Source organism: Boleophthalmus pectinirostris, unplaced genomic scaffold (genome assembly GCF_026225935.1).
Source record: "Boleophthalmus pectinirostris isolate CB_2022bp ecotype Guang Dong unplaced genomic scaffold, ASM2622593v1 HiC_scaffold_1, whole genome shotgun sequence".
In the NCBI taxonomy this organism is placed as follows: Eukaryota; Metazoa; Chordata; class Actinopteri; order Gobiiformes; family Gobiidae; genus Boleophthalmus; species Boleophthalmus pectinirostris.
In genome coordinates this window covers 14,518,106-14,806,463 of record NW_026570970.1, presented here as the reverse complement: position 1 = coordinate 14,806,463, position 288,358 = coordinate 14,518,106, and the positions used below count along the sequence as shown (strand labels likewise).

The following is a 288,358-nucleotide window of genomic DNA, read 5'->3' as shown; positions in this document are numbered from 1 at the left end:
AAAAAAATGTATTGTGATTTTTCTGGCAGATACTGCGATTTTGATTTCATCCACAATTTTTTTCAAATCAAGTTTGAATGCACGTGAACATTTGCAAACATCACAGAATCTTACATCATACCAGACTCCTGCACCAATGATTTGACGCTGGACTGTAAATCCCAGTTTACACAGATAATAAGGGCTGTGATTGGTCCTCTCTACATAGATTTTCTTTACTCTGCTTTCCTTTCTATCAATGTACATTGAGTAATAATGTGTTCAATGCAGCTTTGCACACATTTGTTTACATTTTACAAAACTAATGCCTAATTTGCAAAACTATAAGTTCTGAAAAAACAGCTCGCTCCTTGTGCACTGATGTGGTCTGCTTCTGTGGTTCATGTAAAATTTTACATGAATGCCAGGTTTAAATCCTAACATTGTAGTGATGAATTACTTCGCAGCGCATAGACGAGCAGATCCGCAAATCAAAAATGACGGCGACAAGGCGACAGCTACAGTGTGCGTTGAGTCGACACAGAACTAAACTTTGTCCTTAAATTGGGCTGTAGGGGCACTGCAACAAAAACCACAGCTTTGACGCTCCCGAAATTGCATTGTCTGAGATCGCGATTTTTGATTTTCGGTCCAAAACAATCCTTTTGTGAATGAAGCAAAACACAACTCCAGGTATTTTTTTAATGAGGAAAAAGCATTATAACATAGATAAAAAATAGTGCATAGCAATATGGGCCCTATTCCTGTGATTTATATCAGAGGGGGGTCCGTGTAAGTCTTCTTGCCCAAGGCCCCCAATTTTTTGGTGACAGATCTGCAAATATTAACCTTGTAGAAGCCACCATAAACTACCATTTGGTAACTGCAACCATTCTAATTACAATTTTGATCAGATTGTAATAAATCTTGCAGCCTGTTTCACTAAATTAAGAAAAGCACCATCCACTCCCCTTCTCTTTTTCTATACGAGCCTTCAATAATGACTTTCTCAGTTTGCAGCTTTCGGACTCATTTTCTTTCATCAGTGCCGAGGGTAAAACTGAAGGAAGAACAGCAAACTATCCACCGCCCTGTCTGTGCTTTTAAAGCCTACTGTTATCCAAAATGTCTGCACACCTATTTTTACAGTCGCTGCAGGAGATGAAGTAAACGAAGCCCGTGGAGATGTGGTGGGACCTAATGCCACAGCTGTAATGATCCATGATACAGCAGATCGGGGCATGAATCACCAACATCCGGTATAAAACAATGGGAGATTAAGTTGGCTAATGAAGTGAGGAGGAATCCGGGGGAGAGCTTGTATCAAACCTCACTGCACAGAACTGTTGACAATAGCAGCAGACGCCCCACTGTTAGCATGTACACTGCGGCAGGCGCCTGATGATGGGGGGCTCTGATTGGAAAAGATGGAGCCAGGTTTAAGTGCATATGAGGTTTATCAGTCTTTCATTTTGACTTGGTGGGATAATATTGGCCAGGCTAGCACCACCTAGTGCCTCCGATCAATTTAATTTCTCTCCAGCGACTAGGTCAGGAATCAGAATACACTAGACGATTTGCAAGAACCCCAGAAGTTGCAGACCACGCACCGGCCAATCTTTGAAAAGCTGTGAAGCCATAACGTCAAACTCAAGCGCCTGACTGGGTTCCTTTTGTGGTACAGCTTAACAGTAAACAAAGCGTCCGAGATGGATGTAGACGAAGACATGCATTCTGTGTTGGCAACGATTCCCGAGATTGAGGATTTTTACTGCTGTTGTGCCGGCAATTACTTGGACACCACTGAGCGTTCTGTCGCATTACATACATCACAACCAAATAGCAGGGTTGAGTAAAAAAAGGTTAAGTAAAAAGCACCAACCTACCGTTGAGCGAATAAATCCTAATGCTGCGAGATCCGACTGTTTCCACGAAGTGAAACCAGCTGATGAATCGGGCTAGGAGAATACCTGGGGTAAATATAAATTATAGTTATGCACCAATCAAGAAGCAATTTATGAAAAACAGCTGAAACATATGTTTAAAATTACAGAAAGTAGAGGTCTTTTTGACATTGGGGAGAATTCTGTCCAAAAGTCCAGCACAATTTACACAAACAAAACACATTTTTCCCATACTTCTCATACATTATTTCAACAAAATAAAGGTGTTTTCTTACCAGTGTAGTATATGGTTGTTAGGTATGATGACCATGATGATAGAAAGGTGTAGGAGCCATTCTTGTTTCGTTTAGGTTGGGGTTCATTTGGGTCAGTGTTTGTCTGGGCATAGGGTGACCTATATTTGGCTTGGCCACAAGGGGGCAGGGTGGAGTCAAGCCCTATATGAACACACAGGTGCCAGTGTACTGGGTGTGTGGGTGATGAGTTCATGCAGTTTTAGCAGCTCTTTCAGGGCGGTGGTCTAGCTTTCACTATTCAACTCTTTAATATTACCGAACATCCACCCGCCCTACTCCTTTCTGTCCTATAATGTAATGTACCACAACCTGGATTTTGAAACACATTAGGACTGGATCCCCTTCACCCAGAAACTACGGAGAAAAGCATTTGGCAGATCCTGTACCTGAAAAGTTACAATACCCATTTAAGACACTATATTTTAATTCTCTTGATGAATTTAATCATTTTAATAATCTGAGCATACTAGCAAGACATTTAAGACATTGAAACACCCACATCAACTTACCATTTTCTTCTTCATACCTCATACCTTTTTCTTCTTCATACCTTCAAGCCTGGGAGTAAGAAATGGTATACTCCTAACCCACACTGGTCATGTGCAAGAAAAGTAATCAATCAGTCAATATAGAAATTTAACTCACATGGGTTATTTGAAGGTCCTACATTACACAAAATTGACGTTTAGCCTTTAGCCTTAGCTTTTAGCCATGTTATAATGTCGTTACCTCAGCATAAAAACATAACAAAACATACCTGGCATTGAGTTTTGTTTCATTCACACATGTTTGAGTAAACCCTTACTATTAGTCTGTCTGCATCTCCAAAGTGCAGTTCATCTTGTGATGTCATGGTGTGGTATTTTTCAAGTTAGCTGCAACATTTTACCTTTTATTTTTGTCAAGATTGGCAATTGCAGGGCTGAAATCATCCAAGCGATTCTGTTGTGGTGTTTAAAAACACAGTGGAGCACTTCCTGTATTATTGTTTTCTGTTTGAGAGAAGAACTCAGTCTAAATATGTAGGATTTGTGTGTTAAACATGTGTGAACGAAACAAAACACAACTTCAAATCTGTTTTTAATGAGGAAACATAACATAGATCAGAAGATAATGCAATATGGGCTGTAAAAGCACATTGACTGGCTAAAATACAAGAATAAATAGAATACAAGATGACAAAGGAACTGTATCTGTGTTCAACATTTAATATGGGATTAAAGTAGCGATGCATGCTGGGTAAACTGTAATCCGTCATTTTACCAACACAAGCAGTAAAGTAAGAACACTACAGGCCTATTTGACTCTAAAGCCACGAATACTTGATTCCAATTATGCCAGTCCAAACACTAACTCAGAATTCTGTTTGCGCTCTGGTTCCCCCAATTAAAATACTTGTTGAGCCTAAAAAAACAGGTCTCTCTGGAATACTAATACTACCTCATCAAATGAAGAACTTTGAAGACCGGTGCAAGTAAAGGTATCGGCTTCTAATCATCACGTTGTTACTCTTTTGCATTTATCTCATGCTAATATGAGGCTAACAAGATCAATGCATGGTGCGCTAAAAGTAAGTAGCCTGATTGTGTGACGAGTTTTCTGTGAGTTGTTTCAAATATAAACTTAAAGGGCCCATATTACTCTATTTTCTGATCTATGTTATGATGTCATTTCCTCATCACAAACAGAGCTGGAGTTGTGTTTTGTTTCTTTCACACATGTTTAACACACAAAAAAGATCCTGCATATTTAGGCTGTACTCTTCTCTCAAACAGAAAACACTCTGTTCCACCTTGTGCTCCACTGTGTATTTTTTTTATTTTCTTATTTATTTATTTGTGAAGGGACAGCACATATTATTGAACATTTAAAAAGCAAATACATACAATTACCTGATGTGTCGGCTTCATCATAAGGACAATATCTTTAAGAAGAATTGGAGAAACATTTTTGATGTATACTGGACTTGAGATTTCTATTACGAATGGGGTATTTACATTTTGAAATGGGTGTATCTGTGTCTAATATATGAATGGGCCAATGTTGGTTTTGTTTGTATTGCTTATATTGTTATTTTGTTTAAACTAAAAGACAATAAATATATATGCCAAAAAAAAAAAAAGTAAATATATACACTGATTACATACACTGCCACTGCTGTGGCTAATACTTTACATCTTCACTGTCCACATACACTGCACTGACACTGTACACTGTACAACACACTCACTGTACACTGACACTCACTGTACATACACTGTGACATATTACATCATACAGGACACTGACTGACATACACTGTACACACACACACATACACTGTACACACTGTACACTGTACATACACTGTACACACAACACACTCTCTATACATACACTGTACACACAACACACTCACTGTACATACACACACACATAACACACTCACTGTACATACACACACACACACATCACTGTACACACACACACTGAACACACTCACTGTACTCTCACTGTACACACAACACACTCACTATACACTCACTGTACACACAGTTTATTTAAAATAGTTCATTTAAAGTTTGAAGTCAAGAGTTAAAGAGTTAAACCAACAACCCCTCTATATAAAAAAAAAATATATACATATTTGGTTAAACATGGTGACATGTTTGACCATTGAACAATCATTGTTTTAAGGCTTTAGAACAGGGGTGTCCAAACTTTTTTCATCAAGCGCCACATATCTAACCACAGACAAAGCAGAGGGCTGATCAAGGGTCGTAGACTGATGCTCAATACTGAACAATTAAAATATGTGCATGTTTAACACATTAGAATGAACCATCAGTCTTTATTCATGCTAAGACCCTTAAAACCACACACTAAATATTAAATATCAGCTTTATCAAAGTAGATTTTCAAAAAACTTGCAGTAAAAAGTACATTTTTAATAGATGCAAGGACATTTGGGCCAGTTCACCTGGAAGCTTGAGGACCAAGAAAAAGTTGCCTGAGGGCCACATTTAGCCCACGGGCCATAGTTTGGACATGCCTGCTTTAGAAAATATTGCCAGTGTTGAAAGTTCTCGTAAATGAGCTGCACTGTATTCCATGTTTGACCTGCTTGATAAGAAAAAGAGTCTGTCTAAAAGCACTTTTCATAAACGGCACAGAGCAACACATTTCTTTTCACAAACTCCTTTAGAGGAGATGGAGCAAGATTATAAAAAACTTTGTATACCAAAATTAAATCTGCATGTTTGATTATGTTGTCTCAATTAAGAAATTTGTATTTGCCAAGTATTCTGCAAAAGTGATAATTAGTGCACTTTTTGTCTAATACCTTAAGTGCTTTTTATGGATGGGTCATTCCACGCCACATCTCTGAATGCCTCTGCTCGACTATCTCAGATTTGACTGAAAAAATTCTAGGGGGTTCACTCACTTTCCCAAATTTTAGCTCCCAATGCCTTATAGTTTTGTCATTAAAAATATTTTGTCAACTCTGCCCTGACCTGTTTTGAGCAGAGTTTTCTGAGGAGCCAGTTTCACATTGCTGTATCTAAAAAACAGATAGAAAATAGATTAAATAAAATAGATATTTAAACCCCATACACCTTCACTAAAATCATTTTGATGATTTAATTTCTGGAATTGTCTGTACTGAACTAAAGGTGAAAGTAGCTGTTAACTTGAAAACTACCACTTCATGACATCACAAGGTGGAACAGGGCATTTTGAGCTTTGGAGATGTCGACAAGCTAATAATTCAGGGTTACTCAAACATGTATGAATTAATCAAAACACAATTTAAAGCTCACAAGAGTCAGTTTTGTGTAATATAGGATCTTTAAGATAGGCCAGCTGTGAATCAAAATACTTTATAATACTACTTGCCTGGAAAATTCTGCTCTGGTATCTTCTGAAATGTTCTTCTAGTCTCATAAGGTTTTGAGAGCTAAAAAAATCTTTCATTTTGTATTTGCCAGGTTCAATAAAAGTTACGAAAATCCTATCTTCTCCCATTGAGTATTCTCCTCTCACTAAACTCCTTAGCGTATAACACAAAATACTTAAGACACTATAGTGGAAATTTGACTTGTTTGAATTTTCTGGTTGGCCTTTGGAGACACAAGGATCAGAAAATCTAACCTGCATCCACACGAGACCAAGTCAAGTACTTTAGTGTTCTTTAGCGCGTCTCCTTTGAGCCCCAGGCAGCGCTGAGTCAATATCCGCTGTTTAGCATTATTGCTTTAGCAGCCTGGTGAGATGGGAGACTGAGGAGGTAAATAGAAAAGGATGAGTTGACGGATGATTCAGGGATGATGGGGTGATTATCTGTGAAGGAACAGCGGGGTCCAGGCACCGGCAGACAGCAGCTCATTTAGCATTTAGCCACAATAAAAGGACACGCCATAAATGCGGGGAGAGGACAGACTTTGATGGGGACATTCTTCACATCTGATAATGGAAGAGTGTGATGTTTGTGTTCTTGGCCTTTTCATGACAGAAAATATAACAAAAAAAATGCGATGAAATAGATTAGAACTTCCAATGGGCATGAATTTTATATTAATGCTATAAAGGAGACACACAAATTTGACCTTTAATGACATTTTGACCAAGTTATAATAGCGTCCTTTTATCTTTTGCTTACTCAGAGTTGTATTTTTTATTTTATTGACATCACAACATTCTATCAACCAATAATAATTAATACAGATGGAGGGCAGATAGAATTTATGTGGGTAAAATGCAGTTCCATGTTGTAATACAGTGAGTTCTTGATTCTAGTCCAGGGGTCATCAAACTAAGGCCCATGGACCAACTCCGACCCCCCGGCCCCTCTGCCCCCCCACCACTTGAACTGGCCCTATGAAATAATCTACAAAAGTTGTCATGACCTATTTTTTAAATTACTGTTTGTCAAATAATAACACGTCTGCATCTTGTATTTTGTTCATTTTTTCAATTAAAAAAATGATTATTTATATGAAGTATTTATATTTTAAAATAATTATATGATGTATTTACATTTGTTTGAGATCAAACAGTGACAGTCAACGCAGTCCTGTAGTGCAGTTAAGGACTAGTTAAGGACACTAGCATGGATCACTAGTAACTATAGACAAATATGTGCCAGGAATTATGTGTTGATGTAGTATTGTGGATGTCTGTGCCAGGCGAGTAATTTCTACTACACAGTGAGGCCTGCTTTTGTCATTTTGGTCTGGGTCATACGTAGGGGTGTGCAAAAATATTGAAATATCGATATATCATATCATTTACTGTGATGATACAGTACTGATATTGTGTGTCGATATATCGTCAAGAGTATTTTTTGGGTATATTTTACTAAATTATTTTGTTACAGCGCTACAGTTTTGTTGCTTGTTTAGAGGAAAGAAACTCATTTATGTGACACATTTGACATATTCACTGTTTTGATGATTAAAATGTTTGTGTTTCATATTAACTTTGCACAAGAAACTGTTTAACAAAGACTTTTAGTATCACAGCCCTGATTTAGCCTTTTTTTTATTGAACCGTATTGAATTGATTTGAAATAAATTGTGTCAAATTCGAAAGCTCACTGTATCAAGATATATATCGTATCGTGGCTTTTGTATCGAGGTATGTATCGTATCGGTAACTTCTTAATGACACCCAACCCTAATGGAGACCAAGTTACAGGTTAGAGCTGTGGAGAGGCAACCCCACTCTTCAGAATGTCTGTTTTTCTAGATATTTTTGAGTTACAAAACCACCTGATGTGTAAATAAATGTAAGGTAGAGCTTTTGACGGACCCTCCATCCGAAAAGTTACACAATGCAGCTTTTAATGCTCAGAAACATTCTGTTTTCACCTACCCCCTATCCCCACCCATTCCTCTCTTCTTACTTTTGATTCTGATTCCAATTTTCATCAGGATGATTCTCACATATGTCCTATCAAAAGCCTTATTTCAAGACTGTGATTAAACTAAAAGAGGGAGGCTGTACTTGCATGTTAAACAGCACCTCCTACAGTGAAGAATTACCCGTATGCAAAGTGTGCATCCATAGGAGGTCCATGTCAGAGGATGTAATGAGATGCAGCTAAATGTGAAAATAAGTGGGATAGTCATCTTTCGGGTAAGGGCATGAACCTGCATATTTTAGGTCAGCGGAGTGTGCCATGAAAAACACAGAGGGCGCTTTGAGATAGTTCTACCCCAGAGGCTTCAGTGGGGGGCTAACGGCATAAAAGCACCAGCCAACTCCCTGGACACTTCCTCACTGGGGAAAAGCGCAATCTGCAACTTCCAGTCTGTATGGAAATTAGAAAAAGGGCCAAGACTGTGCCGGTATTTGCATTACAAAGTCCACTGTTTCTCTATTGATCAGTCAGAGGAAGCATGATTTTTCTAGTTTATGGAAGTGGAACAATTTAGAGAACAAAATGCTAAAGATCAATGGAAAAGAGTGCACAGGGCATGGCAAAGAAGAAACAACGCTAATAAGGGTAAAATGCAGCAAGGATTTAAAAGAACTTGAATTCATAATAATGTTTATTAATCTTCAGTTATTCTTTTAGCTTGTTTAGACTTTATTATATAAATTTTTTAAGAGTGCATGGGGTATAGCAAAGAAGAAACTACGCTAATGAGGGTACACTGCCAAAAAAAAATGTAGCATGGAGTTAAAATAACTTGATTTCATAATAATCTTTAATTATTTTTTTTTTATACTTTTAGCTTGGTTAGTAGAGGTGTAACGATACATGTATTCGTGCCGAATCATTTTCAGTACAGGATCTTCGGTTCAGTGCATGGCTGTACACAAGTGAGTCTGCGCAATTTGTGTGTGTTTACATTCCGCCGCTACACGTGCAGCTACAAGGAAGGCTCGGCTCTTTAATATTCACAAGGGAACTCATCCGTGATTGGGGTTGCAGTGTTTCCCACAGCACTTTATAGTTAGGGCAGCTGCCTTGACAAAAATTGCCCCCTGCCTTGACTATGTCCCTCCAAACCATGGAAATTCTAAATTTACACAAAACTATAATCATCATGCCCCAGTCCTCTATTTTTGCCTTTCGCCGGCACAGAATCTTTGCCCCACTCGTCTCCCCAGCCAAAAACATGAAGATTGAGTAAAACTTCATGCTGGAACTGTTAGTGCTGCTTTTTACTTTTTGAAAAGTTTTGTTTACTGTTTACAAGGAATTTATTTTTTTTATAATATTTCATACATTTGTTGCTTATTTGAGAATATTTAATTAAATTTATTAGTATTACCAAGCAGCACTTTGCATTTATTTTATCTTCCTGTTTGTATAATGTTAAAACAAACTGTTGGTTTAATAAACACACAAATAAACAAGAGCAAATAGTTTTCCATTTTGTTCCCATACTGCACCGAAATGAACCAAACCGTGACGTCAAAACCGAGGTACGTACCAAACTCATGATTCTTGTGTACCGTTACACCCCTGTGGATTAGACTTTTTACTGAACTTTTTTGAGATGATACATTGAACTAAATGGGTAAGAGAATGCTAAAAACTGAAAAAACAGACAACAAGAAAAAATATAAGAAACATTGTAAAATTGTCTGTCAAATAATTAACAGAGAAACAACACTTATCTTGGCCTGTGTCATCAGAGGTAAAATACTCCCTACAATGGAAGCATAGGCAGACTGTGAAACAACTCATGGAGAATGGACAGTAGTATCATATTGTCTTGAGGGCTCATGTTTCCAGCTCTACACTGAGAGCAAATCAATCTTTATTTATAGAGCCCTTCACCACACACAAGACGACCAAAGTGATTTCCATTAAAATCATACAAAAAGATTAAACAATGAAAGTTAATAAATAAACTCCTCCTGTTTTAGAACTTCAGTCTTATACCTCTTCTTCTTCGTACTCTCAGGCTACTTCTATTTATTCTACTCCAATAAGAAACATTGTGAAACTGTAAACCAAATCAGATCTCTCAACTAATTAAATCAAGCCAAAACAGCTCCAATCAAAGTAAACATTCTGGTCTGTTTTTGCAGAGTGCAGACTTGCAGTGTGGTGTAGCCTGGAGTTCGGAGTGATGTAAAAAGCAATGAGGTGACAGCAGCATCCATCAGACTTGTGTGGATGGATTGGTCATGCCTGAGGATGGAGAGATGAGACTCAGTACAGACGGAGAGAGGGAGAGCGGGGGATGGCATGAGGTGGCACTGTGCCAGGGGCAGTGGGGCTTTAATAGAAGTTTCTTTGTTCAAACCCGGGGCTCCTCAAATGTGCTTTCGACACACTGCCCGAAGCTAGGTCAGGGGAAAGACTTGTTTTGAAAAGTACTTTTGAAGAAAGAATTGAAAAAAAAGTTATTTAGTGTAACTTTTCTGGAGGACAGTCCGTCAAATGCTTTTCCCCGTAGAGATGTTATTGCTTTGTCTGGAATGTTTTGCAGTATGGTTTTTACACCTTTCTATCTTCATGGAGACTAAACCAGACCAGTTATAAGTCAGATCTATGGAGAGGCGACCCCGCTCACTGTCAGAATGCCTGTTTTTCTAGGTATTTTGAAGCTATAAAACCAACTGTAATTTAATAACTGTAAAGTAAAGCTGTTCCATGTCATACTGTGGAACATTATAGGCAAAGCAATGATGTATCCATAGAAAACACCAACCAAAAAGTTACATAATGCACCTTTAAATCTTAACAACAGTGGCAAGCCTAAAATGAAAAAGAGAATCCTGTGAAGTTTCTATAAAAGATAAAAAAGACTCTGGATGTCATAAATAATTGGTTTGTTTTGTGATGGTCAGAACTGCCATCGTTATCGTGAACACTGTCTAAGTGCCAAACATTTCTTTTTAAATATTCTTTTGTTGTATAGGAGCTTGCGTTTAAAGATGTGTTTTCAGACAGGATAAAATCACAGGGTACAGCGTGTCTACATAATCAGACTGCAGCATGCCACAATTGTCCACACATTGAAAAAACTGAAATAATCATCTGTAAAATTTCAATGCCGACCCCTTTACTTTATGTAAAGATCTTATGTAAAGTTATCGAAGGGGGATTTGCATTTATATGGCTTCTCAAAATGGATTCCTGTGAGCTTTAAGCCATGTTAGAATGCTGTTATCTCATGAAAAACATACCTGGAGTTGTGTTTTGTTTCTTTCACACATGTCCGAGTAATCGTTTTGACAAGAAAAAGATTTGACAAGAAGAACTGAGCCTAAATATGCAGGGTTTGTGAGTTAAACATGTATGAATGAAACAAAACACAACTCCAGGTCTGTTTTTGATGATGAAACAGCATTATATAAGATCAGAAAATACTGTAATATAATATTGCCAATTATAGCTATGGTAGTGTTATATGTTGCCATCTTTTCTTTATTCAGTCTGTGATACAAAGATACATGTCCACTCTCCTTTTCTAAAAAAAACTATTTCTTACTTTCACAAATATTCATAAAATTTTACCATCCATGTTCCAGGTTTTTCCAGGACAATTCTTCTTCTTCTCCTCTGATTCTTTATCTTGCTAGAGAGGTCTTCTTTGTTCCTACTTGGCAACCCTGCTTCAGCTTGGACACCTCATGCTATAACTTCAGCTACATTAGCACTAGCAGTCTCTGAACTAGAAAAACCCACTGCCAAACTCCTCCATAGTGCGTTATTCTGGGCTGCGCTGTGCCGGTTCGGTGCTCATGGGACGGAGGGGGAAGTCTGCTGGGTTTCCTCACTGCTAAATAATTGATCAGGCGAGCTGGAGGAGAGAGAAGCTCCACATAGATGTGAAGGACAAGGGCACTTAGTGAGGAAAGTTCTGGAGCTACCTTGGACCGGCTCAACCCACTGAGCTTGGCAGAGACAAAAGAGCTGTATATATAGAGGATGTGTAAACTCAGGAAGCTTCCCGTCAGGATGAGTGCACAGCCGGTCTCATAACAACACTGGTGCAGAAAAGAAACATGCCCGAAACAAGGATAGAAAGCAAGAGATGGTGGATGTCTGTCTGTTTATTTGAATGGAGAATTGCATCATGGTACTACATCTGTTCTAAGTTGAAATATTTGTCTTTACAGTGCATTACAGTAGCTCAAATCCTAAGCAAATTCCAATTGGTCGGTGTTCATTTAAGTTGGGATTCAATTTAAGGATCCTATACCTGATTTTTATTTATTCAGATGTATTCAAAACATCATGAGACTGGAGGATTTCACCTATATGCTTCTATTGTTGAGCAATAACCAAGTAAAAATGCAAGGGACACGCTTGTCTAGTCTAAAGCTTATTGACATAACTGTGTGCCTGTTGTTTGGTTGTCATGGGGTCATTTAAGTGTGAGAGAAAGGACTAATGCTACATTCAGACCACTGCATCAAAATCTCGCCACATGCCTCTAGTCCAGGCAGTTTAAACTGAATTTTGTAGAAAGTTTAAGAAACATATATCATATACATACATACATATATATTTATTTATTTATTTATTTATTTTGCTCATATATAACATAACAATAAAAAACACACTAGATAAGAAAATGTAGGTACCAGAAGAGGCAAAAACCAAAATGGTCTTATATTAAAGCCCCCACCTCATGAATACATTCAAAATTTAACATTATCACTGTGCATTAAAAAAAAACATTTACACACCTTGGATTAAATTCATTTGATTTAATGGATTAAAATACAATGAAACATCCACAATTATCAAACAGATTATCAAACATTTAGCCTGAGTGATCAGCCAGTTTCACTTTGTGGAAACCATCTGACCTCACAGCATTAGAATTTGTTCGCTCGACGGTAGGCGGATACTTTTTTTATTTAACCAGTCGCTGCTATTTGGTCGTGACGTATGTAATGCCCCATTAAGCTTTTCCCAAATCCTGTAGGAAGAAGGACAATAACGTCTTTCCCCTTGATAAAATTCACCAAACATTCTCTTTGTTCTGGCTTTAAATCCTGGATCGTGGGAATCATTGCCAACACAGAATGTATGTCTATTGGCTGATTGATTGGTGCCTGAACTTGCACTTCTGCTGTTTTTGCAAACTGTCTAGTGTATTCTGATTCCTGACCTAGTCGCTGGAGAGAAATTAAATTGAGCGGAGGCACTAGGTGGCGCCAGCCTGGCTACCAAACATTATCATGAAATATCAAGCATTTCCTCACACTAATCAGATGTGAAAACTGGCTCCACAATTTACAGCCTCTGTATCGTAGCAAAACTGAGCTCTGCATGTGACACATTTTGGAACATGAAAATTATGATTTTGATGAGTATTGTATCTGTGAATCTCTGCATTAGTTTTAAAGTAAAATGTGAAATGTTTCGGGATCATAATTTAATTATAAAGAATTTTACACATAAAAATACAAATTTGATAAATGTTAAGTTTGATGAATAAATTAGCAGACGATGTTAGTGGCATGGAATGAGTTACAATTTGAGCATAGCGTTTTTGCACCAATAATGTTTTGTTCAGAGTAGTTGAGAAAGTGCCATGTCGTCAAATGACAAAACAAAAACCTTAAGCCAATGTCAGTATGTGTTTATGTTCAGTGCATCTGCTTATGCATAGACCTACGGTGCATTTTATCCACTTCTTTATCCAACCTCAGATTATACAATATAATTAGACTTAGTCACATGTCACTGTCAGCCAATCACAGCCTGCCTTACCAACGATGATCTAAAAAACTTTTATGTCTTCATGCAGCTCAGACACTCTCTAATCTGCTTTTGCTCTTTTGCCCAATCTACACCACAGCAGCAAAACTCTCACTCCCCTCACCTTGTCCATCTTCACCACTAACAGTATAGGTTCTCAATTAGATTTTCTCTCTGTAACACATCCATCATTCTCTCCTCTGGCATTTTATTGCACCATCTTTATCTGCCAAGGTCAAAGCACCGAAACACACCCAACCAGTATACTACAATTTACTGCATATTGCTTATTTGTCATTATCTGTCTCTCTGAGTTGATATATTTGTTACTTCATTACTTGGGATGGGCAGTGGTGGAATGTAATCATGTAAAGGTAATAATGTAAGGTACTTATGTAAAAAATTTAGATATCTGTACTTCACCTAAGTACATTTTAAAGTGCATACCCTTTACTTTGAGAGCAGGTATCTGTTTAACATGACTGAGAAGTAAAAGTTTTATTTTTTTTTTTTAATTGTTTGAGACCTGCTGAAAAGCCTGTGGGGGTTATTTTTAACACATTCATAGTTTGAGCAAACAAAATATACAAATAGAAACAGCTACAAAAAAGCAATTGATTAAATTCTTCAAATCTTTAGGGGACAGGAGTGCTACTTGTATATACAGAGATTGTGCAGAATTGTCCTTTTGGTGCTCTTCAGCGTAAGGACCAGTCTCAAATACAAAGTTGAACAAACTGAGGCACTCAAAAAGTACAAAATAATTAAAAGCCTTTAAAACCACATGGCAGATAAAGTTAAAATCATGCCAAAGTGTTTCAGCCCTTTGGTCTTCATCAGGGTAAACTCCAGAAGGCTATAGTGCAGATTTAATGTAATAAGTGTAGGTCACATGTTCACAGTGGGCTTGCCCGTAGTCCCCTGGTGCATGATGGGACATGTAGGCTGAACAGATTTTAGTTACAAGCTGTTTAAGATAAGATATAATACAAGATACAAGATAGAAATAGTACAATTACCAACAACCAATACATAGAAAAAATATATATAGTGCAAATACAAAATACAAAAGTGCCGCAGATACAACATGTATAATTTGTGTAATATATTAGAGGGCTTGACTTAAACAGTTTCATGGAGACAAACATATAAAAAATAAGAACTGATTGCACATTTAATTTCAAAGCTTGTAGTTTTAAAGGAAGAGGGAGAAATTTAACTCTCTATTGAGTCTTGGAAACTGTGTAGCCTTGAGATTGTAGATCCAGTAGGACTCCAATTATTTCTATTGAACAAAATTCAGCACAAATCTTTATCAGAATTAGTACATTTGAAGCTTTGTTAGATCTCTGCATGAAATACTTTTACTCTTTACTCTTTAGTTCATTTTTAAGAACTTAAGAAGATTTTTTCATGTGATACTTTTACTTTGCTCTCATATCTTTACTTTTACTTAAGCATCAAAATCGAATACTTCTTCCACCACTGGCACCACTGGAGATGGGCTATGGCTTTTTATAGTGCGATTCTGTGTAGGCAGAGGCTGTGAACTTGAAATGAGTAGGAAAGTGAGAGCTCAGAGTGGACTGCTGCAACCAATCTGTGATCAAAGGTATCAAACATGAGGAAAACCCTTTGCTTCTCTGGGCTGTCATTTCAGAACGTCATCAAACTCACCTTCTCTCTGCCCCCTGGAGCTATGAGGTGCTGGGTCCACGGGTAGATTTGAATTGCAACCAAGATGTGATAACTATAAATGTTGGAAGTCCACAGTTCTGCCCCAGTACACTCATGTCTGGTGTTATTGTAGTTAAGGCAGCACTGAAAGCCTGTGGCAAAAGTGTCAGCTTCACTCTCAGCTTTTAATGAAATCTATTGTTTATGCTGGAAAAGCCTGCATAAATACATAATGAAAAGAGCAGGTTGAGGGCTCCAAGTGCCTGACAGAACCGTTTTGATGTTTGGAAAATAATTACAGAGTCACACTGAGTTTTATCCAAGAAAAATACTTGCCAAAATGTTACATGGTGCTATTTGTTTAAAAGCTTTTCGAGTAGGTGATTGTTTTTGAAGAGGTGTAATGTCAAGCCAGGAGCAGTAAAGAGGAGGTGTCTGGGGAGAGGGAGGTCATGGGTGTTCGAAATGTGAAGGCTGGTTTGATGGATTCATTCCTAATTCTTAAAAGCGTGTTATGTCACTTTTTTGGTGGATGATTTGTCACCTGCTTGTCGTCTCTACACAAATGTGATGGCTCTTTCTGGAATGTTCCACAGTTTTACAGTTAAACTTATCTCCAAGGAGACAAGACACCAGGTCACGTTACAGGTTGGGTCTGTGGAGCGCCAAAATTACTGAATGCTCTCATGTTTTTTGAAGTATTTTTAGCAACAAAATTTGAGTGAATGAAAAGTTTATCAGTTTAATGCTTGATATCTCTGTGGAGTCAAGCAGGTGGCACACCCTGCACTGAAAAAGTTACATAGTGCACCTTTAAGGAGAACTAACAGACAAGTTTATATGGTGCTGTTGGAACCTTTTCTGTTTTAGCAAGGTCACTCACTCGTGCCCTCACCAAGTCTAACTAACTAATTTTACTTTGCTGGTAAGGTAGGTGCTAGGTCAGGAATGTCAAACTCAAATTTACAGAGGGCCAAAATTAAAAACTTGCAAACTTGCAAAGTCATGGGCTAAACTAAATATTTATTGAACATTTTCAACAACATCTGAATGTTTTCTCTTCTTTCAAGATATGTCATGTTAAACCTTTTCTCATTAAAATAAATGTTTAATAATAGTTTTGCTTAAACACTGAATCCAGCATAAGCATAATATAAAATAATAACAAAATTTTAAATAAATAATGTCTCTATAGCAGATCTGTAGCCCGCGGGCCAGCTCTAATACATATTTGATATGTTCTTGTGGCCCAAATATAATTATACTGAGGGCCAAGCTTTCTATCAGGAAATACAACTACTGCTGCTGCTCAGACATAAATCCTTCAAATGCAAGGTTGGTTAAAACCAACCTTCTAAATTTTTTCTATTGACACAGACATTTACATCGACAGTCTGGTGTTATAATTGTTTTGCTTCGGGTGCTTTGTGGAGTGGGTTTTTAGTGGCAGGCTAACTATGGCTATTGACATGCTCTAGCCTAGCACCAGCGACCTCTGCAAATACAAGGACTGGATGGAATATTTAAAAAAGTGTCTCCACACGTCTCCAACCCTCTGGCGAACTAGGAAATGAGGTCCTATGTCCAAAATTACGGACTGTGTCTTTAAAATCTATAAAGCTGGATGCTGAGGATAGAGAGAGGAAGTGAATGAATTTGAAATAGAATATGCAGAGGAAAACTACATCTACTTGGGTTTTGAAGCATACTGAACACAGATGAGTAGACTATAGGTCTTGTAACTTCTCTTATAGTCCCTCTTCTACTTGTGTAGTGACACATGTAGTACCTCAGATGCAGGTGTATGGAGGCCTGTTGGAGAGGACCAGCTGTCAGGCCCTGTGCAGTGCTGGGACCTCAGTCTACAGCTAAAAACATCCCTGTTCTGTTCTGAAGAGAAGAGCTCAAAGGCAAAGACAGCGCACCCAGAGTATGTGTATTCAGAGTATGTGTGGTGACAGCGCAGACAAGAGCAGAGGAGGAGAGGATGTCAGTACGCCACAGAGATGTTCAATATATGCTATGTGATGATTTGGAGAACATTTCATCCCAAAAATGTATACTGCTATTTCTGCTATATAGTGATAGGAAATATAAGTTTGGTAAGAGACAAATATGATGCAAAAAAAATCATAATATTGCATAGTAATTTTATGTTTAGAAATGCCTCCTGGTATACACTTTCATTTTTCATCTGCATTCAGTTTGGAGCTGTTGTCTTAGCAGATTAAGATCAAACAAACGCACATTTAACTTTATAAGCAGAACAACTGTGGGCCCAACACTGATCCTTGTGGTACCCCAGGTTCTTTAAAAATTGATTTTACACAATTTATTTTAATAGATATTATGATACAAACAACATACTGTGAACCAACCTCAGATAAACTGTTTCACATTTAGTCTGAACATTTTATTAATCAGACTTAAAGGGCTCATATTACACTATTTTCTGATCATAATATTGTTTCCTCATCAAAAACATACCAGGAGTTGTGTTTTGTTTCATTCACATGTTTAACACACAAATGCACTGTATTTATACTGAGTTCTTCTCTCAAAGAAAAAAACATTCTCTTCCACCTTGTGATGTCATGTGGTAATACAGGGTGTGCTCTATTGTACTCCATACACCTTTACTATAATCATTCAGATAATTCAAGCCTTACATTTGCCAATCTCTGCTGAACAAAAGGTAAAAGGTAGCTGTTAACTTGGAAACTACCACTACGTGACATCATGAGGTGGAACATAGCATTTTGAGATGTAAACAGAAACAGCCGGTTTCACTTTGTGGAAACCATCTGACCTTGCAGGATTAGGATTCGTTTGCTCGACGGTAGGTGGGTACTTTTTTAAATTTAACCAATCACTGCTATTTGGTCGTGACGTATGTAATGCGCCGGAACACTCAGTAGTGTCCAACTAATTGCCGGCACAACAGCAAACAAAGCAGAGAGTGAACATATCTGTCAAAGATCATTGTCATTTCTGCGAGATGAACTAATTAAAGGTGTAATAAAAATGTAAAGTTTGTATTTGACAAAGGAAGTCCAAAGGTGGATAGTGTATGTAGTCTGCTATGGCAACTCGGGTTGGTTCAGCTCATCGCTGATTGGCCGATGTGTGGTCTACAATTTTGGGGTTCTTGCAAACCATCTAGTGTATTCCGATTCCTGACCTAGTCACTGGAGAGACATGACATTGAGTGGAGGCACAAGGTGGTGCCAGCCTGGCTAGTAAACGGATGCAGGATTACTAAAACATGTATGAATGAAACAAAACACAACTTCAGGTATATTTTTGAGGAGTTTGCATGACTTAAAGCTCACAAGAGTTAATTCATGGCCCTTTAAACCACTGTTTCCCAAACTTTTTTTCTGGGGACCCATACTTTAAAAGTCACAAACCTTTGTGACCCAAGTCAATAGACATTATTTATAAATCACAAAATAAGGTGGATTTGACCATTATTGAACATTATTGACTGAGTGATCATGTCTCTTAAACAATGAAAAACATCAAAACCAGGTATCTATAAATACCCTATCTGGACATTAAATGTAGCCCATTTCTTTTTCTTTTCAACATTCAATTGGACTAGTAATATTGGAACAAAATAGTCAATAAAATAATTACAAAAAGATTAGAAATTATACAAAACATGTCTTAACATTTCAACATGTGTCAGAACTCTATATTGCAGACCTACATGCAGATCTTGACAGGGCGACCCCAAAAAAAATCTCTTGCCACCCACCTGAGGGTCACGACCGGGTCTTTGGAAACACTGCTTTAAACATTATGCTTTCCAAAGTTCAGCGGATAACGTGGATAGTGCCAAAAGTATGTCAGTAAGTCCATAACACAGTCTTGCAATTAAACTGAATGGACCATTTCGAGTGGATTTATGATTGGATCTTAAGTTTTGACTGCGCTGCTAAAATTCCTCTGCGCACATTAATAGGCTGAGAATATGCCAAAGTTGTGCCTGGATGGGCCTGCTGCTTGTTACCGTGGCTATGGGAGCATTGCAGCCTTTAGCTACGAAATGTCAGCACAACTGTCAGCAATTAATTCAGCGCATTGTGTTTAGCCCGCTAAGCTCAATCTGCAGCACAATGAGAAGCAGGCTAGACACAAAGTGGATTATGAAGACAATAAACAATAAGACAGAGGAAGATGCAGAGGAAAGGCCAAAGATTTAAGGTGCTAATTACCGAACATGCACAAAATCAACATCAGCCGTAAACAATTAACCCAACATTAGCCATTTATATTAGGTGTCTTGTTTTAGTATCATTATGCATTCTTTTTAAGGCAGCCAAGACACTTTGAGCCAGGAATAGAGCTGTTTTCTGTGAGCTACAATGTATGACGTGTATCAGTTGTACAATATAAGGTTAGGTTTAGGTTAGTTTATTTGCCATTTGTAGTTAACACCCACATTGGAAAATACATGCCCAAATCAGTAAGTCAATAAATTATGTGTAAAGAAAATGTATTTTAAAGGTCCTATATTACATAAAATTTTACACTTTTGAGCTTTAAGCCATGTTGTTAAAAAAAAAAAAAAAAGACTGAAATCATTATATATTCTGGTGAAGGTGTATGGAATGGTATATTTAAAAACACAGTGGAGCACAAGGTGGAACAGAACGATTTCTGTTTGAGAGAAGAACTCAGGCTAAATATGCAGGATTTGTGTATTAAACATGTATGAATGAAACAAAACACAACTCTCGCTATAAAAAATAACTATACTAGAATGCTGCACTGGATCAAAACTTATGCATACAGGTGCTCGTCAGACCAGAGGGCTTGAATAATAAAAACAAAATATCCAGAAACACTAAACATGTTGAATCCCAGTATATTGACAATTGGTCACAAAATACCCAGGAATTTTTACTAACCTTTCTTACAAAATTTCTGGTGCTTTCTACTAGTGATAATGTTGATTGAAAATAATTCTTGAAGTGTGCTGTGTAAGGGTAATATGTATCGTTGACTATACTCCAACCTATTCAGAACAGTGTTTTTATCTGTTGTGTTATGAATGGTATGTTGTCAAAATACTGGGATTCAACATGTATAGACTTTTTGGATATTTTGTTTTTATTATGATGTGTGTGGGGTCATGACCTCTATAAATGGTCACATTGCTGCACACTCCATCAGCCCTGATGAAGACTAAGTCAAAACTCGTTAGCGTGACAATTCAATAAATACACCACAAATCAGAACGCCTCTGCCATCCTTTTTTCTACTCAACAACTCTGGCTATGTTATAGCAACAAGCATTATAACATAAATCAGAAAATAGTGTAATATGAGCCCTTTAAGAGACCTTAGACTTGAATTTGTTTTTATTTCTCTTGTAAATTGCATTTTAATCTTGCTTTCTAAAACCTCCCATGATAAGAAACAGGAGAAGTTATGCTGAACTATAATATTATCAGTGAGTGACAACAAATTGTTCAGTAGCAATTATTTGGAGTTAAAGCAAGTATTTCTTCTCCTGCAGTTCTGTGTCCAAATTGGGTCCAAACAGCAGTAATTGGTATGTTTGCTGAGGCTGATTCTCGCTGCGAGCTTGTGCTAAATGAGGGCTTGTGACCCACTACACTCCTGGACACTTTTTCATTGTTTTCTTTTGAATACTTCTCTGTACTTATTTCGAAAACAACATTTGGTGTTCAAATCAAAACTCACATTGGCCTGACCTCTTCATAACCAGCACCACCCCCACATAATCCTACAACAATGGAGAAACTCATACACTATACAATACAATACAATATAGAGCCTGTGCTGCCTGCTGGGGCCAGACCATCATTTACATGCAAATACAGAGATGTACAGGTCTGGTGGTGGGTGAGAGGGGGCCTTTGGACGCTCACGGCAGACCATAGCACCCGTACGAGCCTTGTGATGTGGAAGCCATCTGCCTCTGCTTATCTGCTCCATTTAGACCTGCTTTAATCAGGCTGTCTCTGCGCACTGGACGCCTCCTCTCTGGCACCATCACAGGGAATCCCCTTTGCACACAAAAGAGACAGTCCTGTTTGTAGTCCTGTCTCCTTAAGCAGCTAAGACAACAATAGAGTCAAGATCTTGTTTTTATTTCATGACAGTTACAACAGCGCTAAATAGAAAGTGATCCGTTATTATGTGGTTGTATTGCGTTGGATTTTGCATGGTATGATAATAGGATGGGGTTTTGAAAGGGGGTTGTAGTGACCATACAGAAACAAGCTTTGAGGGCTAGAAAATTGATGTTTATAATTTCACCATCTCCAGCATTTGATCTCTGGTGGTGGCAATAAAGCAAAAATGTATGACAAGCTTGTACAGTTAAAACATATAGTAAACAGAGACACAAAAGAAAAAAGCTGTCTTCTATTTCCAGTTCAATCCACTTTATTTGTATAGCACATTTTATAAACAGACATTTTCCAAAGTGCTGCACAGAGACAAATAAAAACAATACTAACAAAAAATGAATAATGAGAAGCAAGAAGCAAATAAAAGCAAGCAATAAAATAGCAATACATAAATAAGATCAATAAAATGTGTTAAAATAAATAATAGAAACAGAGGACTGCACAACTCACACTGTGTTAAAAGCAAAGATTGAAAGTGGGTCTTAAGACTATTTGTAAAGTCCTTTGAGTTTATTAAAGTAACTGAATGCCACCAAAAGACAGAGTAACTCTACTGGAATGCTGGAATGAATTAGTATTAGTATACTGGTATTAATTAGTAGTTCATTGAGGTTAATTTGGTCTTCCGATAATTTATGTTATTAGGATCTTTTTTCAGACCAAGAGTTTGTTTTTATACCTGACAGTTTTGACTGCTCACAATGGTCTTCCTCAGAGTGGTCACGTGATGTTGCTGTGACGTGTCCAGTCAGCTGATAACAGCGAAAGTGTGCACAGGAGCAACAAAACACATAGCAGAATAAGAACAACTCAAATCGGTCCGTTTCTGAGCACTGTAAAAGAGAGATCCACATTATGTACTGGGACGGAGCAATCATCATTGGGAGGAAAACAAACATCGTCACTGGATTAAAGTGGCAATCGAAATACGAAAACGTGCCCGCAGGTCTATAAACCGGGACGAGGGGGCTTTTTTACTCTCACACACACGGGATACTGTCCTGAGGAAGTTGGACTGCAGATGGCGAAGTTATTCTGCCTCCAACGGTAAAAAGACAGCGCCAAAACCTGTTTAAATCAGCTGACCGACACGTCACAGCAACATCACGTGACCACTCTGAGGAAGACCACTAGTGAGCAGTCGAAATTGTCAGGTATGAAAACAAACTCTTGGTCTGTAAAAAGAACCTAATAACATTGTATTAATTAGTATTCTAAAATGGTTTGATTACTTCCTAACTCTAACTAAGTTCAAGAAAATTCTGTATTCCTCTTTGAAGCAGTGAAATGAAACCATTTTGTCCACTAGGCTTTTTTTTTTTACTTAACCTTGTGTCGTGATTTCACTTTTCCCACATAAACTCTAAGTGTGTGGGTGCGCACACTGCTCTCTGTGTGTGTATGTGTGTGTTTGTTATCGTGTGTGTGTGTGCGTGCCATTGTGTGTGTGTCCATAATTAATTTGCAGAGAGCATAAGGCTGAGAGGAGCACTCCCACTCTCCCTGTGTGAGAAGCCAGTGTGGGTGTAGTCGACTTTATCTCTAGAAAAATAAAAGAGAAAGCTTTGGAGTCTGCGTCTGAAGTGAAACAGGATTACACCAGCTCACCTGTGTAAAAGGCAATTACGCCACAGAACGCACCGTACAATTGCATTTGAAGACTATAATTATGAATCTATCCGAGTGGGACCTCTCTCCAACTTTTCTCTTGACTTGATGGATTTTGAGGACATCACAGTGCATTAATGGAAGCATATTAAAAGCTTATCCTAACGGCTATGATGGTAACGCTAATGCAACGTTCTCCTCCCAGCTAATGTTTTTATCGTTGACGAGTAGAGGGCATTTAGATTTAGAAAAGCTTACGCCCCATATTTTTAGCCATATCTACGAGTGATCTGGGTCCATGGCTGCCCCAGATCTGTCCCTCTATTTTGGGCAGCCCTTTAGAACGTATTAAAACCCAATGACGTTTCAGAGGTTGCATTACGAAATGAGGAGCACATCTGTCCAAACAGCAGAGAGGGAGAGGCATCAATTGTGCAAATGTACATAGAGAGAGTCATCATCTGAGAGGCAGAGGAAATGGAGCTGGTTTATGTAACATCTGGAACATCCCAAACAAGGGATTCTTTCTGTTTTTCAGTGATTTATTTTGGTTTTACCTCGCCAACTTTATTCAGAAGTTCTATCTTTCAAAACTTAAAGGTCCTATATTACTCAAATTTGACTCTTGTGAGCTTTAAAACAAGCTATAATGTTGTGACTTCATCAAAAACTTAGCCGGAATTGTGTTTTCTTTCATTCACACATGTTTGAGTAACCCTGGTTTATTAGCCTGTCTACATCCCCATAGCTCAAAATGCTCTGTTCCTCCTTGTGATGTCATGCAGTGGTAGTTTCCAGCTACATCGTACCTTTAGTTCATCAGAGTTTGGTGATTCCTGTTAAATTATCCAAGCGGTATGTGTATGGACTTTAAAAACACAGTAGAGCGCTTCCTGTATCACCAGATGACATCAAAAAGTGGCTGTATCACCAGATGACACCACAAAGTGGAACAGTGTTTTCCATTTGAGGAAAGAACTCAGTCTAAGGCTACGTTTATGATGGCGGTCTGAACAGAAGACGCAAAAGTGGCATCGCGTTTTCACATTTCATTCCGCGTTTAGACGAGCATTTTCTGAAGGAAATCTGCATGACGCAAAAGTGTGGAATTCGATTTGGTATGAAACACGTACACGACATGAGCAGATCTGAACAGAGTTTTGCGTCTTGGGCAGTGTAAATGGAAACGCTGCGGAGAAGTATATTCAACTTTTCCACTCTGGACTGTGGTTTCAGATTTTTGCGTTTTTAAGCCCCAATAAAATATTTTCTAATTTCTATCCACAAGCATTCTCGTGTAAACAGGCCCTTAAACATTGGTGAATGAAACAAAATACAACTCCTTTATGTTTGTGGTGAGGAAACAACATTATAACAGAGATCACAAAATAACATAATATATTCCTTTTAAACTTGAAGTCACGTACCTCTGGTAATCTATGGCACCTAACCTAACTAACTGTTCTATCTTATGGAAAATGGTCAGTTAAGCTACATACAGACTGCAGGGTTCAATGCTCTATTGGGATTTTTTGTGAAATCCGATTTTTTTGCGAGATCATTTCCAATTAATTCCAATTTGTATGTAATCTCCAGTGTGAACTTTAAACGCTCCAAAAGTGTCCCGCATGCACACTGGAGGACACGATGACGTCACAGGCAGTGAGGATGCACAGTGTTTACGGAAGTTGCCTAAACATGGATGCGAGCATTGAGCACCTTAAGGTTTTAAAGTTGCTGTTGTACCGGAGCCAGAACATGTACAGTGTATTTGTTTTAAGAAGGAGATTGAAAAGGACAAGGTTTTTGGCCATGGCGTTTTATGGAGCAGTGGCAGCAACGTCCGTAGAAAGGAACGTGTGGGTGCAGAGTCACAGCCAAGAGTGATGGGATTGCGATGTGCTTTTCTGCTTCACTCACACAGAGTTCAGACACAATTTTCATATGACGAGAAGAACCTTTGTGTACATTTGTGAGCGTGTAGGTTGGATGAATGCAACGTGGTCATTCAGGCTGAAGACGCATGTCAAAAGATCGGATATGTATCGGTTTTAGGAGCACATATCCAAGTGCCCTGGGTCGCGTTTGATCATTAAAAGATCAGATACAGGTCACATAGGGGCAAAAAAACAGATTTGGGTCACTTCAGGCTGCAGTCTGAACGTAGCCTTTTCATCATTTATTTACTATAACACACATCAATGAACTATTTACCCTTTCACAGCTGAATGAATATATTTTTTATGCCATTGTAAGAAGACATTGCAGGAAAGAGAGGTGTCTTGATCAGCAGTTTTACCGTGTACATTGACATAGATAGGAGCGAGGATTAAACCATTAAGTTTATGGTTATGTTTGAGTAAGTTTCAGAGTTGTTATACCACCCAAAGCTGTTTTTAAAGTTGCTTCAATTATCTTAGACCTTTCTTTCTCCTCATAGAGTTCACTTTTAATTGACCACACAGCCTCCATACACCAGTGTCCTGAAAATGAACTGAACAGAGAGCATAGTTATACAATATTCAGCGACCTTACATTTTATATCTGGCCGTATATTTCAGATTCCAGTCTCTCCTCTTTGTGAGAAGTGCTGCTTTATTGATTTGATTCACATTTAGACTCCATATTTGCTCTTACTTTGAGGAAATGCAAAAGGGCAAAGAGCCAAATAGTGCAGTTTTAAAATCACGCTCTGCTAACAGCTTCTTTCCCATATGCCATAAGCCAAACAGACGCCTTTCAATAAAGACAGCTTTTCAAATACAGCTGTAGATATTAAAAGATTACTTATAAATGTATTAAGGTATACTGAATATATAACCTTGAACATCTCTGTGGAGATGTTATTGCTTCACCTGGAATGTAAAAAATATATAGCATTAAACACAGCTATTATGCATTTATTAAATTTAAAAACAACAACATTTGAAACCTTGCTGTAAGATGACTCACCTCTCCACAGCTCTGCCCTGTAACTGTCAGATAACTTGTTGTCCCTATGCAGATGCTAGGTATAAATTTAAAGCCATACTGTGGAACCACCTCAATAAGGGCTGAACTGTTATAATGTTGTTTCCTTTTCAAAAAGAAACCTGGAGTTGTGTTTTGTTTCATTTATACACGTTTAACACAAAATCCTGCATATTTATTATATTTTCTCAAATGGAAAACATTGTTCCACCTTGTGATGTCATCTGGTGATACAGGAAGCGCTCCACTGTGATGTTAATACAGGAAGTGCGCCAATGTGTTTTTAAATTCCATAAATCTTCACAAAAATCATTTGTATAATTTCCATCCATCCACCCATTTTCTTCCACTTATTCGGGGCCAGGTCACGGGGGCAGCAGTCTAAGCAGGGACTCCCAGACTTCCTTCATATCGGACACTTCCTCCAGTTCCTCCAGGGGGTCTCCAAGGCATTCCCAGGCCAGCCGAGAGACCCTCCAGCGTGTCCTTGGTCTTCCCTGGGGCACCCAGGAGGCATCTGGAACAGACGCCAGAGCAATCTCAGCTGGCTCCTCTAGACGTGGAGGAGCAGCGGCTCTACTCTGAGCTCCTCCCTTGTGACTGAGCTCCTCACTCTATCTCTAAAGGAGCGCCCAACCACCCTGTGGAGGAAACTCATTTCGACTGTCAATCTCTACTAAACAAAAGGTAAAACGTCACTGGTAGCTTGAAAACCACTTCATGACATCACAAGGCAGAACAGAGCATTTTGAGCTTTGGAGATATAGCAGACTAATAAGAAAGGGTTACTCAAACATGTGTGAATGAAACAAAACACAACTCCAGACATGCTGTTGATGAGGTAAAAACATTATAACATGACTTAAAGACTCAACTCTGTAGGACCTTTAACCAAGAGTTGCAAACTGTTGGCGTGTGACCGAATAGTTTTTACAGATTTTCATTCAAGTGTGTATTTATCTGAAGTTAGCCTAGAGTTGAAGCCTTTTGGGATAATATTTTCCACAAACAACTCTGCTCCTATTGGGTCCTTATATAACTCCTCCATGAGACCTCTGCACTTCGTGCCCTGGCGGAGTGCTTTTCTCTGTAGCAAGCTTTCAATTGGACACAACATTTTTATTTTTTTTTCATACCTATGGCACTACTTTACGTGCACGTTTCTAAAAATACACCTGCACACCCCCTTGGACATCCTACTCCACTCCTTCTATCAGGCTGAATCACATCTCAAAAAACAAAAAAAAGACAACAAAAAAAAAGACAAAAGCAAATCTCAGGCGTACTGCAAACTACAAAACCTCCAATATGCCAGCCCTCTACGGAAACTAGAGATACACTGATATATTGGTTTTACTTTTTAGTGTATTGGTTAAAAGCTGCATTGCGCAACTTTTCTGAGGGAGGGTACACCACCTGCTTGTCTCCATGGTGATTGTTTCATGGTATGACATTAAACATTCATCTAGCATTTATTCATTACAGGTATTACTAGAGCTTTGCCTTTTTGCCGTTTTACCACAACGGTTCGATACAGTGACCGCATCACTGCCGATGCTGCACCGATCTGCCTGTTAAGCTCATGCTCCATCCTCCCCTCACTTGTGAACAAGACCCGAAGATACTTAAACTCCTCCACTTGAGGCAGGGACTCTCCACCCACCTGCAGAGGACAAGCCACCTTTTTCCAGTTTCAGAGCTGGGGAGTTTATAGTAAATTTTAAATACATTATTTGAGGAAAATAATAAAGCAGCTCAAAATATCGGCAGAGCTCATCGCCCGTGGGTATCGGCATCAGCCAAGAAAAAACCCATCTCCTACTGAAGCCATTGTTGCCTTTGTTTTGAAAATGTGTCAAAGAATGAAAAGAATATATTTAGTAGAATAGAGGAAATGGGGCTGCCGTGACATCACTCTGGCTAATTCGGTTTGTAAGGCTTCACCACGTTTTCTCCACAACTTCACAGCTTTTGATGAGATTAAAAATGGATATTACTCAGAGCACCAAAAGAACACGACATTTAAGTGAACAGCTACCAACGAAGTCTGAAAGCTGTCAGAAAGTTTTCCTGTCAGATATGTCAGAACAAGCTGCCTTGATTTAAAGCGGACCTATTATGCAAATTTGACTTTTCAGAGCTTTTAACCAGTTGTTTCCCTTCACCATTTACTCAGCTGAAGTTGCATTTGAAGTGATTCGTGCACAGTGTTGGGAAGTAAATGAATACATGTATCAAGAATATTCTTAATACAGACATACATATTCTTAATACTAAATTTGAGTAGCTGTGTTCTGGTAGAGTTACTCTTTCATTTCGTTCAGAGTACAATTACTTTTCTAAACTCAAATGAATACATTACAGTATTTGATCATGTAATTTTGATTTCAAATTGCACATAATGAAGGAGAAAAATTTGAACAGAGCTTTTGTGGTGAGTGCATGTCGTTTTTCCATCTCCAATTAGTGACAGGAAATGCTTTAAAAAAAACAGTGAAATAAAAATAAAGCTTTTTTAATACTATGTTGTGTCTATAATTTTAATAAAGCTTGGTGCAAAAGTATTCTAAGTATTCAGAATATAGTACTCTGATTGGCCCATGCATTCAAATATGTAAAAAAAATACCTTTTAATGGAAGTATTCTGTAAATAAATACATAAATTCAAAGTATTCTGTTAGGGTTAGGGTTGCATGTTTGAGCAATCTTTAATCACTTAATTTCAAGACGCCATTTTGCCAATCAACTTCTGTTTTCTCCATCGGTATACGCCCTGCTTTGTACTTACTTTGTTCTTCAATTTCATTTTCTTAATATGAGCAGGATTCAGTAGCCTTGCACTGTAATTTTTGTATAAATGAAAAAAAAAACATCTGCAGCGAGGTAGTGTGATGTGCAGCTTTGTTGTGATGATGCTTACGTCAACATCATCTCCCATTGACTTGTTTTTATTATTTTAGTTACAATCTTTAGATGAATATTGTGATTTAAAATGTCCAAATTATAACAAAAATAATCCATGAATGTGATTATAACAGACACAAGCATAGTAGGTCTTTTTGAAATGATTTAGTTGTATGCATGGTCTTAGAAATGATATTTGTTCTGATAGTTTTGCTTTTTTTTCCTTTAAATTCAAGTACCGTATTTTTCGGACTATAAAGTGCACTTAAAATCCTTTAATTTTCTCAAAAATCGACTGCACTTTATAATCCAGTGCGCCTTATATATTAATTCTGGCTGTGCTTACTGACCTCGAACTGATTTTATGTGGTACACGGCGCTCAAAAATCTGTCAAAATGTTTTAGTACAACTTTGGTAAGCTACAAAGCCGCACCGCTTGATAGATTGTTGGAGCATTAAGACTACCGTAGTCAGGAGCCTTGCGGATTAAGTCTGACAGAATCTTATAACACAACGCTTATAGTTTATGCAAATTAGCCATGTGGTTTTAAATTTTATTTCTGTAAAACGTAAACAAATCTGTGCAAAGCTGCATTAAAAACATTATTACTCAATGTATATTTAATAAAAACATTTAAAAAACAAACTTAAATGATCCACCCACATTCACATTCATAATACACATTCACCAAGACAGCGAGGCAGCACCGGGCAAATCACGCCACGATTTGCCAGTGGATCAGTGAAAATTTGCCTGGGCTAAGGGATCCGTCTCAAGTGTCGACCCTTTGTTTCGCTTAATGCGCCTTATAATCCGGTGAACGTGATATATGAAAATAGATGAGAGAATTCAACATTATTAATATTGCGCCCTATAATTCGGTGCAGTTTATAGTTCGAAAAACATGGTTCTACTTACACTGCAATTTCACGTAATATGTCACATCACACAGGACTGCCACTAGGTGTTTCTGATGTTTGACCAATCACACAGTTGCTCACATGTCCAGATCTTGCCCCTTATTTAAATAACACAGTTGGATGCATGGTCTCAGAAATGATACTAGTATTTGTTGAGATACTTTTACTTTTTTCACTATAACAATACATATAAGTAAGTATTCCTGCTTGTTGTATACTAGTCTGTGTTTCAGTCTATTTTCTCAAAGGCAAAGGTACAAGAAAGAACTATTCTTTTATACTTTGAACTTCACGAAACCAAATCTAGCAGCACACAAGGTTACGGCACAACAGAGTGATTCAGCGCAGCTTATTCCCATTCAGGGCGAAATAACTTTGAATTGTTTGACGTCTATAAAGAACACAATTAAGGACTTCACTTTCTACTATTTCCAGTGGTAACTTTTTGTTTGCTCGGGTCCATATTTCTGACTCCAAGAAACTTTTCTGTGATTTTTCTGGCATAGTGGGCATAATTATGAATATTTGTGATAGCTATAAACACATTATTGCACTGAGGATTATCATATATTTCTAATGCTTTCCAAAATGGGTCAGTTTTATGATTCTAAAAGCTGAACAAAATAAATGTCAGTGAATGCAGTTATAGCCTTGATTAGATCGGAAAATTCAATATCACAAGGTTAACAGACAGGCTGACAATTTTATCTGAAGCTCCACGAGGTACACTGTATACTTTTGTCATCAACCAATCACAACATGTGTTCTACTCTCTCCTTGTGTGATTCATATAAATATGCTCTCTCCCTCAGTTACTACCATGTTTCACTTGCTACAGCCATGATTTGTTTAACATACAGCAACTTCTTAAAGTGAAACTAAACACTAAATCAACTATATTACGCAAAATTGACTCTTGTCAGCTTTTGACATATCTGTTCCTTTCACACATGTTTGAATAACCCTTTATTATTAGTCTGTCTACATCTCCAAAGCTCAAAATTCTCTGCTTCACCTTGTGATGTCAGGAAGTTGTAGTTTTCAAAGTAACGCTGGGCAATTATTTGAATTTTGATTGTGATTTTTGTGTGTCAAACGGTCTCCAAACTCATAAAATTGAGCTGAAACAATTTAAAGCTTAACAAAGTTTATTTTGGGATATTTTTTTTATATTAATAAGTATATTTATTTATTTTTTTTATGTAGAGATTGTAGAACAACTGAATATATAGTTTATTTTGGATACATTTATGTTTTTCTCTGTCTTATTTCATGTTCAAAGTATATTTTATTCTTGTTATCTTTTATACATTGCAAAACTGCTCTAAGGTACATATTTGTAATCTATATTTATTTTCAATTTGAAAGTTTTGCATAAATTATCAATAAAAAGGTGTTTTTTGAGAGAGAAATGCTGAATAAATGTAACTAAAAAATAATCGTTTGAATAATCATGATTCAATATTGATCAAAATAATTGTGATAATGATTTTTTCCATAATCGAGCAGCCCTACAGTCACTTTTACTCTTGTTCAGTAGAGATTGGAAATTCCAGAGCTGAAATCATCCAAATGATTCTAGTGAAGGTGTATGGAGTTTAAAAACACAATGGAGCACTTCTTGTATCACCACATGACATCACAAGGTGGAACAGAGTGAGAAAAACTCAACCTAAATATGCAGGATTTGTGTGTTAAAAATGAATGAATAAAACAAAACACAACCCCAGGTCTGTTTGTGATGAGGAAACATTATAACATAGATCAGAGTATAGTATTGTAGTGTAACATGGGCTCTTTAAGATTCCATAATAACCAATTTTAGCACAAAATCCTTACAACTAAATCCAAGTGAACAAAGTCCTTTAATCACATTAAAGATACAACACTGTGAGTCATTCTTCCAGCGCGCAGAGCGGAGCAGAGGATGATTCAGCCCGGCTTTACTCAAACACAACACAAACTCAAAGCTCAAACATCTCCAGCCCCAAAGTCACGCTCTCTCTCCCTGTCTCAAGTGCTCTAAATCCATTTGAAAGATGTGGAGCAGCCGACAGCGCAGTGGGGGAAAAGTAATGAATATTTTACAGGCGGGGAGTCCTGAGCTGCTCTTCCAGGTGACACTTACGTTTATGGAGTTTGCAGAAGCCTGAAGTCACCCGTCCGCAGCCCAGAGCCTACGAACGATGTGTCAAATTGTTTATCAAAGCGGTGAGTTCCCACGCCGTACCTGCTTATGTCAGGCCAAGCACAGCAGTATTGTGTGCTAAAAGTGTTGGAATGGGCAGAAGTGGAAGTAGAGTTCTGTATGGAGAAGATTAGAGCGGCTGTAGGCAGAGGGGAGCTGAGTACTGGTCAGATTTGCTGTGTAGAGTTGATATGAATTTTATGAAAACGGTGAAATAAAAGGGTAGTACTAATCTTTTGATTTCTTGATATTATTTGTATTGATTTAAAGTAGATCTATTATGCTAAACTTGACTTTTCTGAGCGTTTAAACATGTTACAGTTGTTTCCCTTTCTTATTTACCAGTCTCTAAATTGTATTTGGAATGATTCGTGCATGTTTGAGCAATATTTAATCATTTTCAAGACCCCATATTGCCAGTCAATTTTCTCCATCAGCGGCGTACACCCATTGCTCTCTACTTACTTCATTTTCATTTCATTTTATTTTCTTGATCAGTGATACACATAGGGTTCGACAGTGTCGCATTGTCATTTTCGTACAATGTTTTTTAAAGTCCACTCGCTAGTTTCAGCCAGTATAATGTGCAGCCGTCCATCAGAGGTGCTGACAACTACACAGCTCTTTGTTGTGATGACATTTACTATGACGTCTGCTCCCATTGGGCACTGCAGTTTTCTAACACAGATGTCAGGCCATTTATTCCTTTTATGAATCCGTTCTAGATCAACATTGTGGTTTAAAATGTGCAAATTATAACATAATGATCCACTTGTATCGTAGATTATAACTATATAGCAGACACAAGCACAATTAAAGGTGCACTTTGTAACTTCTAGTGGAGGGTTTGTCACATGCTTATCTTCTATGGCATAAAACGTGTCTAGTATCTTTCAGGTGCACCATGAGGCGAAGTAAAATAATAAATAATAGTGAAGTGAAGACAGTGCATGTTTTTGAAGTTCTGAAGTCTAACTATCTCTCTATCATCTAGTACTTTAATGACATACTGTGTCATAGCAATAAGACAAGCAGGTACGGCGAACACCCCAACAGAAAAAAAGTACTTAGTGTCATAGTGAGCATCAAGATCATGAAAATATTGTTTTCCTGCCTGCATAAAAATAGGCCCTATCCAAGAGAATGCAAGTTGTTCCTATTTTTGTTTATATACTGTGTTGTTTTATTACTTTTCTCTGTCTGACCTCAGAGTAGCAGTGGAAATATCTTGTGACAAAGGTGGATCATTAGGAGTCTCTCTATTTTGGCAATATAAGAGGCCATAGAAGAATAGTATCTGTATGGAGCTCCACAAAATAATACAACCTGAGTATTGTCGGAGAATGAAAACACCCGTCAACACCAAAAACACAGTAGTTTATAATAATATGAACGCTAACTGAACATTCACTCATCTTGAAATTACAGCTTGTTAAAGGTACACTGTGTAACTTTTCTTCTATGATATTTATAGCGATATTTTGAAGAGGCTTATATAATTATAGATGGGACACTTTTTTGCTTTTAAAATACCATGACAAGATTTTGGTGTGAATTATTACCGTCATAATCCCAAAAATTCAAGTAAAAAACATATTTCTTCATGTTGTTTACACTGAAATTGAATCGTGGGATATGTAGTTTCCTATGTTCATAAGCTGCTGCTACTATAAAACCATCCATTTCAGCAAAGAAACTTCGATATATTCGATATATTGTGACAGCCCATGATATTATTGTGAGACTTTTGACGATACAATATCACAATATTTTGGTTATTGTTACATCCCTACTAGTAAGTATTTTGATACTTTACTCACATAAATAAATACATATATATATTTCAACCAATTCCACCCAGGTTTACATCATTTGTAACCTCATTTCTTTCGAATCCAGTCGCTGTAGCCAGTGAAAGTGTTCTTCGTCTCCAAACTGCTCCTATGGGTGCTCAGGTTTCCCCGGTCTAATAAGTGCCCGCTGGGGAGAGACTACAACACTCGTAAATGAAAAGGGAACATTTGCGGCAGTCTAAACGTGTTTTTTAGCAACATCAAAATCTCCGTTACCAATAGCGACAACATCACCGCACTACGCCTGCTGTCAAAGCTGTAAAGGACTCCTCACAAGGGCACTTTTGATGAGCTTATTTTCAGTGGTGGAGGAAGTACTCAGTTTTGTTACTCAAGCAAATACTCAAGCAAAAGTAAAAATATCACGTGAAAAAATCTACTTATGTAAACGTATTAAAGCCTTTTTAAAATTTACTTAAACTAAAAGTATTTCATGGAGATTTTGAGATCCAACGAAGCTTCAAATGTTGCAATTTTGATAAAGATTTGTGCTGAATAGAAACAATTAAATAGCAAGAGTTAGAATCAATTTTTTTTCTAGCTGTTTTTATTTGTGTATTTTTATTTTCTCAAATCATAAAGATGTTAAAATACGCCTTTTGTGCAGGTCTCAAACAATAATAAAAAATACAAAAAACGCAGTGCAGAAAGTACAGATACCTTCTCTCAAATGTAGTGAAGTAAAAGTAAAAAGTATCCTCTTTAAAATGTACTCAAGAAAAGTACAGATACCTACCTTTTTTTTTACTTAAAGGTGCATTATGTAACTTTTTGGTTGGGGGTCAGTCACCTGCTTGTTTCTATGGAGATGTCATTGCTCTGCTTGGAATGTTCCACAGTATGGCATTACAGTAAACTGCTCTACCTTACTTTTATTTAAAAACAAATTGTGTTATATCTCATAAATACCAAAAATATGCATTCTGACTGTGAGCAAGGTCGCCTCTGCACAGATCTGACCTGTAACTTTGGTCATTTGGTCTTGATTATGATAGAAGGGTTTAATGCCATACTGTGAAACATTCCAGACAAAGCAATAACTTCTCCATGGCAGAGTCCTGCACAGGTCCATTTCTGGAGACCCGCACCTGGGGCATACAGGACCACACCCGCCCGTTAACCTGTGATTGTATCAAAGTTAAATCCACCCAGACCCTTTAACATTCCACCCGATATCCGCTCGTGCCCGTGATAAATCGGGGTCAGCCCGTTAGTCCGACAGCCCAAAAGTCCAGGACTAAACCAGGACGGAACCTACGTCGTGTCATTAGCGGATTATAAATATACGCACGCCGAAAACTGCAGAGCTGATTGCCAGGACTACACCTGGACTGAACCAGAAATGAACCAGGACTAAATTAGGACTTAACCAGGTCTAAATCAGGACTAAACCAGGACTGAACCAATGTCATTAGCATAAATATGTACATGCTGCAAACTCCAGAGCTGATCACCAGGACTGAACCAGGACTACACCAGGACTAGACCAGAACTGAAACCAGGACTACAGCAGGACTGAACCAGGACTACACCAGGACTGAACCAGGACTACACCAGGACTAGACCAGAACTGAAACCAGGACTACACCAGGACTGAACCAGGACTACACCAGGACTAGACCAGAACTGAAACCAGGACTAAACCAGAACTGAAACCAGGACTGAACCAGGACTACACCAGGACTAGACCAGAACTGAAACCAGGACTAAACCAGAATTGAAACCAGGACTGAACCAGGACTACACCAGGACTAGACCAGAACTGAAACCAGGACTAAACCAAAACTGAAACCAGGACTAAACCAGAACTGAACCAGGACTACACCAGGACTACGACAGGACTGGCCCAGGACTACACCAGGACTGGACGAGAACTGAAACCAGGACTAAACCAGAACTGAAACCAGGACTACACCAGGACTGACCCAGGACTACACCAGGACTACACCAGGACTACACCAGGACTACACCAGGGCTACACCAATGACTAGACCAGAACTGAAACCAGGACTAAACCAGAAGCACAGCTGGTGAGCCGATCACCTCCGCTGATGGTTTTATGTAATAAAAACACTAAATACACTCTCTCAGCAGGGTCCATTGTTCCGAAAAAAGACCTTTAAATGGCACTTGTTTCCAGGGCAGCGGACGTCCTGGACACGTGTCAAGTATTTCTCTCCTGTCCGTCGTTCTCTGGATTCACCTGGCCCGCCCATGTGTAATCACTACCCGCTCACATACCCGCCCGTTTCAGTAACTGTTTGCAGGTCCCTGACCCGGTGCAGGACTCCATGGAGAAAAACATTTGACTGACAACCCACCCGTAAAGTTACACAACGCACCTTTAAGTACAGTACTTTCCTACTCTGTTACGTTCCACCGCTGCGTTATCTGAGTGATCTAGTCTGTGTATTTTTGCTCAAGGTGTGTACTGGCCCGGTGACTTGACTGTGAGGGATTAAGTGTCTGCTAGTCAATACTTCACACAGAGGCTTTTGCAGATTGAAATAGTGATGTTATCTCACACTGAGTTTTAGGACTCCACTCTGACCTACATTCAATACCACAGCATCTCCGGCTCTTTCAAGTCATTTGCATGTATTGTGAAAGGACAAAATTTACATGATTCCTCTTCTTTTGGTAAGGATCTTTTAATGTTATTTTATTTTTTTAGCTTAATCTTTGGGAGCAGCAGTGGTTTATTGTTAAAGGAGCACTGTGTGTGATTTCTATCGCCCCTATTCACAGAAGGAATTCATGTATTTCTGAGCAATAGAAACACCTGTAATGAATAAATGCTAGATGGATATGTTTAATGTCATACCATGGAACATTCCAGGCAAAGCAATAACATCTCCATGCACCTTTAAAAGTTTCAGTTCCAGCTCTGACACAGTAGGTGCTATTGTTGTTCTTCAGTTCTTCAGATACACTTTTTATCACCGTACAGGACTTCAGACAGATATGGACACCTTTTTTGGACATTTTGACAGGACTAGACTTGACTGACAGTACCCAGTGTTTTTGTGTAGTCTGGTGTACGTGCTGAGTGTGGAGAGAGGGGCAGGTTTTGTGTTTATTTTGTTTTTGTGTTTTTTTGTTTTTGTTTGCTAAATTTCAAAACTGAAAGAAAACAACAACAAAAAATATCACTGCAATTTTCTTTACTATTTGAGCATTTTCAGTGCTGCCATTGATTGAGTATTATAAGTGATTAAGTATTTACCTTTGAATTAGTTTAGGTCAATATAATGCTTCATTCGTCCAGAATTGGTCCATAGATTGGATTAAGACCCTCTTGAAGATGGGTCATTAAGTGTGAGTCTCAAGAGGCTAACCTGGATAAATAAAGGATTAAGATTTTTGGAAAAACACTTAAGCAACAAACCAGGAGCACAGTGATGCAGACATGAGACTAGATGGAAAAAAAAAAAGATTCAATAAAATAAATAAATAAACATATCATTAGAATGTATACAATTTGACTGTATGACAGGTTAGTACATACAAGTATATTTGAGATAGTGTTATCAACATTTTCATAGTTCATAGTTCAATTTTGCATCTTACTTACTTAATAAATCTACTTAGTTTTTTTGTCAGTAGATACATAATTTTAGGTTTTCATTATCCGTACCATAATCATCAAACTGTCAAGAAATTACAGCTTGAAAGATTCACTCTGTGTCACGACTATAGACGAATATATGAGTTTGACTTTCTACAGTGAATGACAAAATATATTGAACTTTCTCATGAATTTTTTGAGATGGTCTGTACATATTCAGCAACCCATAAAGCATCACAAAGTTTATGTTATTAGGCTCCGAGTTTGTTTTCATAGCTGACAGTTTCGACTTCTCCCTGCGGTCTTCCTCAAGGTTCTCACGTGATGTTGCTGTGACATGTCCGGTCGGCTCTTTTATACAGGTTTTGATGCTGTCTTCCTACCAGTGGAGGCAGGATGACAGCGCCATCTGCTTTCCCACTTCCTCAGGACAGTATCCCAGGTGTGTGAGAGTAAAAAAGCCCCCTCATCCTGGTTTATAGTCCCTAGGCAGGTTGTGTGTTCTGTACAACAAGTGGAGTTAATATAATTAACTGAGATTCAGGAGCAGGACCACGCCCTGACCGCCCTTTCCTCCTCACCAGCGAACCGCAACTCACTTTGACCACACCTCTAATTTCCCAGAAGCCTATTTGTAGCAGCCTTTCCCATCATCCCAGTTTGTCTCGTCTAACTTGACCCCACCCTCCCACCACCTATTTTGTACGTCTTTCAGCCATAAGACGCCAACAAGGGGGGTCCCATTCTGGCTGGGCCAATTGAAGACTGAGACGGCGCCCCCACCCAGAGTCTCAACCCAGCTATCTCCGCCCCGCCTCGTACATTATCAATAAACTTCTTTGCACCATGTCGTGGTCCTTGCTGGTGAACTTAGACCAAATGAACCTCGTTGGATCATCACAAAGTTTATTTTCTTTACATTGTGGATTCTGTCTCTGTTCACAGACTGTACCATTACAGGAGCTCAAACTGGCCCCTACACCTCAGATCAAACAGTGATAATACTCCCTACAACTGTACAACAACTCACCCTTATGTAACAGATAACCCTATGTGGGCTGATATTTGTATTACTTGTACATTTACATTTATATAACTATGCCTTATTTGACACCAGTCTCTTGTTTTGAATGTATTATTTTAATATATTTTTGCTCTTTGTTATTATATTTATTGTGATGTGTGAGCCACTGTGTGCAAATAATTTCTCTTGTGAATCAATAAAGTTTGTCTAAGTCTGAGATCTATAGAGCAGGTTGTGCGTTCTGATTTACATCCCACAGTGTAACACATACACGTTCACACCCACTCCTCTCTGCTCTTTGCACTGGCACAGACTTTTCACAGCCTTGCATCATCGCACTTCTTCTAATTGAGCTTCTTCTGGCTGCTCCATCCCCTCCTCACGCGGCTTCACTCTGACTTTTATAAACGTCGTGTCAAAAGAACAGAAAGTGTGCATTTTTTCTGATCAGCATTTGGTCTATGTGAGTCTGACAGTGCACAGAATCAATAGGCACAATGCGGAGGCAAGGAGATAGAAATCGATGCAGGTTTCAAGGCAAGGTGAAAGGGCCACTTCCATTGTCAGGGTTATGAAATCAGCTGCTGATAAAGTGAGAGAGACAGACTGAGACGGGACTCAGAGGACAAACCATTCTACCACTGTAAATATAATGTATACAGACAAGGACAGCTACAGGCAGTGTTACTGTACAGAAGAGCTACTGAAGGTCCTATATTACACAAAATGTGTTCTTGTGAGTTTTAAACCATTCAAATGCTGTGAGCTCCCCATACGCATACCTGGAGCTGTTTTGTTTCACTCACACATGTTTCTGTAACTCTTTATTATTAGTCTGTGCATTTCCAAAGCTCAAAATGGTCTGTTCCAACTTGTGATGTCATGCAATAATGGTTTTCAAGTTAAAGGGACAGTCTGGAATTTTGGACATAGGACCTCATTTCCTAGTGAGCCAGAGTGTTGGAGATTTGTGGAGACACTTTTTAAAATATTCCATCCAGTCCTTGTATTTGCAGAGGTCGCTGGTGCTAGACTAGTGCATGTCAATGGCCATAGTTATCCTGCCACTAAAAACAGTCTTACCCACTCCACAAAACACCCGAGGCAAATCTATTATTACGCCAGACTGTCGATGTAAATGTCTGTGTTGATAGAATAATTTTAGAAGTAAAACCAATCTTGCATTTAAAGGATTTATGTCTAAGCAGTTGTATTTCCTGATAGAAAGCTTGGCAGCAGTGGCCTGATGTCACTTAGAGGTCTGCGCAGGACAGAATTTTCAGTCCCGCTCCCGCCCACAAGTCCAGCAAGATGGAGACGTTCGCTTTCTTCAGTTCTATCAAACATGGAGAAGCGGAAAGGAATTGTCTAAAATGTGCGCAAGATTAGACGACGCCTGCAAATTTAGGCTGCTTAAAATGTTTTTTTTTTATTCCAAATACAATATCCAGCTCAAATGATGTATAATGGGCATACTTTAATCATTTGTATATTTCACTTTACACTCATATTTAGTTTGTGGGACTGCAGTTTATCATTCCACCCACCCGCTTCCACATGGTGTAATTCCGCTCCAGCTTTTAAAATTTGTCCTGCCCCGCGCTATTTTGCGTCGGGTCCCGGGAATGCAGGGCTCTACCTAGCACCTATCTTACCTGCAAAGTAAAATTCCGCTGCTGCTGAGAAAATAGTCCCTCAACATGCGACGATTCATGCGATGCAAGGCTACTTTTATTTCAAACATTATTCTATCAACACAGACATTTACATCGACAGTCTGGTGTAATAATAGATTTGCTTCAGGTGTTTTGTGGAGTGCGTAAGACACTTTTTAGTGGCAGGATAACTATGGCCATTGACATGCACTAGCCTAGCACCAGCGACCTCTGCAAATACAAGAACTGGATGGAATATTTTAAAAAGTGTCTCCACAAATCTCCAACACTCAACACATAGGAAATGAGGTCCTATGTCCAAAATTACAGACTGTCCCTTTAAACTCCATACACCTTCCTTAGAATCATTTGGATGATTTCAGCTCTCGAATTTCCAAGTCTCTACTGAACAAGAGTAAAAGATGACTATTCATTTGAAAACAACAACGTTATGACATCACAAGGTGGAGCAGAGGATTTTGAGCTTTGGAGATGTAGCAGATTTTGTGAAAGATAGGACCTTTAAGTAATATTATTTGCATCGCGCAACTTTTCTGGTGGATAGTCCGTCAAATGTTTTCTCCGTAGAGATGTTATTGCTTTGTCTGGAATGTTTCACAGGTATGGCTTTAAACCGGACCAAGTTACAGGTCAGATCTGCGAAGAGGCAATCAGAATTCCTGTTTTTCTATGTAATTTTGAGCAGTAAAGTTACATGTAATTGAGTAAATGTAAGGTAAAGCTGTTTAATGTCATACTGTGGAACATTCCAGGCAAAGCAATAACATCTCCATGGAGACGAAGTTGCGCAGTGCACTTTTAAGGTATGCCTCAAGTGTTGAACTATACATTTTCATACACCCTACTACTTAAATCCAGTTTTTTGGTAATATTATATTTACATTTTTACCATGATAAAGGATTCACATATTTGTAGCTGAAATGTAAACTTCCGCTGACAGATGAACGTCTACAACATCTTCAGTGATCTAACGCTTTCTGTATTCAAGGAGACCTCTCATACATCACTTAGAGCTGGGAATATGAAAAAAATATTCCTCAAAATATTTTAATCTCTTACATATTTTATCACAGCCCCAGTGGCGATAAATAATCCAACATGCCTGACTGTATCTGCTTGTTCTTGGTCTCTGGGGCGGATTAGTCATCTGCTTTTCACAGTGCACTCAAACTCACTATTTACAACACAGAAAGAAAAGTCCACACCGAGCTGCAGAGTGTAAACCTGTTTAATTAACATTTGTTCATATGAAAATAATATAACAATACCATAATTGTGTTGGAGGGCTGTTGTTTTGTCTGTCCTTGATCACTGGACTTGAAGAAAAGTTGCAGAATTCTTGTTTTCGTCGAAGGGACTTTGACTGAGGAAGCAGTCATGCAAAAATGACTTCAGAGCGATTAGTGTTGGAGCCGCTGAAGCAATACATATCCGTGAATATTGTGCTCTAAAGAGAACTAGAAATGATAACTTTTCTCTAACAAAAATGGCTGCCAGTATAGTTTGACACAGCTCCTCCTCATTTCCTCATGAACACATCCAAACATATTCCACACTGTAATCTATGTAAAAGTGCATAACGTCACTATGACAGAGCAGAGATTGAGAAAATCAATCCTAACTATACCATCGCCAACACAATATATTTCATGGTAACTCTTTATAATAACTGCACCTTAATTAGCCTTAATAAAGCATGAACTAAGAATTCATAACCAACAAATATATAGTTTAAAGGGGGTATAAAGCAGAATACATATTTTAGCTTTCTGTGTTATGTTTTGTAACGTTTTTCCTCATCAAAAACACGAAGAGGTTTTAGATGTCATCCTTGCATGTTTGAATAATTTAGCGATCTCTCCCAGGCCCTATCCGATCCCTCCCTATGGTTAGTTAGCAGTAAGATTCTTTGCAATGCTTAGCCCCCAAGCCTATGTCACTAATTCTCCGTAAATATACAAAAATGATACAAAACTGTACACAGCATCTTGACAAACCTGATGCCATGTGCAGTAGTTTCATTAGCGGGATGCACACTGATTATAATGTGATAGTGCTGTGAAGGGGGAGTGACATAGCACCTAGAGCATCAAAACCAAAGTGAAAATTAAAGCGATAAAAGGTAACATGGAGATCTAACTATATTATGTATTAGCAATTAATATTAGCCTGATTCATCAGCCGGTTTCACTTTTTGGAAACTGTCTGACCTCACAGCATTAGGATTCGCTTGACTGTAGGCGGGTACTTTTTTATTTAACCAATCGCTGCTATTTGGTCGTGACGTATGTAATGTGCCAAATCCTGTAGAAGGGCAATAACGTCTTTCCCCTTGATAAAATTCACCAAACATTCTCTTTGTTCCGGCTTTAAATCCTCGATCTCTGGAATTGTTGCCAACACAGAATGTATGGTTTTGTCTACATCCATCTCAACCGCTTTGTTTACTGTTGTGCTGTACCACAAAAGGGACCCAGTCATCACGTCACAGCTCTTCGCTGATTGGCCGGTGCACGGTCTACAACTTCCAGTGTTCTTGCAAACCGTCTAGTGTATTCCGATTCCTGACCTAGTCGCAGGAGAGAAATGAAATTGAGCGCCATACCCCATAGAAGTAAAATACGTCCTCTTTAAGAATTATTCAGGCTTATGACAACTTAATTATGGAGTTAATAAAGAAGATAATAAAATAAATTTTTATAAACTGTTTGTTCATTGAGTCTTTGTTCATGCTTAATTAATCCAATATATAAGTGCAGTTATTATAAAGCGTTACCTATTTCACTCTTAAATATTAAATAACAACTCCATTATCATATGATTCCTATATAAGTATTTATTTAAGTATAAGTATATCAGAGAAAACACCTCTTCCTCACTCCTCTTTTGGTCTGTGGTGAATCTGTGAAATGTGCCAGGGAGAAGCTTTATATTGTCATGCTTGAAAGTGCATTGTGTAACTTTTCTGGTCGAGGGTCTGTCAAACGCTTTTCTCTGCGGAGATGTTATTGTTTTGTCTGGAATGAAATTTCACGGTATAGTATTGAACATTTCTATCATCATGGTGACCCAAACAGACCAAGTTACAGGTCAGATCTGTGCAGAGGCGATTCTGTTTACAGGTATTTTTCAGTTCTGTTTAGCTGTGCATACGACTGAAAGGTTTTCATTCTGCACTCTTTTCTCCAGTTTAATGTCTCTCTTTTTTTTAATTTTATGATGATTATTTATGTTTTGATTTGTTTTTATTGTGATTTTAATATATTTCTTATTCTGTAAAGCACTTTGTGTACGAATTGTGCTATACAAATAAAAAAACTTGCTTTGCCTTGCCTATGTTTGAGCTATAAAACCGTCTGTAATTCAAAGGTGCAACTTTTCCGGTGGTAAGTCCATGATCTGCTTGTCTTCATGGAGCTTGCTTTGTCTACTATCTCAATGGAAACAACTATAGGGTACATTACAGGTCAGATCTGTGGAGAGGCAACCCTATTCACAGAGCGATAATTGTATTTTTGAGCAACAGAAACACCCGTAATGAATAAATGCTAGATGGATGTGTTTAATGTCAAACCACTGAACATTCTGGGCAAAGCAGTCACATCTCCATGGACACAAGCAGATGACGAACCCTTAACCAGAAAAGTTGCGCAATGCACCTTTAATAAATGTAAGGTAGAGCTGTTTAATGTTATACTGTGGGACATTCCAGGCAGAGCAATGACATATCCATAGAAACAAGCAGGTGATGGACCCCCAACCAAAAAAGCTACACAGTGCAGCTTTAATTGACCCGTAGCTGAACACCACCAGCTCCACTCAGGCAAACATTTGTTCATCTGCTTTTGGTCCAAGCTGCAGGTGACAGGGCTGGTTTGATAATGGACCAGTTCTGAGTGATGGATCTCAGAGAGCCATTATTTATTTCCTTCCAACAGCTAGAGTTTGACAATTTATTATTCCATTGTATGGTTATGACAGTAATATCGGCAGCTGCAGCGTTCATAGCCCACCCCGCTAGCTGTTATCTTTTGCCAGGAACAATTTTACAAACCACTCATCACTGTGGTTTCAATTGGAGTAAGGCTTTGCTCCTCCAACACGATTTGAACATTTTTCAAATTGCATCAGTCCAGATTAGGAGAGGTTTGTTGTCTTGCTAATGCTGCTAGCTAACATTTGTGTGCCAAACAGTGTACCTGAAAATGTTAGCAATGTTTTAGCAAAAGGTCCATCAAGAGCGCTGAAAAACAGGTTTTAAAGGAGCTATATGTGTTTTTATTTCTTACGTAATATATAATTCACCTCGCTATAAAATAAAAACTATATATTTGTATAAAGACACCTGGTCTGTCCATATTAGATGCTTTGTGCTGCTCCCATAGACTGATAAAGAAACGGGCTAAAGGACGTCACCCACAGTGTCCGGCTCCAGTCAAATGAAGCTCATCGAGGCTTGCAGCTTTAGGAGTGAATTTGGAGCCAACTTCCATATTAGGACTAGGAATTTATTTGCGGACAAAAAGCGAAATAAAAACACTAGGATCATGTAGAGTGGGTTAATATGAATATTTTAAGACCAAAATGACAAGGCTCACTGCAGCAGCCTTTGTTCCCACATTTCCTTCATCATCAATTTGCATCAGATTTTATCCCCATTTCTCCCAATTTGGTCGTCACACCCAAACTATTATCCAGCAGCAGTTGAACACAGATTTCCCAAAGACTGGGTTGTGACCTTCAGGTGGGTCGCAAGACATTTATTTTGGGTCACCTTATCACGATCTGCATGTAGCTCTGATCTCAGTTCTGCCTCTACGCCTGATGTGTTGCGCTCTCCTCCTGCACCTCAGATTGGACGCTCTACAAAAACGCAGACAGGCCCACCTGAGTCATTAGAAATGTTGAAATGTTAAGACATGTTTTGTATAATGTCTAATCTTTTTGTAATGATTTTATTGACTATTTTGTTCCACTATTGCTGGTTCAATTGAATGTTGAAAAGAAAAATAAATTTAATGTCCAAATAGGCGACTTACTGATACATTTTATTGCTGGTTCAATTACTGTTTTTCATTGTTTAAAACTTGAGTAATACTAATTGTTCAGAGAGATGCAATCACTCAGTCAACAATAAAATATCCTCATTAATGTTCAATAATGGTTAAATCCACTTTTATTTTGTGATTTAAGAATAATCCACTTGGGTCACGAATGTTTGTGACCTTTAAAATATGGGTCTCCAGAAAAACGTTTGGGATACACTGATGTAGAGATCATAGTGCAAAGGACCCTAGGTTGAAATGACTTTGAATCATTCCTTGAAATGTGGTATAAAAATAAAAATGACTTGACATAGAGTTTTATTTCGAGAAAAGTTATAGGAATAAAAACAACATCTTAAAATTGAGGGAACATAGAGCTGTGGGAACATAGGGCCGACCCCACAAAGTGACAGTTTTTCAACGTAAACTCAATTGGGGCTGCAAAAATCAATAGAGCTGGAAGAATCCTATGCTTACTTCCTATTTGGACCAAGGCGGGTAGTGGGTTTGCGACTTATCGCTCAATATACGGTGAATGAACAATATTTTTTCAGGCTTAGCATTTATTGCGTGTCCCCTCTCTTCACACTTGTGGGTAATTTTTTTCTTCATTTTATGTAGAATTGGGCCTGTATGATAACATTTGAGTTGTAGATGGTCCAATAAATCGTTAATTTACAGTACAATTAAATGTCTCAAGGACACAGTAGCAGTATTCATATATGGGAGCAGGATTCGAATCACCAACCTTTGGATAAGAGGACAAGGACTTTACCAACTGAGCTAAAAGTGATATAAAATAATTTCAATATTATGGTTTATCGTGATATTTTCAGAATCAATATATCGCATTCCTAATTTTGCTATTATCTTTTTTTTTTTAAACTTTTTTATTTAATTTTATTTTTTTACATATAGCCCCTTTAATATCATAATTATCTTTAACCATTCCCTGTTTATCGAGTGCCCACCCATGACACGTGCTTGGTCCTCGCTGGCAGATAGAGCATTAAAATGTGCTTTGTCTATTCCTTGATTGTCTAACACTGATCTACAATGGCGTAAAATAAAAAGTGTGTGAACAAACGTCGGGCAGCTTTTTTCTAATATGTGAAAATAGATACTCCATAATAACCAGGTCAAAAGTCAGTGTGCTATAGATCTATTACAATTGCAAGAAGACATTAATATCGATTTAGCAGGAGAGATGCTAAATGTGAAGGTGGACTCACTGACAGGAGAGATGGCATGCTTCAAGTTTTGGCCTCTCGAGAGATGATGCGAGAAAACCAGGAATGACCCAACCGCCCATTTTAAAAAGTGCATTGTGTAACTTTTCTTGTGGAGCATCTGTTAACCTGCTTGTCTCTATGGATATGTCATTACTCTGCCTGGAATATTCCACAGTATGACATTAAACCAAGGGTGTAGGTTTGCATAGGGACGGTGGGGACATGCCACAACCAACATTTGGGGAAGACAAAATAGTCCCTACCAATATTTGCCATTTTATTTTAATAAACAAAAATATTAATTTATTCCGATATATTTTCCAAACTCAATAGTATTCATTTAACACGTTTTAGTTCACATATTAGACGTTCTGAGATATATTCAGTGATATGATGACAGGGTTACTCATGCCGCTATTTCATTGGCTGTAACAGAGTGATATCATTATTGGAGCCAGGAGCCTGAACTGGGGAAGCGGCAGGACAGGACCAGCACCTGAAGATGGCGACTTGAGCAAGCGTGAGTGACGACGCTGCGCACCAAACTTTGAAAAACTTTTCAAAAGGAACTTACTTGACTTCATCTTCAATTAAACTTGCCTTATGATGAGTCACCGTGGAAAAAGAGCGACTATCACCACAAATGCACCTCCTAAACAGAGCCCTACTCGTGCGCTGTCAGCAGCCCGACTCTATTGACAATATTCCATGGAAAAATGTACGGACATTGCCTCATAAATATCTCATCACCAACAAGCAAAGAGAAATCTGCTACAAACTTCTACCTCATTGTTATCAGGTAAAGAAGGTCAATGGACACAAACTGTACATTTTGCAAACTGAAAAATGAAACCACGTCTCACTTATACTGGACTTGCCCAGACTCTGTGTTTTTGGAAAGAATTCATAAAACATATAAGCAACTTTTACCCTTTCTTATTAATCTGTTAATCAAGTAATCTATCAGCTGGTTTTATGGGGGGTTAGTTGATAATGTGTCCACCAAGGCTGAGACCAAACCTACACCCTTGCTCTCTACACCACATTTTCTTGATATTTTTGAGTTATAAACCCACTTGTAATTTAGTAAAACAGACATTCTGACTCGGTGGGGTTGCTTCATACCACACTGTGAAACATTCCAGACAAAGCAATAACATTTCCACAGAGAAAGCCTTCGACAGACCCTCCACCAGAAAAGTTACACAATGCACCTTTAAGAAACCCAGTCTATCGCTGCAATCATACATTATTCATACAGTCACATGTACTTAAATAGACCTCTTCAAAAATCTTCAGATGGGAGTGAGGCTAGGCTAAATCGGGTTGAGCTCTTTTAACCATGTCCCAGTGCAGGAGATGTGTTTGGTCCACTGTGCATGTGCTTGAGGGGTTTGTGCTTTCTCGAAGTTGGAAATTGTCTTCATGCGTGGACAAGCTGAGTGAGAGATAGGACAGTCCTTGGTCAGTTCCATTGTATAAAACCCAGCTGCACACCAAAACAATTTCTGTGTTCACTGGCCACATTATTAGATACATTTTCTTAAGATCAGTATTAGAGATAGACGTAGATAGATATTTGCACTCTTTAGCGTATCAGCTATCGGCCATGAATCTTCATCATGCTGATATGTTTACTCAGGTAACCACTAAACTGACTAAAGGAGAGGCCTTTAGCTTCATTTAAATGCTTAAATGCGAAGAGGGCGCTGCTCAAACTGTGACTTGACCCATTTACTGTGGGTGTGCAGTGAAATAAAGTCATGGTTAATTTTGTTGTCATTTTAAATCATATTATTTGGATGGAAACAAGAAAATTGGAAAGGCTCATAATTTTAAAGGTATATTTTTACAAAGCTGATATATCTGTTAAAAATACATATGGATTTTTTTTTTTTTTTTTACCATACGCTGTTTGTGTTTAAAGAAAATAAATGATATTTTCAGTCTCAGCTCTGGTAATTGGTTGATATCAGGAATCGGTAGATACTTAATGCAAAAGTATCGGGATAGAAAAACTGGATCAAATCCCTTTACTTGAATAACCTTCCCCTTATTAACTTTGAGCAGGTAGCATACTATATTACATACTAGATAAAAAATAAACTTAAAACACTAGAAAATGTATATCTAATAATGTGGCCTGAAACTGTCTTTAAGTTGCAAATGCTTGATCGTTCTCTCTATAATATTCTCATCCACAGATCTCGTCCCTGTGAGATGGCGTCCACCCTCTGAGCCAGTTACACCGTAGTCTCTATCTTCTCGATGATCTCTATCATAGACTTGGATGGGGACAGCAGAGAGCACTCGTCCTGGTCCCAGAGACTGCCCGGGCTGGAGTTTCCGTCTGTGCTGAGTCCATCATCCTCCTCGCTGTCCTCACACGACTCGAGGAAGTGCAGCCCCAGAGCGTTGATGCCTGAGTCCTCCGAGCTGGATGGAGAAGAACAGTGCTCCATTTTGGGTCCTTTTACCTTGTCCACAGGTGAGGCGGTCTTGTGTTGCGTTTGGACAGCTGTTGGAGGTGGCTTGGCTTTGGGGGAGGCTGTGTTCTGTTTGGGGGCTTTGGGCTGGGGTGCAGGGGGGTTCTGGGGCACCTGAGGGGTAGCTGGGGCAGATGGGACAGGTGGGGGAGGGGTTGGAGGATTGGGAGGTTCAGGCATCGGAGGTGGAGGGCGCTGCACGTAGCACATTTTTCCGTTGATGCGTTTGACGATGTAGTCATCCACAAACAGGTCGGCGATGACGCAGTACTTGGGTGACTCGAGGGGAGGAGGAGACTGGAAGCTCGGGGCCAGCTTTAGGAAACGCTCAGCCAGAGATGAGGACAGGTCAATGGTGTCACTGTACTCCGATCCTTCAGGGGGCACTGCTGTGCTGGGCAGGTGACACACATTCGTCATGGGCTGGTACACATATTTACCTGAAAGAAACAAAAATAAACAGTATAAATATCACAACAGTGTTTATCTTGGCTATATGGTTATGGATGGATGGAGTATTACGTGATCATGGATCTATTAAAATAACTGGATAGGGTATTGCTGCTTGTAGCTGCCTCCAGTTGAGGTAGGGGCCACTCACTGGTACTTCATCAGAAAAAATCCACTGGACTTTTTCTCACAGAGTGCAATGTAATCACAAATGTCTCATGTTCGGCTGACAGGGCACCTACAACTTTCAAAAATGTCAGATTTTGTGGCAATTTTTACCTATTTTTAGATCATTAACTTTTTCTCAGCTCAAAATCCTTCAGTTGTCTTAAAAAACGCTTTATAATCGTTAGCTCCGGCTCCACTCTGCTCCGCTGTAGCTCATCTTGCTCTGATTGGTCAAAGCCATCATGTGATACACGAGCCCATGCTCCATGTGTGCACTTGTCTGCATTGGCGTGTGCCTGTGGGAGAAAAGAGCACCACTACGCATGCTTGATCGGCCCACACTAGAAGTACCTCGCCAGGCTAGGCTAATCGGGACTAATGCGCCATTGAGCTCAGCCCATTGACTTGAATGGGCAGCCATTATGAAACCCTCGGGCTTTTACGTGACCCAGAAGGGAACAACGAACAATCCAAGTTCTTGATGTTGAACTAGATTACTGAAGTGTTCTTGCTGAGAGATATTACACCCATAGACTGTCTAAAGAAGTGGACTAAGGGAGTGTGACGTCCCCTATAGTGTTCGGCTCCAGTCAAATGAAGCTCATGATGCCTGCAGTTATAGGAATAGGAATTTATTCATGGACAAAATACTGAAATCCAAACCCAAATTGCAAGGTTCACTGCAACAGTTACAGAGAAAGATGGGACCATTTTTCAACGTAAAGTCAATTGGAATGAGTATCGATGCAGCTGAAAGCGCCCCAATACTCCCTTCTGCGCAGCTAATGGGTTAGTTATGCTCATTTAAACACAGTGTACAATTACAATTCTCCCTCAAACCTCACTTCACAGAAAAACATATAGGTAAAACTTGAATTTCTAATCAAACCACTATATATGTATTATAAAACCAGTTTCAAATGTCTATACAATCAGTGCAGTGTTCAGCATTAGGAAAAAACAACACTGAGGGCAGCCTTGAATGGCACTTTGTAATCCATATACACTCAAATATAAGTGCTCTTATAAAATCCATATAGTGGCCTTTTAAAGTAAGTGCATGTGAAACAGCTGATGAGTTCACCATATTCAAGTGTCCGAGCTTTAATGCATAAAGTCCATTTGTTTTGGGCTGAATCAAACTCCAGAGTATTAAAGTTGAATGATTGTTTAGGATCACTCCATTGCTCCTCATTTGGTGTGTATCATTATTTGTACACAGAATATACATATGTAGGGCCAAACTTTTTTCATCAAGGGCCACATATTAAAACACGGACCAAACTGAGGGCCGATCAAAAGACATATACTGGGGGTTAATAGAGTGAATAATTTAAAATATGTGCGTTTTATAATAGGCTAGAATAAGCCTCTAGACCTGTATACACCCTCAACAGCACACACAAAACATTTAATACTGAATTTATCAAGGTAGATTTTCAAGTAGTAGTAGATGTAGTAGATGTAATAGATGTAGTAGTAGTAGTAGATGCAGATGTAGATGTAATAGTTGTAGTAGTAGTAGATGTAGTTGTAGTAGTAGTAGTAGTAGTTGTAGTTGTAGTAGTAGTAGATGTAGTAGTTGTAGTAGTAGTAGTAGATGTAGTAGTTGTAGTTGTAGTAGTAGTAGATGTAGTAGTTGTAGTTGTAGTAGTAGTAGATGTAGTAGTTGTAGTAGTAGTAGTATAGTAGATGTAGTCGTTGTAGTAATTGTTGTAGTAGATGTAGTAGTAGATGTAGTAGAGGTAGTAGTAGTAGCACTAGATGTAGTAGTTGTAGTAGTAGTAGTAGCACTAGATGTATTAGTTATAGTAGTAGTAGCACTAGATGTATTAGTAGTAGTAGTAGTAGTAGTACTAGTAGTAGCTGTAATAGTAGTTGTTGTTGTAGTAATAGCAGATGTAGTAGTGGCAGTACCAGTAGCAGTAGTAGTAGTAGTTGTTGTAATAGTAGTTGTAATAGTAGATGTAGTAGATAGTAGTAGTAGTAATAGTAGTTGTAGTAGTAGTAGTAGTAAGTAGTAGTAGTAGTAGTAGTAGTAGTAGTAGTAGTAGTGTAGTAGTAGTAGTAGTAAGTAGTAGAGTAGTAGTAGTAGTAGTAGTAGTAGTAGTAGTAGTAGTAGTAGTAGTAGTAGTAGTAGAGTAGTAGTAGTAGTAGTAGTAAGTAGTAGTAGTAGAGTAGTAGTAGTAAGTAGTAGTAGTAGAGTAGTAGTAGTAGTAGTAGAAGTAGTAGTAGTAGTAGTAGTAGTAGTAGTAGTAGTAGTAGTAGTAGTAGTAGTAGTAGTAGTAGTAGTAGTAGTAGTAGTAGTAGTAGTAGTAGTAGTAGTAGTAGTAGTAGTAGTAGTTGTAAGTAGTAGTAGTAGTAGTAGTAGTAGTAGTAGTAGTAGTAGTAGTAGTAGTAGTAGTAGTAGTAGTAGTAGTAGTAGTAGTAGTAGTAGTAGTAGTAGTAGTTAGTAGTAGTAGTAGTAGTAGTAGTAGTAGTAGTAGTAGTAGTAGTAGTAAGTAGTAGTAGTAGTAGTAGTAGTAGTAGTAGTAGTAGTAGTAGTAGTAGTAGTAGTAGTAGTAGTAGTAGTAGTAGTAGTAGTAGTAGTAGTAGTAGTAGTAGTAGTAGTAGTAGTAGTAGTAGTAGTAGTAATAGCAGATGTAGTAGTGGCAGTACCAGTAGCAGTAGTAGTAGTAGTTGTATAGTAGATGTAGTAGTAGTAGTAGTAGTAGTGTAGTAGTAGTAGTAGTAGTAGTAGAGTAGTAGTAGTAGTAGTAGTAGTAGTAGTAGTAGTAGTAGTAGTAGTAGTAGTAGTAGTAGTAGAAGTAGCAGATGTAGTAGTGGCAGTACCAGTAGTAGTAGTAGTAGTAGTAGTAGTAGTCGTAGTAGTAGTAGTAGCAGATGTAGTAGTGGCAGTTCCAGTAGCAGTAGTAGTAGTAGTAGTAGTCGTAGTAGTAATAGTAGCAGTAGCAATAGCAGTCAGTAGTAATAGCAGTAGTAGTAGTAGTAGCAGTAGCAGTAGCAGTAGTTGTAGTAAAAAATGCTACTTAAGGTAATATGGACCAATTTATCTGGAAGCCTGAGGGCCAAGAAAAATCAGTTTTAAGGGCCACATTTGGTGCCCAGGCCATAGTACTGTACAACTTCACTAGAATCATTTGGATATTTTCATCCCTGGAACATCCAATCTCTACTAAATAAAAGGTAAAAGGTTTGAAAACTACTGCTTCATGACATCACAAGGTGGAACAGGGTAGACTCAAACATGTATGAATGAAACAAAGCACAACTTGTGGTATGTTTTTGATGAAGTAACAACATTATACCACAGTCTGAATGCATAAAGTCCATTTTGTTTTTTTTTATTTATCATTATTTTAACACTGATCATGTACAGGGACTTGGAGCCTGGAGCTACTGAACTAAAAAGATGTTAACGATCCCCCACACACAAGACCCCGTTTACCCTTTAATCCCTGTGCAGTAATTCTATGCAGATTTGCTTTATCGTACTACAGATAGTATAGAAAAAAACGGCATAATTTAAGTGCCCGAACAAATGGCTGGGGAGGAGCGCTCGCTATGTCATGTCTGTAATAACTGATCATCTGCCCCGTGGTGGTGGTGGGTCCAATTTTCCCATCACAAATCTGCCAAGAGCAAAATACTACCTGTCCGTCCACCTCTATTTGAGACAGAACTCTGAACAAGTGGCGTTTAACATTCACCGAGCAAACACCTCGCTCTGACCTCGACAACTGAATACAAACTAGAGGAATATAGCCACACGAGGTTTAAAGGGCCCATATTACACAGTTTTATGATCTATGTGATAATGTTGTTTTCTCATCACAAACAGACCTGGAGTTGTGTTTTGTTTCATTCACACATATTTAACACACAAACCCTGCATATTTGGGCTGAGTTCTTCTCTCAAAACAGTAAACACTCTGTTCCACCTTGTGATGTCATGTGGTACAACAGGAAGTGCTCCACTGTTTCTGTAAACTTCATACATCTTCACTAGAATCATTTGGATAATTTCAGCCCTGGAATTGTTAATCTCTGCTGAATCAAAGGTAAAAGGAAACAGAACTAAACCAGCTCTAAACCAAAACTGAACCAGGTCTAAACCAGGACTAAACCGGTCTCAGTCCCGGTCTCAGTCCCAGTCTCAGTCCCGGTCTCAGTCCTGGCCTTAGTCCCGGTCTCAGTCCCGGTCTCAGTCCTGGTCTTAGTCCCGGTCTCAGTCCTAGTCTCAGTCCTGGTCTGGTCCTGGTCTTGTCCCGGTCTGGTTCCGGTCTCAGTCCTAGTCTCAGTCCTGGTCTGGTCCTGTTCTGGTCCCGTTCTGGTCCTGGTCTCAGTCCTGGTCTGGTCCTGGTCTCAGACAATATTAACAGTATATATTAATAACAACAGTTTACCTCACTGCACTTTTTAAATATCAGTCCTGTTCAAATTATGTATTTAATGTGGATCTATATTTACATAGCAATTGCACTTTGAAATGTATTACGTGACAGTCCTAATAAATGATCCTAAAATATAGCAGTAAACTGTCGCTTCACAGTAGAATATAGAGTAGAGTATTTTTCTCCTTCTTTGGTCCAGTGACTAATAGAATAAATGCAAAATGTATAAATGTTTTACTACTGGCTACCTCATTATTATGTGCAATATACAGTATTTATGATTAACAGCGCTCTGCCTCACTGCTGTTTTTGAATATTAGTCCTTTTCGAATTATGTATTTAAAAGCGCACTGTGTAACTTTTCCGTAGTGGGTCCGACACCCGAGCCAGGCTGGCACCACCTAGTCCCTCTGCTAAATTTCATTTTTCTCCAGCGATTAGGTCAGGAATCGGAATACACTAGACCGTTTGCAAGAACCCCGAAAGTGCAAGTTCGGGCACCAGACGATCATCGAAGAGCCATGTATTCTGTGTTGGCAATGATTCCCAAGATTGAGGATTTAAAGCCGAAACAAAGAGAATGTTTGGTGAATTTTATTAAGGGGAAAGATGTTGTTGCCCTTCTTCGGCGCATTACATACGTCATGACCAAATAGCAGCGATTGATTAAATGAAAAAAAGTACCCGCCTACCATCGAGCAAACGAATTCTAATGCTGCGAGGTCAGACGGTTTCCACAAAGTGAAACCGGCTGATGAATCCGGCTACCATCACCCTTTTGTTTGAATGGAAATCTCATTGTTCTGCTTGGAATGTTCCGCAGTATGACATTAAACAGTTCTACCTTACATTTATTCAATTACATGTGATTTTATAGCTCAAAAATACCTAGAAGAACAAGTATTGTGACTGTGAGCGGGGTTGTCTCTCCACAGATCTGACCTGTAACATGGTCTGGTTTGGTCTCCATGAAAATAGAAAGGTTTAATGCCATACTGTGAAACATCCCAAATCAAAGCAATAACATCTCTCATGATTTGACGGACCCCCCATCAGAAAAGTTACACAATGCACCTGTAATGTGGCTCTATATTTACTTCAGAAATTGCACTTCAAAATTTGTTATTGTGACAAGCCCACGAACTGGTCCCAAATTACAGCAGTAAAACGTTGCTTTGCAGTAGAATACATGTATTTTTCTCCTGTTATTTAGTCCAATTACTACATGCACAGCCAGAACACTGTCATCTAAAGACTCCCCGTACACTCCTCCAGGACATGTAGACTATGATTGCCCAAAAGGACCACCTCCAAAGGTTACTCATTGTATGCAGCCCACTGCCTCTGACTATTGGCGCTGTGATGTGTATTTAACTGGATCCCCGGAGAGTCCCAGGAAGTACAGACACGACAGGCGTACGCATCACTTCCTCCATCCTCCGTCCTTTTGTTAAAGCAGCCTAGTGGAGCCATTCAATCAGAAATCCTCTCTCCCAGGTTACTCTGCCAGCGCCCTGACACATCAAAGTAAGGCCAAGAGATAGTTTATAGCACACAACGTGACCTGGATTTAATTAAGCTGCTCAAATGAATGCGGAGAATTGTGTGGAATCAAAGGGAGGTTTAGCCACGCGCCTGGATGCATTGTTAAAAACAGAAGCGGGTTTGTGGGAGAAAGCAGAATGGTTGGAGTCCTTGTTTTAATGAGACAAAGTCAATGGTCCATACAGAGACGGGGGCTTACTGTGAAGGGCTCATTCAAGCAGATATGATGGCGGAAATAAACGAGCACCGCGAGTCTACAAAGCACTATCAGCCCCTTCTCCAACTGTAAAGTTAGAGTGAAGATGGAGACTTGGTTTGACACTTTGTTACTCCGTGTTTAGGGAGTAGTTCAGGCTTCACTGGTTTCTACATGGTGGTGGTGGTAAATATTGCTTATTTTAGATGAAATAGAGTATATCTGAGTTCAGATGAAATGATTTGATATATTTACATCGTGCTATACAATCACTTATATACATCATACACCATACATCTGTTCAGTTCAATTTAAATGTTTAGTATTCGTCATCAACTCCATCTGTGCCTCCATGTTGGTGAAAAGATTCCATAATAATTCCAAATACATTGCAAAAATCATCAGGGAATGTTTTTTTTTGCTGTTTTGCTGAGGAAAGGTCGATAAAGGAGCAAAATTAGCCAGAATGGATTTTCACCCATAATATTATATAATATTATTTCTTCAGACACACTTTCTTTTGATTTTACTTTTAAAGTTTCAATGAATATGTAATGATTGTAAAACAAAAGGGACCCAGACAGGCGCTAGAGCTTCACAGCTCTTCGCTGATTGGCCAGGGCGCGGTCTACAACTTCCGGGGTTCTTGCAAACCATCTAGAGTATTCTGATTCCTGATGTAGTCAGTGGAGAGAAATGAAATTGAGCAGAGGCACTAGGTGGCGCCGGCCTGGCTAATAATGTTGTTTCCTCATCACAAACAGACCTGGAGTTGTATTTTGTTTCATTCACACATGTTTAACACACAAACCCTGCATATTAATGGTTCTTCTTAGAGTTCTCCTCTCAAAACAATAAATACCCTGTTCCACCTTCTGTTCAGTTCACTTTAAATGTTTAGTATTCATCATGACAAATGGTTATCAGCTCCATTGGTTCCTCCATGTTGGCTACCCAAAACAAAGGCATTAATCACTAGCTAAGTTAATGGTAAAAAGATTCAATAATAATTCTAAATACATTGCAAAACTCATCAGGAAATATTTTTAATTTTGCAGTTTTGCTGAGGAAAGGTCAATAAAGCAGCAAAATTAGCCAAAATTGATTTATACCTGTAATATTATATTATATATATATAGTTCTTCACACACATTTTCTTTTGATTTTACTTTGAAATTCTGAATGAATATGTAATGGTTGTAAAACAAGATAATTTTAAAAAGTGATATACATTTATGATACAATATTACTACTGTTAAATATATCATTCATACTAGGATTTATTTTAAAAAAGGTAAGTAATTTCATTTTATTGGTGCCTAATTATTATTTGTATCAGATGATTATATTATACTATTTTCTGGTGTTGTGAAAAGTTTTTGGTTGAAGCACATCTGGTCTGGTGAATAACAGGAGGAACGCCATTTGGGTCTCGGGTCATAAAAACCACTGACTTGAGACCTGAACGCCCACTGTTTTATTTATTCAAGTTTTATCCCCTTTTTTCAGAGGCCGTGGTTGTAACAAATACATATTCAGTGTTCATTTGTGTATTAGACTAACACTATAATGGTGTTTCCTCATCACAAACACACTTAAGAGTTGTGTTTTGTTTCATTCACACATTTTAACGCACAAATCCTTCATGTTTAGGCTGAGTTCTTCTCTCAAACAGAAAACACTGATGTCATGTTGTAATACAGACATCACAGGGTGGAACAAAGCCTTTTAAGCTTTGGAGATGTAGGCAGACATAATAAAGGATTACTCAAACATGTGTGAATGAAACAAAACACAACTTCGGGTATGTTTTAATGAAGTAACAGTATTCTTAAATGACCAAAACCTCACAGGAGTCAATGTTGCGAAATATAGGACCTTTAAAGGGACAGTTTGGAATTTTGGATATAGGGCCTCATTTCCTAGTGAGCCAGAGACGTGAAGACACTTTTTAAAATATTCCATCCAGTCCTTACATTTGCAGAGGTCGCTGGTGCTAGGCTAGTGCATGTCAATGGCCATAGTTATCCTGCCACTAAAAACAGTCTTACCCACTCCACAAAACACCCGAAGCAAATGTATTATTACGCCAGACTGTCGATGTAAATGTCTGTGTTGATAGAATAATTTTAGAAGTAAAACCAACCTTGCATTTGAAGGATTTATGTCTGAGAAGCAGCAGCGAATTGTACTTCCTGATAAAAAGCTTGGCAGCAGCGGACTAATATGAGAAAATAGTCCCTCAACATGGGACGATTCATGTGATGCAAGGTTAGTTTTATTTCAGATATTATTCTATCAACATTTACATCGATAGTCTGGTGTAATAATAGATTTGCTTCATGAAGTGGTTAAGACTGTTTTTAGTGGCAGGATAACTATGCACATTGTTCCTCTCCAAATGCAAGGACTGGATGGAATATTTAAAAAAGTGTCTCCACACGTCTCCAACACTTTGGCTTGGAAATGAGGCCCTATGTCCAAAATTCTAGACTGTCTCTTTAAACTAAAGTTGTCTGGATTTTATGTGGAAGGTCTGGTTTGATAGTTACTTTATCGAAAAACTTGTAAATGACAAGCTTCACCATATTTATTTTCATCCGCCCATCTGTTTCTGCTAATGAACTCCTCTGTTTTCACCCCGTACATGAAAAATGCCATATAGTTCCCACTGAACTCTGCACACTTTCAACTTGTCCCTGTGATAAACCTGCACCTGGAGCAGAGTCACAATCAGGACACATTCAGAGCAGACAGCACGACACAGCTCCAGCATGGCTCTGTCTGGCTTTGCTTCAGATTCAGATTTACAAGCTGTCGCAAAAACACTAAATTGGTTTTCCACTAAGTTAGAAATATCTGTGTAGCCGATGGCCCCGGAGCGAGGTAAAGCTACGTTAGCAAAGATTCATCTCAGTTAGAGGCAACAAGAGGAGAGTAAATCAGATTAGCGTGTTGTATAATCTCTATGTATTCACCTCCCCTGGTTTATTGAGTTTGGGATGTGCACTTTTATAATGAAGTCGATCGATACAAACGTGATCAGGGCGGGTTTTGGGAAGCACAGCCACAGAAGAAATCAAAAGTGTGTGAAGAGCGGAAAGTTTATTTTCAACAGGAGGCCAGTTACAAACTAACAATTCTTTACCAGACAATTTTTTTTTTTACATTTTAGTAATATTAAACTTTCATAGGTGATCTGTGAAAAACTAGCCAGGCTGGCGCCACCTAGTGATTCTGCTCAATTTTATTTCCCTCCAGCAACTAGGTCAGGAATCGAATACACTAGATGGTTTGCAAGAACCCCGGAAGTTGTAGACCGCGCACTGGCCAATAAGCTGACGTCAAACTCAAGCACCTGTCTGGGTCCCTTCTGTGGAACAGCACAAAAGTAAACAAAGCGGTCGAGACGGATGTAGACGAAGCCATACATTCTGTGTTGGCAACGATTCCCGAAATTGAGGATTTAAAGCTGGAACAAAGAGAATGTTTGGTGAATTTTTTCAAGGGGAAAGACGTTATTGCCCTTCTTCCTACGGGATTTGGTTCATTACATACGAACACACAAAGCAGCGATTGGTTAAATAAAAAAAGTACATAGCGAACGAATCCTAATGCTGCGAGGTCAGGCGGTTTCCACGAAGTGAAACCAGCTGATGAATCACACTATGAAAAACTTCCTCGAGCGAAAATACAAGACAAAAAAAAGGAATAAAAGAAGTGTTTCAGAACATGTAATGGTCCTACATCTGAAGAGTGTAGGATTTGCGATTTACAAATTGCAATTGTGAGTAATATTTCAGTACTGGAATCATGTAAATATTACCATGCAGAAAGTAGCCTACAGGTTAGGAAGGGATATATGAAGGAGTTAATGAATCACGGCTAGAGACAGACATTTTAGAGTATCGGCTATTTTCTGTGCATTTTGTTTTGGTGAATCTGCTGCTTAAAAGTACACACAAAGCTTTATATTAACACTTTGATACGAAGAGAAAGCTGCACAAAACATGACTACACAGCTCTCTTAAAGGTTTGTTTTAAAAAAGGGGGCTGTGGGTGTGTTTGTAGTAAATATAAATTACATGTTCTGGGAAAAATAATCATAATCATCCCTATATATCAGCCCAAAAATATTGTCAGAGCTTATTGGCCATGAAAAACATCATCATCTCTACTCAAGGCTTTTCAAAACGGATTTTGGAAATACGTGTATGGATCAAGGACACTTCTTCCAAAATGTCTTTGACTACATGTTTCAAATTTTATTAACATTTTTGATTCCAGAACGTCACATTTCAATGCCGTTTCACTTAATATAACAAAAACAAGGAGCAGAATTGCCATTGTGGTTCCAATTTTGAAATATAACTTGCAATCAAGAGGAATAATGGTTACATAAATCAAAAGGTAACTGTATTTAAGCCTTGTGCTGATTGCAGATATGACAGCGCTGCAGGTGTTCATTAAATCCAGATGAATGATGTTAATGCCATACAAAGAAGTCATTTTCCTTCTTCTATTGTATTCCAGTGGCAGCCCTGGTTTAACTCTCATAAATATACCTCTGCGCAATGAACGGCTGTCAGTGAACAATATCAAAGCTTCATTGATATTTGGTGGTACTTCCGAATAATATTGTGGCCAGTATTCAAGTCATTTGTTTGAAGCCCCCCTGTTACCTCTCTCAGATTATATTTCCATACTAAACAAGCACCAGATGTCCACCTCACAAAAGCCCTCCCTACAAAACATCCCGTAATGATTTCACGGCACAATTCGAAATAATACACAGCGCAGCAAGATTTAGAGGACTATTTTTAGCAGCGGATCAATACATTTAGTGCAGTGTTGGCCATTCACAATAGGAGAAGCATGTGTGCGCATAACAGTATAGAAGGATGTCAATGTAAGCACTGTGTTGTTGAGAAATACAGAATTGGATTTCGGTTTGTGATGCAGGGGTGATAAAATTGATAGGGACTTTTATTGGGTTTGGGGTTTGGCTATAGGCAGTTCCGCAGTGTGTTATTGTACCCTATATGGAAGACAACTGACAGTCTGAATAGGGCTATGGTGCAGTCTGCTAGTGCTAAAACATAACAGCTCACAGATATTTTTATAATTTGTTGATTAGGAGATCTCAAATGGGCCTTTTGAGTGTGTGTTTATGCTAAAGATAGGAAGACAAGAACAGTTTTACATAACACCTGATTGTAAAAGTTTGATTGGAGTACCCGTTTTCCTCAGCCTGTAAGCACCTTCAGTATGGTGGCTTAACAAGGACACTGTAATCAGTGAAAGAAAACCAAAAGAAATGTCTAGATTTTCAGCCCGTCTGCACAAAAGGAAGAGTCAGTTTTCTGGGTTCTATTGTATTCTCTCTAAGGCTGCGTTTATATGATGACGGTCTGAACAGAAGACGCAAAAGTGACGTTGCGTCTTCACTTTTTATTCCGTGTTTAGATGAGCGTTTTTGAGAGGAAATCTGCATGCATACGGTGACGCAAACGTATGTGGAGTTCGATTCGATGCTAGGTGGTGATGTATGTGATGAAACGCGTACGTGACGTGAGCAGATCTGACCAGAGTTTTGCGTCTTGGGCAGGAGCGTATTCAACTTTTCCACTCTGGACGGTGGTTTCAGATTTTTGCGTTTTTAAGCCCCAAAACTGTCTAAACGAAAGGCACTTCCCATAAAATATTTTGCCGTTTTTACCCGCAAGCGTTCTCATGTAAACAGCCCCTAATATATAATTTCCTCACGATGTGCCCAAAGACGAGCTCTGTCTGGAATGTTCCACAGATAACATCAAACTTCTCCGTCTTTATGGAGACAAGCAGATCTGTCAAAGTAAATAATTGCAAGATAGATCAGGTTAATAGCCTACGCATACCGTGGAACATTCCAAGCAAAGCAACAACATCTCCATAGTGACCAGCAGGTGGCACATGCTCCTAACCTGCTCACATCAGATTTACACGTGTCCCTCTGAACTACGCACGATCAATCTCGAGTGGTCGAAGCATCACAAGAGTAGAACAAGCTGATAAATCAAACTTTATGTTACGTCACATCAAGTTGAGAGAAAAGCACAGACATCTTAACTGTCCACAAAAGCCTTCATCTTCTGCATGTTTTTCACAAACTAAATAGTCTGACGCTAAAATAGGCTGAAGTTCATCTGTTAGTGTTGCCATGTTTGTCTTCGTTTGTTTGGCTTCGGCACAAACCACAATACTGTGACGTGATCGGTTCGCCCGCCCAATTAACCTCAAAAACTCACAAATATCACTAGGATTTATCTTGCTGTGTGAGGTTAGCATGCTTCACCTGAAATGCTACATATACAAAGTGTATTTTAACACCATTGATCACAGCTAAAGGCTTCAATGGTAAGTGACCATGAACCAAACTACACCCAAGAAAACAGTCAATCTCAGGTTCACAAAGAATTCCAAACAAGTCAGCTACGCAGTTAATATTACAATTTGACCTGTGCATGTTGTTGTTGGCGCAGTCAGTTATTCCACAGTGTGTGGGGGAGGCCGTATTCAGCTTTAGTTTTGCATTCTACAGTTTTATGCACAGACACCCATACACATTCCTCACATAACTGATCTTCTTTTCATTTCAGACATTTTGCCGTCCTTCACAGCCTCCGTGAACTTTTGCACTCAGACAAAAGTTAAACCAACGAATTTCACAATGTAAGCTTCAATTGAAGTTGGTGGAAGCACACAGACATGCCCAAATTATTGCAATATCTGGAAATATTGTTTGTGACATGTTAGCATCTTTTGTAGTTTTCAGAAAACCTCCTGTGGTGACAGCATCACGCACAGACTGCATGGCCATACACTTGTTAGAGGAGACATATTTTTTGGGCTGCTGTGACTTCAAATGAAAGCTCTGCTGTTCATTCTTTTCTGTGGACTTCAATAGAGAAAGAATTCAAAGACAGCAGCACCATGACACATTTTTGTGCAGAATGCATTTAATATTTCAACTATAGGCTTGTCACGATAACTACTATATCGACTTACCATTCAATAGATGAAAGCTGGAACAATATATTTTGGGGCTCAGTATTTACCATGTGTATTTTTTTTGCAAAAGTGAGGAGATGTTGAGTATTTGTTGAGTATTTGTGTTGAAATACAATAAGTTTTAAGCTGTAGAGGGTTGAGAAACTTCTATGACTAATTATTGGTTCATTCTAGGGTTGGGTTGTATCCAAATTTTGATAACGTTAAACCTTCTCAGGATTTTATCGGGGTATACGGTATTACTATATTATCAAAATGTTTTAGTACGACTTTGGTAAGCTACGATGCTGCACTCCTATACGGTCTATGTGTATGACCTGCAGATTTATAATCTCTGAAAAGTTTCACATGAACCATCTCCAATGTGATACAAGCACAGAACAGACTCACCATCAGCCGCACACCCTCTATCGCAGAAATGAGTCATGTCCTTTAGTCCGACAGAATCTGACGCATCAGCACAAAAGGAGCGAGCTGTTTTTATTAGCGCATTATAGTTTATGCAAATGAGCCACGCAGTTTTAAGTTTCATTTCTGTAAGATGTAAACAAATGTGCGTCTGAAGCCAAAATGTTGCCAAATTGCAGAAGTACTAGTATTTTTTTGGGACCAACTCGCTTGTGGCCTGACTTGCCGTCTTGTCTTGGTTTCTCTTATGAGCATCACATGACGATGGAGCGAAATCGAACGTTATCTCCCCACGCAGTTAAAAGAAACATTATAGGTACTATTAGTTTTAAATCATGATAGCGTTAAATTGAAAATACAACCACACATTCATTTGTGCTGAGCAAACAAATTTAGTTATCAATAAATTATAATATTATATTAGGTCTTTAAGCGCCGCAGATAGTTTTTTAAAGACTAATGAAACTGATACTGTTGCTACTTTTTGATACTGCGGGATATCGTAATACCGTATTACCGCCCAACCCTAGTTCATTCTGCTATTTGTTGCAGCTCATGCTTTTTAATGAAACTGTATATTTAAAATACTTTGCTGGGATTATCTTGCATAATTGTTATTGTGTCAGTGACATAAAGTAGTCTCAATATGATCGTAGCATTTCTCTGCAGCATTATACTGTATGTTGTGCTTCAGATTTGTTTTCTTGACAGGTCTAATTTGAACTTCCATAGACATTTTGGTATTTGAGACTGTAAACAAGCTGACTCACGAGCACACGGGGCTTTAGCTGTAAACACATCTTACATAATCAATATTAACTTGACCATATATGTTAAATATTGTAATTGCAACATTCCAGTAACCAAAATTGTGAATTAATCAATCATCTATACAAAAGCATCTCTAAGGCTACATTCAGACTGCAGGGCTTAATGCTCAATTCCGATTTTTTTGTGAAATCCGATGTTTTTGCGAGGTCGTTCACATTTCCAATTAAATGCGACTTGTCTGTGACTTCAGTGTGAACGGTAAACGGCCCGAAAGTGTCCCGCATGCGCACTGGAGGACACGATGACGTCAACCCCATGCGTCAACCGCAGCGAGCGTGCTCTGTGTTTACGGAAGTTGTCCAAATATGGTCGCGAGCATTGAGCACCTGGCGATTTTACAGTTCCGGTTTCCGCCTGCTTCAGCGTAGAATAGTGACGTTTGTCGCTTGTTAATGACGTATAGGTCGGATGGATGCGCTTTGGCCGTTCAGACTGAAGTCGCATGTCAAAAGATCGGATATGTATCGGTTTCAGGACCACATATCCAAGTGGCCTGGGTCGCATTTGAAAAATTCGGATCTGTGCCGTTCAGACTGTCATTAAAAGATCTACCGTTCACACTGGAGTCACAGACAAGTCGCATTTAATTGGAAATGTGAACGACCTCGCAAAAACATCGGATTTCACAAAAAAATCGGAATTGAGCATTAAGCCCTTCAGTCTGAACGTAGCCTAAGTTACCTCGTCAAAAACATACCCGGCTAAACAAAACCTCTCCACAGACTCATGATTTCATATTTTGGAATAACTCATGCCATTATCCTCTATATTTTTATATCTTGATAAGGATTACTGCCGCCATTTGTGCCAATTTTGCAAACATCCACACAAAACAAATCTGTAAAAGCCATTTCTGCCAACGCACCATTTTACTGTACAGTGAAGGCACCACGCTGCACAGAAAACAAGTGGAAGAATTCTCCTGTGACAGCCGCTTGAACGCACCACAATAACACAGACACAGCACACACACGGAGAGGGGGAGAGAGGGAGAAAGAGAGAGAGGACAGGAGAGAGAGGGAGAAGGAGGGGAGGGTAGTGTGTGAGACAGGGAGGGAGAGAGAGAGAGGGTTGAGGGAGAGAGAGAGAAAGAGACAGGGAGGGAGGGTTAGTGAGACAGAGAGACAGACAGAGAGAGACAGGAAATGAGAGAGAGAGGGGAAGAGGAAGAGGGAAGAGAGAGAGGAATAGAAAGAGAGAGGGGGAGAGAATTAGAGAAAGAGAGAATGAGGGAGAGATATTGTTTGTGTGTGTGCGAGAGAGAGACAGAGAGAGGCAGAGAGGAGGACAGAGAGCAAGAGATAGTGGTTGTATGAAAAAGAGAAAAAGGGAGAGAGAGGGTTAGAGAGACAGAGATGGAGAGAGAGGAAATGTGAGAGAGAGAGGGTAAGAGGAAGAGGGAGGAGAGAGGAATAGAAAAAGAGAGAGGGAGAGAATGAGGGAGAGATAGTGTTCATGTGTGTGTGCGCGAGAGAAGAGAAACAGAGAGGAAGAGAGAGGGCAAGAGATAGTGTTTGTGTTATAGGAAAATGGAGAGAGAGGGGGGTAAGCGAGAGAGAGACAGAGAGGGAGAGAAAAGGAGAGAAAGAGAGAGAAGGTTAGAGAGAAAGAAAGAGAGAGGGGAAGAGAGAAGGGGAGAGAGCAAGCAAGAAATAGTGTTTGTGTGAGAGAGAGGGGGGTTAGGGAGAGAGACAGGGAGGGAGAAAGAGAGGGAAGGAGAGACAGAGAGAGAGAGGAAATGAGAGAGAGAGGGTTAGAGAGAGAGACACACAGAGAGGAAGAGAGACGGGGAGAGTGAGCAAGAGATAGTGTTTGTGTGAGAGGAAAAGGGAGAGACAGAGAAGGGAGTCAGCAAGATAGAGGCAGGGAGGGAGAGAGAGAAAGGGAGAAAGAAGGAGAGAAAGACAGAGAGGGTTAGAGAGAGAGAGAGACATAAGGACAGAGCGGAAGAGAGAAGGGAGAGAGTGAGCAAGAGATAGTGTTTGTGTGAGAGAGAGGAAAAGGGAGAGGCAGGGTTAGCAATAGAGAGACAGGGAGGGAGGGAGAGAAAAACAGAGAGGGTTAGAGAGAGAGACAGAGAGCAGGGGGGAGGGAGAAGGACGAGTCAGATTATTCCGGAGGGTAAATCCTCTCATCACATGGAGCAGTCATCACACACGGGTGAAAGAAACACCCCAGGCCGATAAGGCAGAGAAAATAAGTACAGTGGTGTGTACAAATGATTCTGATAGTTGAATTATTGGACAAGAGGGTGACCTTTTGGGCCGAGCTCTGGTCCACTGCACTATAATGTGTTTCTAGTTTCAGGAAGCTTTATATGTTTCTACCCTGATAGCTGGAACGTAGATTTTGACTTGTGTTTGACTTGTGTTCGAATAATTTCAGGTTGTCTCTTTGCAATTAACTTGTTTTGTTATCAACGTGTGATTAACATTTAGCAAATTACTATCGATTCATAAATTGCTATTGAGTTGGGCAAAATTAAACCATTAAACTTGTATTTTGGAGCCCAGCAGGTTGGAAAATATAGTGCAGTTTGAATGGACGCAATTAGCACATCTAATCACAAATGCTCGTCATGAAAATCACAATTAGAAATTTTAATCTTGCGGGATAAAAGGGGCCGTGCGACTCTATTTTCGGATCTTTTTTAATGTTTGAGTTGTGTTTTGTTTCATTCACACACGTTTAATACACAAACTCTCAAACAAACAAAACATTCCACCTTGAGATATCATGTCAGGAAGTGCTCCACTGTGTTTTTAAACTCCATACACCATTACTAGAATCATTTGGATAATTGCAGGTAAATGGAAGCTGTTAAATTGAAAACCAGGTGTGTTTTTGATGAGGTAACAAATTTATAATTTGTTTTTCAAAATAAAACCAAAAATAAGAAAATGAAAAAAAACAGCAACAACTATTTTCTTCATTATTTGTCTCCAAAACCAAAATGAAAAAAAAAAACAGATAATGATTTGTTTTTTCAGTTTTCGATTTTGTGTTTAAATGAATATTGGAAAAAACAGATAAAGGGCCTTTCCCGTTTCTGTGACTTAAATTGCGATGTTGGACTTTTGCGCCGCCTACGGACTGAACCAGGACTGAACCAGGACTAAAGCAGGACTAAAACAGGACTACACCAAGTCTAAACCAGGACTGAACCAGGAGTGTCGGAACGGGCCTGGAGGTGCGCCCGCATAGGCTGTCTGGTGATCAGGACTGAGACTGGGACCAGACTGGGACCAGCCCGGGACTGACACCAGGACCAGACCAGGACAGAGACTGAGACAGAGACCCGGACCAGACCGGGACTAAGACCAGGACTGATACTGGGAGTCCTGGACTGGTCTGGGACTAAGTCTGAGACCAGACTTAGTCTGAAACCAGTCTCAGGACTGGTCTCAGGACCGGACTGGGACCAGACCAGGACTGAGACCAGTTTAGTCCTGGTTCAGTCCTGGTTTAGACCTAGTTCAGTCCATGGCACAAAAGTCCTGCATCGCAGTTTAAGTCAGGGAAACAGGAAACGGCCTTTATTCACTTTTTTCATTCGGGTTTTGGAGACAAATAATGATTTTTTTTTTTTTCATTTTCTTACTTTTGGTTTTATTTTGAAAAACAAATGAACGAATGATACACGGATTCACATCTTAAAGCTCACAAGAGTAAATTTTGCGTAATATAGAACCTTTAATAGACAAATTAATAAGCAAAATAAAGCACACCTCAACACGAAAGAGTTAAGAAGCATAATAGCGTAATATCCAATGTCTTTAAGCTCAATATATCTTGATTCTGCGTGCACTTAGGGTAGTATATAAACAAACGTAGGAGGAGAGATTGTTTTCACTGAGGTGTTAAATATGTCAAAAGAAAAGTATGAAACTTCTTATAATACAGAAGCCCCATTTACATGTGTGTAGGCTGAATAAATTGGAATGTGGGACTTGAAAGACTATAGAACACTAAAGAAAATATATATTCTTCTCTCAATCGAAGTTGCAGCCCGGGTAACAAGTAAAGAACATTGAAGATAATAAAAGAAAATATAGATAGAAGACAGTTTAAAAAGCTTCTAAAATTGTCAGAATGTATTGTGGCATTCTGGGATTTAATTAGCTCTAATCATTCACCAGAACAAGTGGTTACAGGAAATGCCAGGAGTTATATTTCTGAGGGCTTTTATGGAGAAGTTTGAAAGCTAATTTGAGTTGGGGCGCACAGCTGTCATCCTTGTGAAGAAGTGATGTTTTGGTGGAGAGAGGAGGGAATAGACTCCAGCAGTAGCAGAAGCGTCACATCTCCATCTTGTGCTCGGATCTGCCAGACGATTACACGGGGCTCTAATACGAGGGACTGTCCCACTAAATAATACAGCGAGGAGCTCATCCATCTTTCACTGTCACAGGCACAAATCACAGCCCACAGACGAATCACGCTATGGGGACCTCAGACCGCTCAGAGGCAGCCGAGTGGAGAATCTACAGGAGATGAATGAGAAGGAGTTATGTCAATTTAATATAGGACTGAACGCTCGCTGGTATGGTTGTGAGTCGTAATACAATAAGATTTGGGCTGCAGAGGGGTGAATAATTAACTCCAAAGGCTAATTATTGGATGATTCTGCAATTTTTTATTATAGCTGAGGCTTTTTAATGAGACTGTCTAATTAAATACGGGATTTTCTTGCATTATTGTTATTGTGTAAGTGGCATAAAGCAGGGCGGGTTTTAATGTCCTGGAATTTTACGGGCGGGTAGTGATTATACACGGGCGGGACAGGACGAAACCAGGACAAAACCAGGACTAATCTTGGACTTGAGAGTGAGAGAACCCCAAGCCCGTGGAGCAGGGTGTCCGCAAAGCACGATCGGGTGACAGCTGCACTTAACACCGTGGGGCGTGGAGCTCTATGCTGGTCCTTTCGCCTGCGGTCACCCGATGGTCTATGTGGGCGCACCTCTGGGCCTGTCCCAACAGTCGGTCCTGGTTAAGTTCTGGTTTAGTCTTGTTCTAGTCTTGTTCCAGTCCTGTTTTAGTCCTGTTTTTGTCCTGTTTTAGTCCTGGTTTAGCCCTGGTTTAGTCCTGGTTTAGTTCTGTTTTTGTCCTGTTTTAGTCCTGTTTTTGTCCTGTTTTAGTCCTGGTTTAGCCCTGGTTTAGTCCTGGTTTAGTTCTGTTTTCGTCCTGTTTTAGTCCTGGTTTTGGCCCTGGTTTTAGTTCTAGTTTAGTCCTAGTTTAGTCCTGTTTTAGTCCTAGTTTAGTCCTGTTTTAGTCCTGGTTTAGTTCTGTTTTCGTCCTGTTTTAGTCCTGGTTTTAGTCCTGGTTTTTGTCCTGGTTTAGTCCTGGTTTAGTCCTGGTTTAGTCCTGTTTTTGTCCTGTTTTAGTCCTAGTTTAGTCCTGTTTTAGTCCTGGTTTAGTTCTGTTTTCGTCCTGTTTTAGTCCTGGTTTTAGTCCTGGTTTTAGTCCTGGTTTAGTCCTGTTTTTGTCCTGTTTTAGTCCTGGTTTAGTCCTAGTTTAGTCCTGTTTTAGTCCTGGTTTAGTCCACTTTTAGTCCTGGTTTAGTCCTGGTTTATTCCTGGTTTTTGTCCTGGTTTAGTCCTGGTTTAGTCCTAGTTTAGTCCTGTTTTTGTCCTGTTTTAGTCCTGGTTTTTGTCCTGGTTTTGTCCTGTTTTAGTCCTGTTTTAGTCCTAGTTTAGTCCTGTTTTTAGTCCTGTTTTAGTCCTGTTTTAGTCCTAGTTTAGTCCTGATTTAGTCCTCCTGGTTCAGTCCTGGGATCAGTCCATCAGTAAAGTTACATAATGCATCTTTAAGCACCTATTTGTTGTTTATTTTCACCTGTACAGTGATATTGACTCTGTACTTCATCTTTTGTAACAACTCACGCTATTATCCTCTATATTTTTACATCTTGAGAAGAATTACTCCTACCATTTGTGCCAATTTTGCAAACATCCACACAAAACAAATCTGTAAAAGCCATTTCTGCCAATGTGTCATTTTATTATTAATACACTGACACTAAGGAATAGACTCAATATTCAAAACTGATTACCATGATAATAATAATAATAGTAAAAAAAAACCAACTTTGTTCTTTAGACAACAGACTGATTTTCAAGCTTAAATAACTTTCTTTTATATTACCATGTGGTCTTATATCTGTGTAATCCCTTGTCGTTCAGTCATCCATGAGAAGTCTGATACATATATTCAAGAAAGGTTCATTTCTGTGCTGTGAATGTGACTTTTGTAGTAATGATTAGTAACTTTTGACAACCCTTAGCCCTATAAAATAACTTCATGAATTTGTTTGGCTGCTTTTATATCCATGCATTTCATAAAGTTGGCTTGAGCTCGACAAGTACGAGTTAAACTGTTCATAACGAGAAAGCACATACCGTCGTGTTTAATGAATTCCACACACACAAGAATCTTTTTAGTTGATAGCATTCCTCGACCTTTAAGCTTCGATATCCACAAAACGCAGCTGATTAGCCAGTCAAATGCTAACGCCGTCCACCCACTCGCTGACAGAACACATACGTCTTGTGTCACGGCTGTACTTGTTTCTCTGTAGTCAACGATGAGCCTGTTACAATAATTACTATATTGACTTCTGTAATAATCTGTAATATATCTAAGATGAAGCAATGTATTTTGGGGCCCAATATTTAGCATGTGGATATTTTGTTGCAATCATGATATTTTTTTATGAACCTGACAGTACGATATTTATTGTGATATCGTGGGAAAGCTCATGATATGGTGGAGAGGCTCACGATTAGAGATGTAACAATATCCAAATCTCTCGGTACAATATTTTCACGATATACATCTCATGGTACGATATTTATTGTGATATTTTGTGAACAAAACTGTTCATATGCTACTTTTTTCTCTTAAAATGCCTTGACAAGACTTAATCCAAAGAAATTAAAAGTGCTTAGAACTGTTATTTCTTCTTGTAGTCTGCACTGAAATGGAGCAAAGGATCAAGGTCTACGTAGTTCCCTCTGTCTTTTTTTAACTATTGCAAAGGAACTTATAAATTCGATATATTGTGATGATTCACTATATTATGGTGAGAACTTTGATGATACGATATCATGATATTTCCGTTATTGTTACATCCCTAGTAACAAACAAAAACCAGGTGCACTCTGGTCTACGTGTACCACCCACTCTTATCCCCTAGATGACCCATAGATTAAACCAAAAACAGAAAAGGTGCTAAATGTAAACAGTACCAAATTAGACTAAACAAATAGCCAACATAATATTTATTGTCTAGCGATATATATCGTGCTTCAAAATGAGTTATTGTGACAGGTCAAGTCAATGATTTTGTGAACTAAAAGAAAATGTTTTACCAAAATACGCTCTCTCTGTCTCTCCATGTCTGTTCATTAATACAATTTTCTTGTCGTTTTTGTTATTGTACTCCAAAGAATAATAAAATCAGACTGAAGTAGCTTTATACGATTTCGTCAATGTACAGATATATTGGAAAACCAGTTCATAGTGTAAGTCATAAGCATAAGCACACACTTATCCAACTATACAGCATTTTATTTTCCAGGAACCAAGGGGTATATAGTTAGAGGAAGTGGAACCAAGTCGTTGTTTTGCAAGTCGAGTCTCGAGTCACTGGTCCATAAGTCCAAGTCAAGTCCAAGTCAATCAATTTATATGATTTTTAAGATAAATTGTGCTTAAAAAAAGCATAGTATATTTATATATGAGTATTTATAGAATACATAAGAGTTCTTTTTAAATGTTTTGACAAGATCCTAGCGTGAATCATTATGGTCAGAATAGAAAGAATTCAGATTTTAAAGTGCTTCTCAAGTCACGGGCTTCAAGTAAAGTCAAGTCCAAAGTCACTGACCTACAAATCCAAGTTGAGTCCCAATTTTATCAAGTCAAGTCTCGAGTCCTAAAAATAGTGACTCAAGTCTTACTCGAGTCCAAGTCACAACCTGCAAGTCCCCACCTCTGATAGTTGGCATGTAAGTTGTTGTTAGTATTGACAGTAAAACTCTGACCTTATAAACTCACTGAGGTGAATAATTAGGATTCTACGAATGTTAAGAATGTAAGGAATAACTTTGGACTGCTGCGAATCAGACATTAAAAATAAAGTACAGCATCTTTTTATTTTACAAAAGCAAATACTAAATCACATAATGTTCCAAAACCATCACCATCCTAACTCCGTAATACTCTAACCTCCCCTCACCAGTGGCTGAACCCTTTTCACCTGCCCTGCACGTCCAGAGTCCACTTAGCCGAGCTCCCTTTCCTCTTTTACCCAGCATGCATCAGTTCCACAGTGTGAGTCTGCAGTCTGGGCTGAGAGAAGGGCATCAGGTTTCAGAGAAGAGCCTGAGCCAGCATCATGTGAAACCTCTCTCTCCCAACTTCCTGCCTCGGAGACTAGAGCTGCTCTTAAGTCCCCTGTTAAAAGCAGAATAGTCCCTCTGTGCTAAGTAAACATAGAGCCCAAAGCGACAAGGACATGAAGGACAGTCATGGAGTGGTCTGAATTCACGGTTATGTAACTGGTGCGTAACTGTTGTGTAGGAAAGTGACTCAAAGCATCTGAAAGGTCCATTTTGCGATGTTAAATTCTGGTGTCAACAACAGCATAGCAAATAGTACTTCGATTCAACACCTTATGAATGAATTATTACTATTATCATTATTGATGAAGTTAAAAGGGCTGTATCCAAGTGCATTTAAATAATACTCCCTACAGCCTATCTTCTTATGACCTCTGGTTGTCAGCTGTGATTTTATATTTTATTACTTATCTTTCTATTTTATTTTGACTTGTACATTTACATTTATATAAGTATGTCTTATTTGACGCCCGTCTCTTGCTCTTTTTTGCTACTTATTCAGAATTTATTACCATTTATATTTTTGCTCTTTGTTATTATATTTATTGTGATGTGTGAGCTGTTGTGCCCAAATAATTTCCCTTGAGGATCAATAAAGTTTGTCTAAGTCCAAGTCTATTATTAGCATCCAAACAGACACTGCAATGAGTTCAAAGGTCCTGAATTACACAAAATGGATTCTTGTAAGCTTTAAATTATGTTATAATGTTGTTACCTCCTCAAAAACAAAACTGGAGTTGTGTTTTGTTTCATTCACACACGGTTTGATCCTTTAATATTAGTCTGTCTACATCTCCAAAGCTCAAAAATAAAACACAAATCAATAAAGTCATTAAGTGCATTATCTGCATGCATTATTAGTAGGGTTGGGAATCACAGAATCCCTCACGATTCGATACGATACATGGCTCACGATACGATACTATCACAATACGGCGATACTCTTATTCTTAATAAACAGAAACATATCACATACACATTTCAGTAACAATATTTCTTTGTTAAATCACTACTTGTGCAAAGTTAATATGAAACACATCTACTTTAAATATAATGAATCATCTATTTAATGCAGACATGTCAGACTCAGGCCCGGGGGCCAAATTTGACCTGCAATATAATTATATTTGGCCCCGAGCTCGTATCAAATATGTATTAGAGCTGACCCGCCGGCTACCGCACCAGTATGGCTCATGCACCGCTAATACTGCTACTACTACTACTACTACTTTGATGAAAGACTTGTGTCTAAAAACAAATGCCAAGTATTTGTATCTACTTTGGACCAATGTGTATCAGAATAAATCACAGTCTAGCAAACTGAGCTTGGATGAATGTTTTCTTCATGATTTTAACTGTTCATAGTTGAAAGATTGGATTTTCACTGAAGCAAGTTGTTATTTTTGACTGGTTGCTGGCTTGTAAAACAAACAAACAAACAAACAAAAAACATTTAAAAGGAGTTTAAAAGCTACAGATGGCTATGAAGACATTATTTATTTTAAATTGTGTTATTATTTTGTTCTGGATTCGGTGTTTAAGCAAAACTATTATTAAACATTTATTTTAATAAGAAAAGGTTTAACATTACATATCTCAGAAGAAGAGAAAACAGGCTGATGAAAATTTTCAGTAAATATTTAGTTTGGCCGACAATTTAGTCCCAGTTTTTAATTTTGCCCCTCTGTGAATTTGAGTTTGACACCCCTGATTTAATGCATAAACAAGTTTCCTTCCACTAAATGAGCAACAAAATTGTAGTGCGGTTACAAAAAAATACCAAAGATACCAAAATATACTCTTAGCAATATATCAATGCAGCAGCCCATGATAACAATACTGTATCACCAAATTTAGTATCACGACATATCGATATTTCAATATTTTTGCACACCCGTAATTATGAGCATCCATATAAAAACTGCAATGAGTGTAAAAGCATGTCTCAGAACTTTCAAAAGCAGAGCAGAGTTTGTGTGACACTGCCAACAGCACAGCAGTCTGGGTCAGATTTAACTATATTTTATAATTAGATGCAGACAGCGCAGTAGCCACATTTTAACCCAATGACCTGCTTTTATATTGAATCTTTACTGGGGCAAAACTAATTATAATAACACTATACATATATTATAATACATTACATACTCTAACACATTCAGTTTATGTATAACCTTGATTATTTCAATTAGGCATGCACTGATCTGACTTTTTCAGTTCCCATACCGAACCCTAACCCTTAACCCGATATATTTAGTTCTGCCAATACCACTGTTGGGATGGAAAAATGCGCTTATTTCCTTAAAACACAGTTAATTAATTACACAAGAGATCCATTTGTGTTATGTAACTGTTACTTATCCTTCACGTAACTACTGAACAGCTTCATATGAATAAAAGTTGCGAGACATTCAAGGTCGAAATCTGTTTTTAAATAGTCTCGTCACATTCAGTTAAAGGTTCAACCAGTTTAACCAAAATCTTGGAACTGATACATGATACAGCAATTTTTTCAGTATCATCGCTGATATTTGATGCAAGTATTGGTATCGATGCATCCCTAATTTCATTTACAGAGGTCTGGTAAATGTATTTAACAAATGACATCGATTAGTAAGTGTCTGTACAATTTAAACACTCAGGATTGTGCGCTTCACCCCTTAAAGCAGAAGATCCCAGGTTTATATCTAGTTTAGGGTTCTGTAGTTGGTCAGTGATCACTACTAGGGCTGGGTATCATGAAGAAGTCGCCGATACGATACATACCTCGATACATAGGTGACAATACGATACATATCTCGATACGGTGCACTTTCGATTTGATATGATATATTTCAAAGCGATTCGATATGGTTCAAGAAAAAATAAAGGCTAAATCTAAGCTGTGATACTAAAAGTCTTTGTTAAACCACTTTTTGTGCAAAGTTATGAAACACGCCAATTTGAATCATCAGAACAGTGAAAATGTCAAATGTGTCACATAAATGAGTTTCCTTCTTCTGAACAAGCAACAAAACTGTAGCGCTGTAACAAAATAATTAAAATATACCAAAAAATACTCTTTGTGATATACCGATACAGCAGCCAACGATATCAACACTGTAGATACATTAAGCGATACGATATATCAATATTTCGATATTTTTGCACACCCCTAGTCACTACTACACACAGATAACTGCTAAAAAAAAAAAGTTAAAGGTGCATTGTGTAACTTTTCTGGTAGAGGGTCAGTCAAATGCTTTTCTCCATGGAGATGTTATTGCTTTGTCTGGAATGTTTCACAGTATGGCATTAAACCTGTCTATCTTAATGTAGACCAAACCAAACCAAGTTACAGGTCCGATCTGCGGAGAGGCGACCCCACTCACAGTCATAACGCTGGATTTTCTGGGCAATTTTGAGCTATAAAACCACCTGTAATTTATGAAAAGTAAGGTAGAGCTGCTTAATGTCATACTGTGGAACGTTCCAGGCAGAGCAATGGCACATTCATAGAAAGAAGCAGGTGATAGAACCTCCTCCAGAAAAGTTACACAATGCACCTTTAAATCACCTCCAAACAAAGCACGTGTACACTCCCCTCCCAACATTTCAGTTTGACATGCTGAAGTCTACTCGCAGGGGCTAATAACAGATTATTTGTTATCTAATCTCCCATCTCTCTCTCAGTATTAGTGTGCCGTGTCATGGAAACTCCTCCTGCATAAATAAATCTACCCTCAAGTTGCTCCAAACACGCTTCTTCTCTCTCTTCTCAACCACACAACACAAAGCTCGCGCACAGCTCCACAAGGCCATCTGGGACAGGCCTTCCTTGAGGTGGGATTACGCAGTGGACCCTGGGGATTAGTGCAGTGGGTGTAATCTACATTTCAAAGGACAGTATACATCAGCATAAGGGCCTCTTTATGGTGCGGCTCTTTCATCAGTCACACATGATGTCGTCAAGTCAATGGACGTCAACTCAAACGAAACGCCTGTCACATGGTATAGTAAACTACGCAACAGAAGATACATTCATTATTAAGGCTGAATATCATTAAGAAGTTGCCGATACGATACATACCTCGATACATAAGCCACGATACAATACATATCTCGACACAGTGAGGTTTCAATTCAATACAATTGAATATGTTATATTTAAAATCAAATTAAATCATTGTTGTGATACTAAAAGTCTTTGTTAAACCACTTCTTGTGCAAAGTTTACATGAAACACAAATATTTTAATCCTCAGAACAGTGAAAATGTCAAATGTGTCGCATAAACAAGTTTCCTTCCACTAAACAAACAACAAAACTGTAGCTCTGTAACAAAATAATTAGTTAAATATAATAAAAAATACTCTTGGTGATATATCGATACAGCAGCCCACGATATTTTTGCACACTTCTATTATCTTAATAGTCATTTTAAAAGGTCCTATATTACACAAAATTGACTCTTCTGAGCTTTAAGCAATGTTAGAATGTTGTTACCTCATTAAAAACATACCTGGGGTTTGTTTTGTTTGAGTAATCCTACATTATTTGTCCGTTTACATCTCCAAAGCTCAGGATGCTCTGTTCCACCTTGTGATGTCATGACGCGGTGGTTACTTTTACTTTTTTTGTTTAGTAGAGATGGGCAATTCCAGGGCTGAAATCCTCCAAATGATTCCAGTGAAGGTGTGTGGAGTTTATCAACACAGTAGAGCACTTCATGTTTCACAAGGTGGAACAGAGTGTTTTTAGTTTGAGAAAATAACTCAGCCTAAATATTTTGTATGTTAAACTTATGTGAATGAAAAAAAATACAACTCCAGGTCTGTTTGTGATGAGGAAACAACATTATAACAGATCAGAAAATAGTGTAATATGGGCCCTTTAATAATCTAGGGTCTACTTGTTTGCAACCTTTGTCATTTATGTTCAGTCTATGGTTCAGATCCAATCAACTGTGGTGTGCACTAAGCCTCGTCATTTTGGTCTTAAAATGTTTATAAAACAATCTATTTTAATTTTCATTTCATTTAATTGGAGCTGAATACTATGGGTGACGTCATACTCCACTTTATTTTATAAATTTTTTGTCTATTTTTGTTTTCCTTATTATAATTTAACAAAATAATAAATAAATAGAAAAAAAAAAAAAAAAGACTATTGTGATTTTTCACCCTGGTCATGCTTTAATAAGTTCAGCCTTTGAGTTTCTTCTCACAAACTGAACATTTTTCTTTTGGACTCCTGGCTAATTTGCACATTGCCCACAGCAGTCACAATCTAAATACAGCATTCAAGCAGACAAAGCACAGCTCCACTGAACACCTAGAAGCTTCTATTTGCTACACAATGGCATAACACAAGAGCCCCTCTGTCCCTCGTGAAATTAAGCTCCACAGCGCACGCCTGATTGCGCATGATGATGATTATGAAGATGGTCTTTCATTTAATTTGAAGAGCTCCTCTGGGATCTGTGTGGATTTCTGTATTTTAATAGCAGATCAATGAACTTTGCCTGTATACATCAATAAAACAGTAATTGCATGACTCATTATTTCCATATCATATGCTAAACATATTATTTTAAGGGTTATATTGATTAAGAAGTGAATGAAGTGATGGGGGATGAGCCGGTAGTTGGCCAGTGAACAGGTCAATAATATAGTGCAGTGTTTTAAACCGATAAAACTGCAGATTCCCCAGTGGGAGCAGAGAGACTGAGTGCAGAGGAGCACCTGACACAGCCCATCTGTCTTCAAGGAGACAGGATCATTCTATTGGAAAAGAAGACTTAAAGTACGCACAATGCTGCTCAATGATTAGCCTTAGACGCAACCAAAATATATGACATCAACCACACTCATTTACAAGTACATTATTTAATGATCCATGAATAAAATAATGTTCAACAATATGCCATTAAACTTAAATCATTTATTCAATTACAGCTGTTTTTCAAAACTACCTTGAAAATAGCAAATCCCATTGGTTAGTGGTATGGAAAATCGGTAACCTGCACAGCAAGAAGGATTTACGCTATATTTGTGAGCTCACAAACTCAACAAAATCCATCTTGAACTCTCTCCGACGCATATACTGTATAAATAGGGATGTAACAATAACTGAAATATCGCCATATTGTATCGTGAAATGTCTCACAGTAATACTGTGGGCCGTCACAATATATCGAATTACAACAACTTTGCTTAATTTCATTGTTTTGGTGCAGCAATAGCTAAAAAAACTGAGTGAACTACATATACCATGATCCTTTGCTCCATTACAGTGCACACTACATGAAAAGTAATACAAATACAAATAATCATAATTTTTAAGCACATTCAAATCTTAATTCTTTGGTTTATGACAGAACAAAAGTCCCGTCAAGGCAAGTTGCATTTTCACAATTTTGTTCACGTCTACAAAATATCGCAATAAATATCGTACCGTGGGATGTATATCATGAAAATACTGTATTGAGAGATTTGAATATCGTTACATCCCTATGTATAAATGGACTTAGCCAACTTTCTAGCTGTCGGGCTCCAAATAGGAAGTGAGCATGGGGGCACTACCGACTCCATTGACTGTTTCCAATTGACTTTACATAGAAAATTTCATTATTTTGTACGTAAATAAATTCCTAGTCTTAATATGGAACTGGCTCCAGATTCAATGCTTTAACTGCCAGTCTCCTGAGATTCATTTGCCTGGAGCCTTTATACAGTCTATTGCAGAAAGACTATTGTGCTAACAGTATCACACCATGCATTCTTACTCCTCTCTTACACTTTCTACTCTGTATTTACTCATGGTATCCCCGGGTTTGACTACCCCAAAGTTAAGGCTTTTCTAAGACCTTTTTAAGACCACTTGAAAAATTAAGACCAACATCGCACCCATTATGCAGGTGAAAAAAACAACAGATCTGATTCTAATAATGGCCAATCAACTACCGGTATTATATCTAGAATCTAAGAGCCCCTGTGGATTAAACCTAGCCAGGCTGGCGCCACCTAGTGCCTCCACTCAATTTCATTTCTCTCCAGCGACTAGATCAGGATTCAAAATACAAAAGACGGTTCACAAAAATTCCGGAAGTAGGAGTTCGGGCACCAGCCAATCAGTGAAGAGTCATATATTCAGTGTTGTCAACGATTCCCGAGATCGAGGATCTAAAGTCAGAACAAAGAGAACGTTTGGTGAATTTCATCAAGGGGAAAGACGTTATTGCTCTTCTTCCTACGAGGTTTGGGAAAAGCTTAATATACCAGTTAGCCCGTTAGCAGCGCATTACATACATCACCACAAAATAAAAGCGATTGGTTAAATGATAAAAAGTACTCGCCTACTGTCGAGCGAACGAAATCTAAGGCTGCAAGGTCAGACGGTTTGCACGAAATGAAACAAAGTAAAATGAAGTAAAATTGGCTGATAAATCAGGCTAGATTAAACCTACACTTCCTCATGATCCATCCAACATCTTCCTCCACTGTACTGACTGTTTACTCATTGCCGTCGGCGCCTGAAACCAAAGTATTGTTTGCGCATACTCCAAATTAGATGTTCATTCACGTTATGAGATTTCACATTGTTGTTGTTTTCTCCTCCCTCCATTTAACATCGCACTGCAGCCCGGTTGAGTAAACAAAAAAATAGGCTAATGAAATTTAAGACCTTTATGAAAAAATAAGACTTGGGCAACATAATTTAAGGCCTTAATTTAGGAACATGAAATTTAAGACCTTTTTAAGACTCCGCGACTACCCTGTTACTCTCCTTTCTACAGATATGACCTGTAACTTAGTGGCCTGCTTGTTTCCATGGAGACAGAGAAGATCAATGCCAAACCGTGACAGCGTTAAATTCGTGAAAAGCCACACACCCGCAGCATTAACTCTACAACTTTTATCCAATAAGAGCTACAAGTAAGTCTGAGCGATAGACATACAACTGGGGATTTACAAATTGTCTTGAATCACTGCAAAAGTTAAACCAACGCAGGCTGCCTTGCTTTTCCCTTAATGACAAATTGACTGCAGCTATAACGATAATTGTACTCATTCAACAGTGGATTTAAAGCACACAAACAGTCCCAGACCAGGTGCTGTGTTTATATTACATTGAGTGAACAGGCGCTTTCATCAGACACAATGTATTGGCTGTGACACTAAACATGGCTAATTACTGCTAATGAGAGGCTTGGACTAATGTTGTCACCAGCTGGGCCTGTTTCCCGTCTCTACTTTACTACACTTTTTAATCAGGCTTTACGAGAACATCTCCCGCAAAAATTATTTATTTCTGCAAAGTTGATTGGCACCGGTTTGCGAGACGTGTCCTAAATGTGGCGTGCATTTCCTTCTTTTTATTTTCTACATTATTTATTGGAACAAGCGGTGCAGTGTTGACCTTTTCTAATTATTTGCATGGAAATCCATTAAAACTAATTTTAAAAACATGCTTGTAACGGTCCCCTGTGGTTAGAGTGCAATTATGTTTTTTCCATTTCAGGCGACACGAATGAAAACACAAAAATACTCTTATGTAATGTATGAATTGTTGTAGACATGTGCCTTTTCTGATACGCAGGAAAATACTATAAATGGTCACATTTTTATATAACGCGTTTCTACCACTGTCACTTTTTGGTTGCTATGGAAATCTCATTGTCCTGCTTCAAATGTTGCGCAATATGACATTAAACAGATCTGCCTTACATTTGTTCAATTGCAGGTGGTTTTATTGCTCAAAAATACAAAAAAAACAACCAAAACAGACATTTTGACTGTGAGCGGGGTCGCCTCTCCACAGATCTGACCAGGAACTTGGCCTGGTTTGGTCTCCACGACAATAGAAAGGTTTAATGCCATACTGCAGGGGTTTTCAAATTGGGTAAATTTGAGACAGCCGCCCCCCTGGTTAGTCCTAGTCCTGGTTTAGTCCTGGTTTTAATCCTGATTTTAGTCCTGGTTTAGTCCTGGTTTTAGTCCTGACATTAGTCCTGGTTTAGTGCTGGTTTAGTCCTGGTTTAGTTCTGATTTTAATCCTGATTTTAATTCTGATTTTAGTGCTGGTTTAGACCTGGTTTTAGTTTTGGTTTAGTCATGGTGTAGTCCTGGTTTTAGTCCTGGTTTAGTCCTGGTTTTAGTTTGGGCTTAGTCCTGGTTTTAGTCCTGACATTAGTCCTGGTTTAGTGCTGGTTTAGTCCTGGTTTAGTTCTGATTTTAGTGCTGGTTTAGACCTGGTTTTAGTCCTGGTTTTAGTTTTGGTTTAGTCCTGGTTTAGATCTGGTTTAGTCCTGGTTTTAGTCCTGGTTTTAGTGCTGGTGTAGTCCTGGTTTTAGTCCTGGTTTTAGTTCGGGCTTAGTCTTGGTTTTAGTCCTGGTTTAGTTCTGGTTTTAGTTCTGGTTTTGACCTGGTTCAGTCCTGGTTTTAGTTCTGGTTTAATCCTGGTTTAGTCCTGGTTTTAGTCCTGCTTTAGTCCTGGTTTTAGTTCTGGTTTACTCCTGGTTTTAGTCCTGCTTTAGTCCTGGTTTAGTCCTGGTTTAGTCCTGGTTTAGTCCTGGTAGTCTGAAACGCTTTAACAGGAAGGAACCACTCACCCGTTCACACACACATTCACACACCAGCGAACGCAGACACTGGGGATGAAGTGGATTAAGTGTCTTGCCCAAGGACACAACAACAGCATTCATCCGTGGGAGCTGGAACTGCGCCGCCGACTTGTGGGAAGGGTGGATCTTTCCGGTCAACCAATGATGTTTATGGTGTGAGCGGGATTTGAACTGCCAACCAGACCTGAGCTACTGTCACCCCATAACTAGAGCATTATCTCACACTGTGTTCATTGTGAAGTGCAGCGGTGAAATAAAACTCTAACAGGAACAGGTCCATTGATTTCCTCTTCAAAACTGACCCCACGCTTCATAGTGGCATTTCACGGGAGCAAGCAGCAGAATCTCTTATTTGGAAAACTGTATCACCATTTTTAATCCTCCATGTCCGACCTGGAGTTTAACTTTTTCAAATAATTTCAAGTTGACTTTTTGAATGGCTAGAGCTGTGGGCAGGGATAGGGGATAGGTGCAAATAGAAATTTTCTGAGCCTGGACAATGCACAAATACTCAAACGTGCATGAATCAAATCAAAATAATAGTGTTAGGATGAAACTGAACTAAAATTGCGAGTTAAGTTGGCATAATTATCAAATCACAAAGCCTGCAGTTATTGAAATAGTAAAATGTCCTCTGCAGAGAACAACATATCTTGTCTTTTTAAAGGTAAAACATGATTTTTTTAAAATGTTTTTCATGGGATTCTTGTGTTAGTTTAAAGGTGCAATCTGTAACTCTTCTGGTGGAGTGTTGGAGATGTAGCCTGGAATTTTCCACAGTACGGCATTACACTTATTTATCTCTATGGAGACAGCAGGTGACGTCAAAAGGCCAAGTTACATGTCAGATTGGTGGAGAAGCGAGCTGACTAACAGTAATAATGTAAGTTTATAGATCAATAAAAACCTACGCTATAGATTAAACACAAAATAATGCCAGGCCGGTACACAAGCAGATGGGGGACCCTCCATCAGAAAAGTTACACAGTGGACCTTTAACAGTTTGAATTTCAGTTTTCTCCTAATGATAATGCGAAAATCAGCTGGAAAGTCCCTCTGGCTGGAAGATCCCTAAGCTGGAAAGTCCCCAGGCTGGGAAGTCCCCTGGAATTGTACCCTTTATGAAACTGAGTTAGTTAATCTATATATTATATATATAAATAAAAACATTATATATTATATATACATATATATATATATATATGTATTAATTAAACAAGCAAGTTACAATTTATCTCAACACATTTAATCATACAGATAAACAAAATATGCAAAAATTAGTGGTCTCAAACAAAAACAAAGAGAGTAAATACAGTGTGTCAAATTTCTCGTCAGGAATAGTCCACAAGTGAGGCACACACTTTATGTATAATCTGTCAATTTTTCATGGGTATTATGTCCTTGGAATAGTCCACCAGTGAGGCCTCAGTTCGGAAGGATCGGTAAAATGACATAAACAAGGCCCGACATTTGGTCTCGCTACACATTTCATTTTATTATGACATAGAACGCTGATTTTCTAACTCAGGACATTATAGTGCGAGAATGTCCCACCTCTCCCGGGCACAGTAGTCACTCGTGTGCCACCCAAGAGATGGAGGCGTCCAGAGGGAGGAGGAGGACATTCCCGCCAAAACAATGGGACGCTCGCCCTTGGACTTTCCAGCGAGGGGAACGCTCGAGCCGGTATTCGTTAATGGTCTTGGAGTTGTTAATAATGTCCACTCTGACCATACATGACAAATCTAATCAACCTTTGTTGTAGTCCTACGAGTTCACAATTTGATCTATATTTATAGTTAGTAAAGGTTTTTTTTTTTTTTTTGGTGGATGGTACATCACATACTCCGTGGAGATGTTATTACTTTGCCTGGAATGTTCCATGGTATGACATTAAACACATCCATCTAGCATTTATTCATTACGGGGGTTTCTATTGCATTAGCATTTATTCATTACGGGGGTTTCTATTGCTAATAAAGATGATAATTGAGATAGATAGGTTTAATCTCTACCATGGAACATTCTTGAACATTCTAAAGCGGACATGTCAGACTCAGGCCCGGGGGTCAAATTTGACTCGCAATTTAATAATATTTGGCCTGCGAGATCATTTCAAATATGTATTAGAGCTGGCCCACCGGCTACAGATAGACTATAGAGACATTATTTAAAATTTTGTGATTATTTTATATTCTGCTTGTTCTGGATTCAATGTTTAAGCAAAATTATTATTAAACATTTATTTTAATAAGAAAAGGTTTAACATTACATATCTCGAAAGAAGAGAAAACAGATGAATAAATATTTAGTTTGGGCCACGACTTAGTCTGAGTTTTTAATTTTGGCCCTCTGTGAATCTGAGTTTGACAGCCCTGTTCTAAAGTAACAACATCTCCATGAAGTTAAGCAGATGGCAGATCCTCCAGTAGAAAAGTTACGCAGTGCACCTTTAATATTCTGCGTCACTCACCAGCTTCATCTTTAATGGTACAAGCACAGACATGATGCTCGTTTTCACTGGAGCTGTGGTAGTGCTAGACTCAGCAGGTCAGTGTATTCTGGAACATGGCCGTCCAGGGAAAAGAAGCCGAGAATTACAACGGAAACACATTCAGAGGTTAGTCGCCCCGTGGAGAGTCCAGGATTAAATAATGAGTAAATAAATGACTTGTGCGTCTAGACATGAAGTGCGAAGATATCTGCAGCTGTAAGTGGGAAGCATTCTATCATGATAAAGCAGATCAGTGGAGCTGTGTTTGGTTTTATTTTTGCTCACTGGAAATGCAGTTTTGCCAGCAATGTTCCACAAAATTAATAAATTAAAAATAAACCAAATTAAAGTTCAAATTAAATTAAACAAATTGCATGCCTCGAGGCGGTCGTTTTAGTTTTAAAATGTTCGTATTAACGAGCTCTACATGATCCTGCTGTTTTTATTTCACTGTTTTGTCTGTAGATAAATTCTTATTCCAATTATGGAACTGTCTCTAAATTCGCTCTTATAACTGCTAGCCTTGGTGAGCTTTATTTGACTGGAGCTGAACGCTTTGGGTGACGCCAAACTCCTCAAGTCCTCTTCTTTATACAGTCTATGGGTACAAGTAGGTGATACAACTAAACAGGTATTTATTGGTCTGTAATTGAATAAATGAAAAACAAGATACATTTATATAAATCTTTGGATCATTCTAGACAAAGCTATAACATTTTCTTCAGATAAGTGAGTGAAGAAGTTCAGAAAAAAAAGGCTTAATTGGTGAAAAGTGCTCAAAATGGCATCAATAAACAAGAATCTGAAATGAAGAGATAACAAAGTAAACATTTCTCATTAAAAAAGAGCTGAACTACTCTTGTCTTTAAAAGTTTCTAAACACTTTGGCAAATAAAGTTTTCTTCTAGTCCAATTATGTGTTTTCTTTCCTCTAAGATAAATGCAGCATTATGGGAGTGAATGCACACAGTATCCCTACAGTAATGCACTTGTACGATAAACATGCTGGTGTGTGAGACTGGCCTATAATTAAACTAATCAGAGCTGTCATCCAGTACACCTCATCAGCCTGATTTAGTTTGCTCTGATGAGTATTGTGATAATATCAGTGTTTGAACATGCTTGCTATTTTTAGTTTGCAATCATCTTATACCGGCAAATGGTGTCATATAGGCGTCGCTTTCATCTCACTTCTCAAATGTCTTCAAATCGGTTTAATTCAGAGCTCAGTTAATGGACGTCTAAAAGTAAATTCGAATCGCTTTTTTTCCCTTCAATTTTGTCATCAAAGCAAAGGATGATTTTAAGCGTGTTAACTCCACTATCAGAAATGTTATCTGCAATCTTGCTTTTTTTTCGTAAAGCATAAAAATTAGCCAGACATTTGAGTTATGCCTTGTGGGTATGCTCAAATCTGAGAAAACTTAAAGGTACTACATTACACAAAATTGATTCTTGTGAGTGTTTAGTCATGTTAGAACGCTGTTATGTCATCAAAAACATAACTGGAGGTGTGTTATGTTTCATTCACACATGTTTGGGTAATCCTCTGTCTACATCTCCAAAGCTCAAATGCTCTCTTCCACCTTGTGATGTCATGAAGTAGTAGTTTCCAAGTTAACATCTACCTTTGACCTTTTGATCAGTGGAGGTTGCCAATTCCAGGGCTGAAATTATCCAAATGATTCTAGTGAACATGCATGTAGTTTGGAGCACTTCCTGTATAGCCTCTATTCACACTTAGGTCACAAACCAAGAAGGACGTTTGGAAAGATGCGATTACAACTTCCAGTGTAGTTACCGACAATGGGCTCGCCTAACATGGATTTATTAAAACCAACTGTGATAAAACCCATTGAAGTAAATGTGATCAGCGGTAAAATGAAGACTGCTACGTGCTGTTTGGAATCACCTTGAATTTGGCGCCTCGTATCTTCTAATCGCATGTACCCAGTGCGCTCAGGAAATGAGGAAAACTGAGGTATGGTTGTAATTGTTATTAGTTGAACATAATGGAACACTACAATGACATTTGGATGAAGAAAACTGGGCTTGGGAAGTTGTGATCGCATCTTGGTTTTTGACGTAAGTGTGAATAGAGCCTATTAAGGTGGAATACAGTATTTTCAGTTTGAGAGAAGAACTCTGTGTTAAACATGTGTGAATGAAGCAAAACACAACTCTCAGTATGTTTGTGTAGTGTGATTCATCAGACGGTTTCACTTCGTGGAAACTGTCTGACCTCTCAGCATTACAATTCATTCACTTGGCAGTAGGCAGGTACTTTTTTAAAATGTAACCAATCGCTGCTATTTGGTCAGCGCTAACTGGTATATTAAGCTTTTCCCAAATCCCGTAGGAAGAAGGACAATAACGTCTTTCCCCTTGATAAAATTTACCAAACATTGTCGTTGTTCCGGCTTTAAATACTCGATCTCGGGAATCGTTGCCAACACAAAATGTATGGCTCTTCACTGATTGGCTGATGCCCGGGCTCGCACTTCCGGGGTTCTTGTAAACCATCTAGTGTATTCTGATTCCTGATCTACTAGCTGGAGAGAAATGAAATTGAGCAGACACTAGGTGGCACCAGCCTCGCTAGTGATTGCGATGAAGAAACAACATAATAACGGAGATCAGGAAATAGCCTCATGTGTGTCCTTTCATAGTAAATGGTAAATGGTCATTTTTCTATAGTGCTTTTCCACCTTCAAGGCACTCAAAGCTCTTTACAACAAGGAAACACTCACCCATTGATGCACACACTCACATAATATTGTACACAGACACTCGAGGCGAACTGGGTTAAGTGTCTTGCCCCATTCATCTGTGGGAGCCACTATCAAAAAAGTTGCAATTTTGCCCTTGTGGTAAAGCATAAAAAACAGCCAAACTTTTGAGCTAATGCCTTGTGGGTACGCTCAAATCTGGGTACGCTCAAAACGTAATTATGCTAATAACAAACCCAAGATAGGCAAGGTGCTATGGTCTTTCCAGAATGTTAAATCACACACCGCTGAGGCTAATTGGCATTGCAAGGGCTCCTTTTCCTACAAATTTATCTTGTTGGAACATAACATAGTGAAAAAAAAAAAAATCAACCTTTAAATGGATCAGCTTTCACACAAATTTAATCAGAGCTAATTATGTAAATGGCATAAATTGGAAGTAAAAGTCATGGGACCACTTCAAAGCAAAAACTCACCAATGCCTCCACTAGATACCACAAATCTTGAAATTCTGACAGGGTTAGCTAGCTGAAAAAAAAAAAAATGATGCAACTCAACTAGGTCTGGCTCAGAAACATGAAATACCCAAGTTTAGCTCGTGATAAACACTGGAAGGAACTCATCACTTCCCTGCCACATCAGATCTGTCAAACGGGCCTGGCTTTGTGCACATGGGGACATCTACTAGTAAATCCAATGATTACAAGGCAAAGATTACAGTGATTCTTTCTGCGCGGGTTCGCCATAAGCCCGAGCGGGGACGGGGTGGTGATTGTGTTCCTCGTTGATGGGAGGATGGTTGCCGTGGTAAATGGGGCCTGAGGGGAGACGAGGAGGCCGTAACAGCTTCTCAGCCCCGTGCTATTGTGATTATATCGGAAAAGGAAGTACAGGGTGGGTCGGATGGGCTGCGAAAATACCATGGATATTTATTGCAGGGAGGGGTTGAAAGACTTTGCAAAACTACATCGGAAAATATATGAGTTTCTGTACATTGAACATTAGGGACGCAATGATATCCAAATCTCTGGGTACAATATTATCAGGATATGGTATGTTTTTCAGGAAGTAACAACAACAACAAGACTCAATTTTGTGTAATATAAAACCTTAAAGGGACAGTCCGGAATTTTGTTTAGTTTCTAACTATGGCCATTGACATGCACTAGCCTAGCACTAGCGACCTCTGCAAACACAGAGACTGGATGGAATATTTTTAAAAAGTGTCTCCACACGTCTCCAACACTCTGGCTCACTAGGAAATGAGGTCCTATGTCCAAAATTCCAGACTGTCCCTTTGAAGGAAGACTGCAATGGGCCTCTGTTCTTCTTCTTCTTCTTCTTCTACTGTGCTGTTGGCCATTTAAAGTTGTCCAAATCATTTCATTACATCGTTTGTGCTTTGGAAACCAGCATTGTAACAGCTCAGTGGGGGAGTAAAACAGTCTCTGAGAATAACTTGTCCACTGCAGAGAGTCTGGCAATGCGCTGGTCACACCTTTCATCTACTACTAACACCTAAAAACATTTATTTTAGCAACAAATTGAAATCTAATGCTAGCCAGGAATCTGCAAAGCTACAACAGACAAAGGACAACATTTAACAACAATAAAGTATGGTTAGGCCTGTCATGATAATCACTATATCTTATACTTAGACAAATTTTATTGATCCACAAGGGAAATTATTTGGACACAATAATAAATTCTAACTATGGAGCAGAAATAGCATGAGACTGGTGGAAGAAGTACCAGCACTTGATTTTGTTTTGTTACTTAAGTAAAAGTACAGATACCAGAGCAAAGAAATACTTGTCATATGAAAAAAATAAAAGTAAAGTAAGTAAAGACTAAAAGTAAAAGTATTTCTCGCATATTTTGAGGTCTCAAACTCTAATAGAAATACTTTTACTTTTCAGTCCTGTAGTGGAGTACAAAGTACAGATACATGCTCTCAAATGAAGTGAAGTAAAAGTAAAACGTATCCATTCTAAAATGTACTAAAGTAAAGTAAAGATACCAGATTTTTTTTTCACTTAAGTACAATACTTTACTACTTTTACTTTGTTACATTCCACCACTGCAAATAAAGCATAATTGTATAAAAGTACATAAAAATATATAGAAATAACACAAATATATCTCTGCAATCGACTTATCATTCACTGTATGATGGATGAAACAATAAGTTTTTGTTGTCAATATTTATCAGTATTTACCTTTTCTTTGTATTAGCTGAAGAAAGTTGAATTATGAACAAAAATGATTAATTACATTCAGCCATTTATTTATTGCAGATCAAAAATATTTAAAGGTGTATTGTGTAACTTTTTTGGTGGAGGGTTCATCACCTGCTTGTTTCCATGGATATGTCATTGCTCTGCCTGGAATGTTCCACAATATGACTTTAAACAGCTCTACTTTATATTTCTTCAATTATACGTGGTTTAATAACTTAAAAAAAAACAAAAAAAAAAACATAGAAGAACAGGCATTCTAACTGTGAGTGGGGTTGCCTCTCCACAGATCTGACCTGTAACTTGGCCTGGTTTGGTCATCATGAAGATAGAAAGGTTTAATACCATACTGTGAAACATTCTAGACAAAGTAATGATATTTCCACCAGAAAAGTTACACAGTGCACCTTTAACAATATTGTACATTTTAAATATTTTTATGGATAATTCTGCTTTACGGTGACAATATATCCCACTTCAAAATTTGTTATCGTGATAAGCCTCAGTATGGGTAAATGCCTTGAAAATTCAACAAAGCCCACGGTTAGTAGTAATCTCGTACAGCCTGACCTGCAGCTGCAATTGTTGTTAAGTGTAACTATGGCAACACAAAGGCTTCACCCAAAATAAGGGCCATCGTCAGGGTGGATTTCAAAGCTTGGATTTGTTGGTCAATGAATTAGGCTGCACCGGATAATTACACTGGGTTACTTGAGAAACAACATGGACATAGGAATAGTGATTCAAACAGTTTCATTTTATTTTGTTTCATTTTTTATATTTTTGTTCGTTTTGTTTGTTAAAATCACTAATATTTTTTTAAAATAAGATGCAAGAGCAAATTTCCTTATTTCATTTGTTCAAACATTTCTTCATTATAAGGCATATTTTCATTGTAGTTCAAAAAATTATTATGTCTTCCATTTGATATGATTGCAATCAATAGACACTAAATACTATCTGTATACCAAAAACACAACCATATTTAAAAAGAGATCAATGGATATGTGTTTTTTCATGGCCACTGCTTATAAATGATCGTCTAGAATCTAGAGAAATAAATCGCCCACAAAGTCTGCTGATATTATTAGGTTGATATTATGAAGGGACGATTTTATTATTTTCCTCAACTTATCTCATTGTAATTTAATGCAGACTCTTCCACAACCTTGGTTTAAAACAAACCAGATGCAGTGAAGTCACATTTTTGAAGTGTTTTCTTCGTAGTTAAGTGTTCATATAAGATTTCGTGCATGTTCTTTAGGCAGCAGGTTGGGTCAAACAAAAAATGATGTTCTGCCAATCTATTAATGTTGTTTCCTCATCACAAACAGACTGGGAATTGTGTTTTGTTTCATTCACACATGTTTAACACTCAAACCCTATGTTTTGGCTGAGTTCTTCTTTCAACCAGAAAAAACTGTTCCGCCTTGTGACATCATGTGGTGATACTAAGGGCTCCACTGTGTTTTTAAACTCCATACACCTTCACTAGAATCATTTGGTGATGATTTCAGCCCTGGAAGTGTTCATCTCTGCTGAACAAAAGGTAAAAGGAGCTGTTAACTTGAAAACTACCACACACACACTTCACAATGTGGAACAGACAATTTTTCAGCTGGGGTTGCTCAAACAAAAATGAAACAAAACACAACTCTGGGTATGTTTTTGATGAGGTAACATCCTAACACTGCTTAAAGCTCACAAGAGTCAGTTTTGTGTAATATAGGACCTTTAAGGGTGACGGCTGATAATGCAGAAAGTGCAAATATCAATTTAATAGATCGCTCTTTCTCTATGAAATAGCCACTTTTATTTTATGGTCTTAGTAATGGGTTATTCTTGTACAACTCATCTTTTAAATTAATTTATGGCATACACTTAACAGCCAATACATTCTGGTTGTCGGCTTGAGCACACATTTGGGATACGCTTTAAAAATCTGACATTTGAAACCCATGCTTTAAAGGTGCACTGTGTAACTTTTCTGGTAGAGGGTCCATCGCCTGCTTGTTTCTATGGATATATCACTGCTCTGCCCGGGATGTTCCACAGAAAGACATTAAACATCTCTATCTTACATTTATTAAAATTACAGGTGGTTCTATAGCTCAAAAATGCCAAGAAAAACAGACATTCTGACTGTGAGCGGGGCGTCTCCACAGATCTGACATGTTACTTGGTCTGGTTTGGTCTCCATGAAGATAGAAAAATGTAATATCATACTCAAAAAATTCAAGACAAAGCAGTAACATCTCCATGCAGAAAAGCATTTGATGGACCCAACAGAAAAGTTACACAATGCGCCTTTTAAAGATCCCACTTCTATCTACACAGCTCCATTTTGATGTGTCATAAAATGAACACTCTAAACTCCAGGTGATGTGTGTGGGACGGTCTAAGAATAAACTACAATACCCATGATTCCCCTAACAAAAGGCCAATGTCTTTTTAATAGTTCTGCTCAGATAACCATGGAAACTGTGGATTTGCCAACACAGAGGAATGCTGTTAAGAATATGAATTGACTGTGTGATCATGTTCATGTCATGAAAAAGCAGAAATGAAAGTGGTGATTCAAGCGTGTGATGTCTACAAGCTGTTTCTCAGTGATGGATGGACTGTTCACCGGATGTCCCCAAAATGTGCTTGTTCATAGTTTGGGGAATAGAGCCTTTAGTTTTTATAGCCATGGAGAGGTGGTGTGCAATATTACGGATGTTAAATTCATGTGAGGTTACTGGCACAGGCACATCTGGATTCTACGGCACAGGGGAGCAGTGTAAGTCAAACTAATGAAGAAATGCAAAACTAAAGAAAAAAATGTTGAGCTATATTGTATCCTATTAGATTTCAAATGGCCTTGTAATTCCTGGTTATTACAGGAATGACAATATAATTATTGTAGTCACTGACATAGGTTTGTGATGTTAATGAAGATGCGCGTAATTTAGTCAGTAATTAAATATTACGCAGTCTTATGCTTGTCAAGTGTAAACGTTCCTGCTGGCCAGTGTAGCCTGTAAAAGTGAGAGTAGGGCTGTCTTTTTCCTGCGGGTCGACGCGGTTAAGACTTGACAGGTTTGCTTCACCTCGTAATGAGACACATTTACGACCATCATTCCAATGGTGACACACATATTTGTGACAAAGAGGAGACGTGTTGGCGCATGCAGCAGAACTTACAGTGACACCAGCCCAAGTGGCAGCACCAGTGCAGCTTGAAGCACTTCCCGTGGCTGTGTGTGGCGCAAATGGAGAGTCCATCGCAAGGCAGGAAGTCTGGTCTCCCCGCGCAGCTTTTGGCCAAAGCTTGTGCCTCGTCCAACTTCTCACTTTTCGGACACTTATGTGCTCCCGAGGCGGCCATGCCGACATTTCCCGAGTCCGAATATAAAAACGCACACCGCTACGTCCGGGAAAACTGTTCCAAAGCTGCTGAGCGCGAGAGGAGCTTCTCCTTTCCTCGGGCTGGAGAAGCTGTGAAAGTGGGGGGCGGACGCGAATACCGCTGTGGATGTGCAAACACACCGCAGCTGGCTTTGTGTTCCCGCTACAAATGAGTGTATATAGTCCGAAATCAAGACCGCACCACACGGAGATGTCTTTGGTCTTCGCAAAAGATTCCCATAGTGGTGGGAGTCACATCTTTATATCCACCCGTAACGTCGCGGAGCTCCTGTGTGCGCGCAAACGGAGCAGCGCGCATCTGAACTTCATCACCACAGGAGGAGTCTCTGCGCACACACCGCCTACTTCTGCCGCTTCACAAACTTGAACAGTGACCTCACCAAACATTCAGCACGTCTCCACTTAACGACAAAGATACGCTTATGTAAGCCTACAATACTACGCATTTAAGGTATATTCAAGCCAAGTATTTTTTTGAACACAGAGCTATAAAATATATAATTGTGAGCTGCCGCTAGGTGGCAGACCCAACATCTGCTCCCAGTATGAGATGTAGCGGGGAAATGAATCTAAAGCATTTAACAGCTGTGGTCTCTTCGTTCAGACTCCAGCTGTACGCAGACAAAAGCAAAGCAGCGTTACATGAAGACACGTCCTCCTCCCGGCTAAGAGACACAATTTTCATGCTAGAGAGAGAGAAAAAAAAATCTATCAACATTAATGGGCTGTCGTCACTAAGAAAAATGTAGGGAAGAAAAGACAAAATAAAATTTTATTTATGCATTTTGCATTTAATTTATTATTTGAAGTTTTTTTTTTTTTTTTTTTTACAAAAAAATATTAATTCTATTCATACACATTCATTTATGTATTAACATTTTAATAAAACAAAGGAGATCAAAATATCAAGGCACTTAGGCAATTTCATTAATTTCACATTCATAGCATAATGAAAACTGCATTATTATGTGTTGATTCACAGAATGAAGTAATAGAATCATTATAAAGCTTGGTTATTAAAGTGATAAACAGTAGCCCTCTTATGATGCCTGTTAAGGTTTGATGACTGCCCACATATCAGATTCAGCCAAAGGCACTCTGTGTTACAGTGCGCTGTGTGGGGTCCTCATCACCTCTTTCCATTTCTGAATGGGTGGGCTGCCGCTGGACACCAGCCTCCTCAGCAGACTGCTGGGCTGGAGATAGGGTACATCTGGGTGCTGCTGCTGGTAGTGCTCCAGTCTCTGTAGGACTCGGGACAGTCCCACCTGACTGGCATAGAACATGGGCCCCCCACGGTGCCGGGGGAAACTGAAGCCAAACACATAGATCATGTCTATGTCCTCTGGTCCTGCTGCAATGCCCTCCTGGAGGATGTTGAAGCCCTCATTGATGAGACTGTACAGGCAACGCTCCAGCACCTCCTGGGAGTCGATGCGGCGGGGAACCAGTCCCTGACGAGCCCTGTACTCCTCTAGGAAACTCTGCAGCCAGGGGTCAGGCCGGGCCTCTCTGCTGCCAGCTGGTTCATATAGGTACCAGCCCCGGCCCGTCTTCTGCCCAAAGCGACCCTGCTCACACAGCAGGTCCCCCAGAGGGCAGTACCTGCGCCCTTGACGCACCCTGCTCATCTGTCCGGGCTCCACCAGACCCTCGGCCTTACGCACCTTCCAGCCCACGTCCAGCCCTGACAGGTCGGACATCCTGAACAGCCCCATGGGGAAACCAAACTTCTCCAGGGTATGATCCACCATCTCAGGACTGGCCCCTTCCTCCACAAGAAACACGGCCTGCTCAGCATAAAGCTTCAGCATTCGATTGCTCACAAAGCCTCTGCAGTTGCCCACTGCCACACTGACTTTGCCAATCCTCTTGCCCAACTTCATAACAGTGGCCACAGCCTGAGGAGCAGAGCGCGGTCCGTACACCACCTCCAGCAGCTTCATGAGGTGGGCTGGGGCAAAGAAGTGCATGCCCACCACCAGCTCAGGCCTGTGGGTCTGAGAGGCCAACTCATCTATGTCCAGAGCCGAGGTGTTACTGCAGAGAAGTGTGTCTGTTTTACACACAGAGGAGAGCCGCTTAAAGATCTGCTTTTTCAGGCCCAGGTCTTCAAACACAGCCTCTATCACCAGCTCCACGTCTGCCACCGCCTCCAGCTCCACACTGTAGTGGACCTGATGCTTCACTGAGGGCACTCCTCTCTTCTGAGCTGCCCTGGCCAACATGCCCGACACCGCGCTCTGCCCTGCCATCATCTGCTGCTGCTGTGTCTCCACGGCAACCACAGACAGTCCGGCCAAAGCCAGGGCCACAGTGATACCTCTGCCCATAGTGCCCAGACCTTCAGGGATGAAAACACAAAACAGCATCCTTAAATGAATATTCAAAACTGGAATATTGTGAAGAGAAACCTTGATTTTGGTTACACATTATTATTAAACACACCGCAGAGCAGAAAGTACAAACAACAAAACATATTAGTTTTGACAAAGCAGTATAAAGTTGGCAGCTCAAAGCTTCTGTACACTGGAGTTCCTCATCTAAATTGTCACACATCCAATAGCTGCAGGAGGGGCTCAGCTGACACCATCATGGAAGCTTACTCTCCACAGTCAGTCACAAATAACATGAATCAACACTCATATGTGCTATATTTAAACTCAAACCCAAAGCTCTTACCTATGACGGCGACCTTTGACACATGTTTAGGCTTGCTGTTGTCCCAGCGAGCTCCATTGGGCATGCTCCACCTGCTCACCACTCTCTGGGAGAAGAAGCAGTACTGCAGAGCGCGGGCCTGTCCTGACGTGAACAGGGTGTCCATGAGCTCTCTCTCCCTCTGGATGCCCTGAGCGTAGGGTAGTGTGGCTGCTGCCTGCACAGCCTGGACACATGCCACTGGAGCCATGGCCCCACGGGCGCTCTGTTTGACCCTCTGCATCACCCTTTCAAAAAGGGCATCCATATCAGCAGGGCAGGGGCACGGCAGGGTACTTATCCGGCGGGATTCCAGTGACTGTCCTGAAAAACAAAATGTTATCAACCATTATTCAGATGAAATATGCAAAAACACATACTTTCCAAAGACATGTTTGTCCACACAAACTGGTATCATTTGATTTAGGCTGTTTTTTAGGTAAAAGCTATTCTCCACTTTCCATTTTGGCTGTGGTTTAGGTAATTTTCTTCGATTTGTCGCCTGCACTCACTATAATTGCTTATCCAGCGCACTTATCCACTCAATCACCAGATCCCCTTGTAGCTTCTGAAAGCACCGTGATTTGACAGACCATTTCCCAGATAATCAGGGCGACTCTGCTACAGCTCTGTTACAGTTCACCTTGAATTGAACCACAAACAGGAGAAGTCAAACTATTGAGTCCCTCCATTCCAACCATTTTTGTGTCTGGTGCTAACAACTGGATTTAATAACATCAACAAATTTATTGAAAAACAAGAACTGTTCATCTAGAAAGAGGGAGTCCTCAAAATGACCGCAACAAGTATAAATACAGTAGAGCAGACAGTAGGCTACATAAAGTCAAAATGAAACTAATGCTGTAAATACTGTATCAGCATTTTCAAAGGGATAGAAGTTAAAGAGCAAAAAACAAACCGCACACTTCCACTGTTCCATTTGAGACAGCATTTACATCTTATTTCTTAATTCCTCTTTCTGTTCCCAGTGATATGATTACATGAGACAGTAGTTAGAATCCTTCACAGCTCCACTGAATTACACTCAGCTGTGTCTGGGCCAAAACTGGGTCATCATCACGAGAGCGCAGAGGGGCCCAGCCTGATGCAAGCTCTCCATATTCTAACATATACATTTTAGTCATTTAGAAGAATCAAACCACAAGAAGAGATGATTAAAGTCTTAAAGAGAATGTTACGTGTCCCAGTGTACTGTATTTTAACTGTATTTTATTTATTTATTATCATCTCTTGTCTGTTTTCTGTACATTTTTTTAACTTTAATTTTACATATATATTAACGTAATAAATTGTCTTTTTTGTAATTAAATTTTTAAAATTTTATTTTATATACAGATTTTTTTTTTATCTATAAAAAAATATTAATTAAAAATAATAATAAAAAATAAAGGTCATAAATTCAAAGTCAAGCAAGAAAAAAACAAAACAAATCCTTCATAGACATTTCAGTGCTATAGAGTTGTACTTTCTACCATGGACATTATTGTACCATATTTTATTTATCATTTTTTGTATAATTTATAATTTTTTCCATTAACCCTGTACCTTTATTACCAGCAAAAAAAAATCTCAATAAAAAGATTAAAAATAAAATTTTAAAAAAGTCATAAATTCATAGTCAAAGAAAATATATAAATAAATAAATTCTTCATAGACATTGTACAGTTATAGAGTAGAGAGTAGTCTTTTCTACCCTGGACATTATAACGTGGTTAATCTGTAAATGGTAGAGCTATGTCAGTGGATTTGTTGTGTAGCTTGTAGTCAGCCTGCTCACCCTGACAGATGTAGTTGGCAGATGTTCCAACCGCTGGGCAAAAAAGTTAATCTCATGACCAATAACAGCCCCATCCCCAAACCCCTGTGCCAACTCTGCAGCATTTTACATTTAAATCTATAACTCAACAGATGTAGTCCATGGTATATATTTCAGTATCGCAGACAGAGTGGCCCACATAAATTTAGCAGCTCGATCTCTGTCCTCATTTGACTCTGGGCGCTAATCATCTCATGACCAGCGCGTATCACTCAAAATCTCCACCAGATTTTCCCTCCAATCTCCACAAAGCTCCATCTTGTATGCGGTTGGCTTCTCTGTCTGACTCCGTTAAACCAGGGCTTAAAGGTGCACTGCGTAACATTTCTAGCGGAGGATCAGACACCTGCTTGCCTGCTTATTGCTTTGTCTAGAATGTTCCACGGTAAAGATTAAACCGACCTATTGCGAGGGAGATCAGCAGGTTACAGCACGACGCTACGTTACAGTTCGGATCTGTGGAGAGTCACCCCTATTCACAGGAGGAAGTATTGTATTTTTGAGCAATAGAAACTAGGGGCGTGCAAAAATATCTAAATATTGATATATCGTATCGTTTAATGTGATGATACAGTATCGATATCGTGAGCTGCTGTATCAATATATTGGCAAGAGTAGTTTTTAGTATATTTTAATAAATTATTTTGTTATAGCTACAGTTTTGTTGCTTGTTTAGAGGAAGTAACTTGTTTATTTGACATTTTCACTGTTTTGATGATTAAAATGTGTGTGTTTCAGATTAACTTGGTACAAGAAGTGGTTTAACAAAGACTTTTAGTATCACAGCCATGATTTTGTCTTTATTTTCACTGAACCGAATCAAACCGATTTGAAATATATCGTATCGAATCGAAAGCTCACCGTATCGAGGTATGTATCGTATCGGCAACTTCTTAATGATATCCAGCCCTAATAGAAACATCTGTAATGGATAAATGCTAGTTGGATATGGTTAATGTTGCACCACGGAGCAATAACATCTCCATGGAGACAAGTAAGTAGCGGGAACTCCGCTAGAAATGTTACGCAGTGCACCTTTAAATAACAATCCTCACTCACTTGCTCACCCACTCAAACACATCTCGACTGACAGCGCTACACTGAAAAATATGAAGGAACAGCTGAATTTTGTGAGTCATTTCTTGCTGTTTGAGGTTGATTTTTATAAAGTGATTATGTTTTTTTTTACAGAGTTGTTATAATGTTAGCTCCTCCCACATGACGAGGGCAGAGAGTAGGCATTATTGGTGAAGTGTTTTGCTTAAGGACACAAGAGCATAATGAAAACTCAAACTACCAAAACTTAACAGAGGACAGTTACTAGTGATGTAACAATAGCCAAAATATCGTGATATCGCATCGTCAAAAGTCTCACAATAATATCGTGGGCCATCACAATATATCAAATTAGAAGTCTCTTTGCTTAAATTAAGAGTTATGGTGCAGCAACAGCTAAACAAAAAAAGGTGGAACTACATAGACCATGATCCTTTGCTCTGTTTCAATGCAGTTACATGAAGAAATAACTGTTAAAACTTTGAAATCTTACTTTGGATTAAGTCTTGTCAAGGCATTTTAAGAGGAAAAAGTAGCAAATTCACACACTTAGCCTCCACAAAATATCACAATAAATATCGTACCGTGAGGTGCATTTTGTGAAAATATCATACCAAGAAATATGGAGATCGCTACATCCCTAACAATTACTTACATTGTTATTTCTGTTCCTGTAGACTTTTTTGTTAGTATATATAAAATTGAGAGAATTATCTGACATAAAGCCAAAAAAATTATTGGCTTGGGAAGGGCATCTGGATTAAACCACTTTTCACTTACTTCTGACATTTCTTACAACCACGTGCGGCTATGTGAATCAAAAATTGGGTCATTTCTCAACAGCAGACATTGCGTAGATGAAACGTTAATATTCTCAGCGGACCGAGCATTTAAAGAAGATTGAAGTGGGTCAGTGTTTTAAATGTTCAGAGCTCAAAGTGATATCATGACGGCAGTGTCAGCGCTACAATTATGGCAATGCCCCAGTTTGATTCTATAAAGGTCCACTATGTAACTTTTCAGGAGTGTCTGCATAGAGGTGTAGTAATCAAAATTAACATCTCTCCATAGAGACAAACAAGTGACATCAGCAGGCCAAGTTACAGGTCATAGGATATTGTGTCTTTCAAGGTATTTTTTAGCAATAAAATATTATAATTAACAAATGCAAAATAGATAAGTTTACTAGAGCAAGGCATTACAATTTAAAAGGTATCTACATGTTTAAAAAAAAACAGATTCAGAACCAAGGTTATGGAGCGAAGCATCACTGTGAAAGGAGTTAAATTATGGAATAGTCTCGACAAAGACATAAAAGAATCAAGTCGAATGACGGCTAGGGGTGTGCAAAAATATTGAAATATCGATATATCGTATTGTTTAATGTGATGATACAGTATCGATATTGTGAACTGCTGTATCGATATAACGCCAAGAGTATTTTTAGGTATATTTTACTAAATTATTTTGTTACAGCACTACAGTTTTGTTGCTTGTTCAGAGGAAGGAAACTTCTTTTGTTCACTGTTTTGATGATTAAAATGTTTGTGTTTCATATTCACTTGGCACAAGTAGTTGTTTAACAAAGACTTTTAGTATTTATTGAACTGTATTGAATGGACTTGTAATATATATATAATTATAATACCATATTGAATTGAAAGTGCAGTGTATCGTATCGTCGCCTGTGTATCAAGATATGTATCGTATCAGCAACTTCTTAATGATACCCAGCCCTAATCACAGCCATGATTTAGCCATTATTTTTAATTGAACTGTATCAAATCAATTTAAATATTTATCATACTGAATCAAAAGTGCACTGTATCGAGATATGTATCGTATCGTGGCCTATGTATTGAGGTATGTATCGTATCGGCAACTTCTTAATGATACCCAACCCTAATGATGGCATTTAAAAAACACACATAAAATCCAGCGCAATGTGTATGTATGAAAAAGGAGCATAATAGTGAAGATTTCAGTTTGCAGTTGATGTGACTGATTGTTACTGAACTGAAACGCACTGATTTGAAATGTGCGAAGGAAGTGACTATCAGTGTTAATGTTTTGTCTGGAAAAGGAAAAAGGGGGCAGATAACATAAGATTACTTTTCTTTCTGCTCCTTTTCATTCATGTTGTGACACTGTTAATGTCTTTTTATACTTTATGAATGAAATAAACAAACAAACAAAAAATACTATGATATTTTGGCAGGTGGCGAATGCTCCACCAGAAAAATGACACAGTGTAGCTTCAAGATTTGAGTTTTCCGCTATCTGCCAGACCACTGCATCATGTTACAAAAAACCTAAAATATTTGTGGGCTGTTTAAATAATTTCATCTGACCTACTTCTACAAGAAAGCAGGGGGTGGGACTTGCAGATTTGGACAAGATTATCACCACAATGCCAAAACTGCACTCCCCCTTCAATGGGCTTCAGATATTAAAAAAAGAAAAGAAAATGAAACTACCATCAGATCTTTGCTTAAAAGACCTAATTCGAGTATCTCTCTGTTCGAGCCTGATGATCCCTGATGACTGAAGATGGATCTCTTTGCAGTGACACAAGAGGTTTTCACAGAATTCAAGCACCATTCTCAAGTGCTTCATTTTACTAAAAAAAAGAGAAAGAGAAAGAAAGAAAAACACACACAAGAGAACGACAACAAAACCCTAACCACATAATATTTGCAGCACAACCCCACTGTAGCATTTGTAGCTTGTGTGAGAATGGTGCCCTGACACATTTGAAAGCCTTGCGTGTTAAATATTGATCAATTTGAAATCATATTCTAGTTTTCGCAGCAGCAGGCCTGTCAGTTGCTGCTATTATAGTGTATGTGAATGGGGAACTCTTTGTACAGTTTGAGCAGTCATTGTTCCTCACTACAGGGACACTTAAAGCTTCCATTGAGCGCAGATTAGCTTGATTTGTGAAGCGGCGCTCCTATGCAACTGCCGAGGTCCATTATTAATATTCCAGGAAAGTTTGTCCCTTTTCGCCCTCTTTAATAATAGAGTAAAAGCTGTGAAGACATCAGAGCACATCTGACACAGGCATGCAACATTTATGGATGGAGGAGTGGAGGAGGAGCTGCTGTGTGCTCTTCCGCCTTTGACTTCCTCCACCTATACCTCCACACTTTTTCATGTTGGACTATGTTGAAAGAGGTTCCCGGTTCCTGGAGGGATACTGCAAACTTTCACTCAGTTTGATTTGAAAGAAGAGGGATTGTTTTTTTTAGAATTTTAGAGTTGCGTATGCTAGGCTTGTCACTAGGGATGTAACAATAAGTGGAATATTGTGATATCGTATCGTCAAAGTTCTCACAATAATATCTTGGACCATCACAATATGTAAATTACAAGTCTTGTTAATGAGATTCGTTTGGTTTTCCAATATTTTATGTTATTAGGTTAGGTTACAGACCAAGAGTTTTTTTCATATCTGACATTTTCGACTGCTCACTAGTGGTCTTTCTCAGAGTGGTCACGTGACGTCAACTGATTTATACAGGTTTTGGCACAGTCTTCCTACTGGTGGAGGGAGGATGACAGCGCCATCTGCAGTCCAACGTCCTCAGGACAGTATCCCAGGAGCAAACATTCAAATCATTGGGACAGAAGAAAATAAACATCGCCGCTGGATTAAAGAGGCAATCAAAATACGGAAACGTGCCCACGGGACTATAAACCGGAAAGAGGCGGCTTTTTTACTCTCACACACCTGGGATACTGTCCTGAGGAAGTCGGACTGCAGATGGCGCTTTCATCCTGCCTCCACCGGTAGGAAGACAGCGCCAAAACCTGTTTAAATCAGCTGAACAGACACGTCACAGCAACATCACGTGACCACTCTGAGGAAGACCACTAGTGAGCAGCCAAAACTATCAGGTATGAAAACAAACTCTTGGTCTGTAAAAAGAACCTAATAACATACAAGTCTTGTTTTTTAAATTAAGAGTTATGGTCCAGCAATAGCTAAAAAAAGACAGAGGGAACTACATAGATCCTTTACTCAATTTCAGCCTAAACTACATGAAAAAATAACAATTCTAAATACTTTTAAGTCTTCTTTGGATTAAGTCTTATCAAGGCATTTTAAGAGGGAAAAAGGAGCATATTCACATTTTTGTTTGCCTCCACAGAATATCGCAATAAATACCATACCTTGAGATGTATATTGTGAAAATATCGTACTGAGAGATTTGGATACTGTTACATCCCTAATCGTGAGCCTCCCCACCATATCATGAGCTTTCCCACGATATCGCAATAAATATCGTACTGTGAGGTTAATATCGTAACATAAGACTTAGATATCGTTACACCCTTACTTGTCACGATAACAAATTTTGAAGCAGGATATATTGGTGAAAATATGATAAACTATAATATTGCAACTATTATTCCATTTACAAATTAACCCATGAGCAGATTTAAACTACAAAAACTACAGCAATATTAATAATAATAATATCATCAGACTGAAATAGCGCTTTTTTGGACACTCAAGATGCTCTACAAACAAATAAGAAGCAACACTAACTATTCAAAATGTACATTTACATAAATAGCAGAATGAAGCACTTAAGTATTTAGTTTGCATCTGTAATAAGTCATAAGTTATTAATTTAACTTTCTACAGCTCAAATCTCATCATATAGCCAAAAAAACAACATTTCAGGCAAACGTTTCTGAGTAGTAAAGAACAAGTCCATTTCATACATAGTTATTATTGTGATGGGCCTAGTGTATGTGCGATTTATCTGTATACTTACCCACAACACTCAGAGCAAACTTGATAGCAGCTTCCACGGTGTTTTTGTCAGTGACCTGGTCCACCATCCCGAGCTTTAAGGCCTCCGCTGCAGTCACATAACGACCTGGAGAACACATTAAAGATGCACCGTGTAACTTTTCTGGAGGAGGATCTGTCAAATGCTTTTCTCCATGTTATAGCTTTGTGTGGAATGTTTCACAGTATGGGATTTAGATCAAAACCAGCCCAAGTTACAGGTCAGATCAGGTCACAATGTTTGTTTTTCTAGGTATTTTTGAGCTGTAAAACCACCTGTAATTGAATAAACGTAAGGTAGAGCTGTTTAATGTCATACTGTGGAACATTCCGATATCCGAAGAAACAAGCAGGTGACAGACAATCAACCAGAAAAGTTACGCAGAGCACCTTTAAAGACATATGATGACATCTGCGGGAATGTAGAGGTTTTTAAATCATTCACATCCTAAATAGGGAGGCATGATCTTTTATTAAACGATTAAATGAACCCTGATGTGCTGAATATTTCACTGGAGTGTGTAATATCATAAGCCCCTTTATATGATGAAATCAACTCTGGACTCTCCATCAGAAAGAGCACTCTGAAGTCTGAAAGTAAGCAGTGACCTCTGCTGGTCAAACTGAGTAACTACCAGTTTAATTTATCTGAACGTAATAAAAGATAAACTGTTGTGTATTGATGAAATGTATTACTTTTCTTCTCCTTTTATTAGTTTTTAGTTTTAAGACACCACACCAAGACAAAAAAGACAAACAAACAATTATTTTAAAGAGCAAGAAAACATTTTGCTTTTATTGTTTTCTTGAACTGTGCAGTATAGTCAGAGTGACACTCCGTTTGCACCTGCAAGTTCTTTTACTTTCCAGTAAAGTGAAGTGATTAGGCCTGTCACAATAATTACTATATCGACTTATTGTTGGATATATGAAATCTGGAACAATATTTTTAGGGGTTAATACTTTTCGTGTGTATATTTTCTTTGCACCACTGGGAAATTTGTTGTTACCTTTTGGCAATATGATTTGATTTGAGCTGGATTAGTTTGAATAAATAACTTCTATGAATCATTACAGGTGGAAACTAAGTACTAAGTGTTTTATTTTGTTTTATTTTTTTCCTATATAATGCAAAATTGGTGAGCTATTAGCCATGTTACAATGCTGTTACCTCATCAAAGACAGACCTGGAGTTGTGTTTAGTTTCATTCATACATTTGAGTAATCCTGTACTCAAAATACTCAGTTCCTCCTTGTGATGTCATGAATCAAGGAACAGCATGTTTTTAGTTTGAGAGAAGAGAGAAGTTTGTGTGTTAAACATGTGTGAATGAAACAAAACACAACTCCAGGTTTGTTTTTGATGAGGAAACAACATTATAACACAGATCAAAAAATAGCGTAATATGAGCCCTTTAACAATATTGTTGATTTAGAATAGCTTTTGTGGTCTAAATCTGCTCCTGGTTGTTGTGTCAGTGGCCGAAACTAGTCTCAGTATTATCGTTTATCATCTATAATTTTTTCAGCAATACATCATGTTTCAAAATGTGTTATCGTGACAGGCCTAGAAGTGAGTAACAGCTTAGGAAAGTCAGGCTGTTTTTGTTACCTGTGGTGATGAGGTCTAGGGCAGCTGGGACCCCGATCAGCCTTGGCAACCGCTGCGTCCCCCCCGCAGCTGGCAACAGGCCCAGCAGCACCTCTGGAAGACCTAACTGAGCCTGCAAATGTACAATACACAAGTCCAGATGAACAGAGTGTACTGGCACAAGCTGAGGTCAAGACTACAAAAGCACTAATGTGTAACTGATAAGGACTGATCTGGATTCAAGCATGTAGCAACTGATTAAATATTAATGGCCGTCACACTCCCTTAGTCCACTTCTTTAAACAGTCTATCAGTGCAAAGACACAATAATCCCAGATACTAATGGATACTAAATTTGAGCATCTTGTACTGAAAATGTTTTCCTTATGACCTACTCTACACTGCTGAGATATTTTTATTACTTATTTCTAGTTCTAAGTTCTCTTATTTCCCTTGTGGATCAATAAAGTTTGTCTAAGTCTAAGTCTGAGTAACCGTCAGATCTTGATGCAACCTGACGTGACATTTTCAGGACATAAATGTGAGGAGACAGAGGTGGATTCGAGGCGTGAACTCACTTTGGACTGTGAGATTCGGTAATGACAGCCCAGTGCCAGCTCCAGACCCCCGCCCAGAGCGCTGCCCTCGATGGCGGCCACCACGGGTTTGTTCGCGACCTCTATGGCGTCAATCATTGGCACTACGTGAGGCCCTGACATAGGCTTGCTAAACTCCTTGATATCTGCTCCTGTTACAGAGATTGCACCTATTGTTGTTATTGTTTATTAAAGAGAGATTACATATTAGACGACATTTCTATTGTTCCATTTTGCATATCTCAAAAGCACAGTAAAATGTGGTAAGTGGTTGGAGCTAGCATTGTAACTGGGATAACAAGAAAAAAAAAAGTATTTTGCAAGAATGTTTTGCAACTAATAATAATCTTCATACTAGGGTGGGCGATATTGGCAAAAATATATCCTGATGGCAATGAACAATTTTATGGCAAAATTATTAATCAGAAATGTGTTATAATGCCCAAGTAAAAAAGTGAATTTATTATAAAATTAAACCCAGAAGAGCTGAATTATCACTTATTCCATTACAGTGAAAATGTGTTTTGCTATTTTTAAACTGCTCTTTAAAAAAGCATTAAGCATGAAACCTTCACAGCCCACCATATTTGTGTTGTTTTGATTCATGTCAGTGAACTTCTGGTACCAGAAGAGAACATCATGTGCTACCAGTATATACTTTTGTTTCAAATGACTGCAAGTAGTTACATTATAGCATTACTTAAAAAAGTTATCTGATTACAGTAATCCCTTACTTTGTAACTAGTTACCGTCCAGTAATTTAATAGTAACTGTCCACTTTAATAGTAATTACCATACTATTAAAGTGTTTCCAATTGAACTTGTACCCACCTGCACAAAAGACTCCATTCTGCCCACAGATGACCACAGCCTTCACTTGAGGGTTGCTCAGAGCTTTCTGCACAGTGTCTACAATGCCCTGTCTGACAGCAGCACTGTTTCAAACACAAACATATGAATAAACTGTAAACTGTGCCAGCCTCAAGCCTGCAAAAAAGTATATGTTTTGTCAGAAAATGTGTCTTTTATTTGTTTTATTGTTGTTCTCTAATTGGTTTGATTTATGTCATAATATTCTTGTGTTCATTATTATAAATTTTGGTTCTTCTTTATTTTTATTGTTTCAGACTACGTAAATCAGATATCATACCTGTGCTTAACATCAGAAGACTGACATTTTATTTAGCATATTTATAACAGAAAAGTAGCTATGTGCAATTGCTAGTCTATAAAATCCTGAATATTGTGCTGCAGGAAGGATGTTGTATTGTTTCAGTAGGAAATGGCTAGTTGATCTAATAGGTGACCAGGGAGGTAAAGCAAGAATACTGGCACTTACCCCAGTTCGAAAAACCTTTATTTACAGACACCAGATAAAGTGCACTTTACTTTTGACTGCTTAACTCACCTGAGTGCGTTGACAGGAGGATTTTGGAGAGTAATCAATCCAACTGAGCCCGAGACAAGAGTCAAAGCTGCCATGTCGATGTCAGAGCTGTGGTCACCGTGGCTTCAGGTTAAGAAATGGACTATGGAACTAAAGTCGCATTGCACAATTTAATATGATTGTATCTTTCGCGGACTGCACAAACCCTAAAACAGTCTTCTTCTCATTGTTAGATTGCAAGCGTGGAACTTTACTGCCTCCTACTGCACGACATTGGGACGAATTGATGAGGAATTCGTAATATATTAATAACAATAAAATAAAATTAATTAAATACATAAATTTGTAATAACTAAAGTAAATTGAGTAAAATATCCTTTTAATAAAATTATTCTTTTGAAAACTTATTATTATATATACTGAAATTATTATTATTGTTATTATTATTATTATTATTATTATTATTATTATTATTATTATTATTATATTATTATTATTATTATTATTATTATTATTATTATTATTATTATATATTAATTAATTATTTTTTTTTTTTACAAAAGGAAAACAACACTTAGATTTGATGACAGGATGTGACGACACTGCAGGGTTCTTCTGCAGAGATCCTTTACCGGTAGAGATTGTCATCTTATAAACAAGCTTGATTAATTACACTATTAAGCTATAATTACTAATTTGCTGTTATATGTGTAGTATTACCAGAAGTTAAAACTATTTCTAATTCATGATTTTTAACAGACTTTGATTTTTGATAAGATATTCATTTTTCCGTGTTTCTAAAGAGTGCTTGCGATCTCCCTCTCACAAAGACTCTTTTAGTTCCGCCTTCCCATGTTCGCTCACGCACGGCAGACACAGCAGAGGTGAAGGAGCGCCTGGTTTGGACTGCAGAGCGGAGAATATGCGCTCAGTTTTCGGACTTATAGCTGTAGTTTTTACAGCCAGCCTCTATCTATATTTACTCTCCCAGTATCTCCCCCCTGCACCTCGGCGACGTGCTCCTCCCGCTGCCGAAGCTGAACATGTGGAGACAGAGCAGCCTTTGCAGAAGCCAGCGGACGAGCCGATCAGGTTTGTTTATGTTAGCTGAAGCTAGAGTTAGCCAAGGGAGATGTGCTTATAGTTTATGTATTGTTTCACTCGTTTCACCATAAATTCTTCTACAGGGCTCTACCAAGACAAGGCGTTTGACGATAATGAAATGTGGTGTCACGATTATCATGGCCAAAACAATCGCGATTAACGATTATATTGCGACAATCTTACAACAGAATTTTGCATTTTAACCATTTTAATTTTAACTGGCCCCCATCTGTATTAGTTAATATTGTCCTATAGAATGCTGTGAGGTTATCTGAAACCCAGTAATGAATAATTATAATTTTGATGTTATGAATAAGTTCCAACTTTTATATAATTGTTCTTTGTTATAAGTAAAAGCCACCAAGATCTAGCAGAGATCATGATGGGTAAGTAGCTTTGTTCTACACATGTTGGTGATAAAATAACAATTGTTTTTGTTGGCGATTGATTGTGGGACATTTTATATAATCATGATAACCACCAACAAAAATAATTGCCATTTTATCACTAGAATGTGTGTGATTATCACGCTTATAACATTATAAATGTCTCACAATTATTATTTTATTATTTATTGTCCCATCCCTAACCTAGACTGCCCTGATTTTCTAAAAGGTTTGATCAGTAATCAATAGATCAATCAGTAAATCCATACCTTGTTTTATTTTGTAAAGCTGAAATAACATTAAAATATTACTCATTTCTGTTCAACAATCTGAATCAATTTTTTTAAACAGTGATGTTTCAAGTGTAAATGCAGTAAGTTGATTTTATTTTCAGTGTGATAGTAATATTTCATTTTAGTATCTTAACTTTTTTCATGTCTTGTAATGTAATGAGTTATGTATCAATGAGCTTGAACTAGGTACCAACCATGGATCCATAATAAAAACTGGATCTTATTATACTCTTATTGTACTAACCAATAAATATTTATAGTAATTACTTAGTTCTTAACACAGTCGTTTTGTCTGTTATGCTAATATTATTATCTTTGTTTTATCTACATGCATTAAAACCAGATGTCCAGTCAAATTCTGCAGGGCTGATGATCTGAATTGCTGAGTTTCAGATGACATCAAAACATTCTATTGGTCAATATTATTTAATACAGATAATATAGCATGGTCTTGGGTCTAGTCAGTAATATAAATGTTGAGGTTTCATATTTTGGAATTTACCTTTCTGATATTTCATGGTAAAGTTAAAGTATAATGTAATTAACAGGAAAAACTGGGTCTTGCTCCCTATTCTGGAAGTATGACATCACATTGTATCTGAAAACCTTCAACAGATAAGTGCCTGAACTCTGCATGTTTCCCTCAGATTAAAGTTCCCGTCTGACCTGGAGGAATTGAGGGAGCTGGCTGAGCTGCTGCAGTTTTATAAGACAGAGCACACTGGATATGTCCTGCTTCTATTCTGCAGCGCATATCTCTACAAACAGTCCTTTGCCATTCCTGGCTCCTCATTCCTGGTGAGCTAAAAATAAGTTCAAAATGTTTTCTTTATTGGTGCCAAACTTCACACAATAACCTCTCCGCTGTCATGTGTGTATGTTTTATCTTATTTTTAGCTGTTATATGCAATAGAAGTATTTTGATGTGCTGGTAACACTTTCTTAGAACAGTCATTCAGTCTGATCTTGCCCATTTGGACTTTGCCTGGAAGTTGTCAGTGTATGACTTGTACTACCTTATCCACTAATGCTGTATCTGTAGATAGTAAGCGCACCAACTTCTCACAGCATGCTTCTGTCAACGTACACGCAAAGCTGTTATGTCTGATGTGCGCGGTTTCTCATGCCTGGATGTCTCATGTATTAACACAGTCCTTGTCCTGTCTCATCTCCATACAGAACATTCTGGCGGGGGCTATATTTGGACTCTATGAAGGCCTGTTTCTCGCCTGCCTGCTCACTACAGTGGGCTCCACTCTGTGCTACCTCCTGTCCCAAGCTTTTGGAAAACGCTATATTGTCAACTTCTTTCCTGACAAAGTCTCCACACTGCAGAAGAAGGTTTGTATGCCATAGTTAAAGGTGCACAGTGTAACTTTTCTGGTGGAAGATCCATCAAATGCTTTACTCCATGGAGATGTTATTGCTGTAAAGTTTTAGGCATTTAGTCGTTCAGTCAGTTAATCAGTTGAAGGTGTATTAGTTAACAAATCACTTTATTTAGATAATAAGGAGACAACAGCAGAAAAAAATTACTGAATTAGCTGAGGATTTAGGAGTTTTTAAAAAGTCAGATTAAACTCATGATTTTCAAGTTTAATCTTTACTCTTTATCTAAGTACATAAATACACACGATATAAATACACTCCATAAATAGTTGTTTTGTAGTAACTCCTGTGCATGTGTAGTCTTGTTAGTGCACTTTGCTTTAGGTACATACAGCGATACGTAATAGTTTTGAAAGCTTTTGCCATACCCCCATTTTAGTGGACTAATCACCTAGCCTGGCGTATCTTTAATGAACCAAGAATTTCTTAAGTCAACTACAGCCCTACAACGATGTAATGCAATTGTGCTGGTTCTCTATTGATAGCTATTTTAAATTTATAGATGTTTTCACAACAACATTTTCAAACAGGTTTCTTGTTACAAATCCGGTCAGACAGACTTGCTTTTCTCTGCCAGTGTTGTCAAGTCCCGTTTTGTTTGTGTCTGTCATACGTATACAGGGGATTATTTCATGAAGTGAGCTAAATTGAAAACCTGTCATATTTGGGAAGCTAGGCTTGTTCCACCGAAGTGATTGACCAGAGGTGAGGCAGAGTTGCTGCAGTAACAAGCACCCGGGCACAAACTTGGTCAATATTTTAGCTTTGTCTTTAAGAACGTCTAAGCTGTTTGTCAAAAGTTTCACCACGTGTACTCACAGACCTGTGTCAGAACACCTGTCTCTGTTTGATCCAGTTTAAAAAGTGACCTTTATAGTCGTGTGTCGCTTGAGATTTTTACAGTCCATGTGCTGCTACGCACTGGACACGTGTGTGTGGACGCTGCATTCACCAAAAAGGCACAAACCATATAAAAGCCTATGATCATTATTTCATTCAAAAGATCATGTACATGTGGCTGTTGTGAGGGGCAGTGCAGCTTTTACGCACAGTCAGAAGCTGGTTTGGACTCTGAGGGTGAACTGGTTTTTAGTGGGTTCTGTCTTTTCGCTCCTTCATCACGTCTGTCTCTCTTCATTCCCTTGTCTCTTGCTCCCTGTCGAACTGCAAACACGTCGGCGCAGATTTTTTATTTTACGTTTCTTCTAGGCTACATGTGAAGAGTTCCGTTATTGCTTTACTTTTACCCATAGCTAATCGGGAAAGGTCAGGCAACTTCATTCCCCTGGCGTATTAACCAGGATCCGCACTCCTCAGTCAGCCTCCTCTCTACCGGCAGAGTGAACAGGAGCAGAGGGGGAGAGAACAGGAGCAGCGGGGGGAGTCGTGTCTTTCCTCTTGCTCCTCAGATCAGGATGACCGGATAAGTTCCATTGTCCAAATCAAACTCTTGTCCGTGCGTGCTGTGGCTCCTCTCTTGTTTAATCAGATAATTTTCCCATTTTCCATGATGTCATAGCGCCATTGATCTGGCCTCTCTGAGAGTCACCGCGAGTGCGCACAAAGTGCATCTTAAACTTCAGGCCTGAATTATCTTTTTTCTGGCTTATTTCTGTCATGGAACAACTTGAGGCTTAAGCTGGAGATGGAGCTAGATTCATCTCAGGATTTCAGAATAAGCCTGGACTTGTTAAGCGACTTCAATGAAACACCCTCCAGGAGAGCCTTGTCTTGTTTTGAGAATGTTTTCAATACTTACTGAAATATTGCCAAATGAGTAGTGATGAGGGATTCTGTCTAGTCAAAGATGCATTGTGTAACCTTTCTGGTTTAGAGTTCTCCATGGAGATGTTATTGCTTTGTCTGGAATGTTTTCCAATATGATATTAAACCTTTCTATCTTCATGGAGACCAAACCAGACCAAATTACAGGTCAGATCTGTGGAGAGGCGACCGCGCTCACAATCAGAATGCCTGCTTTTCTTCACTTTTTTGAGCAATAAAGCCACTTGTAATTTCATAAATGTAAGGTAGAGCTGTTTAATGTCATACTGTGGAACATTCCAGGCAGAGCAATGTCAGATCCATATAAACAAGCAGGATCTCACTGAACAATGAAACTTAATGAAAACCTCTGAAGTAGCTTTGTCATGACTGTCATGTTGTTTTCTAGAATAATGGTGTGACATGTTTTGCCCACACCTGCAGGGAGGTCATTTGCTTTGAAACGTTGGACCAATTTTGCCCTCTACTGTCAAAAGTTTAACATGCTCGTATGCTGTGCTTACAAAGGCACAATGAATCATGTTCTATAACCAGACACTGTTTTTCACTTTTAAAAACAAAACACACAGTCTGTACATTGATAAAGCCTAAATTTATTTTGAGATTTTTGTGTTTCTTTAAGGGTGCTCTGTGTTTTTAATAGAGAAACTGCCACATTCTTGACTCCATGTCGATGTTATTGTCTTTTCCTGGACTTTCTCTAGTATTGGATTTAATTAAACTCCCATCTCTCCATGGAGACGAGCAGCCACATCACCAGGCCAAGTTACAGGTCGGATCTGTGGAGAAGTGGACCCTCTCACTGTGAGAAAGCAGGTTTTTGTGGTAGTTTCGAGAAATAAAAAGTCCCAAGACTAGGGGAGGAACGACATCCATATTGTGGGAAAAGCTCACAATATGGTGGGGAGCCTCACGATTAGGGATGTAACGATATCCAAATCTCTCTCTATGATATTTTCACAATATACATCTCACGGCACGATATTTATTGTGATATTTGTGGAGGCAAACAAAACTTTTTTCCTCTTAAAATGCCTTGACTAAGACTTAAAAGTGCTTAGAACCGTTTTTTTCTTGCAGTCTGCACTGAAATGGAGCAAAGGATCATGGTCTATGTAGTTCCCTCTGTCCTTTTTTTTTTAGCTATTACTGCACTGTAACTCTTAAATGCAGGATATATTTGTTTAACACCATAATGTCTCCATGGAAACAAGCAGATGATGGACCCTCCACCAGAAATGTTACACAGTGCACCTTTAACTACCTTTGGAGCATTCAACCAATAACAAAACTGCAATGGTTTGATATCCCATATATTTGGATTGTAGAGAGAAGGAATCACACAAACTATTCTCTCTTTTTCAGGTGGAGGACAATCAGGACTGTCTTTTCTTCTTCCTACTCTTTCTGAGGTTTTTTCCGATGACGCCCAATTGGTTCCTGAACATGTCTGCTCCCATCGTCAACATCCCAATCACCTTCTTCTTCGGTTCTGTTCTCATCGGTAAGACTACTCTCTAAACTCTGGTGGGCTGGGAGTGCATCTGTATCCCTGTTACACAATCATCATATTATAGATTGTTTGTATTGCGTAACTCCACCCACACGTGTCCCCTGAGAGGCAAATGTCATCTGAATACTGTGCTGCAGCTCGTTTTGATTTTATTTTGTACCCACTTATACTGTCACCATGTTTAAAAATATTAATAATGAAAAAAAATCATCACAATTAACTGGACTGGACAATACACCATTGTGCTTTTCATATTAATGTATTTTATTTTATTATTTGAGGTTTAATAAGCTTGTCATGCTTATTAAAACACCTGCTTTTATATTTAATCAATTAGAGCTCTATAGTTTTTTGTGTAAGTACGGCATTAGAAGTGTTATAATGGCGGCATAATTATACCTAAGTTTTATGAAGAAAATTGTCTGTATAGATCAATATCCGCTTGGAACAAACAATTATTTAAAATGCCATGTGTTCAATTAAGACTAAATTTTCTACAAATGGATCTATAAATGTTCAATACTTGATGAACTTAAATTCAACTGTAGTTCAAAGTTGTACTATGTAACTTTATGTTTGGCAGTCTGTCACCAGCTTGTTTCTATGGATATGGTATTAGAAACAATAGCCTAGAATGTTCCACAGCATGACATTAAAAAGCACTATCTTACATTTATTCAGTTACAGGTGGTTTTATATCTTAAAAATACTTACTGTATTTTTCGAACCATAAGTCGCTCCGGAATAGAAGTTGTACCAACCAAAAAATGCTTAATGAAGAAGGAAAAAACATATACAAGTCACACCGGACCATAAGTCGTACTTTTTGGGGGAAATTTTTTTTTATAAAATCAGAGACCAGGAACCGACATTTGATCTTGAAAGGCAAGTTATAGTAATGTCTCATTAGAACAGAAAACAACAGGCTGTTAACGTCACATATGAACAGTTCTTCAGATAACTATAGCATAAACAACAGAACAGAACAAGTTTACCAAACTCTCGATCTCACTCCAAATCACTAAATCCATTGAATTCTTTATCCTCGGTGTCACTTCTGAGTAACTCCGCAACCTCTGGAGGTAAACGGAGCGTCGCTTCCTCTTCTGTGTCGCTGTCATCAGACTCAGCCTCAGATCAAGTTAGCATTATTCTGGCCTTTCTAAATCCCGACAGGATGGTTTCAGTTGTCAGTGAAGTCACTTAAATTTAAAATTTTCAGGAGACATGGGCAGTAGAGCAAAGTGACAGTGGTACAGAAGTAACAGGAGTAGCAGATACTGACACACAAGCCTAGAGCGCCCTCTCAAGGCTGTCAGTGTGTGAAAATTTTAATATAGAAGTCACACCGGAATATAAGTCACAGGAAACGCCCAAATCATTAAAAAAAAGTGTGACTTATAGTCCAAAATATATGGTATAAAGACAGGCAGTCTGACTGTGAGTGCAGTTGCTTCATCACAGATCTGACTTGGTCTGGTTTGGTCACCATGAAGACATAAAGGTTTAATGCCATACTGTGAAACATTTTAGACAAAGCAGTAACATCTCCATGGAGACGAGCATCTAACAGACCCTCCACCAGAAAAGTGACACAATTCATCTTTAAGTAAATGCAATTTATTTTAATTAAATATCAAATGTAATGAATGTATATTTGTAATGATGAAACGAAGAATTTATATTTCAATCGACCCAAGAAGACTAAACCGGGAATGACTCAGGACTGAATCAGGACTTAACCAGGACTAAACACAGACTAAGAATAGCTGAGGCACTGCCTTCGGCTAATAGGATCTGTACACATAAACAAATAATAAATAAACAGTCTCTGACCTCTGCGCTTTCTCACAGGTCTGCTGCCCTATGACTTCATCTGTGTCCAGACCAAACCAGGACTAAACCAGGACTAAATTAGGCGACTACACCAGGACTACACCAGGACTACACCAGGACTACACCAGGACTACACCAGGACTGCACCAGGACTACACCGGTACTAATCAAGAGGGCAAAACCAGAGGGCAAAACCAGAGGGCAAAACCAGAGGACTAAACCAGAGGGCAAAACCAGAGGGCAAAACCAGAGGGCAAAACCAGAGGACTAAACCAGAGGACTAAACCAGAGGACTAAACCAGAGGACTAAACCAGAGGACTAAACCAGAGGACAAAACCACAGGACAAAACCACAGGACAAAACCACAGGACAAAACCACAGGACTAAACCACAGGACTAAACCACAGGACTAAACCAGGACTAAGTCTAGCTGATGTCACTGCTTTCAGCTAATGTGATCCATATAAATAAACAAATCATAAATAAACAGTGAGTGACCTCCTCTTCTGTCTTTCCCAGGTCTGCTCCCGTATAATTTCATCTGTGTCCAGACGGGGGTGATGCTGTCTGAACTCACCTCTCTGGACGATCTGTTTTCGTGGGAGAGGCTGCTGCAGCTGCTGGGCATCGCCTGCGTGGCTCTCCTGCCCGGTGCCCTGATCCGCCGCTTCAGCCAGAGGAAACTCAAACTGGACGCCCCCGAACAGAACGGCATCGTGGACAAAAAAGTCCAGTGAAAAAGCTGAAATCCTCTGTGGACTTTTGGACTTGAATGTTTTTATTGTGTCTCTCCTGGAAGCCTTTGTTTTAGGTTTATTCAGCGTTTACATTGAAGCACATTACAGGAGAGAGAGGCGGAGAGAGAAGGATTTTAAGATGTATTTTTATGCACAGATGTTGGCTCATGTGTTGCCAACATTATATGCCAAGTGAACTGTTTGTGTATGCCCGTGTGTACAGCAAAATTAAGGGAATGTTTGTGGAAATTTCCTACATTACCAAACGTTTTTGGTATTTTTGGTGAAAGTGTTTCAAAGTGCCTGTCATGCAGCAATGGACTCTTGCCTTCTACCTCAAGCTCAGTTAAAGGTGCACTGTGTAACCTTTCTGGTGGAGGATCCGTTACCTGCTTGTTTCTATGGATATGTTATTGCTATTACTCTGCCTGGAATGTTCCACAGTATGGCATTAAACACCTCTACCTTACTTGCGTGGTCTTATGGCTCAAAATTATCCCAAAAAACAGGCATTCTGACTGTGAGCGGGGTCGCCTCTCCACAGATCTGACTTGTAACTTGGTCTGGTTTCTGTGGAGAAAAGCATTTGATGGACCCTCCACCAGAAAAGTGACAACACACAGTTAAGTGGCATTTGTCGTGACCCATATTTGAGTTCAGTGTGGGGAGGGTGGGGTGTAAGAGGCACCTGTTGTGGCTTGGACTGACTATAGCTATTATCACTAACATGTGAAACCAAAACAAGTATTTGGACCAAAATGATTTCTGAAAGTATTTGTGCGCTTTCAGAACTGCAGGTGTGAAGATGCAACACATTTTAATTAAACAGTCAAACAGTTAAAAAGTTTGTTCTTCAGCAAATTGTTCTTGTTGTTGGCTCCGCTACCAGTTTCTCTTCCTCCCTTTGACTTTCAAACACTGACGGCCAAGTCCAGTCCAAGTCAAAGATTCCACTACATAGTTTATTTGTGAGGCATGGTTGATTTGTTCTTCTGTTTTTTTGGTTAAAAAAAAAAAGCACTTGATGTAAATGATCAGTTGGAGCCCATTGCTGTGTCTGAATACATGTTGCCATAAGAGGAAGCGTTTCATATGTGAGTACTTGTAACTTGTGACAAAAGCTTTGTGATTCTTGTGTGTCTTCATGTCCAACCTGCTGGATTTGTCTTTGAAAAGTGAATGTGTTTTTACAGTGGAACATTTGAGCCTTTAATTATACTCAAACTTATGAGATGTGTAGTGTAAAAAGCTTTTGCTTATTTACCTGATGTGTTTTTACATGTTTGGAAGTCCTACCGCCGAAACAGGTCAGGTTAAACAAGCTTTTTAGAGCTTTTTGGAAGAAAACAAAGTTTGTTATAAAAAGACAAAATAAATTTCCTAAATGGAACTTTAATTATACTCCCTTAATAGTAATATTTGTCTATTTTCTGCCTTTACATTTCAGCAAACCCTTGAGTTGCATTTTCTGTAACATATTACACATTTGGGATGTGAAATTTGTGGTATGAAATATCACAAATGGTATAACACCTTTTGAGGTGAAAATATTGAAATAATAAAACAGAAAAACTGTGATTCTTTCAAATAGTCTTTATTGCTCAGATCCAGGTTGCTCAGCAATACAGTTCACTCACAACTCAAAACAAGAGCGTGGCCATCACTGGAAAGGCATCTCTTTACAACACGACCATAAAACAGATGCTTTTCCGCAGATCACCACGGTAATGTCGAGGTGTTTAGGACCTTGTGACTCAAGGAAAATGTAGGAATTGAGGGCTGTAACCATAGATGCTGTACTCATTTCAGTGATAATACTTCTATGGCAGAGGAAACAGAAATGGTGAAACGCAGGTAAAAAGATGGATCCATTTAACTGAAAATCTAGTGCTGACGTGTCTACAGTACAACAGTCTCATGCAATGCTCTGTGTTTCTCCTTACACAAAATAATCACTTAAAAACTCTGCATTCATCTCACCAAACTTCACCAGTCCTTCAAAACCAACGATCTACAAATCCCCCTCTTCAGAACTGGATACTTCTACCATTCAACTACTTTGCATCACAAGTCATTACAGCTTTCCTTTCCTACTCCCAAAATCTGCTAGAATATGTTTATATATTTTCAAAACTGCTAGTTGTGGTAGTAGTGACCTAACAGGAATGAATATTCAAAGCAAAGAATCCAGGCTACTTTTATCAGACTATGGTAGATTATTAAATGAAAACCAGATTAATAAAACAAAAAAACTAAAACTAACCAACCACCGTGCGATATGACTAAGTACAGCTTCTGTGATGTGTGAAACTGTGTGGTTTATTCTGGTACCGAATACTTGCAAATGCCTAGCAACACCCCACAAAACTAAGAAACACCAAGTCCTTGGAAAAAACAAAGGTTATATCATTGACAAAGTTTCGCCTTGATAACGTTGGCTGCTAAACTTATCCAGAAGCACAAGACAAGACTGGGAAATCTGGCTATTCCTCTAGAAGACAAGTTTTAACAAATCCAGTGCGGCCTTAAAGAAACATGCTCTAATATAGCAAAGTCATGCATCGCAGTACAAGCATCGTATACCTACTTTACTGCATGTTAAATGATAGCAATCTGATTTGGTGAGCTAGTATCAGAATGAGGTACTGTTTCGGCTGTGGAGAGGCCCATTGACGAGGACCTCAGGCATTTTGTGACGTTAGACCTTTGTAGTTTTATTTCAGCTTATTTGTGTTCATTTGGGACGAGAAAATAAAGCCTCATCTGATGACTACAAAATTTGCCCTTCAAAATAAAATAGCACTAACTTTTACTACGTTATTGGTTTAGTAACTAAGTCAGCGTTGGATTCACAAGAGGTAATTCTCAAATTTACAGCACGATAAGAAAAAAAATAGATGCGGGAGATGGAGTCCCCCACATTGCAGAAGTGTTATCTAATGAGAGAGGATGGTTATCTGGCTGTGTGGCTATTGTACACATATTGTTTACAGATATACAGTTGTCTTGAACACAGTGACATTGTTAAGAGTCTACATTCTACACAGACGACTAGACGGTTTTAAGCTATTTTGCCAAAGTCTTGTCAGTGTATTTTTGCAGCTTCTTCAAAATCAAGCCCAGAGTATGTGGTTCAGTTTTATCAAATAGAGCTGGTAAGTACAGGGAGTTATTAGAAAATAATCACGGCATTTGTATTGTTGTTGTAAAAAGTCTTGAAAAACCTGGAGGTACAGTTGGGAAAACAGGAGGTACAGTTGTTAGGTTTAAGATTAAAGGAGAAGTAAGTGACGCTATGACAGGACAATAAGCAATAACAATATGTTTTGCATATAAGATCTTTTGAAACTTTTAGAAACAATATAGTGCTCTACTAATTTCTTTCATCCTGTTCACAAACAAAGGTTGAGTTTTACTGAAAACTCATTTCTCAGATTTTTGCCATAACTTTATTTAACGATCCATCACCTTAAATGTTTATGGCTCAGATGTTGTTTTTGATTTGGACTGATGCCCAGTTGGTACCAGCAGTGACAAAACGACAGTATTCTTGTGCTTCCAACCGTGATGAGCCTCTCCTGGCCATACAGGTGCACTGCGACTAAAACTACTACTATTACTACTGTTACTGTATGGGCTACAGTTTAGGTTTAATGAAAAGAGCTTGTCATGGATCAGCTAACACTGACAGCCCTTCAGTCAGTCTCTTCCTTCTCCTTTAACATCAGAGATCTGGGTGAATTCAGTACACAACATCCACGTTCAGAACCATGTGGGACAGGCCTGTACCCCCGCGCCCTACAGGCCGTACATACACAGGATGTGTCCAGGCTGAGTCCAGCACTACTGTTATGAAGGTCACCAGGTATGTGGACCTGACGAGTTTGGAGACTACTGTAGATCTTTCTCTTGTTCTTTTTGTTATTTTTTTCATTAAAAAAGGAAAATTAAAAACGCTTCAAATGATTAGTTAACAAGGCATACAAAATGTGGAAAAGGGGAAATGACAGATAGGACTGAGGTACCCTGAAGCCTGAGGTAGATCACAATACTGACATGCGCACTGTTCACGTCGGACCAAAGTTCACACGCTGGTCACTTCACTGTTCTCCCATTTTTTCAGATTTTTATATTATTATTTTCATTATTCATAGTCTCGTTTTCAAGAAAATAAACACTTCCCTTCAAAATAATATGGCAGTGTCCCACTGAGGAAAAGAAAAGAACTTTGTTTTCTTTTGTTTCTTATCAATAGCTCTCATCACAAAATAGGAAAAAAATAGATTCATAAATATTACTCTCTCTTTTTTATATATATACACGCACACACATATGCACACACACCGCGCACACGGGGGAAGCCGTGCGTATTGGCAATAACCTGTGTCGGAAGATGAAGCTGATAGTGATGTTTAAGATGACAAAATAAGGCAACGCGCTTTTTCCATGTCTCCATAGTAACTCACAGAGGGGACACTGCACCTGCCGCTCCAGCAGTGGGGGCACCGCTGGGCACTGCAGGGCACTAAAAAAGGCTGCATATCGTACATTCACAGCTGTCATGCCCATTTGAGAAAGCTCCCTAACAGGAGAGGGTTAAAGCCAAACGCTGTGGCCGGGTTGTGTGTGCCACAGGTCATACAGTGCTCCCTCCCAAAAACTACCACCCCAGAGCTACCTCCCCCCGCCCCCCTACTGCCACTCCCCCCGCCCCCCTACTGCCACCACCCCCCGACCACTGCCTCCTCTGTGGCCCGTAAGGCTGAGCGTGCCAAGGTGCACATTCAAAGCAACAAGCAAAGTGCACCGACTCTTTAAGACGTCTTTTCTTTTACATGATCGTCAAACAGGATGCCTCCTGTGATTCTATAAACTCTGGATTCTCATATATTTTGCAGGACGACAAGCATGAATGTAGATACAGTCTCCTGAATAGCATGGGAGGATGACAGGACCGGTGGAAAATAAAATCTCTGCTTTAACCTCTGTTGAGCAAAAGTGGCAGTCAGTTTGATGTTATCAAAAGGCTACAGAAAAATAAAATGTTAGCGGACAGTGAAAAGAATAATTTTGAAAGATGCAGATGAGAGCGCGCGACGAGAAATGTGATTTGGAGGATAAATAAAGGATGGTAGCATTAGCTGAGTGATGAGGGGACGTTATCTTTTGCGTTGGCACACACACAGGCTTGTTACAAAGACTCAGTCACTAGATTTATACTTCAGGGTTGTCTCAGTTTCAAAGAGAAACAAGGGGAAAGCTGTCGCAGCTCAGTCAGTGTCTGCAACAACCATCATGTTCAAAGGACACTATGTCCCACTGTCATCTCAGTACAAACAACAGTGTGGGCCTAGTGTGTGTCAGTATATTCATCTACTCTGCATTAATACTGCTAAGGATACTTGAACTTCACTCCAGCTCCGAAGAGCGAAGGTGTCCATTGTCTTCTGCTCTCTTTCTAAACCAAAACAAATCACAAATGTTAGTACCAATGCTTTATCTGATGTTAGGCCTATGTTAGTCCAACTGAAGAGATAACGTTATGCAGGGCGACTCTATTTCTGTTTTTATGTGAAGACAACAGTTTCCACCTTTTCCACCTGTCTTGTAGATTTTTTTGGTCTTTTTTGTGTTATTTTCGTATCAGTACGGTGTGTCCGACTCTCACAGGGCTGGCAGTGCACAGAATGCCCTCAGCCTTTGGCTCTCACTTGTTTCCCTCCAGAAGTTCTTTGGTTTGATCCCGGTGCTGGTCGGCCCTGCCAGTCCCCTTGGCCGTGGCCCGTGTGGGAGGTCAGTCCGTGGGAGGGCTACATTCATTGGCTGGTGCCCGCTGGAGCCGGGTGGGGGTCACTTGGCATGGTGCGGTGACACTGTGCCGCTCGACTGGTGCTTCTGCTCCTGCTGTTTGACCTGCTGAACGATCTCCCGGATCTTCCTCTGAGCAGTCTGAGGAAAAGCACAAAGTTACTGGAGTGTGGAGACCAAATGCTCTATAAAGAAGTAAAAAGAGGGAGTGTGACGTCACCCAAAGGCTCCAGTAAAATGAAGCTCACAATTCTGGCGGTTATACAAGCTGAGTTCCATATAGGAAAGTAGAAAGTACAGATATCTGCTCTCAAATGTAGTGAAGTAAAAGTAAAAACTGTTTACTTTAAAATGCCCTGTGTAACTTTTCTGGAGAGTTGGTAATGCTTTGGTTTAAATTGTCCTCAGTATGGAATTAAACTAATCTGTCTTGAATTTATTCAAATACAGATTATTGTTTTGTTGTTATTTAATTCTCAAAAATTATCTTTAAAAACATACGTTGTAACTGTGAGTGGGGTCGCCTCTCCACAAATCTAACCTGTAATTGGCTTGCAAGTCTCCATGGAGATTCTTAAGTTTATTGCCACACTGTGGAACATTCTAGGCGCATCTCCATGGAGACAAGCAGGTGACGGACCCTCCACCAGACACGTTACACAGTGCACCTTTAGGTAAAGTACAGATACCTAAAATGTATGCTTAAGTACAGTAGCCTACTTTTACTTCTTTTACTTTGTTGTGTTCCACTTGATCATCAGAGTGGCACCAAATAAATAATGCACAGCCCCCGTCCATCACAGGCAATAAGACCACTGTTTCTGTGGGTGCTGCAGTGGTGCATTTATCACAGAGAGCCAAGAAGTTCATGTTTTGCCTCTTGATAAACAAAATGATGTAATCCCAAAGTGTTTAAAGACCGAAGTCTGAAAACAAAACACAAGACTAAACACACCAACCTGTTCTCCATAAACTTGGCACAAGCTTTTCTCTTTATTGTTATGTTACATGAGCTGTTTACGTAAGGTGTACCCACTAACTGTTGCTTTCATATTTAGGTAAAGACGTATTTAGTAGTGTGATCATTCCAGAGCTGTAAATCAATCTTTAAAGCTGCATTGCGTAACTTTTATGGTGGGGAGTCTGTCAAATGCTTTTCTCCATAGAGATCTGCCTGGAATGTTTCACAGTGTGGTATTGAACCTTTCTATCTTTATGGAGATCAAGCTAGACCAAGTTACAGGTCAGATCTGTGGAGATGCAACCCCGCTAACAGTCTTCTGACTATTTGTCAATGTATTTTTGAGCTATAAAACCACCTGTAATTTAATAAATGTAAAGTAAAATTGTTTAATGTCATACAGTGATAGCAGGTGATGGACACTCCACCCGAAAAGTTACACAGTGCACCTTTAAATGCAGTATAAAGAATAGTTTGTCCTGTACATGGATGCTTTCATAATGTGCTCTGTTACTGGCTGTATTATGTGAATCTGCCTCACTTCCTCCTCACGTTTTCGTTCCCATCACAGTCATTATTGGTTGTCACGGAGACAGTTCTGATGACTTTTCTTTGTCAGCCATCTGACAGCCAAGCATGTCAGCCAACTGTTTCCATGACAATGCAGCTAACTTTACCCCCACGGAGCAACACTGCCAGCAAATAAGAGGTATTAGCAGTAATACATTGTTTTTTATAATGGTTTGATTCATTCATGTATTTTTAGAACTGTGGGGTTAAACTGAGAAGGGGGCAGTTCAGGCTCAGTGCCAGATAAAGCAGGAAAATTAACTTTGATGATTAGAATGTGTGCGTTATCCTATAGATATTTCATGTTCCTTATGGCTGGGTATCATTAGGATACATATCTCAATACAGTGCACTTTTGAGTTGATATGATATATTTCAAATCGATTCGATACAGCACAATAAAAAAATAACGGTTAAATCATGGCTGTGATACTAAAAGTCTTTGTTAAATCACTTCTTGTGCAAAGTTCATATGAAACACAAATATTTTAATTATCAAAACTGTGAAAATGTCAAATGAGTTGCATAAACGAGTTTCCTTCCACTGAACAAGCAACAAAACTGTAGCTCTGTAACAAAATATTTAAGTAAAATATACCAAAAAATACTCTTGGAAATATATCGATACAGAAGCCCAATGGTCAATACTTTTGCACACTCCTAATATATGTACACTCTAAAAAATATGATTGCCATAAAATGTAGTTACCTGACTGGCATAGAAATGTCCACTGATTTTCACAAACACCTCGTCATTCTCATCTGGAGTTTGGTCCCGTGGTACAATAACTTCTGCACTTGTAAGATTCTGCAGCTCTGTTACCTGAAAAATGCAAACATTTCAAAGTTATATCCACATGTTAAATGTTAATAAGCTCATCTATAATAAATGCCAGGGCCTCTTACCGTCTTTCCTCCTTTGCCAATGACCCTGCCCGCTGCAGACGAGGGGACCTTGATGTGCGTCTCCAGTTTGACTTCCTCCTTCGGCGAGAAGAAATTCTCCTCTTTCAGTTTCCCAAATATCCGACCTTGAGCCTGGAAAACACACATGAGCATGAAGAGAGAGTGAGGGGAAACTAGGGAGCAGGGGAATACACTGCAATGTATTTACTTATTTGTAAGATTTTAAGATGCAAAAACTTTATATTTGTAAGCTTGGTTACATTTTTCTAATGTAATTTTGTTTATAAATCTCTATTTTGTAGAGACTTGAGACTTTATAGGCGTGTTCTTGGTACATTCTTGTCTTTCCATTGATTTTACACAGATAGAAGAATAAAATTGGCATGAACTAAACACCTAAATCTAAACTATCCTTTGAATATTTCAGACAATTTTGTGTAGACTTTGCAATTGTAGAAAAAAACAATAACTGGATTAGAGTATGGTCCATGGAGAATAAATATTGTTGATATAGTTATTTGTATTTGGACCTAAAATGGGCTGCAGACATGTTTTCAATCACTATTATTTCAGTCATAGTTTACAAACTTGAGCGCTCTCCCAGGACTAGACTCACCTGAGGACCTGCAGAATTACAGGAGGTCAAATTTAGGGGAATTTTTACAGATATTTTTACACATGGGACGATTCACACGGGACTAGAAACACAGATGACGTTCGTAATTTTTCATTCTAAATAGACAAAATTCTTACTTTGTGTTTGTTTTGGTTGCTTAGGTGTGTTTCTCTATCAATGCGCTTCTTGTTTTGTCTTCCTCCTGTTTGTTTAGTCTTTTTCTATGTTGTGTTTTGTCATTTTTATGTAATACAAATGTAAGTGGGTTCAAGCACAGACCTTAAACTGAGCCTCTGCTGTTCCTGTAATGATGACCTTCCTTAAGTGCACATCGGGGTTTTCAGCTGGTGCAATCTAAAACACACACACACAAACACAAACACACACATACAAAGTTGTTATGAAATACAAGTGAGATCAGAAGTCACAATGGTTTCAGCTGACATCATGGAGAGTACACTGACCAAAACCCCACCTGAACAAAACTATGATTTTGTTTTCGTCAACTGAAAACTTCCAACATAATCCAGTGTGGTTGGTGGTACAATGAAGCAAATTTAAGACCAAAATATTTCCAGGAACCTACAAATCTCCCGTAGGAGGCAGTTATGTACAAACAAATATCTGCTGTCTTGAGTAGAAAGCATCAAACCAGCCACAAACTCATCACACATGACTTTTTCAGCATTTTCCTCCCACACAAATGATAGTATATAGACACCGTGTGACGTGACCTGAAATCTAAATGGCCTAAAATGAAAAGCAGGATTAAGAAATGTTATTGTTTAAACCTTGATGGAAGCTCCAGCGAAGTGGGCGAGATGTTTGATGTGCTGACCCTTCTTGCCAATGAGGGCCCCGACCGCCTGAGTTGGAATAAAGAGGTAGACAACCTCCTGTTCTGGAGCCTGTTGCTAGAAAGACATAAAACAGAGAGAAATGTGAGTGTTTTGAGTGTGCATGTGTGAAATATTCTTTCTATTCTCTTGGAAATTCACTGCTTTTATTTTCTACCAGCTCTTCTAAAGCGCTTCTGGAGACTGGTGGAGTAAATCAGATTAAAATATAAACACTGTGATACCTGGATCTATGTTTGTTGTACCTGTCACTACTCAAAAAAACTATAATTAAATAAATAAAAATGTGTTGCTTTAGAAAAAAAAAGCAATACCATGGGATAGATTTGGGTGTTAGACTAGTTTAATTGCAGTAATGTTCAACAGACACACAGGTTTGATAGTTGTGCATTTTTGTGAACCACCTGAAGCCTTTAAAGGTCTTACAATATGCAAATTTTACTTTTTTACCTCTTTTAAAACATGTCTGGAGTTGTGTTTTGCTTCATTCACACATGTTTTAGTAATCCTACAGTATTAGTCTGAAATTTTCCAAACTATTCTAGTGAGGGTATATGAAGTGTTTTCAGTCTGAGAGAAGAACTCAGCCTAAATATGCAGGATATGTGAGTAAACATATGAATGAAAAATGAAAACAAAACTCCAGATATGTTTGTGATGAGGAAACAACATTACAACACATTTAAAAAATAGCGTAATATGGGCCTTTTAAAACTCTCTTTTCATTGAATACTACTGGTTACAAACTCCCACCTACAGTTGTATAAAAAACAATTCACTTAGTCACCAGAAATCTATATTCAAGAAAACAACACAAACACTACCGATTCTCTCTCTCTTTATTTCTACATGACCCACTTCTTTAAAGATGTGCTAAAATATTTAAATATTTGTGGTGACTGACTGTTAATAGAGAGGTACTGACGCACACATGTGAAGATGTGGTCAGATTGCTTGTCAGATATAAATGTATGTTCCAGTGGTTTCTGTGATGTGTATGATGTGTGAGTGTCTGTGTTTATACTCACTGAGTGCTGGTTGGAGATGGCACTTCCTGATGGGACCCCGTACATGCTGCTGAGATGTGAAGGGTGACTCTGCAAATCAACAGCTCATCAGACAATAATAATCAGTGATGTGTCATTCACACACATGCGCACAGCATCAGGACAGATGTTAGTGTTCATCCGATCGATCGATAGGAGATACAGGGCTGTTTTATGGCTCTTGGTCAAATGGCAGTAAAGTATTGATATGTATTTATATTGTTGAAAGGTTCTGGTTGTCCAACATTTGTGCATCGTAAAACTCAGGATGTAAATACATTCTGTGTGAGTCTCCCAGGCCTTCATCAGGATATGAGTGGGCACTTTGTTTCACACACACAGTGACTCATCTCTGCAGAAGACAGGGGAACTCTGCTTGTTTCAGACAACACTGATTCAACCAGGGTTACCATACGCAAAGAGAAACAGCTGGATATGCAAGTTTTATTACATATATATTTATATAAGAGTGTCAGGGTCTGAATGTAGAAGACTCACCATGAAAGGGTTGTACCCTGCGCCGGGCACAGGGGGCACTGCACCACGGGCTCCAGCTGCAGCGGGCAGCATGGGCAGACCGGATAATAGGCCCAGAGTGTTCAGGTTCATGCCTGGCATTAGGTGGGCATGTTGCTGAGGGGGAACACAAAGGGGATTGTTAGTGTAAAATATGGTGTATTTACATTAATAATGATTATATATAGTACATGCAGTCAACATATAAATGTCAGTTGTGAAATGTTTGCTGTACTGGTGATTAAACATGCACAATGTTTTAATATTCAGACTGATCCCAAGCTAAGCCCTGTCAGACTTATATTGTTATTCGGAAACTCTGTATTCCAAACAAAGAAAATGAGCTGTGGCTTGAGGGGACAGGGCGCGTGGCATCGCAGCACACTACTGCGTTTCCAGAAATATATTGTAATGTGAACAGTTGTCCGATAGATGGCGCCACCTTCTAACTATAAATATTGCAAACCAGCAGGTAGGGATAACGATTTTCACTTGGAGGTATTCACATGCAAGGATATTGCAACTGAGGAAATTAAGCAAAAGTAGAAAAGTTTTGTACAAAAACTAAAAGCTTCAACTTAATTTTACTCCTGCCAAGAAAACCATTAACTGAAGCATTCCCTGTATTTATTAGCATCACAAATCCTGCTGCAGTGCCCTCCCTAACTCGCTTCCTCTCCACTTGACCTCTCAGGCTGCAGAGCTGGTGATGTCATTGGGTCGGTGTGAAAGAGGAGCAGCCTACAGATATCAGATGGATGCTGGGAAACGCAGTGCATTTCAAAAGGGACACAAACGCAACAACGAGGGACAGCGTCTGAGTCACACACAAGTCAGACAGACACACAGAGATTAAAGGGCCTAGTCACTGATATGTTTACGGTTATTTATTTACTTAAAGCATCACCACACGTATTAGTAATGCAGGGTTAAGTGGGGCTGATGGTGAGGCCCTGTTTCCCCGCAGTAGATCACAGTTCCCCTCTCGTGTTCACCTGTCTCTGCTCATGAGTCAATCTGAGATCACCAGCACAGAGGAGAAGAAGAGGAGGGGGAGAAGAGGGGAAAAGGAAAAGAGGAGGGCCAGAGGAGGGGGAGAGGAAAGGAGAAGGAGCAGAGAAGGGGGAGAGGAAAAGTGGAGCCAAAGAAAGGCAGAGAAGAGGAGCAGCAGTGGAGGAACAGTAGAGGGGGAGAGGAGAGGAAAAGAGGATGAGCAGAGGAAAGGCAGCGTAGGAGGAGAGGAAGAGCAGAAGAGGGGGAGAAGAAAAAGGAGGAGGAGGAGGAGGAGAAGGGGAGGAGAGGAAGAGAAGCAGGGGAGGAGGCAAGGAAAAGAGGAGAAGCACAGGAAGAAAGGAGAAGAGAAGATGCAAAGGAACAGTAGAGGGGGAGAGGAAAAGAGGATGCACAGAGGACAGGCCAAGGAAAAAGAGGGGAGGAGCAGAAGGGAAAAGAGGAGGACCAGAGGATGAGCAGAGTAGAAGCAGCATAGGAGGAGAGGAAGAGGCAGAAGCAGAGGAAGAAAGTAGGAGCAGAGAGGAAGTGGAGGGGGAGAAGAGGGGAAGAGGAAAAAAGGGGAAGAAGAGGAGGGGGAAAAGAGGTGGAGAGGAAAAGAGGAGGCGCAGAAGAGAGGGAGAGGAAAAGAGGATGCGCAGAGGACAGGCAGAGGAAGAAGAGAGGAGGAGCAGAAGGGAGAAGAGGAAGAGCAGAGGAAAGCAGAAGAGGACCAGAGGATGAACAAAGGAGAGGCAGTGCATTAGGAGAGGAAAAGAAAAAAGGAGAAGCTGAGGAAAAGAAGAGGAGGAGAAGAGGAAGAGGAGAAGCAGGGGAAGAGGAGAAGAAAAGAAAAGAAGCAGAGGAAGAAAGGAAGAGAGGAGATGCAAAGTAGGAGCAGAGGCTGGACAGAAAAGTGGGAGCAGAGGAGCAGAAGAGGGAGCAAGGAAAAGAGGAGCAAAGGAGAGACCTAAGAGGAGGAGGAGAGGAAAGAAGGAGCAGAAACGGAGCAGAGGAAGAGGAAAAGGAGGAGAGGAGGAGCGATGCACTTACATGAATAGCAGCAACGTCGTTCTCATAGGCCTCTCTCAGTTTCTTACTGATCTCCTTCTCAGCGTGGCAGAGGTTGTCCAGAGAGCCCTTCACCACTATGGTCCGCTCCGGGTTACAATAGGCCATTTCAAATAATCTGCACAAAGAAAATGATTATTATTAGTATAGATTATATTAATTTGTATAATATAATTTTAACTAATAACATCAAATTATGAGAAATGTGACAAAACAGAGATAAATTACATGAGTTCATTTTATGTCAACCCATTTACACAAGGGTTACTAATGTATTTTATGTTGTTTTTTCCTATGGCTACAGCCCACCACGCTGTACACAGACTGGAGCAGACGACGTGGGCGAAGTGTCTTGTCCACACACACAATAACATTATAAGCTTGGTGAGATTTGAACCAGCAACCCTCCAGTTTCAGGGGCAAAATCTCCACCTAATTTCCCACTGTAGTATATATGTTATATTGTTGTTTCCTCATCACAAACAGACCTGGAGTTGTGTTTTGCTTCATTCACACACGTTTAACACACAAATCCTGTACTTTTAGGCTGAGTTCTTCTCTCAAACAGCCTTGCTCCACCTTTTGATGTCATATTCAATGGGCCAATATTAAAAATGAATATAGATCAACTGCAGATTTTTATTATAATACAGTGAGTTTTAGGGTCTCGTCATTAATAAAATTGCTGTTTCAACATTTGTGCATTTACGTTTTGGATATTTCATTGTAAAGTAGAATGGTAATTAATAGGGAAATGTGATGGAAATTTATATTGTGGAAAGATTTCTCTCAGTCTGTCTTTGTGTAAATGAATGTGATTTCTACCTGAAACCTTGACCAGTCATTAGCATGTGTAAAGGCTCAGCAGACACAACTGTCCTCACTCAGGAAGCCCTTTGTTGTCTTGCCTTTCCTATCCTCAAATGTAAGTTGATTAGGACAACCCTGTGAAACAAGTGTCACTCTGCTTTGACATGTATGTAACTTGTATTTCTGCATAAATACTCTGAGTATTCTAAGCTCAAATGCTCTGGGGCAAAGACTCAGGGTCATACTGCTGGTGAGGAGAGGCTGCTGGTCTGTGGTCAGAGCAGGACTAGGCCCTGTCCATATCTGCTGTAACAAGAATAAACCTTTGCCTGTATTCCAAAAACTCACCTGGCTTCGCAAATGGATTAATTATTTATCATCAAGAGACACATAATTTTTTCCACAACAGAAATCTGTCTCTTGCCCCCCATCTGGGAGGAAAACATCATCACATTCTAAAATCTGAAAACTACCAACACAGGAAGTGCTCCAATGTGTTTTTAAACTCCATACACCTTAACTAGAATCATTTGGATCATTTAGTCCTGGAAATGCTAATCCCTACTGAACAAAATGTGACTGTTATCTTGAAAACTACCTCTTCATGACATCACAAGGTGGAGCAGAGCATTTTGAGCTTTGGAGATGTAGACAGCCAAATAAGGCTACGCTCAGACAGCAGCTCAGGCTTAATGCTCATTTCGGATTTTTTTGCAGTGTTGTTCACATTTCCAATTAAATGCGACTTGTATGTGATCTCCGGCGTGAACTTTAAATGCCCCAAAAGTCCACATGTGCATTGGAGGACACGACGACGTCACATGCAGCGAGTGTGCTCAGTATTTACGAAAGTCACCTAAACACTGAGCTTGTCTCTCAAATTATGGTCCAGTTCTTCAAAAAAAGGACAGTTTACAAGTCCACGGCCGCCTCGTTTGTTTGAGTCTTTAGCCTCTTTGTATTTGGCTCGCAGGCTCTTTATTTTCTGTTAACATTGGAGCCATTGACAATCATTTCAAAAACCGCCCACTTTGGCCTGAATACAGCGATCTCCCAAATATTAATTAACTCCCTAACCTCTCTTTCCCTCCATTGACTGGACTCCAAGCCTGATGTGTAGGTCGGATGAACGTGACCTGTCCGTTCAGACTGAAGTCGCATATCAAAAGCGCTTTGTGTTGCATTTTTTTGTATGAAAAGCACTCTATAAATAAAGTTTGATTGATTGATTGAAAAGATTGGATATGTATCAGTTTTAGGAACACATATCCAAGTGGCCTGGGTCATTAAAAGATCAGATACTAGTCACATAGAGGCAAAAAAATCGTATTTGGGTCACTTCAGGCTGCAGACTGAACGTAGCCTAATAAAGGGTTACTCCAACATGTGTGAATGAATGTGCATCAACATTCTAACATGGCTTTAAGTTCATAGAGTTCATTTTGTGTAATACAGGACCTTTACCGTGCAATTTACGGGTGCAAGTAGCATTTAACTGATTTCAAACTTTATCATTAAACATGGTGGCGTAGTTGGTGCATAAATCTACTGAATCCACTCAACCCTGTTTTGGCCTCCTCCCGCTTGAGTCCCTATTACGAGCTCAAATTTGAGAGACAGAGTAATACATTAGGTTTAAATGCAGGAGGGCTGGTGCGTGGCCTGTTAAATAGACTGTAATCACCAGCTCCCTAATATCACGTTCTGCCCTGATGAAGCTGTAATCAACTTGTAACATTGTTCTTCCACATCTCACATAAGTAAAGCAGTGAGCTAAGAGGCTAAAAACTCACAGCTATTAAGTCGACATGTTTGGACTACTGCAGCACCCATACAATTACGCCAGTCTGGAACCACCGCTGGTCTCTCTTCACTGAGTTCACGTCTGCTCAGAGGGAGTTTAAAGAGCCCACATTACGCTCTCTTTTATGATATAATGTTGTTTCCTCATCACAAACAGACCTCGAGTTGTGTTTTGTTTCATTTACACACATTTAAAGGAGCACTATACCTTTTTTTGTAGGGGATCTGTCACCTGCTTGTGTCTATAGATATGTCATTGCTCTTATCTGACCTGTAACGTGGTCTGGTTTGGTCTCCATGAAGACAGAAAGGTTTAATGTCATACTGTGAAACATTCCACACAAAGCAATAACATCTCCATGGAGAAAAGCACTTGACGGCAGAGTCCTACATGGGTAAATTTTTTGAGACCCACACCCACCCGCACCCGCACAGTACAGCACCACACCCCCCGTTAAGCCGTGATTATATCAAAGTTAAACCCGAACCCGCCTGGACCCGTTTTCCACCTGTTATACATCCGTGCTCTTCATAAGTCACACATAAAAGCTTTCTAACTGAAGCGTCCATCAGAATATGAACTGAAAAGTTACAACTTCAAGAATTACAATCACAAAATGAAATGTAACGGTTTCACAGACGCGACTCAACTGTCATTACTACACAGGCTTTATTTACTGAACAGAAGAAACATCGATCGAGATGCTGCACTTTTGCGCCGCACACACCATGAACTGAACCAGGAGTAAACCAGGATTAACCAGGACTAAACCAGGACTAACCTTGGACTAATTCCAGGACTGAACCAGGACTCACTATCGGAGGTGAAAGGACCGGCACAGAGCTCCGCACCCCATGGAGGTAAGCGCAGCCGTCGCCCAATCGTGCTTTGTGGACACCCTACTCCGCAGGCTCTGGGTTCTCCCTCTCTCTCTTAAGTTCAAGATTAGTCCTGGTGTAGTCCTGGTTTAGTCCTGATTTAGTCCTGATCCGCTAGTGTGTAATTACTACCCGCCCACATACTGGTCCTTAAAAATTCCAGAATGTTAAAACCCGCCTGTTTCAGCTATTTGCCTTTATCTTAACGGAGCCTTTAACACACAAACCCCTGCATATCTAGGCTGAGTTCTTCTCTCAAACTGAAAACACTCTGTTCCACCTTGTGATGTCATGTTGTAATACAGTAAGCACTCCACTTAGTTTTTAAACTCCAGACCCCTTCACAATGTCACTTTTCTCCCACTTGCTTATCACCATGAAAATGTGCAGTCTGGAAGATTTCACAGTATGGCATTACACTTACACTACAGGTCAAAAGTTTTAGAACGCCACACTTTTTCCAGTTTTTTACTGTTTACTGTTGACCAAAACATATTCTAAACTTTTGATTCATGAAAGTGTCCACCTTTGGCAGATATAACAGCTGAACACACTCGTGGCTCGTTCTTTTTACAATAGAAATCAAATATTCTTCAGAAAGTTCTTCCCAAGTCTGTTGCAGAAGTTCCCATAAATGTGTGACACTTGTAGGTTGCTTGGCTTTTCTCTTTTGTTCAGTTCATCCCAAACCAGCTCGATGGGGTTTAAGTCTGGAGACTGTGCTGGACACTCCATGTTTTCAAGTTTTACCATCTTGTTCTTCTTTCCTGAGGTAGTTTTGGCAGAACTTGGAGTTGTGGTTTGTTATCTTTTATCTTTTTTTTTTTTTTTTTTTTTTTACCTCTGGCTGTTCAGTATTTACTGTTGTACCATTTTAAGCTCTTCATTGGACTTGGACGACTTGAATTGCAATAAATAACTGGAAAAATTAGGGTGCTCTAAAACTTTTGACCAGTACTGTTTATTACCATGAAGAAAAGCAGGTGAAGTCAGCAAATTTGTAGAAAGGCTGCCCACTGCTCACAGTAAGAACGCATGCAATAACAGATGTAAATGAACAAATACATACATTTGCACATACACAGCAATAAAATCTCCTTGGCAGCAGACCTCTTATAAGAAAAGTTGTAAAGCTTTTAAATTGCACTATAGTTCATTGATTGGTTATCAGCTGATACCTGAGGTACAATGTAGTGTAATGTAGTTTTACTGTTAGAAAATGAGTCCTCTTTACACTGTATAGACTGGCCGTGTTTTATTTGAAAGAATTGGTGTAATAATACTTTAGCATTTTCAATAGAGCAACAATCTATAAATCAGAAATGCTGAAATAGAAATGTATTAAATGGGCCACATTAGATCCTAAAACTGGTACAGAAAATGAACAAAAACTGCTTCTGAAGCCAATTTTTACTTAAGAAAGTCACTGAGCCAGAGTGAATTTGTCAGTTTCATTGCTCTATGAAAAAATAATTTTCGACAGATATTACATTATTACTCCGCAATTACTTTTGATGTTGGCTGTAGTATTTGAAGAGACAGATGCAGAAGTAGCAGGTTAATACGAACATTTTAAGACCAAAATTACGAGGCTCACAGCAGCAGTTATAGAGAGAGGAGAGAATATTTTTCACATGTTAAATCATTTGGCGCCAGAGTCGATGGAGCCAGAAGCGTGTCCATGTTCACTTCCTATTTGGAATACGGCGGCTAGTGGGTTATTGTCCATTTATATATACAGTCTGTGGTCAGAGCTGAAATGTTTTTATCATAAAAACAATGTCCAAATGACCACCAACAAACAAAAACTACATCTGAGTCCAATTTTTACTTACAGGCGCACAAGCAGGTGGCAGAACCTCAACCAAAAAGTTACACAGTGTGCCTTTAATATGCAGTATCTCTATCAAATAAATAAATACCAGATTGAGCAACAGTGTGTAACTCACTGGAAATATTGAGGTATATTTGTATTACAGTATTTCTATAGATATTTTTTTTTTTTACTTGTACTTGTATTTTTACTCATTTATATAATTATGCCTCATTTGATACCAGTCTCTTTTTATTTTGGCTACTTATTCAGAATTTATTATAACCATTTATATGTTTGCTCTTAGTTATTATATTATATTGTGAGGTGTGAGCTACTGTGTTCAAATAATTTCCCTTGTGGATCAGTAAAGTTTGTCTAAGAGTCCAAGCCTAAGTATAAATTAAAATTAAAATTACGGTTAAAATTCAAATTAAATAAATGGACAAAGTAGACCCCAGTGTACTCACGAAGAGATATTAATTCTGGTCCCTGTGTCTTCCTCGATCTTCTTCAGGTTTCGTCCCTCCTTCCCGATGAGCCGGCCCACCAGGCAGTTATGGGCCAGGATCTTCAGAGGGATGTCCTCCGTCCTGGACACAGAGACACAGAGTCAGTCAGATACTAGACCTGTCATGATAACTAGGGATGTAACAATAACCGAAATATTGTGATATCGTATCGTCAAAAGTCTCACAATAACATCGTGGGATATCACAATATATTAAATCACAAGTTCCTTTGCTTAAATGAGTGATTTTATAGCAGCAACAGCTTATAAACAGGAAACTACATATCCCATGATTCATTTCAGTGCAAACAACATGAAGAAATATGTTTTTTACTTGAATTCTTGGGATTATGACAGAAATAATTCACACCAAAATCTTATTAAGGTATTTCAAAAGCAAAAAAGTGTCAAAATATCGCAATAAATATCGTGATAATGCAGAGACATTTGGATATCGTTACATCCCTAATGATAACTGATTTTGATATTGATATTGAAATTAATTTACGCCACTGATACAAAAAAACAAGAGCCGATTTAAACCACAAAAACAATTCTAAATTTACAATATTGTTAAAAAATCAAAAGCAGCCATAAACTAACAGCAGAATGAAACACTTAAGCACTTAGTTTGCATCTGTTGAGTTCTTCTCTCTTAACAGGAAACACTCTATTGCACCTTGTGATGTCACATGGTTATACAGGAAGTGCTCTACTGTGTTTTACACTCCATACACCTTTACTAGAATCATTTGGATAATTTAAGCCCTGGATTTGCCTTTCTATTAACAACAAAAGGTAAAAGGGGGCTGTTAATTTGACATCACAGAGTGGAACAGAGCATTTTGAGCTTTGGAGATGTAGAAATGTCTGATAATAAAGGGTTACTCAAACATGTGGGAATAAAACAAAACACAACTCCAGGTATGTATTTGATAACAGGTAACATTATAACACAACTTAAAGCTCACAAGAGTCCATTTTGTGTAATATAGGACCTTTAAATCGTATTGTGTAGCCAAAAAATAACAAAAAATTACACAATAGGGCTGCTCGATTATGGAAAAAATCATTATCACGATTATTTTCTATTTCTTAGTGACACGATGCATTTATTCAGCATTTCACTCAAAAAAATCCCCCAAACACTTTGTTATTGATAATTTACAAAAAACCCTCAAATTTAAAATAAATATAGGCTATAAATCTGTACCTTAGAGCAGTTTTGCGATGTATAAAACAAAATGAATAAAATATACTTTGAACATGAAAAAAGGCAGAAAAACATAAATATATCCAAAATAAACTATATATCCAGCTGTTCTACAATCTCTCTCTATAAAAAATAAAATAAATATACTTATTTATATAAAAAAATATCCCAAAATAAACTTTAATTGTTAAGCTTTAATTGTTTCAACTCGATTACATGAGTTTGGAAATCGTTTGACACACAAATCAAAATCACGATCAAAATTCAATTCATTGCACAGCCTTAGTACACAACATAAATACTGACGCCCAAAAAATATAGTTCTAGATTTTACATATTGAAGTCGATATAGTAATTATCATGACAGGCCTATTAGCCATATGGTTACTTAGCTCGGGGTGGTGGGGCAGATGACAGGGGCAGGAAGCAGCTGATGTGCCCCGGCCGTGCCCTGGAATGTGGACAGCTGCCCGGCCGGTGGCAAGTGCAGCCTGGGTATACTGGCGAACAGTTGGCTCCGTGGATTTTTATATGAATGGTGATTAGGCCTGTCATGATAACACGTTTTCAAGTGTGATGTATGGCCACAGAAAGTACATTATGGTAATAGTATAAGCCAGTTGTTCTCCAAATTTTCACACCAACCAAAACCGAAGAACATGAGAAGATTTCCGAGTGCCACCACATCTAAGCCAGCTCTGAAACCGGATCATTCCAAGTCTAAACCAGGTCTAAACCAGATCTAAACCAGGTCTAAACCAGATCTAAACCAGGTCTAAAACAGGTCTAAACCAGATCTAAAACAGGTCTAAACCAGGTCTAAACCTGGTCTAAACCTGGTCTAAACCAGATCTAAAACAGATCTAAACCAGATCTAAACCAGTCTAAACCAAGTCTAAACCAGATCTAAAACAGATCTAAAACAGGTCTAAACCAGGTCTAAACCTGGTCTAAACCAGATCTAAACCAGGTCTAAACCAGGTCTAAACCAGATCTAAACCAGGTCTAAAACAGATCTAAAACAAGTCTAAACCAGGTCTAAACCAGATTTAAACCAGGTCTAAACCAGGTCTAAACCAGATCTAAACCAGGTCTAAAACAGATCTAAAACAGGTCTAAACCAGGTTTAAACCAGATTTAAACCAGGTCTAAACCAGGTCTAAACCAGATCTAAACCAGGTCTAAACCAGATTTAAACCAGGTCTAAACCAGGTCTAAAACAGATCTAAAACAGGTCTAAACCAGATCTAAACCAGGTCTAAACCAGGTCTAAACCAGATCTAAACCAGGTCTAAAACAGATCTAAAACAGGTCTAAACCAGGTCTAAACCAGATTTAAACCAGGTCTAAACCAGGTCTAAACCAGATCTAAACCAGGTCTAAACCAGGTCTAAACCAGGTCTAAACCAGATCTAAAACAGGTCTAAACCTGGTCTAAACCTGGTCTAAAACAGATCTAAAACAGGTCTAAACCAGGTCTAAACCTGGCCTAAACCAGGTCTAAACCAGGTCTAAACCAGATCTAAACCAGGTCTAAAACAGATCTAAAACAGGTCTAAACCAGGTCTAAACCAGATTTAAACCAGGTCTAAACCAGGTCTAAACCAAATCTACACCAGGTCTAAACCAGATTTAAACCAGGTCTAAACCAGGTCTAAACCAAATCTACACCAGGTCTAAACCAGATTTAAACCAGGTCTAAACCAGGTCTAAACCAAATCTACACCAGGTCTAAACCAGATTTAAACCAGGTCTAAACCAGGTCTAAACCAAATCTAAACCAGGTCTAAACCAGATTTAAACCAAGTCTAAACCAGGTCTAAACCAAATCTACACCAGGTCTAAACCAGATTTAAACCAGGTCTAAACCAGGTCTAAACCAGGTCTAAACCAGGTCTAAATCAGATCTAAACCAGGTCTAAACCAGGTCTAAACCAAATCTAAACCAGATTTAAACCAGGTCTAATAAAGGACTACATCATACTTTCAGTAATTCTAAACAAAATTTTCATTTTTTTTTTAAGGTGTAAGTTGCTTTTTTTTTTTTTTTGGTTTTGTTTTAGGGTTTCTTTTTTGTTTGTTTGTTTGTTTGTTTGTTTTAGTTTTTTTTGTTTTGTTGTTGTTTTGTTGTTGTTGCTGTTTTGTAATGTTAAATTTTATGTAGTGGTGGAGACTTTAAAGGCGTATTGTGTAACTTTTTTGTTGTCAGATGTTTTTTTTACTTTGTCTGGAATGTTTCACAGTATGGCATTAAACCTTTCTAACTTCATGGAGACCAATCCATGCCAAGTTACCTGTCAGATCTGTGGAAAGGCAACCCCGCTCACAGTCAGAATGCCTGTTTTTCTAATAATTTTTGATTTATAAAGCAACTTGTAACTGAATAAATTTAAGGTAGAGCAGTTTAATGTCACACCAAATTAAAAAGTTACATAGTGCACCTTTAAAACTGAATAATTCCAGTAAAACCTTTTCAAAATGATCCCTATTATTTAAAAAAAACATGAGTGCAATAAATAAATTAAACAGTTTGTTATCTAAAAGTCAGAGTCACATGATCATAAACACAACAGCTCAAATGTTACTGTGCTACATAAGGCTGTGCAATTACTGGAATTTTTATTTTAATCTAATTGAGAAAACGTAATCCTCTTGTTTCAAATTGTCAGTGATCGGCTTAAGGGTTTTTTTAGTCAAGATTCTCTCTCTGAAAAAATAAATAGTTTGGAGCAGAGATCAGATTTTGAGAAAATTAAGTGTAAAAGGTGCGTTCTGGTGGCAGATCTGTCAACTGCTTTTCTCCATGGAGATGATTTGCTTTGTCTGGAATGTTTCACAGTATGGCATTAAACCTGTATATCTTCATGGAGAAACCAGACCAAGTTACAGGTCAGATCTGTGGAGATTATTGTCAGAATGCCTGTTTTCTATGTATTTTTGAGCTATGAAACCACCTGTAATTCAATAAAAGCAAAGTATAGCTGTTAAATGTCATACTGAGGAACATTCCAGGCAGAGCAATGACATATCCATAGAAACAACAACAAATTAAAAGAAAATAATATATAATAATCACTACAAGGAAAACATATTGCCCGAATCGTGCTACGAACTAAAATTCTCCACCAGTGAAAATAATTATCTCTATTTTTACTACACATCTTTATAGTGAGAAGGTGTAATCCCTCATTCGTAGACATGGTTTCACTGGCGGTCATCTGGACACTGTTTTGGAGTCAGTGTTTCAGTTTTATGCAGCTAAAATCTGGAACAGTCTTCCTGAAGATGTGAGACAGGCCTCTACTGTGACGCTGTTTAAACCCAGGCTCAAAACGTTTCTGTTTAGCTGCATATGACTGAAAGGATTTAATTTTTTATTCTGCACTCTTCTCTTTTAATGTTAATTTTATGATGATTATTTATGTTTTGATTTGTTTGTACTGTGATTTTAATGTATGTTTTATTCTGTAAAGCATTTTGAATTACTTTGTGTACAAATTGTGCTATTAAAAAAACTTGCCTTGCCTTGTTTTTACTGGCTTGAACTGGGTTTTATCTTAATCTGAGTTTACTAAATCCAGTCCAAGGGAGGAGTTTTAAAGTGAAACTGACCTTCCATTGTTACTTCCGACCCAATAATAATAATATTAGTTAAAGAGTGACCACTGAAATTATTTCCGTCAGAACCATAGATAAAGAAGTGGACTAATGCCGGGCGTACACTGTGCAATTTCTGGCTCTTTTTGAGTCGGTTTTTCACTCGTGTGACTGCTTTTTGGGATTGGGCCAAGTTTTGGCTTAATCATGTGTGGTACTTTGTGTAGTAAATTAATGCCTCACAACCAGCTCCAGATTGGCAATCGTTGTTCGCAAGAATATCAAACCTGCTTGAAATCCAGTTGCCCCTGGTGAAGGTTTCACACTGTTGAAGTCATTGATATCGTGTGAGAACATGAATCGTGAGCTATGAACTTTAAAACCCTGCGATTTGGTCATACAGTTTGAGCTGAAATGATCAAAAATATCTCACAGTGTAGGCCCAGCATAAGGTGTCACTCACAGCGTTCGGCTCCAGTCAAATGAAGCTCAGCGTGGCCTGCAGTTAAAGCAAATTTGGAGCCAAGTTCCATATTAGGAATAGGAATTCATTTACAGATAAAATAGTGAAATAAAAAAACCAAACAAACACCAGGATCGTGTTGAGCGAGTTAAGACGAACCCTTTAAGACCAAAATGACGAGACTCACAGCTCTGACACAGATCTGACAATTTTCCAATTGTAACGTCAACTGGAAACAGAGTCAATGGAGCCAGAAGCATTTCGGTGCTCACTTCCTGTTTGGTATTTGGAAAGCGGTGACTACCAGATTAGCTATGTCCATTTTTATATAGTTTATGGTCAGAGCTCACAAAAACAATGTCCAGTTGACCACAGTCTATACGAGTTTATATAGTAATCAACATGACAGGTCTAATGTCTTTTTCAAACGGCGGCAGAGGACACCAGTGTACATCAATGGGATAAATCATTGTAAATTCGACTGGTTTGGACACTCCATCCGTCTCACATTGTTTTCTTTTGGATTCAATATTGCAAATCCATTTCTCTGCATAGACAAACACAGCTCTACATCATTATAGAAACACAAACAATGATAAATATCCACATACTTTGCAGCTGATGCCATCAACGTTCCCTGGGGTTATGACGCTAACTGTAGGCACGGCTCTGTCTGAAGCTCTTTTACTCAAATTAGACTTTAATCTGAGCTTTGTTTTAACACAAAGCCTAAAACAGGTGAGCTGATTTGTGCTTCTAAACAAGCTCCTTTCACATAACATTACAACACCTAATCGATACCATGAACGCAGACTCCTTAAAATGTGTTGTTTAAATCCATTTTGTGTTTGTATTTGTACATTTATTGTATTACATACATTTTTTCCAATTTTCAGAGAATCTTAACTCTTTCTTGGCTGTGTGGTAACTCCTAAACTCCACCATTAGAGATACATGTAGAACACCCCCAGCATGATTGATGTCACTGCAAATGATCAATTCCTGCAACAATTCACAACTCACAATATCAAGAAACATAATATGCAAAGGTTGAATGGCGACTCATAATTGAATTTCAACTGTAAAAAGACACGTACAGTATGATTAATATATCAGTATAATATGCTCCTAATGAAAAGTAGTAAAAATGACTGTACTAAAAGGCATTGGTAGTCAGAGGGCACTGAGTACATATGTTATTCTCTGTATGGATAATCTGCATTAGCTAATGCGCACTAGAACATATAGAAAGGCACAGAATAGGAGACCTCAGGGACCTTCTGCATTATTCTACCCAGCAGCAGCCCACAGAATTAATAACACAAAATGGGAGCCAAGATCACAAAGAACTATATCATTTACTTTCTGAGCTTGGGTATAAAGAACCACAAATAATATATGGAAATTGTAATTGTAATTCTGTCAAGATTAAACAAAAAAACCTTTTGTACACGAGGCCAAAACTCCCCTAATGTAAGATGTATTCATATAATTGTTTATTTTAACGCAGAACTAAGTAACATTTTGACCTCATTAAATGTATTTGTATGTTCATTAGGGGTGTGCAAAAATATTGAAATATCGATATATCGTATCGTTTAATACAGTATCGATACCATGGGCTGCTGTATCGATATATTGGCAAGAGTATTTTTTGAAATATTTTACTCAATTATTTTGTTACAGTGCTAAAGTTTTGTTTCTTGTTTAGAGGAAGGAAACTTTATGCGTTTATGCGACACATTTGACATTTTCACTGTTTTGAGGATTAAAATGTTTGTGTTTCACATGAACTTTGCGCAAGAAGTGGTTTAAGAAAGACTTTTAACATCACACCCATGATTTAGCCTTTATTTTTTATTGAACCGTATCGAATCGATTTGAAATATATCGTATCGAACTGAAAGGTCACTGTATCGAGATATGTATTGCATCGTGGCCTATGCATCGAGGTATGTACTGTATCGGCAACTTCTTAATAATACCCAGCCCTAATGTCCATGTGTGATACTTCACAATTTTGTATTTTTTTCTTTCTTAAAACTTTTCTGATAGTGGTTGCTAATGTGTGCATTGTGTCACCATGGTAACCGGTGAACACTCCACCGACAGAAATACATGTAGAACACCCCCAGTGTGATGTTACTGCATGGGTATCAATAAAATACTTCTGTCAGCATTATTATATTGGTTTATTTTGGTTCAGCAGGTGAGATGCCACAATCCTCAGGGAAGATCTGGGAAACCACAGTCCAGGTTTCATCCAATCAATTCACATCGACTTTTCTCAGACGTTAACACCGAGGGTCCATTGGCAACACTTTTAAAGATCCACAGAAGCCTACAGAGTAAGACAACAATATGACTAACTCTAATGCATGAAATACTATTTTTGAATTAGCATTTTACTGCTGTCAAAGTTGAGCTCTTTCAGTAATGCTATTTGAAAATTCTCTTTTGTTTTCTTTTTCTTTTTGTTCATAATTTTTTTGATTCTGTTTCCAGTAATGATGAATAACCTTGTTCATTTACTTGTTTATATTGATTTTGGATTAAATTTTATAATCCACAGACACAAAAAAACATACTTTTCCCTTATTTTTTTTCTTAAGAGCGGTAGCCTTAAATCTTTAGACAGACTCGTGCTTGTTATTTTTACTAGTGCTACAATTAACTCTTTGTTTAATGTTTAACACATTAACTATGCATATTTAGCTGGAGTTCTTCAGCCTTGGAAGTGCCAATCTCTACTGACTTTAAGGTAAAAGGAGGTGTTAACTTGAAAACTACAGCTTCATGACATCACAAGGTGGAACAGCGCAGAGCTTTGGAGATGAGATGTAGGCTAGATTTATATGATAACGGTCTGAACAGAAAACGCAAACGTGGCGTCGCGTTTTCACTTTTTATTCCACATTTAGACAAGTGTTTTCGGGAGGAAATCTGCATGCATACGGTGACGCAGAAGTGTGTGGAATTCGTTGTGTATGCATGCCAGGCGGCTCAGTGGTGACTCTAGGTGGTGATATGAGCAGATCTGACCAGAGTTTTGCGTCTTGGGCAGTGTAGAAAGAAACGCTACTGCAGAGTGTGTTCAACTTTTTCACTCTTTCTCTCTCCACTTCACATTTTTGCGTTTTTAAGCCCCAAAAACGCTCTCACCGTCTAAACGAAAGGCACTTCTGATAAAATATTTTGTCGTTTTCACCCACAATCGTTCTCGTGTAAACAGGCCCATAGACAGACTAATAATGTTAGATTATTCAAACATGTGTGAATGAAACAAAACACAACACAAGAGTAATTTTTGTGCAATATAGAACCTTTAAGCTTCATACTTTAATAAGCTCTTTAGTAGTAAGTAGCAGTTACATGAGGGTGGGGGTGGGAGGGGCTCGTGGTTGTTATAAATGAAATGAAATGTTATAATGTGAGAGTACGCTCAGAAGACAGTGCTGTGACGCGGTTCTGTTTGTCCCTGTTTCAATAGCTGCCTTCTGTGAGTGATCAGATGACAGGATGTGGGGTGTGGCGCCCACATCTGAGGTGGGTGGGTGGGTGTTACGGTGGGTGTTACTCCGAAGACACCCAGGGACAAATGGGTGAGATTTTAGTGTCTCTGTCTGAGGAGGTTGATGCAGAAGAGAATAGAGATCAGACACGGTTTAGCTTTACAATGTTTAGTCTATACAATATGCCTATTATAGTTACAAGACACACAATTGATCATATTTTTACTAACTGTATGTGGTCTACTTCCAGATGTTCTGTCATGAGTTTCACCTTCCTGTTATAGGCAACATTTAGGACTATTTCTAATTCAAAATATATAATAATTGGTTTTAAAGGGCCCATATTACGCTATTTTCTGATCTATGTTATAATGTTGTTTCCTCGTCCCAAACAGACCTGGAGTTGTGTTTTGTTTCATTCACACGTTTAACTCACAAACCCTGCATATTTAGTTACTACAGGTAAAAGGACTGGGTATCATTAAAAAGTTGCTGATATGATACATACCAAGATAGATAGCCCACGGTACGATACGTATCTCGATACAGTGCACTTTCGGTTCCGTACAATATATTTCAAGTCGATTCGATACAGTTCAATACAAAATAAAGGCTAAATCATGACTGTGATAGTAAAAGTCTTTGTTAAACCATTTCTTGCGCAAAGTGAATATGAAACACGCCCAATTTAATCCTCATAACAGTGAAAATGTCAAATGCGTCGCACACAAGAGTTTCCTTCCTCTGAACAAGTAACAAATCTGTAGCTCTTTAACAAAATAATTTAGTAAAATATACCAAAAAATACTCTTGCCAGTATATCAAAACTGTATTATCACATTAAACGATGCAATATTTTAATATTTTGATAATTACAAACACATCAGAAGTTGAAATAGAGCATTTTGAGCTTTGAAGATGTGGACAGATTAATAATGCAGGATAACTCAAATGTGTGAAAGAATCAAAACACACCTCTGGGTATGTTGGTGAGGAGGTAACAGCATTATAACATGGCTACAAACTTACAACAATCAATTTTGTGCAATATAGAACATTTAAATTGTAAATTGCAAATTTTTCATCATTCTGAAACCCATGGATAACTAGGCACTGACATAGCATATACACTACTGGTCAAAAAGTTTTAGAACACCACACTTTTTCCAGTTTTTTTTTTACTGTTTCATGTGTCCTTGCAATCTGAAATGAAAGCACAGAACAAATAAGCAATTTGAGTTGAAAAATAAATCATGAAATCAATTTATAGACCAAAACTTATTCAAAATTTTTGATTCATCACACTCGTGGCATTCTTTCTACAATAGAAATATTCTTCAGGAAGTTCTTCCCAAGTCTGTTGCAGAAGTTCCCATAAATGTGGGACACTTGTAGGTTGCTTGGCTTTCACTCTTCTGTCCAGTTCATCCCAAACCAGCTCGATGAGGTTTAAGTGTGGAGACTGCAATGGCCACTCCATGTTTTCAAGCTTACCATTTTTGTACCATTTCAAGCTCTTCATTGGATTTGCACAACTTGAACTGCAATAAATAATTGGAAAAATTAGGGTGTTCTAAAACTTTTGACTGGTAGTGTATATCCATGGGTTTCAGGGTGATAAAATCATTACCGTAACCATAGCAATTAACAATTCTAAATAGAATATTCTATGTTTGCAACTGTCAAAAGTCCTCAAGATGTCACCAATAGACAGGAATCTGAAACCCAGGAACTGTATTGGTGAAAATGTTAAATTCTTGTTTAATGCGTACGCCATGGAAAGATTTGTTTGTTTTAAATTCATTTTCAATCACTTAAATGCATAAAAAACAAGAATTTTCTTAACATTTTATAGCAACTTCAGAAGTGAATAAGGAGATGTTTATTTCCACTGTAAAGTACTATTGACTGGCAATTTGCACACATTAAAACTTGATTAGCTCAATAACATAAGTATCGCAAAGGCAGTATAGTTAACTGCGCGCTTTAATGAGATCTCTTTCTCATTCTGATAAGAACACAGAAAAAACCCGCTTCTTTCTTAAAATATACTTTCTTAGATTTTACTGTTTAGCTTTTGCCTATACTTTCTCAGTGACGCTATGCTAACGGCAAGCCCTAATACATCACTGGGTCGGGGGGTTTAAAAGATCTTGTTAAAAATGTCAAGCTTGATTAGGGTTACTGGCCTCATTCTTAAGCTGTGATCACGTGGGCCACTCTGCACTATAGGCTGAAGTGTAGTTAAACGGCGCAGTTAAGGGCCCGTCCTTTAGACTTTACACACAGATTACAGCGTTATTGTGGCAGGTTCACTCACGTCTTGGTCTCGCTGGCCTCCTTGTGCATGATCTCCAGGATCATCCGACAGGCGGCAGAGCAGCCCTCTGGAGTCGAGTGGATGGTGATGGGCTTTTCCGCTGCACCTGCGTTTTCCTTACGATGAACGTCCACTCTGCAAAACGTCAACAGTGAAATAGTTAAAGTATGAAAGGTTTTCATGTTTTTCTTATAATTACTGGGAGTAACTGGGGGATAGTACATAGACTCAGTGTTGCCTAATACATGTACTAGAGGTGGGACTTGCAAGCCGTGACTTGGACTCAAGTCAGACTTGAGTCACTATTTTTAGGACTTGAGATTTGACTTGATAAAATGGACTAAGATTTGGGACTCAACTTGGACTTGAAGATCAGTGACTTGGGACTTAACTTGGGACTTGAGGCCTGTGATTTGAGTTTTTTTTTTTTCTTTCCAGTTCATACACGCGTGATTCATTTTACAGGAGCAAACTGGAGAATGTCCCTCCCACTTGTCTGTTTGTTACTTGTTTTTAACTGAAGTACTGTGAGATGGTGTCCTTAAATGTACTACAGTAATATACAGTACAATACAGAGGGAACTACAGAAAATAAGATCCTTTATGACAAAATAACTGGTATTTAGCACTTACTCATATATAAATATACCATGATTTATTAAGTACAATTTAGTTTAAAATTCATATAAATTGCAAAAATCTAAGCTATATTTGGTATGTTGGTTTAAAGACTTGAAATGACTTGAAGCTCAAAGCAGACGACTTGGTACTTGACTTGGACTTATGGGCCGGTGACTCGAAACTCGACTTGGACTTGCCTGTATTTGACTTGGGACTTGACTTGGACTTGAGGTCAAAGACTTGAGACTTGCAAAACATCGACTTGGTTCCACCTCTGACATGTACTACTAGTATAAAAACAAACATGCCTGTCCCGTGCCTGCTGCTTGGGCGCTCGGATTTTGCTGCTAAAGCTGAAGGCGACTGAGAGGACGAACAGCCTATGATCGTTGTACTTAGAGTTATGTTTTCCTTCATTCATGCATATTTATCACATATTTTCACATCTGCAGCTGTTTCTCTGAGCTGAAAACACTTCTATTATTCAGCTATGCATAATTATTAATCATTTGGACATAAAAAAAAAAAAGAAAAATGAGAACTTTAATGGTTTTGTTTTCCAAATAAATAGAATTGTCTTGAGTCTTTTGTCACTGCTGTTACCTCATTTACTTTCAGTCAGAACACATTTATAACCTAAAATATAAGATTATTGTTTAAGATGCATTGTGTAACTTTTCTTGTGGAGGTTCCACCATTGAGATGTTATTTATTTTTCTGGAATGTTCCACAGTACGGCATTAAACTTATCTATCATTCATACCGAGCAAAGTACCAACATCTCTATGGAAAGCAAGAAGTCAATCAGAAATCCATGCACCTACCGGTAAACTCAAAAGGTGAATAGTGCACTTTTAAGGTAAAATAATTTAATAAATATGTGTATATAAAATGTGTATCCTTCGCCTAATTAATCCTGAGGTATAAGCAGTTTTATAAGACTTGAAAAAGCAAAAAACATATGTAACTTTAGAAGCATTTTGAAAATCTACACCAGCATTTCAGTTTCACATGTGAAGTTTTCGACAACACACTGAACCTGATCTGTTGTATTGTACTATTATACTACTCTATTTTGTCTTGTCTTAATATAAAACTGCAAAAGAGCTGGGACTGATACTATGTTAGCAAAGGAATTAGTTTATCTTTAATATAAAATAAACTTAAAGGTCCTATATTACGCAAAATTGACTCTTGTGAGCTTTTGTTTCATCCACACATGTTTGAGTAACTCTTTTTTATCATTATTACAAGTCTGTCTATCCACCCTTTATTATTAACCTGTCTACATCTCCAAAGCTCAAAATGCTCTGTTCCACCTTGTGATGTCATGAAAAAAAGGTTTTCAAGTCAACAGCTATTTTTACCTGGCCTGATTCATCAGCCGGTTTCACTTCGTGGAAACCGTCTGACCTCGCAGCGTTAGGATTCGTTTGCTTGAGGGTAGGTGGGTACTTTTTATTTAACGTATCGCTGCTGTTTGGTCGTGACGTATGTAATGCTCCAAATCCCGTAGGAAGAAGGGCAACAATGTCTTTCCCCTTGATAAAATTCACTAAACATTCTCTTTGTTCCGGCTTTAAATCCTCGAGCTAGGGAATTGTTGCCAACACAGAATGTATGGCTTCATCTACATCCATCTCGATCACTTTGTTTACTGTCATGGCTTCACAGATCTTCGCTGATTGGCCGGTGCGCAGTCTACAACTTTCGGGGTTCTTGCTCTAGTGTATTCTGATTCCTGACCTAGTCGCTGGAGAGAAATGAAAATGACCGGAAGCACTAGGTGGCACCAGCCTGGCTAACTTCTACCTTTTGCTTACTACTGGCAATTCCAATCCTAAAATTGTCCAAATGATCCTAGTGAAGGTGTATGGAGTTTAAAAACACAGTAGAGCACTTCCTTCACAATTATGCATTAAACACGTGAGAATGAAACAAAACACAACTCCAGGTCTGTTTGTGATAAGGAAACAACAACATAACATAGCTCAAAAAATAGTGTAACATGGGACCTTTAATAGAAAATAAACCTGAAAAGCGTACAGGCTGTGAAAACACTTGCAGATTTTATTTATTTTTTTATGTGTAAAAACTCCAGAACATCACAACATTTAGCTACTCCAGCAAGCCCATTAAACTCGTACTCAGGGCATTTTCACAATGTATGCAGTAAAATATATAATAAAGAAAAGTGCTGGCGGTGCAGTGCGGAGGCCTGGGAGCGTAAAACGTTGCACATGGACTACGTTTCCATGACAACATATCACCATAGTGGCTGCTGTCGCCCAGTGATTGATTAGCTTACAGCCCATGCAGAGTGATAAGGAAACGCACAGGGCTACATTCACTACTGGGCAGATAGGGCTTTCTCTGCTGTCATAATGTTTTTATGATAGGAACATGAACCAGCATTTGCACTAAACCTACTACAACAGAGACAGTGAAATCTGATTGGAAAATGCTGAAAAAATATTGTAGTTGAGATGTAGCGTATGCGGGCTGTGTGACAAAGATGAAACTGAAACTGGTTTCTTGGCAAGAGTTCCCTATTGTCAATCGTGAAAAAGCATTTATATCACTGTGTCTAACAACTAGTTTTGTACAAAGATTTAAATATACATTGTGTAACGTTTCTGGTGGAGAATCAGCCAGCTGTTTGTCTCCACAGAGATGTTATTGCTTTGTCTGCAATGTTTTGCAGAATGACATTAAAGGGCCAATATCATGCTATTTTTTGATCATCGCTATAATGTTGTTTCCTCTTCAAAAACATGTCTGGAGTTGTGTTTTGTTTCATTCACATATATTTAACAAAACCCTGCATATTTACGCTGGGCACTTCTCTCAAACAGAATACACTCTGTCCATACACTATCACAAGAATCATTTGGATGATTTCAACCCTGAAATTTTCAATCTCGCCTGAACTAAAATGTAAAACAATTCCAAGTTAAGAATGGCTTAAAGCTCACAGGAGTCTATTCTGTGTAATACACTGTAGGCAGAGGTGGGACTGAGCCGTTGTTTTGCAAGTCTCAAGTAAGTCACCTCAAGTTCGAGTCAAGTCCCAAGTCAAGAAGACAGGTCTCGAGTCACTGGCCCATAAATCCAAGTCAAGTCCAAGTCATCTGCTTTGAACTTCAAGTCATTTCAAGTCTTTAAACCGTAGTTTAGATTTTTCAGATTATATGAATTTTAAACTAAATTGTACTAAGTCATGGTATATTTAAACATGAGTATTTATATAAGAGTTGTAGAAATGCAATTTTTCACTTTCAAAACGTCTTGACAAGATCTTAGAATTAGAATTAATATTTAAATATGCTTTTAATAACAGTTATTTTGTCTGCACTGAAATGGAAGGATCATGTTCTTTGTAATTCTCTGTTTTACTGTATTGTACTTTATATTACTGTAGTACATTTGATGATATCATCTCACAGTACTTCAGTTACTGTGTTACCATAGTAACAAACAGAGAAGTGGGAGGTACATGTTCCAGTTTGTTCCTTTAAAATTTAGCACTGCATTTATCAACTGTAAAGAGAAAAGCATTTTCTAAAAACATATATATTTTTTTAGCAGAAGCATCAAGTCTCCTCAAGTCACTGACCTTCAAGTCCAATTCGAGTCCCAGGTCTTAGTCCTAAAAGTAGTGACTCAAGTCTGACTCGAGTCCAAGTCACAACTTCCAAGTCCCTACCTCTGGCTGTAGGACCTTTAATGCTATACTGTGGAACATTATAGGCAAAGCTATAGCATCTCCATACATGCAAGCTGCTTTTTTATTTTAAACAATTTCATATTGCGTGTGAATTTAAGTAAAATGCACAACAATAAATCAGAAAAAACCTTTCAAATATGTATACCTAATAGACCTGAATGCTCCATGTGATATACGACATAAAATGAATGAAACAGACTCAGCGTTTGAACTCACTTTGACTGCGTCTGTTTGGTGACATTCTTGATGGTGAGGCCCTCTTTGCCGATGATGGCCCCGACAAACTGAGTAGGCACTAGCATGCGCAGGGGGAAGTCCTGTGTTCTGGGGCGGGGGCCTCCATAGCACCCTGAGGGCCCAGGTTGGGGGGTGCCCTGGTCCCGGGACGGCCGCCCCCCCCCGCGCCGGGAGCGAGGGGTCTGCATGGCCTGAGCAGCATCCATGTCCATGATGTAGGAAACCTTGAAGCAGTAGTCCTCACACTGGTGCTCTGACAACTTCTCAATGGCTCTGAGGAGACAGACACCGGAGGGACAGACATGAGACGCTGAACAAATTAATATAGTTCATACAGAGGTATGAACTACATTAAGAGTAGTAAAGTACTTAAGTATAAATATTTGGTATCTGAACTTTACTTAAGCAGAATTTACAGTGGATATATTTGAGAACAGGTATATTTATTTTATTTTTAAACATAGAGATTGCAGAACAGTTGGATATATAGTTTATTTTGGATACATTTATGTTTTTCTATGCCTTATTTCATGTTGAAAGTATATTTTATTCTTGTTATGTTTTATACACCGTAAAACTGCTCTAAGGTACATATTTGTAGCATTTATTTATTTTAAATTTAAAGGTTTTGAGTAAATTACTATAATTGAGCAGCCCAACATTCTACTTCACTACATTTTTAAACTGGACTGAAAAGTAAAAGTATTATTTATTATAGTTTGAGACTTGCTGAAAAGACTCAGAAAAAACAATAGATTTTATTGTTTCTACAGCACAGATCCAAAAATAAAATACTCTTTAAGGACATTTTTAAAAGTGCACTTTAATACTTTTCCTTTTTAAAAAGTTGTAGATTTTTAGTAGATTTTTTCATGCGATACTTTTACTTGAGTATTATTTTGCTCCAGTATCTGTACTTTTACTTAAGTAACACAATTTAAGTGTGAGACATTTTTACGCACACAAATCATTTCGCCTGTTGTAATTCCAACCAAACCAGATGTTTCTGTTCACATTGTGTTAAAATAAAACTCTGATTAAGTTTAACTTGAGTAACAGAACTTCTAAAAGAGCAGTGCTTTCAGTTAGCGTCACTTCCCCAGAGATGTTGATGACATCAGCTATCAAAAGGTTCGTCACATTTTATTCTGTTTTTGTACTAGTATTTAGGCCTGTCACAATAATTATTGTGTGACTTTTTGTTTAATAAATTATAGATGGAACAATAGTTTTTTTGGGGGGTCAATATTTATCACATTAATTTGTTATTATTCTGCTCTACAATGAGATTTGAGCTGTAGAGGGTTGAATAAATAACATCTGTGACTCATTATTTATACAAACTCACTGCTAAAATGTTTCCTTCTTCTATTTTTTAACAAATTAGAGTCCTTTTTTAGGGAAAATCCTGTTGTTATTGTGTCAGTTGTATAATGTAGCTTCAGAGGATTGTGTTGATTCCCAAGGCAAGGCCCTTGGGCAAGACACTTCACATGCTTTGAATATATATCGCGCTTCAAAATGTGTTATGACAGGCCTAGAAGTGCTACAATAAGATTTGACAAGTAGAGGTTTGAATAAGTAACCTCTATGACTCAGCATAGATACTAACTACTTACTTAAATGTGCATTGTGTAACTTTTTTGGTTGGGAGTCGGTTACCTCCTTGTTTTCTATGGATTTGTCATTGCTCTGCCTGGAATGTTCCACAATGTGACATTAAACAGCTCTACCTTACATTTATTCAACTACAAGTGGTTTTAGTGCTCAACAATACCAAGAAAAACAGGCATTCTGACTGAGCGGGGTCGTCTCTCCACAGATCTGACCTGTAACTTGGTCTGGTTTGGTCTCCATGAAGATAGAAATGTTTAAAGCCATACTGTGAAACATTCCAGACAAAGCAATAACATCTCCGTGAAGAAAAGGATTTGACGGACCCTCCACCAGTAAAGTTACACAATGCACTTTTATGTGTTTTGTGTTCTGTTTTGTATTTCTTGCAGCTCATGTTTTTGTTAGAAATTTAGTACATATTGAAAATAGCTGACTGAGATGATCCTGCTTTAGGGTTATTGTGTCATTTACAATATATTATAGTTTTCTGAAATACTTTTGTAGCAATAAATCCCACTTCAAAATGTGTTACTGTGATAGGCTTAGAGGGCCCATATTAAACTATTTTCTAATTTCTATTTTCTAATTTGTTTTAACGTACACAAAGAGACCTGGAGTTGCGTTTCGTTTCATTCACACATGTTTAACACACAGGCCGAGTTCTTCTCTCAAACAGGAAACACTCTGTTCCACCTTGTGATTATGTAGAATCATCTGGATAATTTCAGCTGAACAAAAGGTACAAATGTATCTGTGAACTTGAAAACTGTAACTACAACATGACATCACAAAGTTGAACAGACAATTTTGATCTCTGGAGATATAGACAGACTCATAATGCGGGGTTACTCAAACATGTGTGAATGAAACAAAACACAACTCCAAAACTCCATAGCTTCCCCATTATAATTTCACATATATTGCTATATATGACATTAAACTCATATTTGGAAACTAGAAAATATAGTTTCACAAAAGATACTAGAGTTTATATTTAGCCAGTTTCACGTCTATTTCTTTACTTAATAAACTAGAGCTGTCACAAAGGGTCTGATTTTAGAATTATAGCTGATGTGAAGAGAGAGCACCAAGGAAGATGTATTTTAGATAACAGCCAATTTATTGTCTTATAATGAAACTATGTGTGTGGGAGGCAAGGTTTTCTGTATTTCTGTATTTATTTTGACCATCTAAAGGTGACACATTTGTTAAACGTAATGAATTTGTGTCATTTTAGAGATAAATTTAGCAAGTTCCTGGGCTGACTGGTGAGGCAGGACACTGGACACACCACATGTAAGCCTGCTCCTGCTTAAATATAAAGGATTTATATTACACAAAACTGACTCTTGTGAGCTTTAAGTCATGTTATAATGTTGTTATCTCATCAAAAACATACCTGGAGTTGTGTTTTGTTTCATTTACATGTGAATTATTAGTCTGTCTACACCTCCAAAGGTCAAAATTGTCTGTTCAACCTTGTGATGTCATGTTGTAGTTACAGTTTTCAAGTTCACAGCTACACTTTTGTTCAGCTGAAATTATCCAGATGATTTTACATGATCACAAGGTGGAACAGAGTGTTTCCTGTTTGAGAGAAAAACTCACGCCTGTGAGTTAAACATGTGTGAATGAAACAAAACACAACTCCAGGTCTGTTTGTGACGAGGAAACGACATTAAAACAGGTTAGAAAATAGAAATTAGGAAATAGTTTAATATGGGCCCTGAAATCATCTAAATTATTCTAGTGAAGGTGTGTGGAGTTGTTTAAAAACGCAGTGGAGCTCTTCCTGTATTACCACATGACATCACAAAGTGGAAGAGAGTGTTTTCTGTTTTCTGTTTGCAACGGGTCCAAAACTCAGCGGCTCGACTTTTAACTGGAACCGGGAAACACGAGAGGATCTCATCTATTTTAGCCTCTCTCCATCGGCTCCCAGTGTCTTTTAGAGTCAATTTTAAAAGTCTTTTATTCACTTTAAGTGTTTGCACGGCCTAGCACCTTCCTGCCTCGCTGACCTGATCCACCCTTACGCCCCCGTCTCGCACTTTTAGATCAGTACACCAGCTCCAGCCCGCCGTCCCAAAGACTAAACGCAAGCTTCGTGGGGACAGTGTGTTTTCTGTTGCTGTCCTTTGGCTGTGGAACCAGTCGCCATTAAAGATTAGACAGGCAAATTTTTTAATCACTCCTAAAAACGCACCTTTTTCACCGGCTTTTAACAAGTGAGATTTGCATTTCTTATTGTTGAGTATCTTATTGCTTTCTATGTTTTTTAGTACCGGTGTGAGATAGTATATTGATCCCGGGGTCAACATACCGCTATAGTAAAGTGACCCCCCATAGGATTTTAACTCCCTTTACTTTTTTCTTTAGTAGTTACTTATATGATCATTATTTCTCATGTAATTTACTTTTATGATATATTGCTACATATTCACTTTCCTTCAAGGTATTTTAAGAAATATTTTGATGGACAACGACTTGGTATTTTGTGTAAATGTAACGTATTGTTAAAATTGCATATACATAGCAATCTTGTTTTACATTGTTACGGATTTTAGTTTGCTATGTTCAGATAATCCTTAATCATAATGTCAATTTAGGCAAAGGTTTGTACGGATAATGACCTTGAATTTAGTAATGTTGTGTTATAATAAACATATTGGGGGGCCAGATTACTATAGTCATAGCTATCCCCTATTTAACTACTGAATTGATTATCCCTGTCTATTTTTTTTATCCCTGTCTAGATTCCAAACCATTAAACATCACTTTTATTACCTAACCAATTAATAACTACTCATCTCATTTTCAGTAAAATGTGTTTAAACAACTAAGGAATTTTTAACATTCAAAAATTATAATCGACATAAAAAATGCATCTGAGTTCTTCAAAAAGCACTTTTAAATATGTCAGTATGTTTTAATTTGCAGACATAGTATAAATATTCAAGGTTTTTTTCTATAGAATTCAAGTTATTTCTTAATAAAATATAGATTTTCATAGAGGGCTCGATATTCTATGGGGGGGTCAACATACCATACGACACCGGTAGTTATATTGTGTTTCTGTTGGGTATTGTGTTGTACTGCGATTGACCTTGTCTATTCTGCGTTGGTGTACAGCACTTTGGCCATCTGTAAAGTTTTTAAAGTGCTTCATAAATAAAGTTGGTATGGTTTGGGTTGAGAGAAGACCCCAGCTTGTGTGTGAATGAAACAAAACACAACTCCAGCTACGTTTGTGATGAGGAAACAACATTATAACACGAATCAGAGAACAGCGTAGCATGGGCCCTTTAAAGAAGCACCAAATTATCTGTATTTTTTTCGAGCGTATTTTTGGTAGTTAGCAGCAGAGACACAACTTCATTAAATTGAAATGATAAACATTGTGGGTGTTTTTATTGAGCTAAAATAAACATAAAACAGATAAACCACAAATAGAACATTTTGACAACAGCGTCAGTGACTAATCTGCACACATTGAATGTTTGAGCTGGGCTATTGAAAACGTCTATTTTGAGATGTAATTTGGGCAACAGAATCAAATAAAGACACGTTTTCCCTAATTTAAACCAAAAAAAAAAATTACAGATTCAGCTAAGAAAACTGAAACTGTGGACGGATGCTCAAAATATATCTGAGAAAGAACATTTTGGACACATTGAGAAGCTTTGAGGAAGAGAGCTGAAATCCGTAACATCTGAGTGAACTTGTATTGATCATTTTGAACTGAAATAGTTTGGTTTGATGAATCACAGCTCTCTTTCCACAGATCTGACGTAACCTTTAGTTCACTGTACATGTTGTATCCGTGACTCCACTTATGGCATTCACTCTCATTGTCTCACTGCCAATGGTGGAATATAATGAAGTAAAAGTAGTAAAGTACTGTACTCAAAGGTGCATTGTGTAACTTTTCTGGTGGAGGGTGTGTTAAATGTTTTTCTTCATGTCTTCATGGAGATGTTATTGCTTTTATCCTTTTTATTTTCATGGAAACCAAACCAGACCAAGTTACAGGTCAGATCTGTGGAGAGGTAGAATCCGTGTATCACTCGTTCATTTGTTTTTCAAAATAAAACCAAAAATAAGAAAACGAAAAAAACAAATGTTTTCTTCCTTATTTGTCTCCAAAACCAAAATGAAAAAACAGATAATGATTTGTTTTTTCAGTTTTTGATTTTGTGTTTAAATAAATAATGAAGAAAAAAAAAGTTATAACAGCTGTTTTCTGTTTCCGTGACTTAAACTGCGATGCCGGACTTTTGCGCCGCATACGGACTGAACCAGGACTGAACCAGGTCCGGGACCAGACCGGGACTGAGACCGGGACTGAGACCGGACTGAGACCGGGACTGATACCGGGACCAGACGGGGACAAGACCAGGACTGAGACTGGGACAAGACCGGGACTGAGACCGGGACTGAGACTGGGACCAGACAGGGACCAGACAGGAACTAGACAGGAACTCTAAACGAGGACTGATACCGGGACCAGACCGAGACCAGACCAGAACTGTGACCAGGACTGAGACTGGGACAAGACCGGGACTGAGACCGGGACTGAGACTGGGACCAGACAGGGCCCAGACAGGAACTAGACCAGAACTCTAGTCCAGGACTGAGACCGGGACCAGACCGAGACCAGACCAGAACTGAGACCAGGACTGAGACCGGGACTGAGACTGGGACCAGACCGGGACAAGACCGGGACTGAGACTGGAACCAGACCGAGACTGAGACAGGGACCAGACCAGAACTGAGACCGGGACTGAGACTGGGAACACTCTAGAACAGAAAACGGTTTAGTCCTGGTTCAGTCTTGTTTTTAGTCCTGGTTAAGTCCTGGCTCAGTCCGTATGAGGTACAAAAGTCTGGCATCGCAGTTTAAGTCGTGGCCGTTATCCGTTTCTTCCATTATTCAATTAAACCCAAAATCAAACACTGAAAAAACGAATCATTATCCATTTTTTCATTTTGGTTTTGGAGACAAATAATGAAGAATATAGTTGTTTTTTTATTTTTGGTTTTATATTGAAAAACGAATGAAACACGGATTAGGCAGCATCACTCACAGTCAGAACACAGGTTTTTCTAGGTATTTTTGAGCAATAAAACCACCTGTAATTGAATAAATATAAGGTAGAGCTGTTTAATCATTGTCATATTGCGGAACATTCCAGGCAAAGCAATGACATCTCCATAGAAACTAGTAGTGAACCTTTAAGTGGAGGCTTTTTACTTCTACATCACTACATCCAAGAGAAGGTATTTGTTCTTTTTACTTTTTTTGAAAAGTAAAAGTATTTTTATTATCATGTGAGACGTGCTGAAAAGCCTGCAGGGTTTTTTTTTTTATTTTTTTTTTTTATCAAGGTCATAGTTTGAGCAAAAAAATAAACAAGTAAGAAAATATTCAATTGTTTATTTTCAGCACAAATCTTTATCAAAGTCACGACATTTGAAGCTTTAACTCTGCACACAGCACTTTTACTTTTTACTCTTTAAGTACATTTTTAAACAGGTACATTAATACTTTGGTCAGTTTTTTCATCTGATACTTTTACTTAAGTATGAGCTGAGCTGAGCATTTATTTACTTCATCCATCACTGCCTCACTCTCACAGAAGGGGAAGGGTATACTCACTCTTTAGCTTCCTCCTTGGTAGCGTATGTAACATTCACGACTGCTGTTTCTGTGTCAGTGTTCACTGCAAAAACAGGAAATAATCACGTTACTTATACTTTCACATACATTATACATGGCATATAGGGTAAGTGCATAGGCCCTTATAGCAGAAAGTGTCTTTGTGTGCATCCATTAGAAACATCAGGGTCTGGCTCTGCTCCAGCCTCTAACACCACCTGCACACAACGGGGCTTAAACAGCTTATTAAGCTATTTTCTGATCTATGTTATAATGTTTGCTCATCACAAACATGCCTGGAGTTATGTTTTGTTTCAATCACGCATGTTTAACCATTAGAGATGTAACAATAACTGAAATATTGTGATATCGTATCGTCAAATTTCTCACAATAATATCGTGGACCATCACAATATATCGAATTACAAGTGTCTATGCTTACATTAAGAGTTATGGTGCAGAAATAGCTCAAAAAAGACAGAAGGAACGACATAGACCATGATCCTTTGCTCCATGTCAGTGTAGACTACAAGAAGAAATAACACTTGTCAAGGCATTTTAAAAGGAAAAGTAGCATATTCATAGTTTTGTTCGCCGATATCATATTGTGAGACTTGTTTATTGTTACACCCCTATTAACCATAGAAATATAACAAAATCTGGAAGATAAATCCAAAATAGCCATTACGAAATAGTGTTCTACATCTGTGTGTATGGCAGAATGTTTCCATGGTGACTCAATGCACACATTAGTAAAAACTGACAAAAAAGTTTCAAGATAGTCTGAAAACTCAATAAAAACCATGGATTTAGACAACAAATTTTGGTGTTTGAGTTTCAACAAAAAGGAGAACTGTGACACTGAAACAATACGGCGGTATTGTTTCAGTGGTCTGTGCTCATTGGCGTTTGGGTCCCCCAAAAAAGTTCACTTCCGTATTTACTTCCTCAGTACCGGTTAGCACCTCCCACCCCTGTGGCGTATCTAACGTGCACGACATGGAGCGTTTGAACCAATCAGAGCGAGAGCTGCTAGACTGGAGCTAGCGCGGGCTCAGAGCAGGCTGGGCTAACTCTTACAAAGTTAACTTTTAGGTGCTTTGAGGATTTTTAAAAATTTAAAAGTTTTGTTGTGAAAATAGAAAATAAACCCCTACAAAAACCAACCTTTGTGAAAGTTGTCAATGCCCTGTGAGCCAAACAGGGGCGGTTTGAATTCCCCAAATCCTACATATTTATGCTGACTTCTTCTCTTAAAATTGAAAACACTCCACCTGGTTCCACCTTGTGATGTCATGCGGTAATACAGGAAGTGCTCTACTCTATACACCTTCACTAGAATCATTTGGATGATTTCAAACCTGGAATTACCAATCTCATCTAAATTTAAGGTAAAAGTAGCTGTTTACTTGAAAACTACCGCTTCATAACATCACAAGGTGGAACCGAGCATTTGGAGCTTTGAAGATGTAAACAGACTAATAGGGATGTAACAATAACTGAAATAACGTGGTATTGTATCGTCAGAACTCTCAAAATAATGTCATGCTCCATTACAATATATCGAATTGCAAGGTTATTCACTTAAAAGTATTAAAAGAGGGAACTGCATAGGCCATGATCCGTTAATTACTTTACCACATAATAAAAATAACTGTTATTAAGCACTTTTTAATCTTATTTCTTTGGAATATGGCAGCAATGATTCACACTGAAGACTGGTCAAGGTAATTAAAAAGGAAATTTAAAAAAGAGTATGTACAGTTTTGTTAACCTCACCAAAATATATATAATAATTATCGCATCGTGAGATTTGGATATGGTTACGTCCCTGCAGATTAATAATAAAAGGTTAGTCAAACATGTGTGAATGAAATAAAACCCAACTCCAGGTATGTTTTTTGAGGAGGTAACAGCATTATAACATGGCTTAAATCTCACAAGACTCAATTTTGCGCAATATAGGACTTTTAAGTTACAGCCGCCATCACTTCTACTGAGTCTAATGTGCATGAGACACACCTCTGTGAGATCTGTGGCCCAGTCCTGCTCAGCATTAGGGCCTTGGACACTGCAATTAGCTGAATCTGAACAAAAGCATAAGGTAATAATGACACAAACAGGGAATATTAATTTCAGTAATTAGAGCTCCAAGGTAGTGTAAAGGTGTTAAGTGCCTTTGCCCCTCATTACAAAAATCACAAGCTAAAACGGCTGTAACTGTTATATTAAAGGGACAGTGCGGAATTTTGGACATAGGACCTCATTTCCTAGTGAGCCAGAGTGTTGGAGACGTTTGGAGACACTTTTTTAAATATTCCATCCAGTCCTTGTATTTGTAGAGGTCACTGGTGCTAGGCTAGTGCATGTCAATGGCCATAGTTACCCTGACACTAAAAACAGTCTTACCCACTCCACAAAACACCCGAAGCATCTATTATTACGCCAGACTGTCGATGTAAATGTCTGTGTTGATAGAATAATTTCAGAAGTAAAACCAACCTTGCATTTGAAGGATTTATGTCTGAGTAGCAGCAGCGAGAAAGTTTGGCAGCGGTGGACTGATATATGAGAAAATAGTCCCTCAACATGAGACAATTCATGCGATGCAAGGTTAGTTTTATTTCAAACATTATTCTGTCAACACAGACATTTACATCGACAGTCTGGCGTAATAATAGATTCTTCAGGTGCTTTGTGGAGTGGGTAAGACTGTTTTTAGTGGCAGGATAACTATGGCCACTGACATGCACTAGTCTAGCACCAGCGACCTCTGCAAATACAAGGACTGGATGGAATATTTAAGAAATTGTCTCCACATGTCTCCAACACTCTAGCTCACTAGGAAATGAGATCTGATGTCCAAAATTTCAGATTGTCCCTTTAAACCTAGTACTGAAAATTTGAGTTACAGTTACATGGCTAAACATACTCAGTTACAAGTACTGCCACCAAAATAGTACTTAAAGGCTCAATATTATATGACTTGCTTTTTCATAATTATAATATTGTTACCTCATCACAAACATACCTGGAGTTGTGTTTTGTTTTATTCACGTGTTTGACTCACAAATCCTGCCTATTTTGGTTCTTTGAGTTCTTCTCTCAAATGGAAAATGCTCTGTTCCACTTTATGATGTCATGTGGTAATACAGGATGTGCCCCATTGTGTTTTTAAAATCTATACACCTTCACTTGAATCATTTGGATAATTTCACCTCTGGAATTTCTCTACTGAACAAAAGTCAAAACAAAAGTCAGAAAGAAAAGTCAAAATGTAGCTGTTAACTGAAAACTACCACTTCATGACATCACAAGTTGGACCAGAGCATTTTGAGCTTTGGAGGTGAAGACAGATTGATAATAAAGGCTGCGAATAAAACAAAACACAACTCCAGGTATGTTTCTGATGAGGTAACAATATTCTAACATGGCTTAAAGCTCATAAGAGTAATTGTGTTTACTATACCTTTAAATGTAACTAAATACAATTACATGCAAAAATATACTCAATTACAGTACAGGAGTATTTGTAATTAATTACGTTCAAAAATCTATATTTTTGTAAGTTTCACAAAACATTCAGGGTCCGTGTACCAGTCGTTCTTTTGAATTCCAATTAAGTTTGTTATTTCATTATTACATTTTAATGTCAAACAAAAAACAGATTTTGACCTCTATTTCTAATATTTAATTTAAAGTTTATTTTGCCACCTGTCTCTTGCTATCTTTTTTACTACTTATTTAGAATGTATTATTATTGAGAATTTACTATTACCATTTATATTTTTTACTCTTTGTTATTATATTGTGATGTGTGAGCTCCTGTGTCCAAATAATTTCCATTGAGAATCAATCAAGTTTGTCTAAGTCTATGTCCAAAGTTTATTTCATCACGACTATTTCAAAATGTTTTCCATTTTAGTGTTTTTTTTATTGAATTTCATAAGAACAAATGGTACACGGACCCTTTGGCAGCATGATTTTGTTACATCAAATTGTGAGAAATCTTTAGTTTTCCAGGTCTAATAACAGTTAGAACAACACTTTGCAGTAGTGAACATATTAATTTATTGACTGATTGAACGTTAAAACTCCAAAATTGGTAAAATAAAGAATACAGAAAGTAGCATTCATCTTAGAGCATGATCTACTGTAGACAGATCCTGCCCACCTCCTCAACCTGTGTTGTATTTACCATCAGAGCAAAACAGACAACACAAACAACAATAGTCACATTTAGTTCTTGGAGCGCGCCCTGTCAGCAGTTTCACACAAGTGTCTTTCCACATTGGAGCCCTTTGGCGCAGTTATAATGGGTCCATGGGGTTTGACATGTGCTTCCTCCTCTAGTCATTATCACACTCGACTCTGCTCTACACTCTGCTCCTGCAGCTTCAACCTCCTCATGCTGTAACATGACAGGTGCTAAAGAAGAAGAAGAACTAACTTATGCTATACTTTTTGTACTAGAGATAGACCTACAGCTCCGGTACTATGCAGTATTGACTCCTGTGAGCGTAAAGTCATCTTATAATACTGTTACCTCCTCAAAAACATACCTGGAATTGTCTTTTGTTTCATGCACACATGTTTGAGCAACCCTTTATTATTAGTCTGTCTACATCTCAAAAGCTCAAAATGCTTTGCTTCACCTTTGGATGCCATGAATTTGTAGTTTTCAAGTTTAGTTTTTACCTTTTGTTTAGCAGAGATTGAAAATTTCAAGGCTAAAATTATTCAAATGATTCTAGTGAAGGTGTATAGAGTTTAAAAACATAATTTTCAACATATTTTCTTTGCAAATTGCTTTTTGATTGGTGTAAACCTATAATTTATATTTACAATAGTTAGAATTAAATAAATAAATTAGAGAATCATAAAAATCTGTCATATGCAATTTGTTTATAGTATATACTCCTGGGACTCGAAGAAAAAGTGTATTGCAATATATATATATTTTTTGTGATTTTCTATCTTCTGAAGGTAAATGAATAGCCAGGCTGGCGCCACCTAGTTTCTCCGCTCCATTTCATTTCTCTCCAGTGACTAAGTGAGGAATCGGAATACACTAGATAGTTTGCAAAAACCCCGGAAGTGCGAGTCTGGGCAAAATCGAATCAGCGAAGAGCCATACATTCTGTGTTGGCAACGCTTCTCGAGCTCGAGGATTTAAAGCAAACAAAGAGAATGTTCGGTGAATTTTATCAAGGGGAAAACATTATTGCCCTTCTTCCTACGGGATTTGGGAAAAGTTTAATATGCCAGTCCCGTTAGAGGCGCATTGCATACGTCACGACCAAATAGCAGCGATTGGTTAAACAAAAAAAGTACCAGCCTACTGTCGAGCGAACAAATCCTAATGCTGCGAGGTCAGACGGTTTCTATGAAATGAAACCGGCTGATGAATCAGGCTAATAAATGAACACCTTAGCTTTTAGATTTTGTTCATTTTATTTTTATTTATAATTTTGTAACATGTCCTGTTAAATGGACGCCGGGGACATTTTGGTGTTAAATCCATGTGAAGTTGACAACCAACAAAAACAACTTTTATGATGACCAACATCTCTGACAAGCTTCTACAGCTGCATCAAAAAGTTTTTAGACTCTCTTTTAATTTCTTCTTCTTTTTTTTTTTCTTATCATAGTGCAGCCACAAACTAACTCCGTCTATCTCAAAACATAAAATAGATTGGTTAACTCCGCAAAAAAAGGTCGAGTCTCAGGAGGATATTTGAATGACATAATTTGGGGAAAATAAATAACAAAATAATCAAAAACTGCTACATATTGGCCAAAAAATACCGCTCATCGGTTTCACAGGATTCAACCCATATCAGTGGATCTTTATTTGGTACAATGGAGAGGGTGTTTGTAGAGGGGTGTTCTTGGGTGGTACGGGGGAAGCCAGTCTTTGGTTGGGGTAATTGCGTTACTGCTCAGACAAGGCACAGTGCCAGGCTCTGCCCCCTCACCCTCTCCACACCAGCTGGGAACGCTCAGAAGTTTGAACCTCTCCAAAACAGCTGTCCGAGCTTAACCACTGTATCAAGAATGTGGGCAGAGTAATGAGATTGATGATTTTGTTAAGTGAAAATAAAATGTCGACTTTGAACCGAATGCTATTATTGAAACAGAAATCACACTTAAATCCAACTCAGTTCTAAATTTTTCCCCAAATCTTTTAGCACTATCCAAAAATGCCAAAGATAATCCTCATTATTCATGTATTTGCACAGTACTTAAAGGAATTATATTATATAAAAAGGATTCATTGAGCTTTTAGTCATGTTATAATGTGGTTACCGCCTCAAAAACAGACCTGGAGTTATATATATATATATTTTGTTTCATTTACACTATGCGATGTAACAGTAACTGAAATGTTGTGATATCGTATCGCCAAAAGTCTCTCAATAATATCGAGGACCATCACAATATATTCGAATTACAAATCTCTTTGCTTAAATTAAGAGTTATGGTGCAGCAAAAGCTAAAAAAAAAGACAGAGGGAACTACATAGACCATGATTCTTTGCTCCATTTCAGTGTAGACTACAAGAAGAAATAACAGTTCTAAGCACTTTTAAGTCTTAGTTATTTGGATTAAGTCTTGTCAAGGCATTTTAAGAGGAAAAAGTAGCATATTCACAGTTTTGTTAGCCTCCACAAAATATTGCAATAAATATCGTACCGTGAGATTTGGATATTGTTACATCCCTAATCGTGAGCCTCCCCAACATATCGTGAGCTTTCCCACGATATCGCAATAAATATGGATATCGTTACACCCCTAGGAACTACATATCCCATGATTCATTTCAGTGCAGACAACATGAAGAGATAGCTACATCTCCAAAGCTCGAAATGCTGTTTTACCTTGTGATGTCATGAAGTGGTGGTTTTCATGTTAGCAGCTCTTTTTACCTTTAGTTCAGTAGAGGTGGGCAATTCCAGTAGCCTGATTCATCAGATGGTTTCACTTTGTGGAAACCGTCTGACATCACAGTATTAGAATTTGTTCACTCGACAGTAGGCAGGTACTTTTTTTTATTTAACCAATCGCTGCTATTTGGTCGTGACGTATGTAATGCTCCGCTAATGAGACTAACTGGTATATTAAGCTTTTCCCAAATCCCGTAGGAAGAAGGGCAATAACGTTTTCCCCTTGATAAAATTCACCAAACATTCTCTTTGTTCCGGCTTTAAATCCTCGATCTCGGGAATCGTTGCCAACACAGAATGTATGTTTCTTTGTTGATTGGCTAGTGCCCGGAATCACACTTCCGGTGTTCTATCAAACCCTCTAGTGTATTTTGATTCCTGACATAGTCGCTGGAGAGGAACGAAACTGAGCGGAGGCACTAGGTGGCGCCAGCCTGGCTACAATTCCAGAGTAGAAATCATCCAAATAATTCTAATGAATGTGTGTGGAGTTTAAAAACACAGTGAAGTGCTTCTTGTGTTCCCACATGACATGACAAAGTGGAGTGTTTTCAGTCTGAGAGAAGAACTAGACAGACTGAGCAAAGTATTGAAGGAGAATACATGCTGAGCCACTACCACTGGATCTGTGCCCTGTCTGCCCACTTCAATTCATAATCCAAAACCAACGCTATTACTCAGACCTTATTATAGACAGGAATCCAGTGGCTGCTGTCCCCGATTCAACTTATAGCACACACGTGATGTTAATGACGTTTATATGCGGAGATGAGTTATGTTTAGGTAATGGTGGTGGGGAGATTAATGAATGAATGAGTGGGTGGGGGTGGCGTGGCGGGGCGTGGCTTGCCTGGGCTCAAAGGGGGATGGGGGGTTCAGTCAGAGAGAGGAGAGACTTACCTTGTTCCACATTTTCGACAGTACCATACTGAGCTAGAAGGCCGTCCAAAACCTGAAAAAAACAAAGGAGAGAGTTGGTAGTAAAATTGCAAATGGAAGTTTAATTTGACTTTCAATTTATGTCCATTCAGGAAAAAAAAAAAAATTGTACAGTTGCCATAGCGATTGCCATTTTAATAGGGATGGCACTGGATATAAATGGTGATATTGAAAATTATGATGGATTGGATATCGGTTCCAAGATATCAGTATTTTGGTCTATAAACTGACATTATAAGACGATTTTCTGGGCAATGTTGGTCCAAAACATATGGTAATATTTTTTTAAAGATGGTTTGTACTTATTTTAAACAATAAACAATCATTTTTATCAGTTTTAAGGAAATAAAGTATATGTTAAGTCTCTGTCCTACAATTTAAAACTAAATATTATATCTTTTGAATAGGAAAAAGTTCCAAAAATGTCACTTATAACGAGAAGCTGGAATCCATTTGTTTTATTAGATAGAATCAAGAACAATTATTCGCATTTTTGAAGTAACACTGAACCATTTTCAGACTTTGCTGATTAATTTAGATTTCCAATTAATTATTCGGAGACGTCACGCTGGGGGTGTTCTACATCTGTGTGTATTGCAGAATGTTTCCATGGTGACGCAATGCACGCATCAACAAAGACTGACAAAAACGTTTCGAGATAGTCTGAAAACTCAATAAAAAACATGGGTTTAGACAACACATTTTCAGGACGTGCTTGAGTGTCAACAAAAAGGTGAGTTGTGACTTTATGTAGAGACAGACTGTGTTAAAATAAAGCTCAGATTAAAGTCTAAAGTCTAAGTCTATGTGCTGTTCATTGCTGGGTATGTTAAGATGTAACTCTTTAGACTCGGACTCAAGTCTCCAGGCCCAGAGCATTCATGAGGTTGAGCAGTAGAGGATGGAAGGGAGACAGTCGCATATTGTGAAGGTATTCTGTCTCTTTTGTGAGTTTGAGACTGTATTGAAAATGGTTGGATAATGTGGCGTGTCGTTTTTAAAATAAACACAAGCATTTTATGCAATTAAAAAGATGTCACGCTGTACTTGTACTTTCAATTGATATGGCCTTATGTCTAGTAATTCTTCCTCACAGCCTACACAGAAATTCAAAAATGTATTATTCGCTTAATTAGAGTTATATTTCAGTTGTTTTGGTCCAGCTTTGATAACTTCTTTTTTTATATATATATCTTGACCCATTTTGACAAAAACATAAACAAAAACAAAAAAGCGCATATAGTGTGTTTTCACTTTCTAATTTATGTTATAATGCTGTTTCCTCATCAAAAACATACCTGGAGTTGTGTTTATTTCATTCACACATGTTTGACGGCCTGTTTAGACGAGTACGCTTGCAGGTAAAAATGACAAAATATTTTATCGGAAGTGCCTTTCGTTTAGACGGTGATGCCGTTTTTGGGGATTAAAAACACAAAAATCTGAAACAACCCTCCAGAGTGGTAGAGTAGCGTTTCCATCTACACTGCCCAAGACGCAAAACTCTGGTCAGATCTCACGTCGCGTACGAATTTACATCACATACTTCACCACCAAGCCGCCTGGCGTGCATACCCAATCGAATTCCACACACTTTTTGTCACCGTATGCACGCAGATTTCCTCCCAAAAATGCTCGTCTAAACGTGGAATAAAAAATGAAGACGCAACGCCACTTTTGCGTCTTCTGTTCAGACCGTCATCATATAAACGTAGCCTTACACACAAATCCTGCATATTTAGGCTTAGTTCTTCTCTCAAACAGAAAACACTCTGTTCCACCTTGTGATTTCACGTGGTTAATACAGGAAGTGCTCCACTGTGTTTTTAAACTCCATACACCTTCTCTAGAATCATTTGGATCATTTCAGCCCTGGAATTTCTGATCTCTACTGAACTGAGGGTAAAACATCGCTGTTAACTTGAAAACTCGCGCTTCATGACATCAGAAGGTGGAACAGGGCATTTTGAGCTTTGGAGATGTAGACAGACTAATAACAAAGCATTACTCAAACATGAGGAGCCACCGGAGGAGCTAGAGGACGTGTCTGGGGTGAAGGAAGTCTGGGAGTCCCTGCTTAGACTGCTGCCCCCGCGACCCGGCCCCGGATGAGCGGAAGAAAATGGATGGATGGATACTCAAACGTGTGAATGAGTCAAAACACAACTCAAGGTCTGTTTTTGATGAGGTAACAGCATTACAACATGACTTAAACATCACAAGAGTCAGTTTTTGCCTAATATACGTTTACTGACATGACGCGTTTTACCTTGTGACATGCAGAAATAACAATGCCACTTTAACCTCTATATAACCTTATAATCTTTTATCTCTAAATATTTGATCTGTGCACACACCAGGTCCAGATGAACAAAGAGTCCACAGTAAAAGGCCAGTGAGTCAGGGGCCGGATGCTGCTTTATGTGCCCAGCCCCCCCAGATCAGACCCCCCCCACTGCCTCATACACAGGCCCAGTGCTGGAAGAAGTGCTCAGTTTTGTTACTTAAAGTGACTGTGACAGGTTAGACTACTCATTTTACTAAAACACAGTTAAGATAATTATATTTAAGATTTTGGCAAAAACATTTGCACTCGTTTTCCCAGTTTGGACATTTTTTTAGGTTTAAAATGCTGGATATCACACTAGGAAATTCAATGTACACAGAAATTATTATTTGACAAATCCATATATAAGAAAACAACGTAGAAATAATGTTTTAAGTATCAGAGAAAAAGTGTTTTTTTGTGTGTAAATTGGGCAGAACGTTTGGACAGAATTCTCCCAGTGTGATGTCATTAATATGTTCAGAACTCTCCACTTCTGGAGACTTTTCAACACATTTTTCATCTTTTCTTCACAGATTTCTTCTTGATCGGTGTAAAAGTAATTTCTATTTACAGCAGGTATTATTCCACAAAATTAAGTCAAAATTAAAGAATCATGAAAATCATACGAACTGAAAGTAAAAGTGAAGTAAAGGAAAGGAAAAAGGAGGAGAAGAAAAGGAGGAATGAAGGAGGACTACAGGAGGACTAAAGGAGGACTAAATGAGGTCTGAAAAAAGAGTGAAGGAGGACTAAAGGAGAACTCAAACAGGACTAAAGGAGGACTAAAGGAGAACTGAAGGAGGACTGAAGGTGGACTGAAGGTGGACTGAAGGAGGACTAAAGGGGGACTAAAAGAGGACTAAAGGAGGACTGAAGGAAGACTAAAGGAGGACTAAATGAGGTCTGAAAAAGGAGTGAAGGAGGACTAAAGGAGGACTAAAAGATGTCCGAAAAAGGACTAAAGGAGGTCTAAAAGAGGACTTAAGGAGGGCAGAAGGAAATCTAAAGGATTGAAGGAGGACTAAAGGAGGACTAACAGAGGACTAAAGAAGGACTGAAGGAAGACTGAATGAGGACTAAAAGAGGACTAAAGGACTAAAGAGGACTAAAAGAGGACTAAAGGAGGACTAAAGGAGGACTGAAAGAGGACTAAATGAGGACTGAAGGAGGACTAAAGGAGGACTGAAGGAGGACTGAATGAGGACTAAAAGAGGACTAAAGAAGGAGAAAAAGAGGACTCAGAAAAGGACTGAAGGAGGACTAAAGGAGGACTGAAAGAGGACTAAAGGAACACTCACTTCCCACTGTAGATGTGGCGGGATGTTTCGGATCTGGATCTTCCGACTCCTGCAGAGACACAGACAGCGGCAGGTTAAGAGCGGAACCACAACAAACTGAAACAATGGATCACAGGTGCACGGTGTAACTTTTGTGGTGGAGGGTCTGCCACCAGTTTGGAGAGGTTTATGCTTTGTCAAGAAAGTCCCACAATAAGGCATTAAACATTAACAGGTCAGATCTGTGTCATATTTGCTGTAGTCATGTTAAAATGTCTGGAAAAGCTGTGTTTTTAATTGGGTATAAAAAAAATAAATTTTCTTAGTTGTGAACTCATAACTTAATTCTAAAGAAAATAAAAACTAGTCAATTTAATCCAAGGAAACCATTATATACATTTTCTGACACTACCTACTAAAAAAAAAATCCTCAAGTGCAGCTACATTTGTTATTAAAGCTCTTGTTCTAAAATTTTGAATACCACAGGCCAAAAACACAGTGGTGCAACAGTAAATATTTAAAATTGTATATATGACTTTAAAAATACCCAGAGGCAAGTAGAACATAAACAAAAGTCTATATTTCTATAAAATAATACAATGTGAGGATCTACCAAAACAGGTGCTGTGGTGCCTTGTAGGGATGAAATATCGTGATATAATATCGTCAAAGTTCTCAAAATAATATTGTGGACCATCCCAATATATCGAATTACAAGTCTCTTTGCTTAAATTAAGAGTTATGGTGCAGCAATAGCTAAAAAAAAAGACAGAGGGAATTACATAGACCATGATCCTTTGCTCCATTTCACTGTAGTGTAGTGTAATAGAAATACGCAGGTTTGATAGTTAGTTTAGGGAAATAAAAACCTTTTATTTTCTAGACTTTGTAGCCCAAAAATAGTTCACAAAAACATCCCACAAAATGAATTCTCTGAGTGCTTGTTGGTGAAGTTGTACATTTTGTGCTACACGAGGTCTGATGACACAAACCTGCACCGCTCACCTGCAGATGTCTCTTTATAGAGTTCCTTTAGAATTTCCCAAAGCTTTGAGCTGTGATAAAAATAACCTTTAAACTGAAAAATCTATAATCTATGAACAAATTAGACTTTTGCGGTTGGCATTTAGCAGCTTAAAGGTGCAGTGTGTAACTTTTCTGGTGGAGGGTCTGCCACCTGCTTAGCTCCATGGAAATTATATTGGTTTGTCCAGAAAGATGCACAGTCAGAGGCTTTTAGTCCCAAGATCTAGAAAGAACCATCTTAAAAGGGACTTCGTTCCAGCTGCTGTCAAACTTATGAATCAGTTGTAGGGATGTAACAATAACCAAAATATCGTGATATCATATCGTCAAAGTTCTCACAATAATATTGTGGAACATGTTAGCCTCCACAAAATATCACAATAAATATCATACCGTGAGATGTATATCGTGAAAATATCGCACCAAGAGATTTGGATATTGTTACATCCCTAATCGTGAGCCTCTCCACCATATCGTGAGCTTCCCCATGATATGATACAATAAATATCGTAACGTGAGGTTCATAACGTGACGATACCGTATCGTAAGACTTGAATATCGTTACAGCTGTAATAAATTGTAATCTATTTATCTATCAATTTGAGTAAGTTTGTCTTGGAAAAATCATGTGTTTTTATATATTTGATATCTATTGTGATTTTAGCCAAGCGTGATGGATGAATTTAACTAATCGTTTATGGCTCAAACCATTCTGCACTGCAGCACTGTAACACTTTATTTTGTAAGTTTATTATACATAATGTGACATGTGGGACCTGCCTCTCAAATCTGCAAAACAAATTTACCTAACCTAACCCAAACCTAACCTAACAGTATATATTAAACCTGTCTATCACGAGGCAGACAAACAGGCAGCAGCACTATACTACATTATAATTCAGATCTGTGGAGAGGTGCGCCTATTCGCACAAGGAATTGTTGTATTTTTGAGCAATAGAAACACGTGTAATAAATAAATGCCAGATGGATATGTTTAAAGTAGCAGGTGAAAGATCCTCCACCACAAAAGTTACAAAGCTACAAAGCACCTTTAAAAAAAAACGTTTAAAAACTCCAACATTTTAAAATAATTTCTTCCAGTATGGTAACAGTTTGGTTTTGTAATGCAGGACAGCCCGACTCTCCTCTCTGTGTTTTTATTGAGTATGTCAGTGCAAATACTAAAGCCACACAGACCACAAGCTGTTAACAACTGCATTAATGTGAGAGAGTCTGCTCTGACCAACACAACCGCTGAGTGAAGCAGCAGAGGAGAGCGCCTCACCACACACTCCAAAAAACCTTAAAGGAGGGAGATCATACGCAGGTGGGCTCAGAAGGGGAGGAAGGGCAGGAGAGAGAGAGAGACCTACTTTAAAACGTTTGTAGAATTAGACCTGTCATAATAACAAATTTTGAAGTGTGATATAGTGCTGAAGTAAATATATACAATACATCATAATACTCAAATCAAACCATAAAGCAGAACTGTCTTCAAAAATGTATTCTAATTATAATCAAATATGAATAAATAAACAGAACGCAACACTTTAACAGTCTGTGTGTATCTATAATGAGTCATAGAAACTCATAATTAAACACACTACAGCTCAAATCTCATTGTAGTACAGAAAACTAACAACATTTTCCCCCCAAGTTGAAGGAAAAGGCACTACGATAACTACTGACCCCCAAAAATGATCATGTATTGAACGATAAGTCACTATAGTAATAATCGTGACAGACAGCATAGGCCTTTGTTGTATTTTAATAAACAATTACATGTTTAGAATTACACTGTTTAGAGTCTCCACATCATTGACAAAAGCGTGTGCTGTTACTCAAAAACAGGAAGACTAGCCCTCGGTTACAGCGAACAGAGATCCTAATAAATAAACAAATAAACAAATATTACTGAGGTGAAAATTAGCGACAAGAATGCTGACCTTTGTTGTTTATTAGCACTAAGCTATTAGAGGATACCAAACTAAATGTTGCAATAGGAGACATTATACAGGGAATCTACTCACGAGGAAACTCAAGAAAATGTTAAATCACCTAAAATGGTCTTTTCAACGAGTCAAACATCAAAGTCAATCAGAGGTTGCTATGACGACTGCATGAAAACTGTAACTTAGGCCACAATTAGGTCACGATAATTACTAATCAACTTATGGTTCAGTATATGAAAGCCGGAACAATATATTTTGGGGTCAGTATTTATTATCTGTACAGTTTGTTTGCTCTTCTGGGAAATTTGTAGTTATTTTATTGGCTGTATAATCAGATTTGAGTCGGGATGTAACCAAAATATCATGATATTGTATCATTAAAAGTCTCACAATATTACCGTGGGCCATTACAGTATACTGAGTTACAAGTTTATTTACTTAAATTGATTGTTATGGTGTATCAACAGCTAAAACACAGAGAACCACATAGACCATGATCCTTTGCTCCAATCTACATGAAGAAGTAACCATTATCAAGCACTTTAAAATCTTAATTATTTGGATTATGACAGAAAGATTGTATATTCACAATTTGATAAGCCACCACAAAATACTGCCATAGAGCCATAGAAAGTTTAATTAATAACTTCTGTGACTCAGTATAGATTAGGGGTGTGCAAAAATAATGAAATATCAATATATCGTATTGTTTAATGTGATGATACAGTATCGATATCCTGGGCTGCTGTATCGATATATTGCCAAGAGTATTTTTTGGTATATTTTATGAAATTATTTTCTTACAGCTCTACTGTTTTGTTGTTTGTTTAGAGGAAGGAAACTCATTTATGTGACACATTTAACATTTTCACAGTTCTGATGATTAAAATGGGCTTGTTTCATACTAACTTTGCACAAGAAGTGGTTTAACAAAGACTTTTAGTGTCACAGCCATGATTTAGCCTTTAGTTTTTATTGAACCATATTGAATTGATTTGAAATATATCATATCAAATTGTAAGCTCACCGTACCGAGGTATGTATCATATCGGCAACTTCTGAATGATACCCAGCCTTAGTATAGATGCAAACTAGGTACTAAATCTGTTCAAAATGTGTTCAATCTTTATTCACTTCAATCTTTATTAAGAGCACATAATATCTGGTTCAGTGTGAGCAAGTATAAGTCCACTGTCCTGTATCATGACAGGTCTACTGTAACTTTTTTATATCTATATTTGAAATTAAATAAATTACTGTTATGGCCATTATAAAAGTATTTTTTCTAGCATTAATGACAAACGAATATTGTGTATAGTAATTTTAACCAAAAACATATATATTCCAAAACATATATACAGTAAAGACAATGTGGCAACAGGCACAATACACAAACCAACTTGTCAAAAGAATATTTTAAAGGTGAATTGTGTAACTTTTCCGGTGGAGAGCCCGTCAAATACTTTTCTCCATATCAGCAACTACAAAGCTGAGCATAAATCAAAAATATAATTCAAGATCTGACATGGAAAAGAAACTACAAAAACTACAATATAGAAAAACAGCTTTGTGAGTGACGGCTCTGAGTGTGGCCTAGAGCCCTCCTGATGTAAGTGTCTCTCTGAAAGACCTCTCCTGGCAACAGCTGTCCAAACATGGGCTAGGTCGATAAAAATCTGTGCTCCTTGTTAAAACATATCACCCCAACATAGTAAACAAGCTTCACCATTTCTACAGTCACTAATATCTGAAAAATAAGCAAAGGGAACTCCCAAAATCTCCAAAAATACCGGAGCGCAAGATCACATTTAAAGGGCTCATATTACGCTATTTTCTGATCTATGTCATAATGTTGTTTCCTCATCACAAACGAATGCCGGCTCGAGCGTTCCCCTGGCTTGAAAGTCCCAACTCCAGCGTCCCATTCTCGCCATGCCACGCGCTGTGATGTATTGAGTTAGAAAATCAGCATTCTATAATCATAATAAAATGAAATGTGAATGTAACGAGACCAAATGTCGGGCCTTGTTTATGTCATTTTACCGATCTTCCCCAAGTGGCACACATTTTCTTCAGTATGTAATATCAATATAATCCTCATTTGCTCGCAGACATTTACTATGAAATCATATTTTAAATATTTTTTTCTTGTTCCCCATGTCTTATAGCATCTGTAACTGTTGATTTGGGAAGAAATATTAATTATTTCTTTACCTGCTGCCATGAACATAATTTGTAAGCAGCTCAACACATAGAAAGCTAGAAAGCTAGAGAATGTGTTCAAAAATCATTCAAACTTGCTTGTGTAAATAATACAATATATATAATGAAAACAATTTTTGTTGTTGTTTTTTTATTTGTTTATTTGTATATAGATTAACTAAATTTGTTTTATAAAGGGTACGATTCAGGGGGACTTTCCAGCCAGAGGACCTTCCAGCTGATTTCCTCACAAACATACCTGGAGTTGTGTTTTGTTTCATTCACACATGTTTAATTCACAAATCCTGCATATTTAGGCTGAGCTCCACTGTGTTTTTAAACTCCATACATTTTTACTATGATGATTTAGATGATTTCAGGTCTGGAATTTCCAATCTCTACTTGTCAAAAGGTAAAAGGAAGCTGTTAACTTGATGACACTGATAATGCAGGATTATTCAAACACGTGAGAATTAAACAAAACACAACTCCAGGTATGTTTTTGAAGAGGTAATAACATTATAACATGTCTTAAAGCTCACAAGAGTCAATTCTGTGTTATATAGGAGCTTTAAAATGCAATCTGGTTAAATACAGTGTGAATTGTCAGCTATTGTGTTACCGCTAACTGATTTATCCACGCCTAACCGGGGTGTCTGGTGAAGTTCAAACTAGTGCTAGGCTTGGGTGCCCTCTTTTCTTACCTTTCAATGTTAATGAACAGATCCAGTGACAGTGAGGCTATAGTAAGTCTATGCTGCTCTTTCCTTCAAGGTGCACTGTGTAACTTTTCTGGTGGTGGAGGGTCCTTGTTTCTATGGATACGTCATTGCTCTGCCTTGAATGTTAAACAGTGTATGACATTGAACATCTCTACTTCACTTTTAATAAATTACAGGTGGTTTAATAGTTCAAAAATACCTAGAAAACAAATATTCCACAGATCTGACCAGTAACTTAGTCTGGTTTGGTCTCCAAGAAGATAGAAAAGTGTAATCCCATACTGTGAAACACAATCCAGACAAAGCAATAACAACTCCATGGAGAAAAGCATTTGATGTACGCTCCACCAGAGAAGTTACGCAATGCACCTTTAATGCTTGTATATTTTAAAGGGAAATTGCAGTTCTGTCATGCAAAATATGAGGGAGAATGTTGGAAGGACATGTCTCGGAAAATATGACCAAGGTTTTGTTGGTGGACGGTGCTTGTGGTCACTGGCTGCTCTTCTGTCTGTCTGACTCTGGGGCAAGGAGAGGTTCGGGAGGGAGGATATACAGGCCTGTCATGATAATTACTATACTCACTTATCGCTCAATATATGAAAGCTGGAACAATGTTTTTAGGAGTCACAATTTATCATGTGTACATTTTCTTACTACTACTACTACTACTGTGAAATGTTTTGTTGGTTTTTTTTGGCTATATAATGAGATTTAAGCCGTAAAAGGATGAATACAGAACAAAAAACAAAAACATACTTGGAGTTGTGTTTTGTTTCATTCACACATGTTTGAGTTACTCTTTATTTTCAGTCTGTCATCTCCAACAGCTCAAAATGCTTTATTGCACCTTCTGATGTCATGAAGCAGTAATTTTCAAGCTAATGTCTAATATTTACTTTTAGTTCAGCAGAGATTGGCAATTCCAGGGCTGAAATTATCCAAATGTTTCTAGTGAAGCTGTATAGAGTTTGAAGGGACAGTCCAGAATTTTGGTCATAGGACCTAATTTCCTAGTGAGCCTAGTGTCTGTGTTGATAGAATAATGTTTGAAATAAAACTAACCTTGCATCGCATGAATTGTCGTATGTTGAGGGACTATTTTCTCATATATCAGTCCGCCGCTGTCAAGCTTTCTATCAGGAAGTACAACTCACTGCTGCTGCTCAGACATAAATCCTTCAAATGCAAGGTTGGTTTTACTTCTGAAATTATTCAATTGACACAGACATTTACATCGACAGACTGGCGTAATAATAGATTTTCTTCGGGTGTTTTGTGGAGTGGGTAAGACTGCTTTTAGTGGCAGGATAACTATGGACATTGACATGCACTAGTCTAGCACCAGCGACCTCTGCAAATACAAGGACTGGATGGAATATTTTAAAAAGTGTCTCCTCACGTCTCCAACACTCTGGCTTACTAGGAAATGAGGTCCTAAATTGTCCAAAGTTTCAGACTGTCCCTTTAAAAACAGAGTGGAGCACCTTCTGTATTACCACATGACATCACAAGGAGGGACAGTGTTTTCTGTTTGAGAGAAGAACTCAGCCTAAATATGCAGGGTTTGTGTTAAACATGTGTGAATGAAACAAAACACAACTTCAGGTATGTTTATGATAAGGAAACAACATTATAACAGAGATAGTGTGCTATGGGCCCTTAAGTCTGTTTCATACTTTCTTTATTCACTCAGTGGTGAGCTATGATTATAACCACAGCTGCTCTCCTGTCAGAAGTGAGGCGACCAATCTGTGCTCTCGACCCTAGCAACAACCACCAATCACTCACTCCCACCACTACTACTACTGCTTAAATACAGTCTACAACTACTACTACAAGGCCTACTATTACTACTACCTTCAACTGGACCAGCCAGAAACACACGCTTTGACAAAACTTTACAAAGATGAGATCTGATGCTCTATCCTTTTTAATTTCTATCTATAAATCTATCTGTCATCCTGTCTCGGTGATCTCAGAGCGTGATTGACATACAGATTAATCAATCAGGGAGATGCAACCAAAACAAACAAGGCCGGTTGCACATAAAAAGGAGAAAAATCTACATAACGGACTGAGAAACAGCATGGATTTTCTCGGGTAAAAGAAGTTACTGTATGTATTTTTTTGTGAGTGTTACCAGCACTTTCAAGGGGAGATGTTGTCCTCATTTGAGACACGTGCTACAAATTAGTGGCTGCGTTTGGATCATCTCAAGTTTGGACAAAGATTTTTCACGCTCTATGGTCCGAGATCAGACGGTCTGGATTTGAAGAGAATGTATAAAGGACTGGCTGGCCTTCAACGGTAGTAGTGGTTGAAATGTTGTTGGAAAACATACTGGCTTATGAGGCTAATGTAAATGTCAATCAAACTCAGATGAAAAAAAATCTAGGAAAAATTTGTGAAGATTTCCCCGTGTTTAAAAAGGTGCATTGTGTAACTTTTCTGGTAGCCTGAGTCATCTGTGTCTGACCTCCCAGCATTACTTTTTTATTTAACCAATAGCTGCTATTTGGTCATGACGTATGTAATGCACCAAATCCCGTTCTATCAATCTGATGCTATGCCACCTGCAAGTCTCCATGGGGACGTTTCATAGTGTGAAATTAATTTGTCAGGGATTTATTTATTTAATTACAGATGTTTTTATTGCTCAGAAATCCCTTGAAAAACATGCATTCTACTATGAGGAGCGTTGCCTTTCTGACCTGTACCTTGGCCTGGTGGCATCTACTTGTCTTAATCAATTTGTAAGTTTAATGCCATACAGTGTTAGCCTGATTTATCAGTCGGTTTCACTTCGTGGAAACCGTCTGTCCTCGCAGCATTAGGATTCGTTCGCTCGACTGTAGGCGGGTACTTTTTTTTATTTAACCAATCACTGCTATTTGGTCGTGACGTCTGTAATGCGCCAAATCCCGCAGGTAGAAAGGCAATAATGTCTTTCCCCTTGATAAAATTCACCAAACATTCTCTTTGTTCCGCTTTTAAATCCTTGATCTCAGGAATCGTTGTCAACACAGTCTTCGTCTACGTCCATCTCGACCGCTTTGTTTACTGTTGTGCTGTACCACAAAACGGACACAGACAGGCGCATCGATTTGACGTCCTGGCTTCACAGCTCTTCCCTGATTGGCTGGTGCACGGTCTACAACTTCCGGGGTTCTTGCAAACCGTCTAGTGTATTCCGATTCCTGACCTAGACACTGGAGAGAAATGAAATTGAGCGGAGGCACTAGGTGGCACCAGCCTGGCTACTTTTTCTGGTGGTGTTTCTGGTGATGATTTTTCTTTCTCTGGAATGTTTGACAGAGTCGTACCCAACCTTTCTATCTTAATGATGTCCAAACCAGACAAGAAGTTACATGTCAGATCTGCAGAAAGGCAACTCCACTCACAGTCAGAATACATGTTTTTGATATTTTTTAGCTAAAAAACTACCTGTAATTAGAAATATGCTGGTTAATGTCATACTATGAAACATTCCAGGCAAAGCAATAACATCTCCAAGCACGAGAAAAGTAGCACGGTGCCCCTTTAACTTTTGAGTATAGGTCTAGCCCATGTCTGTCCATTTCTAGGAACACATCAATGGCAGCACATGCATCAGTAAACATCTCCTGTTTATTTGCTTATAAGTTGAACCAGATGAACTCAGTCAACTCTCTCCTCCTTTTCCCCCAAGTTTATAAAAAGCCCGTCCACAGAACATACAGTCGCGAGTCACTGGTCACTTGGTGTTTGACGGAGGTAACCCAACTGTCTGGTGCTGGTTTCGAAAGCGCTGCCAGGGGAAAAAAGAAAGCCTCTCAATTTCGGTCTTTAAATATCTGAGGGTGGCCATGTTCATTTGAAAAGCTAATATTTGCTACACCCACCTGCACTAGGTAGAAGGCTCGCGGTGCATACTAATAATGTGAGGGGCTGAGAGGGCAGGCTTAGCGGGCGGGGGGAGAAAGAGGGCATTCACTCGGGGCCAGCTCACTGCAGTGTTCCTCAAGATGAGCACGTCAAAGCCAACAGTAATTCTCAGTTTAGGAGGCACTTTGCTGGAGATGGCTGTTGTAGTGACGGGTTGACTGAGACCTGGCCAGAGGGGCTAGAGTAGCAAGAACATCAACACATGTGGTGGTCTAATCATCGTGAAGGGTGCATTTAAAGGTGCACTATGTAACTTTTTGGTAGGGGGTCCATCACCTCACCTGCTTGTTTCTATGGATATGTGATTACATTCCTGAAGAGCCCATATTACGCTATTTTCTGATGTTATAATGTTGTTTCCTCATCAAAAACAAACCGAGAGTTGAGTTTTGTTTCATTACCCCACCATGCATATTCAGACTGAGTTCTTCTCTGTATATAAATTATAGTTTTACACCAATCAAGAAGCAATTTGCAAAGAAAAGTAAAAAAAAACATGGAAAACTGTAGTACAAGTACAGAGTTCTAAAAGACATTTTTACTAAACGTGCACATTGTAACTTCTAAGATGGATGGTCAGCTACTTGCTTGTTTCCTTGGAGATGTTATTTCTTTGCCTGGAATGGTCCACAGTAGGTCATTAATCGTATCTCGTTTGCATTTCTTCAATTACACGTGTTTTAAAGCTCAAATATACTTTTCTCTCCTGTCTCCAGAGGTGGAACCAAGCTGTTGTTTTGCAAGTCTCAAGTAAGTCTCAAGTCTTTGACCTCAAGTCCGAGTCAAGTCAAGTACAGGCAAGTCCAAGTTGAGTCTCGAGTCACTGGCCCGTCAGTCCAAGTCAAGTCCAAGTCGTCTGCTTTGAGCTTCAAGTCATTTCAAGTCTTTAAACCAAAGTACCAAATGTAGCTTAGATTTTTGCAATTTAAACGAATTTTAAATTAAATTGTACTTAAAAAGTCATGATATATTTATATTTGAGTATTTATATAAGAGTTGCAGAAATGCAAATATTTCCTTTTTAAATGTCTTGTCAAGATCTTAGTGTGAATCATTACGGTCAGAATAGAAAGAATTCAGTTATTTTGTCATGAAGGATCGTGTTCTATGTAGTTCCCTCTGTTTTACTATATTGTACTGAATATTACTGTAGTACATTTGACGATACCACATCACAGTGCTACAGTTACAACCAAAATAACAAACAGAGAAGTGGGAGCGACATGTTCCAGTTTGTTTCTCTAAAATTCAGCACAGCATTTATCAAATTAAAAAATATTTTCTAAAAACATATATTTTTTGCAGAAGGATAACATCTCCTCAAGTCACAGGGCTCAAGTGTGAGTCAAGTCAAACAAGTCACTGACCTTCAAGTCCAAGTCGAGTCCCAAGTCTTAGTCCATTTTTTCAAGTCAAGTCTCAAGTCTTAAAAATAGTGACTCAAGTCTGACTCAAGTCCAAGTCACGACTCACAAGTCCCACCTCTGACTCTCTTCATTGTGATTTCCAACTTTATATCTATACTGTGAAATAATCAAACGCTTTTCTTCATGGAGATGTTATTTCTTTGTCTGGAAAGTTTCACAGTACGGCATTAAACCTTTCGATCATCATGGAGATGAAATCAGACCAAATTACCGCTCATAGTCAGAATGCCTGTTTTTTTAGATATTTTTGAGCAATAAAACCACCTGCAACTGAATACATGTAAGGTAGATCTGTTTAATGTCATTGCTATTATTATGGAACATTCAAAGCAAAAATAACCCCACAGAAACAAGAATGTGATTGTCCCCCAACCAAAAAGTTGCATAGTGCACCTCTAAGTAAAATACAGGTAAGTAAAATATGTACAGTTTTTTGCTATTTTTACTTTGTTACATTCCACGACTGATCAGAGATAAGATGGATTTGAGGCAGCTGGTGTAAACAAATATCCACAAATTCATGACAAAGTATGAGTTTCAACTGGTTCCTTTGTCTTGTATAGAATGGGATTTGCTGACTCACCACAGAGAACATAAATCATGGACAAATTGTAGGACACTGGACATGCCACCTCTGCTCTGCACCAAACTACAATTCACTCAGGAATAACTGACTTCACAGGGCAATTTCAGGTCTATGGACTTCATAACATGTAAACACACACACACACACCCTATTCATATGAGATTAAAGGCTCAAGGGCAGAGACAACAAACAGCTACTGTGTCATTTTTTACACAATATTCTATAAAAAGTATATAGTTGTAGTTAAAGGGCTCATATTACACTGTTTTCTGATCTGTGTTATAATGTTGTTTACTTGTCAAAAATATATCTATAGTTGTTAATGTTCTGTTTCATTCACACATGTTTAACACACAAGTCTGCAGAATTAGGCTGCGTTCTTCTCTCATACGGAAAACACTCTGGTCCACCTTGTGATGTCATGTTGTGATACAGAAAAGTGTCCCACTGTGTTTTATATTTCATACATGAGGGGTGTCAAACTTAAATTCACAGAGGGCCGAAATTAAAAACTTGGACTAAGTCGTGGGCCAAACTAAATATTTATTGAAAATTTTCAGCAACATCTGCATGTTTTCTCTTCTTTCGAGATATGTAATGTTAAACCTTTTCTTATTAAAATAAATGTTTAATAATAGTTTTGCTTAAACATTGAATCCAGAACAAACATAATATAAAATAATAACAACATTTAAAATAAATAATGTCTCTATAGCCTATCTGTAGTTGGCAGGCCAGCTCAAATACATATTTGATATGATCTTGTAGGACAAATAAAAATACATTGCATAATTATATTGAGTTATATTGAGTTTGACATGTCTGCCATACATCTTCACTAGAATCTTGTGGATTATTTCAACCCTGGACTTGCCAATCTCTACTAAACTAAAGGTAAAAGTTATCCGTTAATATGAAATCTACTGCTTCATGACATCGCAAGGTGGAACAAAGTGTTTTGAGCTATGAAGATGTAGACAAACTAATAATAAAGGATTAATCAAACATGTGAATGAAACAAAACACAACTCCAGGTCTGTTTTCAATGAGGTAACAACATTATAACATGGTTAAAAGTTCACAAGAGACAGTTTTGTGTACAGTAGTATAAGATATTTAATGATATAAAATTATTCCCCAAATTTTCCATAAATAAATCAATACTAAAACTAGTCAAAACACTGTTGAACTACATTGTGCTCTTACATTTACCCATAAGTCAGAATGTCATGCTTGCCACTCTCCTTGTACATTCCTTGGTCTTGGTTTGCTCGGCCTTGACAACAAAATGAGCTTTAGATGTCGACAAAACAGATGATTAAAGGGCATGTTTCTGAACGTACAAAAACATCTCCAGAATCTCAAGAAGCAACTACAAAATATACTACAAGAATCTTTACCGCAGTGGAAGGAACATTCAATTTGAGCTGGCCTAAAATACTACAGAGCCCATTCACAATTCTGGGAAAACAGAGGAGACAGGATATTAAATTTAGATAGTGTGACTAAGAAAGGCCATGCGTTTTGCCACACAATGAGTTGACTATAGTTACAGTCTGGTCATAAAGTGATACCTGAGACACTTCTATTCACACGGATACCAGGATGTGGCTGCAGAGAAGACTGGAGCTCTACAGGGCCATGGGAACACAGAAGAGTACACAAACCTTCATACAAGGACAGTCAAAAGAGCCATGCTAAATACAAAGAGAAAGGGGTGATACTCAATAGCCCTGTGATAATAAAAACACAATTTGTAGACGATAGAATGTAATTTTTAAAGGGCTTATATTATGTTACTTTCTGATGTTTTTTGTTTCATTCACGCGTTTATTGCACAAACCCTGCAGATTTACGCCGAGTTTTTCGCTCAAACTGAAAACGCTCCTCCTTGTGATGCCATGTGGTAATACAGGAAGTGCTCCACTATGTTTTTAAAGCCTAAACACCAGACGGGCCATAGCATGCACCACCTCGCTGGCCTGAAAGCTGATTTGACTTAATTAGAAACTTTCACATCCCCTTTCACGTTTCTTGCTGGGTTTGTGAAGGGCTTTACAGTCTGAAATTATTCCACGCTACCTTTTTACGTCACATTGACTCTTTAACCCTTTCTCAGGATCTGGAGGATGACTAAAGTACAGGGAATAATCCTTTCTTCCCCTCTTTCTTTTCCTCTTCTTATCCCATGTAAGCTTTTTACCTCTATGGGCTCCTTTCCTCCTTTCGCATCCCTACTTCCTACTTTTTCTTTTATATATATAACTTTGTTTTTAAAATATACAACAGTATAAATCAATAAACAATGTAACAGCAGTCTGGAGTTAATATACTTCCTACTTTTAAATTTATTTTTAATTTTATTTTATTAATTTACACTGTATATTTATTTAATTTATCTAAGGCTATTAATTTTATTTACTTAATCATTATTACTATTATTTTTTTAGTTATTTATTATTTTGGGTTGTTTGACCAGTGGGTATATTACTGCCTGTATCACTGTCATACCTGTAATGGTACTATTCAATACAGTGCACTCTGTTTGTTAATGTTAAAAATGTTCAATAAACAAAGTTGGAAAAAACCTGTACACCAGGATGACTGATTACAGCCCTAGAACTGCTAGTCTCTACTGAAGGTAAAAGGAGACGTTAACCTGAAAACAACCGATTCACGTAACTTCATAATAAAGAGATTACATGATTTTTCTTCACAGTGGCTTCAAAAATTGGTGGCATTATTCAAACAAATGTGGCCTCCATCCTTAACAAATACGCATCACATTTGTGCCTTTTCTGTTTGGAGAGTTCTTTCAAAACCAGTGAATCGCTCATAGAATTACATAAAAGCCCCTGTCCTCCATCTCATATTGTAGCGTCAAATTCTGCAACCTGTGTGCCTCCATACATTATTTACATTCTAATTAAAGGGGCCATATTAGCTATTTTCTGTTCTGCGTTATAATGTTGTTTCCTCATCACAAGTAGGATTTTTTTTTTGTTTCATTCACACATGTTTAACACACAAACTCTGCATATTTAGGCTGAGTTCTTCTCTCAAACAAAAAACACTCTAATATCACGTAGTAATACAGGAAGTGCTCCACGGTGGTTTTAAACACTATACAGCTTCACTAGAATCATTTGGATAATTTCAGCCCTGGAATTGTCAATCTCTACTGAACAAAAGCTAAAAAGTTGCTATTAACTTGAAAACCATTGCTTCGTGACATTACAAGGTGGAACAGAGCATTTCGAGCTTTGGAGATGTAACAATAACGAAAATATCGTGATACTGTATCGTCAAAAGTCTCACAATAATATCGTGGACTGTCACAATATATTGAATTACAAGTCTCTTTCATTGTTATGGTGCAGCAATAGCTAAAAACAGAGGGAATTACATAGACCATGATCATTTGTTGTTGTCAATGGAGGCTTAATATTAATAACACTTTTAAATCTTAATTCTTCATATTACAACAGTACCATTATTAGCAGTATAATTTTTTTTTTAAAGAAGTAAGTAATATATTCACCGTTCACAATATCGCAATAAATATCGTACCGTGAGATGCATGTCATGAAAATATTGTACCAAGTGTTTTGGATATTGTTACATCCCTAAGGACTAGGGATGTAACAATATCCAAAATATCGTGATATCTTATAGTCAAAAGTCTCACTATATATTGAAATACAAGTTCCTTTGCTTAAATGCATGATTTTATAGTAGCAACAGTTCATAAACATCGGGAATAACAAATCCCACGATTCATTTCAGCGCAAAAAAACATGAATAACTATGTTTTTTACTTGGATTCTTGGGATTATGACAGTAATAACTCACACCAAAATCTTGTTAAGATATTTTAAAAGCAAAAAAGTGTTCCATTTACAAAATATCGCAATAAATATCGTACCGTGAGATGTATATCGTGAAAATATTGTACTGAGAGATTTGGATATCGTTACATCCCTAAGGACTAATAAGGATAAGGATTACTCAGGCATGTGTGAATGAAACAAAACACAACTTCAGGTATATTTTTGATGAAGTAACAACATTCTAACATGGCTAAAACTTCACAGGAGTCAACTTTGCGTAATATAAAACCTTTCAGTGGTTTAATGGCATATCATAAAAATATAGTGTTATCATGTATTGAAATAAAAGTTATCCTAATATCCGAACATGGTGCCAGATACAGCCCCAGGCCACCGCTCCCCTCTCTCTCCCCAAAGTGCTGTGCTGACAATTACCTGCAAATCCAATGTCTATTAATATACAATATGGCTCCCAAAATCCCTCCGTGATTTTGTCATAATGTGATTTTAGTTTTTATATTTCTTGAATATAAGAGAATTGTCGACTCTGACCTTGAGCAACACATTAACAACACATGAGAGATCCGTCCTGCTTGTGTTTGCATACTGAAGAGTAGGACAAAATGCAATCTAATATGAGAGCTATATCTTAAAAAATGGTAAAGGGAAACTCTACAAGGTCAACAGATATTAACATAAACGTGAACTGAAGCTGCTACAACATATTCACTCTTTAAATAAATTGTGTTCTGTCAACGTGGGATTATTTTTGATGGACATATTCTTACGTTAATGGCCCTGTGGGTTAAAGGGACTGTACTTATTTTAAGTAAAGTATATTTGTATTGTTTTTATTGTATTGTTTTATAAGTATATTTGTAAATATTTGTAAAACCAGCTCTTATGATCAAATTTAGAAATATGTGTGCTATTTTGTGTGCGCTTTTAGCATCGTAGTCAATTCTTGACCTTTGAATATGTTCGGAAATTGAGGAATAAGTTTGGACTGTAGTAAAATTTCAGTTTTTAGGTTTTTTTTTTAAAGACAGTAAAAATCAGGTAGCGGCTTAAAGCAGACACACTTATTATGTAAAATCAGTTAAAAGCTTTTAACCATGTATATGTATATAATTGTTTTCCCAATTTCCCAATCAAAGTTGTATTTGAAGAGATTTTTGCATATTTGACCAATCTTTAATCACTTATTTTCAAGATGCCACATTGACAATCGACTCCTGTTTTCATTGCACACCATTTTTCAAACACAAAAGTCAGTGAACTTGTTTCTTTTAAGTTGTTTTTGATCAATATTGCGATTTAAAATGTGCAAATCATAACATTATGATCCACAATAGGTCTTCTTTAAACTCACTTGTGCATACACACGATGGTTTTGTTCTTGTGGCACACTCTTGTTGCAACAGGGAGGGCATCTGATGTCAAATAAATGAATTACTAAAAGAAAAAAGAAAACCTGACTTATGACAATGTCACTGGTTTGCAAAGAGAACCTCAATGCAACTCAAACCTCAAAAATTCAACTCAAAAATACCATTTGGGTCGGTACACAAAAAGTGGAACCTTCAGCTGGAACCTGTCACAGTATCAAATTGTAAAGCTCAATATATTGCTGAAATAAAGACGATAAACGATAATACTGAAACAAATTTATGCTGCTGACACAAAAAATTTAAAGCAGATTTAAACCGCATAAGTAATTGAAAATCTCCAACATTGTTAAAAATCACAAGCTGCAAGTGCTTAGTTTCCATCTGTAATGAGTCATAGAAGTTATCAATTCAATATTTACCACTTAAATCTTATCAAATAGCCAAAAAATAACCACAAATTTGCCAGTAGTGAAAAGAAAGTGTACACACGGCCCCAAACGCACTGTACATTGTGCCATTTTTCCTATATTGAAGTCTATTCTAGTCTAGTAATTATAGTGACAGGCCTAGACACAGCCCGGCTCAGTCAGGTTGATGTTTTCTCACTGCCCTATTAACTCCCCTTGACACCAAAACAAGCAAGTCATGATTAAACATTTCCCTATCTGCTCCAGGAGTTACTGTAATGATCCCTTCAAACTCCCGTGTTTACCTTTCCTCTCCGCTACGAGCCAAAGACAGCAGCACTCTGAAACCAGCGGGGGGCGCAAGACTCTCTCGCAAGACTGGGGGTCACCTTTCCTTCACTCTTAATTGTCCTTCCATTATAAAACACAACACGCCGGCTGATAAGGCTTTCTCCATTTAACTGTCATGACCAGTCTTTTGTTCTGTCCATTAACCCGGCACTTCGCTCCCAGGAGCCAAAGTCTGCAATTATAAACTAGAGCTGGTGTACGACAACAGAGCAGCGGTTGGTTGGTACGCAGATAAAATATTGTACAGTAAATACACGCTTGGAAGTTGAAGCTTGAACAATAATCGCGTTTTTCTTCGTGTACCTTCCACAGCAATTTCCCACATTATCAATTAGCACTAATGGCTGGTACAGTGTTTACTATAACAAAAACAGCAGCCATTTCGGCAGTAAAAAAAAAAAATTCTTAAGATACTGGACTTTTAACCGCAGATAAGGCGGTTGATGAGATTATCTCATCTGATAAAGTACAATGTATAATGAGGCTATAAAGGTTTAGGTAATATTGACATGGATTAATATGTTAATAAGGCTCAAAAATTGGTCTGGAAATGTTTTGGGGAATGATAAAATGAAACACAAAATGAGAAAATGATCAAATGAAACACAAAATGATAAAAATGACAAATTGAAACACAAAATGACAAAACGATCAGATGATAAACGAAACACAAAAACAGAAAAATATCATCACATTCCTCTCATAACAATACTTCTGTTTGGAGGACTACGACACACTCCGCTTTTCTTATTTTTAATCAGCTCCTTTTGTTGCCTTTAATAGTTCTCACTGAGTAAACAATAAACTCACTATTGTAATTCAATATCTCCAAACTAAGAATTGCAGTATCGTCCATTTTTCCGTATTTCGCTCGCCTCTGCTGCACACCGTCGCCGTGCATACTCCAGACCTTTGATGCTTTTCTTGTATATATTCCATAGCACAAAGACTATGGAAATGTTGAAGCCTTTTGTCACTGTCATTGTAAAATAAATAATAAATAAAATGTCTTCACTCTTGTGTAACAATGGACTGAAACTCTTTTTACCAATACAGCAGCCGCATTGTGTTGTGTGTGAAAGTGAATGTCTGAAATGTGAAACTGCACTGTCATAAAAAATACATTTAAAGATTGTGTTTTTAAGATGTTTTGAGCTTTTTAGTGAAAGAAAAAAGCCCAACCAGGGACAGGAACTGAGAATTAGTACTAGCTACTGGAGATTTAAAGATATCCACATTTCTCTGTACGATATTTTCACGGTAAACATCTCACGGTACGATATTTATTACGATATTTTGTGGAGGTTAACAAATTTGTGAATATGCTACTTTTCCTTTTTTAAAATGCCTTGACAAGCCTTCGGTTCTGTCATAACCTAAAGAATTAAGTTTGAAAGTGCTTAAAAACTGTTATTTCTTCATGTATTAGTAGTCTGCACTGAAACGGAGCAAAGGATCATGGTATATGTAGTTCTCTCTGTGTTTTTAGCTATAGCGCTGCACCATAACTATTCATTTAAGCACAGAGACTTGTAATTCAATACATTGTGATGACCCACGATATTATTGTGAGACTTTTGACGATACGATATTACGATATTTCGGTTATTGTTACATCCCTACTTGCTACACGCTCTATCTACCCGTGACTATGTATGACTCTGTATGACTCTGTATGACTGCACTGTCCCTGTCAGATAAATAAATTAAATAAAAAATTTAATTAAAAAAAAATTATAAAATAAAATAAATAATAAAATTAAGTAATGTAAAATAAAATAAATAATAATAATAAAATAAAAATAAATAAATCAAAAATAAAAAGCAAAGACCAAAGAGCAAATTAAATGTAACTGTTGCATCCATGGCAGTAACTAAAACCAGACTAGACTAAGAGTACTACTTGAGAGTTTGTAGTTCTCTTGTGTAAACAACAACACACAGTGAGGCGCTAGTGGCAAATAAACTGTTGTTGTGTCCTTAGTAGGGCTGGGTATCATTAAGAAGTTGGAGATACGATACATACCTCGATACAGAGCACTTTTGGTTCGATACGATATATTTCAAAAAGATTCAATACTGTTCAATAAAAACTAAAGGCTAAATCGTGTCTGTGATACTAAAAGTCTTCTTTCCTTCCACTGAACAAACAACAAAACTGTATCCCTGTAACAAAATAATTAAGTAAAATAAACCAAAAAATATATCGATACAGCAGCCCATGATATCGATACTGTATCATCATATTAAACAATACGATATGTCGATATTTTGATATTTTTGCACACCCCTAGTCCTTAGGCAAGACACTTCAGCTACATTGCCCAGTATCACTGAGGTGTGTGTGTGTTTTTGTGATTGTTGGTGGTGGTTGGAGGGGCTGATGGTGCAGACTGGCAGCCTCACGTCCGTCCGTTTGCCCCAGGGCAGCTGTGGCTACAATAGTATCTTACCACCACCAGTATGGAGTGAATAAATAATGCAATATAAAACATTTTCAGTGTCTGGAAAGCTGTTATATAAATCCAATGCATTATTATTATTATTATCATTAACAACTTCCCTGGTGCTAAAATGATACCACAGACTGTGCTTACAAATCTTTTTACGCATTGTTTTACAGCATAATGGGATTTTAACCACAACTTCAGACACATTAAATGTCAATTGAAGAATATTATCTATTGACTTCACAATGGAACTGCCTGTCGTCCAACTTCACACACACACAGACACACACATTACTCAGAACAACTGGACTTAATTTACTCTTATCTACAAATCTATTACTCTTTAATCGCCAGTGTCTAGAGCTGCTGCTGCTGCTTGAATCCTGCATTTGTGATTAACTCCCCAATGCGTGCATTATAATTGATGACATTTGAAACGAAAGCTGATCTGTCCGAGCCGTACAGATAAAACAGGGAAATGAAACTCTGTGTGGCCATCAATCACTTCAGGCCTTGTGATTCTGCAGCCATTACACGCTCATATTATCCAGGCCGCCGTACACCTCCACGTAACACCTCCCTTTGTGATGGCCCCATAATTCACGACTGAGTGCACTGTTATGAGATTATTAACACATCCGCAGGTCTGTGGGGCATGTAGCGTACTGCTCCCACATTTGGATGAGGCTGAGAGGTCGTAGATCACAAGAACTACCATTGCAATACCGGACTACATCATTCTAATTCAATCGGTAGTGACCCGTTCATTCACAGGTTTCGCTCACGTGACTTGTTCCCGGTTTTGAAAGATCATTTGTAGACTTTTTCCTGTTTAAATGTATATAATAATTTGATTTAAATAATTTGAATCTGCCAAGTGTCTTTTTTCATCACTTTGAAACAAGCAAAAAACATCACGTTTTGTAATTTTCAATCTGATATTACTTAAAAGTCCTTTGCGTAACTTTTCTTGTGGATGTTATGCCACCTTCTAAACTCCATGGAGATGTTTCATAGTGTGGTATACATTTGTCTGGGATTTACTTAATTACAGATATTTTTATTGCTCAGAAATCCCTTAAAAATGTGACCGTGGATGATGATACCTGGGAGAGTATTTGTTCTGGTTGTCATAAAGGGATGGGGAAGTCAGATCTGGAAGGAGTTTGACTGGAAGGTCAAATTAAGATTCTTTAGAACGCCACTGAAAACTTTTATTTCGAAATGTAGCCTTAGTGACAAATGTTGGAGGATTTTTGGACTTGTGGGTGACCAAACTCACATATTTTGGGACTGCCCCAATACACATTTCTGGATTGATGTTAAAGATGTTCCACAAAATTTATTGGCTCTTGACCTCTCGTTGGACCCAATGATCTTTTTGCTTGATACAGATGGTCTCTCTCATGATCTGTGCTTTCTGTTGCATGTTCCTCTGATGACTGCAAGAAAAATTATCATGATCTACTGGCTGAAACCTGAGACACCGACCATTGATCAGTGGATATCAAAAATTAGACAAGTTTATACAATTAACGGCTCAACTACAGCTCAAGGTGCCAACTTTTGAAAAGAGGTGGGGTCCAATTATTGACTTTTTCAAATAAGACACTTACGCCCTAACATGCCTTATTTTTTATTTATTTTTTATCTATTTTTAATTTTTTTATTTATTTTTTATTTCTATAAAGAAGAAGAGAAAAAAATTTAATATATAAATTGTGTGAGGGCCGGTCTCAGGACACTGTTGATGTGAACTGATTTGTGGAAATAAAAGTTAAAAAAAAAAAAATCCCTTAAAAACATGCATTCTACAATGAGGAGCGCTGCCTCTTCACAGATCTGACCTGTAACTTAGCCTAGTGACGCCATCTGCTTGTCTTAATCACTTTGTAAGTTTAATGCCATACAGTGTGGCATTCTAGTTAAAGCAACATCTCCAATGAGACATGCCAGTAATGGATCCTCCACCAGAAAAGTTACACAGCGCACTAACCCAGAAAAATTATAATTTAAGTTTGAAAACTCAATATATCATATAAAAACCCTCAAACTTTCCACAAACTCATCAGCAACTATGATACGAAAAACACTGCATCTTGCCTCTGTGATTAAGCACTGAAATTCTACTTCCCAACTCAAATGAATAGTTTAATTATTTTTCTATGCAACAACACTGCAAAAACTAAAATCCAGCCAAGTTTAGATTACTTCAATTAAGAATGTTTTATCATGATTTTAGTACATTTCACTTGACAAGTAAAATTATCTGTGGACAAGACTTTTTATACTTAAATCTTGCTACACTTAAGATAAAAAAAAACAACAACTCTTCGCACTTAAAACAAGAAACAAAATCTTAATCTTGCTTGAATTAAGAAAAACATTTATTCCATTGGTAGATAATTTACTTGTCAAGGTGAATCTACTCAAATAAAGTAAAATGCTCTTAATTTAAGTCATTTTAACTTACCTAGATATTTCTTTTTGCAGTGAAAACATACTGTATTTCAATGAAAACGCTTTGGGTTTGCTCCATTTTGCTGTTCTTTGGCATTCAAATAAAGTCTCTCAATAATAACTCCATTCTTAAAGATTGTCACATGCTTGAGTGTGAAACACAGTGGGCTATAGTGCTCTGGTGGGTTGGTGCATGGAGGTCCTGCGCCCAACAGCAGACCTGCCTAATCTGAATTAACCTCATTTCTGCTCTGACCCTTAAGCTCTTAAGCACTTAACTGCCTTTCAAATCTCACAGAGGAAGCAACAAGTCAACTATATTCAGCAAGGAGTTCCTGTGCACCACTTTTCCAGGCTGGATCTGGGCCCCACTCTCCTCTCATTGGATTAACCAGGGGCCGGAGCCATTTGTGTCTAAGCACTCGTCCACAAGGCCCTGCTAATTGTGCTGGAGCAGAGATAACAGGATTTGTATGACATGGGTGGGACTGTTCTCATGTCACACAAACCTACAAACAAGTTTTAGTATCTGCCCTAGACTGAGGGTGACGGGAGGGTTGTGGGGCAGATTCCCAAGAGGCTGTTTGATTGTAGCTACATGAGTCAACACCGGAAATTACAAAAGAGTAGAGGAATTGTTCATCGTGGGTACATTTAAAGTACATATGAAAAAGTGGACTATTCATTTTACTAAAACACAGTTAAGGTTAGGGCTGGGTATCATTAAGAAGTTGCCGATACAATACATATCTCGATACATAGGCCACAATACAATACATATCTACAGTGCACTATTTCAAATCGATTCGTCACATTTCCAGAAAAAATAAAGGCTAAATCATGTCTGTGATACTAAAAATCTTTGTTCAACCACTTTTTGTGCAAAGTTCATATAAAACACAAACATTTTACTCATCAAAACAGTGAATATGTCAAATGTGTCGCAAGTTTCCCTTTCTGAACAAACAACGAAACTGTAGCTGTAACAAAATAATTTAGTAAAATACACAAAAAAATACTCTTGAGGATATATCGATACAGCAACCCACAATATCGATACTGTATCACCACATTAAATGATACAGTATTGATATTTTGATATTTTTGCACACTCCTAGTTAAGTTGTTATTACAGTTAAGATTTTACTAAATGTTGTTTCCCAGTTTGGACTTTTTTTTAGGTTTCAAATTTTACTTTCTGGTTGAAAATTATGATGCTGTTACCTAGCAACCGTGTTAACACTGGGCCAAAGCTCCTCTCATGTGCATTGAAATTATTATTTGACAAATAAAAATACAAAAAAACAACTTGTTTTGTTAGAATAATATTTGAGGTATTAGAAAAATGTGTTTCTTAAGTGTAAATTGCCTACCTACACTACACACCTACACTATTACATCGCTAGTGTGATGCTACTTCCCATCATTTTCAACATATTTTACGTAACTTTTCAGCCGACTTCTTGTCTCCATGATGAATAATGTTGCTTGGCCACAGTCTGACATTCAACTTTTCTATCTCCATGGAGACAAGTAATGGCTCACCAGTTATAGGTCAGTAAGAATGCATGTTTTTCGAGCAACAAAAACACATCATTGAATAAATATTTAACAGAGAAGTTTAATGCCATGCTGCGGAACATTCCTGCAAATCCATAACCCAGGCAAAGTGATAACCTGAAGCAGCACTGTGCCCCTTAACCCTTGTCCTTTTTAGGCTATGTTTATATGATGAAGGTCTGAACAGAAGACGCAAAAGTGGCATCGCGTCTTTACTTTTTAATTCCGCTTTTAGACGAGCTTTAACTGGAGGAAAACTGCGTGCCTACGGTGATGCAAAAATTTGTGGAATTCGATTGGGTATGCATGCCAGGCGGCTCGGTGGTGATGTATGTGACGTAAATGCGTTAGAGACGTGAGCAGATCCGACCAGAGTTTTGCGTCTTGGGCAGTGTAGACAGAAACGCTGCGGTGGAGCGTATTCAACTTTTCCACTCTGGAGGGTGAGTTCAGATTTTCGCGTTTTTAAGCCCCAAAAACGCCATCACCGTCTAAACAAAAGGCACTTCCGATAAAATATTTTGTCGTTTTTACCCTTAAGAGTTCCCATGTAAAAAAAAACCTTAGTGTACAAAAAATACTGGTGCAAAAGAGCAATTTGAGCGAGCAGAGAACCTGTTCACATTTCTACACTTCTCCATACCGAGCTCCAGACCGCTTCCCCTTTGTCTCCCACTAAAACTGTCTGTCTCCTCTGGTCTATTTCTGCCTTTTAGTCTAATAAAGTCAGAAAATGCAACAAAAGAACATTGTGTCATTTAAATTAATAACCCATACAAATCCAGACGCAATCTCACCAGTGTTACTATAGCAACAAAAAAATCTTAAATTAACAAGGCTGGAACGGCACCAGCTGTACCGACCCCAAACACTCAACTGTGCTTAAAGACGCACTGTGTAGCTTCAACCACAAGCACGTCTCCACGGACCTGAAAGAATTAGGCATTAAAATTATCTGTCGTCATGGAGACAAGAACCAACAAGCCATAATCCAGGTCAGATCTGTGGAAAGGCGATCACACTCACACACAAGGAGAAATACAAACAGAAGTAATTAAATAAATGTAAGATCGATAAGTGCAATGTTTTTGTCTTTTATTGTGGAACATTCCAGGCAAAGAAATCACATCCCTATGGAGACAAGCAGGTGGCAGATTCCCCAACCAAAATATTACATAATGCATCTTTAAGTTACATGCAATACTATCGCAACTACTGAAATTACTCAAAAAACTCACTCTTTTTCTGATAATAATAAAAACAGAAAAAGGTGCAGGTGTTGTTGCTTTGTCTGGAATGTTTCACAGTACGGCATTAAACCTTTTTATCTTCACAGAGACCAAACCAGATCAAGTTACAAGTCAGATCTGTGGAGAGGCGGTCAGAATGCCTGTTTTTCTTGTTATTTCTGAGCAATAAAACCACCTGTAATTGAATAAATGAAAGGTTTTTAACTGTTTAATGTCATACTGTGGAACATTCCAGGCAGAGCAATGGCATATCCATAGAAACAAGAAGGTGACAGACCCCCAACCTAAAAGTTACACAGTGCAGCTTTAACGATACACTGGCATGAAAAGCCTGCCACTCATCCTGGCATAAAGCGCTCAGGTGTGGATTTCCAGTTTCTCCTCATCAGGATGCAGAGCGCGCACACGTGCCCCTGCTCCTCTTCACGCACCGACTCTCCTCAGGCAGGGGCAGAGAGGGCAGAGAGGGCAAAGGGGGCACAGTGGGTGAGAGGGTAGAGGGGGCAGAGCAGGCAGATGGGGCAGAAGGGGCAGAGGGGGCAGAAGGGGGCAGAAGGGCAGAGTGGGTGAAGGGGTAGAGCGGACAGAGGGGTAGAGTGGGCAGAGCGGGTGAGGGGGTAGAAGGAGGAGAGCGGGCAGAGGGGGCAGCGGCAAAGTGGGCAGAGACAGAGAGGCAGAGCGGGTAAGGAGGTCGAGGGGGCAGAGGGGGCAGAAGGGCAGAGTGGGTGAGGAGATTGAGAGGGCAGAGGGGAAAGAGCGGGTGAAGGGGTAGAGCGTGCAGAGGGGTAGAGGGGGCAGAAGGGCAGAGTGGGCAGAGCTGGTGAGGAGGTTGAGGGAGCAGAGGGGGCAGAAGGGCAGAGTGGGTGAGGGGGCAGAGGGAGCAGAGCGGGTGAGGATGTCGATGGGGTAGAGAGGGCAGAAGGGCAGAGTGGGCAGAGCGGCTGAGGGAGTACAGGGGGTAGAGGAGCAGCGGGTTCAAAGTGGGTGAGGGGGTAGAAGGGGCAGCAGAGTGGGCAGTTAGGGCAGAGTGAGTGAAGGCGTAGATGGGGCAGGGCAGGCGAGGGGCTGGCAGGTGGACATGGGCACATCTAATTGAACGCAGTCATCCAGTTGACTTCTGCCTGCTCTTGGTTGCCATGGCGCACTGGGCTGTTTAATGTAATACAGTGAATAAAGGAAAAGCTTCGGTGTAATTTTTCAGCTGGAACGTGAGGGTCAAAGGTCGACAGTGACAGGACATGCACTCGGCCACTTCAGATTGAAAATATGATGTATGTAGACTTCCTATCACGCCTCAAAAAATTCACTTTAGTGCTTAAGTACCATTATAAAGAAGCGGACGAAGGGAGTGCCACCTGTAGCACTCAGGTCCAGGCAAATGAAGCTCACAGGGCCAGCAGTTATAGGAGCAAATTTGGAGTCAGTTCCATATTTATAAACAAAATAGCAAAATAAAACCACCAGGATCATGTAGAGTGGATTAACACAAACGTTTTATGACTAAAATGACGAGGCTCACAGCAGCAGTTACAGAGAAAGGAGTGACAGTTTTTCAATGTAAAGTCAATTGGAACCAAAGTGGATGGAACCTATGTCCATTTATACAGTTTATGAGTACCACACACCACTCCGTCTTCACATATTGTGGGAAAAACTGAATGAATGAAACTGAAACTAGATTTGAATACATACTTCCTCCCACCTTGCGTGTAGGTCTGCAATATACATACACTTACATCTCCCCATACCCCCACCCCTGTCACTTTTTCAGCAGCACTGTCTTGCCTCACCAATTTTTTCTGTGGGAAACACTGTGTGATAGAAATTTAGATTGTGGAAAGATTTCTCTCAATCTCTCTGTGTGTAAATGAATGTGATTTCTACCTGAAACCCAGACCAGTCATTAACAAGTGTAAAGGTTCATCAGGCACAACTGTCTCCTCCTTCAGGAAGCCCTTTGTTGTCATCAGCTGTATGTTAATTTAGTACCAGCCTCTGAAACCAAAGTCACTCTGTTTTGATGTGTATGTAACTTGTATTTCTGTATAAATACTCAGAGCTCAAATGCCCGGGAAGGAATACGGTGGGAGATGTAGTAGGAATATACTGCTCGTGGGGAGAGGCTGTTGGGCTTTGGCCAGAACAGGCCTAGGCCCTGTCCATATCTGCTGTAACAAGGATAAATCTTGGTCTATATTCCAAAAACTCATCAGGTTTTGCAAATGGATTCATTATTTACCATCAGCAGACATATAATTTTTGCCACGACAACTGATTACTGTATTTCAGTGTTTAAAACTTGAGTACTTCAGTTCGATAATGGTCCCAAATTTATTTTGTGATTTACTTGGGTGGCAAAGATTTGTGAGTTTTAAAATATGGGTCCCCAGAAAAAAAGTTTGGGAAACACTGTCTTAAATGATACACTATGTCACTTTTATAGAAGACGACCCACTACCTGCTTGCCTCCTGTAATGTTCCACAGTATTTACATAGACATTACTATATACATATCCATCTCTCTAAAGAGGAGTTTTTTGAGGTTTTTCAAGTAAATGTAAGATGCATACATGTAATTACTATACAGCTGAACAATCCAGCAAATCCAGCAAAGTAATAAAATCTCCATCAAGACAAGCAGGTGCTGGATCCCCAGAAAACATACATAGTCCACCTTTAAACTGACTACAATTGAGTATTTCAATCTTCATTCCCACCCTGCACTATTGTCGTGTCCTTGGCAAAAACCTTTAGGCACTTCCTCTTATCTTTAGAAATATGATAAAACGTAAATAACAGAGCGTTTACTTTCTTAGACTGAGTAAAGAACAGACAAATATGCAGCTATAATAAAAGCCTCACAGACATTTGCATAGCGCAGCAGATTTGAAACGATTCGCCGTTCTCAGGTGTAATCATCAATTAATTTCCAATCAATCCCTAAATGCCACAGGGCGCCCGCACAGCACAAAATGCATTTCAGCCCGTCGTGCCTTTTGAGACAATGAAATTAGTGTTTTCATATTTTCTATTAAACTGCACACTGCATTTCAATTTGACGACGCCACAGTAGGGCTATGTAAATGTGAAAACCGTACACAGAAAATACATTTGCGCATAATGTAAAGGGGAGACGTGTTTTACAGCGCTACAGGCTGCACGGAGTTTACACGAGAATAATTCTGAGAAAAGGTGAAAAAGAACATACGGGGAGTCAGAGGTGGAATCACGCTTAAGAACATTGGAAAAACAGGAACAGGCACAGTACATGGTGTTTTTCCGCAAGCTTTGTGTACTGTACACGTTATTATGATACTAACATTTCAAAATAATTTACTATACTGAGGGAAAAGCACAATGCTTGATGACAATTTGGACAGTGCAATGATTTAAAGACAAAAAACAAAACAAAAAAACACACACACAAATGAATAATAGATTTTCTTTTAGTATTGACTTACACTGCAAAAAACAAAATCTAGCCAAGTTAAGATGACTTGAATTAAGAAAGTTTCATCATAATTTGAGTAAATTTCACTTGACAAGTAAAATTATCTGCCAGTGGAATAAGACTTTTTGTACTTAAACAATGACAATACATCTTGCTACACTTAAAGAAAAAGAAAAACAACACTCAAAATAAGAAACAAATTCGAATATTGCTTGAATTAATTAAAACACACTTATTCCACTGGTAGATAATTTTACTTGTCAAGTTGAATCTACTCAAATAAAGTAAAATGTTCTTAATTTAAGTCATTTTAACTTAACCTAGATATTGTTTTTTCCAGTTTCCCAGGGTTTCCAGTGTAGATTTAGTCTTAGACTTAGACAAACTTTATTGATCCACAAGGGAAATTACTTGGACACAGTAGCTCACACATCACAATATATTACAATAACAAAGAGAAAAAATATAATTAATTCTAAATAAGTAGCAATAAAAATAGCAAGAGACTGGTGTTAATTATATAAATGTATATGTACAAGTAAAGTAAAACTGAAATATTTAGGTATTTTTTTGTATTTATTTATTCTTTTTGACCAGTTTGAGTTTTTTAGTAATGTTATATAACTGATGTTTTGTCTGTATTTATGAAATCCTTGGGAGACTTTACTCTACAGCATAACTATCAAGAAATGATATTTAAAGAACATTTAAATTATTCGATTATTATTTAAAAGTACAAAAGGTGTCCTTATGATAAATGGCACTTGTCTCGTTCATTTTAAGTTGAATAAACTCTTCTCAAACATACGTAGATTAAACACCAGGGCAACCAAACAAGTAGAACAGCCTGTTACATGAGAGACGGGAACTTGCGCATCTCTAGTTTTAACAAAGACAAAGAAAAGATCTATCAGAAAGGTGCTAAAATGTTTGAGGTTCACTGTAAATAGTAAATAGACTTTAAAATAACCCATCAAAGTGGAGGAATATCACTTTATGAGAGTTGGCTGGTTGTGTGTTGGCTGGTGGTCCATGCTTCCCAAAAAATTGAAAGTATAAGAATGTGAAACGTGTTTGTGAAATCTAGACAAGTTAAAACCCACTTCTTCCTTTTACTGCGAGAAAATCAGGCGCCTCAGCATTTTTCCTGCCGCTGTTAATACCTCACAAACAGTTGAACTCTGCCCCTGCCATGCTCCAAAAGTTACAATGACCTAATTTGACTGAACGCTGACAAACATGACATTAAATCATTACAAAACAAAAACATTTAAAATCAGTTCACCAAATCTTACCCAACAATAAACATACTATCAACTACAAATTGAGCAATATGCATTTTTTTCCAATGTTGATACTAGGTGTGTGCAAAAATATCGTATCGTTTAATGTGATGGTACAGTATTGATATTGTGAGCTGCTGTATCAATATATCGCCAAGAGTATTTTTGGATGTATTTTACTAAATTAGTTTGTTACAGCTACAGTTTTGTTATTTGTTCAGAGAAAGGAAACTTGTTTTTGAGACACATTTGACATTTTCACTGTTTTGACGATTAAAATGTTTCAAATGGAGTGAAGACTTTTAGCATGACAACCATGATTTAGCCATTATTTTTTACTGAACCGTATCAAAGCGATTTGAAATATACTGAACAGAAAGTGCACTGTATCGACATATTTATTGTATCGTGTCCTATGTATTGAGGTATGTATCATATCGGTAACTTCTTAAATGTATCCAGCCCTGGTTGATACTGATAGTTTAGAATCTAGAGTCGGGGTCTCCAACCATTTTCCTCCGGTGAGCTACCTTTACAAAACAAAAATGCCAAAGACCTACTCATTTTAGAAACTGAGACGATTATAAGAAAAAGGGCAAGCCTTGGGCACAATGTTGGGCTTCAAAATGATACATTTGCAATGTTAATAGGCATGTAATTAATCACATTTTGGTTATTCAGCACAATGGTATAATTCCAGAATCCCTTGGTGAGCTACTTGGAAGGGGGTGGAGAGCTACTGGCAGCTCCAGAGCTACAGGTTGGAGACCCCTGATCTAGAGGAACCAATGGCAGATATTTTTGGGCCGATACGAAGAGCCAATTTCCGTCATTTTTCATAACTAAAACTGTCGATTTAAAACTTTTTTACAAACACATCCACAACTTGAGTGAGGTCACGTGGTCAGGTCAGCGCTTTCCATTTTTGAAACGCTCAAAGCACTTTCTTTACATCAAGGAACCTACTCACTCATTCACACGCACATTCATACGCCGGTGTACGCAGACACTGAGGGCGAGGTGGGTTAAGTGTCTTGCCGAAGGACACAAAAACAGGATTCATCTGTGTGAGCTGGAACTACATCGCCAACCTTCGGATCAGAGGACGAACTACAGTCGCGCCTTTACTACAGATGGTGTAGAATCCAGTTTTATTCACATTTTCACAGTACCTAAAGTGTTCAAACGAAGCTTTTTACATATTTTTCATGCTAATATAAACTGCTGGATGGCCACACAAAATATCGGCCTCTCCTGGAGATTTATGAGCGATATATGATACGCTAAAAAGGGCAAATATCGGTCCTATATGTGTACCAACTCATAAACCGCTCTATCTGTAATATCAACTACAGCAAAAAATGCATCTTCGCTCCCTTCTTCAACATCCAACCAGCTAAAATCCACTCTCATTATTTCCTCCTCAGCTACCTCCGCAGCTCTAGTGTGCAGAGTCACGGTAGCTCTCCTCCTCCTCCTCCGCCTCTCGCTGCTGCCACTTCAAGACTTCTCAGAGCTGCTGTCACAAAGCACACACTCAGCAGTCAGAGGCAAGCACGCGATCAGCCAAACGGGGACACACCAAACGCACAAACTTACAACGCACACACACGGACGCGGACAGAAATGTACTCACAACATCAGTTCAACTCCCGCGTCTCCTCCGTCTGAGTGCTTCAGTTCATTCTGCCCATAGTCACAGCACATGGCTCTTGCTTTACGTCCAGCCTCGTCTCATCCTTTAATCTGTCCGACATAAGGGCTTATAGCTGGAGGCGCTGCTGGAGTTAGCTATAGGATCAATACAACACTTTGCAACATTCAAGGTGGGGCCAGATAGCAGAAAAAAATCATTTTTCTTGATTAGGGAAGTCCCAATGTTCAATTTGAGCTTAGTGAATAATTGTGAAGTCGTGCTGCTATGATGATTGACACTGTGAAGAAACAGTAAATCCTTAAAGGTCCATACTACGCTCTTTTCTGATCTATGTTATAATGTTGTTTTTTCATCACAAATAGTTTAATTCACAAATTTTTAACGCACAAACCCTGCATATTTAGGTTGAGTTCTTCTCTCAGACTGAAAACGCTCTGTTCTATGGAAGATAATTTGTTCCATCAGATGTTGGATTTTAAATACTGCTGAATTACTCGCTTAATTTTTTTTTTTAAACCTGAAAAAAGATGTTTGAATTATTTTTATTCTGAGTTTAAGTTGCTGGGTAACACTTTATAATAACTACACCTTACTTAGCCTTAATACAGCATTAACAAAGACTTAATTAATAATGAACAAAGATTTAATTAATAATGATTCACGCTTAGTAAATACTCAATAAAGCATAATTTGTCTTCACTTTAGAAAAGCTCTCAAAAAGCCTTAACTAACAGATAACAGCTGCCTGAATTATCATTGCATTGCATTATTAGTGAATCATTCTCTCATAGCTTACTAATGATTAATAAATGCTCAAATGGTTAGTTCATGAGTAATTAAGTATGAAATAATTATGAGTAACTATTTACAGCACAAGCAAATTAAGTGCAAGTGCTAATTAAGGTAGTAATTAAGTAGTTACTAAGCGTAAATCATTATTAATTAAGTCTTTGTTCATGCTTTATTAAGGCTAAGTAAGGTGTAGTTATTATAAAGTGTTACCCAGCAACTTAAACTCAGAATAAAAATAATTCAAACATATTTTTTCAGGTTTAAAAAAAAAATTAAGGTGTAGTTATTATAAAGTGTTACCAGTTGCTGGTGTATTTTTTCAATGGGTTTCAAATTCTAAATAAAAATTTCACAACATATATTTTCAAGCCCTCAAATTCAACGGTCAATATTCAGAGTATAACCCTGCATTTGATTATCCTTCCGAGTCGGTTTTCCGAGGAAGTTGCTTAGAGACACACGTGACACGCCCCTTTTCCTGGGACGGCGCGACTCGGAACTCGGCGGCAGTAAAAGTAGACCGAGCAAGGATTCCGAGTCAGAATCCAAGATGACCCGCCCACTGTAAATATGAACAGTTTTTATTGTGTTTGGACACTTTGGTGGTTTAAATAACAATTTCAGTCACTTGTATTACTGCTGTACCTTACCGCGTCTGTGTCACTGCCTTTGGGTTCGGTAGTCGGTGTTGTAGTGAGGCTACACGCTGCTCTCCGAGTCCAACACGCGACACATAATAATACGCTTCAAGCTCAGACATGACATCAAATCCGAGGTTCAAGTGGGAGTCGGAAGATAATCGAAGCAGGGTCAAATTTGCAGTGAAAAATTTCGCAACAAAGATCCAAGATGCCGAGGCAGAATCGATCATGTGAGCGAAGAGGACAGAGGCTGTTTCCTATTGGCTGTTCTCATTTGTGGGCGGGGTTTAGACTTAAGAAATAAAAGAGAGGAGGTTTTGATGAGGCTAATTCTGACCAATCAGATCACTTCACTGCACCATTTCCTGCTTAGTTACTAAATTAGATCGAATCACTTTGGATCAATTGCTTCAGCCTTGGCATCTTGGATCTTTCCTGTGATTTTTTTTCACTGCGAATTTTAAACTCTGAAATCTGACTGCTGATTTTGAAAATATTTGTGCTGAATATTTAAAAGGTGACATTTTTATTTTGAATCCTAAACACTGAAAAGCTCAGCAACTAAAATGCAGAATAAAAATAAATCAAAGAGAGAAATTCAACGGCATTTCAAATTCAAAATCTAATGAAACAGATTATCTTCCATACGTTCCACCTTGTGATGTTATGTGGTAAATCAGGAAGCGCTAAACTGTGTTTTTTAACTACATCATCGCTAGAATCATTTGGATTATTTCAGATAATCTCCAAAAAGTTAAAAGATTATTGTTAATTTGAAAACTATTGCTACATGACATCATAAGGTAGTACTGAAAAAAAAATAATTCTGAGATATGAACCGACAAACTAATACAAGTCTTGCATTTCAGATCGTGTTTGTACAGGTCTAAATTACAGGGTTAGCATTTTTTTATGCAGAATGAGACAGAGGAGATTTTGTTGTTTGCAGAGAAAATAACTGTATTTCTGAAACTGCAGCCTTTGAGATTTGCTAATTGCTATTTTGATTCAATAACGATTCAATGAGCAGAACTAGAAATACTGTTATCAATATTTTTGGGGGAATATTTCACTTAACTAAAATTGTTGGGGTTGAACTAAAATCGTACAGCTTATTTTTAGAAAGGAACTGTGTATTGTACAATTGACATATTCCTTGTACTGTAGGCCAGAGGTGGGACCAAGTCGTTGTTTTGCAAGACTCAAGTAAGTCTCAAGTGTCTTCAAGTCTGAGTCAAGTCCCAGGTCAAATACAGGCAAGTCCAAGTCGAGTCTAGAGTCACTGGCCCATAAGTCCAAGTCAAGTCCAAGTCATCTGCTTTGAGCTTCAAGTCATTTCAAGTCTTTAAACCAAAACTACCAAACATAGCTTAGATTTTTGCAATTTATATGACTTTTAAACTAAATTGTACTTAAAAAAACATGGTATATTTATATTAATATTTATATAGTTGTAGAGATGCTAATTTTTCCTTTTTAAATGTCTCGAAAAGATGTTAGTGTGAATTATTACAGTCAGAATAGAAAGAATTAAGATTTAAAAGTGCTAAATAACAACTATTTTGTCATGTAGTCTGCACTGAAATGGGAGGATCGTGTTCTTTGTATTTCACTCTGATTTACTCTATTATACTGTATATTACTGTAGTACATTTGAGGATACCACATCACAATACTTCAGTTACAACCAGAGTAACAAACAGAGAAGAGTGACGGACATGTTCCAACTTGTTCCTTTAAAATTAAGCATCGCATTTATCAACTGTAAGTAGAAAAATATTTTCTAAAAACATATATTTAGCAGAAGCATCAAGTCTTCTCAAATCACAGGGCTCAAGTCCAAGTCAAGTTCCGAGTCACTGACCTTCAAGTCCCAAGTCTTAGTCCATTTTATCAAGTCAAGTCTCTGATTAATACAATATTCTTGCAAATACGGAGTAATTGAAAAACAAGGTACCCTGCGATTCTCAACCATGTGTACGTAACATTGCTCAAATATGTTCAGCTCGTCTCTCCAGTGTGAGTTTTCCCATTCTGTATCAGCAGGGAGCTCCCTAATGCAAATAATCACAACACGGTGAAAAAAAGCCCTGTGAAGACTGGAAATGTGTGCATAATATTCTCACACACATGCTACCGTCATAGCACATGTAGACAGAGAGGGGGCGCTGCGGGGGGGCGGTTCTCGTGTGTGTACTGTACGTGTGTAGCATCCCAATGGCCATATGCTGTCATCTGAGTATGTGAGCTGAATGTGAGGACCTACATTAAACCGTGACATGTCATTGTAATGTATTCTAGCCTGGACAAAATGCATTAGGATAAATGTTTAGAAGAAGCCTCAAGGTGCATTTTTTTTTTTTCCGTTACTAAATCAGGCTAGAAATAGATTAGACACATGCTTTTGAAGATTTTTAGTGCAATGAAATAAAGGTAATTGTTGTAAATTCTCTAAAAGAATTGTAAATTTTAGTCAGGCGTTTGTAGGCAGCTCAGGGGTCTTTAGCGCCATTGAAACGATGGTCGTTCTGGTCTTGCCGATGGTGTTGGTTTGTCCTGTTTGTATCTGCGTCTTTGACAGAGATATCAGATTAAAAAAAATTTAAGGCTCCAAAAACATGTTCAGTTGTACCAGTGGTGGACTCAGCCTTCACTATTTATTTTTATTGTTGTTGTTGTCTCTTTTTTTTTTTTTTTTTGCTATACTTTTAATATTTATTGTCTGTTTTTCTCCCATTGTTCTTGAGACACGTACATCTCTATTTAAATTAGGGTGGATATGAAACTTGTCTTATTAGTCATTGTAATTTGCCTACTAGATAACCAGAACTGAAAGTAGTTTTATTTTCTTTGCAAGTACGATTACATTTTTGTTTACATCCATTACATATGATTGCGATTATGGTATGATTATGTTCAAATAAGGTTCAAGCTGACTAGTCCATTCTAACGTGAAAGGGGGGAAAGCTTTGATAGTTAAAATAGATTTGACAATCAGATTCTATTTATTTTATTCTCATTTAATGTCATAAAAATTGTCAAATCAAATTGCTCTGAGACCTCGGCCATTAGTGGCACTGAGGGCAATTGGTTGGGGGCCCCTCCAGGTTTAGAGGCCCTAGGCACCCGACTACTTTTGCCTAATGGTAGCACTGCCCCTGAGTTGTCCTAATTTACTCTCTGACCGGAGTATTGTTCGGATGAAGTGTCCAGTGCACAGTCAACAGTGCCTAGAAATCTCCGACAGTACTATAAGCTTTTAAATTGCCTGGTTTTTGTTTAGTTTTTTGCACAGAAAGGTAATACGCTACTCTAGTCTGTATAAAGAAGTGGACTAAGATAGTGTGAAGGGTTTGTGTGTTAAACATGTGTGAATTTTTATTTGTATTTTTTTAATGAGACAGAGACAGCGCACAATTTTGACATTAACCTTTTATATTTACATTTCACATTTGAATGAAACAAAACACAACTCCAGGCATGTTTGTGATGAGGAAACAACATTACAACATAGATCAGAAACGGCGTAACATGGGCCCTTTAAACAGACGGCGGGGATTACATATAGGACTGTCTATATGTGCAGTCTGGGTGTCTAATTCCTCAAGGGGCGGAGCCAAACGGATAATCACCTTCAATACATTAATTACATTATAGTGCTCCTCCCTGGACCTTAGATCATCAAGCATCACATGACTTCCAAGAGGCTGAGGAAGCATTATCCCGGTCCAGCAGTAATCCTGGCCGCTAACATGGCCACAAATCCACCAACGTGTCACAATAAGACATATATGAGGCTGTATGAGAGAGTGGACAGTGATTGCTCATGTTATAATGGTTGCAACAGGGAAATTAAACATGGCCAAGCGGTGACTGGGAATGTAATATTCTAATTCAATTATGGAGGGTGCTCAGAGAGTGCCAGGCCTGATCAATGCCCCGCTAACACTTAAGTAAATATTCACAGCTGACATCTACATCGGTCTGGGTCTTTACAGCAGCTAAAGGATAAGACTTGTGAGGTTTGCTGGGTTTAAATTATAGTAAGTTCATATCGCTTAAAGTGCCCATGTTACTCTAATTTCTGATCTATGTTATAATATTGTTTCCTCATCACAAATAGGGCTGGGTATCATTATGAAGCTGTCGATACGATACATACCTCGATTCAGTGAGCTTTCGATTTGATACAGTGTATTTCAAATCGATTTGGTTCAATTTTTTTTTAAAAAGGCTAAATCATTGTTTTGATTGAAAACTTAATATGAAAAATGCCAATTTTACTCATCAAAATGTCAAATGTGTCACATAAATGAGTTTCCTTCTACTAAACAAGCAACAAAACTGTAGCTCTGTAACAAAATAATTTAGTAAAATATACCAATATATATAAATCGATACAGCAGCCCATGATATCAGTATTGTATGATCACATTAAATGATACGATATATCAATATTTTGATATTTTTGCACACCCCTAATCACGAGCAGACCTGGAGTTGTGTTTTGTTTCATTCACAGATTTCAGACACAAACTCTGCAAATTTAGGCTGAGTTCTTCTCTTAAACAGAAAACACTCTACTCCATCTTGTCATGTGGTAATACAGGAAGTGCTCCACTGTGTTTTTCCAACTCCACACACCTTCAAAAATCATCTGGAAAGTCCCCCTGGCTGAAAAGTCCTCAAGATGTTAAGTGCCACTGAATTGTACCCTTTATGAAACTAAGTTCTTAATCTATATACATATTTTAATATAAAATAATTTATAATTATAAAATTAAAAAAAATCTGTGACCATTGTAGCATTTAAAAGCAAAGCCGGTGTGGGTAACTGCAATCTTTACCTCATTACCAAGCAGCAAAGAGAGGTGTGGGGAAAAGTTATGTATGTGTACAATAAAACAGCTCCAGAGCCCCATGATGCAAGTATGCACCAGCAGAGGCGCCAGTAATGTAGAATTTTGGATAGGCCCTGACAGATATGACTGGGTTTGTGTTCTGGACATCTCTGGATAACTTTAGCCCTGGAATTGCCAATCTCTACAGAACTAAACGTAAAAAGTAAAGCCGTTCACTTGAAAACTACCACTTGATGACATCACAAGGTGGAACAGAGCATTTTGAGCTTTGGAGATGTAAACAGATTAATAATAAAGTGTTATTTAAACATGTGAATGAAGCAAAATACAACACGAGGTAACAGTATTTTAACACGGCTTAAAACTCACAAGAGTCAATTTTGTGTAACAGGACCTTTAATATTATTTGTTTATTTATTAAGTTGATATCACTGCACAACTCTGATTAAATAGAGTATAGGGAAATATTGATTTTTTATTGTTTTATTATTTTATTATATGTTTTAAACAGTGCTCCCTTATCAATGGCTTACTCAAAGTTGTATTTCATCATTTATATCATTTGATAATGATGTTGCATGTTTGAGTCCCTGTAATTATCCTGCATTTAACTGCTATTTTCATCTACTCCCAATCTCTAACCACTGCACAGTACTTACTTGCAATTAATAAAAAAATAAAAAAAAAAAAAAAATATATATATATATATATATATATATATATATATATATATATATATATATATATATATATATATATATATATATATTATAATAAAATAAAATAAATCAGACTCCAGTGTTTATAGTCTAGGAGTATATAGGAGTAAAGGACATTTTCTGACAATAAAAACAAATAATAGAAAATCCACTGCATGTCCCAGTAATTTATGACTCTGAAAAGGCACAATATAAGAAAACACAATTGAAGTTTCATGTTATTAAACAATGTGAAAAAAAAAGTTTTAGTTACTCCTGTATTATTTCTGCCCTACTTTCTAAGCTAAACCTTCTATTCCCCATTTATCATGAATCAAGTCTGGGCCACTGGTTTCTCACAACAGCCTCTTTGAATTCTGCATTTTCACTGTAGACGCTTAAAGCTGCAATATGTAACTTTTTGGTTTGGGATCCGTCACCTGCTTGTTCCTATGGATATGCCATTGCTCTAATGTTCCACAGTAGAGTCATACACTCGCAGGACCCGACGCAAAACAGTGCGGCGTGGGACACATTTTGAAAGCTCATTGCGGGAGCGGGACTGCAAAATGCGAGAGTAGGCGGGTGAGATGATAAACTGCAGTCCCGAAAACTAAATTTGAGTGTAAAGTGAAATATACAAATGATTAAAGTATGCCTGTCATGCATACTTTGTGCTGGATATTTTATTTGGCCTTAATAAAAACATTTTAAGCAGCCTAAATTTGCAGACGTGGTCTAATCTCATGCACATTTTAGACAATTCCTTTTCCTTTATCCATGTTTGACAGAGTTTAAGAAAGCGAACATCCTCGTCTTGCGGGACTTGCGAGCGGGAGCAGGACGAAATATTGCAGATGCAGGCAGGAGCAGGAGTGAAAATTACAATTCTTTGCGGGAGCAGGCCGGAAAATTCAGTCCCGCTCAGACCGATATTCCACAGTATGACATTAAACAACTCTGCCTTATATTTATTCAATGTCAGATGGTTTTAAAGCTCAAAAATACCTAGAAAAACAGGCATTCTGATTGTGAGCGGGGTTGCCTCTCCACAGAACTGACCTGTAACTTGGTCTGGTTCGGTCTCCATGAAGATAGAAATGTTTAATACGACACTGTGAAACATTCCAGACGAAACAACTCAAAACATCTCCATGAAGAAAAGGATCCTTCAACAGAAAAGTTACACAATGCACCTTTAAAGATGAAGGTCAGTCTTTAAAGTCACTAATACCGAAAAGCATTTAGCAGCAAAGAACTTGTGAAGAACTATTTTAACTATCCGGCCTACTCATTTGACAAATATTCTCCCCAGACCTCTCTTTCTGTCAACAACAACCACTGAAACAAATCTGCAAGCATTTATGGGCCTTTTCATCATGACTGGGGCCAAACATCAAGCTGCTGCTAACCCTCATTTACAAACAAAGTCAGAGTTTAGAGAGATAGAGCCTGACCCCGAAACCTGGAAGCGCATTGTTATCAAGAGTTACCAAGCCATTTGTCACAACAGGAGCAGAAACCAATGAAGCTGAAGGGTCTGAAACAGTAATTTGTGTTTACGGGACAATTTGATGATTTTGCTGAAGTTAATTCAAGTAAAAATTGTTTCTTTAGAACGGAAATCAGCGTAAATCTTCCACCAGCATCACTACATTTGAAGTCTTACTGAAGCTCAATTCACAGAGAGAATTATTGTACTTCTGAGCAGTAGCCGTGACAAACAACCGTAACTAGGGATGTAACAATAACCGAAATATCGTGATATCGTATCGTCAAAGTTCTCACAATAATATCGTGGACCATCACAATATATCGAATTACAAGTCTCTTTGCTTAAATTAAGAGTTATGGTGAAGCAATAGCTAAAAAAAAAAAGAGAGAGAGGGAATTACAAAGACCATTATGGAATCTGTTTCATTAGATTTAGAATTTTAAATGTCGTTGAATTTCTCACTTTGAATTATTTTTATTCTGAATTTCAGTTGTTGAGATGTTAAGTGTACATTTTCAGTGTTTAAAATTCTAAATAAAAATGTCACGTTTCAAATATTCAGCACAAATATTTTCAAGCCGTCAAATTCAACAGTCAAAATTCAGAGTGTAAAATTCACAGTGAAAAAAATTTGCAGGAAAGATCCAAGATGCCAAGGCTGAAGCAAGTGATCCAAAGTGAGCCGATCTAATTTAGTAACCAAGCAGGAAATGGTGCAGTGAAGCGATCTGATTGGTCAGAATTAGCCTCGTCAAAACCTCCTCACTTTTATTTCTTAAGTGTAAACCCCGCCCACAGATGAGAACAGCCAATAGGAAACAGCCTCTGTCCTCTTCGCTCACATGATCAATTTTGCCTTGGCATCTTGGATCTTTGTTGTGTCATTTTTCACTGTGAATTTTACACTCTGAATTTTGACTTGGGCTTGAGAATATATGTTGTGAAATTTTTATTTAGAGTTTGAAACATACTGAAAAAGTAAACTTAAAATGTCAGCAACTAAAATTCTGAATAAAAATAATTCAAACATCTTTTTTCAGATAAAAAAAAATAAAATAAAAAATCAAAGCAAGTATTTAAAATTCAATATCTGATGGAACAAATTATCTTCCATAGACCATGATCCTTTGCTCCATTTCAGTGTAGACTACAGGAAGAAATAACATTTTTAAGCACTTTTAAGTCTTAGTTTTTTGGATTAAGTCTTGTAAAAGGCATTTTAAGAGGAAAAGTAGCATATTAACAGCTTTGTTTACCTCCAAAAATTATCACAATAAATATATCGTGAGATGTATATCGTGAAAACATCGTACAGAGAGATTTGGATATTGTTACATCTCTAATCATGACCCTCCCCACCATATCGTGAGCTTTCCGTAATAAATATCATACCGTGACAATATCGTATCGTGAGATTTGGATATCGCTACACCCCTACCCGTAATGAATAAATCCTAGACGTTAAACCATGGAATATTCATGGAAACAAGCAGCAGACGTCCACCAGAAGAGCTGTGCAGTACACCTTTAAAGTTCTTAATAAAGCTCAGATCACATTGCCAGTAAACGCCGTGAGCTCTGAGATTCAAGAGCGCGTCTGGTGACAATTGAACACATCAAAGTCAAACCACTGTATGGATCCTAACCGTCACGAGAGGAGGAAGACAAAAGCAGATCTCACGCTTCACTGAGAGGGCCTACAGCACAACAAACGGACCCCAGTGTATTGTCTCCCCCCGTGGAGCCATCTTGAGGACCTGTCAGCATCGGACTCCTCTTTGAATCCCGTCTTTCACGATCTCTGTCATGTATTTAGCCACAGTGTTGAGCAAGTGGAAAGGGGCTGCCTCTACTCACTCCTCACACACACTTAAAACAAAACCAGCTCCAAATGAACTGCTGGCTGCCACTCAGGGACCGGGCCAGGCACCAGCTCAGCACCGGCCCCGCTGACGCAAACTACACAGTCAGTAGTACAGGAAATGTGAGATGATAGTGCTGTTAGGGCTTTTACTGTCTTTGAGGTTTGTCAGGTTTGTGCTGTTGAGATGCTTTTGGAGCGCTTCGCAACATGAACTCATTTTCTTAAAGGTCTTACATTCCACAAAATTGACTCTTGTGAGCTTTAAAGGTGCACTGTGTAACTTTTCTGGTAGGAGGTCTGCTACAAACTTGTTTCCATGGAGATATTATTGATAGTATTGATATTACTATTAATATTAACTCGTCCATGTTGCATTTATTCAATTGTACGTGTCTTACTGCTCACAAATACTACAAAAACATGCATTCCTACGTTGGGTGAGTGAGTCTCTCCACAGATCTGACCTGTAACTGTGGGCTTGTCTCCATGGATATATATTAAAGCCATGCTGTGAGACATTCTAGACAAACCCATGTTATAATGTTGCGACTAGGGCTGAGTATCATTAAGAAGTTACCGATACAATACATACCTCGATAAATAGGCCTTTTCCGATATGTTTTCTGATACAGTGCACTTTTGGTTCAATACGATTCAATACGATATATTTCAAATCGATTTGACACAGTTCAGTGAAAAAAAGGCTAAATCATGGCTGTGATACTAAAAGTCCACTAAATTTGTGCAAAGTTAATAAGAAAAACATCAATTTTACTCATCGAAACAGTGAAAATGAAAAGTCAATATAATTGTAGCTCTTACACAAAATAATTTAGTAGAATATACCTAAAATTACTCTTGGCGATATATAGATACAGCAGCCCATGATATCGATACTGTATCATGAGATGAAGAAAAAGAGATAGAGTGCTTCACTGGGCCATAAAAGAGTGAAAAATAGCAGTACAGGTGCTCTACGAGGGTTAAAACAGTAGTCTTTAAACAGAAAGTTTCCCTTATTGGTCAGCCCTGATGAAGACCATCTTACTGGTCGAAACGCGTTGGTGTCCCTTCATGCAATAAAGGACTTTTAATATGTTCAGTCAGAGTGCCTTGGGTTTGTACCTTGCCCACTTAAGGGTAACTTTCTGTTTAAAAATAAATAAATCAATAGTGTGCCATCAAATTACGATACGATACGAAATACGATATATTGATATTTCAGTATTTTTGCACACCCCTAGTTGTGATCTCACTAAAAGCAAACCTGGAGTTGTGTTTCATTCACACATGTTTGAGTAATCCTATTATTATTAGTCTGTTTATATCTCCAAATCTGAAAATGCTCTGTTCCACCTTGTGATGTGAGTTTAGTTAGTTTAGTTTATTTATTTAATGAGACAGGGACAGTGCACAATTTACATTAACCTTAACAGGAGAGCTGCACTGTACCAGGTTATAGCGCCAGTGCTGTCCCTGGGCAGGCTGATGTTATGTCATTGTTTTTGTTGTGTTTGTTGTGTGTTGTTGCGTTTGTGTGTTAAACATGTGTGAATGAAACAAAACACAAATCTAGGTCTGTTTGTGATGAGGAAACATTATAACATAGATCAGAAAATATGGGCCCTTTAAGTATATCAGTAGTAGATATGTATGCACACCAAGACGCCAGTTGAAGCACTGAAAAGATGAAGGTTCTATTGTCTCTGTGCCAAAGCAGTCACTCCTCAGGCTGTTCTCTTTAATGAGAAAGGAAATGTATTAAATTAGAGGTGCATCTGCTTCTACAGAATACATAAAACAAATGTTGTTTTCAAAGATAAAACCGCAAAGCTTGTTCTTGTCACGTTGTAAACATTACAGTTATTTGATGTGTTCCATTTTGGTGAAACATCACTTTTCAATACATTCACGATAATTTGAGTCCTGAGAGCGCTGAAATAAAAGTACAGCTGTATGAGGAACAGGTTTTGTGGCACTAAAATAAAGAACAAAGTCATGAATAGAGCGTACACAAATACTGTAATACACAAGGACTGAGAATCACAGGGTCCCTCACGATACAATAGCTCACGATACCATATTATCACGATATGGCCAGACATGTGATAATCGATATATTGTACATAATACTCTGTGATATAATGGTGTTTTTTAAGAAGCAAATACTTTTTAGCAACATTATTTCTTTGTTAAACCACCACTTGTGCAAAGTTCATATGAAATACATCTATGTTAATCATCAAAACCGTGAATATCGAGTGTATCGCTTAAACAAGTTTCCTTCCTCCAAATAAGCAACAAAATTGTAGTGCGGTAGCAAAAAATTAAGTGTAACTTTTCTGGTGGAACGTCCGTCAAATGCTTTTCTTCATGACTGTTATTGTTTTGTCTGGAATGTTTCACAGTATGGCATTAAACATTTTTCTATCTTCACGAAGACCAAAACAGACCAAGTTACGGGTCAGATCTGTGGAGACGCAGCACCGCTCACAGTCAGAATGCTTGTTTTTCTAGGTAATTTGAGCAATAAAACCACTTGTAATTGAATAAATGTAAGATAAAACTATTTAAAGTCATACTGTGGAACATTAGAGCAATGACATATTCACTGAAACAAGTAGGTGACCTTTAAAGATACCAAAAAATACAGCGATACAGCAGTCCATGATAATGATACTGTATCACCAAACGATATATCAGTATTTCGATATTTTTGCACACTCCTAAAATACACATGTACGATTTGTCGAGAGTAGAAACAAGTCCAGATGTTATCGTATAATAAGCTCTGTAACAATATTTATAAAGATGTGCTGGGAGCCCCTGATGAGTCACTCATTATGTTCCAAAAAGACTACAAAAGTAATTTCTTCCAATTAGTTGCAGTGAAATTGAGCAAAGGATCACTGTCGCCCAGCTGCTTTCCTCCAATACTGATGCAACAGAGACCTCATAGCTCACCAACATAACAATGTGACAAGTTCTATTATTATTACTGGTGTAATTGGTCGGGTCAGTGCGTATTAAAATAGGCACATTATTAAACAAAATGACTTTAAAGTATCGCTCCCCCGCTCTTTACAATCAACAAAATGCTAAATAATAATCTATGTAAGTATGTTATAAATGCCAGAAAAGACTCATATGTCTTCTTTAATGGGCAGAGCAGATATACACACTGGATTGAAGCCATGTGTTCTTTTCCACCTCTTGTCCTGCACAGTCTCATTCACACTAGAAATGCACCGATATGATACTGGTATGAAAAGGGAGGATCTGATATCAGCTTCCAAGATATCGGTTCAGACGATATCCCATTTTGGTCTATACATTGGTGTAAAAAGACGATTTACTGAACAATGCTGACAGATTAAACACATTTGGATCATTTTTACCTTATGCTGTTTGTGTTATATTTTCAGTTTCAGCCCTGATATCTGCAGATACTTAAAGCTGCATTGCGTAATATTTCTGGTGGATTGTCCGCTACCTGCTTGTCTACATGGAGATGTTCTTGCGTCTCCTGGAATGTTCCATGGTATGACATTAAATGTGTACATCTAGCATTTATTCATTCCAGGAGTTTCTATTGTTCAAAAATACAGTAATTCCTTCTGTGAATAGAGGCGCCTCTCCACAGATCTGAATTGTAATGTAACTTAGTGCTGTGACCTGCATGTCTCCCTTGTAATAGATGGGATTAAGCCACACTGTGGAATAGGGGTGTAGGTCGATATATCGTATCGTTTAATGTGATGATACAGTATCGATATCGTGGGCTGCTGTATCAGTTTATCAGTATTTTTTGGTGCATTTTACTAAATAATTTTGTTACAGCGTTACAGTTTTGTTGCTTGCTTAGGTGAATACATTTGACATTTTCAGTGTTTTGATGATTAAAATGTTTGTGTTTCATTTTAACTTTGCACAAGAAGTTTAACAAAGACTTTTAGTATCACAGCCATGATTAAACCGTTGTTTTTTATTGCACTGTATCGAATCAATTTGAAATATACTGAATCGAATCGAAAGTGTACTGTATCGAGATATGTATCTTGGCCAGCCCTACTGTGGAAAATTCTAGACAAAGCAATATTTTTTTTCATGGAGACAAGCAGGTGGCAGACCCTCCACTAGAAATGTTACACAGTGCACTAGGGATGTGCAAAAATATAAAAATATCGATATATCGTATCATTTAATGTGATGATACAGTATCGATATCGGGGGCTGCTGTATCGATATATCACCAAGAGTGTTTTTTGGTGTATTTTGTTTAATAATTTTGTTACAGTGCTACAGTTTTGTTGCTTGTTTAGTGGAAAAAAACTTGTTTATGCGACACATTTGATGTTTTCACTGTTTTGATGATTAAAATATTTGTGTTTCATATTCACTTTGCACAAGAAGTGGTTTAACAATGTTTTTTAACATGACAGACATGATTTAACTATTATTTTTTATAGAACTGTATCGAATTGATTTGAAATATATCGTATCAAATCGAAAGTGCACCATATCGAGATTGTATGTATCGTATCAGCAACTTCTTAATGATACCCAGCCCTACGGTGCACCTTTAAAGCCAAAGTATCATCATCAAAGTATCAGCGCTGAAAATTCATACACCAGTGTACATGGACACTGCAGGCACAGGAGGAGTTGCCCAAGGACATGACAGCATACATTTATTATTTTGATACAGTATTCTGTCAATATATAACAGTATAAGATGAATTTTGTATTAGTTGAATTGTACCTCCCAGCCTGATCTTCATGGAGACTGTCGCAGGGCGTACGCACACAAGAGCAGCTTCACTTGACATTGTGTGAGAGACGGCACGCTCCACGCTACAAAGACACGCTATGACTCCACAGAGAGCACAAAGAACATCAAATCAATATGAGCTTATAGACACGGACTTATAGCACCCATGCGACAGCCCCATTAGCCATATGAAAATGAACCACACCTCAGCACGTACAACCAACGCGTGAGATCTGCGGGTAAAGTAAAGCTGCTGCCATAACGCGCTTCACAGGCAAAGAACCTATTAACTTGTACAAGGACTCATGCATGGCTGCTCCCGCATCAAATATTTACCAACCAACCAGCCTGAGATGCCTGTAGGTCTGTAGGCAAAAAGACGAGCTGTGCCATAGTCAAGCACTTCTGCTTTATACGTCCTATATTGCGCAAAACTGACTCTTGTGACCTTTAAACCAGGTTGGAATATTGTTACCTCATCTAAAAAATACCTGGAGTTGTGTTTTGTTTCATTCACACTTGTTTGAGTAACACTTTATTAGTAGTCTGTCTACATCTCCAAAGCTCAAAATCCTCTGCTCCACCTTGTGATGATATGAAGCTGTAGTTTTCAAGTGAGCAGATACCTTTTACCTTAGTAGAGACTGGAAATTTTCGGACTGAAATTATCCAAATGATTCTAGTGAAGGTGTATGGGGTTTAAAAACACAGTGCAGTGCTAACCCTAACACGAAATTACCATATGACATCATAAGGACGAAGAAAGTGTTTTCTGTTTGAAAGAAGAACTAAGGCTATGTCCACACAACAACGCACCTGTATTTTTTGTTTTTTGCGGGTTGAAAATAATTGTGTCGGATCAATAAATATTCACCTCCAGGCGACAACGGAGCACTGAGTGAAAATGATGTAATACACATGCCACACCTGTATGTGGCGCTGTTAACAATGATAATCATATTTATTAATACATATCCTTTAAGGTAATTTAGCTTATTTTAGATGAAATATAGCCGCTTTGTTTTGCAAAAGTTAAAGTTTCATTTTTAGCCATAAGATTTGGATGAGAATTATTAGAATAAATTGGTCTCAAAATCTAACAGTTTGATTACCCGTGTGTAATCTTTTGTTATTGATCCGTGTGTGTAATCTGCGTGGTGCATGTTGTTAATATTAGCAGCGTATCTCGGTTGCTGGCCGGCGGGAGCAGCTTCATCTTCACCTGTCCCATTTTCAGCAAGGACTACGGAGGGTAGTTCAAGGGCTGCGACGGCGTTCTCAGATTTCTCCACTATGGAACCCGTTCTCAAAAAACACCATTTTCACCCACCCAAAAGGCTGCCTCCGTGTGGATGAAACACAAAAACTAATACAAACTTCACCTTTTCGACCAAAAAATGTTGTGTGGACAAACCGTATGTATAACAAATAAGCAGATTTTGTGTTTTAAACATGTAAGAATGAAACAAAACACAACTCCAGGTCTGTTTGTGATGAGGAAACACTGTTATAGCATAAATCAGAAAATAGCGTAATATGGGCCTTTAATTGTATTTATGTCACTTAGGGCTTCATTTAATCTTGCAGAGGGAACGCCCTTTCATTAGTGTGTGTCAGAGAGAGGCTTGTGCGTGTGGAGGAGGAGATGCTGCGATAACACTGTGTCCATACTAAGTTCTTTATAAATTTTGTTGATAATAAATAACAACCATATTACGATATTTTCTGATCTATGTTATAATGTTGTTTCCTCATCACAAACAGACCTGGAGTTTTGTTTTGTTTCATTCACACATGTTTAACTGAACACACAACTCCTGCATATTTAGGCTGAGTTCATCTCTCAAACGGAAAACACAGGAAGTGCTCCACTGTGTTTTTAAACTCCATAATCCAACTCCATGGAGATGTAAACAGACTAATAATAAAGCGTTACTCAAACATGTGTAAATGAAACAAATCACAAATCCAGGTGTGTTTTTGATGGAGTAGCAACGTTCTAATATGGCTTAAAGCTCACAAGAGTCAATTTTGTGTAATATGGGACCTTTAAATTTCATAAGTACTGCGATACTTTACCCCGAGGAAACACAGTATATTGAATCAACAAATCACACACTTGTTTATAACTGTACTGCGTGTATATTTTATTTGTGTATTAAATCAAATGCCTGAATTCTCTACAAATCACAATCGTTTCTGTAAAGCTCTGGACCTCAGCAAGGCCAACTGTACACTGTAGCTCCACATTACTGCATCGGTGACAGCACCCAAGGGAGACCTCCAGCACTGCCTGTCTAGTGACGCACACACACACACACACACACACAGACACGCACACACACTGAACCCTTCACTATAACATTTTCAGGTTCTCCAGGGAGATTTTACCCAGCGGTCAGCAAAGCAACAGCTATTTACAGATGTGGAGTTTGCCTGTGTGCTCACGTTTTCACAGCTTCAGTGATGAAAATGCAGCGTGGCTCAAGTCAGATCACGCCGCTAAAAACTAATCAAGAAGAGCTCCCATTCCTCCCACGGGATTTTCAATATTCTTGTTTCTTGCTCTGCACTTTAATTGGCACCTTTTACAGACTTATAAGCATATTTCTATTTTTATTTTGGGTGTGTATTTATTTTATTTTTAGATTGCATATAATATAAATACTACAGATGTAATGGTATCCAAATCTCTCGGTACGATATTATCACGATATATGTCTCACAGTACGATATTTATTGCTGATATAATTGTAGATAGGAGACTTTCTTGCTTTTAAAACATCCTGACAAAATTTTTACGTGAATTATTACCATCATAATCTCAAGAATTCAAGTAAAAACATATTTCTTCATGTTGTCTGCACTGAAATGAATCATGGGATATGTAGTTCCTGATGTTTATTAGCTATTGCTACTATAAAACCATGCATTTAAGCAAAGGAACTTGTAATTCGATATATTGTGAACGATATTATTGTGAGACTTCTGACGATACGATATCACAATATTTCAGTTATTGTTACACCCCTAATAAATACATATTAAATGACAAAAATACAACATACATCTAGTTAAATTTAACATGGGACAGATTATTGGTCTTATAATGTGTTTCAAAAAATATTTTAGAGTTAGAATTTTATTATTTTTTAACATTTTAAAATTTAAGAAAGCTCAACATATAGTCCCTATACTTGGAAAGAGATTCAAAACATGTATATTTAAATGAAAGGGAAGGAAAAAAAATGTAATATTCAATGTATTCAAAAGAGTTCAACTTAAAATTACAACTTTCTGTTTACTATAAATATGTTTATCTTCTCTGAACATGAAGACCAAGGAACAGGGAAGTAATTTGAGTATGAAGATAAAAGCAAAACTGAAAATTTAAATCATAATTATCAGGACAAGAAATCAGAAATTTGCTGCACTGGGTAGGTTATTAGTTAGTGTGGAAAAAGAATGAGCTGTCCAAAAATTCCCCAAATCAGTTCTAAGATCAATTCAGTGTTCAGGATTTAAAATAAAAAAACTTTAACTTCTACTTCCCAAAAAAAGCATAAAAAAAGAGTCAAAATTATCACCGGCTGCACTGTACAGATTCTGTTTCTGTATTTGTGGCTAATTCCACTCCCAGGTCATCAGCGGCGGGTTTGCTCCTGCCACAGCCCGGCCCTGTCATCGCTCCTGTTCCCTTGCACCTGCCTGGCCTACATTTGCTCTGCTCCTTTGGGATCACAAAATCATATTCAGTTTAGGCACAGCTGCAAAACAACAGCCTGCTGGGCATACACAGGCCGCAATTATTCAGCCCACTTTAAACTGACAAATGTACAGAGATGCACCAAATCTGACGCTGAAATCTGAAAAAAAAAAAAGTGTATAAATTATTCAAAGGGTCTATATGTGATTTTTATTTCCCATGTGTTTGAGCTCCAGTACAGATATATAGAATAAGCAGCTCTTAAGGTCAAACTGAGTCAGCTTTGTACTGTCAGCATCTTCTTATGGAGTGTTTTTGTTGTCAGGGAATCAGGAAGTATTCAGTTAGCATGCTAGTTGTTTTTAGCGTGAATGTGAACTGTTAATGTGAAGAACTCTCAGCTATGGCCTCTGAAAATCATGAAAAGCGCTTATAAACTCATCATGGTGCATAAGTTAAAGGTGTAATGTGTAACTTTTCTGGTGGAGACATGGCCTTGAATATTCCACAGTTTGGAAAATATGGAGACAAGTTAATGGTCAGATCTATGGAGAGGCAAGCCTGCACATGGTAAGAAAGAATTCATGTTTTCTAGGATTGTTTTGAGCTATAAAACAACTGTAACTGAATAAATGCAAAGCAGATATGTTTAGTAGTAGTAGTAGTTTTATTCGGTCATTTTGCAGCACTACAAAACAAAACAAAACAAAACATGGACTACAAACCCATGGATCATGACCAAAAGGGTTCAGGCTGAAGTAAAAAGTACTTATGATGCCAAACGCTTTTAAACAATGACAGAATTCCAAGAAAGAAAAGCAGCGTATGAACAGCAAATTTGTGTTTACAATTTCACTTACGACTTACTGTATATATAAGAGACAAAATATAAACAAAACAAACAAAATTTAATGCATAATTCAAGCATTTGAGAGCTCTATATTTTTCAAAACATAACGCTTAATACTCTTTTTTTAAAGGCTTCTACTGTGTTAGACTTTTTTAAAATCATCACTCGGATTGTTCCATATACTAACCCCTCTAACAGAAATACAATCACTTTTTTTTAGTTCTTATCTTCATTTTTTAAAGATGCCAGTTTTGTTTTTGTTTATGGTCGTCCAAACTAACAACAATGATAAAGTAGGCAATGCCCGACTGTGGTAGCCAGGCTGGCACCACCTAATGCCTCCACTCAATTTGATTTCTCTCCAGCGACTAGGTCAGGAATCGGAATACACTAGTTTCCACGGTTTGCAAGAACCCCGGAAGTTGTAGACCGCACACCGGCCTATCAGTGAAAAGCTGTGAAGCCATGACATCCAGAACCAACCCGAGTTGCAATAGCAGACTGCATACACTATCCTCCTTTGTCAAATACAAACTTTTTTTATGGCACTTTTAATTCACCTAAAAGTTCATCTCGCAGAAACGATAATGATCGTTGACAGACATGTTCACTCTCCGCTTTGTGACGGCAATTACTTGGACCCCACTGAGCGTTCCGGCACATTACATACGTCACGACCAAATAGCAGCGATTGGTTAAATTAAAAAAGTACCCACCTACCGTCGAGCAAATAAATCCTAATGCTGCGAGGTCAGACAGTTTCCACGAAGTGAAATTAGCTGAATCAGGCTACTACTGTGGAACATCGCATGCAAAAAAATAACATTTCAATGGAGACAATCAAGTAGCAGACACACCATCTTACAGTTACATAATGCACCTTTAAGTGAGGAGTTACTTTGGACATTATTTTAAAAGACCTAGTTTTGTTTACCATGTTTTAAGCTATGGTACGTCACAGTAAAGCTAAACAGGAAGGACGAATCATGCGCTAAAAAGAGCCGATGGTCAACTCAAGTTAGAAATGATTCAATATTTTAGCTGAAAAAATCTGAAAACCACAGTGAGACCTTGGTACCAGAGCAAGCTTGATACATTTGAAAAGAAGGGCAAACAGCAAAGAGAGGAAAGAGTGACTGAAAATATACCTGTGAGACGAGTTTTGTTGTTGTTTATTCATGTGTTTATTCATTCATGTGTTCACTGTGACATTAAAGTGGCTCTATTACTCTATTCTCTGATCTATGTTATAATGTTTCCTCATCACAAACATATCTGGAGTTGTGTTTTGTTTCATTCACACATGTTTAACACACAAATCCTGCAAATTTCTTCTCTCAAACAGAATACAGAAAGTGCTTCTTTGTGTTTTTAATCTCCAATCACTTTCACTAAAATCATCTGGATAATTTCAACCCTAGAATTTCCAATCTCTGCGGAATAAAAGGTAAAAGGAGCTGTTAACTTGAAAACTACTGCTTCCTTACGTCACAAGTAACTAGACGTGTCATGATAACAAATTCTGAAGTACGACGTATTGCTGAAGTAAATACAGATGATAAACAATAGGGATGTAACGATATCCAAATCTCACTGTACGATATTATCATGATATGCATCTCACGGTACGATATTTATTGCGATATTTTGAAGAGGCTGATATAATTGTAGATAGGACACGTTTTTCAAATTATTTCCATCATAATCCCAAGAATACAAGTAAAAAACATATTTCTTCATGTTTTCTGTGCTGAAATTAATCATGGGATATGTAGTTCCCGATTTTCATAAGCTGTTCCTACTATAAAACCATGTATTTAAGCAAATGAACTTTATATGATATATTGTGAGACTTTTGACAATACAATATCATGATTTTTAAACAATAATACTCAAACTAAACCATGAAACTGACTTATTCACAAAAACGTATTATTAATGTACAATATTGTTAAAAAAGCTTAAATAAAATAAAGCAGAATGCAACAGATATCATAATAATCATAATTCAACCTTGTACAGCTTAAATCTTCTCATATTTCAGAAATAATAACCAAACATTTCACACTAGTGCAAAGAAAATGTCTCCACAATAAATTAAATACTGACCTAAGTATTTACTTACTGTTCCAGCTTAATTATAAAAAATTGATATAGTATTTATCATGACAGGCCTATAGTTTTATAGTATTGTAACAGAAATACCAAAATTCTCCACACTTTACCCAAAAAAATTATGATATTACATGATAAATTAAAGTAAATAAAAGTTAATATAGTAATTATATTGAGATTTACACCGTGTTTTGAATTCAGTCTAAAACACAAAATCACAGAAGAGCTATTTGTTGCTCATCGCTCTATCATAAACATTTAAAAGTAATTAAACTGGGCAAAAAGGGCTGTTTTAAAGGTGCATTGTGTAACTTTTCTGGTCACCTCCTTGTTTCTACTGCTCTGCTTGGAATGTCACACAGTATGACATTAATTTATTAAATTACAGATGATTTTATAGCTAAAAATATCTAGAAAAACATGCATTCTGACTTTGAGCGGGGTCGTCTCTCCACAGATCTGACCTGTAACTGAATGGAATGAAACAACGCACCATTTCTTCTCCACGAATCCAACAAAAATTAAAATCTAAAATAATCGTGGCACCGTAGTCTAGCCAGAATATATGGGAAAAACTACTCTGCACTCTCCACCTGTGTTATTTTAGCGTCACTCACAAACACATCCATCTGCCTGTGGTCTCAACAAAGCCCTTACATACATACAAGCCAATCAAGCCAAATTTCAAAACTACACTTGATGTTGAAATACAAAGCTTTTTTTTTTTCCACCCAAAAGTAGCAGTCAGTAATTTGGCTGTCAAAATTCTCCTCCACCTCCAGCCTCTTGTTATTGTTTTCTTGTTATATTTGTTTCTTTATTGTGACTTTAATACTCTATTTATACTTTTTCTCTTTGTTTTTAAATTATATTGTATTATATCGTGACATGTGAGCTACTGTGTCCAAATAATTTCCTTTGTGGATCAGTAAAGTGTAAAGTTGCATTGTGTAACTTTTCTGGTGGAGGGTCCGTCAGATGCTTGTCTCCATGGAGATTTTATTGCCTTTGTCTGGAATGTTTCACAGTATAGTATTGATATTAAACCTTTCTGTCTTCATGGAGACTAAACTAGACCAAGTTACAGGTCAGATCTGTGGAGAGGCGACCCCGCTCACAGTCAGAATGCCTCCTGTTTTTCTATGTGATTTTGAGCTATAAAACCACCTGTAACTGAATAAATAAAAGTAAATAAGTAAGTAAGCAAGTAAGCCTTTATTTATATAGCACCTTTCACAGATAAAAAATCATAAAGTGCTTTACAAAGTGCAATAAACAACAAATACAAGACCAGAGGAACAGAGGAATATAAAGCAGAGCTCTCGCTGCTCTATTCTGGAAAAAAAATCACGTTTATTTTGGTCAATATTGAAATCACGGTTATTCAAACAATTATTTTTTAGTTACATTTAGATGCGTTTATTCAGCATTTCTCTCTCTCAAAAAAAAACAAAACAACAACACTTTGTTACTGATAATTTACGCGGCAACTGTCAAACTGAAAATAAATATAGGCTACTGATCTGTACCTTAGAACAGTTTTGCGATGTATAAAATGAATAAAATATACTTTGAACATGAAATAAGACATAGAAAAACATAAATATATCCAAAATAAACTATATATCCAGCTGTTCTACAATCTCTAACCCTAACCCTCCCAAAATATTATAATTTTTTTTAATTAAAGACAACAGAATATAACATTTAACAAAATACAATAATCAACATAAAAACAAAACACAAAACCATACCCCCGACCACACAAATTTAGTTAAATTAAACAAAAGTAATGTGGTAGTGCAGCGTAAACACACCACTAGGCCTCTTTACATTGACATATTTTGGCCAATTTATGATTAAAATTCCTTTTCTCTTTCTCTCTTTTTTTTAAATAAACCCAAAATAAACTTTGCTGAACTTTAAATCGCTTCAACTCGATTATATGAGTTTGGAGATCGTTTGACACACAAATCGAAATTGCGATCAAAATTCGATTAATTGCACAGTGTTAGAGTACAGTAGAGCTGATTAAAGTCAACATTCCAGACACAGCAATGACAAATCTGTAAAAATAAGCAGGTAACGGACCCCCAACCAAAAGTGTTACATAGTGCAGCCCTCTCTGTAGAGTCTCTGTGTCACGGGGTGGGAAATGCTGCCCCCTATCTGCGGTGCTCTTCCTCTGCGGCACCAGTCCACAGTGAGGGAGTGTTTCAGGGTGAGCACAATGACATAGTGTGTGTGGACATATACTCACTGTTACTATGGGAGTTTTGTTCTGTGTGCATTAATATGGAAAAGCAGTGGAAGCAGAGGTCCTCGGTGGGTTTGTGAATACGAGAGGTCACGGCCGGGCGCTGGTAGTGACATAGACGGACCGCCTGCTCAGCACTTTTCCGACCGTATTTCGAGGCGTGCTGCGAAACTGGCGAGCATTTCTGAGAGAGGAGCTATTGTCAAAAACAGGAAGTGAGGGAATCTGAAACGTAAGAATGTTAATGATCGGTCTGTAGGATGAAGAAGCGTAATGTCCACATGGTTTTAAAGCGCCCTTATTACGCTGAGCTCTTCTCTCAAATGGAAAACACTTGGTTCCACTTTGCGATGTCATGTGGTAATACAGGAAGTGCTCCGTACATCTTCACTAGAATCATTTGGATAATTTCAGACCCGGAATTGTCAATCTCCACTGTACAAAATGTAAAATGTAGCTGTTAACTTGAAAAATACCACAACATGACATCATAAGGTGGAACTGAGCATTCTGAGGTTTGGAGATGTAGACAGACTAAAAATAAAGGATTACACAAAAACAAAACACAACTCCAGGTTTGTTTTTGATGAGGTAACAACATTATAACATGACTTAAATCTCACAAGAACCTATTAATATAAATATAAAATAAATTGCAATATTCTCAAAATGCATATTGTTTAAATTAGACAGGCTTGTAGGTAGAACTTGCTGTGTTCAAATAAACCCAGAAATTACCCAGGACTAAACGAGGACTAAACCAGAATTAAACCCGGACAAGGCCAGAATTAAACCAGGACTAAACCTGGTTTAATTCCAGGTCTAAACCAGGACTAGGCCAGAACTAAACCAGAACTAAACCAGGACTAAACAAGAATTAGACCAGGACTAGGTCAGATTTAAACCAGGACTAAACCAGAACTAAAGCAGGACTAGGCCAGGACTAGACCAGGACTAAACCAGAACTAGTCCAGGACTAAACCAGGACGAAACCAGGACTAAGCCAGGACTAGGCCAGGACTAAACCAGGACTAAACCAGGAATTGACCAGGACTAAACCAGGACTAGACCAGGACTAAACCAGAACTAGACCAGGACTAAACCAGTTCTAAACCAGAACTAAACCAGGACTAGGCCAGGACTAAACCAGTACTAAACCAGGATTAAACCAGGACTGAACCAGGACTAAACCAGGACTATTCAATTCAGTTCAAGTTTATTTATATATCACATTTAAAACAACTTCAGCTGAACAAAGTGCTTCACATAAAAGTCAACAAAACAGAAAAAATATTTACATATACAAAAAACAAACAAACTAAAAAAACCTGACTAGCTTGTACTAAATACCAGGGAGAAGAGGTGAGTTTTCAGTTTAGTCTTAAACTCTTTTACATACTGAGAGGATCTGACAGGAAGAGGAAGACTGTTCAACAGTCTGGGCGCTGCCACAAAAAAGTCTGTCACCTCTCGTCTTCAGCCTAGTTTTGGGTACGACCGACAGGAGCTGCTCAGCTGATCTCAGGGCTCGGGGCGGAGTACAGGGCTGCAGGACTAAACCAGGACTAAACCAAGACTAAACCAGGACTAAACCAGGACTACAACAGGGCCAAACCAACATATAAGTGTACACACAGTCCAAGTGTCAAAATGCATGTTTATTGCCCATGTTTATGTATAATATTTTAAATTTCTTAGACTTAGACAAACTTTATTGATGCACAAGGGAAAATACTTGGACACAATATCATAATATAACAAAATATTAATAAAACTCTAAATAAGTAGCAGAAATAGCAAGAGACAGGTGTCAAATACAGCATAATTATATAAATGTATACACACAAGTACAAATAAAATATAAATATACAGTAATACAAACATATCTCACTTACATACAAGACGTTGTGAGGAGAAACTGTGCAAAGATGTTATGATGGATATTATTTTTGACTGTCTGACACTAAATGTATCAAATGAAATCAAATCAAACTTTATTTATAGAGCTTAGAGCGCTTTTCATACAAAAATGCAACACAAAACACTTATGTAACATCTTCTCAGTTACTACAAACATATTTAAATATAAAGTACTATTAGTGCATTAATGATTCACTTCAGGGAGACAGTACACAATATAATATTGTTAATATAGTGAGTTTTTGGACCAAATTCCTACCAAAAAACAACACAGTTTAACATGTGTGAGCTTTCTTCTGATATTTCCTTCAAAAGTTAGACTGTATAAATACTGAATTCAACCTAAAAATGTACATCTACAACTTGTGTGGGCATTTAATTGATCTTTACTTTTTAATTTAAATGCTCATGTGTTATTGCAATATGATGATAGTTATGTTACAGAGCTACAGATACTTATTGTCCTCACTTGTAAATACAGTAGTTCATATGGTTTAATGTGAAATGCCTGAAGAAAGCAAAAGAAAGCTCATCAAGTTAAATTAGAAGAAGAGGGAGGTGGGATTAAATAAATTTTCTTCTTCCCACTCGTTTTTGTGAAAATGTTTTGTTGTTTCTGTTGTTATGATTGCTCTAATGTCAATATGAATAATACTCTGTTCTAGGGATGTAACGATATCCAAATCTCACGGTAAGATATTATGAAGATATGCATCTCACGGTACGATATTTATTGCAATATTTTGAAGAGGATGATAATATAATTGTAGTTGGGACACTTTTTAACTTTTAAAATACCATGACAAGATTTTGGTGTGAATTATTTCCCAAGATATATCCCAAGAATTCAAGTAAAAAACATTTATATTCATGTTGTCTGCAGTGAAATGAATCATGGGATATGTAGTTTCTGATGTTTATAAGCTGTTGCTACTATAAAACCATGCATTTAAGCAAAGGAACTTGTAATTCGATATAATGTGACAACTTTTGACGATATGATATCACAATATTTCGGTTATTGTTACATCCCTATTCTGTTCCAGTGCAAAACTGCCCAAAACAAATATATAAATCTAAAAAAAATACATGTATCTTCACCCTCTTCTCACACTGCACAAAGATAAAATCACTTTATATTCGTTTGCCTGAACATTTTATAAAGCTTCATCTAAAAAGTATTTAAACCGCTGAACTAGAGCTAAATCAATATTGGTTTAGATACTTGGACTTTTGAGTGTATCGATAACGTCCTTAAAGGTGAACTGCGCAACTGTTCTGGTGGAATATTTTTTGTTTCGCTGCCTGCTTGAGTCCATGGAGATATTACTGCTTTGCCTGGAATGTTCCACGGTATGGCATTAAACTTTAATTCATAGCATTTATTCATTACAGGTGTTTCTATTGCTCAAAAATACAACAATTCCTTCTGTGAATAGGGTTGACTCTCCATAGATCTGAACTGTAATGTAGCGTGGTGCTGTAACAACGCTGCTCTACACTAGAAATGTTACACAGTGTGCCTTTAAAGCTCCAGCACAGGCCAATATTAAAGAAAATCAAGCCATAGTGTGAGAAAAATGCAATGTACAAAATGAGGTTACGCTGCTCTGTTGTTTGTAGTACTCACACAGAGTTGTAGATGTCTAAAAATAACAAATATCGATTAATTCATTGATAATTTTCCTGGTTATAGTTTTATTTTGCAGAACAGAGGAAATTTTGTTGCCATTTCAAATCATCTTTTCGGGAAATTTGTATTAAAAATGTTATTATATGGAGCTCAATACAGTGACCACCCGCTCTGCTTCTGGAAGTAAATTTTCCTATGGACTTTTGAAAATATTTAATTGTAAAGAATTCATACACATAACTTAGACTTACACAGACTTTATTGATCCACAAGGGAGATTATTGGGACACAGTAGCTCACACATCACAATATAATATAATAACAAAGAGCACACATGTAAATGATGTAAATTCTAAATACACAGAGACTAAATAGCAAAAATAGCAAGAGACTGTTATCAAATTTTAATCAAGAAGGTTGTTTTAAGTCCAAAAAGCACATTTAAAACAAGATTCAGGTTTCAGATAACATTATAAGTCTTGTCGTCATTGGTTACCACTGAGCAAACATTCAAACTTTATTTTAATTTTTACTACTTTTAATGAAAGTCTACAAGAAAAATGAATGAGAAATTTAGTTCCAGAGTCGGGGAGGGGGTGGTCACGGAGCGCCACACTGGCACAAAAATATCGTCCAATCGGCTGCGCTGGATTCTAAAATATCGGTGTCGAGAAAATGCCTTTGAAAAAAACAATATTGGTGATCTCTACTCTGCACACAGCCTATGCAGTCACAGTCTATGCAGTACCTTCAATGGAGCAAGAAGACCTGGGCCTATCATGATAATTACTACATCAGCTTATCGTTCACTATTTGAAAGCTGTAACAATATTTTTGGGCGTCAGTATTTATCGTGTGTATATTTTCTTTGCACTTATCCAAATACTGGGACATTTTTTTTATATTTTTTTGGCTTTCTGTTAAGATTTAATCTGCAAATGTTTGACTCATCACTCACTATGACTCATTACAGATGCAAATGTTCACCTTTATGTAACCGATAATACTCCCTACAACTAAACAACAACTCACCCTTATGTAACGGATAACCCTGTGTCCTGTCAATCATCATATCATTCCTATGACCTCTTGTACAAAGCTGTGATTTTATATTTCATTACTTTCTTTATCTTATTTTCTACTTACTTATGTTTCTATTTTATTTGGGCTTGTACATTTACATTTATATTATTATGTCTTATTTGACACCTGTCTCATGCTATCCTTTTTGCTACTTATTTAGAATTTACTATTACATTTATATTTTCGCTCTTTGTTATTATATTATATTGTGATGTGTGAGCTACTGTGTCCAAATAATTTCCCTTGTGGATCAATAAAGTTTGTCTAAGTACAAAAGGGTTTCTTTCTGCTGTGAATTCATCGCAGCTAATGATTTTTTCACAATATTGTACATTTAGAATAGTTTTGGGGAAATAATCCTGCTTTATTTTTTATTGCATGAGTGGTATAAATTAGTTTCAGTTCAGCAAATAGTAAATGTTCACATCTTTATACAGCGCTTTTCCACTTTCAAGGAACTGAAAGCGCTTTAAATCAAGGAACCACTCGCTCGTTCACACACACATTCATACACAAAGTTGGGACACAGCGACAGCATGCATCAGCCAATTATGTTTATTTTTTGTGTTTTTTTATGTCAAAAGCGGGATTCAAACCACCGAACTTTGGACCAGTGGACAAACGCTCAAACAACCTGAACTCATCGTGTGTCGTCTATATTTCTTCGTCCATATATCGCGCATCAAAAATTGAAAATCAAATCAAAAACAGGCCTAAGAAAACCACACCGACACTCGTCACTCTGATCTGTACCATTCACACAAACCCGAAACAGGAGCAGACCGTTCCCTGGACACACAGTGGGACCCAAAGTGGTTTTCCGTGTCTGCTTTTGTGGAGACACCTCACTGAGATGCACGAAGCCTTCACAGTCTTATAAAATCCTCACTCTGACCACTGCTACTGAGCCAGAGCCGCACGCACGCTATAGGGCCAAACGCAAGCGCATGTTCTGGGCTAAAACTGCTCTCACTGGGAGCCCCGGAAATTACAGAGTGCACTGAAAACTTGAATGAACTGAAAATGCAGCTTCTTTTTACACAATTTTATACATCAGATGGCTTTTAAAGTGCTCATATTATGCTATTTTCTGATCTGTGCTATAAATTTTTTTCATATCTGGAGTTTTTTTTGTTTCATTCACACATTTAACTCACAAACTCTGCATATTTAGGCTGAATTATTCTCTCAAATGCTCTGCTCCACCTTGTGATGTCATATGGTAATACAGGAAGTGCTCCATTGTGTTTTTAAACTCCATACACTTTCAGAAGAAACATTTGGATGATTTCAGCCCCTGGAATTGTGAATCTCTGCTGAACAAAAACTTGAAAACTACCACGTTATGACATCACAAGGTGGAACAGAGCATTTTGAGCTTTGGAGATGCTATAATCTATTAAAAGACCAGAAAGTTAATTGTGAAGTTTTAGTTTTGATTGTAATATTTACTGCAGTGTACAATTCTACATTTCTTATGCTTGAATCCTTGAATATTGTGATATTTTTTACACTTTTGCAGCTCATTTTACACTTTACACTTTTACACAAGACATTATTTTTAGTCAAGTTTATAAGATATACAAAAGGTCATCAACAACACATAGAAAACACTCTGTTCCACCTTGTGATGTCATGTGGTAATACAGGAAGTGCTCCAATGTGTTTTTAAACTCCATACATTTTCAGTAGAATCATTTTGATAATTTCAGCGCTGGAACTGCCAATCTCTGCTGAACAAAAGGTAAAAAATAAGGTAGTTATTAACTTGAAAACTGCCTCGTCATGACATCACAAGGTGGAACAGAGCATTTTTGAGCTTTGGAGATGCTATAATCTATTAATAGACCAGAAAGTTAATTGTGAAGCTTTGACTCTAACATTTACTGCAGTATATTACAGTATTTTCTACATTTCTTATGCTTGAATCCTTGAATATTGTGATATTTTTTACACTTTTACACAAGACATTCATTTCTGTCAATGCACTAACTTTGAGTCATTTTATAAGATATACAAAAGGGCATCAACAACACATATAAAACACTCAGTTCCACCTTGTGATGTAATATGGTAATACAGGAAGTGCTCTACTGTGTTTCTAAACTCCATACACTTTCAGTAGAATCATTTGGATGATTTTAGCCCTGGAATTCACAATTTTGGCTGAATAAAAGGTAAAAAAGCAGTTGTTAACTTGACATTACAAGGTGGAACAGAGCATTTTGAGCTACAGACTAATAATAAACGATAACTCAAACATGTGTGAATGAAACAAAACACAACCCCGGTATGTTTTTGATGAAGTAACAACATTCTGACATGTCTCAAAGCTCACAAGAGTCAATTTTGTGTAATATAGGAGCTTTAAGTTCATGGCGCTGAAATGGTCAGTCGATATAAAACAGCTGTGGTTATAGCTGTAACAATTTGGAGTTACGCAGGAAAATTAATCAAATTTCAGGATTCGGTTCTTTCTAATGTCAATGATCAGCCTGGGTGTTTTAATTGGGAGGTCCACGGCCAATCGTCTGTCAGTGAGAGCCTGTGGTTTGGAGCAGAGTTCAGACTTAGGAGGAAGAAATGTGCCTATTTTGTGTTATAAGGCAATGATTAACAGTCTGTAGTGTTTGTTTAGGAAATTCATATTGAAAGATATTTTTATTTGTTTGGAGAAAAACTAAATAAAATAAAACTGAAATTTGTGATCAATCAATATGGTGAAAGAAATTGTTTTTTGAATAATTTCTTGCTCCACTGATGGAATGTAATGAAGTAAAAGTAGTAAAGCGCTGTACTTAAGAAAAACGTGGATATTATTTACTTTTATTTCACTACTTTTGAGAGCAGGTATCTGTACTTTCTACTCTGGACTTGAACTTGTTTTTTTTTTTATTACTGTCTGAGACCTGCTGAAAAAGCTGAAAAGCTTTTTAACATGTTCATGTCTGAGCAAAAAAAAAAAAAATTGACTCAATAGTTTCTTTTGAACAAAATTCAGCTGTTCCTGTTTCAAAGGTTTATAAAACCTCAAAATCTGTGCAAAATACTTTTACTTTTTACTCTTTAAGTACATTTTTAAGCAAGTACTTTAATACTTTTACTTACGTAGATGTTTTCATGTGACACGTTTACTTTTATTTGAGTATTTATTTATTTTTTGCTGCAGTATCTGTAATCAAGTAAGAACATTGAGTACTTCTTCCACCACAGTCGAAGTTTTGGATACATAATTTTGCAAGTACAAGAACGCAACAATGTCTTAATTATAGGAAATACGGAATATTGTGATATCGTATCATGAAAAGTCTCACAATAATAGCGTTCCTTTGTGTAAATGCATAGTTTTATAGTAGCAACAGCTTATAAACATCAAAAACTACATATCCCACGATTCCTTTCAGCACAGACAACATGAAGATATATGTTTTTTACTTGAATTCTTGGGATTATGACGGAAATAATTCACACCAAAATCTTGTCAAGGTGTTTTAAATGTCCCATCTACAATTAAATTTTAAAAAATTTGAATAAATATCGTGCTGTGAGATGTGGATATCGTTACATCCCGACTTAATTAATAAACAGGCCTGTATTTTGTCACTCAGTTCTCGTATTTTTTGTTTAAACATTTCACTTTTGTTTTGTCTAATTTAACCGTAACGCACGCCGGCTTATTGAGCGAATAAATGAATGAAAGTGTAGACCATAACATAACGGTGGAGCTCTGTACACAAGGTTGATCACTGATGCTCCCCCGTTACTATGGACAACACGCAATCCCGTTCCCATGGCAACCCGCTTCCGACTCAATAGCGTAAAGTGGGACCTGTAAACACACATAACCGCCTGCTGCTAGCTTTGCCCTTGTATACAATGACTGGGGCTTTCATTGACAAGAGGAGTGACTTTATGGCTTCATTATTTTAAATTCCGCATGGCAAAAAAAAAAAAACGCAAAAATGTGAAACGCCGGATTGATAAGAGACAGACAGAGATTTAGGAATAAACGCTGAGTGTGAAGGACTATGTTTTGGTTTTGCGTTGGAGAATCTGAGCAGGCAGTGGAAGCAGATGTCTCTCATTCAGTGCCCATTTAAATTCTTAGCGCATTAGTGTGGATGTTGCTTAAAAGTGATTTGTAAAAGTTGAATCAGAAATAGCTTTTTACAGGGGGATTTCAGAGTCTACGGAGCGTACAGAGTGTGCAGAGTGTACACAGCCTCTAATAGTTCATCGCAATAATTTAAGATATTGCCGAGCTATAAATCTATTAATAGACCAGAAAGTTAATTGTGAAGTTTTAGTTTTGACTGTAATATTCACTGCAGTATACAATTCTACATTTCTTATGCTTGAAACCTTGAATATTGTGATCTTTTTCACACTTTTGCAGTTCATTTTACACTTTACATAATTATTTTCTGTCAATGCACTAACCTTGAGTCATTTTATAAGATATACAAAAGGGCATCAACAGACTAAACTAACTAAATGGGAATACAAGTATACAGCAAAGATATTTTAATACACAAATCGGTCTTTGAATTGTCAATTTAATATACTTTATAGGGTCTTACACAAGTTCTGATATAGGTCAATACGAGCAGCTTTTACTGTCCTGTTTATATGTTATTTTTATATGGGTACAAGTTCAAATAAATGTATAGTTTCAATACTAGTTTTAGCACTCGGATATCAAATTTTTGACAACCCTAATCTGTAGAGTAATCTGTAATCTACCAAAGGAATACAAGTGTTTTTCTGAATACAAACAACATTCATTTTTCTTGTTTTAAGTGCAAAGAGTTGTTGTTTTTCTTATATTGTGCACCAAGATGCATTTTCACATTTTAATGACAGAAAGTCTTTTTCCTTTAGTAGATAATTTTACTTGTCAAGTGCAATTTACTCAAATCATGATCTAACTCTCTTAATTCAAGTTATCTACGAGTTGTACCAGGCTAGATTTTAGTTTTTGATTAGAAGATATAAGAAGTAAGTGCTGTTATTTTTATATGGGTACAAGTTCAAATAAATATATAGTTTCAATACTAGTTTTAGCATGCGGATATCAAATTTTTGACAACCCTAATCTGTAGAGAAACATTTTTTTAAATAGGCCCGCAAGCCTCTTATTAAATTTCATAACGGTTAACATTGAATAGTATGGAGCAGGCGGACAACAGTTTCCCATGGGCACGAACTTCATCTGCGTAACCCAAGCGTTATATTAAAGTATAGACATGTCATAAGAGATTACCATGAGCATTTGACCCGGGTGAATCTTTAGGTCAAGCCCATCTCCGCATGCTCCTGTCTGACGCACCCACTGGAGTTTTCACAATATCATCTGTTCACTGGCTATCTTAAGTCGTAACGGGGGGACGTTTGGTGTTGATATGGGACAAGGACCAAAGCGGGGAATCTCCACCTGCTCCGCCAGCCTTCCTCGGAGGGACCACACCCAGGCCAGCCATGGTGCAGCGGGCGGCAGGGGAAATATTAAACTGGGCATCCGGCGTAACCCGCGGAGACTGGTCCAACTCGAGGCCAGCTGGGGCGTCTATGATTACTGGACTGCGTATAGATGGCATACAATGGGAATTACTTACAGCTAACAAGCAAGGCATTTGAGAGACGTATATAAGCAAATGTTATGTAAACGGTGTAAGAATTAGACTGATATTTGAGATGGGAAATATAAGGAAGAGTCTACGGTAAACTGCAGCTTTCTCAGGCGTTATCTGGAAGCGTTAACATCAAATAGAGGAACAATAAAGGCGTAAAAAGCACAATATTTGACAGACATATGTACGCAAATGTTATCTAAACAATGTAAAAATTAGACTGGTATTTGAGACGGGAAACACAAGGAAGGATCTACAGTAAATGTGCAGCTTTCTCAGGCGTTATCATCAAATAGAGTAACATTAAAAGCGTAAAAAGCACAATATTTGAGAGACATACACAGGTAAATATTATCTAAACGATGTAAAAATTAGACTGATATTTAAGACGGGAAACACAAGAAAGGATCTACAGTAAATAGTGCAGCTTTGTGAGGCCTTAGCTGAAAAAATTTGTTTCAAATGGAGGGACACTGCGAAAAATCTTAATAGAAATGCTACTTTTTCAGCTGTAATGTTCCACAGCACGGCATTAAACATATCTATCTAGCATCTACTTCATTATTTTTATTGCCACAAAAAGTATTCATATTTATGTGACTTGCAGTTTTATATTTTTGTTGTTTAGTATCATTTGGAAGGTCTTTTTATATTTTTTTATTTATAATTTTAGTTTTCATTCAATAATAGAAAAATAAAGCGTTTTTTGTTTGTTTTTTTTACCTTAATCTGTGCCGGAGGTGTAAAAAAAAAAGAAGAAAAGAACTTGCCCACAATACACTTTGAATCTAGACCACAAATTTACAATGTGCTTCATTTTGACATCTACACCGCTGCTATAATGCTAAAAATACATAAAAAATTTACCCAACGGAGTCTAAAAACAGCAGCAATTTTTAAATAATACGTTTGCCGTGACAAAATACGATATCAACATCATCACCGCACATACAAACACACAAGAAAAAAGGGAATATCTCGTGTTTTAAACCAGAAGCAACTTGTGTATTTCTTCCAACAAAAAAACAAACACAGGAGATGAAGCCAATTAAATGTAATTCTGTATTATTACGCACAAGGGACCACTTATCATTAGATCTAATCCTCCCCATTTAGAAAAACCATTTACAATTTTACATTTAAGGCTTTTGTTACTGTATCTGATCAAACTGACTCACTTTTGAGACTGGCCGACTGGAAAACGTTCACAACAACAACCAAAACTGAAACCAAAAAATTATGTAATGTTGACAACAAAAGCCGCTTACACAAAACCTGCTAACTTATTTAATTTTTTTAACAGTCCGCTGCAAGTTCGTGTCCAGTTTTACCCACTCCGGCTCAGAATGACATTGCAAAGTGAATTAGTCAGTCAACAGGTTGCAGTAAAAATATGAATGACAACTTGGTGAGAAGTAGAGAGCCCCGCTGCTACACGCTCGTACCAGTCAAGGGAAAAAAAAAAAAAAAAAAAAGAAAGAAAGAAAGAAAGAAAAAGGGAAAAAAAGGAAAATCTCCGGAAGCTTACACAGCGATGCCACAAGTCAGATACACAGACACACAATGAATTCACAATTCTCTTGCATCTCATCTGGCTCAGCCCTAAAGCTATTTACGCTGTTGCAAAAGGAAGCACAGTCATGACTCCAGGAGGGATAATATACACTACAATGTGAAAAGCAATACCTGCGTTAAAATCACTTTCTACATTTTACTTTATTTGACTAGATTCAGCTTGATGAGTTAAATAATCTACCAAAGGAATACGAGTGTTTTTCTGAATTCAAGCAACATTCGATTTTCTTGTTTTAAGTGTGAAGAGTTGTTGTTGTTTTTCTTATATTGTGCACCAAGATGTATTTTCACATTTTAATGACAGAAAGTCTTTTTCCTTTAGTAGATAATTTTACTTGTCAACTGCAATTTACTCAAATCATGATCTAACTCTCTTAATTCAACTTATCTACGAGTTGTAGCAGGCTAGATTTTAGTTTATGGTTAGAAGATATAAGAAGTAAGTGTTGGTATAAAACGTGAAATTCTCTAGATAGCAGGATTAATTTAAGCAGATACTATTTAAACAGTAGCTTAAGAGGGACTACTTTATCAATATTTGCACCTTAGGCTACTTCAGAAAAAATACAATGTAAAGTAGGGCAGGGTGAGACAGTGTTTCCCATGGATTATGTTAAGATTTTAAAGGCACAAATAATTTTTTTGAATCACTATTTGAATCATTTCATCTCATTCAATTTGTGGAGTTTAAATGTCACTTACAGCCTATATTTAAACATCTGACTAATAATTTTGAACAGTGTAATCTCTTTTCTAAGTCTGCGATAATTCAATGAGCAGCAAAGTCTAATTTTGTTACGCCAGAATATAGACCAGTTTATTTTAGACTATGGGGGAGCATCATAGTCTCTCATATTAATAGGAAACACAGTGATATGACGAAAGACAATTTTATTTTGTTGTATTAAAAACAAATACAACTTGCTTTCAAAATTGATTTCCTGAAATTTTTTAACATTTCTTCCTCCAAAGTCTGAACTCTGCTCCAAACCACATGCTTTTACTGTCAGTGGTTTGGCTGGGGACCTCTACGTTAAAAAGACCAAAGCAAATAATTGATGATTAGAAATGACTGAATCTTGATCTATTAAAATCCACAGCCCTAATATCTAAAAATGTATCTTGTGTAAGGATATGAAGTAGTAGTAGTAGTAGTGCTGCTCAGTGCTTTTACAATTTTGTCATAAAGTGTCCAAAAGCTTAAATTATTTCACCTGGTTAAGACTACATTTTAATTAAGCTGACGTTATAATAATGAGGAGAATGACCATAATAAATAACATAAAACAATATTACAAAATAAAAATCCAGCCTCTACTTCACATGATCAATGTTTGTGTCTCTTGTGTCTTGTCCTCAAATTTTGCCACACTAACGTCTCATCGTCATAATCAACACTGAGATCTAGCGCAGCTTCAGACAGACAGAACCACTCAGGGTTTTACAGGGTTCTACAAATCCTCCAGTCAAAGGACAGTGGATGGTAAAGGAAGAAATGAAAGTCTGGTTAGTCACACACACTAGTCCTGGGTAACTTGAACTCTGTGCCTGTGCCAGTCCTTAGTGCAAGATAGATACAGCAAAGTCAACAGAAAATATTTACTCCTAATATTCACTTTTCATGTTAAACTGCTACAAGCTCCACAAAAAATGGAACAAATGTTTTTTTCCAATTTGTTGTATATACCTGCAGGCTAATTTGGTAAAAAGGAATCTAAAGATATGAATGACCAGAAGACGCCTTGAAGATGCAGTTTGAAGATCTGACATTATAATAGTCGATATGACGGGGGCCTCCAAGGCCATAGGAAAGGTGTGAGGAGGAGGAGGATGGGAGGAAGACCATAACAGCATCAGCTCTGAGTCTTTCTCTGCACCAGGATCAAGCAGCAGCATTAATGGATTCAGAGAGGATCAACTGTTGGCGATCGAGTTTCTCTGTTTAGACTCAGGACACATACATCTACATGAACACTGCTGCAATGCAGACGTTTGCACGTCAGAAACAGGTCAAATCAATACAGTCTTAACAAATGTTATTACGTAGAAAAAAGCTCTACAGCTACCAAACCACAAGTGTGTGAGGGTTTACTCATTCCTTCAGGTGTAGATATAATTATTACAACAGGTGAAGACTTTTTCAAAATAAAATAATAAATAAATGTAAAATGAGAATAGTTTAACTAGATTAACACTGTGAGTATAGCCGTGAGTGTGAGGCAGCCTTCACACGCTCAGTCTCAACTCTGGGATGAGCCGCGATGAGGAATCACTGTTCCCACATCATCCACACCTTTGTGGAGTCTGAGCTCTCATGTCATTTATGTAGCAATAAAATATAAATATATCAGTGAGACACACACACACAGAGGGTGCATGTGAGTGGATCAGGGGTTTACTACAAACTGAAGCAAAACATATATACAGTAATATTTAATTTTACAGAATATTTTAGGCCAAACTTATTACAATGCTGTCAATATTACAACAATGTAGTTATTACATTAGTAATAACATACTTTATTACAGTGATTTATTTATTTTATACTGAACAATTTACTTTTTATAATAGAGTTTACAAAAGTAACTTTATGATTATTATATGAGTTTAATGAAATGAAATTGTTTTGCTCCAACAAAAAAGAACATGATAAATGAGTAGTATCTCTAGTCAGCAATTTACTGCAACTATTCCTGATGCTGACCATGTTTTTAATGAAAAGGCTTTTTTTTTCATTTGCAGTGAAGTCTTCTTTTTAATATTCAAAATATATTTCTGTGGTTACTTTCAACCAATTATTTACTTTAAATTGGTTAATTTAAAAATAGGTTTTGTTGATTATTATTGTTATTATTATTGTAATTACAGCTTGATAAACACCAACTTATTTGTCATGTCAATACCTAACTTTACTATAATTTATAACAGAAAACCACAGATCAGATTCATTTTGTAGACTCATTTTAATGAATCTAAGGCCTTTTCAACAAAGCAAATTTACTATAAAAATAGAATATTGATAAAGCCACCATGCTGAGATAATTATTTTCAGTCTCTAAATAACAAACAATTTATTCCTTAACCATCCACGTGCTCAACACACAAAATCAGTTACATATAACGTGAAAATGGCTAAAAACTAAAGCAGCAGTAAAAACAGCAACAGGCCTGAGAAGAGGGGGGCAAAGCTCCATTAGTCACAAAACAAAAAGAACTGATTGATTCATTCAGGCTCCACTGAACACACTGGCGTACGTACGTGTGCAAATCTTCAATACCCTGGATAATTACTACAGGAACTTAACTACTGTTACTTTACAATTATTCCAAAGTTTGTGATAGGAATTATGCAAATAAATGTAATTTAACATTTTATTCACGTGCATTTCTAACCACCAGCCAACTCATGTACCTGCACAAAGCGATGAATTAAATTTACGTGACAAAAAGACGAATCTAAATTGCAATTCCTTCATAACATTAATTTTCATAATTTATCATCAGCCAAAAGACCAGTGCTGCTTGCATGCTAATCAGACAGTATTTAATAGTAATACATAAATGCAGTGACTCTTCCAATTTGCACACGTCCACCTGTGCGTAACCCTTCTCTTCCGCAGTCTTCGCTCATGTGCGGAGATTTGGGTTTACAGGCCCACAGAGCTCACACAGGCTTCCTATTGGACACATGCAGCCACATGTATGGACAGTGTGCATGTGATTCCGTGTGTAGCCTATGCAGGCGGTGTGTATGTGTGTATGGCCATCATGGCTGCCACGAGGCTTTCCCAACATTGCCATGGCCTACGTGCACAAATGTGGGGAGTGGCGCAGGCTTGAACACCATGTTGCGTACTACAACTAGCAAAACCCTGCTGAAAACAGGCCATACGGCGAAAAACAAGACATGGGCGGCCCCAGATGCAACATCAGACGTGCACACAATTTTATATACGTTATAATTACACAGAGGCTCGAGAAAACTGTATAAACTGAGCAGAAACGGTGGGCAGCGCCCAAAGCGGAGGGCTGTTGGAAGTGTGTAAAGTATACGTCACGTGGTGCTCCACAAGGGGCTTGAATATTTACCTTTTGGTCACGCAATGTAGTCTTTCCCTATGTTCAATGGCATTTTCCCGCTTTAACAAGCAGCTACACGTATTTGGGCCGTACTTCTGCCTTTACGTGCAAAGCGCATGTAGTGTATACGTAATTACAACAAAATAACACAACTAACAAATTATTAAAAAGGACTTTTTACATTTTTAAAAGAGGAAAGCACTGCGGAAGGACACAGCACATGTCAAGAGTGGATTGGGAGTGACACGGCGCGTGAGGAGTTAAAGGCAGTCCTATAGAATAGCTCAAACATTAACTCTTTCTCGTCACACACCATGAAACCTGCGGGGACGTAGCAAGGGGAGCCTTCGAGAAGTTAAATATAATCACACAGCATTTAAAAACAATTAAGAGGCAATTATTTGGTGTCTCATACACTTTTCAAGTGGCCTAACATGGCAGCACCCATGTGAGCAATGGAGGAGAGCTGCCCTCGTGTCGCGTCCTGTGCATTCTAGAAAAGACCAGTACTTTTGAGCGCCTTCGCCTGCCTGCATAACACAGACTATTAGTTTGTTTGGGAAATGTCCGTGCTATATTTCACAGCGGAAGCCTACAGGTCACATTGGGTCTGCCATGGGGCTCAGGCTCTATATGTTTATGGCAGTGTGTGCGTGCGTAAAAGTGAGTGTGTGTTCGTGTCAAAGGTTGTAGGCCTACCTTAGTTTTTTGGGAACCGAGTAGTCTACCTCTATCACCTTTCCGTGCAATTCAACTTTACCTGTAGGGACGGAAAATTGATAATGTAACGTTAGTCGTGCCATGAAAGTAACAAAGCAAGCTGGTAGGGCTACAACACAACACTTTGAATCACTTCACCAAGTAGGTGCGTCCCCATTCATACACACAGACCATTGAAACTATTTTCTACAGCTACTGTGCGTGCATGGCGGCGGGGATAGGATCATATTTACATTTAATCATGAGCAGTGAATGAAAGAAAATAAAGTTTGAAGCTCCAAAACAAGGCAAAAGCTTTAATAGTAATATGGGGGAACTGGGCAGCCATGCTTTCCACTCCCACAACCCTCTCAGTGCAATGTGGGGTATGTTTTCTGCTCACTGTAAAGAATGCGCCGTGAAAGCGGAGATGGTTGGAAAGAAGAGTGACTTGTACTCTTTACTCGGTAGGTAGGTGTTTCTTAATTCTCCATGTGGACTGTGCTGGGCTACTCTCCGAAGCGCTCCATGCTCGGGTTAGCTTCAATACGGCTTTACGTTACTATTATGCTGGCGCAGCACGGAATTAGCAGCGTCTCACCTCGTCCCCCCTCAGCTACCTGTTTATTAGCCCTTTCCTCTGGACCCCCACGACCCACCTCCAAGACACCTCGTAAAAACATAGCCAGACATCAGAGGAACACGGCTCTGACAAGTTTTCCGCGCTCGCTTCACCCTGCTCTCTTCAATAAAATCAAGATAAAAAATAAGTGAAAAATAATTATGCCTACCCGAACCGTCAGACCATCCCATACATTCCAGCGGGTGATTGCAAAGTAGCGCCCAGGCACACTATCGGAATCTTCCAAATGTACTTATTGTTAATTACGTTAACATGGTTTGTGTTTTCTTTAGGCAAACGGCCACTATAAGCTTTGGCTCGCTCTCCGTGCAGTGAGCGCGACCATTTATTCAGGTTTTGTTGCATGTCCGCTCATCTAAACTCGGATGGCACACGGATGTGAACGCCAAGTCCCAAGCACAAAATACGGGCGATAAATAATATTTCACCCTCCCCGTGGCCCTATACTATTGTGCATTTGACTGTTTTTGCAGCTTTTGCAGTCAGCGTGTCACCGCAGCATCACTCGTGTACTTATCAAAGCCACACTTACCAGATAAAGTCTCTATAGCCTTTATGGCCGAGTTCTGGTCGGGGAAGTCCACAAAAGCATAGCCCGTTTTCAGAAAGACCTGCTCGGCCACTGGCAGCTTCCTCTCCCCAAACAGCTCCTTCAAGTCCTCGACTGTGACCGAAGGACTTAAATTCCCAACATATAGTTTGTTCATGATCTGAAAGGGAAAAATCTCGTAGGGGTATCAGATCTTGAGTGGCGATATACAGAAGTACAAAAATAAAAATAATAATAAAATAAAATAAAAAATCTGCTGGGAAAAACGCAGCAAGTGCCCCCCGGGAAAGCTTATATCAGCGACCCCCCAGCACCAACTCTGGTCCTGGTCAAACTCTTTTAACAGGGACTGGAGAAAAAAGTGTCGTTACGACGCTACTCTGGAGCCAACAAGCACCGCCTCTAAATAAAATCTCTCTTAAAATCTGTAGAAAAAAATGTTTGGAGATGCATGTGGAACCCCTCCTGCTTCACCAGCGTTCAGAGAAGTGCCATGATGTTCTCTTATTTGTTTTTATTTTTATTTTTATATTGGGATGTGCCGCTGGTTCCCCCAGACAGGATATTGGAAAAGATAGCCTACTGTGTGGAAAAATTAAGACGCATAAAGAGCACTTGTGAACCGAAACAGTCGTCTGTGTATGTTTTGTGATTCGCCTTTTTTTAAAAGCTTAAATATGAATTATTAGACGTACTGTAGCAGGTGGATCACATCAGCAAAACTGCTCATTTTTATTCCAGTGGGACCATTTGAATACGTTTCAAATTCTTGTCAATACTCTATTATTCCTACAATTTACTCTTATTTTAAAATACAAAATGTCTTACGTAGGCTTTAAAAAAAATTGCACTTGCCTGTAAACTTTGATCTCTACATAGCCTATATACATACCTGTTAATTCTTCAGTTATTTAGACTATATCTTTAAGAAAATGTTGCTTTAGCGTATGAATTTATAGGTTTAGGTCTGACTTTGACATCTGACGTTGTTGGCCACTCAGCAGTCCACAGCCTTGTAAGGAATAAGAAAGTGAAACTTAAAAAGTCAGTATTCTCAATTTCATTTTATTTTTATATACAATTATCCCTTATCTTTTGCATTGTGACTTATTTGTGAGCCTACGTATTTTGACATTGAACTGAAGAGTATATAGTGTGTACTTGCAATAAAACGTAATTAAATACAAAAATTAATCTATTTTAAGTCCACGTTCTTGACCATAAATACAAACCTGCGTAAGAATAAAATCTTACAGTGCAAATAGTTATTCTTTGGTGTTTGTGATCACGCATATGCCCACCCTTAGACTGTATATATGTCTTTACACAGTCTACGCTCACATGAGTTATTTAATCAATTTTTTGCAGGTGAATTTACGTGACGAGGGACGATGAGGGTTTTTTTGAGCAAAGGTTGAACAGAGTAGAGGAGCATGGTGAGGGGCCCAGGCTGCAGTCATGCATGGACGTCTTGTACCTACAGCAGCAGAAGGGGAGGAGCCATCGCCATTGCCTTTTACACCGCTCTGTTTCTGCATGTGACTGTATGCACCGCGCCGGAGCAGTACTGCCACCCCACTGTAGCGGAGAGAGCGCAGGCAGCAGCAGTGTCCGTGCACAGGAGGGACTACCCGTGTTTACGGCAAAGTCTGAACCGAGGAATGTCCAAGCCTTGGTCTGTTTACAAAACAATGACATGTGCACACAGTGTTCAGTTCACACAGCTCTTATATTGGAATTATAACAGTTATGGCGCCCATTAAGACAGTCAATGCTCAGAGTCATTTAAAGATGTAAAATTGTAATTTGATCTACTCTACGCGTTAGTAATACTTCAGCTGAGTTTGGTCACTTATAACTTAAAATATTTGTTAAATTGCAAATCTAAATAAGGCTATAGTGACACAAATTCTTAGTTAAGGATAATTTTGTAGTGTATCGATTTAGCTTTAAAAACGAAACTTTATCTGCACTTAATTAGAAATACTGTAAGTTAATTTTATTTTGTCCAGCAGGGGGAGATGTCAATAATGTCTTGAAATAAAATTAATGTTTGGCTACACGTCCAAAAAAAAAGACTAATCCAAAAATAGGACTTATCTTACTCCAAAACCTTTAAAAATGTCAATTATGCTACAGTAAAAAATGTCAGGAGTCAAAATGGAAAATGCAACTTCCTTTAATTTCTTCAAAGACCCAAACAGCATACAAAAAATAAAAATCAACGTAACCATGAGAGGTAAAATAAAATAAAAACATCAGCTCACATGAAGTCTTACTGTATACCGTTACTGCACATGGACATTTGATGGCCATCTACGAACGACTGTAAAATTAACTGTTTGACCACACAACATACTAGATTCATTCTTCAGACTCAAACAATGCTCGACAACTTCATTACATCATTTAATAGCGACCTGCAAAAACGAAACAGAGGGAGGTGCTTAGAAAATGCTGCATCTATAGTTAAAATATGGAAGTAAAAAGCAAAAAAAAAAAAAAAAAACTTACGTGGAGAATAAGATCGTGACCTGGACCGGGACCTGTATGCACCCCTGTAGTACGGTGACGGAGAGCGTTTTCTGAAAGACGATATTTAAATAATTTATGCAGAGTTCAGGATAACAAATTAAAGGCTGGCCGTGGTCAGCGTGTTACCTGTATGACCTGTAATAATCTCTGTCGTCATAGCGATCGTAGCCCCCTCTGTCTCCTCTGTCATAGCCGCGATCGTATCCACGGTCATAGTCACGAGAATAACGCCGAGGTCCACTGGGTCCACCTCCACCGCTACAACAGAAAGTGCATTAATAACCAAAAATTGACATAGAAACTGCCATTTTATTTCAGTTCAGTGTGAATCGTGAAGGTTCTTACTATGTAGGACGGCCCATGTATATCCCAGGTGTTGGTGTGTGTGGTCTTTTGGTGATGGAGAAGTCCACTCTGATCCTGCGCCCGTCCAGCTCCATGCCATTAGCCCTCTCCTTTGCCTGAGAGAACAGGACACATTGATACAAACATTTCATTTCAGTTAATATTGTAATTGTTTTGTTTGATGCTTCGTACCTCTTTCGCATCATCCGTGTTTTCAAAGTAAACAAACGCAAAGCCCCTGGAGCGCCTTGATTGCTGGTCATACACAATACTGACATCTGCCAGAGGGCCGTATTTGGAGAAGACGTCTCTCAGGTCCCGCTCGGTGGTGTACAAGCTCAGGCCGAACACCCCCAGACAGGCATTTGGGTCTGGATTCGCCTGCAGACAACAGCAGTTCACATAAACAGCCCAGTTTCGGGATTAGAATGAAAACAGCGGGATGGGGACATACTCTGTTTCCGATGTGTCTGCGGCGGTTGGACATGGGGGAGCGGCTGTGGCTCCGATGGCGTCTTTCTCCGCTGTAGGAGCGGCTGCGGGAACGTCTACGGTACGAGCGAGAGCGGGAACGAGAGCGGCTGTAGTGACGCCTGGAGCCTCGACGAGAGCTGGGAACAGACATCACAGACATATTAGCACATAAAGAGTGCATTTCAATATCAAATGTCAGTTATCTTATTTATGAAGCATTTCCATACATAATGACTCCAGGAAGAATAGCTGTGCTTCCACAGCTAATGGAGGTCAAAATAAATACAAATACAAACTGAAGAAAAAACATGTTCTTACCCAGACTTGGATCTGGAGTGGGAGCGGGATTTGGAGCGGGAATGCCGGGAGCCATCTTTAGATCGAGCCGGGGAGCGACTCGCGGACTTCCCAGAGCCACGAGAGCCTCGAGACACGCTCCGAGAGGCAGAGCGGGACTCCTGGACGAACCACACACAGAGACCTTATGAGCACCAGACACAGGGCACACTCACCTACACATGTGTGTGCACTTATGAATAAGACTAATCTGAGGAATGTGGAAAGGGACAGTTCAGAAGTGTAGTAAAGGAAGGCAGGTAAAAGCTTTTGGGAACATTGTTGCTAATGAAAGCAGCAAATATGTGAAAGCACAATTTAATTTGTCAACATTACAGAAAGTATGAGTTGTGTAAATGACTTAAATTACTGTGTTGCATTGGATAACAAGAACATGCACGCATTTGACAAACAGACTAGAAAAATGACTTATCCCTATACCTTCTCCAGATTACTTCATTTACTTCTTTATTTCTGTCACTTCATTACTTCATTACGCCACATTATTCTTCTTTCTTCGAATTTCTTAATTCTTCTTACTTCCCCCTTTTCACACACTGCCCATACTTCTTCCCTCCTCATGATTTAGCATGCATTCACAAATTCAGCTTCACACATCTGAGCTTCATATTATTCATAATAAAGAGGTTCTTCAGCCTTTTCTTCGTCCAATCTTAACCTTTATGAAAAAGAAAAGCATGAAGAATATAACTATAGTTACAAATTTGAAACCCGGGTTAATTTTCAATGTGTCAATAATACAGTCGTATCACATGCACGAATGCTCCCGACCACATTATGCAAAACACGTTACACAAGATTCTGCGCGTTCTGTGGTTTCCCTTTAGAGAGAAGCTCACATTCACAAAACTCTGAACTACACGATAAAGAAAAGTGGGGAAAATAAGCTGTCACTTTAAAAAATAACATCAGTTAGCGTTCATAATAACACTACAGTGTATTGATTTATGTGGTAACCATATATATATATATATTTACTTTTGTAAAATTATGTATTCTAGAATAAAAATTGTGTTGTGGTAGATTGTAGCACTTCTGTTTAGGACAGGAAAACGTTATATTAGACAATAGAGGCACGTATGTGATGAGATGGTCACTAAACCCTGGCCCTTGCCTTCATTTGGGGAAATGGCTTTGTGAACACGGCGTGCCAGCGCCATGGCGGCTTGGGTTTCATTTAGCGCGAGGCCGAGCAGCTGTTGCGGGAAAACACGGCCATGCTTTAAAACTGCGTACTGGAAAAAGGGACGTTCTTTATTGTGTGCGTTAATACAGCGTGTATTAAAGCAGGTTAATGCTTATTCAACCCTAAACGTTTAAATAATAACTTGAAATAGTATAGTTATAGCGGTATAACGCCAAACACCAAAGTGGCGCAAATAGTAGTTTTTCAATATTTTATTGCGTTTAACTCTTCATATATGTACGTGTTAAGAATACTACATGAAATGGCATTTGTAATAATCTGAGGTTTGTTAAACGATCGGTAATCGAGCGGGCTAAAAACGGCGTCTCCATTTCCCGCACACTGGAGGCCCAGACTGAGCCCAGTGTGCGGACATAGTGTGAGTCTGCGGCCTACCCGCTCCACGGCACGTACACATCCCCCGAGTCTGCGCTGGAAACGATCACAATTCAACATAACCGACGCAAGTTTATACTAAATAGATTACAATATTTACGCACAGAGGATATTAAACTAGATTTACGCACAATTTGCCACGTTGCGCAAACGTTTTTCTCAAACACGGACAAAGTCTAAAGTGCTATGTTAGCTGATAGCATTAGCATTGAGATAAAGCCATTTATTATCAAACTGAAACCATGCTTTGGTTCATAAAGTGGAGATTGAAGAAAAGTCTTACTTACCCGACCATAGCCTTTCTCGTTATCGCTCATGTTTGTGAGACTTTGTGTGATAAAATGTTTGACGGTTACAGCCGAAGCTCCGACCGAGCCGAGCTGCAGAGGACGACGCAGTGAGGAAGAGCGTGAGTGCGGGAGCAGCGGCGCCGAGCTCCGCCCCTCCGGACAAACACAAACACAACCGCGGGCAAGGAACAAGTAACTACAACAAACTACACACTGCACTCCACTACTGCAAAACCTGCACACACACCGATAGTACGATCATAATAATACTAAATAATCTTTTTTTTTTCCATTATATACAGAATCATGTGGGATATTTGTACAGCCCACAGTTGACTCGACCAATACTACTGACACACATGTAAACTATGCAAATATGCAATTAGGAAACAGAAACACACACACAAGCAATAAAAAAAAAATCTTACAATTCATTTCAACAAATCCTTTAATTAAAAATAGCAAGCATATGATATTATTATTACACAACAGAGGGCTATATGAAATGCATGTGTGTTTGATAATAGTAATAGTTCATTTTGGAGCTAAATCACGTTATATTCGTTACTCAAAGCAAAATAAATATGAATGTATATTAATATATATTTTAACGCAAACTGCAACTAAGAGAAAGCAAACAAGTTCATCCTGTAGCCAGTTATTCATTGGCACCTGTGATGGGCAAAAGAGTCATATAGAAGTGTCAAGTAAAAATCATCATTTAGGGATATTTATAAGTCATGGAAAAGCCACTTACCACAGTCATAGAGAACATTTATTTTATGCAAGTCTAAAGCACTTGGTCCGTCTCGCTGGCCAATGGGAATGTAAGGATCAGGTTTTGGTATTATTGTAGGTCCACCATCCTCAGAAAAGGCATATCTAGAAGGAAGCATTAAAAGTATATACCAGAGCTCCACCAAAACATGAGGACCCTTTAATTATGTCGCTCTATAGAAAACCCCACCTTCCATAATGCATGACTGAGCTGTAGTCATAGGGGCTGTTCAGATTGTTAGTCGCCTGTTTCCTGAAGTTATGAATTTGATCTGCCAAAGATATAAAAAAATAAAAATAAAAATAAGTACAGAAACAGATCAGATATATTTTTTATGTGGTATAACCTGGCATGATGTTTTTCCACACTATTGTTACAAAGTGGTCACGGTCAGAGCGAGACTGTTCATGTACAAAGCCCAGAGCGTGCATGAATTCATGTGCAGCCACTCCAGACCACATGCACCCAGGGGTCTGCAGGGACAAAGTCTGGCTTCCTCCAGTCTGCCCCAGGAAAGACCAGCAGCTTTGGATACAACATGACATTATTTGATTTCACAAACTTAAAAATTAGGAATAAATAAATACATAATATATAGTCTTTTCATCCAAGGCATCTTTAACAGTGGTACTTACCCAAATCTGGGCTGAATATCCAAAAAGCTGGCTTCATGTGTTCGTGGAACAAATTTAATGCATGTTCCAGCAGAAATGTCTTGCATACCAGTTTCTATGGTGATTCTGTCCATATCATCTAAAATGAAAAATGGAAGTTGTCAGAAACAGCTTCTTCAGTCCAGTCCCACAGTGTTTTAGTGCAGATCTGTACCATAGAGAGGAGACATGATGTACGGCACATAAACAAAGCCATCCACTGATTTGGGCCACAGACAGGAGTTCCCAGGGCACGATATTGCACTGCGTGGGAACGTATTTGCAATGTCCCCGTCTCTGAACGTTACCCCTCGGGGAGCTCGAAGCTCTGGTGACAGAATATAATTATATATTCAGAAAGTACCTGCTGAAGGCTTCTCTCAGTATTTAGACTTAGACAAACTGTATTGATCCACAAGGGAAATGATTTGGACATATGGCTCACAGCATATTATAATAACAAAGAGAAGAGGTATAATAAATTCTAAATAAGTAGCAGAAATAGCAAGAGACTGATGTCAAAAAAGGCATAATTATATAAATGCATATATACAAATAAAAATAAAATATAGAAATATAGTAATAAAAATATATCTCATCTATATACAAGAGGTCTTGAGCAAAACAGTGCAAAAATGATATGATTTTCAGTACACTTACTGCTGTTAACAACAAGAATCTGATCCATCGCTGTCATTTCATCCCAGTCTTCAACTTCATCTGATTACAAAACATTTAGTTACTTACAGTTTTTTTTTTTTGTTTATTTATTTGATAAAATGTTGAATAAAAGATATGGGAAATATACCTGAATACTTTCTTTTCATTCTCAGTTTGCCTTCATTTGGCTCAGTGGAATTCTGTAAAAACAAACATTCTACAAACCTTATAGTTGCAAGATAAAATATATAATATAATTGTTAAAAGTTTTACTGACCTTTAGAGGAAGGGTGCAGACCTGGCTCAACACAACCACAAAGATGCCCAGAAAAATGGTGGAACACATCCTGTAGCTGATGCCACTGTCAGTGCCCAGTCCTCCAGAGCTAAGTGTGCTCCTCCACTGCCCTGAATATATAGGCACTTGTGCCTGTTTGCTCTTTACTGATTGGCACATATTCTGTGATGAAGCATGATTAAAGCCCCTCATCACACACTCATGTAATTTGGTGGAGGCCCTGTTGATCCGTGACAGGTGGTCCCAGCTGACCTTGTACTTAACGCAGAGAAGATTCAGCATTTTAAAAATTGACACTTGAAGGTGTTTTGCTGCTGGAGGTGCCACACACAGTTTAACACCTGTCACCAGGAGAATATGGGCTTCTGAGTCCAACAGACCAGCAATTTGTGTCTGACTGGGCTGTAAACCAGTCATTTAGTGATACACAATCAGCTCATAGCTATGTTGACAGCAATCATTTGGCCTCATACAAAAATATATGAAACTACAGAACCCGATGGTCCTTAATGATATTATATTAGTAAAGGGGAAAGTTAAAGAAAATTCTGTATCTTCAGTTTATTTATCATATTTGTATATTGATCATCTTAATATGGTTAGTCCTTGTGTATTTTTATGACCCACAAATAATGACCATATATAAAATCTATGCACACAAAGAGAACATGATCAGGGTAAGTTTGAATGAAACTTTATTGAAAAGAAACTCATTTTATTATATACTGTATAAGCTTCCAATACAGTTTTTTCCCACAATGTTTCAGTAATCATCATCAACACCTACAAAAGAAGAAAATGTACATTAACACCTATTCATAAAAGGTCAATGTTAAATAGGTAATAATGTATTAATAATACAGAAAATATAGGAAAAATATTGGTCCTAACCACATTTGTAAAGTCTGTTGATTTTCATCCTGTCAATGCGGCTGAGGGTGGTTGCTTGGCCAATCTTTACATTTGGATTGCCTTTTGGAATAATGGTGGGACTCCCATCTTGTGAGTAGGCGTACCTAAATATTACAACAGCATAAGAAGTAATCAAACATTTTTTGAGCATTGGGAAAAATAAGAGGGCATTAGCTTACATGCCAAAGTGCAAGATTGAGTTATAATCGTAAGGTAGGTTCAGGTGGTCTGTCTTGAATTTCTCAAAGTTCCTTATACGATCTATTTGAACAACAAAAGAAGCATTGGCACTGGATTTATTTATTTTTTTAAATAAAGAATACATGGTTAATGTAGAATTATACTGAAGTTACCTCTCCAAATGTGTGGCCACATGATGGTGACATAGTTGTCCCTGTCAAAGCGGGACTGTTCGTGCACGAAGCCCAGGGCGTGCATGAACTCATGAGCGACCACCCCGGCCTGGAGGCAGCTGGGGCTCTGCAGGGAGACGGTCTGCCTCCCCCCACGGGCACCAAGGTACGACCAGCACCTATGACAGCAACCACAGCACTTACACTTATGGACTTTACATTTAAACATTTTATTTAGAAACAAATGTGAACAGTGTTTATTTTGTTTTTCTGTTTACTGCAAAATAAAATTGTTATAGAAAATATAGTACATACCCTGACTTTGGCTGAATGTCTATGTAGTCTCTCTGGTGAGTGCGGGGAACAAATCTCACACAAGTGCCTTTCTCTATAGTCTCCATGCCCTTTTTAATGAGCTTCTCTTCAATTTCACCTAAGGAGATGTTTTAGCATAGGAAAGAGTAAAGTGAAATATACTGCAGTTAATATGACACTAATATAAAAGTCTGACTTACTGTATTCAGGTGAGAGGTTATACGCAATATAGACATGTCCATCCACTGACTTTGCCCACTGACAGCTCCTTGCAAAACAGACTTTGGATCGCCTACCAGCAGACACAGCAATGTCTCCCTCTCTGAGACTTGTGGAACCATCAATAATGCGGGAAGCTAACACAGATATTTCATACAGAATTACATAATATATATTTATGATTTTTAGATAAATTTGTGAGAAATACACTACCTTGAAACTCATTCGCTTTGATGATTTCATTCATGATACTTCCATCGTCTCGTTCTTCACGCTCTTTGAAAGAAAGTTTATGTACAGTTCACAAAATATTAAACAACATTTATTTGATCCTTACTTACCTTTAATGCCTCTGGGAACCCATGGAGAGCTGTATAAAAACTTCTGCAAACAAAGACAAGAAAGGACTTTATAAATATCCTAAATTCAGTAAATGTTAATCTGAAATACAAATAATACCTGCGCAGATACTGCTGAGAGACAAGCAGAGAGTAAGTACAACAGGATAATCCTGTCCATCGTTGGAAGCTGAAGTCTTCACTACCATTTTCCCAGCACTTACAGCCAGCTTTATAGGTCTTCCCAATCACCGTTGTGAATAGACACCTGTCATCATCTCTGTAAATTACGGGTTGGCTGTTATTTGTTTGTGAGTGAGTTTAATCCTTGAATTAGTACAATTCTTTTATAACGATCAGCTCCAACAGTGGGATAATGTGAGGTCTTACAGCATGTAATAACAGCTCCAGAACGGTGGCTAGTCTTAAATGAAATGGTTTGGTGTTTGGGATTAGGGAGGTCATTTTACACTCAAACATACACATAGCTGCCAGCTGAAGCACAACATTCTATAGGCTAATACTATTTAATAGAGATGGGGGCAGCTATAAACAACATAATTAAAATCCAGAGTTAGCCTATTTCTTGGGTCTAGTCAGTAATAAGTTAAGCAGTTGTGCTTGAATATTTCACTGTAAAATGCAATGTAGTTCAGGTGTTCTTAACCTTTTCAATCTGTATTAAGTAACCAGGGGCCCAATCTCATACTAAACTATATTCTACTGAGCGTGGAGCCCTCAGGGAGTTTCTCGCAGCTCCTTTTGGCCAGTGGTTTAAGAATAGAGCTCTTAATCTGGGACCATGACCTCATCTCATTCTAAAAAAAAAAGCCAATACAAAAACATGGTTGAGTTTTATACTTAAACATTTTAAAATATAGTTGAATGCAGTATAATACAGATTTTGACATAACGAAAAAAGTATCGCCCGAACAGGGACTTGAACCCTGGACCCTCAGATTAAAAGTCTGATGCTCTACCGACTGAGCTATCCGGGCTCTGAGCACTCACACGGAAGTAACTCTTTATAAACCGGAAACAGATCCACGGAATGAACTATTTTACGATTTTCCACAAAAATACGAACTAAATAATAAATAATGACAGCACATACTGAGGAACTATTTTCAACACAAAATGAACACGTCTTGGTGCGTTATCGTTAAATACATTTCACACAGCAAAATAGCATGCTGGCCAGTGGTATACAAAAGTTAGCCGCCGCATTTAGCACGGGTTTTGTTTTATTATTAGTTGCGTTTAATTACACTGTTTGTTTGTTTGTTTTTTACCCTTTTCCAGGAACAAATTCGACTGTTGCAGCACGCCCTGGCTGAAACTAAACAAAAACTGGATGATGTCCGCGAGAAAACGACCAAGACAAGTGAAGATATCTTGGAATGGTACGTTCAAGGGTTCAGGTGTGTTTAAAGGGGCACTGTGGAACTTTTGGCACCGCTTATCTCCTTGGAAATGTGGTTTACCGCTCTGCCTGTGTGTTTCGAGTAGAGCATTAAACCTCTATATCTCCATGATAACAAGCATTTGACACAAATTTACGGGTAAGATCTGTGGAGAGGTGACTGCACTAGTTTTGAATCATTTTTATGAAACTCCTGTAATTGAACAAATGCAAAATAGTTAACTTTAATGCCATACTGTCTGTGGAACATCCCAGGCAAAGCAATAACATCTCAAGAACCATCCCAATTTACACTTCTCTACAAAAGTTACATCGTGCTTAGGGTGACCAGACGTCCGTATTTACCCGGGACAGTCCCAGTTTTGAGCTCTGTGTCCCCTGTCTCAGCAGATTTATACAAAACTAGTTATTTGTCCCAGTTTTATACAACAAAATGTCCCAGGTGTCCCTATTTCTGACCAATTTCATCTAAACCAGGACTAAACTAAGATTAAACCAGGACTACATCAATTCTAAACCAAGATTAAAACAGGACTATAGACTTTTTAACTAATCTGATCCTTGCCAACACCAAAGAGGAGCATAAATTGTCATGTGTTTAGCCAAAATACAGAAATACGTGTTTTTAAATGACCATAAAGCAACAATATGCAGTGACAGAAGCCCTTCAGATTATGACTGCCATGAGAATGCACAATCTTACATGCTCTTTTCATAAATTTATTTATTCCCAACCTTCCCAACCCAAGTAAAGAGTGACTTAAAGGTCCCATTGGTGCATCACTCGTGGTCATACTTGGTCTCTTATTTATTTATGTCATATGGGGGATGTTTGTGTGGTGCTTTTGTTGTTGTGTTGTCCTGTTTTTTGATAAAGCATGTGATCCCCTGTCCCTAGACAAATTTCTTCCATGGGAAAGGTTTATCTTAACTCAGGTGTGTCCTGGTTTAGAATTTTGAAAATCTGGTCGCCCTAATCGTGAGTCTTTTTTTTTCTTCTTTTTTGAAATAAATACAATACAATAATGATAACTTAATCTAAATGTTCAACCATGGAAGTACCGTATATGTTGGTTTGTGCATTTTAAAGGTGCACTGTGTAACTTTTCTGGTGTAGCTTCCGCCATCTCCTTGTCGCCATGGTGATGTTATTGCTTTGCCTGCGATGTTCCAGAGTATGGCAAAAAACGAATATATCTTGTATTTATTCAATTACAGGTGTTTTTATGTCTCAAAACTACCACAAAAACATGAATTATTACTGTGAGCAGGTCCTCATCTCCGCAGATCTGACCTGTAACTTTGCCTGGTGATGTGGCTGCTTGTCTCCATGGAGAGAGTTAAATTAAAAGCCATACTGTAGAACATTTCAGGAAAAAACAACATGGAGTCAAGCAAGTGGTGGCCAGTGCACCTTTTAATATAGCCTGTGTTTCTGTTTATTTATTTATTTATTTATTGCACAAGATAATATCAGTCAGTCATTACTTAGAGGGTAAAGAAATGTGTATTTTTTACTCTAACATATACTTAAGACATCTCCTTCTGTAGCACTAAAGAGACCAAATGGCGTGCAGATTTACTGATGGGGAATGAAAAAGTCATTGATGTTTTGCGCGAACTTGGAGAACTGCTGGAGAAGGAACGCAGCTTAAAAGAACAACTCGACGGTCAATCAGAAGAGGACAGGTCTGTATGACATCTGTGTGTCTTGTGAATCTTATGTTAAATGTGCACTGTGTAACTTTTTTGGAATAAGGTCTGCCACCTGCTTGTCTCTTTATTTGTATTTTTATTAATGAGTACGGTAACTTCAAATATTTAAGACACAAGTTGGGCAATAACAAAAATAGATAACATTCTAATTCCATTGACAAGGTGAAGTAAAGAAAAAAAGAACATAGAAACCTTAGAGATTTTTGCTTTACCTGGAATGTTCTGCAGTATGGCATTAAGCGTAAACACATCTATCCCCGTGGAGATACCAAGCCAAGTCATAGGTTAGATCTATGTAGTCTACCCTGGTGACAATACAAATGCATGTGTTCAAGGTATTTTACAAATGAATAGTTGTAATTGAATTCATCCAATGTAGAAAAGCATAATGGCAAACTACATAAAGTGCTACAGGCAAAGCAATAACATCTCCATGGCGACAAGCAAGTGGCAGTGCATCTTTAAGGCATGCAATATGTAATTTATCTGTTTATCTTTTAGACGCCTCTGGGAGGAATTGCAAGATAGAAATGAAACCATAACTAACAAAATACAACTTTTAACTAGAAAAACTGTGGAAGTAACACATCGACTTGACGCGGCAAAGGCACTTCACGAAACAGGTATAAAAAGCTCTCATGCAACCCTTTTTCATTTCCCTGTTTCAAAAACCGTACACCAACTCACTGTGCATGCCATTTACTAGTGTCGTAGTACTCGAAACCGCTTTTTTACGGTCTTGGTCTAGTCTCGGACTCGAGCGCATTTTGACTTCGGTCTTGATGGTGCTTGGTCTCGGTCTTACCTCGGACTCGAGGTCTGACACCAGATGAGTGCAATCATATTTCATTACAGCCGGTAAATGTGCAGAGGCTGCTAAATATCACTGCAAAACCAGTAAGATAATGTAATTGTAAATGTTGTGAACTTGAAAAAACCCATATGATTCACTTTGAAGTTGTTCTCTGTAAAGTGCCAGAGGAAGTGGGATTAAAGAAGGGGTTCTCTAATTGTGTGTGAGTTTAAGTGCAGTACAGTTTGCTTGGCTTATTTTAAGCCTAAATTAAGGTTAATCAGATCAAATGGAGATAGATTTATAAAAACATTGATATAAATGTGCCAAAATAAGTGTAAAATACAAATAAATTTAGGAAATGACAATGATGGACTCAATTTGGTCTCTATGGGCCGTGGTCTCTGTCTCGACCCTCAGAGGTCTTGGTCTTGGACTGGTCTTGATTACAACACTACCATCTACACAACATTCATAATTTTAGACAGAGACCAGGGACATGTACAAACTCACTGTTTTTGCAAGAAATCTTCTCACAAATGTTGAACCTAGAATGTTAAAATGTCTCTCAAACGCAGCCTAAGCAGTGTCGGGCCTGGTTGTTACTGGAATCAAAGACCGTTAGGAATACCAACAAGTAGTCTAGTTGTGTCCTTGGGCAAGACACATCACCCATCTTACCCCCAGTGTTTAATGAGAGTGCCTTGTTGAGAGTGAATGCGGGACAATGGATGGAAAATAGCTGCGTATTTTTACTACATTTGTATCTCGTATGTTCATTCACATGCACTGTCCCTACCAAATAATAAATAAATAAGTAAAAAAAAACATAAAGAATACATCAATAAATATCCAACCTCCTGAAGAAAACCACCTTCAATATCTTCACCGCATTTTTTCCTCTTTGCCGCCGTTTCTTCAAAAACATGTCATATGTGTCAGCGTGTCCTTGACTCACAACAACGATCTTTAATGTAGTTTTAACTCATGTTTTGTTTCTCACAGCGACAAAATCTCCAGAACCTGCACAAAGCATCAAACCAAAAAGACGCCAAACAAAACGTGAAAAGTGATTGTTGTTCTTTTTTCTCTTTTGTAGATTTTTTTTGTATATGTTTTTGTAATGTTCAATAAACTGTGTTTTTAAGTTAGTTGAGTAAGTGTTATTTTGGCCTATGTCACTTTACATCTGATTGAGCCTAGTTTGGTTTTCAAATTTATAAGCCTATTTATGCTCTGATGATGACTTCTTCTAGGCTTCTACACAAATTTTGCACATAATTATTTAGACCATTGCATTCCATAGATTACAACAAAAATCTGCAAATTAATTTTACCATCTTCACATCTCCATTAAAATATAAATTTGTAGAACGTTATGTCTTCAGAAACCAACAAAAAATGTCTGAAAAATGATTTTAAAAAATGATAAACAAAATTAAAGGAAAGGTAAAATATTGGTTTGATTTAAATGGATTGATTTTTGAATGTAAAAAAAAAAATCTAATTTCATTTTATTTAATGATTAAAAGAAAAATGTCTGCATAACATTAGAAATAGATGGGATACAGATTAAAAGAGTAAATGAAACCAAATTTTTAGGAGTAAAGATTGATGAAGGTCTAAACTGGAGGTCTCACATCAATTACACTAAAGGCAAAAGTTCCAAAGCAATTTCTGTTCTGCATAAAGTAAAGTTCTTTCTAAATAGTGCAGCATTATTAACCTTGTATAACTCTATAATTGCACCATATCTGATGGACTGAATGGAAATTTGGGGTTCAACATGTTAAACTTACCTACAGCCATTATTTATTTTACAGAAAAGGGCCTTGAGAATTATCACCAACAGTTTTTGTAGAGAGCCATTCAACCCATTATTTGTTCGACTTAAAGTGCTGAAAATGCATCATATTGTTGACTTAAGTAACCTCAAGTCATGTATAACGCAAAGTGCAATGTATTACCTGTAAATATTCAAAAACTGAGACAAAAACAAGACACTACAATTTAAAAGGAACAGCTACATTTTTAAAAACTCAGATTCAGAACCAAGGTTATGGAGCGAAGAAAGGAGTTAATTTATGGAACAGTCGTGTCAAAGATATAAAAGAATCAAGTACAATGATGGCATTTTAAAAAACACATAAAATCCACTATGAAAAGGGAAGCTAAGTTGTTGTGCATAATAGTGAAGATTTCTGTTTGCAGTTGATTAATAATTGTGCCTGAACTGAAATGTTTTAAAGTGACTATCAGTGTTAATGTTTTGTCTAGAAAAGGGGAAAAGGAGCTGATAACATAAGATTACTTTTGTTTCTGCTCCTTTTCATTCATTTCTTGTATGTTTGATGTTGTGACAGTGTTAATATCTTTTTATACTTAATGAATGAAATAAATAAACAAATATCTTAAATATATCTTAAAATACATGTTTAATTAATCATTTTATTAATTATATTTTTTAAATTTAATTTTATACATTTTATTAATTTTTTTTTAAATAATTTTATTAATTATAGTACACCAATCATTACAGTGGTGATTCTAATAAAAAACAAAAACAAAAAACATAAAATTAAACAAAAATTAAATATCCCTCACACGCGATTTGACACTTTGGACCCTTTCCGGCTTCCGTACTATGGACAACCCTTCACTTATCGTCGGTGTTGCATTATCCACGGGACAACCTCATGTGGTAAGATCATTTTCTATAATAAGTCTGCCTCTGATCCTTTCTTCTTTCTGTATATTAGATTATAACATGTTACAGAAACGCGCTCGTGTGTAATCAATGTAATTACTGTTGTCGGACTTTACACATGACACATGACAGCTCCATGATCACATCTGAATCACTGTAAAAACAACAACTCTGACTCTGAAACCTTTCATTTCTTCACAGGGTTTGTCATAAATATTGACCAAAATGTCCACTTCTGCGTCTCATCGATCTATATTTGATTTAAGTCCAAACGAGGAGATTTTGGATGGACTTAAAGAGGTGAAAAATATTCCTAAACAAACAGCTGAAAATGAACCAACACAAGACGGTATGTATAGTAAAATTAATCTATTCTATTAAATAATATTGTAATGTCATGTAATATTTTAAAATCTATGACTTAAATAGAAAATAAAAACCGGGATGATGGCAAAGAAAAGGAAAGCAGCCTGGTCAAAGACGTGTCTGATAAGATGTCCTGCTTGGCTTGTAAATGCTCTTTTACTAACCGTGAAGAACAGGTAAGTCTACGCAAACATAAAAGATTTAGTGATTTATTGTTGATATCGGGGTCCTTTGGTGTAATTTATGTAGATGGAGCACTACAAACTTGACTGGCATCGCTTCAACTTGAGACAAAAGATGGAAGGATTGTCGCCAGTAACAGTGGAGGAGTTTGAGAGAAAAACAGGAGCTGGTAAGAAGTTAATTTTGGACTTGGGCATGTTTACACTTAGGTCTGTCATGAAAAAGTAAAGTGCTGAAGTAAATATAGACGATAAACAATAATATAGCAAAAACATTTTTGCCACAAGAGCAGATTTGAACCATAGAAACTAACTAAATGGACTATATTGTTAAAAAATAATGAGCTACAATAAATAAAGCAGAATGAAACACTTAAGTACTTAGTTTGTATCTGTTTTGAGTTGTAAAAGTTGTTAATTCAACCTTTTCAAATCTTATCTTATAGCCAACAAATAACCAAAAAATTCCCCATAGTGCAAAGAAAATGTACACACAATAAATACTGATCCCAAAAATATATTGCTTCAGCTTTCATATATTGAACAATATGTACCCTAATGTTACAGATAAGACAGATACAAATGTGCACAATATGTTCTAAAGGCCTGAATTGTGTCTTTTCCAGGTGACGTGTCAAGTATCTCAGGCTCAGAGTCCGGCTCAGAGGATGGAGACTCAGATAGTGACTACAGTGGAACAAGCAGCAACGTCACTGGAACAGATAATGAGAGCGCCACTGAGAATAGTTTGATTTCTGGTCGATTTTCAAGCAAGGTTGTTTTCCAGAATTCTGCGGGACAGTATCTCTCTGTGCACCGCTGTGTTCTCCAGGGAAAGGTGAGGTTTTTTTAAAGGGCCCATATTCCACTTTTTTCTGATCTGCGTTATAATGTTGTTTCCTCGTCACAAACATCCCAGGTGTTGTGTGTTTTTCTTTGTTTCATTCACACATGTTTAACGCACAAACCCTGCATATTTAGTGTTTTTCCTTTAAACGGAAAACACCTTGTGATCTTGTGACGTCATAAAGGAAGTGCTCCACATATGTTTTTAAACTCCATACACCTTCACTAGAATAATTTAGATGATTTCAGCAATGAAAATGTCCATCTCTACTGAGCAAAAAATAAAAGGCAGCTATAACAACTTAACATATGTTGTAGGCAGACTAATAATAAAGGATTACTCAAGCATGTGTGAATGAAACAAAACACAACTCCAGGTCTGTTTTTGAGGAGGTAACAGCATAATGAAGTGGCTTAAAGCTCACAAGAGTCAATTTTGCGTAGTATAGGATCTTTAAGTTGACTTTTCACTACATAAATGACAGTAAACACTAATTTTGTCATCTGCTGTTACAGACAAATGAAGAGGAAGATTTAGTGCAGGCCCTAAGAGCTGTAAACAAAAAGACTGTTTGGGTGATTCTTATGACCGGTGGAGGCCACTTTGCTGGAGCTGTGTTTCAGGGGTGAGTGTAATTTAGCTTTCTACACAGTTTAAGTTGAGATTTTGAGAGGAGGAAAACAGTTTGAACTAGTGATGGACAGTCCAGCTCTTTGTGCACAGATTTGGTTCTTTTGACTCCCAGAGAAGAGCTGGCTTTTATGACTTTCATTTTACATTTTAACAGAAAATAACAAAATATATTCTACATGTTGTTGTTGATGTTTTTCTTATATTGTTTTCATAATTTTAAGGGGAAAAAAAAACTTGTCTTTTTATTTTCTTATTTGTTCACCAGATTGAGACCAGATTTGTATTGGCAACATTCAATTATATTTTATTTTTGCATGTGATGAATGGCCTTCAAGTGCAATTTTAGCTATAGTAGTGTGGATTTAGCCAATCACAGCAGAAACAGCTTTTCTAGAAAAATCCAGACTCAACGCTGTATAACAAATAGAGAGAAATATCTTTCAGGATTTCCAGGCAAAGAAACAGCTGAAGATTCAGCTTTCATTTTATGAGAATCAGCTACTAAGAACTTAGATTCCAATCTGAGACAAATCTCTCTGTGGTAAAAGTTAATTCTGTCTTCAGTTCTAAACTTGAATTAGCTTTTCTTTTTTGTCAGACCTGAGAGTTGTTTACCTGTTTCATGTCTCATTTACTTCCTGTAGCCTTCCTCAGAAGCTTTACGTGACAGTGCAGTGACGTATTTTGTAGGCAGTTTCTTCTGAGACAAAACCACTTGTTTAAAGAGGTTTTAATGTTTATGCTGCAAAAGACTTTTTAATTATGAGAATGTCTCTATACTGTGATGCTGAAGATGCACGACTCCACAGAATATAGAATTGTTAAGCACAGTGTAGATGTTAAAACAGCCTGCATTCCACAGAAAACAAAATATCTGAAAGAGGATTGACGTTGAAAGGCAGTTAAATAAACAGCAGTGCATTTACTCATCCCAATGTCGTCCACAGTAAAGAGGTCATTCAACACAAGACATTTCACCGATACACTGTCCGTGCAAAGAGAGGCACTGCCCAAGGTCTCCGAGACGCACAGAATCGCAGCCACGCCCCTAAATCTGCAGGAGCTGCTCTGAGGAGATACAACGAGGCCGCCCTGGTTAAGGTAGCAAGTCTTCTGTATTATATCCCATGTTTCTTTTTTTTTTTTTTTTTCTTTTTTATATTAATAACTGATTTACTTTGTTTAATGTTTCCAGGACATTCAGGATATCCTTGTTAGCTGGGTAGATTACTTAACGGAAGCATCTGCAATATTTGTGCGTGCTCCAAGCTACAACAACTCCATTTTTTTTGGAGGTCGGACAGCAGCTCTGAATAAAAAAGACTCTAGAGTTCGCAGTATTCCCTTTGCGACAAGGAGGGCGACGTTTAGAGAAGTGCAGAGGGTACATGAAGTGCTTGGAAATATGCAGGTTTACGGTAAGTAGAAAGTAGGAATGCACCGATACTGATACTGGTTTTGAATACTGGTGCTGATACTGAAAAATTTGCTCAGATATCAGCTTCCAAATATCGATTCAGCTGAGATCCTGGTTGGACATACGGCATGAATTGATGTAATAAGACTATTTAATTGTCATAGTGGGGCCAGAAAGCCTCAGAATGTTCGATTTTTTTTATTTATACAAAGCTGTTTTGTCATTGCCTCAGAGATAAATAACAGCTGCGTCCCAGATTTGGATCAGTTTTGTCTTATTTTGCTTTTGTTTAAAGGAAATAAATGCTGTTTTTGGCAGATATTTAATCAATATATGAAGTGAAAAGCAGGATCGGTGCATCTCGAGTAGAAAGACTTTGTTATTGTTTATTATCGTTCTCATATTTATGTAGATTGAATTAACCTTGTGTGTCCATAATTCAAATGCAGGGAATGAGACTGATGTGTCCCTCATCTTTAGTCCATCCAAAAAGGCGTGGAAAAAAGCTGCCAAGGTGAACACCCAACCCAACACTGACCAAGACAAAGGTAAAATCCCTTCCTCTGCTACAACAGGGTACAATTTATAAATGCTGCATAAATTAAAAAAAAAAGGGTGAAAATGAATAAATATCTTTCTTTATGCATTTTATGTGTAGGTATGTGTGTATGTTAGGGATGTAACGATATCCAAATCTCATGGTACAATATTTTCATGATATACATCTCACGGTACGATATTTATTGCGATATTTTGTGGAGGCAAAAAAAACCCAAAAAACTGTGAATATGTTGCTTTTTCCTCTTAACATGCCTTGACAAGACTTCATAAGACTTAAAAGTGCTCATAACAGTTATTCCTTCATGTAGTCTGCACTGAAATGGAGCAAAGGATCATGGTCTATGTAGTTCTTTCTGTATTTTTAGCTGTTGCTGCAGCATAACTCTTAATTTAAGCAAAGAGACTTGTGATTTGATATATTGTGATGGTCCACGATATTATTATAAGACCTTTTGACCATACGATATCACGATATTTCTGTTATTGTTTCATCCCGTGTGTGTGTGTTATATATGTTATTACTTTTTTCTTATATTCATTATTTATCTTTATATGTATGTCTTTATTTTGTTATATCGCTTTGCAATATTAAGCTGTTACTTTTATTTATGTATTTTTGTGGTATTAGAGATAGTACAAACAGTAAAAGTCATTAGACATTTTGATTTGGCCGTATAGAGTGTGCATACATCAAAGTTTGAAGAGGTGAAGAGACAATAAGAATGGCTTCTGTCTGTGTGTATGAGTAGGTAAGTAATAAAATAAGCTGTTCGTTTTAGCAAGGGTGGGGGAAAAATTGCGATTAAAAAAACAAAAATATTGTGTAGTATATTGTAAATATTGTAAATTATTGAATTACCATCACACACACTCATAAATAAGTAAATAAAAGACATTTTGCATTTTCAGAAAACAGCTGCAAAACAAGTTCAGAGGAGGAGGGAGAGAGTGGAGCAGTCCAACTGGAAATGGAAGAACTGTCATTAACAACACTGGACTTGAGAGAGTCTGAAATTTATCCATCGAAGCAGAAAAGGCGGAAAAAGAAAAATAAAGATGCTAAAATGCAAACTGAAGGTAAGTGTCATATTTCAACTTCAGCATATAAAACACAAATATTACAACGTTTCATAAATAATAGTTATAATTTTGATTTGTAGATTTGGATAGTGCAGAACCTCACACTGAGGAGGAAAAAGAGGCGACAGAGGTTGTGGAAGCTCCTCAAGAAACTAAACCAAAGAGGAGGAGAAGAGGACAGAAAAAGAAAGAATTGGAAGGTAGGACTGTCAAAAGTATCAAATATGAGATACTAATCAATATAAAAACTATTATCAAAACTAGATACACATTTGAGCAGGTATCAATACTAATTTACAGGAAATGAAATGAACCTTTCCTGAATAGTTTTAGAATGATCTTGAGCAAGTTTACATACATAGACATGATGGATAGTTCATATTTCAAAATAAAACCAAAAATAAGAAAATGAAAAAAACAACAATTTTCTTCTTTATTTGTCTCCAAAACCAAAATGAAGAAACAGATAACAATTCGTTTTTCAGTTTCGATTTTGTGTTTAAATGAATTATGGAATAAACGGATAACAGCCGTTTCCCATTTCATCCGTTTCATCTAAACCAGGACTGAACCAGGTCTAAACTAGGTCTAAACTAGGTCTAAACTAGGTCTAAACTAGGACTAAACAGGACTAAACAGGACTAAACAGGACTAAACAGGACTAAACAGGACTAAAACAGAACTCAAGTCCAAGATTAGTCCTGATTCAGTCCTGTTTTAGACCTGCTTTAGTCCTGGTTCGGTTCTGGTTTAGTCCTGGTTTAGTCCTGGTTTAGACCTAGTTTAGATCTGGTTTAGACCTGGTTTAGACCTGGTTTAGTCCTGGTTTAGTCCTGGTTTAGTCCTGGTTTAGTCCTGGTTTAGTCCTGGTCCAGTTCTGGTTCATTCCTCTTAGTTCAGTGCTCAGTTCAGTCCTCCTAGTTCAGTCCTGGTTTAGACCTGGTTTAGTCCTGGTTCAGTCCTGGTTCAGTCCTGGTTTAGACCTAGTTTAGTGCTGGTTCGGTCCTGGTTCGGTCCTGGTCCTGGTCCTGGTCCTGGTGCAAAAGTCCGTCATTGCAGTTTAAGTCACCGAAATGGGAAACGGCCGTTATCCGTTTTTTTCCATTATTCAGTTAAACACAAAATCAAAAACTGAAAAACGAATTGTTACATCTGTGTTCAGCTATTATTGTTTTGCCTGGAATGTTCCACAGTAAAGCATTAACCTCTATCACTCCGGAGATGAGCAGAAACGAAACTAGGTCAAGATACAGGTCAGAGCTGCGGAGAGGTGGCTCAGTGTATTGTAAGAATGTTTTTTTAAGCAATAAAAACACCTGCAATGGAATAAATGTAAAGTAAACAAGTTTAAGAGTGTACTGCGGAACATTTCAGTCAAACAATCACATCCCCGTGGATTGAGTTATTTTGTTTAAATTAAGACTCCTATTTTTATTTTTTTTGTGTTCAGATGCTGTTGATGATTCTTGGGAGTACAGTGTGAAGGACGCGCTCTTTACGGCCTGCAAGATCGGAGATGTAGACGGTTTACAACGACTTTTGAATGGAGAAAAAACAGAAGAAGAGACTGAGACTTCAGATGTCAAAAACCCTCTTATATTTCTAAATAAACCCATAGACTCATCAGGATTCACTTTATTACACGTTGCTTCAGCTGCTGCACAGAAAGCGGTGGTCAAGTGTCTTTTGGATGTAGGAGCAGATCCAGCCTGCAGGTACTGTCTATTTAAAAATACATTGTGAATTTTTTCTGGTGCAGGGTCTGTCAAATGTTAGCCAGGCTGGCTCCATCTAGTGCCTCTGCTCAATTTCATTTCTCTCCAGCGACTAGGTCAGGAATCAGAATATACTAGTGGTGTCCAACTCAAATTCACATAGGGCCAAAATTAAAAACTGGAACTCGTGGGCCAAACTAAATATTTATTTAAAAATTTCAACAACATCTGTAATGTTAAACATTTTCTTAATAAAATAAATGTTTAATAATAGTTTTGCTTAAACATTGAATTCAGAAGAAGCTACAATCAGTAGCCAGCGGGCCAGCTCTAATATATATTTGATATGATCTCGTGGGCCAAATATAATTATATTGTGGGCCAAATTAGATCCCAGAGCCTGAGTTTGACATGCCTGCACTAGACGGTTTGCAAAAAACCCAGAAGTTGTAGACCGCACACCGGCCACTCAGCAACGAGCTGTGAAGCCATGATTTCAAACTCAAGCGCCTGTCTGGGTCCCTTTTGTGTTACAACACAACAGTAAACAAAGCGGTCGCGATGGATGTAGATGAAGACATCCATTCTGTATTGGCAGTGAGATCGAGGATTTAAAGCTGGAACAAAGAGAATGTTTGGTGAATTTTGTCAAGGGGAAAGACATTATTCTTCTTCCTACAGAAGATTGGTGCATTACATACGTCACAACCAAATAGCAGCGATTGGTTAAATTAAAAAGTATCGGCCTATTGTCGAGTGAATAAATCCTAATGCTGTGAGGTCTGACGGTTTCCACGAAGTGAAACGGGCTAATGAATCAGGCTAGTCAAATGCTTTTCTCCATGGAGATGTTATTGCTTTGTCTGAAATATTTCACAGTATGGCATTAAACCTTTCTATCTTTATGGAGACCAAACCAGACCAAGTGGAGAGGCGATCTCGCTCACAGTCAGAATACATGTTTTTCTATACAAAAAAAAAAAAATCTATAATTGAATAAATGTATGTAAAGTAGATCTGTTTAATGTTATATTGTAGAGCCATAGAACCATAGAAACGAACAGGTGACAGACCCCCAAGCGAAAAGTTACGTAGTGCAGCTTTAAACATGGAAAGTACAATGATACGATCTATTCCTTATTTATAATATATTTCTTGCAGAGACAAGAAAGGCCAAACTCCATATAATGTAGCACCAGAGAAAGACACAAGAAACGTTTTTAGGAAATACATGGGGGAGAATCCTGATAAGTACGACTACAGTAAAGCACAGGTAAAATGAGATTAAATACAATAATATTACAATAACAACACAAAATGGATTTATTGTTTATATGGTGCTAAATGTGTGTCTTTTTCAGATCCCAGGCCCACTCACAGCGGAGCTCGAGTCCAAAAAGCAAGAGAAGAAAAAGGCTCAAAAAGCACAGAAAAAACAGCGAGAAAAGGAGCAAAAGGAGGAGAAGAAGAAACAAGAGATGGAGGAGGAGGAGAAGAAGAGGTTTGCGGCTTTGTCAGACCGAGAAAAGGTAATTTGGCTTGATTGTCTACAGACTTAACTTGGATTTGCAAAGTAGGTTTCAATGTCTTTTCCGTAGTCAAGTATATAAACAATTTCTAGTGTAGTTATATTATTTAATAAAATGTTTGGTGACATAATTTCAACCACAAGAGGCCAGCGATGCAAATATACAAAAATATATTTCTTACCAGGGTTTTATTTGCTGTATACTGCGGTCCAGAGCAAGAAAAATGATCGGCTTTTTGCCCAAACGTTATTTAAAAACTGAGTGTGCTCTGCGTTTTTTCACTTTTAAATTGCTGCTCCTTGCATTTGCACCTCCACAAGAACTTTGATGTGCGTTTTCTGTTTCTTTTGATCAATATTTGCCACTTCCAACTAATTAGCACATTTTTGCCGAGCTCTATAAACTCAGAAAGCAAAAAATTATGACATTTTTCTTTTACCTTTTTAGAGAGCCTTGGCAGCAGAGCGCAGACTCGCTGAACAGGCTGCCGCGACAGGAGTTAGCATCGCAAATGCAAAGTATGACCCTTTTTTTCCTCTAAATTTTAAGTCTGTGACGTCTGATTTCCACATTTTTAACAAATTAATGTATGTGTTCCAGGAGATGCTGGATGTGTGGAGAGTCGCTTCTGGGGAAAATCCCTTTTGAGTATCTGGATTTCACATTCTGTAGCCCGCGTTGTGTCCAGCAGCACAGAAAGGCCAACGCCAAATGACCCTAGTTAACTGTGTAGATCAACTACAGAGTAAGCTACCTCATGACACTAAGAAAAAAAACTCAAAGCCACCAGGTTGCAATGTAATTTTTATCTCATTGTAATAAAAAAAAATCATGAAATGCAATAAAAAGTAAAACATTTTCTAACCTTTTGACAGTCTTTTGATGTTTGCGAGAATTAGAGTCTATATTACACTATTTTGTGATCAGTGTTTTAATGTTTCCTCATCACAAACAAACCTGGATTTGTGTTTTGTTTCATTCACACATTTTTAACACAGAAACTCTGCAGATTTAGGCTGAGTTCTTCTCTCAAACTGAAAATACTTTGTTTGTGATGTCATGTGCACTGTTGGGCAAGTTTAATGTTTAACTTTAATGCGTTATTTATTACTTGTTACTGTCATTTCAAAGTAATTAGTTACATTACAGTATTACTGCATTTAAAATATGAGGCATTACATTATTACTGCATTGCTTTTAAGTTACTCTCTCCAAAATAACTGTGAAGATGCTGAACTTTTGCGCCGTATATGGACTGGACCAGGACTAAACCAGGACTGAACCAGGTGGACTGAACATGTGTTAATACTAGAGGTGTAACGATATCCAAGTCTCACAATATGAAATCGTCATGGTATGAACCTCACGGTACGATATTTATTGCGATGTCGTGGGAAAGTTCACGATTAGGGATGTAACAATATCCAAATCTCTCCTTACGATATTTTCGCGATATACGTCTCATGGTTTTTTCTCTTAAAATGCCTTGCCAAGACTTAATCCAAAGAACTAAGACTTAAAAGTGTTTAGAACTGTTATTTCTTCATATAGTTTACACTGAAATGGAGCAAAGGATCATGGTCTATGTAGTTCCCTCTGTCTTTTTTTAGCTATTGCTGCACCATAACTCTTCATTTAAGCAAAGAGACTTGTAATTCAATATATTGTGAGAACTTTTGATGATACGATATCACGATATTTTGGTTATTGTTTCATCCCTAGTTAATACGAGAAGTGCTCTACTGTGTTTTTAAACTCCATACAACTTCACTAGAATCATTTGGATCATTCCAGCCTAGGAATTGCCAATCTCTACTGAAAAAAAAAGGTTAACATACTAGTGCTTCATGACATCACAAGGTGGAACAGAGCATTTTGAGATTTTGAAATGTAGACAACAAGCATTACTCAAACGTGTGAATGAAGCAAAACACAATTCCAGAATTGTGTGGGGGGTTTTGTTTTTTTTTTTGACATGGCTTAAAGCTCACAAAAGTTAATTTATAGTAATAGTAATATAGAACCTTTAACTGAATGTTAAGCACATCGCATTTGAGTCTTAATTTAAGACGACAAAAAGCTTCATATGTAAAACAGTAAAAGCAGTGATATGGCATAAGGCAGCATGGAGGGAAATTTGTATACATTCAAGTATATATAGTTTATACTAGGCCTGTCACGATAATTACGTTACCTACCTCAGTGTATGAAAGTTGAAACTACAGTTTTTAGGGTCAGTATTTATCGTGTGTACATTTTCTTTGCACTACTGGGACATTTTTGAAAATTTTTTGGCTGTATGATAAGATTTAAGCTGTAAAAGTTTGAATTAATAACTTCATTCTGCTGTTTATTTATTGCAGCTTATGGTTTTTAACAGTATTGTAGATTTAGAATAGTTTCTGTGGTTTAAAGGTGCATTGTGTAACTTTTCAGCGAGAGGGTCTGACTCCCGCTTGTCTGAAATGTTTCACAGTGTGGCATTAAACTTATCCATCTCCCATTCATTCAATTCTGGGTGCTTTTACTGCTCAAAAAACAAAGATCCGACCGGTAACTTGGTCTGGTGGCATCTCCTGCTTGTTTCCATGGAGATAGTTAAGTTTTATGCCGTGACACATTCCAAGCAAGCAAAGACAGAAATGTAGACAGACCCTCGACCTGGAAAGTTTCAATATTATCGTCTATATTTACTTCAATATATCGAACTTCAAAATGTGTTATCGTGACAGGTCTAGTTTATACCAAAGCCACAAATAAATTTCAGCTTTGGCATCATTTTGTGCTGTCAGGATTTAGTGGCATTGAGCAGAGGCCTGTCCATAAACAGGACTTTAAGATGTGTGGGTGCTCCCTCCAGCTCCAGAACTGTGATGTTATTGATCTGAGTGGGGCTGATCAGGGGTCCAGGGACATAAAGTGTCTGCTGTGGTCCCCGGGCCGGCCAGTACCTCCCCAAGTTTACACCATTGATCCAGACTTGACCCTGAAAAATAAATTAAATCAGTTTTTTATCTTAACATTAAAGAGCTCATATTATGCTACTTTCCGATCTATGTTCTAATCAGGGGTGTAGTGGGTGTGGTATGTGGGGGTACGCTGTCCACCCACTTCTCCTGACGTAAGATATAAAAAAATAACAAATATAAAATAGCTACAACTTAAATGTCAAACCAGAGCTTTTGGCAATGGTGAAAACAACCTACATAGGCTTCTGATATCTGCAGTACTGTCCTATAGTGACCTGCCACATGAGGGACCAGGACTGAACCAGGACTAAATCGGGACTAAATTAGGACTGAACCCTGTGTAGACTGTTGGGACTCTCAAGTTCAAGAGTAGTTCTGGTTTAGTTTGTGATTAGACCTGGTTTAGTCCTGTTTTAGTCTTGTTTTAGTCTTGTTTTAGTCCTGTTTTAGTCCTGCTTTAGTCCTGGTTTAGTCCTGGTTTAGTCTTGGGCACATGTGTTGTAGCCTATGATTTATGTTCTATAGGAGATTAAGAACGGTGGTAATGTTAATAACATGATTCTGTATCATTTTGAGTACAAAAAACAAAAAACATCAAATATTACAGATTTTTACCGGGCTGGTGCCTGTATATCCTGAAAGTGAGTTCAGAGGGAGAGCATGACATGACAAATCGCGCACCCCCACTTTAAAAATCCCCACTACACCACTGGTTATAATTATGTTTTCTCATCAAAAACACTGGAGTTGTGTTTTGTTTAATTCACACGTTTAACTCACAAACCCTGCATATTTAGGCTGAGTCCTTCTCTTGAACAGAAAAGACTCTGTTCCACCTTGTGATGTCATGTGGTAATACAGGAAGCGCTCCACTGTGTTTTTAAACTCCATACACCTTTGCTAGAATCACTTAGATGATTTCAGGACTGGAATTGCCAATCTCTACTGAACAAAAGGTAAAAGGAGCTGTTAACTTGAAAACTACTAACTACTACGACTAATAATGCAGGATTACTCAAACTTGTGAATGAATCAAAACACAACTCCAGGTCTGTTTTAAGAGGTAACAACATTCTGACATGGTACAAAGCTCACAAGAGTCAATTTGTGTAATATAGGACTTTTAAAACACATTGTAAAATGACTTGAACTTGCCTTTGTCCATTCATGGAGTTTGAGAAACGTGTCCCAGGTCAGACCATTGGACTGAAGAGTTCCCATGTAGAAAGTTGGTCCAAATAAATCTTCTTTCTTTACGGGAGATTTAGGCTTGAAACTTCCTGAATGAGGCCACCCACCAGCAATGGCTTCATCAATATTCAGAGGATAAATGTTCCAGTCTGTGAGTACATCTTTACCCAAAATCAGGTTACTCAAAATGCCCTGAAATAAAAATTCTATCAATATTTATGCATATTAAAGGTGCACTGAGCAACTTTTCTGGTGGAGAGTACGCCACCTGATGTCTCCATTGGAAATATTGTTGCGTTGTCTAGAATGTTCCACAATATAGATTAAACCATGAAAAATCACGAGGGAGACAAGCAAGTTACAGCACTGCACTACGTTACAATTCAGATCTGTGGAGAGTCGCTCCTATTCACAGAAGGAATTACTGTATTTTTGAGCAATAGAAACACCCATAATGAATAAATGGATATGTTTAATGTTATACCATCTCCATCGAGACAAGCAGGTAATTGAACCTTCCACCAGAAAAGTTCCACAGTGCACCTTTAACACATTTTAAATTTTTAAGAGTCCCCTTCAAGTGTTTTCTTACCTTGTAATCGTTGATCTTGCTCCCAAAGTTCACCCTGCCCATGTTTTCAACTAAAATATCCAGAGTGTCCCCCTGTTTTCCGGTCACATTTATTACAAGTGCAATGTCTCTCTCTAATAGGCCTTGATAAACCTGCAAATATAAAAATTAGATCAGAAGTATTACGTTAAAAACAAAAATGCAGTATATATTATCATTTAATCAGTGCTATTTGACATAAAATAGTACAATTTCTTCTTCTAAAGTCTGAACCCTTAAAACCATTTACTGACAAACTTGACATAGTTGACCTCTCTCTTAGATAGTTGATCAAAATATAGCAAAATCTGTAAATGTGAGTAAGAGATAGATTTGTATTCCATGAGGATGCATGTATTCTGTCCCAGAGGCCAAAGCCACGAGTGGTGTACTGGGGGTAGTTTGTTGGGTGTCCTCCAAAACTGTGATAACATTCTTTAATATACAGTAACAAACATGTATTGTTTTTGATGGAAACAAGTAGGGTACACAAATAAAACAAGAGTTCTAAGAATAATGAGAAATTAACCTTTTATCCCAATTTGGTTTAATACATGATCAAAACCTCGTAATTTTATAAAGATGCCAGGATCTGTAGGGGGTCCTTGGGATATTTTCATACCAATATTCGGTCCCTGGCTTAAAAAAAGTTTGAGAAACCCTGGTGTACAACATGTAATATACTATCTTGGTAATGTCATTTATTCATTAACTATTTACATAAGAGTAGGGATGTAACACTAACCAAAATATCGTGATATCGTATCGTCAGAAGTCTCACAATAATATTGTGGGCTGTCACAATATATCGAATTATAAGTTCCTTTGCTTAAATGCATGGTTTTTTAGTAGGAACAGCTTATAAACATCGGGAACTACATATCCCATGATTCATTTCAGCCCAGACAACATGAAGAAACATGTTTTTTACTTGAATTCTTGGGATTATGATGGAAATAATTCACACCAAAATCTTGTCAAGGTATTTTAAAAGCAGAAACGTGTCCTATCTAGAATTATATTTGCCACTCTAAAATATCACAGTAAATATCATACCGTGAGATGCATATCGTGATAATATTGTACAGAGAGATTTGGATATCGTTACATCAGTATATAAGACCAAACATTTATACACACAGACCAGCCTTACTGTTCATATAAGTTTGTATTGAGATTTTAAAAAACTGAATTTTTGTTTTGCGAATAACAAAAAATAAACCAGATCCTTTTGTTTCACCTGTGTGGTCTGCGTACACCTCAACTGTAAATGTATTTAGTGAAACAACAAAGCTCCATTGTGACACTTACCCCATTGACAGACACGTATGCCCGGTCATGAACCCCATTGAGAGGAGAGATAAGAGGAGTGGGCTCGGAGAGGTCCCGGGGCAGGGAGGTCCGATACAGCATGTAGCCATAGTACTGCAGACAATACACACAACACACAACACAACATTCACAAAGTTCTCCATGTTTCAAGAGGTTTACTTGTACAAGGTAGAAACAATAATAGTACAACTGTGACAGATACGCAGTGGTGGAAGAAGTACTCAGTTTTGTTACTTAAGTAAAAGTAAAAGTAAAGGCACTGGAACAAAACCAAAAAAAAACTCAAGTAAAAGTAACAGTAAAAGTATCACATTAAAAAAATAAAAGTGGACTATATAACGTTTTGGTTGGGGTCCGTCACCTGCTTGTTTCTATGGATAAATCACTCCTCTGCCCTTATGTTTCCACAGCTCTACTTTACATTTATTCAATTACAGGTGGTTTTATAGCTCAAAAATACCTAGAAAAACAGATATTCTGACTGTGAGCGGGGTCGACTTTCCACAGATCTGACCAGTAGCTTGGTCTAGTTTGATTGACAAGAAAATTGAAAGGTTTAATACCAGACTGTGAAACATTCCAGACAAAGCAATAACATCTCCATGGAGAAATGCATTTGTTGGACCCTCCACCAGAAAAGTTATGCAATGCACCTTTAAGTAAAAGTATTCAAGTTAAAAAAAAGTACTTCAAGTGTAAAAGGTAAAAGTACAGATTCTGAGGTCTTATAAAGCTTGAATGTAGTGATTTTGATACAGATTTGTGCTGAATTTTGTTCAACAGAAACAACTGAATTTTTAATTTTTTTTCCAAGCTTGTTTTTCTTTTGCTTAAACTACAAATGTGTTAAAATTAAACCCTCAGCCTTTTCAGCAGGTCTCACGCAGTAATGAAAGTACTTTTACTTTTCAGTCTAGAGTAGAAAGTACCGCTACATGCTCTCAAATGTAGTTAAGTAAATTTAAAAAGTATCCACTTTAAAAGGTACTTAAGTAAAGTACAGATACCTATACACAGTACTTTATTATAAACAAAGAGGAAGTGAGAGCTTCAGAATATCTTAGTTAAAAATCTACAACTGGTGCTCCTCAAGAATGAGGCTCAAAAGTGAACAGACAGTGAAGATGACCAAGCTTGTAAAGTAAAAACTTAAAAATAAAATAAGGGCATACGCCGTGATGAAGAAACCATGTGTGTTGAAATGTGTTGGCTTGTCCCATGTAACCATTAAAGGACTTTTATTGTAATTCCAACAGAGTGCCTCGTACTTTTTGACGGCTTTTTATTTTATCACACTAAGTTTTTACTTTTCAAGCTCGGTCATGTTCACTATCTGACAGTACTTTACTACTTTACTTTGTTACCTTCCACCACTGCAGATACAGACCTGTTTGAGCTCTTCAAAAGTCAGAGGATACTGAGATTTTACAGGCCCCAGGGGTGAGATGGTGTTCAAGACCGAGCTGATATTACCAACCTGAAAACAACAATGAATGCAAACTTTAATAGGTCCACATATTATTTTGTCCTTACCATGTAGTGTTTTCTATGGCTTCAAAATACAGTGAAAAGCATGCATTCTCTCCCCAGATCTGACTTGTAATTTAAAGTTACATTGCGCTTGTCTCCATGGAGATGTTATTGCTTTGCCTGTAATGTTCCATGACATTAAACATATCCATCTAGTATTTATTCATTACGGGTGTTTCTATTGCTCAAAAATACAATAATTCCTCCTGTGTATAGTGACGACTCTCCACAGATCTGAACTGTAATGAACTGTGGAACATTCTAGACAAAGCAATAAACATTTTCACCCCCTCAACCCTCTGAAATGTTATGCAGTGCACCGTAAACCTACTAATTTATTCGTGTTTTAAAATGATTTCTTACTTTTTTAAGAGTTACAAATCCATAACCAAACTTGGGAGTGGCTGGAGGCACAGATCCAGAGGGAATATCTCTAAACTGAGAATAAAAAGAAATCAGTAGTGCTTTAAATCAAGCGTTTTAATTATTGATATGCAGACTTATGCTCGAAGATACCATTTTAATGACTTCTCGTATAGCCAGCAGTTTCTCTGTGGGGTCTCCAGCCTCAGAGAGCGGGGCGTCGTAATCGTAACTGGTCACGACGGAGCGATATCGAGTGTCATGGTCGGCACCTTAAAAGAGATCAGAGGTACAACTGTAGAAGAACGTGTATGTTAAATTCAGTGGTGTAACTTTTTGGTTGGGGGTCCGTCACCTGCTTGTTTCTGTGGATGTGTCATTGCTCTGCCTGGAATGTTGCACAGTGTGACATTAAACAGCTCTACCTTACATTTATTCGATTACATGTAGTTTTATAGCTCAAAAACACTTAGAAAAACAGGCATACTAGCTGTAAGCGAAGTTACCTCTCCACAGATCTGACCTGTATCGCTTTGCCTTTCCAGACAAAGCAATAACATCTCCATGGAAACAAGCATTTGACGGGCCCTCCACCGGAAAAGTAACACAATGCACCTTTAAGTACTGTACTTAAGTATAAATATTATATATATATACTTTACTTGAGTACATTTTAAAGTGGATTCCTTTTGCTTCACTAAATTTGAGAGCATGTGTCTGTACTTTCTACTCCACTACATTTTTAAACTTGACTGAAAAATAAAAGTAATTTTTATCAAGGTTTGAGACCTGCTGAAAAGGCTGAAGATTTTATTTTTAACATGTTTGTAGTATGAGCAAACAAAACTATACAAATAAAAACAGCTAGAAATATTTATGCACTACATTTGACGCCTTATTAGATAAAAATCTGTGCAAAATCCTTCTACTTATTACTCTTTAAATACATTTTTAAACTTTAATACTTTTCTTTTAATACTTTTAATTAAGTTGAATTTTCATGTGATACTTTTACTTTAGTGTTGTTTTTTTTTTTTGCTCTGGTATCTGTACTTTTACTGAAGTAACAAAATTGAGTATTTCTTCCACCACTGGTTAATTCTAGTAAACCTGATCTTTATAAAGTAGCATTCTTTACCGTTCCAGTATCCAAAGTTGGTGCCTCCTTCAAACATGTACCTGCAATGTTTTGAATTCAGTTTATAGATGCATTTACAGATATAAAAACAAAACAAAAAAAACATGGTAAATTGATACTTACATGTTGACATTGGCTCCCATTAAGAGCATCTCTGTCAGGACTCGCATGACCTTATCTGTGCTGACCGTAGTGTGTGAGTCTCCCCAGTGATCCAACCAACCAGTGTAAAACTCAGAATTCACCTGCAAAATAATAATAATAATAATACTTGATTAAGGATCGCCCCTTAAGATGCATCATCTCTTTTTACAAGGCGGTCCAGATTACAGTACATTGTCTGTTTATATCACTGTATAAAATGCACTTACCAATGGACCTTTGGGTTCAAACCGTCTCTGCCTTTTAAAAGCTTCTCTTACATTTGTGTCTAAAGAAGAAATAAGAGCTAGAATTAAATTTTTTTATAACACAGTTTAATGTGCCTGTCTACAGTATTAACTAGAGGTGTAACGATATCCAAGTCTCACGTTATGATATCGTCACAGTATGAACCTCACAGTACAATATTTATCATGATATTGTGGGAAAGCTCACGATATGGTGGGGAGGCTCACGATTAGGGATGAAACAATATCCAAATCTCTCTGTAAGATATTTTCATGATATACATCTACGATATTTATTGCGATATTTTGTAAACACTAACAAAACTGTTAATATGCTACTTTTTTCCTCTTAAAATGCCTTGACAAGACTTAATCCAAAAAACTAAGACTTAAATGTGCTTAGAACTGTTATTTCTTCATGTAGTCTACACTGAAATGGAGCAAAGGATCATGGTCTATGTAGTTCCCTCTGTCTATTTTTTTTTAGCAATTGCTGCAAAATAACTCTTAATTTAAGCAAAGAGACTTGTAATTTGATATACTGCGATGTTACACGATTATTGTGAGAACTTTGACGATACAATATCACGATATTCTGGTTATTGTTACATCCCTAGTATTAACCTGTCCCGAAGTCCACTGTGGCGTATAATCCTTCCAAACTCCCACATGTCATTTCTTTGTCTGTGTTTCCATCAACGGTGAACAGGACTGTGTTTTCACCCAGAAACAAACGGAACAGAGTCCGGAGGTGACGCATGTAGTTATAATCACAGGCAAAATAACTCCCATATTCATTTTCCACCTGTGCTCAAAGACAAGAAGGAAATCATACGGAGACTTAGACAAATTTTATTGATCCACAAGGGAAATCATTTGGCCTTTTTAATGGCATCATTGCTAAACTCTGAAAGTACCTGCACAGTTATAATGTTTCCTCCATTGACGTAGAGCCAGGGTTTGACTTTAGGGAGAAGGATGGCGAGCCAGTTGCTTACAGCTTGTAGATAATCTAAAATGAGAGGGACACTTTTGATACATACATTTCATTCTTGTAGTTTTTAGTAAAGGTGCATTGTGTAACTTTTCTGGTGGAGGATGTTATTGCTTTGTCTGGAATGTTTCACAGTATGGCATTAAACCTTTCTATCTTCTACACAACTAGACCAAGTTGCAGTCAGACCTGTGGAGAGGAAACCCCATTCACAGTCAAAATGCCTGTTTTTCTACGTATTTTTGAGTTAAAAAACAAACTGTAATTGAATAAATGTAAGGCAGAGCTGTTTAATGTCATACTGTGGAACATTCCAAACAGAACAGTGACATCTCCATAGAAACAAGCAGGTGCAGGACTCCCATTCAAAAAGTTACATAATGCACCTTTAAGATTTTTATGCGTGCTTCAGTATAAAATACAAATTCACCTGTGTCAGCTGATCGAAGGATGATGTTTGGTTTTTGAAGTAACCATGCAGGAAGTCCCCCCTGAGGAAGAAAATAAATAGAGATATAAATATAAAATAATAGAAAATATATAAATATAAATACATCTTTACAGATAAATCAGTTTAGATTTAGAGACAAAGCCTTGTTTTATTACCAACTATCAGATGACTGCTAATGTAAGGTGGCATAATACTAATCATTTTATTATTCAAAGTTCCCACCCTACTTAAAACAGTTTTTGATTCCATTTAGATCATCATATAATTTACATCACACTGAACAACTATTTTTTGATGTTCCTACAATAAAAAAAAAAAGAAATTGGCCGCAGAGCATTTAACTTCAAAGTTCCAAATGAATGGAACAACTTAGCCTACTCAATCCGATCAATTACATCAATCCACCCCTCACGCTCTCCTCGGGGTCACATAGACCCGAAGAAACTTTTTTTTTCCTTCCCGCTCTCTTCAGACCCAAAAATTTATTTTCATTTATTTTCTCGCCAGGCAAGAAAATACATTTTTGGGGCTGACTGACCCGCCCCAAGAGAGCGGGAAGGAAAAAAAAAAGTTTCTTCGGGTCTATGTGACCCGAGGACAGTGTGAGGGTTTTAAGGCGTCAGTCTTCAAATACTTACAACCATCCTGCTACTATTTTCAATAAAAATACATTTATGTTCTATGTATTTTCTGTTGTACATAGAGCTTTTTTTCTTCACTAATTTACAAATAAATTTGGCTTCCCTTATAAATAAAGAAAAACATAAATAATAAATTGTAAAGTGAAGTATGTTAAGTAGATTTCATTCAGTTTATAAATCGGTATATTAAAGGTGCACTGTGTAACTTTTCAGTTTGGTCTGTCACCTGCTTCTTTCTATGAATATGTCATTGCTCTGCTTCAAATGTTCCACAGTATGACATTAAACATCTCTTACATTTATTCAATTACAGGTGGTTTTATAGTTCAAAAACATCTAGAAAATCAGGCTTTCTGACTCTGAGCGGGGTCACCTTTCCACAGATCTGACCTGTAACTTGGTCTGTTTTAGTGTCCATGAAGATATACAGGTTTAACGCTACTGTGAAACATTCCAAACAACGCAATGATATCTCCATGTAGAAAAGCATTTGACAGATCCTCCACCAGAGAAGTTCCACAGTGCACTTTTAATGTTGTCCTGCAGTATCATGTTTGAATGTAAAAGTTCAATGCACATTATTTAAAAACGAACAAATGGCTTTAGGGCAACGAGATGCAGAAGTGAGATGGCATCCATGTCAAAACTGAAAATAACTGGAAACAGGAACAAAAACTATTATATACTATTTTTACCATTTCCCATTCTGCACAGATGTACGGCCCCGGGCGCAGAATGACCAGGAGCCCCGTCTGATTGGCCAAATCTAAAAAGTGCACCAGGTCTCTGTCTCCTGTGAAGTTGTACACCCCCTGTGTCGACTCGTGGAAGTTCCATGGTACGTATCTGTCAAACAACAATGTTATTATCAAACAAGAAACACTGTATACTGTACAATTATACACAGTGATAGAACGCAACAAAGTAAAAGTAGTAAAGTACTGTAAGGCTGTGCAATTAATTAAATTTTGATCGCGATCTCCAAACTCATATAATCGAGTTGAAACGATAAAGCTTAACAAAGTTTATTTTGGGATATTTTTTATGTAAATAAGTATATTTGTTTTATTTTTTATAATATATTAGAGATCATAGAACTCCTGGAAATAGTTTATTTTGGATACATGTATGTTTTTCTATGCCTTATTTCATGTGCAAAGTATATTTTATTCATTTTATGTTTTATACATCACAAAACTGCTCTAAGGTAGCCAATATTTATTTTCAATTTGACAGTTTTGCGTAAATTATCAGTAACAAAGTGTTTTTTTTGGGGAGAGAAATGCTGAATAAATGCATCATGTAACTAAAAAATAATCGTTTGAATAATCGTGATTTCAGTATTGACCAAAATAATTGTGATAATGTTTTTTTCCATAATTGAGCAGCCCTAGAGTACTGTGCTTAATTATACATTTTATCTGTACTTGAATACATTTTAAATTGGATACTTGTTACTTTTACTTGTCTGCATTTGAATATTTGAGAGCAGGTGTCTGTACTATCTACTCGACAACATTTTTGAACAGGACTGAAAAGCAGAAGTATGAAAAGCCAGATGGTTTATTTTGAACACATTTGTAGTTTGAGCCAACAAAAATATATAACAGCCCAGAAAAAAAATGAATTTAATTATTTCTCTTAAAGAAAATTCAACAGAAATCCAGAAATCAAAATCACTACATTTAAAGCTTTATTCAATCTCAAAATTTGTGTGAAATACTTTTTACTCTTTAACTACATTTTTAAACAGGTACTTCAATACTTTTACTTGAGTATTTCTTTGCTCTGGTATCTGTACTTTTACTTAAGTCACAAAATTGAGTACTTCATCCACCGCTGATCATATATAGGTCTGTCACTATAAATAATATATCATTCTAAATATCGACTTATCGTTTAATATTGACAGAACTTTTGGGGGTCAATATTTATCGTGGGTACCTTTTCTTTGCTTTTCTTTGTAATGGGATATTTTTTATTATTATTATTTTTTAATATGAGAAGATTTGAGCTGTAGAAATAAAATTAAATAACATTAAATAACATCTATGACTCATACCAAACACTGTATAAATATAGTATATACTTCTTTAAACAGTCTGCGCTCATTACAGATAAAAAGTAATTACTTAAGCGTTACATTTTCCTCAGACCAGTAGTCATGGGGAGACAAAGGGGTCTGTTGTTCCGGGCCCCAGGGTTTTAGGAGCCCATAACTGGACTCCTTCCTTTTATATTAGAGGGGCCCATGTGAGGCTTCTTGCCCTGGGCCCCCAAATTTCTGTGGATGGGCCTGATTCTACCATTTAGTTATTTCAGCTCATGTTTTTTAATATTGTACATTTGGAATCGTTTTTTGGGGGATAATTCTGATTTATCTTCTATACAGAAAAATTGGAGCGACGGGCCTAATCATACGTAGATCTTACACTTGGATGGCGTTGAGTCCGGTCATGTACATCTTCAGAAGCCGGTCTCTCCAGTAGGCCCTGGGGATCCGGGAGTAGTGGATGCTGCCTGAGATGTACTGGAAAGTCTTTCCATCTTTTAGAAAACAGTTGTTATTGTAGTCGATGGAGAAAGACCTTTGTGAGACCTGAAACAGAAGAACACACAAAACATGAAACGAACGCGGATCTATGAATGAAGTCCACATTACAAAAGCTCAGTATTTACTACAGGGTTATAAACAGTGGTGGAGGAAGTACTACATTTTTAAGTTAAGTTAAAGTACAGCTACCAGAGCAAATCACATGAAAAAAAATCTATTAAATAAAAGTATTAAAACACACATTTAAAAATGTACTTATTATGCATTTAGCACAGATTTTGAGGTCTTATAAGGCTTCAAATGTAGTGATTTTGATACAGATTTGTGCTGAATTTTGTTAAACAGGATATTTGATTTTTTTTTTTCCTAGCTGTTTTCATTTGTATATTTTGTTTGCTCAGACTATGAACGTGTTAAAAATAAACTCTCAGCTTTTTCAGCAGGTCTCAAACAACTTTTACTACTGTTACTTTCACTTTTCAGTCCAGTTCAAAAATGTAGTGGAGTAGAAAGTACAGATTTCTGCTCTCAAATGTAGGGAAGTAAAAGTAAAAGGTATCCACTTTAAAATATCTCCCTAAAATGTTTATTTAAGAGCTACTTTTACTTACTTACGTTCCACCACTGGTTATAAACACATTACAATAACAATATCCAGCTCATTCAGAACTTCCTCTTCCTCTCATATCATATCAGGTGTTGAATCTTGAGTAATAAAGTTCATTCTGAAAGTACACTTCTTACCAGGTTTCCATTGACACACAGAAAGGCCAGGATGAACAGCACAAAAATAAAGCCCCCCGCAGCCATGTCCCGTGCCTTCTTGTGCCCTTTGGATCTATGACACTTCCATCATTTAGAGTCAGTTTTGTTGCTTTTTTTTTTTTTTGGTGCTACATATTTGCGACTGGAAACAGCATGCGACCACGTGACCAGCAGAGTGCAGCGCATACAAAAAGTCATGTGATTTTAGTTTGTGTTCCTCTGGGTCCTAAAGTCCACCGAGCACACACTGTAGCTCAAAATATTCTGGGAACAATTAAAGAGGTTTTAATCTTTTTGAGGTATTTTCATAGATTTGGAAATTTGAAACCGAGTGTCATTTAATTACAGGATAAGTTAATTAGATTTTGGATCTGACGTGTGGAACTCAAATGCACTTTATGGCCACTAGAGGGAGCTCTAGTTTAAGATAAGCAACTTCTACAAGCCTATTAGACAAACTTGGACAAACTTTATTGATCCACAAGGGAAATTATTTGGACACAGTAGCTCACACATCACAATATAATATAATAACAAAGAGCAAAAATATAAATGGTAATAATTCTAAATAAGTAGCAAAAAAGACAGCAAGAGACAGGTGTCAAATAAGACATAATTTTATAAATGTAAATATAGAGTAAAAATAAAATAATATTACCTCCACAACTCATGATAATAATAATAATGTATATTGTAAACATTTCTTCTTGTTACTCTACAGTTGTATAGCAGCGGTGCAAAGTAGCAAAGTAGTAACAAAGTAGTAGCAAAATAGTAACAAAGTAGTAACAAAGTAGTAGCAAAGTAGTAACAAAGTAGTAACAAAGTAGTAGCAAAGTAGTAACAAAGTAGTAACAAAGTAGTAACAAAGTAGTAGCAAAGTAGTAGCAAAGTAGTAACAAAGTAGTAGCAAAGTAGTAGCAAAGTAGTAACAAAGTAGTAGCAAAGTAGTAACAAAGTAGTAACAAAGTAGTAGCAAAGTATCCATCCATTTTCTTCCGCTTACCCAGGGCCGGATCATGGGGGCAGCAGTCTAAGCAGGGACTCCCAGACTTCCTACACCCCAGACACTTCCTCCAGCTCCTCCAGGGCAAGTAGCAAAACAGCAAAGTAGTAAAAGTAAAAGGAGTAAAGTGCTGTACTTCAATAATATGCCAGTATAAGCTACATTAATTTACATGCAACTATTTTACTTAAAATTGCACTGTGTCACTTTAAGGCAGGGGTCCATCAACAGCTTGTATCTATGGAAATATCACTGCTCTGCCTGGAATGTTCCACAGTATGACATTAAACAATTCTACTTTACATTTATTCAATTACAGGTGGATTTATAGCTCAAAAATACCTTGAAAAACAGGTATTCTGACTGACACTGGGGTTGTCTCTCCATAGATTTGGCCTGCAACTTGGTCTGGTTTGGTCTACCTGAAGACAGAAAAGTTTAATGCCATACTGTGTAACATCCCATACAAAGAAGTAACATTTGAAGAAAAGTATTTCACGGAAAGTTACGCAATGCACCTTTAAGTATCGAGTACTTTTTCCCCCCACAGTTGTTTAGTAAAGCAGTTCTATATTTATTTATATTGACATAGGGGGTTTTGCAGATGCTTTGTTTCTGATTGCATCTTTAATCTAATTTCCCGCTCTGCTTTCTTTACTCGTTACACTCAGTTCTGGGGAGATGTGGGGGGAGAGCTGATACAACTGCTAATGGCCCCTGATGCCTGCCCCAGATAAGAGCAAATGCCCCGGCCGTGTGGCTCATTAGCCCTCTGCTGGACCCATAATTGTCTTGGGAATGACAGGAAGCTACGGCATCTTGTAATCCGGTTATGAACGTGATAGTGCTGGAGGAGAGCTTTAGCTGTATCCCAGTGTTGACCCCCCACGACCTCTGGTGAAAATGGAAGTCCAAACCACAAAAATAAATGAGTTACTAATGCACTGAGAATGGCCCTATAGCATATACTAAAGTGCATATAGAAAGTGATTTAGGGTGAGCGTTAATGTTGCTCCATGCCTATGGGAAACATTAAACATCTCAGAGTACTATTTTTGATCATTAAAAGTGAAAAATCAATTGTTTTGTTAGAGCCGGAAGTCAAGTCAAAGTGAAGTCAACGCAAGCCCATGTAATTCTATTTTAACCATGAATAAATGTTGTTATTTTGAAATATGACACTAACTTTGTACTGTGTAACTTGACTGCCACGTGTTTGTCTCTAAGCATATGTTAATACTTTGCTTGAATATTTCACAGTATGGCATTAAACTTACCTATCCCCATAAAGACACCAGGCCAAGTTACAAGTCAGGTGTGTGGAGAGAAGAGCCTACTCACAGTAAGTGTCAATGTTTTGTTTGGGTTGGTTAATGATACTTCACAGCTCGCAGTCATCAATATTCCCTCGGTTTGTGAAGCTAAACGAAAGCACTGCTCTGTCTGAAGCTCTGTTACTCAAATTAGACTTAATCTGAGCTTTATTTCAACACAGTCTGACCAGAAATAGCTGATTTGGTTGGAACTACAACGGGTAAGATGGTTTGTCTTTCTCACGTTGGCAGCACGGTGGCTGAGTGGCTAGCACTCAAGCCTCACAGCAAGTAGGTTTGGGTGGATGGGTTTCCTCCTGGTGCTCCGGTTTCCCCCATCAACCCAGAACATGCTACAGGTCTCCAAGAACAGTTAATAGTCAAGGTCAATTAAATACAATCAATCAATGAACCTGTCCAGAGCACTGGTGCTAGTGGCTAGACACTTCACCCACATTGCCTATGAAAGTGGTGTGTGTGTGAGTGATGGTGGTGGTCGAAGGGACTGTTGGCGCCGATTGGCATGGCAGCCGCGCCTCTGTCAGTCTGCCCCAGGGCAACTGTGGCTACAACAGTAGCTTACCATCACGAGGTATAGAGTGAATGAATAATATATGCTGAATGTAATGCTCTGTAAAGTGTCTTTGTGACAAAAATGTCTGTGAAAAGCACTATATAAATGGGGACTTACTTAAGACAATCATAATGCCATACTGTGGAACATCTCCAATCAGGCAAGAAGGCAGTGGATGAGCCTGTCACAGCATTTGCAGAAAACTGAGTAGTAGTCGTTTTTATATTCAATCATTTTGCAGTACAAAACAAAACAAAACATGGACTACAAACCCATGGATCATGACCGAAAGCATTTAGGCTGAAGTAAAAGTACTTATAATGCCAAACCCTATTGAAGAATGACAGAATTTGCCAAGAAAGAAAAGCATCTCATAAACAGCAAGTTTGCATTTACAATTTCACTTACTATTTACTGTATATATAAGAGACCAAATATAAATTAAAACAAACAAAATTTTATGCGTAATTCATTCATTCCAGAGCTCTAGATCTTTCAAAACATAACGTAACGCTTTATACTCTTTCTACAGTGTTAGACTTTTTAAAAATCCTCACTCAGATTCTTCCTTAGATAGTAAGATTTAGTCATTCTTACTACTGCATCAAATTGGGGAGGATAAGTGTGAGACCAATAGTATTAAGCAAGCGCAGTTAGTAATGCTGTAACAGAATGATAATAGATTAGAAAGGACCACCCACCTCATATTTTTATATATGATTTTTATAAAGGTAATTTTATTTTTTATATTTAATGTGCACAAGAAATGAAAAAGGTTTTAGACAGGAGATAGGTTGGGGATGCATGCAAGCAGGTGAAAGCTACTCGTAAAGTGTGCCTGGACGTGAATAGCGTGGTCATAGATGTGTCTCTTGTGTTTCAGTGCATACGGCATTAAATGGAACTAAATATACACTCTCTGAAGCCTCTTTGTCCTACCACAAGTGCTTACAGAAGGGTACTGTTTAGGGCTGAACGGTTTTAAGAAAAAATTGAAATGTGATTTTTCTGGCAGATATTACAATTTTGATTTCATCCACATTTTTTATTTTTTATTTTTCAAATCAAGTTTCAGTGCTCATGAACATTTGCAAACATCACAGACACTTACATCATACCCGAGCCCTGCACCGGATTGGGTACGGAGCAGGTGCCCGGCGTGACGACTACTGTCAAAAATCATCACTGTCAAAAATCATCACTTCACAGACATTATTTATTGAGCAGAAGGAATATAGATCGAGATGCTGGACTTTTGCACCGCATACAGACTGAACCAGAACTAAACCAGGAGTTATCCCAGGACTGAACCAGGACTAAACCAGGAGTTATCCCAGGATTGAACCAGGACTAAACCAGGAGTTATCCCAGGACTGAACCAGGACTAAACCAGGAGTTATCCCAGGACTGAACCAGGACTAAACCAGGAGTTACAGGATGAACCAGGACTAAACAGGAGTTATCCCAGGACTGAACCAGGACTAAACCAGGAGTTATCCCAGGAAACCAGGAGAACCAGGACTGAACCAGGACTGAACCAGGAAACCATGGTCTAAACCAGACTAAACCAGGCAGACTGAACCAGGACTGAATCATGACTACACCAGGACTAAACCAGGAGTTATCCCAGGACTGAACCAGGAGGACTAAACCAGGACTAAATGAAGACTGAACTAGGACTGAACCAGGACTAAACCAGTTCTAATCATGGTCTAAACCAGCACTAAACCAGGACTAAACCAGAACTGAATTGAACCAGGACTGAATCATGACTACACCAGGTCTAAACCAGGTCTTCGATTAATCATTTACGTTTTTATATTAAAATGACAATTATTATTATTATTACTATTACTAATCTACATAAATAAACTCAACTTTACAACATATAAAACATAATTACTACAGAGCCACATCAGCCCGTTTGAGAATATAATGTGTTTAATGCA

At 37.9% G+C, this 288,358-nt stretch overlaps 9 protein-coding genes and 1 non-coding gene across 14 annotated transcripts; 2 read left to right on the top strand and 8 right to left on the bottom strand.

Moving 5' to 3' along the window:
- Positions 1-45,745: 45,745 nt before the first annotated feature.
- On the bottom strand, positions 45,746-93,395 carry zgc:162707 (UPF0524 protein C3orf70 homolog B). The gene is made up of 2 exons (XM_020931912.2): positions 92,859-93,395; positions 45,746-49,602 (listed from the first exon to the last, which is right to left on the bottom strand). Exons 1-2 carry the CDS (start codon positions 93,040-93,042, stop codon positions 48,920-48,922), a joined length of 867 nt encoding a protein of 288 aa, XP_020787571.1. The 5' UTR covers positions 93,043-93,395; the 3' UTR covers positions 45,746-48,919.
- A 488-nt stretch (positions 93,396-93,883) lies between these two features.
- Positions 93,884-107,266, bottom strand: ehhadh (enoyl-CoA, hydratase/3-hydroxyacyl CoA dehydrogenase). Of its 3 annotated transcripts, XM_020931883.2 has the most exons (7): positions 107,076-107,266; positions 106,499-106,602; positions 105,650-105,819; positions 105,093-105,204; positions 103,464-103,568; positions 95,766-96,107; positions 93,885-95,427 (listed from the first exon to the last, which is right to left on the bottom strand). In XM_020931883.2, exons 1-7 carry the CDS (start codon positions 107,147-107,149, stop codon positions 94,187-94,189), a joined length of 2,148 nt encoding a protein of 715 aa, XP_020787542.1. In that variant the 5' UTR covers positions 107,150-107,266; the 3' UTR covers positions 93,885-94,186. The 3 variants fall into 3 exon arrangements, with proteins under 3 accessions (XP_055009710.1, XP_020787542.1, XP_055009707.1); XM_055153732.1 differs by lacking the exon at positions 105,650-105,819 and having other exon boundaries at positions 107,076-107,212; XM_055153735.1 differs by lacking the exons at positions 103,464-103,568; positions 105,093-105,204; positions 105,650-105,819; positions 106,499-106,602; positions 107,076-107,266 and adding an exon at positions 101,154-101,583 and having other exon boundaries at positions 93,884-95,427.
- Positions 107,267-107,890: 624 nt separating this feature from the next.
- tmem41aa (transmembrane protein 41aa) lies at positions 107,891-117,676 on the top strand. 2 transcript variants are annotated; one of them, XR_008631734.1, is made up of 6 exons: positions 107,891-108,146; positions 109,485-109,635; positions 110,017-110,178; positions 113,377-113,515; positions 115,379-115,520; positions 115,881-116,007. XR_008631734.1 is itself a non-coding variant. In XM_020931926.2 (5 exons), the coding sequence occupies exons 1-5, from the start codon at positions 107,977-107,979 to the stop codon at positions 116,096-116,098; spliced, it is 840 nt and encodes a 279-aa protein (XP_020787585.1). In that variant the 5' UTR covers positions 107,894-107,976; the 3' UTR covers positions 116,099-117,676. The 2 variants fall into 2 exon arrangements, 1 of the variants encoding a protein (XP_020787585.1); XM_020931926.2 differs by lacking the exon at positions 115,379-115,520 and having other exon boundaries at positions 107,894-108,146; positions 115,881-117,676.
- A 3,146-nt stretch (positions 117,677-120,822) lies between these two features.
- On the bottom strand, positions 120,823-243,909 carry igf2bp2a (insulin-like growth factor 2 mRNA binding protein 2a). Its single transcript, XM_020931792.2, has 16 exons — positions 243,494-243,909; positions 242,319-242,379; positions 169,735-169,783; positions 166,069-166,120; positions 158,222-158,285; positions 150,925-151,218; positions 146,361-146,495; positions 135,215-135,337; positions 129,422-129,557; positions 127,361-127,495; positions 126,845-126,913; positions 125,751-125,873; positions 125,239-125,313; positions 124,344-124,475; positions 124,147-124,260; positions 120,823-122,047 (listed from the first exon to the last, which is right to left on the bottom strand). The coding sequence occupies exons 1-16, from the start codon at positions 243,666-243,668 to the stop codon at positions 121,949-121,951; spliced, it is 1,836 nt and encodes a 611-aa protein (XP_020787451.2). The 5' UTR covers positions 243,669-243,909; the 3' UTR covers positions 120,823-121,948.
- A 1,763-nt stretch (positions 243,910-245,672) lies between these two features.
- On the bottom strand, positions 245,673-249,308 carry tra2b (transformer 2 beta homolog). 2 transcript variants are annotated; one of them, XM_055153630.1, is made up of 8 exons: positions 249,092-249,308; positions 247,184-247,323; positions 246,846-247,002; positions 246,584-246,772; positions 246,392-246,507; positions 246,182-246,304; positions 246,026-246,096; positions 245,673-245,931 (listed from the first exon to the last, which is right to left on the bottom strand). In XM_055153630.1, the coding sequence occupies exons 1-8, from the start codon at positions 249,119-249,121 to the stop codon at positions 245,921-245,923; spliced, it is 837 nt and encodes a 278-aa protein (XP_055009605.1). In that variant the 5' UTR covers positions 249,122-249,308; the 3' UTR covers positions 245,673-245,920. The 2 variants fall into 2 exon arrangements, with proteins under 2 accessions (XP_055009605.1, XP_020787432.1); XM_020931773.2 differs by having other exon boundaries at positions 246,173-246,304; positions 249,092-249,307.
- A 285-nt stretch (positions 249,309-249,593) lies between these two features.
- hce2l1 (high choriolytic enzyme 2-like 1) lies at positions 249,594-251,900 on the bottom strand. The gene is made up of 9 exons (XM_020931772.2): positions 251,463-251,900; positions 251,334-251,385; positions 251,186-251,245; positions 250,701-250,853; positions 250,508-250,625; positions 250,219-250,397; positions 250,062-250,143; positions 249,852-249,976; positions 249,594-249,766 (listed from the first exon to the last, which is right to left on the bottom strand). The coding sequence occupies exons 1-9, from the start codon at positions 251,898-251,900 to the stop codon at positions 249,753-249,755; spliced, it is 1,221 nt and encodes a 406-aa protein (XP_020787431.2). The 3' UTR covers positions 249,594-249,752.
- Positions 251,901-252,369: 469 nt separating this feature from the next.
- On the bottom strand, positions 252,370-255,042 carry LOC110166525 (hatching enzyme 1.2). The gene is made up of 9 exons (XM_020931774.2): positions 254,913-255,042; positions 253,742-253,900; positions 253,624-253,666; positions 253,496-253,558; positions 253,264-253,419; positions 253,064-253,181; positions 252,749-252,927; positions 252,575-252,656; positions 252,370-252,499 (listed from the first exon to the last, which is right to left on the bottom strand). The coding sequence occupies exons 2-9, from the start codon at positions 253,799-253,801 to the stop codon at positions 252,370-252,372; spliced, it is 831 nt and encodes a 276-aa protein (XP_020787433.1). The 5' UTR covers positions 253,802-253,900; positions 254,913-255,042.
- trnak-uuu (transfer RNA lysine (anticodon UUU)) lies at positions 254,546-254,618 on the bottom strand. The gene has a single exon. It is a non-coding gene; the product is annotated as a tRNA-Lys (tRNA).
- A 5,131-nt stretch (positions 255,043-260,173) lies between the features above and the next one.
- Positions 260,174-269,453, top strand: ankzf1 (ankyrin repeat and zinc finger peptidyl tRNA hydrolase 1). The gene is made up of 16 exons (XM_020931908.2): positions 260,174-260,253; positions 260,461-260,608; positions 260,689-260,801; positions 260,875-260,977; positions 261,434-261,645; positions 262,170-262,279; positions 263,235-263,388; positions 263,483-263,705; positions 264,154-264,252; positions 265,175-265,342; positions 265,426-265,545; positions 266,796-267,060; positions 268,222-268,333; positions 268,422-268,589; positions 269,037-269,107; positions 269,190-269,453. The coding sequence occupies exons 2-16, from the start codon at positions 260,485-260,487 to the stop codon at positions 269,302-269,304; spliced, it is 2,157 nt and encodes a 718-aa protein (XP_020787567.2). The 5' UTR covers positions 260,174-260,253; positions 260,461-260,484; the 3' UTR covers positions 269,305-269,453.
- Positions 269,377-283,654, bottom strand: glb1l (galactosidase, beta 1-like). The gene is made up of 16 exons (XM_055148299.1): positions 283,496-283,654; positions 282,630-282,796; positions 280,893-281,043; positions 279,536-279,596; positions 279,029-279,123; positions 278,736-278,916; positions 278,094-278,152; positions 277,846-277,967; positions 277,723-277,763; positions 276,738-276,856; positions 276,585-276,659; positions 276,079-276,168; positions 274,671-274,784; positions 273,342-273,473; positions 272,714-272,941; positions 269,377-271,575 (listed from the first exon to the last, which is right to left on the bottom strand). Exons 1-16 carry the CDS (start codon positions 283,559-283,561, stop codon positions 271,378-271,380), a joined length of 1,899 nt encoding a protein of 632 aa, XP_055004274.1. The 5' UTR covers positions 283,562-283,654; the 3' UTR covers positions 269,377-271,377.
- Between the last annotated feature and the right edge of the window lie 4,704 nt (positions 283,655-288,358).

Coding starts and splice junctions, on each gene's coding strand:
- ehhadh (XM_020931883.2), bottom strand. CDS start 107,149: ATGGCAGCTTTGACTCTTGTCTCGGGCTCAGTTGGATTGATTACTCTC. Junction 106,603..107,075: donor CCTCCTGTCAACGCACTCAG/GTGAGTTAAGCA, acceptor TGTTTGAAACAG/TGCTGCTGTCAGACAGGGCA. Junction 103,569..105,092: donor CCTAGACCTCATCACCACAG/GTAACAAAAACA, acceptor TGTGTTCTCCAG/GTCGTTATGTGACTGCAGCG.
- LOC110166525 (XM_020931774.2), bottom strand. CDS start 253,801: ATGGACAGGATTATCCTGTTGTACTTACTCTCTGCTTGTCTCTCAGCA. Junction 253,420..253,495: donor CAAAGCGAATGAGTTTCAAG/GTAGTGTATTTC, acceptor TATCTGTGTTAG/CTTCCCGCATTATTGATGGT. Junction 252,928..253,063: donor GACATTCAGCCAAAGTCAGG/GTATGTACTATA, acceptor TTGCTGTCATAG/GTGCTGGTCGTACCTTGGTG.
- igf2bp2a (XM_020931792.2), bottom strand. CDS start 243,668: ATGAACAAACTATATGTTGGGAATTTAAGTCCTTCGGTCACAGTCGAG. Junction 151,219..158,221: donor ACCAAGGAGGAAGCTAAAGA/GTGAGTATACCC, acceptor CTGTCTCCTCAG/AGCCATTGAGAAGTTGTCAG. Junction 125,314..125,750: donor TCGCTGGAGCTTCCATCAAG/GTTTAAACAATA, acceptor TGTGTGTTTTAG/ATTGCACCAGCTGAAAACCC.
- tra2b (XM_020931773.2), bottom strand. CDS start 249,121: ATGAGCGATAACGAGAAAGGCTATGGTCGG. Junction 246,508..246,583: donor ACACGGATGATGCGAAAGAG/GTACGAAGCATC, acceptor CTGTTCTCTCAG/GCAAAGGAGAGGGCTAATGG. Junction 246,097..246,172: donor GATTATTACAGGTCATACAG/GTAACACGCTGA, acceptor ATCGTCTTTCAG/AAAACGCTCTCCGTCACCGT.
- glb1l (XM_055148299.1), bottom strand. CDS start 283,561: ATGGCTGCGGGGGGCTTTATTTTTGTGCTGTTCATCCTGGCCTTTCTG. Junction 276,660..276,737: donor TACGAGAAGTCATTAAAATG/GTATCTTCGAGC, acceptor TTTTATTCTCAG/TTTAGAGATATTCCCTCTGG. Junction 272,942..273,341: donor GCAAGATCAACGATTACAAG/GTAAGAAAACAC, acceptor TTTTTATTTCAG/GGCATTTTGAGTAACCTGAT.
- tmem41aa (XM_020931926.2), top strand. CDS start 107,977: ATGCGCTCAGTTTTCGGACTTATAGCTGTAGTTTTTACAGCCAGCCTC. Junction 108,147..109,484: donor CCAGCGGACGAGCCGATCAG/GTTTGTTTATGT, acceptor TGTTTCCCTCAG/ATTAAAGTTCCCGTCTGACC. Junction 110,179..113,376: donor TCTCCACACTGCAGAAGAAG/GTTTGTATGCCA, acceptor TCTCTTTTTCAG/GTGGAGGACAATCAGGACTG.
- zgc:162707 (XM_020931912.2), bottom strand. CDS start 93,042: ATGGCCGCCTCGGGAGCACATAAGTGTCCGAAAAGTGAGAAGTTGGAC. Junction 49,603..92,858: donor CCACTTGGGCTGGTGTCACT/GTAAGTTCTGCT, acceptor TGTTTCTTTCAG/GTAAATATGTGTACCAGCCC.
- hce2l1 (XM_020931772.2), bottom strand. CDS start 251,900: ATGACTGGTTTACAGCCCAGTCAGACACAAATTGCTGGTCTGTTGGAC. Junction 251,246..251,333: donor AATGAAAAGAAAGTATTCAG/GTATATTTCCCA, acceptor TTTTGTAATCAG/ATGAAGTTGAAGACTGGGAT. Junction 250,626..250,700: donor CATCATGTCTCCTCTCTATG/GTACAGATCTGC, acceptor TTTTCATTTTAG/ATGATATGGACAGAATCACC.
- ankzf1 (XM_020931908.2), top strand. CDS start 260,485: ATGTCCACTTCTGCGTCTCATCGATCTATATTTGATTTAAGTCCAAAC. Junction 262,280..263,234: donor GCTGGAGCTGTGTTTCAGGG/GTGAGTGTAATT, acceptor TGTCGTCCACAG/TAAAGAGGTCATTCAACACA. Junction 268,590..269,036: donor CTTTGTCAGACCGAGAAAAG/GTAATTTGGCTT, acceptor TTACCTTTTTAG/AGAGCCTTGGCAGCAGAGCG.